This window comes from Leuresthes tenuis, unplaced genomic scaffold (assembly GCF_036924035.1).
Source record: "Leuresthes tenuis unplaced genomic scaffold, fLeuTen1.0.hap1 SCAF_15, whole genome shotgun sequence".
In the NCBI taxonomy this organism is placed as follows: domain Eukaryota; kingdom Metazoa; phylum Chordata; class Actinopteri; order Atheriniformes; family Atherinopsidae; genus Leuresthes; species Leuresthes tenuis.
This window is the reverse complement of record NW_027325369.1, coordinates 18,909,103-19,190,033: the sequence shown is the minus strand read 5'-3', so window position 1 is coordinate 19,190,033 and position 280,931 is coordinate 18,909,103. Positions and strand designations below refer to the sequence as shown.

Sequence of the window (280,931 nt, the reverse complement as noted above, 5' to 3'; positions counted from 1 at the left end):
AACTCTGTGAGAGAGGGGAACTAGTAAAATAGTTGTGCTAAACTAGAGTGGAGACAAAGCAATGGTTGAAACTGCAGCATGGAATAACATGTTGTTTCACATATGTAAACTAAAGTAAACTGTGAAGAGTTTAATTTATAATTACTAAACACATTTAAGATGTTTAGGATATTTTCATTCTGTCCAATGATTGCAAAAAAACTCAGTTTGAATGATAAAAGTGAAAAGCTCTTTTTATTACATCACACACAAGTAATATTTGGTTTTGCCAGCGTGACTTTTCTATTCATTAAACGGCTCGAAAATCCCTTTCAGAATAGTGTCTTTTTTTTTTATCATTCCTTTTGAAATCCCTGAACATTAACCTAGATTTTCCTTCCTTTGACCCACAGGATGTCTTTTGAAAACACGTCTGAGTCAAGTGCCATTTAAGCAAACAGGTTGTGAGTGAGGCAATGTTTTAGCAAATACAAATGGAGTGTTTTGGAGATTAGCATCCTGTTACAACACATAGCAGCGCCCTTCAGCTCCATGTTTGCGAGGCTTTTCAATGACAAATTTGACCTCAGACTTCAGAAATGTTGTTCAAAGCAGCAGATAGCATATCTGCTGCAGCGAAAACTCTTTCCTTCTTTTCTTAATTGATATTTATATTGTATTACATGCCGTGTGAAAGTGTGTTTATATATGCATTTGCTTTCTTTTAGTATTTCCTTTTTTTCTTATTTGTCTTGTAGAAAAAAAAAAGAAAGGAAAAGTCCAATGATATCTAGCTATTGCCACTTTTAGGGTTGATCATACAAAGTCAATGAGGCTGCATTTACACATCGAGCTGTGAGAGCTTTATGTTGTCAGAACACCAGATCACTCCTCTTGGTACATTTTGTCCCAACCTTTCCAGCAATCATCAACTTTTGCAAGTGTTAAACTATGTCCGGGACCAGGTGTCATATATTTACATAGTATCCCCTTGTTACAGGTTAGAAAAATTCATTTAGAAAAAGAAATCTTGGGTGTGTCAGCGCTGTAATGTAGGATAAACACAGTGACGTGGTGAAAGACTGCAGACCTTGGACTTGGCACTCAGCTTTGAGCCACAGCAGACACTTACACATGATGCAGTGACAAGGTGGGATGAGATGGTGGGGAAATGAATTCTTGCCCAGTATAAAGAAGCTTTTCAAAACACCTTTGCTTGAGCAAACATTAACAATTTTTCATACATCTCAAAGTGACCATCTGGTTTAATTCACATAGGCTGGTACCTTATACATGCACCTCGTTTGCTACTCTCTGCGGATTAGCTGAATGCTGTATCTTCCTTTTTCCCTCAGGTCTGTGCAGCACTTTCAGAGTGAGACTCTCTCAAGAAGGTGTCTAATTTAGTGGCTAAGAGGCGGATTTATATGTGGGCTGGTTACGGAGAAGGTTGCTCCCTCGGGAAGCCCAATGACTGTTTACGGGCGGCCTGACAATGCCTCAGCAGATGATGAAGCACCTGCCAGATTTTCTCCCCATGTCTGTTCTATCCCTCTCTGTCTGTCTGCTCACCTCCCTTCCTCCTGCTTTCTTTCATTCGTTTTTCCCTCCACCTTTCATTCTCAGCCTCCCTGTCTTCCATCCTTTCTCTTGCTTTGTTTCTTTTCTCAGCAGAGCCACATCTCCTTCAGTTACTTGTACATTTTAGATTCCCACCGCGCTTTCCAGAGTGAACCCATCTACTTACCCTGTCTGCCTCTGAGAATAAGAGAGTTTTCGTCTCCATGTCCCTCTGCTATTCGTCTTTTCTTCCACCTCCGTGCACGTATTGGAAAGAAAAATTCATAGCAACACATGAACACACACACACACACACATATACCAGAAAACAGAACTGTGGTCAGATTTTGTTTATGACAAGGAAAGGCAATATCGAGATTGTTTCAGAGTAGTGTCATCACATGAAATGTATCGCTATCAGGAGTGTGTTTTATGTGTCTGAGCCCTTGGCTGAAGCCATTTTGGGAAACAGAAAATATAATATCATATGACCTCCTCTGGTATAAAAGCAAACTATCAGCTGTAAATTTGATACACAACTACAGTTGTGTGTGTGTGTGTGTGTGTGTGTGTGTGTATGCGAAGAGGAAAAGAAGTGAGTTCTCTATGACAAAAAGCAAACTAAATCAAAATCTGCTGCTTTCGAAATCAACTTTAAAAATACATTTACGGATATGTTGATGGAAAAGAAAAAGTTAAATAAATTTATCTCAGTTCTTCTTGATTTATGTTTTTTCTAAAGTTTTATTTTCAGGCCATTTATATATCACAATCTTAATTACTTAAGTGTTTTATATACATATATATATATACATATATACATAGATGGCTAGACAGATATAATTTTCTATTTTTGTTTTTTAATTATGTTTTTAAAAAATAACACTTTGGTTGGCAAATTCGTTTTATGTACAAATATTTCTTTCTATATAATATATATGTAATATATAATTCATTCTATATTCTATTAATCTTTTGATCTTATCTACTATGTCTAATACTACTTACAATTCATTTACTTCAACTCTATTATGTTTCTCTTTTGCACAAATGAAATCATGGAGCATTGACCGATTTCTGGTCACTGTACGGCTTTCCTATTCCTCTTCCTCGTGAAAAAAATCCAAGCTGCTTTATACTCAGTTGGTTGCAACTTGTTAATCTAGTATGTGGTATGATTTTCCACCTGTAATTAAGTGTCAGTTTATAAAACACACAAACACTAATATTGCCCAGAGCTTTTCTGAATGAGCCCGGTGGTAGCAGTAGCCCATCCATCAATGTCCCTAATGAGGCTCCATATAAAAAAAAAAGAAAGTGGAGGCTTCCTGGGCCAGTCAGTCTTATTTTCCTTGCTGTCATTTATTGAATATTATAACTATCCAAAGCCTCTGTAACATAAGATAGTAAAGATGTTCATGAGTTTTTAAACTATTTTCCATTTTAGTTTAAAACATCTTAATCAGAATCGACTATCTTAAAGGTTTTCAATGTTGGCAAATGATACAAAGTGTCCAACATGAGAAGCTAAACGAGGTTTAACAGGTTATTCAGAAACCTTAGAGAGAAAACAAAGACTCTGGCTCTGGTACAGTGTGCTTTTTGAACAAGAGAGCATGTTATGCACAACAATAACTTGCATTTTACACGAGGACAAGCTGACACCAAAGTAAGGCGCTCTTTCTCCTCTCTTTGATGAGATCTTGTTTATTTATGGTCTCAGCAAATCCAACACGCTCTGAAGTCCTTCAGCAGCCCGTGAGTGATAATCGCCTTCATGTTTGTTTGAAAAATGCTCACTTTTTCTCTCTATTTGGCCACGGCTGTGGCAAATTGTTCAGAGCGTGGTCGCCATGTTTACCTAAGAAAACTGCCTCGCGCTGTGGGACAGATTTCATTGTATCAGAAAGTGTGTGTGTGTGTGTGGTGGTGGTGGGGGGGCTTGGACTGGGCCTGGTATCTTGCAACAAACGGAGAAGGTTTTTAATCACAACTCTGTTATGAACATCAGTCTTAAAGACAAAATGGTGTCCTCTGAGCTAACCAATTGATCCTGTGGGCTATATCAGTTGGGGATCGCTTAATTTACCCTATTAAACAAATGGTTTGAAGAAGACTGAAAAATGAAGGTTAAAAAGAAAATGGAAAGGGAGTTACAAAACACAACATTTAAAAATAATGTACATAATGTACATAATAATGTACATAATAATGTACAATGACCAATTGTCTGTTTGTTTTAGGACTGAGCTGAATATGTATCCCTCTTTCAACTTGCAAAATACTTTGTATGTGTTCTTACACCCAAAATGAATTTTCCAAATGTTCACACCCACCTCGTGATTAGTGTGTGTTAATGTAACAATAAGAAGAGCCCACTCCTAAAGTACTTTTAGTTTTCCTGTTTGTCAGTATGAAAGCAGCAGCAGTCAGTGTGTCAGTGGGTAATGACAGAGGAAGTGACGTCTGACAACTACAGCCTGCCACTGTGGTCGGTTCTTTAAGAGCAAAAGGAGGTGGCCGTGTCTAAACACTAATGGAGGAGGAGAAAATGGCCGTGTCACTCCTGTCAGCGTATTATGCTTTAAACCTAGACAGTTGTTGTCGTTCTCTCAGGGCCATAATTTTATGCCATTAAAAGTGCTAGGACGAAAGAGTGAGGGGAGAAGGAATGAGGGAGGTAGGCTCTGAAATTAAAGCAGTTGTAGGGTTGCTCTACCTCATACTGCCTTGACGTCTGATTCCCTGCTTTTTTGAGCTGGAAACTTTTGGCATTTCTTGAAAGCATAAAGACCAGTTGAGACTTTAAAGTGATCAGAAAGTCAATCATGTTGGCTTGAATTACCCAGCAATCTCTGTCAGTTAGTCCCCTTTCAGCCCCTACATCATGAGATGTGTGTGGGAGGAAGTATGCTCGTGCGTGCATGCATACATGTGTGATCCTCTGTGTACTTTAATGTGGATCCTATAAATGCGTGGGAAAACAGGAAAAGTGAAAGTCTGGAACTTAAATGAAAGGTGTTCACAAAAAGGACTTTAAATTCAACTGTATTTTTTGTTCATATATGTCTATTTTTTCTTTTTGGGAAATATTTATGGGAAGGAGGTTTCTAACAGCACAGATTTAAAACAAACTGCAGGGTTGAATAATGAAGCCCTGGAGGTCAGAGCAACTCTGACACTTTTCTATGAATTGTCACCACTCAAATGTTGACAGGAATTACTGCCACTTGTCCTGATTTGTATGCATGGTAACCTTTTCCATCTCAAAGAATTCTAGACCCACAAGGTCTTTACATTACGTGCAAACATTTGCAATTATGATGAACTCTGCCAGCTTATCTCAAAAGGAACAGGTCCTCACTGATAGACAAGAAGACATTTTAATGAAATAAACTGCTTTGAGCTGATGAGACAAAGATTGCTCCACCTCAGGGCACACTCAAATTAAATTATCAAGATGACTGCATGCATGTCGCTCCCATTAACAAAGGTATGGAAACAGCCTAATCATACTGCACTTGTTACATATTGTAGGATATTTGGGGATATCTACTCTGATTTTCATCCTCTCCTCCAGAAGCGCTACAGGCTTGAATGATTCTCATGTACAAGGAGTTCATTCAGAGGGATGAACTAATGTTAAAGCCATGTGTTGTCTCTAGAGGCTGAGCGAGTAGACACTGAGATGCATGCAGTTTTTTTGGCTTGATGACTTGTGAGACGCCTCTGGAAGAAGCCCAGTATCCTCTGCTTTAAAACAATGTTGGTGTTGGGGAGAGAGTCTGCGAGTGGCAATGGGAAACACCTGTGCTGGGGTAAGCAGCCGGGCAGTGTAGGGTGAGTGGGGCTCAGGGGGTTTACCACTGCTGCAGGAGGAAGGGAAGGCAGGAGGAAAATATAAAGCCGGTTCGAAAGGCCACTACATCCTCAACATTTGCTGCTGTGCTGAGAAGTGGCCGTCAAAGGGTATTAGTTACAGTAATGTCTTGGTTGTTGCCCATTCAATTTTAATACACAGGGGCTGGCAGGAGAGTCTGAGTGTTAGACTGAAAGGATGTCTGTGAACAAGCATTGTCTTTGTTAGCCCCAAAGTACAAAAACGCAGCAGCATTACAGAGAACATTTAAGCAGTTAAAGTTCCAATAAACAGCAGCAAACAACTGCTTGCTGTGTTGATGTTCTTACCAGAGCATACACCCTCTCTCCCTTTGCATACCTCATATTTCCTGCTCTTAAGCTCTTTGTTTCCAATATGTCCTGAAGGACCATACATGCGTGTCCTTGCATGCAAGTCTCTGTCAGAGCAAAGAAAGCTTCAGTTTGTACCTAGATGTGGTGGTTTACGAGCTATCTTACAGCCTACAACTTAGCTCACACATTTGGTTTTAGTTTAGATTGTTATGAAGGTATAGTCAGCTGCTCTAGTGCAAGACCTAATGGTTTTATGCATTTAAACATTATACAACAAAATAGAATGATGAGCCTAACAATTAGCATAATAATACAAGCTGTAAAGGGGCTTTTTTTCAAGTGGACTTTTGTAAGATATTTATGAGGACCTTACCTGCAGTAGACAGCAGTCAGACTGCTCTTAGTTTGGAGGGAGACTGGCTAACTAAGCAAACATCGACTGAAAAGTTCAGCGAAATATTTTTACACAGATCAACTTTGGCATTCGACAGGTATTTGAAATGGCTCTGTATTTTTTCATCTAAAATGCTTGTGTCATGCCATTGATGTACAGCCACATTACAGCTAACCACTCACCAGCAGCTGCACAAAACAGGTGTTCTTTGGTTGAGAAAGGAAACCGATTACCAATGTGAAAGGTCTACAGCACAGTTTTGAATAATTTCATTGATGAAAAGGGATGTTTCAATGTAATGATATGGTATCAGGTTATACCATCTCATTTTCCATTCTTCCAAACTCATTTTAGAATTTGCTACAAATAAAAAACTATAAGATGAAAGAAACAGGGAATGACAATAACTCATCAATGGGGACTTTGGCTCCGTACAACTACGAACAAGAAAAACGTGAAATATAGCTATTTTAAAAGTTGTGTATTTGTGGATTTGTTGCAGCAACCGTAATACCAGGTGAGGTAGTCTGATAAAGCCATTACAATGTAACTGAACCCAGAAAAAGGAGGTTTTTCACCTTAGCCCCAGTATTTTTGTTTCAATACAAGCTGTCATCTAAATCATTTGGAGCATTAAACATTGAAACAAGAGCATCTTCTCCAATTTCATAATACTGAATTAAAGATTTGCTTTTTATGTTACAACTTCAGGTTATATTGTTGGATTTGCTCTGTTTCGGAAAACAAAATCTAGAAATTGTAGATTTCAGGATAGCTAGAGGGATAGTTAGCTCATAAGCTCATAAGCTCGGGTTGTTTAAAGAAAAAAAGGAAAAGGAAAATAGGGCCATCTTATCTTTTGGTGGATATATATATTTAGACTTTTGTTTGTGTGCGTGTAACCTGTGGAAAATTTCTTCAGAGGTATTCATCATTCACATTAAAACGTGTTGAAAATGCATTTAACCAATGTTCTTTACAGCATCAAAACATTTTTCAGTACACCTTTTATTAATTCACTTCTCCATAGTAACATACTAGTAAAGCACCAAGGCATTTCATGCATGCACACAGGTTTTATTGTTTTTTGTGAATAATAGAAAAACCTGACCATAAAAAATGCCATATAATATAAAAATGCAAATCCCATATTGAAACAAAGAACACACAAGACGGCAAAATTTTTACAACCAAACATCTCACCCTGCTGTATATCCATCAGCCTCTCCTCAGCACTCCCCAGTGCTCCGCCCTCAAGTCAGGTTGATCATTCCATCTCCTTCTTCTCTATCCTGAGGTGCCTCATGTCAGTTTAACACACTCTTCCTTTTAATTTTGCACTTTCCACTGTGTAAGCATCCATCTCTGCTGTTTGTTGCAGCGTTAGAGGGTTCAGAGCATGGTGGTGTGTGAAACAGGCTGATGTGTAGTCAACAACTGACTGGGAAAAGGAAGTTGCACTGCAGTCATCACCTTTTCCTCAGAAAAGGCAGTACAGTATGTTCTTATTGTAGATTTTCTTTCCAGGAGTTCCTTATATGGTGACATGCGAACAGCTGTGTATTAGACATATGCACCTTTGTATAGACAGAATCCAAAAACATTCTCTAAATCTAGCATAATGATGCTTTCCTCAGATGTGACAATAAGTCTTTAATCTTAGATTAATATCAAGCTACTAAGAAGACCTGTTCTAAAATACTGAAACTGTGAAAAAGCATGATATGTAGCACTTTAATGGGTTTTATAGTGACTATGTTCTGCATTTACATTTATCAGTGGTTGAATCTAGCAGTCATGCAATCTCATGATATTATGCTTTCATATTGATAAATGAGAGTTCAGTTGTACTTCAGGACTCAAGTGGAAAATCAGTAGATTATAGTTGTGTTAAACTCCATTAGCTTCATTGCCCTTCTTTGATTTGGTGCATCCAAGATTCAAAAATACTATCTGTACTGGATGTGACATCCAAGATATCACAAATGTAATCCTAATTTTGGATCTCCTCGTCTTCCCATCATCCTTTCTTGTCCTTTCTTTTTTTATTTTGCACTTTCTGCATCTAACAAAATTAATTACTGTATGTTTTATTTCATGAAGGTGTCAGGATGAAATGATGAATGGCTTGTAATATCAACAGATTAAAGACACAACGTGATGAAGGACACGCCTGCTTGCACTGTGATAGCGCTTACATGCAGGCACGTGTACACACACAGCATCCACACACAGTCTCTGGGGCCATTGATATCTGGTTTCATATTTGATATTAACTACATGGGGGAGCGATTATGGCCACAATGTCATTACCAGTGGTAGAGGGGCATAATGGAAGTGAACTTTTCAAAAGCGTCCCTATAATTGCTGCCAGGGTCCTTCTTGATAAAATCCAATATTGATATGTACAATGGTCCCCCTCATTATGGCCACAGATGAAAAAGAGCATTTCAGCATTCTTTAATGAGCACTGTACCAGTGAAGGTCATCTTAATGGGGTTCAACTTGCTTTTGGGAGCCAGAGGTAATATTCTAATGAAACAGAGCCTCTGCAGAACTCTAATAATTCTTGTTGTACACATTGATGCCATTTCATTGTTGCCTGTGTGGAATTATTGAAGTCCTCTGTTGTCATTTGCAACATTGCGTGTCCTCTTTGGTGAGGTGTGGAGGTCCAGTTGGAGCATAATACACACAGACACGCATGCAAAGCGCGCACTCTCTCATTACCATATTTCACATCCACTTCACGCGCTATGCAATGTTCATTGGAAACTACAGCGTATTCATTGCTTACTTATGGATGGCGGGACATCTGAACCACCTCGCAAAAGGAATGAACATTAAATTTCAGCACACAGCAGCACAAGTGCAATGGCAGAGGCATGTGTGCTTGTGTTTGGCTATACATGTGGTGTTTTTCAGTTTGCATGAGTGCTCGTGTGTGTTTGATAAGTGCTTTAAGCCTGAGGTTGTCTCTCCTATGAATCTTTGGCTATTCCTTAAAATAACAAATTGCATGTTGATGTCATAAAATGTGCCTCTATGCAGTTGCTTTCCCCCCAGTATTTTCTGAGCTACTTGATATTTATTTTGCCTCCAGAACTCGAAATTAAGATTGATCATGTTAAAAGAATACGTCATTTATTCTGCATTGCTTTCTTTGGAGCCACCTCACATCCAGCACTACTCTTCAAGTTGGTGAAGCTTGATTAAAAAGAAAAAAGCTGTTCTGATTCTAAGATTGACCTTGGGAGTGAATGTTAGTATGAATGGTGTTGACCCTATGATGGACTTCCGTTCAGGGTGTACCTCTCACCCAATGGCTGCTGCTATAGGCTACAACTCATCCTATGACTCCTCTGACTTCTGAAAACTACTTTATCTTCTGAACTGTTTCCCTTTAGTCCAGTTATCCTAAAAAAAAACAAAAAAACATCCATAATTAATAGGTTTCTTTTTTTCATACCTACACGACCTGCAACATTACCTCTGACATAAAGTATGGAACACAGCAGTATCTACTGTAGCTGTGGCACCATCTATGTTTGTCCTGCTGTCATTTTTGGTCCCATGGCTAACAGGTAAGCATCCTCAGTCATATTTTCTAATCAGCTCAGTTTACACGCCACCCCACAACAACAAATAGCTTTCATTTAGATTGATTAAAACTATATGTCAGATTGATGCTTGTGAGTTTGCAGCACCAGATATAGTGACTTATCTCACAGAAAGAGAATGTGAAAATATTTCTTTAACATACATAAAGCATGTCAGCCTTCAGCATGTTTTCTTCCCTGTTCCTTTCTGTACCGTTATTCCCATTTTGCAGGTCATGTCAGTTTAAACAGTATCCTGAAATATTTTCACCATGACTTGTATGCACATGGGATACGAACCAGAGTTGAGAAGTCATACAGCTTATTCCCTTTTTTGGACAAAAATAATTTTCAAAGTCTCAAATCATCAACATCCAAAATAGTTTCAAGTCAAGATGATGAAAAAGATTTAACCTAAACTTACAGAGTGAAAGCTTAGGGGCATATGCTCTTCTGGGAATTAAAATGAGCAATTTGTCAAATTTCATTCAAAGCAGTGAAGTGTTTATAAGTGTAGATAAATTTCAGTCTGTTTCCTCTGGCTTTGACTGACTGAAATAGTAAAGTGCAGAGGAGTGAACCTGCTCCATATGATTCCGACAGCTGTGTAAAAGTATAAGGGAGTTTTAAAGGTGATAAAAAAAAAAGAAGGCAAGGCAATGAATATCATCTTGTAGATAAGACAGCCACCCCACTTTCCACAGGCTACATTCATTTTTATTGCATCTGGCAGAGAATTAAAGCACGTGTATTTAAAAAAAAAAAAAGAAAAGAAGAAAAAAGGACGACTGAGAATGAAACCAGCGGCAAAGAGTGTATTCAGCCTGACTTCTTTTTCCCCTCGACACTGATATTAGACTCAGATTCTCACATGAGGTCTTCTGATGATGATGATGAACCATAAAAAATGATATAGCTCAATAAAAGTACAAAAAGGCGCTAGTTCATAAAGAGGACCTGGGGGCCATGTTAGGTTTGGTCCATGCCAGTGCATTTCTCCCTCTGCTGACTTTTAGAGATGATTACCTTGGATATTTATGGATGAAACATTTTTTGATTTGAGGGAGTTAGTATGTCATGATGCTTGCACATGCTGGTTGCTGATTGGCTGACACAGTGGCAATCTTTTCGCCTTCAAAGAAGTTACTCGATTTATAATCTGGTACAATTGGTTTAATGTAACAACTGTCATTACTGTCATCATAAAGCACAACATTTTAGACGTTGCTGGTAACAGAATATTGAATTATTGAGCGATATTGACACTGATTGAAAAGACAAACAACACAATTCTTGGAGGTTTCTATTTTGGATTCAAAGTTCAAAAGACACACATGCCTCTATACATCAAAAATGATACAGTGCCAATATATTGAGCTTTGATTATGGTCACATGTTTCTGTTTGCAGCCAAAGAAGTGCATAAACATATCAATCTTCTACCCCTTCTCTCCTCATTGATTCTTTTTATCCTCTCCTCTCCATAAAAAGAGTGTAGACTGGAGAAAGCAAGCAATAGTGAGCACTGCCCACCCCCCCCCTCTTCAAGCACTGTGATGTGACTTGAGTCGTGTGATCTCTATGAGAGAAAACCCTGATGCATACAGGAAATAATCAGGGCAACACAGGCAGGGTTCAGAGGAATGCAAATATTTTCAGAGTGCTTCAAAAACAATACCACACACATTCACACACACACATTCACACACACACAAATACAGGCCACCTCCGCCCCGCTCACCACCCTAACACACACACGCAACATAATTCACACTTTCAACCACAATACATACCCACACATACCTCACACAACTGAGAGGCAAAAAAAAAGAGCCCCCTGACAAAACTCTACCCAAGTGCATTTGCATAAAACATTAAGCTTAACAAAATGATTACACCTGACAAGTTGAGCTGGAGGAAGAACATCGCCAGTGGCACCCGGTTACTTGCAGATCCTGCAATCATTCTCTCGTCAAGCAACTGTTTCACGGCCTCCTTTGTAGGCACTGTCATGCCGCTGCATCGTGATTAATCCTTCTCTTTTGTTTTTCTTTTCTCCCTTCCACCCCTCTCAGTCCCTCCCACAAATCCAATAAGTTGCCCTTAAATCAGGTTACCCTGCACCTTGCAGATAGGAGCATTGTGATGGATATACCAAAACGCATGCCAGGCAGCACGTTTTTGTGTGGAAGCACTGTGAAATTGTACTGCTATGATTGTGCATTATGGCGCTAAGTGTTTTTCGTGTAATGCAATTAAATGTGCGTGTAAGCCACCCCCACATTCCCCAAACTATTGTGTGCTCTATTTAATAATTTTATTCACACTCTTTTGTGACATTGCCATTTAACCTGAGGTAAAACTGAATAAGCTAGAGGAGTATTAAAAGAATAACTTTAGAGTGTTTGCCATAGAGAACACAAGCTGGATCATTTTGGGAAAAAAAAAGATGACAATCAAAACATTAATATCCTCCTCACTCATATAAGCCCGCTGAAAATTCTTAGCTCTGAATACTTTGCTGAAGGATAGCTCACAGATAAAGAAAGAGAGAGATTATTGCCTCCTTTCATTTCTGCCCCCCTGGCAGCAGTAGGTATGGTAATATGGTTTTTGAATATTTGCAAGCATAAACTTAAGAAATGAGTGCTGATAAGGAGTGACAGCAACAGAGGCAGAAGAGATCTTCAGCATGACAGGCGATGTCAAAAACCCCGGTGACGCTGTCACTGTGACAAACTTTTCAAAAGAACAATGCACGCACACACACACAGATACACACACACACGCCATCACTGAAGTGAGATGCTGCAAGGCTCTCTGACAGTGTTGTCCCAGCAGTTAAAAAATGGAAACATCACCTAATTATGCACGCCATATTTTTCTCTGAATACTTAAGCCAACAAACTTTCAATGTATGTCAATAGACTTTGCTGTGCACCAAAGTACCACAGGCAGATAGGTGAAAGCAATGATTTATGTTGTATGATCATTTAGAAGGATAACTTGATTATAACATTTAAACCAAATTCAAAAGTATTTGAATTCTAACCTCAACTTGCACTGCTCGTGTATTAAACCTGGTGTTAACCTAAACACAAGCAGGTGCTTGTCTGATGTGGAGGTTCTTTTATTGACTTTTGCTTGTCTTTTAATCTTAGCTGTACTTTTATTGGTAACGTCACAGACCCCTCTACGTCTGTGAGAAGTCGTGAGGATCATTACTTTCAAAAAGAACCAGCTGGCCCATTGTTTAGGCTCTGCCAGCTGTGTCTATTTTCATAACCCATTTTCCTTTTGTTCCAGTACACCGCTTATAAAAGTACAGAGACAGGAAGACAGAGTTGTATTTCACCATTTTCATGAACTCTTACCCTTATGACGACCTAATGCTCAATGCTTCACTGTTAGTGTGTGTGCTCGCAAGCATGTGTAAGTCTAAGTCTTTACATACAGATTGTGTCAATGTGTACGTCTGGGTGACCGCGAGGAGGAAGGCGAGGTCTGTAATCACCTAATCCAAACATACACTCGGGGAATCTCATTACTGGACCTAACAGTTCCACAACCTTATCTGGTTTCAATCAGCCAACTCTCATTTGGAGAAAAGCGCAGAAACTTGATTCCTTTTGTCTTGAAGTCTCTGCTATCACTGGTCTCCTGTTTGTCTTGTCTATCATCGTCTTCTACAGCTAACACCGTTTTCAATTCTCTATCTGACGTGAGAGGAGTGATTTAAGTTGCAGTAAAAAGCTGCTTCTAGTCATCTGGCTTGCAAGTAGTGGTGTGTGACATCAGCAGATTTGTATGTGCAGAATGGACGGCTGCCACAGGGAACTCCCGCTCACCCCACACCCTTCCATGCTAACCCCAGTTTTTTTTCCCCAGCATCCCCCCATCCACATGCAAACGGACATTAAAACGAAACCTGACCCTGGCCCTGGAATCTGTAAGGTGCTGTTTTTTTTCCCCTTCATTTCTTTTCTTCCTAAACAGGGAATCCTGCAGTTTGAGTGGGTGGGTGTGTGTGTGTGTGTTAAGTGTGTGAGTGCAGTGTTGGGTTAGACAAAAGCGAGGTCAGAGAAAGGTGAGCGTGAAGCGACGTCAGCGAATGCAAGTGAACTGTCGTAGGAATCCCTAGATTAAAAAACTCCAGAAGGTTGAGAGTCGGAGATAATCACAGGATCTGGAATTCACAATAACAAACTTGCCATATATCTACCTGTCTCCGGCCTTCCTCCCTGAGACGGCCACAGGGTCAAACAAATGGCTGCATTCCATCAACAGCTCTTTTTTTTTTTTTTACTCCGGCTGTGCTCCCAATGAAGTGTCTGGAAGGATCAAATATGGCATCTATAGCTAAACTTTTAACTCTGCTCTGTGTCTTTTTCTTCTTGCACTTGTATTAATTCTTGTGCTTTTGAGCAGGGAGAGTTGAACTAATGGCACAGCAGGATCTTATCATGCAGTGCCTCTTTTTTTAAAAGGCAACCTAAACTGGGACTGGAGGACTGGATCTTGCACTTACAGTTTGTATGTTCTAATCAGTGTGAGATTTTTAACTAAAACCTCACCCTGCCCCTGCAGCATCACAACTTGTGACTGTGTGTAGGAGCTGAGGTTAGAGGTCTAGAGGAGTTTTGCGGCTGGGGTTAAAGCGCTTCCTCTGAGACTTAAATGGGAGCAATGGGCTCAGCGGCTGTAGTGATTTCTGGGTTGAATTAACAGTTGAGCAGCGGAGCTGTGACTTGTGTCTGGAGGGGGCAGTTGGGGTAGAGCGGAGGGTCTGATCTGCAGGTATGATTTACATAGCTGTGAGAGAGTCCAGGATCTAACTCTGCCCAGACCCTGCCCCTGGGGAACTGTGCTGAGGGAGTTGCTGCATTGTGATACTTGTGTGATTTATGTTCCCCTCGTACTCTTCTTTCCATTGCCTGACAACTTTATTATTTATTTCTGCTTGTTGTGATTATTTGCCTTATTGTGGTTACAAATGCTGCATATTGCGTAACTGTTCTGTAAACCTTGGTTTGCAGCCCTGAGTCTTGACTGTGTGCCTCTCTTTTCTTCAGATGTGCTCTCTGTAGAGGTCAGTCTTTGTTGTTGCCCGTGTACCCATCTCAACACTGAGGATAATTTGTCCCTTTGCTTCCCACTCTGGTTGCTCCATTCTCAGTGAGGGAAATTACCTTACAAAGAGGGCAAGGGTTGCCGATTGAAAATAAGTTATTTCGTCAGTGAAATGTGTTGTAAATAGCCTGAGGTTAGGATGAAATAATGATATACAGCTTTATCCAGAGGGAAACTACATCATGAGACACAATCAAACCCTTGCAGTAAACTTTCTGAAATGCTTTCAGAGGATGTATTTCATCATGTTAGATTACAACCGTGGATTTTACCATCACTGGACTGTTGTATCATATTCGTATCCTGCATATCTTGGGCATTGTCCACCAATATACCTTGAGCATGGCACATGGGGTTTAGGACTGGAGGGCATATCTAAATCCAGCAGTTGATCAATGTTGCAGTAGAAGAAAACAGAAACCCTGTGAAGACATCATTGTCTGCACACGCACAGCAGACTGTTTAATTCCTCCCTCACTGCTGCATTCAAATTATTTGCTTTCACAGTCAAAAATCGAAAGGTTGTAAAAATTGACTTCCTTTACAGACACAGAGAAATAAATTTCAAAGGTATTGACAGCAGCCGAACAGAAAAGCTATTGCCCAGCATTTAATTATTGAAGACATTGATCAACAAAGTGATTTGTTTGCAGTGGTTTGGTTAAAAGGCCTAATTGAGTCACGGTAATCTGTAAAAGGCTCTTATTTTTTCATTTGGCTTGGATTAGATTGCATGATAACCTTCAGTCAAAAAGCATGAACTCTGCTTGGCTTGGATATACTTAAGTCTTTTGAAAGCAAAATATAATTTCGGTACATTTACCAAAAAGGATGTTAGAATGAAATGTTTTTTATATTTTTATTGTGAGAAAAAAAATTAGATTATGTTTATGAATTGTGATAGAAATTAGTTACAATCTCAATGCAAGCATATTGTTGTCCCTTTTGCATGTCACCTTCTTATTAAGTTCAAATGTTTGACTCCATTTGTACAGCAGAAGGAGACCTCAAAGTCTTCAGCTATTGAGCTGCACTTCTCCACCTCCACCTTTGATAATTTGCTCGTTCCATTCTCTCATCAATAAGCAGGGAGCCTGATCTATCAGACACTTATGCTGCACTGTTTCGACTCACACTGACTTGCCCTTGGTCCCTTTGTGCACCTGGGGATCATGAAAAAGCATGTGAAAAACACAATCTGCGCTTATCACCTATTTTTTAGGTGTTGTTTCTTGAGGTGTGACACAAAGTCCTGAACTTTTAACCAGGATTTTACTGGTTGAAACTGTAAAAATGACTTGCAGAATGTGTATCTCCCATTATCCAATAAAGCTGTTAATGAATTGCAAAAGCTGCAGAGAACATTAGCAGCTGTGTCCTTCCCCATTTGTAAAAGGATAATCATTTTCTGCAAACACTGTGGTGAAATGGTGTTCGGCAAGCTGCACCATCGTCCTCCTCTCTATCCATCTATCTCGCTCCGCAGGCTCACACTTGCAGCACAGAGATTTCAGGGGGATAAAGGAGGCGCAGGCATGCCGCAGGATGTTTTCATCAGAAAATATGTCTCAACTCTACAACCAGTAAGTGGCCTAATCGTCTAACTTTTTGAGGATTAAAAGTGTTCCAAAACAAAGACTGGAGCTCCTGGTTGTTTTCCACAGTACAAATCTGGAAGGAAGATTTAGACGGAACAACTGGAAGGAAGATTCAGGCAGAACGACTGGAAGAAATCATGAGATAAAGAGTGAAGGGACTTTTAAAATAGGGAGAAAACTTAAGGAGATAGAGATGTGAGGAGAGGGGTGCCAGACAAAGATACCACAGGGAAAAAAAGGGGGTGGGGGGCTATTTTTCTGGACAGATAGATGAGATGGAACGGTACCATGTGTCACAATGAAGGCAGCTGCACTTTTGGTTGTGCACGCACATGCATGAGCACAGACATCTTTTCATGCACAACTCCAATGCACACACATGTACACAAACTGCACACATGGAGGTGGGAGTCTTCATGGACAGGTGAGGGTTAGCTTTACTGTTAGCTATGTGCTGCAGGCGTGGATGAGCTCAGACACTGATTTGTGCTTCTTTGGCAGGGATTTAGCCAAGGGAGTAGTGTTCAGCAGGCCCTGAAGGCATTGAGCCATCTAAGCAGCACAAAGTCCTGGAACTGCTTCAGATTAGCTGCTGTGCTCTTTGCCAGATACTGCTGTGTGTCTGTGCTTGTGCAAAGTTGTGTGTTTCTCTTTACGCTGGAAGTTTGCTACAGGTTTGCTGGAATTGATGTTGTTATCAGATTACTGAAAACCACGCATGGATGCTGCTCATAGTGTGTTGTATGGTCTTCTGTTACTTTTTGTTTTCAATGTGTAATTTCAGTAAAGTTAACACAAACATAGTATATTCAATTAGATATTAGTAGTCCATGAAAGTATCTCAATCAAAAATGTTTGCATAGAAGCAGACAGAATCGTATTTTTCCTAATCGTCTTTTTTCGGTGATCTTGTCTGCACCACATAACCTGGGATAATTATGGAAAATGATGCGCAAAACTTTCTCTGCAGCTGTATTCAGCCGTTGAATTTTTGTTCAGTGATTCAGTGAGCAAAATAAAGTCGGCCAGTACCGTAACGAAAATAAACTGTTATCCTTGGAAGTGTCTTTATTGTACTTAGTCACACACACATTTATCATGAGATTATAAATCATTGTGAGTGAAGGATGTTAATGACTCCAAGAGACAGAGGTGGAAGTGCTCTGTCTCCTTCTTTAGATGGGCTGAGAGTCTAGTTGCAGAGGACAGAGCTGTGGCTGGGATAGTACTTTACCTGATCCAGCACTCCCATGGGCTCACTATAATGGAACGCTCTGCAGAATGGGGGCCCTGGCGTCATGCTGGGCCTGTCTGCATCCAGCAGTTTATGGAGATGCCGCATATAGACTGACACTGACAGTGTGATGTCTGCTAGTAGCCCCCTACCTTCCTGTTTGAGAGTGTATCTCTGTCTTTCCTTTGTTTGTTTTACTCTTTCTTTTTGCCACTTACACTCTGCTCTGTGTCAATTTTGTTTAAATATAAACTTTGAAGAAGGTTAGAGCATGCTCTACTTCTAGTCTGTTTCCTGCATGATTTCAGTCACAAAATACATTGTTCAGCAGAAACATCAATGTGCGGTGGAGCTGTTTAATATTTCCTTTCCTCTGTAGATATAGACATGAGGGAAATATCCATCTCCTGGGATCTCGACCCCATAGGAACTATCAATATTCCAGGCGGAAGTCTAACAATGACAGTTTGGACAGGGGCAGGGGTGCTATTTGTGGTGCCGGGTCACTTCCAAGACATCAGCCCCAACCTTTCAGGGCCTCAGACTTGAGTCCATTTTTAGTGGCGTATGCAGTGAAAATAAGCATCGAAAGCAGTTTGTCTTTTTACAGCATTGCATCATTTCCTGCCTCCCTCTTGCTTTTGATCATACTCTCCCATTCTGCACGAATACACATTCATATACAAACAAACTTGCACCATCCTCAAACTCCTCCGCCTTTCCTCTGTCCTACCAACACTAATGAGTCTTTCAGCTGAGCGATGATAGACTTGTATTTATTCTCCAGGCTGAAAATATTAGGGAGTGTAGCTCCACTCTCAGTGCCTGGGGCCCATGCCAGGGACAGATCAGCTCCAGCTTCAGGCAGCAAGAGGAATGGGGAAAATTGTTTTTCAGTTTCCACCTCCACCCTGCCCAATTTTTCTTACACACTACACAGAAGTATTACTTCAGTCTCCCATAGGCATTGCCGCTACTTGATTTTGTTTTTAAAACAATTATCCTAAATGTACAGTTGTGCACATCCTCAAATGTATGCACACCCTCACGCATGCACAACTAATCCTGTTTGCTCACAACACACTGACAATGGACAAGCTCTAAGCAAAAGCCCAAGGGGACCACTTACCTCCTGGCTCAGTAAACAAGGATAAAAATGACAGAAACGACAACACCATATAAATGTTTCCGCTTGTCACAGAGTCAGGTTCCAAGCGACCCAGCAGTTGTCTGCTGTTGCATACAGACTACAAAATTATCAGTGAGAAGATATATGTTCGTGTGAGACCCCTGGTACGATAGTGAGTGCAGGGCTAGGGAGACAAAGCAGCACTGTGAGACACATTAATGTGACATACAGCATGTGAGCTCATTAATTCAACTTTTCAGTCCATGTGGATGAGACAGGGAGGGCCTATTTAAACACTGTCCCTCCGCAGCAGGGCTCTGAGTACATTGAAGCACTCTATTTATTGTAGACCTGTGTTTGGACTTGTGCCATGTAGCACTTTGACCCAGTGAGAGGAGGTTGTTGAGACTTGTATCCAAGAACGAAAACAGTAAGCTATTGTGAGATTCAACGCAGCAGGGTTTGGTTTTTGTTCGGCTTCATCAGTCTCTCAACTTACTGGCATGTGCAATTGGTTGTTTCTCCAAAACTTTATACAGCTTTTTTTGTGTGACTTATCCACAGATCTCCATTGGTAAAACTAACAAGTTCTCAGAAAACGATTTTACTGCATGACATAAAGGGTAAAATACCTCTTTGGTGAAACCAAAGGAATTCTATCTAAGCCAAGAGTACCCCTTCCACGCTTTTATGTTTTTTCTTTTGTTTTTTTACTCACACACCCATACCTCTCATTCAGTATTTTAGATTCCCCAATAACTCCCAAATATCCCTATGGTGTTGACAACAGATCTCCTGGGGCAGATGACCGTTGAGGAGGGGTACATAGTTTGCAGATGCCTGAATTTGTGATAGAACACGCAGGACGAATTAGAACACCTGTGTTCATTTGGACATAGTTCTTTGCATTATACTTTTCTGAGGTGGGGGCAAGATCACACAGCTATCAAGAGCTCATCCTGATGGATCAGAACCATTAAGTCACTGACCCTTTGTTGACTTAGAAGAGGATTCATTCATCTCTGTATGGACTACTTATGGACTACTTATAATTCTCCATATACTCTCTGTTGGTGCTTCATGAACGCATGTCATGCTGTTTTACAGCCACTTGGGGCAGTCTCATAAAAATGTGGAAAATCAGAGTATTGTTTTGCTTTTAGTTGTGTTGGTGCTGTTGTTGGTCCTTTAGCTTTACTCTGTGGTTGAAAAGACAAAAGTCTAAGATTTGCTTTGTGATGGCGATTTCAACACTGTTGCCATTGGTTTTCGCTTCTTTCCTCTTTATAGTGTTTGGTCCTTTTGATTAAAAAAAGGTCATCCTATTCCGGCTTTTGCCAGTTCAGGCAAACTTTCAACCAACAATATTTATCTTTGGAGAATATGCGTTATTAGTTTAAAAACTATGGCCCGTGTTATAACAGGCTCATTAAAACAGGCGCAATAATTATGTATTGCATCAAAATATAATTCTTCTTGATCACTGTCTGCTGTCTAACAGCCCTTGGTTACACATACAAAGCATGATGTACTACTGAAATACATCACTTGGAAAGTCATGATGGGTGGCTTAAAAAAAAGCTGAATTTATTGTTCATCTGCACAGATGTAAAGTTTTAATTTGTACCATCAGTTCACAAGGCCCGATAGTATCAGGACAGCCTTGCTAGTCTTCCATCAAAGTGATACCACAGTTTTTGGATTTGTTTCGGTCTGCGAAATATTACTTTGAGGTTTTGGCTCATGTATACTCCAGTGTAGCTCCATGACTCTTGCAAAAATGGAAATGGAGCATAATTAGGAACAGAAGAACAGTGTAGCACTGTTGTCCAGTACATTAATTCCACACTGTCCTGGTGATAGCAACAAAAATGAGAGGCAGAGGAGAAAAAAAAACATCTGTAGGAACAATTAATCTCCTTGGTCTCTTTTTACTCTTGGGCTACAGTGATATGTAAGGACATTTTTTTTGTCTTCCTTATCTGACTGCTTCAGTGTGTTTCCTGTGAATTTCCTAACATGTAAATGGCCACTTTTCTTGACCATAATTTGTAAACAATTGATTTTAGGCAACTAGTCTAATCAAGTGGTAAAATTTATTTACAAAATTTGAATGAATTAGGTTCACTTACTCACTTAAGGCCTGTAGATTTGTTTTGTTGAGTTGTGATGTGCAGCTATCTTCTGCCTTTTTCATTCCTACAGTCAGAGTAAATGACAGGTAAATGACCTCTGAAAGTGCAAATACGGTCACTTCGCTGTCATAAGTGCCTCTCTAGCACGTGAATATTTATGATGTTGCATAAACACTGCCCTTACATCACACCAGCAGGCAAATTTGAGCCTCACCATGCCACTCAATTCCCTCCCTTTGGAGCCCTGATGGCACACGGCACCGAATGAGTAGATGTCAAAGAGGATGCTAGCCTTTGTCAAAGTCTACATCCTGAATTTCATCAATGTAAAAAAATTAAAAAGGAAAAAAACAAACTTCAATCTATCCACAGGGGAAATATGAGATAACAGCATAGCCATTTCATTCTGTTTTGATTTTTTTTAACGTTTCTAGAATAATGAGGTGCATGTTTAGGCACAGCTCCTGAGAGGTATCAGTCATTCTAACCTGTCAGATGAGGTACTTTTTATAAACTTTGATGATTAGTGGACGATGAGCCCAGACATGTTGGTGACTGACAGTCTCACTGCACTGCCAAAGCATTAATTCAAAAAGGAATGGATGGAGGAGAGGCCAGTCTATTCATCTTGTGTGCGTTGAGACAAGTGGTATTCAGTTTTTACAAAAGTGTGAGGCTTTTCTTTTCTTTTACTGGAAGAAACGATAATTAACTGTTTTAACCCTAGTTGTATAGTACGGGACTGTTGCTCTCTTAATGTTCATACTGTGCCAGTGAGGTGGAGTTGTTAATGACTAGGACAAATTCTGCTTTAAGCTTAAACAATTGGCCACAAACGGTGTGAAATCCTTTTTGGTCTCATGTGAGGTGCCCTGATCACTCTGCCACAACTCTGCCCATCTTTCCTCTCAGTGGGGGTGCCCTAACTACACCTCCAGCTTCCGCTGGTAAAGCAGCCAGACTTCCTGTATTTCTCAGCCTGGAGATATTGCATAAAGCATTGTTGTTGGCAGATGAAAGGTCCAGTTAAAAGTCCTGTAATAAATTCAAAAAGCTGCTTAGCTGTTAAATGGTTTATGCCAGTTTTGTTTTCACCGTGGCTACTGTAGTGAGTGACTTTACATCCTTTTTATCTGTTGGAAAGCGCTGCTGTGTAAGTAGATTTAAACTCTAAAGAAAATGTAGAGCTTATTAGTCTCACAAACTCATCCATGAGTACACACATGCAAAGTTCAACCACAGCATAAGCAGCTGAAGAGTAATTAAAGCAAGTTTTTAATGAAAGCTAGTGATTTCAAATCTGACCTGTGCCCCTCCTAAAAGCTGCTCTCCTACCTTGAACGCGAGGTGAAACTCATTCAACAGCTTTCCACAGGTCAGACAATAGCGGAGACATTTGTGAAAGATGCTTCCTAAAAATGAATGTATTGAAAAATGTGTTTCCTCTCTGCTTCACTTTTCACATAACCTCTGCTGATAATGGTGCTCTCATAGTGGCCAAACAGAACAGACTGGTGTGAGGATCCACCTGTGCCAGCGGTAACAAAAAGACTGTCTGGTCAGAAAGTCACGTGATGTGGAGACATGTCAACATCCGCTGCAGCTGCCTGTACCTTCTCAAGGCCCACACTGAGGAAGCAAAGCCTTGGGGGCAAAAGAAAAGTTGGTTTTTGATGCTTCGTTCTGTTTTAATGTCAGCCACAATCCTCCATCTCAGTCCCTGCAGGTCACTCTGGAGGTCAGTTTTTCAGAAACATTGATGTTTGCACATCCCAATGTCAGCTGTTGTACAAGTCTAGAACATGCTGCCGATAATGTGTTTCAAAACATATTCCTGGTGTGACTAAAACAGCTACACTGCACTCATTGTAACATGTCTTTCAAAGCACCGCCCTGCAGATGGATGTTTATCCTTGTAGGTGTGAGTTGACTGACAGGTGCTTTGGAATGTTGCGTGAAGCTGTTTCACAGTTCAGTGTCAAGGTTATGGTGCATCACACAAATCCGCGCTAATCATAGCCCCTAGTAAGCTCCACCTGACAGCAAGGAACTCACACTGACAAGGAATTGTTGACATGTTTTCCGAAACCAGCATGCCCAGCACATTATTTTCCCTTAAGCTTATTCACAGTAATGGGGAGCGCTGAAAGGTTTTGATTGTCTGCTAAAGTATTTAATGCACAGCAAATATTTTAGACACTGCTCATGGTGCGGAAACAATACATACAGTTTCCAGCATTCTTGGTTAATCAAGCAGAACAAAACAAACCAAGCCAGTGGGTAGAAAGGAGAAAAAAAAATATTGGCCTTTTACTGTGTGTGCATGACCTGATTCTGAAGGAATCGCTGCCGTTATGTTACTTTCCGAGAGTTTTTCTTTACAAATGAACACTTTGCTGCAGACAAAGATCAACCATATTTTGCGATGCTGTCAATAAATGATTGATAAAATCACAAGAGGAGTCTCTCATCAATGAAATTTAGCGGCATTAGTGTGAAATGAAGTGTATGCTTCTGCCCCTTGGTGTTTAAAAGGATTACTGGAAAAATACAATATCTTCTTTGTCAGCACTTAAGGTCTATATAGTTGTGCCTCAGGATATCCCTTTCCCGAAAGGAAGGATTGCCCCATTTTTTTTAACTCTCACACTGCTCATCACATTAACACCTCCGCTTCACTCCAAAGCAAAGATTCCCTCTCTTAATGGGATTAGTCAGAACAAAGTTGCTATATTTTATGGCGCTACAGTTTTTCCTTTAAGATGGGATAAAAATGGACATTTTGTCATTTCTGATCATGTGTAATGGGAGTAAAACGCCGTGAAAAAGTCACATTCTGCTTATTTCAAAATATATTGTCCTTCAGAAATTCTTCTACTTTTCTGGCTCAGCAGTAGATTTTAAAAGGATTATCTGTAGCTAAATCTTCCTGTATCATCTATCATCTGAGGTCCTTCACACGCGCTTTATCCCCTGTCCCCTTCCAGATGTTCTCTTTTGACTTCCTCTCCATCTGCCATTCTCTCTTTCTCTGACAAAATCAATAGTAAGTCCATTTGCCATATCATACTGTAGCGTCTCTCTAAACTCCGGATGGTAATGATGCGATGATAACCTCGGGGTGAGGTGCGCTGAGGGGAAATTTTAGTCTAATCAATACAGCTGGTTTACAGCACGACAAGATTTACTTTAAGGATGTATCACACTTCTTTCAGTTTGTCTAACAATACTGAAATGCAAATATTTTTATAAATTCTGTGCCACTGGAAGTTGCACCTAATTCAGGGTTATACAAGTGATTCTTCTCCATCATCAGTCGCTGGTTAAGGGTCACTGTACGGGTCACAGTCCTGAATTTTTTTTGCTGTCCCTGGACAATAGCAGTCATATGAGCCACCATGACATCACTCCATTAATGTGCTCCTCAGCTTAAGAGAGCCAAAGAGTGGCCTTTCCTTTGGGGAGATTTCAGCAAGGGTCTTTTGTGTTACGAGCTGCTCCAGCACAAACCTGCTTAAAGCTAGCCTTCTGCTTTCTCAACATGGATTTAATACCCTCATTAATGATATATGACAAGGGAGATCAATGCAGACTGCAAGTTAAAGCCCTCGGTCTATGTGTATGTGCGTGTATGTGTGAGTGTGCAGAGACATTTATATAAGTTCATGTTTGTGTGAGTGTGCAGCTCTTCACGCACTGCTCTTAATGGGTACATGCTGTTGAACATCATATAGACTGGTCTGCCTCTGGATACCTTATACCTCATGGAGAGGCTGGGTTGAATGACTGTAGAGGTCATATGAGCTAATTAAACAATCCTACAGAGAAGTGTACTTCAGATTTTCTAAAAATACATGGTATATAAATTCAACGGAATGCAGATTTGCAGTTTAGAAATATTGATGGCATAGTTTTGTACCAACCACATATTTTTCTTACTTATTTATTTGTTTCTATTTTTTTTCTTTCTTTTTATTTGATTTCTGTATGGAATAAACAGTCATCTGTTGGCACACCGCCAAAAATACAAACAATCGTCAACACTGGGATCGAATTCCTGTTTACAGAACATCAAGGTTAAAACCCACGTTTTAAAAGGTAAAACTGAAGTACCATCTTCTTGACCCTGCAACACTCTGTTTGAAGAGACCCATAGCTGAGGTGATAGCATGTAATAAAGCCCCAAGATCAAAGTTTGGATTTGATTTCCAGCCAGCATGGTCTGGTGAGCAGAGCCCAACAAACCCATCCAACAGCCATGGCAACCATTCAGCTCTTTATTTTCTTATTAGATTGCTCTCCCAGAATTCCATTTTTATCCACATAGATCTGGCCAGTGAATCACCATTAAAGGGCCCATCAAGCTGTCAGGCCATCCGGAGTGCAGGTGCAGCGGGCCCACTGCACTGTAAACAAGCAGCACAGGCCTCTGAATAATGGAAGCCCCAGACTGTTTTATGTTGTTCAAGGGGACTTAAAGAGATTCATCTCCGGCTGCTTTTCACCAAGTTTGCTTCACAACTCCTGACTGAGCTGCTGAATGCTACAGTCTCATATGAGCAGAGAGGGAGGGCTCAGGAAAAGGTGAGGGGAGGAAAGAAATGGAAATTTTTCTTGCATTCTCAGACAATCACTACTTAAGAGCCTGTGCCAGAGAGCTTTGTTTCTGGAAGGGGGTCTAAATGGAGCGTTTTATGCCTGGCTGAGCACCGACACTAAAAAGCTGAGTCTTCTTCATATCTGACAGATTTTCTTTCATTATCTTTTCTCTGTAATTTCTTCAGTAGTTAGAGCGGCCACAGTTCTTTGTAGAGCAGTAAAATGTCTGACTTAACTATTCAAGACACCAGACAATTGCCTGCCGGTCCTTGTTCCCTCAAGGTCAGAGAGAGAGAATGGAAGGGCCCAAGAAAAACAAATGCAGACCATAGTGTAGTTGTCACACGCTCCACTAACACATGTGAAGGCTGGCTCTTCTTTTATTCTCAAATAAATTGCCCTGAAGAAGTGCTCACACATAAATGTGTCTTGCATAAACTGCAGTAAGTGCTGTGTTTTTCATGATTTGGTCCTCTGAGTTTAGCTAGTGTCATTGAGCTTGAGTGACATCATCTTCCTGTTAAATTATTACAGGCCTGAGATGTACAGTGTTTTCTTAGAAACGGTCTTAAAAGTTTATCAAAGCCCAATATTGAAAATGGTGTACTTTTACGAGTAGAAAAAAAAAAGATGATCTGAAGTTTTACACTTAACTGAAAGTGGGAGAATCCAATTGCAAAATCGTATAGGATGTCTCACAATTGTCGAGAATGAGCTGAGAAAATCTGCTCATTTTTCACCAAGTGGAAAATGTGAGCTGGCAAATGTGTCCGAGACATAGCTCCGTGGGGTAGTTAACACCTTGTGCCCTGTCTGGTTGTCATCAGGAGTAACAGTGCAGGCAGGTGGGGTTCAGCGCTGTAGGTTTGCTGACAGTTTTGCCAAACTATAAGGATTGAAAACAGCACTCAGCGGGTCTGTCAGGGAAAACAGATGATGCACATCCAGGTGACTATCCCATCGTTTTAGTACACTGCTGCACATGCAGCTGTAAAGAGCCCTGGATCGCCACATCTGGCCGGGCTTACCTCAAGGAAGAAGGCTGGGGCCTGGGGATGACAGAGAGTTGAAACTAAGGGAGACCTCTCAGAACAGACCAAACAGTTGGCTTCTGATAGGCCAAACACAGAAACCCCTCAGCTTCTGTTTTGTCCCCATCAGCTTTTGAAATGACACCTCACATGGATGGGGAAGGCATTTGTTTTGCTGTGTACAATATGTGGTTAGCTCCTGTTTACAAGGGCTGAGGGGTGTGATTTGATGACGCATCTAACAAATCTAGAAAGACTACTCAATGTACACTGCTGTCACAGATATTGATGATGTTTGAGTTTTGAACATTTATTGAACCTTTTTTCCTCAGGATACATTCTGAGATTAATTTAAAAACATGTCAGAATAGATATTGTCAAACTTTTTGAAACAAGACTGAAGCAAAGAGCCAGCAACAAGATTATAACACACGAAAACAAGTCTTTTTCAACATGTTAAGCTCTAATCGTCTTTGTAACTTTAATAGTGCAAAGCGTTACACATCATTGGCATAGTGTAAACAGCAGATTTGTCAAAGGGTTGTACTTCAAGTCTATCAAACTGCTGAGTTTTTCTTTTCACTTTGTTGAGGTCCGGGCTTGTGGCCTCTGGCATTGAGGGCTTTAGAGAAGAAGAGGCCCAAGCCAGAGAGGGCGCAGGGCAACATGGGGTGACTGAAGGACACAGTGTGGGGTCACACTGGGGCTCTTCCTGCTCTGCATGTTGCATGCCCCAGTGCTCCGGAGGCCAGAGCCTGATTACTGCACTGGGATCCAGGCGCAGAGCGTTTTCATTAGGGAGAGGGCCAAGATCATCCAGGAAGGTTCCGGCCCATTAATACATTTGAAACGGCGAATGAAAGGAGGGGGTTGTTGCGGGGGTTTGAGAAGGGGGGCATGCAGTTATTTTGAAAGGGGAGAACTCTGTGGAACTACTATGAGAGCCTTGGTGAATAAATACCCTGTGGATCATCTCAACCTCCGTCTACTCTTTTTTCCTCTCTTCCTAAGATCTGCAGCCAATTTTCCTGTAATTTGGGATAAATTGTTTGTGAAATCCATGTCGATCCTTCCACTGGGAATCCATTCACAAAAGGTGGAGAGAGGGGCGGACTTGGCTGGATGAATAACTACAGTGAAAATAGGAACAATGTATGGAGAATCTGGTTAATGACATCATCTGCTTCCTCTTTCAGACTTTTCATACAGACAATCATAACAGGGCATAGAAACAGATTTTTTTCATTCACACTTGAAGTAGCTCAGAGTGATCAAAGTCACTGCATTCATGTGAAACCATAAGAAGACACTCACAGATGTTCGCACAAAGCCATGATATCATTTTGATATATGTTTTGAAGCAGGGGGGGGGTTCAAGCTTACAAATCCAGGAACTGAAATTCTCAAGGTTTGTATTACTGAACGCTCAAGCACCTTCGTTTGCCTGTAGTGGATTGACATAACATACAAGTAAGCAGGTTGATCTAATTATAATGAAGGCTAACTGCCCATCTTCCTTCTCTTTGGTAAATCTGATATTTCCTCAGCTAGTGGTTGTACCGCTGTAGGTGTTTATTACCAATAACCACATGAAGTCTTCACTGCAGGAAGAAAAGAAATCTCCTCAGTTCAGTTTCCAAACTAGTTAATATTTCATCCCGCATATGACTACTATTGATTTTTCATAATCTTTTATTAATGGAGGCTGGTGCCGCAACAAAATGATAATCTTATATTAAACCTATCATCTTATTCATGCTTATTCTTGATTTACTGTAACAAAAGAACATCTCAATTTAAAGACCTTCAAAAGCCGACAGCAGCAGTTTAGAAGTCTTTTGTGATCTTTCACCCATTTAACAAGAACTAATAATATAACAGCTCCCACCAACCAGGGAAATTATAGTGCAAGTATTCCTGCACTGATAATTTTGGTCATCTAATATATTAAGTTGAACAAAAAATATGACCTTGTATGCTCCACTGGTGCGACACTCACCACAGACGGCGACCCTGCCAATTACACAAAAGCTGGACTAGACCCGCCAAGCCAGTGCAAAGTGAGCTGTTAAAGCCTGACGTGCGTTTTGTCATTGAAGCACGACAGGGAAGAGGCTGACGGTAAGCACAGAGCTGCGCTCAGGGAGCGGAGGGGGTAAAAAGGCTCTGTGACTTGGCAGCAGGGATCTAAGTGTGTGCCAGCACAGCTGTCCGGCAGGCGTCTCATTCAGAGCTGCTCCCAACATGCAACCGACAACCAATCTATCACTGCAGCAGCCGGGCACACAAGGACACAAAGGTGTGAACCCAGCGTGCGGTACTCACAGAGTGCAAAAGCTTTGCACATCATAATCTTTCCTTGTAGACCTGCGTGGAATGATTTGAGAAGCTCGGCTCTTAAAATGACTAATTTACAGAATATTTTCACATCTTTATCATATGCATTGAACAGTTTTTCAGTTACAGTGTGACCCTTTAAAGGATTACGTAGGGACATTCACACATTTACACATTCTATCTGGCAATAGACTCACAAGGGCAAGACTCAAATTGCAGAAAGTTCTGAAGTATGTAATTCAGTCAACTGTTATTAACTCGCAGGGCGCCAGGCCTGTGGATCTTCTTTGTTATAAAGACAATGACGAGAGAGGAGGCATTTCGTTCATGTGCCAGGTTTTTGTTTACACTTTCATTATATCTCGACTTATATTATCTGATGCCTACATCCTGAGTCCATTCTCGCGGTTAGGTTTTAATCTCCTGACGCACTCAGCTCACTCACCCTGCTGTCCTGTGCCACACAGGGAATCGGAGAGGGGTTATATTACAGCATATGAATCAAGGCAAAATGAAATGCACTCCAGACGCTTTCAGATGGTTTTAATTTATGGCAGAGGCCTGCGGATACAAAAAATGCATTAAATGTAATCTGATCACTTCATTCGATGCTGAATTTATGAGCAATTGGACTCTATCTGGCTGAGTGACTGATTTTAAAAATAAACACAGGGATATCTTACAAATCTCTGATTCTAAAACATGTTGATAACAATATTAACAGTATTAAAATATGTTGTGTTTTATCAATACACAGTCAAACATCAAAGGTTAAACTAAACAAATTTTAGTCACTTTAGCCCATTCTAGTTACTGTATTTAACACCCAAGCAAACATGCAAATTCCTAAAGTTAAGATAAAAGCAGTTTGTTCTAATAACCCGTCTCAGAAGTCATTTTTATTTAATCAGCACCAGTTTTAGCAGCAATTGACTTGTGGTCTGTGTTCCATTGATGTCTCAATTGTAAAAATCATCTCTAGTTCTGTGTCCTCAGAGATGAAATCAATTTATGAGAGCTGGATATCTGTCATTGGACCAAATCCATTACGGTCAATCCAACCCAGCAGGGCGTTTGGCTTGTACACTAAGAGGTCCACAGGCATTTACAGAGAAATGAGGAGACGCATCAGGTTTTAATGCTCAAAGCCACAGAAACCAATGACGGATTAGACTGACTCATTGCTTGGCATGAATACCTTGTGGCAAAGGAGAAGTGCAAAATGTTGTTGAATAAACACGCCAAAACACAAGTGATCTGAGGTCCTTTTTAATCTCTTGCTCTGATGAGCAGATAATGCATGGCCATAAGCAAGAACATTAGCATACAGTCACACCACGTGTTCCGACATGTGTGTGCATGCAACGACTTAGGAAGTGCATCCATCAGCAGTTTCGGGTACATGGTGAAAAACAAAATGACCTCTTCCTTCCCTCAACTTTGGCCCCTTGCTTCAACTAGTGACACCACCTGCTTAGCGAGGATGTTCCAGTAAATGCAAAAGGACTTTGATGCCAAATGCACTTTATTTGGAAAAGAACAAGATGTGCGCAATCATGATATTCTGGCAAGGGTGTCTTTGTTAAGAGTGGATGTTGCCAATCTTGTGAGAGCAGCTTGTGAACAGTGGTGTGAAATGGCTTTTCTCACTTGCCACCAGCCATTTTGAAGTAAATATCAACTTTGAAATGAGTGCCTGTTTCCTTCTCCCTGTTCCTTCACTCCACTTTTCAGGCTTTTTCCTCTCATTACCAGGGGGTAATGAATGAGTCTTACACCCAGTACGTTACATGTTACAGTTACAAATTATTGGGCAGCACATAGTCAGTCCAGATGATGAAATTTACACCAAACGGGCCTTGCACAATTCACACCCTAGTACTAGTGTGCGGCTTATTAATGAATCTCACTGTGCTGATCTATATGCAAACAAACATGAAGCCTGCTGTACAAGTGGAAAGTTTAGACACACCGTCTCGTTCAAAATGAATTGGGAGACCTAGAAAAGTATCTGCAACAGCACCAATGACATGTTTCAGCTGTGAAAATGGGTCTTAGTCTCAAGTTTTATATTTTTAAAGTATTAGTTTGAAAATGGAAATAAAGAAGTAAGAAGAAAGAATATCCCAGTGCATCAATATCACTTAACTTAAACTAATATGGCAAATTAGAAAAATAACAAAGCTGAGCTTTTACAGTTTTAACCACACTGAGAAAGTGTATCTCTGCAAATCTTTATTAAACAATGACGCACAAAGATGGAAAATAAAGCCCAGGGATGACGCAATAATTGTAAGGGATGACTGTGATAAATCTTTTCTTTCTGTTGTTTCTCCAGCTGCACAGCAACTATCTGAGGGTAATTGCTACAATTGTACTCTCAAACTGGGATTATAAAAGGCCTTTCAGGATATAAACACAATCCATTGCAAACAGCAGTACCGCAGAAAAATCACAGGCAGCCATGTTTTGACATGTGCATGATGAGTGTCCACACACTCGTGTGCTCGTTTACAATTAGATAAGCTAACTCCTACCCAGAGCTCCTTTCAGAGCCTGCCACCCTGACTCTCTATCTGCTTGACTGCTCGCATAGGCGTTTCTTTTAATGTCAAGTTCTGAGCACAGTTTTGCAAACTTTCTTCAGTTAAACAAAGAGAGACTACTACTGTATTCCATTTCTTTGCTTTCTCCGTTGCAAGTGTTGAAATAGTTACAAGGCCTTGGCTGATAGTTCTGTAGAGATGGTGTGCAAAAAAAAAAAAGAAGAGACTTTTGGATCTTGAAGAAATTATTCACGGCTGTAGTTCAGAGGAGCGCTCATGTCACGGGCTGTGACAAGCGTGCAGCTCTAAGCACGTCCCGGCAGCCTGGAACTCGGAGCTGCACCCCTTCCAGAGACCATTAAGACTCTGAACTGGGAGAACGACACGTCATCACAGAGGAACCGCAGCAGTATGTCTGAGATTCTGTGGAAGGGAAGTTTGTTTTGAAGGCTCGCTAAAGTGATGTGAAATTGCAGTTTTGCTTTTTGCTTGGAATATCATGTCAAGATCCTTTGAATATTATTCTCCCATTTGTTGCTGAGGGAGCAAATAAACACTTTTGATATGTGTTGCCTGTTTTGCACTGAGATTTTGATACCTTAGAGTCCATTTTTTTCTCTTAGATTTTGAAATCAATTGTTCGACGTAAATTTGTGATTTCAGTCATGATAAATTTACAAAACACTCATCAATGCAGTACAGATTCAGACTAATTTTTTCAGGCATCTTTTAAAAAGTAACAGAAAAAAATAAAAAGAACAGTAAATTAATTCAAAGACACCATGGTCTTTTGTGTATAATTGCCCTGTCCTCTGCTTTGAGGTCCAGACAAGAAAGGTTTATGCATTCAGAAACGATAACAAAGGAGCTTTGCTTTAGGCCGAGCATGAGGACAATGACATGTCACCCTTATACACACACATCAGAGAAAGTGATGGAACTGGGGCCATCTCAGACTACTATAACGACCCAGCACTTCCCTCGTATGCATGTATTGGGATATGTGTGCCTTTGTACCTTTGGTCTATTATCTGTCTCCCACTAGGCCTCCAGCTATCCAGATGAGCCAGGGAGCTGAAGTTGTGCACGGCTGAAGACCTAGTCCTGTCTGATGGGGAGAAAGAGGGTTCAAACAAACCTAGCCTGTGAATTATGGAGTAAAGCTTGCTCAGAGCATAGTCTAAATTAGCCTGGTTACATATGCAGAGTCTCTCTTATGCCCAAAGGTCATACACCAACTTGAAGACAATGGTAATATCACTCAGACTCCCTGTTCTTTTGCTCGGACGAGAAAATTAGCAGATACAAAATCAGGATTTTTGGGGTTTTTTTTGTAATTATATCAGTGCATAGTGTAGAATTCTCCAACAAAATAACACTGTCCAAGTTCTTGCTATTTCCCATTGCAATCTATATGCTTCATCTTGTCAGACTCAAACTCACTGTTATCACTAAACGAGAGGGAATGGCCTCTGCCTCCTGACAGGTTATTATTGATCCTTTTCAATGTGCTGTCAAAGCTAGATCTGGCTAATTGCAGGGTTGGTCTTAGAATGTTGTCCATCCATCCAGGAACTGCATAGCAGGTCACCAGCTGACCAGTCAAACATCTGTCTTAAAGGGCACTTCAATTTTGACAGTGACAGCATTAAAGAAGAGTAGACAGGGTCAAAAGCAGAAATGTCTGTCTGTCAGGATTGTAACCAAACACTGGAATTTTGACTGCCCTTAAAAAGTCAGGGGTGCCAGTTTTGATGGCAGGTATTTCAAGTTAGAAAAAATAGTTAGTTGGATAGACATTTTTCAAAGTACTTTAATTTGTTCTTTTCCCAAGAATCACAGAAGATAGCTAACCCTTTCAAGCTTTTACATGCAAATTATTTATTTCTTTGCTTAAAGAGAAAAGTTGGAAAATAGTAAGATGAAATAAAATTATTATGAACTCTGACATCCCTCTTCCAATGTATATTAAAAATACTTAAGCAGCAAAGGTCTGCAACATTTGCTCCAGACTTCTTTTCCTTGAAATTTTCCACCAAGGTACCTGATAGATTATGAAGAAGATCAGCTGTTGGGACCATCTGCGAACATAACAGCTAATTTTCTAGAGCATTTACTGTGAATGATGAGTGGATGAGCTGGCTAGAGTTGCTGCTTCATTGTCTTTTCTGCTGAACTGTATGTTGTGTTCCACTCACTCATTAATATTGTGGATAAGTTCAGACATGCTGGATTGGTATTAGCACAAAAAACACTAGTCAAGGAGACTCATCTTTCATTCCTAATGTGCAGTAAACAAAACACAGTGATTTCCACACTTCAGTTTTTGCATCACACCCCTCCTCTTGGGCACTCTAGAAAGACATTCCTCTTCACCACGTCCATGTGTTTTAGCCCAAACAAAAAATCTTCTGCAGTGAAGTTTGAAAAACAATCGTGGAAAAAATATGGACCAAGCTGTGCACAAATTCGTCTTAACATTTCTGTTGTCATGTATGAAAAGGGGCTAAGTGACATTGAGATGATATGTATCCATGGATGAGGAATATTGTCATCCCTGGTCTCAATGAACGTAATGTTCAAAACAAACTTTGAGTGTAAAACAACTTCAAATAGAAAAACTTGTTTCAGAGAGGTTCAAGGAGACGAGAATCACCATCTCCAAGAGGAAGCATGGATGCAGACTATCTTAAAACCCACAACCTTTTCAGTGGCTGGATACAGTCTTGTTTTTGGTTGATGAGGTACACACTTAAGCACGTAATCAAAGTGCACCGTGGATGTTTCTCTTGTCTTTAAAGAAGGACCAAATTGTAACTTTTTACACTGATAATCCGGTTGCACCTTCACTCTTGTTGCTTTCGGCGTATCACTCACTGCTCTCCTTTTCATATTCCTCTGGGTGCATGCAAAGTATGCAGGCATTAAGATGTGATAAAGGCTGCACTCTTTACAATATCCTATCATTCACTTTCACCAAAATGCAGCTTTTTAATAACAATGTCTTTCAATACTTCTTTAAAAGATTGCATGTTTTGATTTTATGATGTATGAACACAAACACCCACATATATACGTGTGTGTGTGTGTGTGTGTGTGTGTGTGTGTGTGTGTGTGTGTGTGTGTGTGTGTGTGTGTAAGAAAGTACTAAAACATCACAAAAATGCCGTGCCTTTACAGGAAATACTGTACCCCTGGAAGGAGTACAGCAACTACATAGTACGGTAAATGACCTTAAATTAGGTAACAGAAATGCTTCTCAAATGTTACATGATATAGCTGCTGCCAAGCATGTATATGTAACCTATTGTTTATAAGAAGCACTCATCAGAGAGCAGATTTCAGACAAGCTGCCCAAGCAGAACCTGATGAACCTGCAAACCTACAAAGCTTGAAATGCAGATCTGAGGCCTGCTGAGGAGTGATGACAGCTGTCACAGCAGTGTGATAAAGTCAAACAAAAGAGCGGGAGAGAGCAGAGAGAAGAAAAAGAGAAGAAGAAGCAACTTCAACACTTTTGTGATTTTTTTTTCTCTTTTGGGTGAGGAAGGGGAGGGGGGTATGGGGGGTGGGTGGTTGGAGAAGTGTTCCAAATTCTGCTACTCAGCATAAAATGTGTTGGATTGAGAACTAAATAAAGGCAGTGAGTGACCACATGAAACACTACTGCGCTGCGGGGGATTCTGCTTCTTTTGTTTAGATGCTAATATGCTGCTGTGATAGCAATATAGAATGAAGGGGTCCTCCTCTGCCTTTGATACACATTATCCCTCTGCATATTTTTTACTAGCCTGGCACAACAAGAATAGTATCCCTTGGAGAGTAAATGAGGCCCTTTTGTTGCAGGCTGACCTGAAGGCACTGAGCAGCTATTAACATAAGCATATGGGTAATATCTTACATTGTTACTTTCTTCTTTTGTGTGCAAGAAAGACTGATACCTGAAGAATATGGTTAGGTTGTATGTACTTTATAGTGCACCTCCCATGGGTATAAAAGTATGGCCTCAGATGGACAGAGAAAGTCTTTCCATATATTCGTATAATTCTCAAAGAATTATCTGCTGCACAGGTTCAGAATGTCTCATAGGTGACCTGGTCCTGTTCTCTGTGTAAAACGAGCCTCTCTGCCACACACAGGGTCATTGCATGTGATCACTTTGCGAGTCCTGCTATGTTGACGGTGTGTGGGCAAACTTAAGTGAGACCCATAGCAGGAAATGGACAGGAGGGGATCGGAATGAGTGATTGAGAGACAGAGTTTGACTGGGAAAAAAGAAAAACACCAAACTGAGAGCAAGGACCTTCTCAAGTTTCATTTTAATAGCACAGAGCCATTTTTCTCCCTTTACGCTGAGAACACGCCTGGCCATTAGAGCCTCCTGGTAGAATGTGTAAACCTCCTGCTATTAAAACCACAATTTGCACTGTCAGCTCCTATGAGCCAAATCTACGACCACACTACAACCCTTCCCCCCTATGTGCAACTCAGACCCCTTTTTCCCCTTTTGTAGGAACTTTTAGGCCACAATAACCATCATCAGTTAAAGGCGGCGGGTCCATTACACTTCCCCTGTTCACACAGCCTGCATTAAGCTAATATTATCTATTCCCAGAGTGGCCCAGCCCTTCACACACCCCATCAATTATTAATCTCCCTGCTCACAGCTAATGTTTGGTTTGAATTATTTAAACCCATCTTCATTTATCAATAAACATAAATGTTAAACAAAGAATGCTTATGAGCACTATAAAAAAGTTTATGAGATTATTTCGATGGAAGGTGATTTATGAGTATCATATTCAATGGTAATGTTTCAAAGAAAGGGAAGAGGATTGTAAAGGCAGGCAGGGGCAGAGAGGGAAAGCACACCAGGGCTGGTCACTTTGTTTACAGTCAACACCGTCACCACTTTAACAGTAAAAAAAAACCTTTAGACACATCTAAAGCATACCTTGGTTTTAATCTTATTCTTTTTTTTAATGAATGGCTACCCTCATGAAATAAGCGAATCCAAATCTGAGTCCCTGATGTTTGCTTTTGTTACAAACACTTACATATTAGTTGGCTCTCCCCCAGGGTGCCATTACAGTTCAATACCCCTGCAGTGAGAACAAAATGAACCCGTCTCTGAGATGTCCAACCTGTTAAAAGGAGAAATGAGCCGACATGAACACAACCTCTCTGTTAGTTTTCTGCACTGAAAGAGAGGCCTATCCTGCCGCTGCCTTTTGACTAATGAGGGAAAATAGGCAAACGTCACGGTTCTCCTTGAGCAAACACATTTAGATATTGTGGACGACCTATGGATACAGGAATAATATAAGACCTGAGGAGTGTAAGAGAGCTCAGCTTGGGTCTGGCTGCCTGGCAGACAGATATCACCAAAGAATTTCAATGCAACATTTACTGTAGAATTCAGGGAATTCTGTGCCATCATACCCCCCAGCAGACAGGATGACATAAAAAGATAGAATTTATGTTACACAAAGAAAGCCCTGGGTATGTGTGTACTATTGGAGGATGTTAGTGGAGTGGGTGGGTTTGGTTCACCTCCAAAATACCAAACACTCTCATATCCAATCCACCTGTTATTATTCAAACAATTTGAATCAACAGATTATGTTTCCCAATGCACAAAGAGCAGCAGTCTGCAGTCACAGAGATATGAGATAGAGCCATTTATTGTGACCCCCAGGGGTGTATTTCTACATATGCTTTTAGATCATTCACTGACAATTTACCTCCATCACCACAGTCCATATTTGATGCCCCCTTTTTTCCTCATCACACCACCTAAATCCCTCCCCACCTCCACACTGCTGTCTCCTGTGTTGGGTAAACAAGGCGGAACCCTCGTCAGCGTGGTTAAGCTGGTGGCTCATGACAGAACGCTGAATGAGTGATTTAAGGTTTCAAGTGAGCAGCTTTCACAGTTAATTAACCTGCTGATGGCTGTGCATGTGTGGTGTGGAACAAGGGATTCATGGGAGAAAGCCCTCCTCATATGCTTCGCCATTTCAAGTTAAGACAGCCATGCACATTACTGTGACACTGGGGCCGAAGTCTTCCAGCAGGGCAATCACCTATTTGTGTCCTGGTTCTGCAGGTTCAGCCTTTTGTTCTCTCTTCACCTTCGAACATGAGAGCATGTTGCAATGCATGAACACGTCTCTTTCAACATTAAGCTCATAGGGCTTAGATAGGAGAGGTAGAACGTATCGAATGTGCAACATGCGGTTCCTAGACCGCTGTGAGTCTGCAGTGCCACAATGATGAACAGTTTTCCAAAATTTTGATATATTTCAAGTTAACTCAACTCTTAACAAGTATAATTGTGGACAAGATTTTACAGATTTGTAACTGTAAAGTTAACACTTATACCAAGAAAAACTTTCCGATTTCTAAATCAGTAATTATGACAGCTCTTTGCCACTCTGAAGATAATGTGCTACTTCTGGAATGGCTAAAGACCAGCAACTACTGCACTGTTCAGAAATGTTCAGGAAGTTGGCTGTTAAGTTGCATTTAAATATGACCTAATCACTCCCACTGTACGTTTCCAAAACACTTGCCACTTAAGCTGGGAAGCTAGGAACTTTGGGGGTAGATGTATGCCCACTGCATTTGGAGAAAAAACAGTCTCACTTTGAACGTGAAACATTAACAGTCATCAATGTTTTTGCACTCTTCCCCAGGTTTCTTCAGAAACTCGATCCCTTGTGTGCTGAAAGCCAGGTCTTCACCTGTTAGCAGATCACCCACTGCTCTCTGGGGTCAATGCGTGTTTTTCTCTGGTTTACCACCCAGGCAGAAAAGCATTTGAGTTGGAGGATAGTGTGTGTGATTCATGCCTTGATAATTATAGTTTATGCGCTCTTATTATTAGCAGCTGACTATTCAGACAAATGCAATGGAGATGTGCCCTAACAGGGATTTGTACTTTGATGGAGCATCTCGTTTAACTGCACCACACATTTAAAGAGAAAATTACTTTGCTCTTTGAACTATATTTTCTGAGCCAGTATTTTAAACCTTGTTTTTATTTCCATCAAGCATTCATTCAAAAATATAGCTTCACTCGATAAATCCAAGTGTAAATGGATACTGTGCTGACAATCTACATAATTGGAGTAATTGTCCTGCGAGATCAAGCTTTCACATTTTCATCTGCGTGGCAGCAATGTAAGATCGTGACTAATTTGCATCATTCCTTTAGGCTGTGCACCAAAACAATTTCCAAGTGAGGACAAAAGCTCTGACAAAAGCAAATAAGAACATGTAACTCATTATTGACTCTTAGCCTTTTTTAACTACTCTCCTCAGAACAATATAATTGTCTATTCACGTATGTAGCTCCAGGTTGTTCCAGAACGATCTTTGATGAGTTCATGTATGTCATGTCGGTAAATTGCACATTCATTGGTTGCATTCATATGGATAAAAGGGTAATTGGAAGAGCATATAATAACAGCTCTTTTGTATTTAAATGATTGATTTTATTTTATCAGAAATTCATGTCTAATAAAAATTACATTCATAACAGTACGACAGTATCAACAAGGCACATAAAAACGTATAATTTCTTTATCACAATTATATGTCTAGGCATATAGAACAAACTGAAACTATTCTAAATGTATCTGTGCAATTCTAAAAGCATAATTTATTTATTAGCCACATTTACAAATTGCTCAATATTAGCCAAATAATAAATGATGCAGCCCTCTTTTGAGGCACCCTGAGATGCAATAAGGACATGCATGGAGGAAACAATGGAGAGTGTAACATCAGAAAAGATAAATTTGTCTCATTAATCCTTTATTCTTCCAGACTGGAAAGCGCATTTAAGGGAACATACAGAAGCAGTGCTGTATGCTTGGATCTTTCACGCAGATGGGCAGAAAGGAGGAATGGAAGGGGGGAGGGGCGGTAGTGTCAATCTGCGCATCATTAGACAGTGCAGTGATGAGGAAGAGGAAGAGAGGGATTACAGAGATGTGGCTTTCACAACAAAATGATCAATGATGTCTTTCATTTAAAAAAGGCTGCATCCCTCTTTCCCTTCAAGCTGTTTATTAAAATGAATTCACTTTCTTTCTACATATGAAGCTCAAAAGTATGTAGAAATGAAAAAAATGCATACATATATATATAGTATATATATACATATTCATAATCAACTTGAGATTTTCTAGCCAGGTGTTCTGTTGTATCAGCATAGTGCAAATTACCACCGGTAAATTCAATTGATTTTGGTCAAAAAAATGACATTGATTTTTTTTTTTTTTTACCCATCTGAAATGGCCAGGGAGTCCATAAAATAGATAAAGAGGTCATAACCGTTTTACCAGCCTGTAGAATTCTGCAGAAAGATTTAATGGGTCATGAAAGTCTGATGGTTAAACATGAAGCCTGAAAAAGGGCAACAAAATGAACCGAGGCAGCTGCATAACAAAAAAAAGCCCCATCTACAAGTTAATTTAAAGGTGACAGCTTTGAAAGCAGACACAAAACCAAACAAAACAAAGCCTTTTGTAGACATTTCGTGTGGTATTATCAGCTGATTCTTTCTACGAAATATCATTTCAAGGTGAATGTGGAGAAGTTTTTTTCAATAGAACCTGAAAGGACAAATGGTGGCAGACCTACCAGACATGCTGATGGATTTAATTTTTTTTGTTTTTATTTGTTTTGTTTCTATTCACTTCACAGCATTTTTAACAAAAACTCGCTGATTAGATGGGAGCTTGAGGAGGTCCTTAGAGGGCTTTGATGTGGCGATGAATAAATGCACATATTGTTGCTGTTGGGCAGAAACTTTGAACATCCAAAAATCCCTCTTTTCAAGAAATTTAAGAAAAAACTTTTGTTTGTATTTTGCCTCTGTATATGACATCATTCTTGAATGTATCTCTATATAAGTAGCATGCTACCATAATCAATCTAAAATGGATTTACACAGTTTTTGACTTGCTGAGTTCAACACAAGTTCATCATTGATTTTAACAGCACATACAAGACAGAGCCTGCTCTTTATCGTCCACGTACAGTTTACAATATTTATTGTGGCCATCTGTGCTTTCTGTTTTACCATTTGGTGACAATATCTTGTTAGAAGAGATGATGTGGTATTACTTGGTTGCTTAAGACTAATATGACAACATGGGCAAATGGTAAATTGTCAGACTGCAGTCAAACTCTGCTTCTACATACACTATCTTAGGCCTGATAACAATATTTACAGATTTGCTTCTACCAAAGAGTATGACTCCATGCTGCTCCTTACTTGTGGGAGTAAATATAAGTGTAAATGTTGTGAATTAATAAATTCATTGTGAAAAAAATACTTTACAAATGATAAGACGTGACCAAAAGTCTGTTAATGAAAAAGAATATGTAATAAGGAGATAAAAGGAAAAGTTCTACCTGGGCATTTCAACAGTAGAATAGCGAAATGCTACTGAAAAGAGTAGCAAATGCTACTGATTATTTTCAACCAACTTTCTTGAGCTTATTGCTAACTTTAGGAGTTAGAGAGAAGGTGTTGCTCTCTGTGAGCAGACCAAAGGGTCAACAGACAGGAGCTTGTGATACTGACAGATAAAGAACTATTACTAATTTATTTCTCACTTTTCCCTTGTCTGGACTTGGAGCTGGGAAGGCTGTATCTGAGGGGCCAAGCTGGATTTCAGTCCTGTCAACATTTTATTTCACCTGTCAGAATACTAACTGACTTACAACTGCTTGTTTGCCCCTTGTCATCGGCATTGACTGTGGTAGAATGGAGGGAGGAAATAGACACCCACACGCCTCCATATACACTTTTGTATAGCAATGCTTGATATGAAATTGTGGGATTTGAGGAATCGGGTACATTTTCCTTGTCTTCCTTCCCCTGAGACATCATTTACTCCTATAAAGAAGAAGGAGAGAGAATATGTTATGGGTGAAGGTGGATGTGAGAGTCTAGGGTAGGCATGAAAACACCTGTCCATCTAAAGACAGATGAGATGTTTGGTCCCGTACGAAAAATCCAAAGACTAAAGTTTTTCATACAGTCCATCAAATCTGTAAATGGTGGTTGATGTTCTGGTTCTAGTAATGCTGACAGATTTTTTTGTCACTCCATAAGATTTCTCAGATTTTGAAGGAAATAGCATATAGTCTGTTGAAATATGGGTAAAGTACTCCTGTAAAAAATGGCTCAGTGCAAAACAGCAGTTGAAAATGGATGATTATCATGTAAACATTGAAGATGCTCTCAGTTACATGGGACTTTTTTTACGGAAAAAACTGAAATCTGTCTTCTTTCTGTGCCATTTTCGAAACTGTAGTCCTTCCTCTCCGATTTAGATGTCAAGCAAAACTAAATCCACATAATGACATCAGATTATACCTTTCAAAACCATGAAGATAAATATGTCTGTCAGCAGCTTTGGTTTGAGGTTTGTGAGGTTGGAAGTGCTGCTGTATTTTGGACATGCATGAAGGTTTTTTTTTTCCTTTATTTCGTTGATTTAAGAGGAAGTGGTGAGACTTTCTCTGTGTAAACTGCTAACGTTTTAATGAAAGATTTGTTTGAAAACTGAGAGGACAGCTCAACTGAACCCATGTGGTGAATTATAAAAGAAGTTCTGATTTTAAAAATGACATCAGCATCATCAGATCTGCTTGAAATGAAGACCCTTTGCATGACTCAGATTTCACATCACATAAGCTGCTAATAATGGTGACGAGCAAGTAATCAGTTTACTCAAGCATTGTACTTCATTTTAGCGCTTCTCTTTCACTTCACAGTACTTCAAAAGAAAATATCGAGCTTTTTATATGTTGTGCTGTGTTGCTTTACACAGTAGCAACTTCAATATTTCAGATTTACATGAAAAATATCAATTATTAAAATGCAATGCATCACCAGAAGAATACAAACACCTTTTTGGAACCATAGAGATTGTTGACTTTAATGTTTCAGAGCCTCTGAGATACGCACAAGAACTCTTCTGGCGCCTGTGTCATGCATTAGCAACAACGATCAATGATGGCAAATGTAGTGGGGTCACGTAAGCATACAAGCCTTAAATGCTTGCAAAGAACTTTTCACATATAGAAGTTAGAGAGGTGGAGTTGGAATAAAAGTAGGAGAACTTAATTTTTTGTCTTTATTTTTTCAGTTTGTAACAAATCATAGAAAAAAATTGAGAAATGACAGAAGCTTTTTTCTTTCACATGAGAATTTTTAAACAGCACGTGGCAGCAACATATTCTTGTTCTGTGCAACCAACACAGTCTCGGGTTTGCTCTGGTTTGCATTAAAAGTACTTTGTTACATTTAGATATAAAAAAAACGAGATGGTAAAGGTTAAGAAAACATTAAGTAAGCATTAAAACTGACTCTGTGATAGCATAGCATTTAAACATCTTTTTTCCTGAATCACTGGTGGACTGCACGGTGGTGTACTAATTGGCTCTGTCACACAGTAAAGAAGTTGTCAGATCTCAGCTAGGAGCTTTGTATGTGGAGTTTGCATGTTCTCCCAGTGCACATTATGGTCCAAGTACTCGAGCTTCCTTCCTTTCATTCCCACCAAACATGCATATTAGGTTCATTCTTAATTCCAAATGGACTTTATGAACGAGTTTGAGCTTCTTTCATTTGTTTTTGTGATGGACCGGTGACCCGTCCAGGGTGTGCCTCACCTCTTGCCCAGTGGAAACTGGGTTAGGCTCCAAACCTCACAACCCTAAATAGAATGAAGGGGATATGGAATATTATAAATGGATTGCTGGCTGCCAAGTCTTGCCCCCTCAACTAAACACAAAACGCTCTGAACACACAAAACTACATGTCCTATTGAAACAATACTTTGAAAGTTAGATGACACATGCAAAAAAGCCAATTTTTTGGCACATGCTACACATGTGAGTATGCAACTGGATCTGATTCTGGGAATGTTGTGCAGAGACACACACTCAGTCTCATTCCAAATGCATCACATATTGCCCATATTTCTGCCCCCTCTGGTGTTATAAATCAATATAGAAGGTAGCTTTTAGCACCACTTTTCGATGTTGCCTACAAAGGACTGTGAAATGTTATATTGTTGCATCCTTATCCAATATGTTTTAATAGTACTAGTTCCTAAACATAAGCAGGGAATGGTGTTGCCTAGAACTGTACAAGTTATCTTGATGCTTAAACCTAACCCATCAGTGAATTAACCATCCACCTTATAAGGACCTTGTTGCATGTTCACAAAACACAATGATGTTTAGTTCTTGCATGTAATATCCCGCAGAAAAAAAAATTCAAGTTGAAAGCAGTAGAAGTGCAACGGTGGGCTAAAATATCCAAAAATACTCACTGTCATTACTAATTTATCCTCAAATCATTTAGAGCTTGGCTTTGAATAAAGGGAACTTTAATTTTACTGATGGTAAACTTTGAATCAGATTTTGGAACACTCAATGTATATGAAATATGCAAATAAATTGTATAAGAGGGGCTCATTTGTTTCCTGTGATGTGTCCATTGATAGAAATGAGCTCTGCCTGAAGGGTGGAGTCCACGTCTCTCCCTCTCCGTCAGATGATAAGGAACCCAGCACAAGGGAACTTTAGAATGAGTCTTTGTTTTGGTCGACTCTCCTCCTCTAGCTCTCCTGTCATCCTTTGATCATGTCAGGATTCTTGCTCTCTTCCTCACTCTCTGTCTAGCTTCATGGGATTGAAGGGAGAGAAGACACATTCAGGACTGTGCCAGGAGAGAGACAAAAGTATCCCACTCATATCATCCCTTTTCCCCCGCAGGGCCATTCCTACCCTCAACTCTAAGCACCCTCCTCCTCAAGATCCCCAGTCAAGTGACAGGAGGTAAGAAAATACTCCTGGTTATTCCCAGATACAAGATGAGACTTCTCCAACAAGAGTCCTTATTTAGTCCGCTCCATGCATTATCAGTTTTATTTCTCTAACCAATACAGGGGTCAGCACCTGTGGATATCCCATCCTGCAGCTGCAGAGGGACGTCAAAACGTGTCAATCCGCTTTCTACACTTAGCCATTTTAGGAATTAAAAACATTTCTAAGGTGTCACTGTTGAATTTGTTAGTACTTAGCCCATTACCACTGACAGCTGTACCACCCAGGTGGGTGGTTGTCTTGTAGTTGTTACTAGAATTATTTATAGTGGCTAAACCAACTGTGAATTTTACACACATCAAAGAAAACAACTCGCCCTTACCTCATTGCTTTGTTTTATTCTTTCTTTTTTTTATTTTATTTTAGGCAGTGAATTGATTTTTGTTTGTATCTATTCGTCTTTTCCACTGCCGTCTTCTTCCCCAATCACTGTGAAGCCGTGGTCCAGACACAGGAAGTGTCAGCGCTCTGCTATGCATTTGGTGCTGCTGGTTCCAGCTTTAAATGCCCCCAAACTCTGTCAATAATATCGATGAACTCCACAGGCATTTTTGAGTGATCCTGCTGTCACAGAGACATAATGACAGGCAGTGGAGGTCTGATTGGATCTGCACTACAGCGAGGCTGGCCGGCGCACAGCCAACCATTGATAAAGTGTCACAGACTTCAGTGCTTTGATTAGCCCTTCGACTAATGCCATGCTAAGCAGAAACATTACTCTGCCCCGCTAGCTATACAGCTAAAGGAGGGGAGGGCTGACTGAGGGAAAGAGAAAAAATATACTCTACAGGGAAATTAACCAATGTGGATGAAATGGTGTACCAAGGAAATTCTTGGATAAATTAACAACGCAATTACATTACATGACACACTGCAAGATGGATGGGGAAAACTTGGCTGGTGTTATGTTCTGTTTTCCAAATTGCAATTTATTTGAGGACTCTAATGGATGCCGTATTAAAACATCTTGGGCTGCGGTCAGATTTCATTGTGTGTCACCCAGATGTGATTGATGACCCTCTCTTCCACGCCCCTCGACCCCCACACCCACCCACGTCCTCTCCTGCAACCCTGTGCTTCTCCTACGTTCCCCTCCTTGTTGCATTCTCTGCACATTCGCTGGGAATTTTAAACATAAGCAATGGATCCAGGAGTATACAATTGATTTTCTTATCGCTTAATTTCCTTGCTTGCTCCTGCAACGAGGCGATAAATTCTGCACTGCTTGCATACTGAGAGCTGTATCCCAGCTCTTCTCTAAAGCTTTCCCCTCTCCCACCCACGATAAAATTATATCAAATGCCATTTCCTGGAATCCCAACCTCTCATCATATGTCCCTCTGATCTTCCTTTGCCTTTTCATGTGCTTTTGTTCCAGTTGCAATGATAGCTCCAGCTATTCTTGAAATGAAAATATAATCAAAAGTATTTTTATTGCTGTAGCAAATGCATTAGTGCATACGGGACATCTGGAAGTCATCCACAGCAAGTTTGCTCAGTTATGGCAATATCATAGTGACTTTATTTTACCATTCATAATTACTTAAAGGACAGTGAAAAACCACATGTTATCCGCTTTGAACTGTTGGAAACGGGGTTTGCCCTGATTGACCTGAACAAACGTAAAGCAATCCTTGATACACTTTCCCCCTTTCAGTCATACAACAGCTACCTTTCTTTCTCACTCGAGGTTAATAGAGCTATCTAGGGAGGGACAAATTAATAAAGATAAAAATAAAAATCTGCACATAAGCACATCTCCTGTATGACATCACAGAGTTTTCCTCCAACCCAAAGGCATATAAACAGCTTTCTTTTTCTTTTTCTCACGTTTGTTTCAGATGTGAGCAAACGGATAAATAATGAATGAGCTGCACTGACAGGACACATATTTCACTTAGCGGAAATGGCTTTAATGTAGTCGGCCTGTATTACATTCCCAATCACTGAAAGAGGAGAGAGCTGCATGGGGAAAAAGATGTTCAAACTAAGCTCAAAGAATGTTAAACTCAGGTGTATTTCCAATGCAAATGACCTAGTTTTCAACAAAACTTCTGAAGAATCACTTCACATGCTACAGCCCATCGAATAACATTACCTTTGAGGGAATTGGTTGTATTGCCTCAAGACAGCCTTATTATGATGAAGAAATGCACATTAAACAGGGAAAAAATTTAATCGAAGAACATCATCTGGAAAATTTTTCATTGCTAAATTTTTCTTAGGCATTACACTTCACTCTCAAATCAGTTCCCACACCTGTAAACTGCATCATCCACGTTCTGTTTCCTTTTTAGAAGAGATATAATAGAATGATACTTTATATGCAGCCACATGAAGTTTGACGTTATGCGCTTTCCGTTCTGGTATGCAAGACAGCACATTTATTTTAATTCACTATTTATTTACGTATTCCCAATCTTTGTGGTTTTGGGGGAAATTTAGCGTGACTTTTCGCTTTTCCCAGGTCTCAACCGTTAAAAACAAAAGTGAGCCTAAAGTTTCTTTTGGCCATCACACGGCTTTTAGAGGGTTTGTCTAAACAAAGTTTGGGATTTGTAAATAGTGACGCTTATCTTGCCATCGAGGCCTCCAGATGGTGGCTGAGCAAGACCACCTGCTATGGAAATGCCTTTGCTGTGACGGCCGGGCAGGATTATTCAGACCTCAGCTCTCTTTCTCACTTTCAGCGTCTCTCCTCCATTCATACACACACATCTTATGGCTACGAAGGCTGGAGCAAGGACAAAAAGAAGCCCTCTGCACATTTTGACTTTTGAGTCTTGCTCCAAGGGGACTTCCCATGCACCTCAAACCTCTTTCTCTCATACTGACCCCCCCATATTCTTCCCAGACTTAGTCTGCAGAACAAATCGCTAGACAGGGAGAGCTTTCTTGCAGGTCCAGATCTATCATGTTAAAAGATGATGCATCTTTTGATGAAACGGGGTAAAAGGGAGAAGAGGAGGTTTCACATGAAAAAAAAATAAACACAAGTGTGATGGTTGCTATTGGCACACGGAGAAAAGTTGAAGAGGGCAAAGAAAAATAGCTTATAATACAAACTCTTTGAATGACAGCCTGGAGACCTAAAGCCTGAAACACAAACCTTGTTTTTAGTGCATGAATGCAAAAGGAAAAAAAAAACCTTTTTGTGTTGTCATGCAGTTTGTGTCAAAATCCATGTGAGTATATCTTTATTCTTTCTTTCTTTTATCTGGTATTTTTTAATACTTCATCATAAAAGTCTTTGTTACATAGCTGAATACTCTCAGTCAATACATAGAAAATATTTATATCATTTATTTGTGTGTCTGAGAGCAAAGCCATAAGATTTCTCAACTATTTCTTTGATTGTTTTTAGGCGAAAAAACTCCTCCAATATCACCCAATTGTCTGTTTTGACACTTGACTTTGATCGATAGAGTTTGGTATTGTGGTAAAACACACGCCCCCTTACCCACAACCCTTCAAGAGGTCATGGAAAGCACCACTGTACATCAAAACAACCAACGCACTCCCTGCCACATCATCCAACATGACACACAAGGCAACACTGACCACAACAATGGTTCATCCTCTTTGATGGTAAAATGCCTGAGCTTTTATTTACATCGGGCAGCCTCCTCGCCTGTCTGTCAGTTGTGTGCGGCACTCTGGGACCTTTGAAGTCATCGGGGGACAGTGGCGGAGCATCCCGCCAAGGGAGCGTGAAGAGAGGCGGCCATATTGGCAGCACTTGTTGTTGCAGACACATGGGCAGAATAAGGCACAGTGTTTGATCAGGGAGAGTTTCTGACCTTAATGGCTGTAGTGGAGGCGCATACAGCTGCAATGTGGGACTTTGATTGGTCCCATGCAAAGAGGTGCCGAGATATTTGAATTCCATTTTGAATCAGAACCACAACGTGCCTGTTAGAAAGATGTAAGCTAATCTGCAATCTTTTTGAGCATATTAAAATCAGTAAAGAAAAATATACAGGAAATATGCAGAAAAAGTCCCCAGCTGTAATGCTTATTGACAGCAATTTTCCGATGAACACGAAAAAAAAGCACAAAAACACACAATTGGCACTCTTTTGCATTGCTAACACTGCTTTTGTCACATATTTGCATTCATGTCAACCAACGTATTCCACACCAACCCCCCTTATCCCCGTAGTGTTAATTAAAACTGAAAGGTTACAAAAGGTGGGGGCCAATAACAAGGCCACATATTACATATAAGTTGCCTCTTTTTCTTACACCCACTCAATAATTCATGCTATCACGATGTCTACAAGGAAGTGAGGCTTCTCTTCCCCGCTGGAAGCCTCAGACAAGGATCGTCTGTCCTCTGGATTCATTGTAAGTAAGTGTGGGCAACAATACATACCAAGCCAGCCCCAGCCTCATAAATAAATATAGTGATTGTTAATGGGGTTTAAAATTACTCCTCCTCTGCTACCCAGCCGACTACTAGTGTGACTACTCCAGTATATAAGCACATAGAGGCTACATTCAGATAGAATATCTGGCACCACTGATACCACAAAATGGCCACAATGCCTCCAATTCCACTTCGTCCTTGTCATCTTTCTTATCCGCAGACAAATCAACTTCCTCACCTTTTCCCTTGTGTTTCAAGGTGGATGTATTATCCACACCTTTCCTCCGGTTTCAAGGTGGTTGCTCTTGGCCAGGGGATTTGTTTTTACTCCAGTGTCTGTCTGTATCCAGAGACGCTTGTCATTATTGTGCTCTTGTGAGTGTTAAATGATTTCTATCTGTGTTTGAACATCATTACACCTGCAGTCACCAAAGCTATCACTCCTTAGGTGTATTTTGTTTATCTTTCTTCCAAATTGATTTTTATCTGTTCCGATGCATTCAGCAGACTGATAGCCCCTGCTGGACTCTTCCAAGGAAATAGTGTTCAGGTATGTAAAAATATGGAATTATGCAGTGTGTTGATAGTGTTTTTTTTTTTTTTTTAAATGTACCACTCGGGTAGATGCTTTACACTAATGTTCTTATAAGTGAAATGTAATACAAGCGCGGCCTTCCATTTCCACCCTCTTGCACTTGAAAAATAATTTTTCCTCTAACACTGAGAAAGCGCAGAACATGCTCTCTAATAGAAATGTAAACTGTCCGTGGTCCATGTTTGTACTAGCATTGATAAACATCATGCACTCTGGCAGCATCTGGTCTAAAGAACAGTGTTTATTTTTTCGACTGTATAAGAGAGATGATGTATTTTTTCTCCAGATTTCTTTTGTTGTGTTGCAATAGTTCTAAATGTTGACGCTCGCTTCCCTTCTGGTGAATCTTAAGGGACAAATTGTTTAAACTTAATATAAAAGATTACTTAAAAGTAACATTTGTTATTTATATAATAAATAGTATTGTAGTATTGTTTTTGGTATTAGATTTTTAAGAGGATACATGTATACTAATTTTGCTTTAGTGTAGGCTGTGTTCCTGTTCTTTTCTACACCTCAGTGTTGCGTTGTTTTTCTTGCTCCAGCTCGACTGCATGCCTGTATCTCCCCCTCCAGGACAACATGGATTATGGTTCCCCTCTTCCTCAGCTTTGAGGATTCAGGAAGCAGCAGTTTGAGAGCTGCACCTCCATCCTAATCCTCATATTCTGAAATCTATCCTTAAAATCACTGAGAAAAATATGCAAAATACAGTATCCGCAGCCAAATCATGCTCTTTTAAGGGACACAATAGTTCCAAGAGAGTCCTGTGCAGTTTGCCTGAATTCTGTTATTCCCAGCGCCATTCTCATCTGCCTTCTCTGCTCCCCAGCTCCAGCCTGAGCTGATAACAAGTGAGTGCACTCCCTAGAATGATGGATGGGCCTTCGCCATGGGCTTGTCAGGAGAGGGTGCAGGGCCATATGGAAGTGGCATATGGAAGCTCATAGTAGAAGATGGGGCAAAAGGAGGGGAGTGACAGAGATATGCATTAAAGACACTGCTTTGCTCTTAAAAATGCAAGGTTCATCAGTTTGGTGGGGAGTATCATTCAGTGGCGTTTCCTTCCATGGGACCGGAGGCAGAAAAATACATGCAGATAGGACAGTTTGTCTTATGTGACTGTTGCAAGTTTTCTTTTTGATTCCTTTTTACATGATCACCAGCCCAATTTTGGGGATTTTTACCAGAAATTGGAACAAGAGCAAAATAATCCCTATGAGCTTTGGCAAAATGTACTTTAGTTTAATATTGTTTAATATTCAGTTCTATTTTTTTCTCTTTTGTGTGGTTCTCAGTCACATTTAATTTCCGCTTTAATTCAGAGAAATGCCAGCACATAAGTTCGCCCATGCTTTCCTGTGAACAAGCATTAATTATGTCTTCAGATTAAGACACGATGAGTCTATTTTTACCTTTCTATCTTTGTCTAAGTGCATGTGTGTGTTGACGTGCACGTGTACTATCATCCATGAAAATATGTGTGTGTGTGTCTCTGTCTGTCTGTCTTTCTCGGTGCCCTGTGGAGTGTCTGTGGGCCCTGAGGAACTCTGTTTGATTGTTTAAAGCCCTTCTTAATTGGCGCTTTGTCTGTGCGCTCCAAAATGAGGCGGGACACCCACGGTGGGGGTTCCCGTGGAGACTGTGGGCCGTTTGACAGCCCCCACGGTGGGGCCTGTCCCACAACCCCTCAAACTGCCAGCCACATGACAGCGGCCCGTGCTGCACCACCTTGGCCAATTAAAACTCAGCTGTCAGGACCAGACACTATACCAACACTGGGTGACTGAGTGTGACTGTAAGATAGCAGAGAGACTGAAGAAGTGTGTGTGTGTGCATGTGTGTGTTTTGTATGGTATGCTCATGTGCTGTTGCAATCACTAGCTGATTAAGAAACCCCTTCCTGTGTGTTTGTTTGGATACAGTATATGTATTTTATTGTCATAAGGTGTACATGAAACACTCCATGCATTCTTTCAAATATCCACCTTTGCCTATTGGGTACAAATTGTGAGTGTTTACGTGTTCTTTGTTAAACGCAGTGCACAGCAGGCATGCTGTATTTGTAATTCTGAGTAATCATTCAGGACAAGCCCTGACACCATTATATCTGGTCATGACTCTAGGCCAAAGTCAATACTTGTAGTACAGTAATGAGTAGGAGCGAACCGAGCACATTTTATTAAACCTGTGGATCCGAGTGGATCGGATGCCAACCTGCATCCCAGTGAAAATATCTAATTTTCTTTATTTCACACTTTCTGTTCCTCTGTTCTGTATCGCCCTCAATGCCAAACCAATGTCATGATAGAACGAGTTATAGCTACATTAGTTCATGATGCAAAACATACCCATAGTTTTACAATAAAGATTCCAAAATTGCAAAATTACTTAATTTTCTTTGGATAGTTAACCAATGAGATGAAGAATACATCTTTTACATCAGTAGGTTCACATTCAACAACTCCATAATACTCGTGAAGTGATAAAATTCAGGCTTGATGCTTTGGGGTAATCTCCCGATGTAAGTATATTCATCCACCACATCTCACATTGATTGGTTTGACACAAATAAACTAGTCTGTGTGGTGTTTCCAGAAGGTGGCGATATGGGCAAAAGTGACTGCAATTCAGTAGAAGTGGTAATTGTTTTAACCCGAATCAAACCTCAAGGACAAAAAAACAACAACAACTGTGGTGGACATCCACATGAGAAAAATTATAAGAGCTCCTCTTCAGGAATTACTTTCATCTCTTGGAATATCTGGGATATTATTCCATAACTGGGGAAATGTCAGTCAGTCATAAGAGTTTACTGATTGCAGTCAAGTCTGGAAACAGCTGTTTAGTCATGTATTTTAAATCTTTGCAAGTTGAGACACAATTCACGAAGTTATGTCCATGTCATCAGGTGCACATAAAGTCTTCTTCAAAAAATACAACATCATAGGGATCCCCTGGCATCTGATGCATCACAACTACTGATTGTGACACTACTGTGTCTCAAATATACGTAAAAGCATTTAATATTTTATGGAGGGATTGAGCTGCTCTTTTTCTTCCTGTTTAAACCTTTGGTGCCCCGCTCATATGTAGCAGCAATGCCACTTCTCTTGTTTTTGTTGCCTGACAAACATGAACAAACCCCCTGCAAACAGGATATGGACCATTATCAGTGCTAGGTGGGGTCTTATACAAGTCTAGAAGCACTCTCACAAATTTCATATCACTGAGCAACATTCTGCAAGGTGTTTGATGAAAATGTCATCTCATGTCAAAGGCATAAAATCCCTGCAAAGCAAGAATTATACCAGGAGTTTCAAGAAAGATGAGTTCAACAGCCCTTTGGCGGGTCCAGATTTGTAATCGGAGATTCTTGCATTGGGCCTCGGTTCACTTTAAGCCCTGCTGAAGGCAAAATATAGTTATAGGAAACTTTTCACCTCATCATAACCATGTTCTAGCGTCACATAAAAGCTCAGTTCAGCAATGTAAAATCCTCAGCATTCTTTTCAACAAAAGGGATCATCTTACCTTATGGTCCCCTTATTGAATCCTCCGCCTCTCTGTGGCGAATGCTCCATCTCTGTATGTAGTGAACAATGTAACATTGTTGTGAAGGTGCACCAGCACTCTACCCTAGGGCTAGTCTGTGAAGAAGCATGATTTGATTGACAGACAGGTTCTATGGGGTGAGTAATAAAGTCAGAATCAGAAAGAGTGCAGACGCATATCTACCTTTCACCTCCTGTGTGGCTGAATAGAAATACGAGATATTCTTTTTCAGTTTTGTCAGTGAGGTGGATATGCTCCTTTCTTGATTTGAAAAAAAAGAAATGTTTTAAAAGTTATTTATATGCAAGCACAGGCGAAGTAGAGTATCACTAAAGTAGGCAGAATTCCTGACAAATTTCAGCCAACATGAGTTAAATACTTCAAGTTGTCAATTAACAGTGAACCAATTCTCCACCTGCAGAAAAGCTGACCTTTTTACTTGCTTCATTAGAGATATTGACATAGATTGTGCTTGGCGACAATGTGATACAGTAATGGCACACACATGGAAAAATAAATGCACACATGCTCATACACACAGATGTCCTCATCTAATCTTCTGTGTCCTGCATCTGGAAGTTGCTCCATGAAAAGTGGCTTCTTCCTGCTCTCACTGGAAACATTTTCCAACCAGTGGAAGGCTTCTTCTGGGAGCTGGCCCACATCCAGGAACACTCAGCCTTCACAGCTGTCTCACAGCGTTTAAATGCAACATATGGTACCCAAGTACCATTGTTTCACCACTAAAGACCCTGTTTTTTCATCAAGGAAGAAAGGCCATTTAATGTCAGCTTCACTTGGAGAGAAGAAAGAAGTTTTGAAAATTAAAGTTGGGCTGTGAGAAGGAGTGATGTGGGGTGTTATTTTGCTTTTTTTTTTTTTTTTTCTTAGACCATCACTAATTTTGGCAGTGATGACATTTTGATTCTCAGTTTGTGAGTTTGTGAAACAACACCATCTGTGTGCTTTCCTCTAATTAGAGTAATAGCCACAAATATTACTGCAACAGTTCCTCATGACAAGCTGTTACATGCCAACGTGTGAAGACTTTTCTGGGTTTGATAGGCACAAGTTAGCAATTACACTGATGTAACCGAACAGCAATACAAACAGGAGAACTCATATTTGTCTTTGTTGGCATTGTTCCGATTAAGAAAATCACAGCTTCCAGTATTGTACTTTTCCTCTAATTGTTTTTTTTTTTATCTATGCATTATCTGAGTAATTTTAATTTTCAGTATATTCAGTGTTTAGTTTAATCAGCTCACATCTCCTAAAATGAAAAAAGAAAGTACATATGATAATGTTTTCTAAAAACAATAAGACCTTTGTTCTGCATGTGATGAGTGCACGACTGCAATTACAAGGCTTCACCTGGTTTTCAACACGCTTCACATTACCTCAAAAACAATATCATATTCATCATCAAAAGCTGACAAAACATTTCATTTCAGGACACACGAGACATTGTGTTATCTTCTCAATCTCTTTACTTCATTTTCTTTGGTACCATTTGAACCCAAAATCTGACATTAACAAATGGAAGTTAATTTGCCTCCCTCAGAACATGTTACAATCAGTCTAAAGGTTAATGTTTCTGCTAATTTATAAATGCAGGATTGCTGTCAGCGTAAAGGGGAAATGGTTTTGAACGGGCTGACATAGTAAATTAAGCCTGTCAGATCGTCTCTCTGGGCCGACGGATCAGAAGATGCCGCAGTCTATGATGTCAGACAGGCAGGCAAACAGCCCTGGGGGACAGACCTTGCTCCTTCACTTCCAAACACTGGAACATCGGGAATTATGTGGCTTTGGAAAGGTAGCTGGATGTAGGCGCAGTATGGCGGGGGTTCTTACCTTTGGGGCCCGCACTCGATGGTTACAACTGTATGTGACGTTGATGGTTGATGAGATTTTAGCTGATTTGATGAGGCTCAAAGGGGAGAATCATTCGAATGAAGATGTCATGTTTTGCCAGTACAAAGCATTTTGGGAGCTTGACAGCTAGACTCTCAGTCCATGTGTCTGTGATTAAATTAGTACTGTATCGTTGTGTTCACTCCTTGTTCTTTTTGTCACTAAATGCAAATAAGCTCTATCCGTTGGTAATATTCCTCATCAGTAACTATCATTGTCATTATTTTGACAGTCCAAGTTAGAACTGCAAGGGCTGTGTTCACCAGATGTGATCAGAACGATATTGCTCGAAAGTTTGTTAATATTTTAGAATCTAATATTTTTCTGTATAAACATGAGCTGAAATATCTACACGTTTTCACACAAGCACTACAAGCGATAAAACCAAAGAATTACAGTAAGAGATTAAAGAACACATATATATAATGAATGAATGAATGACCAATTAAAATATATATATATGTATATTTTTTAATTGGTCATTCATTTATTGAGAAAAATTATGTAATTCTGCATATCTGTGAAAGGCTAAATTATAGGAATGGTTGATCCATGTGCAATTATAACTGCACCATCCACAATATTTTAACTGGATTAAGCATTAACCCATTTAAAACTTCCTCTTTACCTTTTTTCTCAATACAACTTGTAATTTCTTGTTGACTTGCTGAATGAGCAGCATTCTCTTGAAACCAGTTCAAGGACTATTTCCCTGATAATTACCTCAAAATTCAGAGGTATAATTCAGAATTTGCCCATCAAATTGATCAAACATGACATTCCGCCGAAACTCCAAACCACGATACGACCACCGTGTTATAAAAGGTTGTTATAGTGAAATGTGGTTTTTTTTTTCTGTAAGCATAAAAGTTCTAATTTGAACAATAAAGTTTTATATCGGTCCCATGTCAAATAATTTGTTGTTCAGTATTCTATTGACAGTGAAGTCCTGCACATGACGCCAGTGAAAAAAGATGAAAAAAAACACCCTGGTTCCTACAGTATGTGACCTAAGAGACTGACATATCTTCCTCTTGGAGTTATCTTTGTTTCTGGCTGCTCCTTAAACAGTGTGCAAATGAAAAGAATTAAGTATAAGAAGTAAGACAAAGATTACATGAAACCAGTGGTAAATCTCTTTCTCAGCGGGATGAAATGAAAAGTGACAGATTACACTTCTCCTGTAATCTGTATGATGCTTTGAAATATAGGTCAGCTTCAGGCCATATTTTTTTTTTGTTTTTCTCTCTGTCATTCCATCACAGGCATATGCATCAAGAATGACCAGAGGAGTTAGCGTAACTGGTAGAGGCCAGAAACAATTCTGAAACTAACTAAATCTTGTCCGTCAAGCACCTGAAGCAGCTGAGAAAGTGTGTGCTGGACCAGCGCAGAAATATTCTGCTTTATAGTCGCAGTCATCACTGCAGCCTGTCAGGACCCACTCTAATGGTGCCTCACCTGACAGACTCACAGCTTTGTACCTAACAAGCAGCGTGAGTTTGGAAGGCTGAGGAGCATCACAGCAGAATTCCTGGAAAATAATACATCTACCGAAGAATGCAATCAATAGAATCCCCACGGTGTATATGAATCTGTCTATTTATTTTCTATGCCAGTGTCACCCTGTTCTGGGTTTTGGAGGTGGGGTGCTGGGGCCAGTCTATCCAGGGTATTAACTGATACATTCTTAGATTTAAAAGAAGCTATGTAATAAGAGGGATTTTAGTTCAGTATTGAGTAAATGTGTGATGGCAGCATTAAATGCTTTTGATCATCGTGCAAACATCTTTTAAAAAAATGCTAACTCATCTTAAAATTTCTTGTCTCAAAAATGTTGAGATGGAGGGTGTTTACCTCTGTTTAGAATCTTCTCTTTTTCAACAATAGTCCATAATCTTCTGGGAACAACAATAGTCCATAATCTTCAGGGAACAACAATAGTCCATAATCTTCTGGGGATTGAGAAAAGGAATGTTGTCCCATCATTGTCTATGGGATTGTAGGTGGCATTGCAGGATCATGTTCGCATATGTCTTTTCTTTGCAAAACAGAGATTTAACCTGCATTTGTGGGTGGCACAGTGAGCTGTGTTCATAGACAATGATTTCTAGAAGTTCCTGAGCTCATGCAGTGATTTCAATGACAGAATCATGCATATTTTTGATAAAGTGGTACCTGAGAGCCGGAAGGTCTTAGGCATCCATTATCAAAATTGCATAAATGATTTGCAAACAGCAACATCTTCAGATTCTCTGTATCTGTTGATGATATTATGTACTGTAGATGATGGAATATTCAAAGTATTTGTAGGTTTAGGTTATGGAACAGGATTCTGAAATTACCCCACAATTTGAAGACGTTTGTTTATGCTCAATTAACCTCAGCAGTTGCAATACGTTCCTCCAGCTTTTCTTTTTAACTCTTCTACCAGACTTTTGTTGCCCATGTCCCAACAGCCCATGTGTTGCTGTTGTCAAATTCAAAGTGAGCTCATTTTTTAATGAAATTGTAAACTGTTTCACTTTCAATTTTGATATGTTTTCTATGCTCTATTGTGAATAAGATATTTGTATTTAAGACTTGCAAATCGTTGCATTTTGTTTTATTTACATTCACACTGCATCTTTATTCTTTTAGAATTGGGGTTGTTGGAGCAGAAGAGTATTTAGATGCTGTTTGAGAACAGTGTTTTCCCCCAAGGTTTCTCTGTTCCCTGCACATACTCTGTCTGTCCAATTTGTACCGTCTTCCCTTTTCTGCTACAATTCAGAGGTAGACGTTAGTGCCGTCATCAGATGCTTTATTGTCATCAATTTTCCTTTTTTCTATTTTAGTTTGGCCCAGAAAATTAAGCCTGTGGAGAAATATTAGATCTCTTTTGCTGTCAAAGTAGCCCATCCATTGGACAAAGTGTACATGTTAACAACAGGAGCATATATAAACTGTCCTGTTCCTACTTCTTCACCATCAGCAGAGGACATTTTTTCTTCCTTCATTTTCTAGAACCCGTACTTGTCTGATTGTGCCTTTGAGTTGACATTCTACACTGTCTATGTCCCTGAGTTGTGATGGCCCCATGCTGAGGCTCCAAGGCCCCACAAGAAGGGCCTGAGGTGCTTCACCAGGGTGACTTATAGCCGCTCTGATGAAAGACACATTCATTCACACAGACACATTCATGCAGTCTCATGCAGATTTAACTCAAAGAAAGTGCGTCAGACCCAACAATTGTGCTTGTTTAAATCCAAACAAGCACAATTGTTTAGATTTAATTTTTTCCAACTGAGTGGTGTCAACAAGGAAAGTTTAATTTAGACATATGGTATATAATTTTTACATGAAACATTTAGCTACAGTCATTGTCACTTAGTCTTAATCTTAACAAATGATGATGAAAAGCTTTTGATTTCAAAAAGGTACTGTAACAACCTGAAAAAACAAGAGGGACAAGAAATCCAGCACTAATGGCACACTCCCTTGATAAATTACTCACTACACAATAGCAAGCACACACACCTGCGTACACACACCTGGCTACCCGTTTACTCACTATTCTTGCCGCTCCACAGCCCCACCCCATGTAGAACAAGAAGTGCATGACGGTGCTCTCTTGGACATGAGGATTTAATAGGTGACCCTGGGCTGCATGCTGGGTCTCCTGCTGCCTGGGCTCATCCAGCCATAAAATGAGGCACAGGCAGGACCTGGCTGGTAATGAGAACTGGCATTTTGCTCAGGATAACCTCGGGAAAATCGCTTCTATAAATACCTTCTATAAATAAAAGTGTACCTTGGCCCAAGCCTGCATAAGGGGCTTTCTCTGAAAAGGTCATCTATTGCCCTTACTCCTCCACGACTCACGATGCTCTTGTTTTCCTCCTCTCAAGTACCCTACTGAGTCCTGGTCCTCTTTTTCTTTTTGTTTTATAAGGTCTTTGTGTTTTAACAGCATAAAATACAGTGTGCTATCATTCATGTCATGCAACCCTTGGAAGACTCTATCCACTTCCTCCTCTCTTCCTGGCCTTTAAGTTGGCCATCAGGACAAAAGCCCTTAAGTGAGAGAAAAAGAGAGAAAAAAAGTGGTATAGAGAAAAAGATGCAGATGCAGATGAATTAAAAATGTACAAAATGTATCTTGAATTTATAAATCTTTAACAAAGTCAGCTCAGAAAATCTGCAAAAACATACTTGAAATTGAAAGTGAACAAGTGTAAAGGTTAGATACACTAACTATGTGCTAATTACCCCGTGAAAGGACTGTGTGTGTGTCGCTGTGTGTGTGTGTATGTGCATGTTGTGTGTATGTCGACACAATGGCCACATCTCATTTGTCAGTGCCATGTCTAATCTGTTCACTTTAATTGTCGCCGGTTTTTACTGCTATCCATATTAGACTTGAAATTTGTGTCACGCACATACGTATATACGTACATACACACACACATTATAACCATATCTATATATTAGATAGACAATATATGTACTGGGACTGTCTGATGCATTAAATATATTAAGTGGGCTGACATATTAAGTAAAAGTCCCTTTAGTCTTTCCTTGTGGCCTACTTCCTTCTCTCTGGGAGCTTTCATGACTCAGAAGCAGCCAAGGAGCTTCTCTGCAGGCCAGGTCACCACTTAAACTTCGCTTAGCCCCCATTTTACTGCCTGCAGGCAACTTAAACTGATTACCCTCGACCTTATAGGAATGGCTGACCTCCCAATGCATCCAACACTACTTATTGATCAATATTCATATTGATCCAAATCCCCCCATACTGGATCAAGAGCAAATGTTTCCATTGATTTGACTAGATTAGGGAAGACAAAAGGTTGCCAAATCAGTTTAGATGCAACCTGCCAACTGGATATGACAGTGAGCTGCATGGGGATTAGATTTGATGAGTGTTAACTGTGGAATTGATACAGAAAGACTTTACCAATCTTTAACAAATCAAGGAACACAGTTTGTTGTCCGAGTCATGCTTGTCCTTTAAATGCATGAGGTTTTACAAATTGATTTAACAGAGAAAACCCAACATTAGATCAAAAGGAGAACGTTGCATTTATGAGTTACAGCTGGGCTTTGATAATGGTAAAAACAAAAAGGGAAAGCAGTCAAGTGAAATATTTGTTCAAAAACATAACAGCACATACAGAAATCAGTTACTCCCTAATGTCAGGGTTTTTTAGTTCAGTCACCAGCTCAGTTTGATACGTTATCATGTATTCTATAGCCTTAACAGTGATCATTATGCAGAGGAATGGAGAAATTTGGTGTAGATTTCAAAGTTCTTTGTATGAAAGTGTCAAATAAACACATTCATAAATATTATATAAGTCTTAACATCTACAACATATATTTGATTGAAGGCTTCCTTTAGACTTTAGAGGAGTTTATAGTAGCCATAGTAGGAAGGTCCAAATGCACATTTATGTTTCCCTTTGTTTAAGGATCTAAACCAAAATCTTTGTAGAAATGTAATAGGTTACTGGTAAATGTGATATTGGTGGCAAACAATTAGACCTCAGTGACAAATAGGCAGCTTTAAATCTAACTGAATTAATATCAGGCATTTTATAATGTATATAAATCTATACATATTGACAATTTGAATCCATTAACTGTTTAAAATGTATTTGTATTTGATACTCTCGACATCATCATTTGTCTCTGGCTGAATCTCTTAGGACTACATTGACAGCAGCTGTTCTTCACCACATAAAAAAAAGCAGGGAACATAAGCAGTTATACCACAGTAAACAGCAAACTCTCATATGCATTCACATGTTGTGCACGTTATGTTGTGCATGCACACTGTATCTTTTATTAAGCCAAGGGAAATCCTACTTCCAGGCACATTAAACATTGATGTCCTGAGTGGGACAAAATGAGTGAATAAGTCATGAAACACTGACAACACAACACTCAAAGTAACAGAGACCATGTGGACATTTGCAGTGTGTGATGTGTGAATGTTACCACAGAGAGTAAGAGTGCAAAGAAGAAAGAGGTACAGAGAGGAAAATGGAGGAGTGGACTGCAAGGTAACACCAGTGGTGGTCTAAATAAAACAGGGGTATTTAGGAGGAAAAAGTTGGTCATTCTGGTTTTTGTTTTTTTTTACAGTGTTTCAAAAGAGCTCTATTTTGTGAATGGAGATGATTCATCCATATCTTTGGCAAAAACTTGTCAGTGGATTGTTCTTTTTGAGAGCTAAAAGACACTAATTGGAAGATCGAGGTTTGATCTAACAGTTACAGAAGTAGCTACTTCTTCTCTCATGTCCCTGGTGATATTTTTATCTCTTTTTTTTGCGCACATCCTTTTTTTTGGGTCAGTGAGTTAATCTCAAAAATATGCCCTGCCAGAACCTTGCCATTTATCTGGGTGGGTATTCTGTGTCAAGCTCTCCGTGGCTAATTCTCTCTGGGACTGCCCTCTGCCACGGAAGAGAGGCCTGACTGGCAAAGTCACACATTATCACCACAGTCATCTGATCCACCTCTTTTCCTCAACTCCCCTCATTTTTCTACAAGAGAGTTTGTTTCATGTAAAGAGCCAGAATGGCAGCAGGTTAGGAACAAAATGCCAGTGAGGACTGTATGGTTTACAAGACTACAAATCTACCTTTTTTTCCCTTAGAATTACAGAAACAATTGCATGAACTATTTTGTTGCCAAGGCTAGACATTTGATCTTCACGTAGTGTGAGCACTGACGCTATCCCTGTTGTCATCCCTCGTGATAATAATACAGTCTGCCATAATGATGCTATGACGACTTCTCAATTGCCCTTCACAATTTCCAATTTGACCATTTTGCAGCTTTTGACATCTAAAGGAGAACTGAGCTGAAAACCATTGAATTTGTTCATACAAAGTGTAAACACCTACACAGAGCCCCCCTCGCAAAAAAAAAAAAGAATGTTTATTTCTGCTTCTTTTTTTTTCTTTCTTATCAGCCATTTTTGGAAGAATTCATAGGCCTGTCAAGAGCCACACAGGGGTTGAATGTGGTCATTTATACGAAGCTGACTGGAGCACAAAAAAAATCAAGCAGAAGCCATTTTGGTGCTGTCAGAGGGTTTTGTGGCTCTAAAAGGCTGCCGTGATGTGCTCTGACACTTAGGGTCTTGTATGGTGCTTTTAAGAGCTCTGCGTGGGCACTCACACACAGCAGAGCAAGACAAAAACATACCTGTCACTTCCAAACACTGCAGCAGCACTTAAAGAGATTCTTGCATGCCAGCAGAGGTCTTTTTGTAACTTTGTGACATTTTGTTGTACACTTAATGTTTTTTGTGCTGCTGAACACTGAAGCCATATGTCTTTGTTTGTTTTTATTTTGTTCCTGTGGAAAAAAAAAGAGCTTTTTTCAGCAATAAGGTTGAGAAGTCAGACATTTTGATTCAGGATATACTGGATTTGAAAAAATATTTAGTTAAATTCTCTGGCATTAAAACTGATTGGCTAACAGGAACACAATGAACAATTTTATATTTTGGTACCATTAAAAATAAGTTCCATTTCCTCTTCCTCAAATCAAATGCCCTTCATTGGAATCCACTGTCTTACATGAAGGTCACAGTGTGCAAAACAAACAAAACAGAGGACAAAAGAGAAACAATCCTCCATTATGCCCCCCTTATTTCCTTCCCTCTTGCCTTCTCCTTTGCCTCATCCTCTACTACCTTTATTTGCTGCCCTATTAACAACAGTTACTGCAGCTTTAATTACGCCCCTGTGATCTCCAAGAGTGGCGGGCACGTGTCATCTCCTTCCCAGGGGAGCCTGGGTAATTACCAGCATCCATCCAAGGGCCGTTGCTCCTGTTCCTCGGTCGCCGTGGTGATAATCACACTGCCGCCGCTAACATCTGTTCCTCGGGCGAGAAGTCCAAGTGGCCTAAGCCTGTCACACCATGCGTTCCTGTGTCAAGGTTGACCTCTGACCCCACCTATGGCTCCTCAAGGCTAATTTGTTTACTCTTAGAGACTAGGAAAGGCAAACCAAAATCCAAGCAGGGGGCAAAAATACTGAGGGCGTTTTAATAAATTCTTCCGTGAACATCAAGATATATAAAACAACATAGCGGGGGTGCTACTAAGCTAGCAGTCCGCCATTGGATTCCATTTTGTTTTCATCCGAATGCAGTGCAACATTTGCTCAAATACTGTACTTGACTGTATTATTTTTGTTTTGGGATTACTAATTGACAAAAATATATGTTACTTTTTTAAAAGCTTAGCCTAAGGTGGCTTAAGCCTACTGACATCAAAAGTACCATTTGAAACATCCCCTTTAAGGCAATTTATAGTAAATGGTGACAAATAACAGCATAAGATATTTGATGTCTGGGAATGATTGTCATGGTCCTGGATTTCCTGATTTATTTGAGTACTTTTCCCGCTTTATTGACTGTTCTTGTCCCGCTCCCTCCACTCTGCCTCTTTGTATAAAGTTCTGTCTGTCTCTTTTTCCTTTGCTACCTTCTTTGTTTCCTCAGTTCAGTTCTCTCCAGTTAGACTTTTGACCTGTATTAGGTTTTATTCATGAGCTCAGCTGTGTTTTCCTTGTGATAGGGAAGTTTTTTTTTAATAATTCATAGTAGAACTATAAACTGCTTTTTTTTTCCAGAAGAGTTTATGCTAGCATGTAATTTTCATAAGCTTTTTATTTGTTAAGGTTTGCTTTAAGCTTTCTTTATCTGCCTCCTGTAAATTGCATTTTGGCCCTTTGTAAAGGAAACATTTAACTAAAATTAGAACATTAGATTTCAAGTTACTTTATATCAATAAAATTACACACTGTAATTAAAAATGTGTTTTGTAAATTGTAATTTTGATGGTTCGTCTTTCAATTTTTTTTCTTAGCCCTTCAGTCACCTTGCTTGAAACTCATAGTAAGTAAGTGGAACTGCAATATTCTGGGAATTTTGGCTCTAACTTGATTGGGATTTTACAGCAGAGCAGAAACTTGTCCATTTTCATTTACGTTGAAAAAAAAAAACTCTTTCACTCATGCGCAGCATTTTGCAGTTTTGGCCAAGTTTTCATGGGAATAGAAAGGCCCACTTATGGAGCAGGAGCCATAATTACAGCGCAATCAGAATACAAATCCTAGGAGACTACAAAGCCATTTCCCCACTTCTCACTGATGAGACCCAGCGGCAAGTTTTGCTGCTCTCGCAAACTTTTCCCATAATGGAAGCATTTTTATATCTCTGACCACGCTTCAGCACTAGAAAAAGAGGAAGGATTAAATGCGGGTGCGTTAGATGAGGGGATAGGCAACTACTCTAAATGAAGACATATTGCATATTTGCAGCAGATGAGGTGGTAAAATATGAAGAAGCTCGATAATAAAAAGCTTACTGATCAAAGGGACAGGAAAAGTGATGTATTTAAGCAGGTCAGAATCTTTAAAGGCTGTTTTATTTATGCGCTTTTTAAAAGAAAGTCATAGTCAATATTTGGCAGCTGTGACATTAACGAGCAACGTATTATAGGGGAGGGGGATTCATAAATATGCATAAAGATATTAGTGGGGTGTTAACAGTAAGCACCTGTCTACTTAACCATGACAGGAGCTCAGTGAGTGACTTTACAGATACCCCCTCTCCTCATGGAGCCACATGTGTCCTTCTTTACTTAACGTCGCCTCTCCCTTCCAGTGACAGTGCTGCTGACAACCCACCCTTGGAAAAAAAAAAACTAACATGTTTTCGGGGATGTCAACCCAAGATGGTGAAAGCTCAAGGTTAGAGTTGTTGGTTCACTCACTGGCACACTCGCCAGCCCGTCTGCCTGTTCTTCTTTTAAACTCGATGAATATTGGCTATCTACATTGTGAAATTAATAATGCATTTCCACTCCCCCACCCCATCTGAGAATGTAGGGAACAGCATAGCATCTGTCAAGTCAACTTCTAAATCCAAACTGTCGAATGTCAAAGGGTTATGCATTTTCTCCCTCTTTTTTTTTTTCTGTTTTGCTAGTGGAAACCGAGAAGCTGTCAGGGGTATTAAATTTGAGAGTGGGGGCTTCTTTGCAGTTGGCATGTGCAAAATTATGTTCGAAGTTTTACTAGAGAGGGGTTAATCATCAATCATTGTCTCTTTCATATAAAATGTACAGCTTCTTAAACAGCTCTTCTAATCATCTTAAAGTTTTTGCAGTTTGCACTGACCAGTTGTCACAACGATGATTCAAAAAGAAAAGAACAAAAAAGTCTTAAAAATATTTACATTTGTATTACTTAGATATTGCATTTTGTAATTCTTTTTTCCATGTTCCTTCCCTTTTTTTCTACTTTAACTTGCATAGAAAAATTGAGCCATTAATTGCTGTATATAACTTATAGATATCACTCAACAGTGCTTGTCATGTTTGTCTTTACACCGATTCTACTGATATAAGAGGAGAACTAACTTGATAATAGACTGATCAATTCAGTTGTTCATTCTCATTCTTCAAAGTCACTGGTGTCATTTGTTGACAAGAGGTAGTGGAAGCAACTTAGAGACAGAAGAGTAAAGTGAAACGGAAACACAAGCAGGGGAGGAGAAGATGATGGCCATCTGGGATGACTCAACATCTATGTCAGAGACTGCTGAATGTACCACATGAATCTCAAACTGTCACACACTGTTGGATGCCAGACTCAGACAGATGCAGGACAAAAGGTGCTGTTGTTTACCATTGTGTTCCTTCTCTCTTGCCCTCCCTTCATCCTCCCATCCTCTGTTTGCCTCAACGGGAGACGGGCCCCCTCCTGCGTCAGTCGGGCAGGTACTGCGTTGATGATCTAAATGTGATGGCAGAGAATAGGGAGTGTGGGTGGGATTTATGAAGACGGAGGGTTGCGGCGGGTCAGAACCCAACAAGCTGTGCTGGGAGGCTCTGCTCTCTGTGTCTCTCCTCTTTTTTACCCTGGCACCAGGTGGTGTGTTGCCTGCTTCCACCTGCTCACCTGAAATGTCACTCTGCCTCCTCTGGATGATCATATCTTGCAATGCAGATTTCTTACTAAGGCAAGACACTGAGGCAGACGTGTGGGGGACAAGGAGGTTGGTAAACATGCATCTTAACCACTCTCTGACCTTATTACAGTTGACTTCCACTGTGCCTTTAAAACAACTTTGAAGACTTTACATCCTATTCCTAATGCAATGAATGATAGTTACCTATACACAGAAGTATTTTTTCCAATAAATAACAAATCTAACTTTTTGACAATGATTCCTCCTCATGTGGTTTATCGAAACTCACATCCTCAGATTTAGTGAAACCGTGTTACACTTGTTTTCTCCTTCCTTTCACCCATCCGCTGTATTTGTTCTTTCCTGTGTTTAGTGCTCTTCAAGAAAGAAAGATTTGGGCCTCCTATGCCACACGGGACCACTAAGAGCCAACCTTCCCAGATTTCTGGCTAACCTTCATGTTCGATCAATAACTCTCCATAGAGGCTCCATCTTTGGAGTTTAATGTTTCTGTTCTCTTGTTTGTCTTGCTACTTACATCACAGCTAAGATGATGAAACTGATCAAACTTTATGCTTTCAACCCAACCAAACAAATGAAGAAAGTGTATTTTTGTCACAAACTACGCCACGTGTAGACAGACCAATATTTCCCTCTCATAAAATCATAAAGAATTTGTGTCCAGTCCTGTTGCTTAGAGATCCAATTAACTCTTTGTGAACAGGAAGGTTTCCCCCTAATTGCTAGCTATTTGATACCAGGCAAAAAATACCTTCTGCCTGGAAGATGGATGGACTCTGGCTGGTCTGACAGAGGTCAATGATTTTCCTTCCCATGTCCGCTGAGAAGTAAACACCAGGACACAGGCAACTATTTCAGCTAAATGTCTGGGTGCATGAGCTCTGCTGTGAAGCTCAAGATCTCTATCTCAGAAAAAGAAAGAAAGAGAGCCAGCCCTCGTCTCTCCCCTCCCCATCATCCCCACCCCACACCACCCTGTCCTCTGTCCCCTACTTTCATTACGCATTTTTTGTTTATGCTTGGGCGCAACTGTGGCTGCTCCTGATGGTTTGAGGTCAGGCGCGACTGGCCACGGGTTACTCTAAATAAATACACACAGACTAGCCAGGAAGGAGCGGGTAGGCTCCGCTTGCTGCCGAATCATCCCTGATTAATCAGCTGGCAGATTCAGGGTGACTTTTTGTGTACACTCTCCACCACCATTTCTTCCCCCATTTGACCAACCCCCAGACCCATGGTGATGGAATCGGTTCAGCACGGACTAGGGCAATCCAGGCCACCATGCAGATGGAGCTTTGCAGCACAGTCTGTAACACACACAGATATCTAACTTAAACATACATATACTGAAGATATGCACAAATGCACCACTCAGCCTCATGCTTGTTCTTACCAACTGCTTCAGCTGGTGGTGTCTAATAAACAAAAATAGAGTCATATTTTCAAGATCTTAGTGGATGACTGTGGCCTGTTGTCACAAACTCAGCTCAGTGAGTGAAAGCATCATTATCATTACATGTAAAAAAAGTTTCCTGAGCATTATCATTTACTGAAATGTGCAAATTAAGTTTTTTTTAATGAATTCAGGATGGATAATTACATGGTGTTCATGCCACAATGCAAGAGTTTCACAGTAGAAACAGCAACGCTGTTTTCTCAAGCTGATCTGATTTGAAACATCAGTATAAACAAAAGCTTTACAAACGGCAGGCCATAAGCTATAAAGCATCCCTCTCCAGAGATCCCTGTCCAACTCTCACCACCTCTCTTTTCACCTCAACCCCTTTCTACTCCATCAAATTCACCTCACAGTACAGTATACGCCAACCAGCACCAGCATCTCTCCCTAACCCCTACCTTGGCTGCCATCATTAAGGGTGGTGCTGCTCTCTCACCTGTCAGCTCCACTCCACCATGGATCAGTAGAGCCTCAGCCAGACCATGCAAAGCCCTGTCACTAACGCTGACCTTTCCCTTTCGTCTTGGCTCCACGGCTCTGCCCCTCACCCCGACTCTGCACCCCCTCTGCCTGCCCTGGCCTTCAGACTCATACAGCCGCTGCCCTAGCATCCAGTCCACTTCCCCCCTGCTCCTGCCGCAGTTCAAGCTCTCAGTCCCAACCCCGAACCTAGCCTCTGGCTTTAGCCCCCCAGCCCCTGTGCATCTGTTGCCCCCAGCACGGATCGACCTATCCTCGGGCAAGGTGTGGCCCCATGTGGCCCACCTGTCCAGAGTACAGGTTATCAGCTCTGATCCCTGCAATAGACTTCTCGCCGAACCTGCTGCCTAAGGGAAAGGAAATATGGAGAAACTGAGAAGGCTGAGCAAAAGGAGGAAGTGATGGATAGAGAAGAGAGCAAAAGAAGAAAAAACAGAGAGAATAGAGAAAGTAGGGAAGGGTAGGAAGTTTTGCCCGGAGGCAGGGATAAGGCAATGAGTACCCCTCAAAAACTAGCATCAGTTGGAGACCACCAAATGCACTTCTACAGAAGGAGAATGTGGGGGCTTTCAGGTGTTTGTCAAACTCTAAACAGCATGTTCTCTGTTATCCGGTTCCTCTGCACAGTTATCTGATTTAAGCACTCTACAGATAAATTTCATGAAATTCAAACCAGACAGCTGAACTACTGTTTTGATGATTGTGTGAATGTAAAAGTTCCTATTTTTTTTAACTTTTCTTGAAATTTCTCTTCTTTACAATGACATTATTTTGCACCTCAAATCCTCTTGTTGTTGAATTTTGCTCATCTTGCTTTATGTTTATTCATTGAGTCACTCTAAATTAACTTAAATGGATCTGGCTATGCATTCCCAGTCCAACAGATTTCATATCTGTTGCTGGACATCAAGTGTAAAATCAAACCATATGCCACCAATTGGCACAAATTACCCTAGATCCAGATTATCAGCATTAAAAAACCTGCCTGAGATTTAAGCATCATTAATTCTCCAGCCGTTTTGTTTTGCAGTTAGATTGCCAACCACTCAGGGAGGGTTGGTTTGTTATTGTGGCCGCAGACATTGTAATCAGGCCTCAATAATCACACTTCCAGAAGCGGAATGTGCCTGGGGCTTACGCCAAGAGGCCCTAATGTGGGGCGCCACGGGCTGCTTGCCTGCAGACACAGAGGGCTGGCAGATGGAAGCTGCCATTTAACACGGACAATCAAAGAAGACAATCCTCTCTGAGCATGTGCACAGAGAAGAAGGAGATACACAGGCTTACTCCAAATTTATGTCATTAAAGGAATCTGTATGATTCCCCATCATGGTAATATAAGATCTAACACATGCAGTTGTTTGAACATGAAAAGAGTTGAAAAAGCCTGACAGCAATGTGACTTGGGTAGGTTTGAATAGAAGCCCGACTTTTCTTTGGTGGTACTGCCCACCAGTCTGTAAGACCCTGAAGCCTCTTGGATGGGAGGTGATGCATCTTTAAAAAACAAAAACATGTCCAGAGTCGGGTGGTTAAAAGACACTCAGGCCCGACAAGTCATTGGCCATTGGCATCAAATTTATTTTTCTCACGCTGTTAATAGGCAAGAGTGTCTTTTTCAGAATTTTGAACTATCAATTTGCGATCCTTTTCTTCATCACAGAAATTGAATATAACTTGTTCATAAGCTTTTCTGTTTGCAACTGACTGGCCATGTCTTGGGTGCTGCGTTTATAACCAAAAAAAACATAACTTAGAGTAAGTTTTAGTCACAGATTGTAAAATAAAATAAAATAAAATTGTCATATATAACTGAATGCCATAAAAAAATTTGTGCTTATGGGGCTTTATCTGCATTCTGTTTTTTTCTCTGCACTCTTCCTTCCGCATGTTATTTGTTTTTTTTTATTATCTTTTCATAATTTTTTCTTTTTTTTTTAGATTTCCCTCACCTCAGTCTCTCCCCTTTATAGTCTTATATCCTCTCTCCAAGTCTCAGAACTCAAAGTTCCCGGAGTCTTGGAACATAACTACAAGTGTTTCCTGTTTCACTTCCTGACTGGAGAGACATGCAGACACTGGTGGAAGCAGTGGTGGGATAGCATTTTGTCTGCCAAGAAAACACTGCCATCATGCCATATATCACTTTGTGACTCATTTATTGCATCTACTTATGTTAATGGCAGGTACACAACAGTAAGCAAACAAAAAGGACACGTCAGTCTCAGCACTGGACCATAGAGCAAGGGAAGATGCAATGAGGCCAACAGTTAAGAGACACCTGAGTGAACCTGACATTGTACGTGCAACAGAGTCCTCTACTGGATCACACCATCAGCACTTTCTAATCAGACTTTCAATTTCAAAAATAGCATCTCTTTAAAACCGTAAATCTTTCTCTCGAGAGCTCCAGGCTTTTGTGTTTCCCTTTCTCTAATTGTCTTGTATCTCTGGATCATAAATCTCTCAGGAAAGAGCCATTAGGAAGAATAGCTGGCAGGGACTTTGCCACGGGGACATTGCTGGTCCATTTCAACAGAGAGGATGTCCAGATTCTACCCACAGACACAATATGCAGTTGTAGTCCATTCACTGAGGTCAGATGACAGCATGTCTGGCTTGGCAGCACTGCCTTTCATGTCAGCAACCATCCAGCTGGATTTCAAAATTTCTGTGGTTAAAATGGTTCCCTTTAGAAATTTCAAAAGAATTAAATTTTCGCAAAAATCCCATAATGTTATTGTGTTTAGTGCTTTATTCTAACTACTGCAAATAGCAAACAATGTGGTCTGTTTCCTGATCTCATTTGCTTGACGCACTGTGTCTGGACACAGTGAGTATGACACATGACTAACTCAGTGCACTGTGGACACTGTGGAAAGCAATGCCTTTAAACAAAGTCAAACAGACTACATCAGTACTGTCTGACAAGACAAGCAGGTATCCACATACGTGGTGGTGTGGGTTGTGTGTTTCATGTGTTTAGGCCTTAAACCATGGTGACAGCCGGGGCTGGGGAAAAAAAAAAAAAAGCATGGAAAAGAAAGGGCTCTCACAATCAAATATCCTGTCTTAAGTGTTTGGAGGGAGTTTGTGTAAATAGAACTCAGCCGGTGAAACAGTAAAACGATTTCCTCTCAAGATCAGTGATCTCCTGATGAACATCAAGAGGAAGGTGACAGGAATTGCCATCATGTAACCATGGAAAAAGTTTCATGGAATTTTTATGCACGGCACAAAAAAATAAATAAACCGTCGCCATGCCACTGTGACGAACTCTTAGGTGCTGTTTTTCAGTAGGTGTTAAAGATTTTCCTATTGTTCCAAACTGTCCAAGACGCATTTTTACATTCTTTTAAAAAGATATGTCATTAGGGTTTTTGAAGTGGGCAGTTTTATTATCTGTAAAACGGCTTTCACTGCAGAAAAAACCTTTGTGGCTTGCCTTTAATTTTGTGGAACAAGAGTGGGGAATTTATGACTAATCTATGTGAGTGTACCTTATTATTGCAATAAATCATCTAAGAACCAAGGAACAGAGGTATAAATGGCTTTAACCATTTCATTTAATCTAATTAAATTGAATTGATATTAAAAGTCATAATTTCTATCTCTTTTTGTCATAAGTGCTGATTAGATATGAGCCATACTGGAGCTCCTCAGTGTTAAACACATACTGCGTACAGTATTACAGAGTTAATGGGACAGATAATTGACAGTGAAACATAGGAGGTTAATAATAGATGCTTAATTGACTCCTATCAATTTGTTTCACTGAACATCACTGTCTAAAGATCTCATTCATATGCTTTGCAATGGCCACATTTCTTTCCTTTTTTTATGATCAGGAAACTTGAAATTCACAAAGACTGAAGCACCATGTAGGACCATTTGAAGACAAGCTACGTAAGCCTAATAATAATACAGAGGGGACAGTGGCTCCAGATGTAAAAAAAAACAACATCTAGTTTTGTTTAAATGAATTCTATAAAAATCTAAAGTCTATAAATATCAGACTTTACCTCCTGTACCATGCCTTTGAAACATAAAATAAAACAATCTTGTACCTTTAACAGAAACAAAATTTCTTTCTATAGAAAGATATGAAAAGTTCTGGATTCATGTGACAAAGCATAGACAAAATCATTTAAATATGCCACAGCAAATTTGAAAAAGCACAAGTCATAGTGATATGTTCCCCACTGTTTTATTTATTTTTCCTCTACGTGTAGTCGTCTCTGGACAGCCTGATGCAGTGCGTACAGGAAGTATTTCCCTGTTGAGTATGAATTTGTCTATCAACAACAAGGAAACGGCAGTTTATATTCCATGACGCCACTAGACAGAACATGACAGACTTCACTTCTCACAGAAATGGTGACTATCACAGGTCAGCTACTGTCCCAGGCCCTCAAGGCCTCTCCCGACTCTCTGGAAGACCTCCGCTGTTTATACATATCTGTTTCACCTTTTTCCTCCGAAACAATTAGCAAACAGCCGAAGAGGAAGCCCGTCCCGTGAGAGTTCCACATACATTCCTGTTAAGATGTTTCCCAACTGTATCTAGTACAGACACAAGAAAAAAACTGAATAAACATTGAAATAACAAAAATTGAGCCTGGTTTGATATAAATACATTTCAACTGCAAATGAGGGGAAATTTCCTCTCTTGCACAGTTAGGGTAAATCAATGAACTAATAAATACCTTAGTTCACTCTAACTTTGACTCATGGCAATTTTATGCACTAGAGGCTCATCAACCCATAATCTGAATTAATATAAATATTGTGTGTTGGAGGGTTTTCAGAAGGCCATGCATCACTCAGAGGGTTTAAACAGATTGAGAGCAGACTGATAGATGAACCTTGGTGGAGATATGTGGCTGCATGAAGAAAGGAAGGTGTTAGAAGGTTGAGAGTATTAATCATGGCAATTATTGAAAGTGTTTTTCGCTGACATCATCGTGTGGACTCATATATCAGCCAGGAGCAGCAGTCTTATGACTTAGTGACACAGGCTGAGTGGAGGACATTGAGCAGTAAAAATTAGCAAGTTATACAGAGTGAAAAATTGAGCCATCAGAGAGCCATAAGCAGGCAACATTTGTTATTCCAAAGATTTCATTTCGGAACGAAGACTTTGTGGATGTTATTGTTTGTATCATCATCTTTTTGACTCTGAAACGCATTCCTCGCCAGATTACAAATCTGTTATTTTGGTCCGCTCTGCAATCATTGTTGCTTAGGAAATAAGTGGGCTACAAGTACAAACAACTGCTGAACGGGAAACAAAAGAAGTACAGACATAAATTGATATTGTCAAAGATTCACACGCAAGTCATGCTAAAAATGTTATACGAGTATGAGTGAGTATTTGTGTTCTCTTTGTCCCGCAGCAGAAAGAAACAGATACCAGACTTGTGAACTCTCAATAATGGACGGAATAGACTTCCTTAAGTGGAAATGATTCTCCCATGGATTTAGCTCTGGGCCTAAATACATAGAAGGAGACATACCCTGATTAAAGAGAGTTTTGTAAAAGAAAAAAAAGTTTCTTTTTCATGTTCTGTTATCCCTTTATCTAGATCTTTCTTTCTCACTTTAAATCATTTCTGCCCTAACTGGCCAGTAATCTAAAATGAATGTTGTCTGTCCGTTAGACGGTGATCATATTTCAATATTTAGATTCATTAGATGATATAATAGCACTGAGTTATAAAACAGTGTGCGCACAGAAGAACTTTTGCCCGAACTATAGCCTATGTGCATCTCATTCTTCTACCTGCCTTCATTCAGCTGTTTGACTGCTGTGAAAGAGTCACATACTTCTTTTTACGTGACACTTATTTATACACTGCACCGCTCTTTCGTCATGCTCTGTGTAAGCCTGCGTGGCACTTCTTCCCTCCCTAAATTTAAGATGTTGTAAACACACTCCAGCTTTTCCCTCTTTGGAAACTCTCAGGAACATCAGAGGGGTCCCTGGGTCTCTTACGTCTCTTGGCTACATCAGCTCCTCTGGGCATCCGCCCAATTGGCAGGGAGTCTGCTGCCCTAACCCTGAACCTTGGATATGAGAGGTTAGCCAAGGGCCAACGCTGAGGCTGAGGGTGGGTGTGGTGGCAGAGGTCAGGATGGGGGAGGCGGGGGAGACAGACAGCTATTAAACACAACAGAGGAAGGCCCATCAGGATGTGTCTTTTATAGCTGGCTGGTACTTGAAGGCATCAAACGTCACTCTCACAGATGAGAGGCAGGCGGTCCAGTGAACAGATGAATCCTGTAAGGGTGGAAATGATGGGGTCAGGGTTTTTACAAGGTCAGAATGGAGTCAGTAAAGGGTCAGGGAATCTATCCTTTTCAGTTTATTTTTTTAACTGGAATTGTTTTACCTGTTTAGCACTCTCACACAAAAAAAACTAACACACAAATCTACCTCCTCCTACCTCTCAGCACTGGCTACCACTGCCATGTCTGTACCTTTGTGCAATATCTGCAGCCACTTTAGATCTTTTAACCCGACTCTTACCTCCTTTTTGTTCTATTTTATCTTGTCTATTTTTCTATATTTTTATCCAAATGTTTTGATGTTTATGATGTCCTTTATGTTGTTTTTTGCCTTGTTTTGAACCTTTGTGATGCAGAACGGCTCTGTGGGAGCACCTTCAATTTCGCCGTACCTCCACAGTGCAATGACAACAAAGGCTATTCTGATTCTGATTCAGATTCTGATTCTGATTCAGGAGTAGATGACACATTTAAGTCTGTCTAAAAACATGTTTTCTTACTGTAAGAATAGTTTAATCCTCTTGTGAACTTTACCCAAAACATTTTTCAAGTAAACTTATGTTCATTAATTCATACTTACACATCATCATACCCTCCGGATGACCCCATATCTCCTACCCCATGTCCCCACCTCCTATTTCTAACCCTTCCACCCTTCATCTATCCAACCTCTCTTATCTAACACCGACCCGTCCCTTGTTTCATTTTCATTATAACCCTCCTGCAGGGACTTGAACTTGTTGCCCCATCTGAACTGGGGTGACAGCTCACTAAATCACAGCTTTTTAGTGGCGCCACCCCCTTTTTTATTCACTTTAATCACCAGACTCCAGTAACCAGGAATATTGGGCCCAGAGTGTGGAATTCACCTCATAAACGAAAAGGCACTAGCCAGTGATGTGCTTCTCATGGCAGAATTGCTGCTAGAATTCATCTTGTTCTTGCTGAGATGGTAGTTGTTGGAGGTGGGGGTGCTCTTTGTACGAGCGACAATCAATTGCTCAGGATCAACAGGTTTTAGGCCATAAACTTGAGGTCATCTCCTATTTATCTGACAGTTTTTCATCTGAGGATGGTGGTGGGAGGCCTTGGATTTTGTTTGTTATTTATGGTTAGTCACAGCTTTAAGAATGGTTCTGAATGATCGAAGGCTATCTTTTACACACAGCCTGTCACGGCTTTAAAGTGGTTAACCCTCTATGTACACTCTGAGGCTGCGAAGAGTGGAAAAACAGAAAAATATGGTAACATCTAAAGACACTTATTTTCACATTCATTCCTCAGTAAGATGACTCCACAATTCTTATGCCAAGTAGTACTTTTTCTCTCGTTCATCTCCTTCTCTTCTTGTGCTGTCCGTATATTTGTTGCTTGCTTTGATCAGTTCCTCTGTCCTCTTCCCTCCTCCTCTTCTCCTCTTATTTCATCTCCAACCAAACATTAATCCTTATCCTCCCCGAGGAAGCCCACTTCGTGCAGCAGTGAGGGTATTTAGAGCCAGTGTTGACATTGGACAGCCAGTTAGACAAATATCCCTGACTCAAAACCACAAGACAAATGGCAGACCTGAACTCGCAGTGTTCTGGCAGTGAGTTTGGTGGTCTGGCTTAGCTTTGGCCAGCTATTCAGCACAGGTGACGTCTTACTGCAAGAAAAAAAACAAAAAAAACTGACCACCAGAGAATCTGGATCAATGAAAAAGAATGTGGGGACAGAGTAAAAACATGGATGAAAATGGAAAGAAACACAAAATATATTTGACTATGTTGGAAAAACTTTCAACAATAAGATGTGACGGGGAAACAGGAAAAAAATGTAATAATGTCACATAATGAATTAAGAAAGTTATAAGAAGAGCAATAATACTTTGTGATAATAAAATTAGGAAAAATATCTAAATTGCTTGTCTTCAAGGACTCTGTGAAGAGGTTTGAAAAAAACAGCAACTCCCACTGACAACCAGGTGGTGGCTTTGATTTGGGGTGAGCATGACATCATCACAAGGTGGAAAAAAACTCACATACCCACACACAGACAAGTCTCACAGGCAGACAGGGCGTCAGAACCATGACAAGCTATCTACGCACTCTCAACACATAGCCACATGCATACACATGGGCAGCACACTGTGCAACACAAATACACACACACACACACACTCCTCAGAGATATGGGGCCCGTTCTGACAACCGCCAACTTGACTTGGCATTGGTCGGACTGGAGAGATCCAAGAAAAGCAAAGCAGACCCACGAGAGGGCTGGGGCTTTTGTGTTTGTGGAGTGTCACACTTCATCACGAGGGAAACCCATAACAGGCCCAGGAAGACCTTTGAAGCTATGGGAGGGGTGTGTGGGAATCGCCTCTGTGGCTACCTCTGATGTCAACTTCAATATTCTGATTGCAGGCTATTTCCTGGATTAGGATTGTGTTTGTCGGCTGAGAGGGAAACCGTCCAAGGATTGTATATCAGAGCACAGACGAGCTAAATACAGACAATTACAGTTTCTAAAGTATTTAACTAACACTGGCCATTGTAATGTCTATGTCTGTATTTCTTAGTATAATCAATGCAAAGCCAGACTTCATTCTTTTAGTACTATAACATGTAAGATGAGAAGAGAGAAAAACAAATAATCACCTCTGATTTCTTTTCTTTTTTTAAATTAACATAAAACATAATATTTTTTATTTTTATAGATCCTGGGTCTTCCTGATGGTTCAGTATGTTGGGGTTTGTAATAATCGACCCACCATAGAGACAGGCAGACATGTGGTTTTCTTTTAAGGATATATTTCTAGCTATTGGAGGATTTGGATAGCACAACAAGGTAGCTAGTTGTCCAGTGGTTTGGATTTCTAAGCAGGTCTTGTCTCTGTAAATCATTAGGCTAAAGATTCCATATGTAGAACTGTGTCAGGCAGCTGGGCCAGGTGATAGCAGTGCGTGCAGTTTGCTTTGGCTGCCTCATAATTAACAGAATGGTGGCGTACTTTAATGGACCACATCCTTTTGGCTGAAACTTCATAAGCCTCAACCACTGAAGCCATAATTTGATTCTACAGGATAGCCAACTAAGAGCAGGGAAAGACAACTTAAAATCAAGGAGAAATATTCAGGAAATTACATTTGTACTCAGAGATGGTTGGCTGACTTGGCTCTTGGAAAGTTCCTGTTTCTGTGGCGCTGTGTGGATCAGAGAGTAGTGGTTATTTAAATTTATTTTGAAAGTCTTGATTACTGCCAACATCCTTGACCAACATTACTAAATTGTAATGTATGCTTTTTATGCAGCTTATGGAAGAGTGATAGCTAAATGTGGAGGTTTATCTGAAAAAGCTGTGCAAAAGCTGTGTTTTCAGGAGTCACTTCTAATTTTTCAAACATGTTAACAATAGCTTAGCTCTCTGTTCAGTGCTGTACAAGTATGGTGAGAAAAGTGGCTTAACATTATACCAACTAATCATGGCTCGAAATGGTCTATATAGTCTTGTTTAATACTGTGACTGTTGGACTTTGGTTTAACTCTGCAGTTAGCTACAAAACCTAGTTTGTTGCTATAAAATCATACTAAATACAAACAACAAAGGTCCTATAGAAAGAGTGATGATTTCATTCTCATATCTCTTTACATTTGTTGTTAAAGATGTGAAAAATGTTAACACCTTCAACAAAATAGCTGCCATATGCACTTAGGTTGGATAAAAAAAAAAGTGAGATAAACAAAAGACACATTTGTTCAGTTTCACTTTAAAATTACTCTTGTCTAAGCTATTACAGCAGGTAGTTTGATTGTCAAATAATAGTAAGGCCATCAGTTAAATTATCTCACGGCTCTCACAAATAGGGCAGCAGCCTCTGAAGGAAAACATTTTTCATCCATTTTAATGCTTTTCTGTTGTCTCAAAGCCAGTTGAAGTATGGGTAAAAGCCAGATTTTCATTGGGGAGCTTTAGAGAGAAAAAAATCCTCAATTACTGTTTGCAGACTGGGGCTGTTGTTAAGGACAATGTCATGATCAAACACAATTTGGATCAAACCACGTCTTTATTTCACATTCTCTCACATTTCCAATCAAGGACCGATTAGCCTCAGACATTAATGAGCCTACTAATCCATTTGGGCCCCTCATGATAACAGTTAATTGTCTGTAAAAATGTGTACAGATCCCCGTTTGGGTTGTTTACTAACTGATTTGGATGTGGTTGGGCCCTAAAGAGGTATCATTATGCTGATAGTTCTTTGGAAAATGAGCCCCTGATGGAGGCAACACCAGTGTAGAGTAGAGTTAAGAATACACAGAGCTGATTTCAACCATCACTCACTTGAGTGCAAATTTATCACTACTTCAACATAACATTTGGCTGTCATCAGGGCTAATTTAGCTTCATCCATGATTAACTTTACCCACTATGCTATAAAGAAGGAAGTTAAGGAAAGCATTTTTTTTCTTTGTAAACCTCTGATAATTGGATAGTTGCTAATTCACAATGAAAGGGCTGGGGGAAAGGCTAAGAAACTGGACAGTCAGAGGTTCCCTGCTTAACACGGTCACACAACTTCCTTGTCCCTTGCTCTCTGTATTTGGGACTTAGTTGAAACATAATTGTAAATTGCAGTAGCATTCAAATCCAATTTGGGTTCTGCACAAAGTCAGAATAGAACTGTTGCATTAGCTTGACTTGTAGTAAAACATTCTCAGACTCTGAGAATGGCTCCTCCAATGATTCCTCCTAAGTGATTAAACTAAATCAGATCTGTGTTTTGTACAAATTCAGCTCACCACACATGGTCCAAGTCATTTTAAATACCCGTAGATTTATCAGCTCACAGTCTCAGACTGGACTAAATTCATATAACCAAAACCTGACCAGATCTGATGACCATGACTTGGGCCAGGGCAACTTTGTGAAGTTACTGCCAGCAGCGGCTGAATATCCTGACACTTGACCTCCATTGACCTAAATCGAATGGCCACATGTGAAGGAACTATATGACAGAGTATGGCATTGCTAACAATCTTCTCTAGAATTTTATGTCTCGTAAGGACACTCTCACATTGTTTGAAACTTATTGGTATACGTTTCATCTTATGAATATTATCTGTCCAAAAATATAGTAACTATCTACAGTCTATTACTGTATATTGAACAGTAAAGTGATGTCAACGACAAAGCTGCCGTAATATATTTATATGACAGGTAATCCATGGCATTTGTATTCAACAAGAATGGATTTCTTTTGTACATACTTGGGTTCACAGGCAATAAATCTATTTCACATTAATACCCAACATGAATGGCGTTTAAATGACATGAAATTGACAATATTTTTGTGTTACAGTGGACTGGGACATATATACTGATCAAACAATAAGAATAACAACATGAAAAGATTCATCTCCACAGGCAAACTAAAGCTTTGCCAACATTTATGATGCGTGTTGTGCTGTTATTAAGGAAATTTATTGGTGGGATAATTTTCTCCTCTATAACTCTTTTTATGATTTGTTATAGCGCATGCACACAATCACATGTGTAATTAATGATTAAAAAACTTACGAACCATGTTACTTTGCAGGATGCATTTGCTTTGTTATTTTGTTGAAGATACTGCAAGTGTGTATTTGTGTTTGTATTCTGGCCACTCAGCCTGCAACCTTGGCTGGCCTGTTCTGACACTCAATTTATTGTCTTGTGATTTGAGGCCTTAGTTTCTCATTACCCCCAAAGTTTTCGTGTCCTTGTGCGGCAAAAATTAGCTTGTGTGTCTGTGTAAATCACCTGTCATATGCACATGCTCCTTTAAGAAAAGGCCAAGGGTGTCATTTGATTCCTTCTGCCTTGCTTTCATATTTATGCGTCTCATATTCACGTCCATTGGCTGTGTCTCTGTTGGTCGATCCATCAACACTTTTTATCCCCATCATACCAACAATACAAACATAAAATGCTCTTTTGCGTCAGCAAAAGGCTGTCACAAATAAACACACCTCTTTATTTGTTTAGGTAATAAACAACATAAATTAAAAGTGATAAGTGACTAAATTTGCATCAGTCATGTCCTATGGGCTTGGGTTTTAATGGAAATTACCAGTGGGAGAGAGGCTGTAATATAAAGTATAACCCACAAAATTGGAAAACATAGGTGATATATTAATGAGTTTACAAAACTGAAGGACAACCAGACCCAGGGGGATGTCTGCTGCTTTTCTCCAGGGCAGGTTCATTTTTCAAACAAACATGTCAAAGGAACGTTTTGAAAACTATATCACTCATCCTGTCAAATTTAATTTCTAGCGGTGAAATGATAATTTCCCAAATTTATTTGCAGTTGTTTGTTATTGTGATGCAGAAGAAGCATTTTGGATCAACTGCCCAGGGTCTGAGGGTGACTATTACCCTTCCAGCTCCAACTCTGTATCTCAATAAGCTAAATCAAGTTTCATAGAACCATAGAAGTTTTCTTTGTAACCATGTTACAAAATACAGAAATGTTTCTATATGGTGTTAGTGCATAAGTTTAGTAAATAAAAGAATAAAAAAACAAGGAAAAGGGATTAAAAGGTAGAGGTGTATGTAATAATGTTTGATATAAAACTGAGAATATATCAATAAACACAGTTAAATCAATACATAATTGTATACTAGATCAACAGCATATCCATGCATTTGAAAAGGGATCCCTGTATTCAGACCGCACTGCTGTTATCCCAAATTATGTATATCTGCTGTGTAGATTTAGCCATTTATTCAGGATGAATAAAAGAGAAACAAAACAAAAACAAAAAAGGGAACCTAGTTAAAAGAGATGGGATGAAGAGACGTCTTCCTCAATTTTGTACTCACAGACAGAATCAGTTGCCTTTGGCCTGCTTAGGGGTAGAAGGTGAGAGAAGCACACAAAAGCAGTGCAATTATTCTACTCTGGCACAACAACAGAGAGCAAAAGGAGCATCAAAGGCTTTCCTCTGAGCAAAACAGGGCTCCCTCAGAGGAAAAGCACAACCGGTGTGTGAACACCAGTGTATGGACTTTTGGTCCTCTCTTGAGACAGAAAAGGCAAAGGATGAGTGTGCGTAGAGCTGAAGTGCCTATCCACTTTGATTACGTTATAATGAAACATGCACTGGTTTTGGTGTTGGAAAAAAAATGTAAATGACTGTAAATATATTACATATTTGATTTTTTTCCCCAATGTAAAATATGACAAAATATTTTGCATGTGACTTCAAAGACTTTCACCCCACACTTTTTTTAATAACATGTAAAACAAGTGCCTATATGCCTATCTGATGATGTCTTCCATTTTAGCAACAAATAGAATGCATGAAATGTACTGCATTAGAGATAAATTCACTTCACTGTCCATCAGGCCAGCCTAGACAATTAGTTCTATGCACTTTTATGGCTGTGAAAGAGACATGTTTTCATTTATCTAGCTCTATGTATATTTATTTCAATTGACCAATATTACAGTTTGTTTATTTGCTGAAATGAATATTATATTGTATCTTATTAATATTCAACACTGTTTATATATATATATATATATAAATAAAGGGATTATCTAAATTAACTGAATATGGTATTTGATAAGACAGAAACAGAATATGTACAGATTTTCTATCAGGCATATCAAAGGGCACCTCCTTTGAAGTGTTGGGTCTTTCTTCATCCCGGAAGAATTGCAGAGTTGCTCTCACATGTTGTTGTGTACGATCATCGGTTGCTAAGGGCAGTTATCACATTGTGGACCATCATAGTCGATACTCGTAGTGTCATTTGACTGCTAAACAGAATAAAACAAGATGAAAGTTGTTGCGTTGATAAGGTAATAGCGCCTCTTTTCTTGCGCCGACTAATAACGCTGTCACTGATGTTTTGTGCTAGCAGAGCAGCAACCAGAACACTTTTTTCATACTGTATGTAAATTAACGCATAATAGACAGAGGTACAGCTGCAAATCCGTTTTTAATCACTGTCGCAACGCATTCCCAGCTCACGAACAACATGCACATCCATCCTCATGTCTACTTCTACATGCTAATGATTTAAACCGCCCTTACCCCTGTGCCTGTTTCTCATGTTCCGGTCCAGTGGGGGTAAAGACAGCTGCTACAACATGATGCAGTGTGTTGCTGCTGGGCATCGTGTCGTTGCTCTGGCCAACCTACGCCCGGCTCACACAGGTGAGGAAATCGCGCTGATGTAGCTTAGCTATGATCCGCAGGGGCTGTGTTTTGTGGGTCAGCCAGCTGCACTTCTGTGGATGTACTTCACTGTGTCACAGATATGTAGTATTGGATGATTTTCACAGTAATTAGATGAGCATGGATACTACTTTTTTTGGTTGTTGGGAAAGTCTGACCTTGTTTTGGGTCAGAAGTTTTAATTTTACACATGTACTGTCACGAACCTCTGTAGCTATTCCTTTCTTTTTCTGTAGTCTCTGGTGATATTATACCAGATAATGCTTTAATCTTTTATATCAGGCTTTAATCTTACTACATCCACTACATCCAGTGAATGTTGTAAGTTAACTGTGAGGTGAGTAATTGAGTAATTGTGCTTGCTGATCAAGTAATTTCTGTTCTACTAGTTAATTTTGTTTCAACTCAAGGCTGATTTAACCTTTCTGTGAGTCGTTTTCGGTCTGTGGCAGCCCATTAAGACTGTATGGTCATAAGTTTTGGTCACTTAAAGCATTCCAGCCTGCAGGTCTGCTTTAATGAAATCTTGATACTATAACGGCAGCTTTTTCAGACAGAATCGCCATTTAAGTAACTTAAAGACAATGTCTCTGCTGTAAATTCAGCTGATATGTTTGATGATTTCCCACAGAGAAAGTCTGAAGTGGCAGAATGTCTTGAATGTTTTCTCACACAGTCCACAGTGTCACATACATCGGTCAGTAACTCGATTTGGCTCCCTTGCATGTATTCTGGGATAAGGAAGGAGGTCAAGTTAAGTGGCCCTGTTAAGCTGTAACTAGCTTAAATCGACTGTGTGTGTAACTGTGCTGAGCGGCTGCTGAACAGCTCCACTTGGGCAGTTCAAGGGCCTTCTGTGGAATCTGTCCGAGGAGTGTTCACGAGAAGCGGCCACGTCTTTAACTTTAACCAAGCAGATTTAATGTTGCTGCGCGGTGGTGTGGTGGTTCGCACCGTCACCCCAGGATTCTTGGTTCGAATCCTTGTTAGGGCCTTTCTCTCTGGGTGCTACAGCTTCCTCTGACCACCCATGCATATGTTAGGTTGATTGGTGAGTCTAAATGGCCCTTTTCCTGTATTTTTCCATCTTTTTTTTTTCATTTTATTTATAAATACATGAATAATGTGTTGTTGTTAGACAGAGCTTGAACATATTTTCCTTCATGCCACAGATGAGTTGGACAGCTACATGTACCAAACAGTAGGCCACCAGGCAATAAAGCTGTATGCTGATGCCATGGACTTGCCTCTGTATAGGCGCACCATTCAGGGTTCCAGCCTGGACACGAGCAGAAACTACAGGAAGACAGAGGGGGATGAGGTGGAGGACCTTTATCAGCTGCTGCACCTTGTCAAGGTAGGTCTGTCAATGAAAGGAATTTTTTACCACATGTCAGTGAGTAGAGTTGCTGCCTGACTCGTGGGTGTCAAATCCATGTTCTCTGGCCAGAAGGCCTACCAGAGGATCGCTGGTCTGCTTATTATTTTTTATTTTTTTTGTATTTTATATCTACTTTATTTATCCACATTCAACAGTAATGCTTCGTAAATCATCAAAAACTGTAGGATGCAGCATCCCTGTGGGAATCTGCAGCATTAATCCAATAAAAAACTAAAACAAGCAAAAACTATAGTACATTTATCTAAAACTATAACAAGAAAAAGTGTTGATAAACCTCCCCATACCCTCTGAAATGGAACTAGTCTGATTTTATAACCTATATGCTGCCCGACTCTTTCATTGAATTGTTACAAAGATCGTGGCCAGTGTAGCTTCTTCTTATCAAACTTCTGTATCTCCCGGTCACCCAAAAAAGATATTTTCTACCAGTGTCATCAGTTAAAGGATTTATTTGATAAACTATTAACAGCTAGAAAAAACTTGCTACCAGGATTTAGTGTTAAGTTGAATTACTCCTGCATGCATACATTCAATTAGGGCCAAACTGGCTCAGGAGCTCTGGGCATTTTCCACGAGGAAGAAGCCAGTAACTGCCACAGGGGACAGTGTGCATCTTTTTGTAAAAACAGTAATGTGTTGATGTATATTGATATGGCAGAATACCTAATAAAGCTGCTCTCACTCACTTTTTTTCTGTTCCTTTTGTCTCACGTCTAATCATGTCAGAAGTTGCTATGGAAAAGCAGTCTGTTAAAACCACATATCAACTCGCGTTCACTTACAGCATTGACAGACTGTCGTTCTGCTCTAAAGAAAATCCAGATTTTTACAGCCGCAGCCTCTTCTGACAGAACAGCAGTCTGATAACTTAAAGTCTGTGCATTCATTTTGGCTACACTTACGCATGTCTGATACTCTTTTGCAGAGAAAACGAGAAGCGGCAGAATGTGTTGACCCGTGTTCTGACACAGTTCACGGTGTCATGGCATTGGATGCAAATGAGTTAATAGGTATATTTTCCTCTTCTGCATACATACTGGGACAAAGAATCAGTCCATTTAACTGACCGAGTCGAGCTATAACCACACTGATATTCTCAAAAAGCCCCTACTAAGCAAGTAGCACTGGCTGACCTGCTTTACACTTTTTCTTTGGCATCTATTGTGTCACGCAACCAAGCTGTTTGTGAGAGTAAAAAATCATGTTAGTGCTTTTAGTCTGTCTCATTTAGTACGTTTCAGCTTTACTTCTACAGTAAATTAGTGTAAGTTTTCTTTTTCACCTTCCTCTGAAACAACAGTGTGCCGGTTGTATCAGTTAAAGTTTCATGTGCAAAGTTGGACAGAGGTGCCCTTCAACAATAGGTTCACAGGAAAAATTCCATTTTTTTCTTTCTTTTCTTTTTTTTTTTTTATCTCACTTGACAGAAGATCAGATGCAAAAATTAATCACTGAATTAATATTTCATCAAACAACACTTTTCCAGGACTCTGGGAATATATTCATTTGATGCCAAATTATGTATGAGACCTCGGTGGTCCGATGTTGTACAGGTGGCTGACTGACAGGTTTGAGATAACTGTGTGTGTGTGTTTAACTCACCGCTGGCACTGCCTGCCTATCTGACCGCCTGCAGCCAAGAGGAGGCTACCTGAACGGAAACTTCCAACAGCAGCTAGAACTCTCCCTGCTGTCAGCTCAAACGGGGTGTGGGGATTGATCCTGTGAAACACTTTAGCCCCTCTGCACCCCTACACAACTTCTTATTTTAGCTGGGAGCATCAAAATTTAGGAGCTTCTTATGGAATAGTGGACAGGGGTTTGTTGTTGAGAGGGGAGCTGGCTCGATGTGGTGGAAAGAAGGGGAATCTGGGTTTGCGTGGTTCTTTTTGATGCTCTGCGTGGAGACACGCTTGTCCGGAGTGGAGGACTGCTTCGGGGCTTCGGCGTGTCCACACACACAGCCTCGGTGGCAAGGGCCAGTCAGCCTGCCTGGGGGTATTTCGCGCCCTCTGCCTGTCGTATTTTGCCATCTTCTGTATAAAACTGCCAGCTTTACACATTCAGCCACATGTGAAAGATCCTGATTTAATCTTTTTTTTTTTTTGCGAGTATACACACTCTCGGGCCCCCTTTTCTGTTTTTTTTTTTTGGCCTCTCGTGATGATTCACAGTTGAATAGCGAAACATGTCTGTTGTATGTGATGCAATACCATCTCTGCCTGTGGTCATGGCTCTAATTGCAAAAGCCTGCTAATTTCCCATTTCCAGGGCTTCTCTGGTCTGACCTCACCCGTCAGACAGGCCATAGATCAGGGCAGTTGGACTCCCACGGGGCCCTCGCAGGCTTGCAGACCTCCAGTTGTGTCCCCGTTTACCCTTCTCACCGTCATCAACAATCCTGCACCATAAACAACAGGCTTCCTCTATTGCTTAATGAGTGATGGCAACCATAAGAACACAACTTGATATCTCAGATTTCAGTTCTCCCAACCGCTCTTTTCTTTTTTCTTTCTGTACTCTTGCGAATCAGTAAGTTGACTAACTGCATATGCATAGGTGGTCACTTTTTTATTGATTTATTATTTAAATGAGTGTTTTTAGATAGAATTATGTCATTGAATCTCAGATATTTGCTTAAAGTCGTAGATCGTGGCCGCTTTTAGTCAAGTTCAACCCTGTTCCCTGGTTTAGTATTTTGTTTGTAAAACAATAGAACAAAAATAGAATTGTGTTCATGAAGTTTCTGGTGTTGTCAGGTCGTGAAGGAAGTGATGGGGAAGCGAGACAGAGCGGGGGGAAAAAAACACTTCATTTTTTTTAATTACGAGTTGTTAAATCACCATTGCTGGAAAACGAAGAGTTTTAACATGAAAGTGTGACGCTTTGAAAGATATTCACTAGCAGTTTGAATTAATTAGAAGTTACATGATTATATTTGGCGAATGACACTTGAGTGCAGATGAAACATTTTTCTTTTTCTCAGATCCAAAGTTGATGAGTTTTAAGTGGATTTTCTGCCCTCCTCCTCCTTTGCAATGCTGGCACCAAACTCGTAGCATGAGCCAACAGTGCCATCTATGGATCGTTCCCATTAGCTTCAAAAGCAAACGTGTCTCTGAGAATGTTTGGAGCCATTCAGAAGACTCAAAGGAAGAGATCATATTCTTCAGAACCATTGTTAATAGAGATGGGAAAAAAGCCTAATTATGATAGGGGAAAAAAAAAAAGAGCTATCCTTTCCCTGGCAGTGGTTATAATGGCAGGATGACAATGTGGCTCTTTCCTTGGCCCCTTTGCTCTCATCGCTGGCTGTGCATGGCAGTGTCTCTTTGAAGTTTGTAACCTGATAGACACGCAAGCCTCACCGTACCCCATCCCATCCCGCTAGGTGCTGATCTTTGAACCAGCGCTTCGAGGGGGAGAAAGAACCGTTTTGGTTGAGGCACATTTTTCGGTCAAGTGCTTGTTTTAATTGAAGAAATCGCATGCCGTGTCATCTGCTGGGCCTCAGAACTAAATTAGGATTTTAAGAATCGCGTACGAGATAGGTCTGTGTAACTGAATGAAGGTTTTCGTGTTTTTAAATGATCACATGGACGTTTGACATGACATTTTCTGAGGTGTTTGTCCATACTTTGTTGTGCAGTTGGTTTTTGCTTTCCTCTGTATGATCAGCTCTCATGTGTGATACAGATCAACAGTGTCAGTCACCCCTGGCTGTAACTCCAGTCCCCTCCCGCCGCTCCCCCCCGCCCCCCTCCCTCCTGCCGCTGCCCAAAGCCTGCAAAACCCCTCATATTAGTCATATCACATCCCTCAAGTCCTTTATCCTTCTTTCTGTGCTCTGTGATCTGACACAGTGGCTCTTTATGTCCCGTGACCCTGCCTGTGTGTGTGTGCTGGCACGCAAGCTCCTGTGTTCAAGGTCAGGTCAAACTGGGCCTCTGTTACATGATAACAGGTCTATCTCTGTTCTCCTTGCACACCTCTGTCTTTCTTCTTTCCCCCAGTTCACCTTCTTTCATCGTTCCCGGTTGGACAGAGGTGCTCTTGCTGCTCTCATCCATACGTGCACGCTTCAAGGTGGCCAACGTGAATCATTAGATTTGAATGACATTTTTTTAAGAAGAGGTATTTGCTGAAGTAGAAAAAACCCTAAGTGGCAGCGAGCTTTTGAAAAATGCATCTGCATCCTCAGTCACTTGGTGTAATATTAAATAAGATATATGAAAAGAAAACAACTTCCTCACCGCAACTCAGCAACCTTTGAGCTGATGAATAAAGACAAAGACATTTAAGCTCATTAGAGTGATGAGGAACAATAGATGATATCTACGCACATGTTCTATTCCGCCAGCTCTAATTAGCAGTGCTGTAACATCTCTGTCATACTGAGGCCCAGCTTCGAGAACGATGGAAATGTTACTTTCAAATCTAATTTCCCATCTTGTAATACATTTGACTTATCAAAAAACACTCTTTTATTATGTTGTATAAGCAGTATCACAGGTCAGTTAACATCCAACATCCCTTTATTTAGTTTTTCTTTTTCTCGCTTTGTTTTTTGAGAGATATCTGGGAAAAGTCGCGGAGAGGTGCACTGAGACCTTTGGCCTTTGTAGATGAAACGTTCCCCTCCACTGGTGTGTTTTAAAACATCTTGTGCTTCGTGAGATAATCCTTCTCTTAAACTCACACACTCTTCCCCTTTTCCCTGTTTCTTCTGACCTTTATTAAATGCAACCCCCTTCATCCTTAGCCACTACCACTGCTCCATTATCGACATCTGCACACAAGAGTGGAGCCCTCTGAGATCACAGAGGCAGTCTGTCCACAAGTCCAAACGTTCTTTTTCATACTTCCCTTCTCCTTTCTCCTTCCTTTCTTTAACGCGCACCTTGTTCTCCGCTGTACTGTCGTCGCGCTTTCATCCGGACCCTTCAGAGGAACGCTCTCGTTGCGAGTATTCTGATGGAGGTGCATCCTGCTGTGAGGAAAGAAGGGAGAAGAACCGAAGGGAGAGGAGAAAGAAAAGAGCAGTGAGGAAAAGAAGAAGGAGGAGGAGGAGGAGGGCAGGCGGAGGAATCTCTAGTTGAACCAGGAGCTCTGAAGTATTGATTAGGCAGCTGAGGTGTTGTGAGACAAGATGTTAAGGAGGGGTGTGAACCATGAAAGGGGAGGTGGTGGAGGGGGGGGGGGGTCAAAATCAAACACCGAGCCCTTCTCTGATTACCGGCATGGTGCCGCATTAGACGTACATTGGGGGCTCAACAGGAAAATGGATTTCTTTAAAAAGCTGCTTAATACATAAATCATGACCTCTGGGGTCACAGTGAAGGTTTAGGAGATCAGATCAATAACAAAGCTAATGCAGGCTTGTTGGAGCTGGTTTGTGGTGAAGACAGAGCTCTAAACGGTGTTTTACAAGCAGTTTAGGGCCAACCGAGAGTCATTTGTGTAAACTTTTTTTATTACAACAATTGCCCTAACTTTAGACGGCTTTACTCGAGGATATATTACAGCAGAAGCAAGTGTGTATTCCTTCAAAGAGCTGCCTCCCCGTGTTGCCTCCCTATGTGATAGCCATTGTTATCTTTTCCTTTTGTCTGAGATTCTTGTATTTTTGTTGGTCGACACAGTGGCAGTGGGGTTGAGATTGCAGGCTTGTTTTGCACATGAGGAAGGATAGCATTAGTGCTGAGATAATGGCACTGTGTATTGTTCGCTGGCCGTGTGGAAGTGGTGGGACAGGATCTATTAGATGCAGGCCCATTTCCCACCAACTGACGCTAGCAGTCCCCACAAACATTAGATAGAGAGTCAAGCCTTAAGCCTTTGTAATTTGTTTGTATTTTTCTGCTTAATGTACTTTGCTCAATCTTGTTTAGCGATGATGGAAGCTGATAGCCTTATCTTGCCTTGCCAAGGGCATGAGCCACTATAAACCGCTTGGTTGAACATTGTCCCCAAGAAAAACGTGTGTTTTTATGGTCTTTTCTTCTGGTTTTATTTTGATGCTGAATGAGTTTCAGCTATATTATTTACATTTGAGCAATTGGCTAATACTGTATCTTCGGATCTGATTTGGAGGTAATATCCTCTTGAGTAAAAAATATTGTCATCATTTCTCTATTTTGGTATATTGGTTTTATTAAATATTCAGGGAAATCTGTGCTAATTTCGTATAACTAAACAAACTAGTTTAACAATTTGTTTCCCTTCTTGTCGTCAGATGTTTGTCATGTTTTATTCATGACGCTTTTGGGTGACTTTCTCAAAACAACTTTTGATCATCAAAGGTCTATTGTTTCATTTTCAATGCATTATGCTGCTCTTTAAAAAGTCCCTTTTCAGCTTTGTCTGAAGCTATAAAAGATTTGCAAGCATTCCAAAGGGTAATGTACTGCCCATGTCAGCTATGTTTTAGTCTCTGGCCATCAACAAATGTGGAGAGATAATCGGCCATTTAAGAAAGACAGTAAAATGTAGGAAATTGGGCATCAAACCTTTTAGATTTAACTGGTATGAACAGCTGGCCAGGCCAGCTTAATATTGTCTGCCTCATAACGGGCAGCTAATGAACAGTGTTAAGTCTTTCAACTCCCTGCCATTTATCTACTCAGAATTAAGAGGACTTTTATGTTTTGTTTTGTGAACCATTCCCCTCGAGAAATATTTGTGGTAGGCCCCATCACCTCCTGCAGTTAAAGTCATAACCATCAGTAGAAAAACACTGTCTGGAGTCTGGAGAGTCGGTCAAACCAGCATTACTGCTATATTTTCCTCTAGCCTCTCTCTGGGGAAATGGAGGGAGGGGGTGGACATGATGTCTGTTGGAGCTATGGAGGATGGAGCTACGATGCCAAGAGCCTGGAACCTGACCTCACCAGAAAAACATTTACATTTTGGAGTGTGTGTGTGTGTGTTTGTGTGTGTGTGCGTTGGCCAGCGCATCTGTGTGTGTAAACATGGGCATCAGTACATGTGCGTGCATGCACCCTGTGCACTAGGTGCTTGTTCTGGACCATAAAAAACAACTGACATGGTTTACTTCTCTGTGGCATGAGTCTCGCTCTTTGATTCTGTCCCTCTCACTTTTCTGGAGTTAGCTTCCTGTTTGAGATGCTCAAACAAACTCTTACCCAAGCCAAGTGGGGAACGTTACCGTGACAGAGTTGGGACTATGACTTTGTTTTACCCCCTTTATTTGTAGGAATGTCGTATCATTCCTCTGTGAGAGGCGAGACGCTGAAGTTTGGAAGAAGTTGGATGATTTCTTGTTATTTATGTAGAATATTGTGTTTTTAAGACCTAGTTATGACTGAGCTTGTTTGCTTGAATCGAAAGTATTCATGAACATCAATAAACAACCTTATGTCTCTCCTCTACTTCCCTGCATTTAGTTTTCCATTCGTGTTGATATGGAAAGCCTCCTTGTCCTTGGCCTGCTGAAACTAGGGCTTTGTGCTTTCTTTGGCTAAGGCCCTCTCCCTCCCTGCCTGACAACTGGCTGGGCCTGTGTTTACGTAACCATATATATCTTAGAGGAAACCCGTGAAACGTTAATCTCTCTACGTTTTTAACCCTGATGAATTTCTACATTTTCCAGCTGTGCGGCATGGCATATTTATGCTCGGGCTCTATTGCTGAAAACAGTTCTGTCATTGTAAATGAATCACTATGGAAGACTGTGTATGTGTGCGTCAACTTCAGGCTAGGAAACTGCACGAATACAAACTCAGCCACGCACTGCTGTAGTCGCACCTCCACAGATAAAAACCTGCCTTTTTCCATCCTTTGTCGGACCCCAATCGGTGCACACTTGCCAGTCACTCGTCACATTTCTGTGGGTTGAGCTCACGTCCCTCACTCATCGCGTTGAAGAGACTATGTGTCAAGTCATATCCTCTGTTGTCTGGCCACACCTGCACAGTGGCCTCAGCAGAGGATAATGCTCTCCCCCTCGTCTGCTTCCTCTCTCCCTTTCTTGTGACTCTGACCTGCCTCATCTCAGGAACCGTTTGAGGCAGTTAGACTCATGAGCGGCTGGCTTAGAGAGAACTTTGTTTTTCTTGTGTCAGCGCTGTATGTGGCTGAGAACTGACATGTGTTGAGTCATCTTGCCAGCCTGTCCACGAGCACAAAGGAAGAGCCCATCTTTCAACAGCTGCTTCAAACGCACGCCATCGCCAAATTACCAAAGAGAATTCTTCTCAAAGACTTTAAGAACAAGAATTCTCCCGACGTTTGTTTTACAAAGACATTTGCCATGCCCGCATGCCTATTTGTTATTTTGTCATGATGTATCAGACACACTTCATCGTGCTTTATCCTCATTAGATATTCTGTTGTCAAGATACAGTGGCGGTAATTTCTGCCATTATAAACAATACCCTGTGTATAATTTCTTTTGCAACTCAGGTTGTCAGCTTCGACCAAACAGAATGGTAATGAGGAACAAATAAGCAGTCTCCTCCGACTTACCTCACACTAAGCTTCCTGTCAGTTTGGCATGTCTGAGCTGTTAGGACACCCCATCACGCCCCGGGACTATGTCAGCATTACATTAAACACTCTCGCTTGACCCTAGCAGGCCCTATCCCCTGTACCGCATCTACTTTATTTGCCACAACAACCCCCTCTCGATGTTACCACCTTGTCTTTGAACAAGGGAGAACAATCCTATTACATTACTACGGGCCCAGAGCTGAGCTGATGAGGAGAACATTAAAACCATGTCACATCCAGTCACTTACTTGATGGGTTCAGGAAGGGAGGGATGCAGAGGAGGAGAGAGGGAGAGCTATGTTGAGGAGAAGGAAGTGCAGGGTTGGCTGTGGGGTCAGACACCGTGATGTTGCGATTACAGCAATGGAGAGTATGTGATTGCACCCCAGTGCCCTTGAGCAAACTGTCATTCAACGCATTTTGATTAATTTCCTCACCTTGTCCACTTTCACATTCCCCTGTCATCACAGACAAGCACACTACGCGCAGGGAGCAATGATATAATGCAATGTACATGTCAACAACTCTGGAGCTGATAGGAAGAGGATTCTTTCACGGACATTTATGGCTTTGTGTCTGGAATGGCTCAGACCTGGTTGCTCAAGGCTCCTAGTTGTCAGAACAGACTGAAGCAGGCATTTTAGAAACCCACCATTTTGCAAATTGGAGCTTTGTATTGTTAGGGTGTATAATTAAGACCTCATTGTGACAGCCATTGAGAGAGAGTTAATGAGGGTTCTGCTGTATTCCATATGAATATGAATATTGAATTTTAAATATTTTATGGCTTTCTAATTGCCTTGGTTGCTGTTAATGGTTTCTACTTTTGAACATTGCCCTGAGTGAATATGTGGCATGGATAAGTACCTTTTAAGGCTCAGAGATGATAAAAATAGCTGCATTTTTCAAGTTTGAATTTTTTTTCTTCACGATCTGTCAATACATCTTTAGGGCAGATAGATTTCTTGACTGAAGGCATGTCTGTGACTGTGAATACATTCGAACCAGTCTTTTACTCCCTTACAAAGATGAATGTATATATAATTAGAAAGTATATCACGCACACTACCTTGATATAGAGTTTAATGGCCGTATCGTTTCTTTGTGGAGCATGTCTGCTGGCCTTAATCTTCTCCACAGCTGACATCTTAATAACTCAGCCCTCTCCATCCATTTCCACAGGAGACATCCGGATGTGGGGGAAGGATTAGTTTAATGAATTTGACAATTAGTAACAGAAGTTAATGACTGCATGGGGCTAAGTGCCCTGATGGACATGGCTGGGGGGACTAAGGACTTCCATTGCTCTGGGCCATACATCCTCATTAATAGCTTCTCTGCCTACTGGAGAGGACGGGGGAAAGCAGGGCATGCCTTTGTTTAGTCTGCCTCTGACAGAGCTGTAGAGGGTTTTGCACTGTTGCACAATATCGTGCCAGAAGTAGTTCCTCTCTGGGCCTTGGGTTCTGGATCAGGTGGTGTTTCCTTTAAAGAATAAGGCTAATTTCATGGATTTTTTTTTTTTTTGGGTGGGTGGGGGTGGTGGTTGGGGGGGTCATGGAAGAACAGCAAGCTCTCTCCTCAGATCATTTGTCAGCAGTCTAAAATGAATAGTGTTTTTGAGGTCAAAGGCCTTGTGAAGACCTTTGCCTCGATTTAACATCACATTACCCAGATTTCACCTCCTACGCAGCCAAAATGTAGTTTAGCCGGATAGTTCCCATAATGATTTTGTTATTATTGGTGTCATGAGTTACCTTTTTGCTTTGTCAAATAAATTGTTTAGCCACTATAAGATCAAAGTCTGTAATTTCCAAATTATCTATCACTGCAGATGTATATAAATACCTCTGCTTTACACTAATTCATCATACATTCTCCCACAGAGGATGAGAAAGAATGGCTAGAATTTGTAACAACACATCCCAAGCAGCATTAACCGCCCCCTCATTTTTGCCTGTCTCCTGGTGATAGCTATAATAGCGACAAAAACATAGCCACATCCAAAAATAATCATTTCCCAAAGCAGTTGCCAAATGGTCTAGTGGCGAGAGTCTCCATTGCGAAGAGAGGGATTGTGAGAAATTTGTCTTATGTTATCATTAGGTGCGAGTAGGCTGTGTGGGGGTATTAGGCTGTGTGATGTGATGCAACGAGAGCCAGAAAAAAAAGAGGATCCATTTAATTAGACAAGGCAGAGTTGAACCTCACAGGTCCAAGTACCCACAGTAGTCTGCCTCCAGAGAGAAAGGCGAGAGAGGGAGACGGAGACAAAAATACACAAAGAAGCTGCTGTTTGTTGTTGCTCCGATGCTCTGATATTCTGTCAGGTCCTGCCAAGTTTAAAGCCAAGGGACTAAATTAGTTTTGATGTTGCACACTCCTTCAACACTCCCATTTGTGAGTTTTCTCTCCTTTCTCTCTGTCTTTCCTTATTCCACTCCGCACCTCATCATTTGCCTCTTTAGGGAGTGACAGTTGCATTTAGGGAAAAGGTTATCATTGTATTTGAATAGAGTGTTGGCCTTGAGGCTTACCTAGAATTACATGACACTGCCTGCAGCCAACTCTCCCCCTGCACTGGGTTGAAATGTTATCAGTCTGACTTAATTACTGTCATTGGCTAGTGGAATTGACTATAAGATACATTCCACTCTTGGATACATTGGAGAGATATTATAACTCGAGTAAAATCCCTTCTTTAGATGGTGTTTAACTTAGGTCAAAGAGTTAATATCTCGCTTCATATTTGTCTATATGTGTTTAGCCTTACACCTTACATCCTCCGCTGCACAGTGAGCGCCACACACCGATATATCGCCACACAGCACATCCTTTATCTGATTAGCTGGCACGCCTACGTGGAGTTGTTTGTGTGTGTGTGTGTGTTTGCGTGTGTGTGAGGAACGGTGCGTTTCAGCTCAGCATCAGGCCCCAGGCAGGGCATGGATTTCATTTAGGAAAGTATCAAAGGTTTACACGCTGTTCGCTTTAATCAGCATGTTTACCAGGCAGAGAAAAATTGCAGGAAGGGACCACAGGGAGAGGGAGGGGCAGAGGGTTATCTTAAGGACCAGTAGCCAGGGAAATTGATAATGGCTACAAGGTAATTTACTGTAGACTTGTGCATCCCTCCACTGCTTCTAGCCTTGCCTCTTATTCTAATTACAGGCCATGTAATGTTCTAATGAATCTGCAGGTGTGTGCGGGTACTTCTGTGTATTTATGTGTGTCAGCATGGAGCCCTTGCCGGCTTGTGTGAGCGGTTGTTTGTGTGTGTCACTCTAGATCAAGCCTGTTTTTGTGTCACGAGATTGAATGCTTCTCAAGGCTGTGCCAGTATCTCACGAGCACGAAGTTGTCCCGCTGTTTCTGAAAAATGAATCTGATATGAAAAGCAATTAGATTAGCCTTTAGCAATATTAAAGATCCGTGCCACTCACAGACACAAAGTTCAGTTGATGCATCAAGTTGTCACTGCGGCTTCATCTTTGGGCTGGCTGTGCGGGGTATGGAAGCTGTGGCCAGACGCACTCGTCTCCTGCTTGCTCTAGACTGCTGATAAGGTCCAGAAAGTGCCTTTGTGACTCAGCAACACACACGATCGTATGGGCTGGACCGGAGAGGCCTTGAGTGTAAACGTACCCACAGGATTGCGGTCCAATGAAAGGCATGAGCTCTCAAGAATTTGTTTTCTTTGTCTTCTTCACTGACGTGTGTATGTTTACACGAGTTTGTGTGGTTTTTGTTTCAAAGATACTTTTGGATACCAGCGCTGATTGACAAAGACATTTCTCAAGAATACTGTCCTCACCATATAATGGATTATTCATCCTTTAGGTTTAGCTTGATCACGTGTTTTATATTCTTCCCCACAGGAAAAGGAGGGTGTCGAGGCGGTATCGGTGGGGGCCATACTGTCCGATTACCAGAGGGTTCGTGTGGAAAATGTGTAAGTCGAAATTCTCAAGGTTCATAACACTCTTTCTGTCTGAAGCGAACACGCAGACAAACACACACACATTCTGCGGTCCACTGAGGGGAAAGAGTGTGTTCTTAGCTTTGACTGAGCTTTGTTTACACACGCACATATACACACATTTTGTTTTGTTTATGCCATTTTATTTAGGATTTAGATTTTTCATGGCGTGGTTGTTTTTTTTAAATTTCTTTTTTTTATGTAGCAATTATTTAAAGAAAAGGAATTAAGGGGTTTTCAGGAGATTTGTTGGATTTTGGAAAAAAAAGGGCTTTCCCGTTAGGGGTGAGTCACAGCTTTTTATTCTCAGAGAGACGGAATAGTTTCCTTGTGATGTGGACACCCACTCGCCTGTTTCATTACGTCCCGGTTCTGTTGCCGGGTAAATTATTGGGGGAAAATGACTGATGAAGTAAACCGTAAAATACAGTCCGTTGACAAACTGCTTGAAAGTTGTTCTCACCTTTTATAGGATTTACACAGTACATCAGGAAAGCTTTCCTCTCATTAAAAAAGTGCTGCTGTCAGTAAACTGTCGTCTCCCCAAACGTACTCTGGAGACACTCATACATGTAAACATTTTTTGGACAGCAGACAGTTGCACACAGTTTGGCTCCAGTTACCTGCTGTGATTATGTCTTTTTCACACAAGTTTACTCTATGTGACAAAGAAGCCACAGCTTAGGATGGAGTTTTTTTTGTGCTTGTCTTCTTGAATGAAGCCGCCGGCCGCGGTGGCAGGCGGGAGCATGTGCTCTGGGCCTATCGGGTTGTCAGTCTTCCTGTAAATGGAGGAAAAAGGGCTTTCCCGTTAGGAGTGAGTCACAGCTTTTTATTCTCAGAGAGATTATTAATCCTTTAAGTTTAGCTTGACAAAGTGAAGATGCCCACTGCCCAGCAAAGTTTTTCTGAAGTTGGCAAATATTCACTATTAACCATTTTGCATCCCTTTTTCACCTCTTCCACAGATGTTTGCGGCTTGGTTTGCAGCCCTTGGCCTACCTGTGGCGCCGAGACCAAGAATCCCTGCTATCGGAGATGATATCGTCTGACCTACACGCTATCCTCATCAAAGTGGCCGCCTTCGGTGAATTTGTGTTTCTTCTTTTGTGTAGAGTCAGCTGGTGAGCAGTCTGACGTCCCCTCACTTCTAGTCAGCCTTTTCATTCTCTTCTTTACTTCCTCTCACGACGCCATGTTGGTTAAGTTGTATTTTGCATTGGAATAGAAAGGACAAATTTGGATAAGTGAAAGATAGCAGGGGGAATGGGGGTATGTAACTGGAGAGAAAAAGAGAGACAGGCAAAGTAATGCCCAAATCATTAATCTGTGGCTTAGCAGTGGTGTTAAGACTTGCGCCAGCGGCAAAGGTATTGAAGCGGAGAACAATATGAAAAGATAAGAAGCGCAGAGGGAGGAGGTGTGAGGAAAGTGTGCCGTGGCGTTGGGTGGGTGGGTCTGTGGGTGGAGGGAGTGTCGGCAGCTGAGAAATCATCACAGGTGATCGTGCCGCACATTAATGCAAGCTGTCAATAAGCGATGCGTGTCCCCATTGTGCATGAGAAACACTGCTTTCTCAGCTTATGCATAGCTCCGACTCCATGGTCCGTGAAGTGAAGATTAAAATCTGGTATCTCTCATTTACGATTTTCAACTGCTTCAGAGCAGAGGGAAGAGGTTAATGTGGTGTCACATGCTCTCTACTTGCCTGTTTTGGAGCCCGAGGACAAGAATATCAGATTACTGAATAACAGAGGAGACCCAAAGGGAAAAAAAAGTTTCTTTTATTCTTTTTTTTTTAAAGTGCATGATGTTAAGAGCCCTACCTGTATCTACTGCATAGTGCAGCTGGATCCTCCTTGAATGTGCCAGTGATAAATGATTATTATGGATACAAATGGTTCTTTTTACTCTCAAACTACTCATGGGGATAGATCATCACGTAGACACTGTTTACGTGCTGTAAAGTGCTTGTTGTCACCTTTGGAAGCAATCAGTCAAAAAGGGGTCCACGGCTGACTGATGACCTGTGGAGCCGAGTAGCATGTGAGGGATATTCTACATATCTCTCAACACTGCTCAAATAACCTCTTATGAATGCACTAGCTAAGTCATTTATCTTTGATACTTTAGTTGCTGGTGCCATTTCTCATTTTTTAATGGCTTTGACGAAGGACATTTCACTAGTAAATAATGTAACTTGTCATATGCCCATCAGAGGCGGGATGATATCAGTGTTATTGTTCTCCAGATGTTTTATTTTCCATGAGAATATAGGTATTGTTTAACTATTCTAACAAAGGTCTTTGGTTTTTTTTTTTAAGGTCTCTATTACATATGTAAGCAAAGTAGATCAAAGGAGGTTAGCGTTTAACATAAATGAATCAATCACGATGCCAAATTATCCCTCTGGAAAAGTATGCTTCTAAAGAAAAACACCCCAACTTAAACACCTCCGTCACCCTGTAACCCTGCTATCTCCACCAAGCTTTCTGATCTAAACACAACTTTGTCTAAAAGCGAATTCTCTACATTTTTCGAAAGATTATAATTAGAAAGGAAAACCACCTCAGGTGCCTTTCAGTGTGTGTCTTGGCGTCCCCACTGTAGGTGTTTGTGTGAGCATGTGTACATGTGTGTTTTGGCTACAGGTAAAAGGAGCAGATCGTATCAGCCGTGACTTCTCACCTGTCCCAGGGCAGTAGTAATTAGAAAGGAGAGAACTGAATAGGGGGGCGAGCGCCCACGGCATTTTAGGCAGCACTCATATAATTGCAGCTTTGGTGGGAGCAGGTCTGAGCAGTGAGGTGTGCTGTTTAGGGGAGATTGGGTGACAGAAGGCGGCGTACCTGCTGGGCTTTGGTGTTTTTCTGTGTGTGTGTGAGAGAGAGAGCAAGTGAAAGAGATTTGGAGGGATTTACCTGTGCAGACCACATGAGCAGAAAAAACTTTCACAGGGCAAAGGTTAATTCTGCATATGAGCTGACAACCACAGCAGCTTATGATATTCTGTGGTAGTTGGAAATGGAATAGATGTTGTTGATCTTCTGAGTCATTTTGCGAGCATTCATTTGTGCGCTTATGGCAGGAAAAAAGAAAAAAAAAACTAAATTGGGGAAAGGGAGGGGGGAGATGCCAAATCTCAAGGAAGGAAATAAATTTAGCTGTGTAGGTCTCCACTAATGAATGTCAAAAAAACTGCTTCTAATTAAAGGAAAAAGCATTCTGTTGTTGGGAAACTTGTCGTTTACAAATGCAGCACCTCTTTAGCTAACGGTGCTAATTGGCGTCTCCAAAAGCTAGTTTTAAATATTCATGTAATTAAATAACTGATTGATTAGTGCAGGTGTGTATCAGGGCACAGGTTCAGCAGTTAATTGGTTCTGAGCTCCAGAGATAATTGGCACACGTGAAATCAAGGTCCGTCTGCCTGATCTTTTCCCCCTCACATGAACATAGCCTTTGAGCCTAAAAGAATTAAATCTACATCACCTCAACTCTTAAGGCATACATTTAGTTTTAATTTATACTCAAAGGACAATTAATAGAAAAATTACAGAATTCTTTTTTTTCTTTCTGTAATACATATATATAAATACACACTGTGTATATATATATATATATATATATATATATATATTCTTATGATATATTACATATTTTTTTCAGATTACTTACAGTCAAGTTTAACTGTTGGTAAGTTCAGAAATGTGTCGAAGACAAAGTGGCAGTTGGATAATAAAAACAAGTACAGAAAATAATTTTTTGTTCCTCTCAAAAATTACCTTGAAAAAGCTAAAGGACGTGAAGAATTCATGCGTTTGTCTAATGGAGCCTGTTGCTTTGTGTTTACAATTGCAGGGAGAAAGGGAATTAGTATAAATTTAGATTAAAGTGACAGTTGCTAATTTCTCTTTTTCAGTCATCTGACAAGTACATGAAGTCTTTCTGTTTGTTTCAACACTAATGTGAAATAAACAATTAAGTTTTATCATGTCGTTGAGAGGTGACATAAAAGACTTTTTTTTTTTTTTGCCACGCATTAGTTTGCGACCCCTTTGAAAGCTGAAGAGTTTGCAATTCATATGAATTTAGTTCTGGGAAGTTAGTTGTGGCCACTTCAGGGAGGTCGCAATTATCCAAGTTTCTTTTCTTTCTTTTTTTTTTTCTTCTTTCATTTGTTTTTCTGAAAAAAAATGTAATCTTGACGTGATTGCTACACATCTCACGCTGCCTGTTATTCTACTCATTGACACTGAATTTCAGATAAGAGCTTGAGAAATTTCCCCCTAATCGTATCGTTCTTTATACCATGACTCATCCCTCCCCTGCCTTCTTCCTTTCTGCTCTGTATGCGTCTGATTGTCTTGCAAAGATTAGGTGATAGTGAACAGCTTTTGTTTTGGCTCGGATCTTTCAGAACATTGTTTAAAGGCAGCTCACCTACCAGGGAGGAGATGCTTATTTCACCCATTTAAAGGCTAAAATGTTACACATCATGAATCCAATTTTCCCTGCCTTTTCTCTCTGAAGGCATGGATTAAAGCTGTCAGCTGGCACGCCAGATCTTAAGACAACCTGCGGATGTCTGCGATACTGCGCTCGGCTCGGCTCGGCTCAGCTCAGACAGTATCTAGAATCTCCCAGCTTTTAATTTGGCATTAGGCTTAGTAAGCAAAATCACAAGCAGTTTCAATTAAATGGGTAACTCGGGGCTGTCAGTTTACAAAATCAGCTTCTTCAAGATGAGAAGGCTGATCATGGTTGTTACAAGTCTGGAAGGATAGAGAAGAGAGATGCATTTACTACCGAGGAAGGTTATGTTGTGGAAAGGAACAGTTTTTATTAGAAGAAATTTGAATGATTATAGAATTTTAGCAACAAAGAGTTGCTCAAATGTCATAGGATTGTATCTATATGGGGCCATTTCTGTTGTGTGTTAAGCACAGATCAACCATAGCATCAAACCCACCTGCATGATAAAGTGCAGGTCATTTTGCTGCCTAAACAGGTCTTTATTGTTAATAAGTGGTGTTCAGAATGGGGAATCTTTTAGGTCCTTAGGATTGCAGGATAGGGTCAATGTGGCTTGGACCTGTTCTGGCTTATCTCACAATTTTGCAGTTATATTTAGACATTGCAAATTTTAAGGCCCAGTTAGCTGCTTGGGCTTTTTTTTTTTTAGCAGCTGAACAGTTTCTGTAGTGTGTCAGGGTGACATTTTCCTGCTGGTGAGCTCTCCTGCTGAGGGTCCGATTCCAAATACTTGGTCTACAACAATATTTGGGTGGATAGTAGTAATATACTGTATTCCAGTAATACACTGGAATGCTAGACCCCCAGATTTCTGAGGAGAATGTTTCATTTCAACAAAAGGATAAATGTTATTCACTTCACAATTTTTTTTTTTCCCTTTTAGGTGTACAAACTAGCTCTCTGGATTTGCTGGTAAACATTGTCTTCCTCCTCAATTTCCCCTAAATACCGACAGTGCTTTTAAGAAATGCACTCTCTCATTACTGGACTCCCCGGTTTTAAAGTTCACTGGATTTAATTGGAGTTTTATAGGATAATACAAGGTAAAAAGCCCTTTTAAAGGAGAACCATCCCTCTCAGTCTCTCCTAGGGAAGCTTCTCTCTCTCTCCAAAGTGTGGTCTTACAGTCTCTGGCGGCAGACTAATGGCAGCTTCTAGTGGGCTTATTTGGGTTTAATGTGGCATAATGAGGTTAGGTAATTGGGTTTAGGTCAAGTTGTAAAACAGGTTCAGAGGAGACAGAAATGTGAAGATCATGTAAATGAGTGGTGCGAGATCGCCGACGGCTCACACCAGTGGCTACTCAGACTTTGCAAAGCGTGCATTGTACAAGTGCACACTCATCCCACCTACCTTTATGACCAAATGGTTTGAGTAACCTTCATTAAGACAGGAACATTAATTAAGAAAACACTCATACAAGTGCTAAGTGGTCTTGATAGATATATTTTCACATTAATGCCATCTTTGTATTATTTTATCACTCACTCCTGCCGTCCTGGGTTTCTGTCGTCCCCTTTCCCGCCTTGTAAATATCAAATCTTGTGTCATATATTATTTAAGAGCTGGGAAGTTAATGAACATATTAAAAAAGAAAAGGAAAAAAAAAAACCGCTGCATCCCCTCAGCAATTTGGATCCAATTATTAAAATTAGTTAAAAGGCATGACTAATTAAAGAGGATATTTAAATTGGATTGAATTTTAATGCCTTTTTTTCACCCTTCTTATTACCTTTGTGGCAGGGTTAAGATGAGAGGATGTTGAGATTAGATATTCTCACACTAATTAAGACCACAGATCCCCTGGGAAGAGAATAAGGGCCTGCTCATTCTCTCTCTCCACACCCTGTCTACCCTCCTTCTCACCCTCCTTCCCGCTGCTGTGGCCCTACGTCTCTCCCCCGTAGTGCTGGACCATGGGGGCCCGGAGGATAGACTCTTCTGGGATTAACATGAACCCGGGATGGGATGCGACATCCCTCCTTCACATCTCCTCTCCATTCTTTCTCATCTCCCATCCATTGCTCCCCATGGGGCCACAGATGACACATTAACCTTTGAGGTTGTCAGGCCATGAGAGAAGAGAGATTCTCACATTAGGATTAACTCTGTTCCTCTAATTAAACACATGAACATGCCGATGAACTGGACCACGTGATGTCTGGGAGTAGAAGAGCTATATTGGATTTTCAGAGAAATTATTAGGCCAATTCAGCAACTTTTTTTTTTTTTTTTTCATTGCAATGGCATCACTGTCACAACTACCCATCAGACCGTATAGGTCATAAGTTGCTCATTAAAGATCATGTCAGTCACGTAATAGGCAGTCGCAGAAAAATCAAGTGGAAAATGTTGAAGAATTAAGGCTATCCTTCACCAGTGACCAACAGGATGCACTTGTTTCGTTCGAATAACTTTGCCCTCATACTTTAAGATAACAATCAGTTGTTTTATGCTAAACGTGGTGGCAAAAGCAAATAAGTACATGGTTGGGAATTTCCTCAAATTTAGCATTTTACATTCATGTCCTGTTATGTTTTGATTGTTCTATTCTTTGTAGAGAGCACCTGGTACTCGGGCTTTTTTGGGAATGGTGAAAAATGTGCAGTAGGAAGTCGTAGGCTGTACTTTCTCTGTGAAAGGAGTAGTAGGGTGAGGTGGAGTTCAGTGTGGTGGCCTGAAACATGGGTGTGCAGAGGACACAATCAGGTCTTAGTGTCCCAAAGGTGTAAACCCCCCCTCAATGCTTAACAAACTGAGTAAAGTGGTTTTGTCTGTTTGTGTCTCTTCATTCATGCTGATGTGAACACGACCCCAACATCAGACCGATCAATGTGCTAATCTTTCTTTGAGGAGAAGAAGTTTTGATTTTGAATCCTTATTAAAAGGGAGGGATAGTGGGGTTTTCTTCCTTTTTTTTTCAGACTTCTACTTGGTTGGTTTGCTTTACTTGTTTTTGTTTTTTTTTCGTCTGGGGAGTGGAAACCAATGAGGCTATATTTTGGGAGCGTGGCACCACTGGGTAAGCATAGAAAACCTCACGCCACCCTTCTCTTCCCCTTCTTCTTTTCTCTTCCATGCCCATGAGTCACTTCCATGCACCATTTCAGAGGAAGGGGAGGAAAAAGGCAAATAAACAAGATCTCTTTCCAGCGTTTACGTTCTCAAAGGGAACTAGATATAAGAGGGGGTTGATGGTTATGGGTGTGTGTAAGGGGGAGTCTGTGGTCAGCAATTGAAAACTGTTGCCCTTACCCAGAGAGATCTGTGTACACTACTTGCAGAGTCAAACAAATAGATCCAGGGTGCAGGTTTACATGTCTGTTTGTGCGACTGCCCGTAAACCTCCCTGCCTGTCATCTTCAATCACTCTTCTCGGTTTCTGATCAGACCATTTTTTTTTCTCTCTCTTTCTCTATATATTTGTCTGTGTGCAATGGTGTTCGGTTCTGTGTTTCTGTCTGTTTATGTTGCGTTGTGTGTGTTCGTATGTGTTTTCCACGCGGATGCCAGGCCTGGATCCCGAGAAGCACTTAGGAAAATCCCTGGCTGACGTGGAGCCCTATTTGAAACAGGTCATGGACTGGTAGATACTGTGTTTAACTCTTGGCTTGAGCACTTCAGTAATACTTTTGATTTTGTACATTATGTTCATGTTCAAGGCTGTGAATGGTTGTAAAACAATTCTTGGTTATTTATCTCAATTCAAACTTTGACCTTTTGTATTCCAGTCATAGTTTTCTAACCGCCTTATTTTCTATTGTAAGAAAATATCCCCGCTTCCCAATTCACTTTCTTATCCACTGAATGATTTAACCACTGTTTAGCAAATGGTTTGGATAGTTTTCTCTAAAGCTGTAACATCTGCCTGCACAAATTACAAATAGCAACCAACCTATTACCCCACCACCCACCCTTGAACTCCAGGGGCGGCGAAAAAATGGAAATGGGCCACTATAGTCGGTATCTGGTTTGTCCCTTCTGGGATACTTAAATAACTTGGCAGAGGGGTGAGAAGGGTTATTCATCGTATTGTAAATTGATTTACTTTAAGATGGACTGATTATATACACATCTATGATTTCTAAGAAAAAAAAAGGACCCCATTTCTTACATAACTTTTGTTCAGTAAACGTTCTCTCATTTAGAGTAAGATGGACTGTAAGGCAGCATATGCTTTAGGACAAGGGCTACCGTGTGATTGACAAGCTTGGTTCTCAGTTCATTGGGCTGCTGTGTCCCTTATTTGTAATGATTAAACAAAAGATAAAAAAGAAGAGATGGTCAAAATACTAAGCTTGAATCTTTAAAAGTGTCAACCAGAAACAAGTGGCTGACAGCTGACGTCTTGCCAGCTGTGCCCATCTTGAATTAGGGACACTGTGATTGAAAACGGAAGTTTTGACTTGAGTGACAGATTTTTTTTTAAATGTCTTCTGTTATTCTATGGTATGCTATTAAAATGAGGCATTTTATTTTCACTGCATAGCTCTCCCAGAAGTACGGGGTCCATATCTGTGGAGAAGGAGGCGAATATGAGACCTTCACCCTTGATTGTCCTCTCTTCAAAAAGAAAATAGTCATGTGAGTAAGGCAGAATAACTCAGTTGCACTCCTTGTCAGCATGGCAGCAAAATTCTGGAAAAGTAATGGGTTTTTTTTTCCCAAGAATTGATGGAATTTAGTTTTTGTGCATTTCTACAGTGATGAAGCAGAGACGGTGATCCACTCAGCAGATGCCTTTGCTCCAGTTGGCTACCTGCGCTTCACCAACACACACACGGAGAACAAAGACAGCGTGAGTCAAACTTCCATGAGTAACTCTTGACAAATTAGATCAATGCGATTCAATTCTCCATCAATAATTTTCCAAGCGAAAGTTTGAGCTGCTTTGGGGTTGATTACTTTAAACCTGCTCTTGGGGCAAAACAAATATGAGAACAAAACCCTTTGGTGTCTGGTAACTTTGTCGAAGAGAGGAGAGACGCAGCGTTGCAGGGCAGGGTTCAGATCGACCTCCAGAGGGACTTTCGAACTCACTCTCACACAGTCTTGCTCTTGGTCTTTCCCTTCATCCCTCGCTCATGCTCCTCTAGCCCCACATGGCCTACTTTGACGTTTGCAATATTCGCTGCAGCCTGAAACTAGGCCCAGCTTAATAAACATGTCCGCTCACATTAAGGCGCTTTGCATTCAGGTAGCTGGCTAAGCGGACACAAGCAATGGTTGCAGGGAGGGAGTAGGAATCGGCTTTTGGTAAATTGGAGGCTGAATTGAGCCTCGCAGACTAGAATCCTGACAAACATTTTATTTTCCTTGTAAGAGCAGATGACTTGGGAGTCTTTGAATTATTGCAAGAGAGCTTGCGTGGACACAATCAACTTTTTAAAGTTTGCTTTTAATTAGTCTCTAATTGTCTGGTTTAATAAGTATCGGGCTGGCAGATCAGTGTGTCTGCTGACAGCAAGTGTTCCATGTATTAGTTGCTAGAAGTTGGGGCGGGGGGGGGGGGGGGGGGGGGGGGGGGGGGTAAGGGTTACAATAGGGATCAACATGTCTCTAGGGCAGAGTGTGGGATTTGCACTTGTGTTTCTTTGCACGTCACGCAATAATATGCACATGTGCTTTTTTGTTTATGTGCAGAGAGCCTGATGTAAGTACTGTAGATCTTCATGTTAGATGGGGGATGGGTCTGTTATGGACAGAAAACATACCCCCATCCTCTGTGACCCTGCAGCCTCACTCCCTACAGCTATATATTTTTTTCTGCTCCCCATCACACAAACACACACACACATACTCCCTCTAGCCCCCCTTAGGTTGCTGGGGGAAGAGCAGGGAAAACCAGAGCCTGCAAGAGAAGGGAAGGGGAGGGGTGTGTGTGTGGGGGGGCAACCAGGGGAGAACCTGCCCTGGTTCAGCCTTCTGAAGCTCTTCTCGTCAGGGTGACAGATCCGCGGTGACACCAGCACTAGAGGAAACTGCATCGAGCTCAGGGGGTGGGGATGGACCACCATCATTTGCCCTCCGTTAATGCTAGTCAAGCTATTTTTCATGCTGGCCAGGAGAGAGGGGCTGAAGTATAATTAATTTGATTATCATATGGCCTAATGCGGCTGACAGCAGACGAGGGGGGTGACTGAGTGTTGGGGAGAGTAAGGCTCGCGTTGAGGAAATATGAAATATGCATTTAAATGCGTGACGCCCCAGCAAGATTTGGCAGGTAATATGTTTGCCTCAGAGAATGGTAATGATTTGTTATTTAAAGTAGTAGCAGTGTAAGTAAACACATGAGAGGGGGGGAAAAAAGGTGAAATCCAAAACATGTCTCATACGTCTAGTCATGAGTTTTGACTGACAGCCGGCATGATTGAATCTACAGTATCAGAAAACACCACTCCCTATTCGCCTGAACAACGAATATGTTAGCATGTTGTTTCATATTCATTCACCTTGAAGTTATGTGTGTCTGGGTCCTTGTCATGGAAGACTGACACACACACACAGACACACACACAGCCTGCTTGGTGGGTTATTTGGAAAGGTTGGCTAATTATACAGCGTTTTGTCTGTCTTTGCAAAAGGCTCTGTGCTCTTTGGTGGGCATTTGGCCTGATGTATTCCCTGTGGTGCTATATTGCAGGATGTGGCGGCGAGAGCTTTGCCCCATGGTAGTTGTCCTTGCCAGAGCGCCATTGACAAGATGACTGAGGAGGTGAAATATGCTGATCAAGTCGAAGACAACCAGCACAAATTTACATCAAATTGTGACCTTAGTTGTCAGAGGGGCCACGGTGAGATTCATTTGTTGTGATACACACACATGCTGACATGCATGCATGAGTGTGTATTTATGTCTATGTGTGTCAGATGTTATCTTTGTTTGGCGCGTGCTCCTTGGATCTGTGTCATATGCATCCAGCATCATGATTCTAGTCTATGAATGACTGTTTGACACGAGCTGTCATTTTAGACAGTCTCTGAATGAATTTTTCTGCTGGCATAAATCACTTATGCTTTACCTTTTAAACAACATATGATTATAAATTAAGTCAAATGCACACTTCTATTCAATTGTCTTAAAAGTTTTGGTCAAGCAGGATACTTAAGATGACCATTCCTGGTGCTACTCAAAGGACTTGTGGAAATTCAAACCTGTAAATACTTTTCTTCATGGTATTGTAGCCCTTCCGACAGACATCCCTCCATCCTGCTCATCACGAAGCTCCAGAGGTTATCAGTGGATCTCCGGCATCAATGGGCTCCAGAGTCAAGACCCCGGGATTGAGTGCCAGACATTGGCAGCTTTCACACTGCTGCAAAGTAAGAAAAGGTGTCTAAAAAGAGTCTGGGGGAGAGAAGAGAGTGAAAACTTTATTAAATCATGGTCTACCAGGTTTGCTTTTAGATATCTTACTTAAACATCTTCATGCTAGAAACACAAGGTTTTTTCCTTTTAAAATTACTGAAATAAAAACTCACACAATTATATTTACCTTTTTAAAACTTTTTTTTTTCTCTTGACTCAACGAAAAGTCACATCTTTGATATAATTTGAGCAGGTTCCCCAGTCCTTACTTCCAGTAAGGATTACCGTAATGGTAAACAGCCAGTTTTTCTCTCTCATGGGCGTCTTTCTTTCTCCTTGCTGTTTTAGCTAGACAAACACTAGAATAAGCAGCAGAGTTTGAGAACTTGTTCCTCTCTCAGAAGTGCTTGTCAACTCAGCAGGCAAACCCTGTGTGCCAAAGACTCTGTCAAAAAAGAATAGGATACCGAGCTGTCCGCCAAACAAGGACAAGCATTTCGAATGAATCCAAAATCAAGACTTTTTGAGCACATACACGCACACACAGCGCAGGCGTGTTGGGCGAGTTATCGCTTTTGCCCTGCAGAAGTTTAAAAAAGTGCGCACTTCTGCAGTGTATTTTATTTTTTTCTCCGTCTCTCTTTTTGATGGAGATAGAAGAGCAAAAGATGAAAAGCATATTTAATGTTTATGGTGGTGCTTGGCTGAGCAGCTTTCACAGTGCAGAGACAATATTAAACAAGTTAATATTTAATGAACAGCCTCTTTGTATGAGGGCAAAGTAGTCTGAGACGCTGGTGTTGGCAAAGGAAAAACAAACTTGAAGCTCTCTCAGATGATTGTAGGGAGAGAGGCTTTGCTTTGAGCCCTTGTGCCTGCGTTTGCACCTAAAGCCTACGATGTGCACACATACTGTGCCAGACTGCTCTTGATAGATGAGGGCCACAATTACCATGTTGAAACAATAGATTTCAATGTCAGGCAAACGTTCTATGCTGTCCATCTTCTAAATAAAACAGTAAAAGCACTCAAATGACTGCATAGTTGGGTGAGTGTTGTTTCTAAACTAAACTAAACTAGGACATTGACACACTTCTGTTACTGTAATTTGTTTGATTTCACTGTTTCAAAAAAAGATAAAAAATGCTCTCTGTGTCCAGATGAATTGGAAAGCAGGAGTTGGAAGATGGAGAACATCGTCTTGGTTCATCTGTATGTAAGGAACATGGAGGACTTTGTGTCTCTGAATGCAGTCTACAAGAAACACTTTGACATAAACCCTCCAGCCAGGTAAAGTTGGAAACAGTCATGCAGAAATGTACCACGCTGCCTTCAGTTTCTCATCAGTTCATTTTATTATTACAACACTCAACACAACATTTTGTGTTTTGTTTTCACGTAGGGTGTGTGTCCAGGCGCCTCTACCAGCCGGTCAGCTGCTGCAGATGGACTGCCTGCTCCATGACTGGACCGAGCCCCTGGAGGAAGGCTGCTTCAGGCAGAAAGAAGCCCTGCACGTCCAAAGCTTGTCCCACTGGGCCCCAGCTAACATCGGCCCGTACAGCCAGGCCCTCAGGGTAAGGCTGAAAAACCTCCAACGGGGGAAAGTGGAATGCTGATGGGGAGCAACGCTGCGTTTAAATTTGGTGGCAGCTCCAAGGAAAGAGAATACATAAGAAAGTCTAATATTTTAAGTAGGGCTTTAGTTAGATGCAACTTCCATTGTCACTGTTTTGAGGTTACATATTTGTTGTCAGTGGAGAAAAATAGATTTGATTTATCGTGTGAAACTCACATTTGAGCAGCTGGAACATTTATACGTAATGAATAGACAGCCCATTTAGTGTTTTAAGATATTTATTAGAATACTCAATGTTATTTTTTAGAAGTCATTTTATGTTTATGCATAACCCTGATGGGACACCTTGAGGACAGGATGGGACATGTTTTTCTTAATAATTTCTTTCCCCTGTCTCAGTCCTGTTTTTCTTGTAAATGGTTTGTTTACTGATCAAGAGCATTATTGCAAATTGCATTATTTTTCCATGTGGAACGGAGCTAAAAAATAAGTTCCATTTATGGGACTTGAGAGGTTTTAGTGGTGGCTTAGTGAGGGAGGGACGAGGATTTACCTGCTGAAGTGTCCAACTCGCTTTGGATATTTTATTTTGCTTTGTCATGGTTTGCTTTGTCATGGTTTGCTTTTACAGGGCGAATGCAGTGTCTCAGCTTCCCAGCACCACTTGGTTGTGCATTTCTTTTGTCTCTTACAGATATCTTTTACACATAGATGAACGTGTGTAGAGGCATCTGATGGTTGTTTTTGACACTGTTTTCATTAATGCTTTGTCTATATGTGTGTATATATGTGTCACTTTCATAGTGGGCAGCGTGTGTCTACTTTTGCACTTGTTTGTAAAGCTGCATTTCGAACATCTTTCATATTGTTGCCGACCCAGAAAGAATGCAGAATTCAAAGGCAGAGCAGAGGAAGTGTGGGCCGCGGTTGCACGGTTGGCTTGGTGTTGTGTTTACCCAGTGTGTATTATATGGGATTACACTTGTCAAGGTACTGTCAACAAGGATAGTGTCCATCTCCTCCACACTGTCCTTGATCCTGCAGCCAAATCCGCCTATGAGTGAGAACATGTGTGGATTAGCCATTCGTTCAGAGCTTGACGGCATATCTTAGCAGTGTGTCACTGAAGTTCAGTTTAAATTCCCGAGATGCATCCTACAGAGTCAGGTTTGCTTTTAACATGCCAGCAGTGTTTGATTTCCTCAATGGAGTCTCATTGAGACATGAAATTGAAGTCAGCTGTGTGCATGCACTGTTGCCTCTGGAAAACAGTCTAATCTCTCATTCCTCTAATTATCATTCATATTCATAGCAATTTGAGAAAACAATGAGAGCAGTTTGCTTGCTCAGAGCTGTGCATGGCACTTCGCACGACCCCTGCGTGGTCTCTCAATGTGTCTACGCCTCCTCCACGCTACAATGACTTAATTTGATCAAAAATGTATTAACAACTCCTCAGTGCAGCTAGAGAGTTTTACATATTGATACAATTACCCCCTTGCTGTGAGCGAGCATGCATTCTTTGCTCATCTCTCACCAGTACCACATCGTCTCCATCTAAACGACAGTTTTGCTTGGCGACTGTTGCCGTGTGTCATCATAGCGACAGGGATCTGGCAAAAAAAAAATGTTGTTTGAGACCACTGGAATGGTCCATATTCATTTTCTGTGGAATTAGTAAATAAAAGATCAATACAGCTACATTTAAGAATCAATCTGTGATCTTAAGTAAATATAAAGAATGCACTCATTTGTATGTAACAGAAATCCTTTCCTGATGCTGACTGTGATGATCCAGCAACTGAAGCTTTAAAAGGATAGATTCAATCTCACTTGCCTTTGTTACTTCATTGTTTTTCAATCAGACACAGTTTAGTAAGGCTCACCATTTGAATGCAGTTTAGTCAAATGGGGATATAAACAAATAAATGGAATGTTTACTGTCCAGCTGCATTGAAACCAGTTTATTCTCGCGTCTGCTGGTTTGAGAGGCAGCACATGGCAGGTGACAGAACATAGCCCTGCAGAACTTAATTGCAGTGGGGTCTCTACATGGAGATCTGCCACTGGTGGAGGTAAAGAGAACTGGGTTACAGGCTGGCATGTGATGGATGCTGGACTTTCAAACTCCATCCATCTATTCATCTGTCTGCTTGGCTTGTCATGTCTCTCAGCGTCAGCTCTCGGAAATGGCAAGCTGACTGAATGTCGACTTGGCCTGGCAAGCTGACAGATTCAGATTTGATGTGATTTAAAGAATTAGTTAACCTTTATAATGTCAAAGCTGTAGGGGGGGGGGCTCTTGGTGTATTGCATGTGGATATATAATACTGACTCGGTTTAGTTTAAAGCCGCAAGCTACAGATACGAAAACTGTAATTTAATTTATGCTCTGTTTTTACACTGCTTCATATTGTTCTGTGCCTGACTGACACATGTTTAGAGGCAGCACCATATTATTTATTGGAGTGTAATTATATAACATCGTTTGTGAGTGTGGAAGCTTTAAAGTTGTAGCTGCTAGCTTATTGTTTCGTTGTCTTATTTATGAGGTATCTACAGCAATTTTTTCGGTTGTTTTTTAGAGGGAATATTTACGCAGTCTTACTTATTTATTTTAAATTATAAGCAATATCGCTCTTTTGTTACACCACTCAATTTATTAGAAAAAAACAAAAGGTTTTTTTTTTTTCTTTGGAGATCCACTTTTGTAGCAAAGTATCAAAGTTAATTCTATCAGTAGAGCAAAAGCCAAGTAATGGCATGCTTTTAAAGGAAATAAAAGCTATTGCGGCATTTTCTATCAGTAACGAGAGGGAGCATTTTAAGCGATTCTTTTGCATTAACATAACAGGGAAAATCGTATGGTTCAAGGTTTTCTTTTAGCCATCAGTTTACGACATTTTTCAAAAGAAATGCATTTGCACTAATGACAGAGGATTATACCAATAAGCTGGCAGACAAATTGAATTGGTCTATCATCTCATAAAGTCGGTGTTAGCATCAGTGGTGTTAGCCTCTCAAACAGCATGAATCTATTCTTTTTTTTCACGTCTATTTGAATTAACGCTGCCTATTTGGTTACATTCCCTTTGGAGGCCCATTTATAGAGGTAAACACAAAAGCCAAAGCAGGTCTGAGCAGAAGGACCATCAGTTGAATGGTTGTTAAACATCTCCTCTTTCCTGTTAAGGTAAGTGGCTCACCCCTGGGATATTTACTGGGAAATTATACTCACTGATCAGATTCTGCGGGGTGTGTTTAGGGAGCTGACTGCAGCAGCCTCGGGTGGCCATTGAGCACCAACCCCTTGCTTCGGCCCCCTAATTGTGAGTGACAGTCAATATTGTGGGAGATTGTCTTGCACAAGTCTGCGATAGGATTTGCATTGGATTTTGAAAATTGCCAAAGTGGACGGTGAGGCATCAGGTGGGAAATGGATCCGACGCCGCCTGTTAACATGAGAGGGAGGAGTGTGTATCGGTGGATGGTAGAGTTTGAATAATCTTCTTCCAGGAGTTGAGATATCTAAAAACAATGGGCTGAACTTTGTCCAGCCCTTTAACGAGAAGTTGAGAGGTCAGGCACTCACTGAGTTAGAGTGAGGTGGGCCACCCAAATTGTACCAAATAGAGAGCGACTTATGGAAAATCATATGTAGAACTTTCTGCTTCGTTGAAGCCTCTGTTTGATTTTCTTAATATCAATTACAACACACTGTGAAGTCTTTTATGACCTGTTATTTAAGCAGTTTCTTTTCTAATGTTATTGACTCTTAAGAGCAATAGAAAGCGGAAGATGAGAGAAATGGGGCTGAAATGTGATAACGGTCTAACTCTAAATTGAGGATAGACATTGTGGTAATGCAACAACAGCTAAAACCGCTGGCTCACAAAAGCATCTCACAGACAATACATACCAATCATTTTCCGTCTTTGTTTTATGTGCAGCGTGCTGATGCATTACAGCATTTTTAGTTTGAAATGTTAGCGTAAAAAAGAGTGATGAATAGCAGAAATTAAGGTAAGTGCTATAGTTTTACAGTTTGTTGCCACTCGCACTGCTGTAAAAAAAAGCCTGCAAGCAAGATTCAGCAACCTTTCATCCGCTACTACAACAGATACCCCCCCCCTACCCAAACTTACTCAGCCTACATCTAGAAACTATATCTACTCCAATTACAATAGAAGAGCAATTAGCTGAAAAAAAACTGTGTGCTCATGTATCCGCGTTCAGGGAGGTATTCATGCAGCACGAAGAGATTAATTAGGACATTTAACTTCATTTCAAATACAACAAAATTAATCCCATAAAATACGAGAGATCTCGGAGGAGGTGCCTGTCAGGATCTGACGCCTCTCCCCTGTTTGCCATAATCTATTAAAACCTTGCTTTTATCTCACCTCTCCCCTGTCATACTTTATGGATTTTTTCATAAACATCGCCCATACTTCACAAATGTCTCAATTTTCTAGTCTATTAACATTACTTCAAAGGCGCTTGATAAAAGAGGAGGGCATGCATGAAATAATGCACCAATAATATGAAATGCTGGAGGCTAGAACAGTAGGGGCGGCTCTCCACCATGCACGCTCAGACAATGCAAGGGATGTTATCAACTTTAATAAAAGAACAAATGATCACTTCCAACTAAGCATGAGGCGGAGGGTAGGGCAAGGAGGGAGGGGTGGGGCCAAGAGGAGAAGAGTTGTCGAGCAATTGAGCTGATGAAAAATGAGGTCTTGAAGTCTCAGCGGTTTGAGCAGTTGTGAGATTGAAGGCTATTCAAAGCGGCTGTTTTTAGCACACGTAGTTGCTTGCTTCTTGTTGCAGCAGAGGATGTTCACAGAGATTTGATTTTCCTTTTCGTTTCACCGAAGGCACAAGCAGAAAAGGCTCGTTGTTTCTTTTCCTGAATGCTCGAATTGCGCGCAATGAGTCGAACCTTTTGTCTGAGGATAGTCGGGAGGTTTTGACTGACAGTCGAGCTTCACCTTAGAGCCTTTCCCCAGCTATCACCGATTCAACTCCTATCTCTGCACATCACCTGAGTCTATCTCCGTAGGCTTGTTCCCAAACACCAGGGTCAACTGTCTTCACTTGAATTGGACACATAGGGTACGCACTGATCAAACCCAGTAAGACCTGACCATAGAGACGCTTCTGCTGTACGCCCTGAGGCCAAGTCTTACAGAGACACACACAGATATACACCTGTATGTTCTTTGTGATGGGCTCTGACTGTGTGACAAGGTGGGCTGGTTTTGTCGTTAAAAAGGGTCATGGGTGAGTCACTGTAATACATTTATGACTGACAGGAAGGCCATGAGTCATTGATTTGACAGTGGAAATAAACAAAATAGGCAACAAAATCTTATTTGTACCTAAATATTTGCCGGTGGCTGGTGTTAATTTATTTATTTTTTCCTTGTCTGCCTGCAACATTTACACATGCCAGAGTGCAACCACAACAGGACTTCCTACCTCCTCTTCTAACACAGCTCCGCATCCCAAGAAATAAATCTGCTTTGACACATGGTCCACGCTTCGTCTTGGGACAGTGCTGGAATTGCTGGATGGGGGATGGGAACTTGTGCCTCCGAACGCAGACACGTATATGCAAGAGGTCAAATCACACCACCTTTTTAATCTGATGAGGGGGCAGTTTTAGGGGAAGTGGTAGACGGCAACATGGGTAATTATGTAGCTTCCAACCTATCCCTCCCAGGCCCTTGTCTTCACTCTCTCTCTGTTACTGTGACGGCGTGGAGGCTGACCTGTCATGGTGGTACTCATTTTCAGAAGGGATAGCGTCCTTTGCTATAGTATCCTGTGCTGCAGCACCACGTGGGCAGAGGCTGGTATCAGCTTGTACCAGGCGAGGACAGGGGAAGGACTGGATCTGTCAGAGTGCATCGGCTCTAAGGCAGTCGCATTCGCCTGCACTGTGCCTCTGCCTTAGCTCCTGCCACACTCCCACTCATTAATGGGCCCAGCCCTGACAACTGATCCTAATTGTCTTTGAACAGCTCTTCATGTATTATTGGTGCCTGACTGCATTGGTTCATGTCAACAAACCATGGAGAGTCGGGACAGGATAGCCGCAGCCATCGTCCCCCTCTTTCATTCACGTACATGCACACAGTTGACAGACAAAACAAACGTGCAGATACACATCTAAGTATTTATACGTAGTATGTGTGTGTACACACAGGCAGATTTACTACTACAGTCATCTTTGGGGGTCTGTGGTGAACAGATCCCCTACATAAGTCAGTAGCCTCTGCCGATTTAGATTTAAGTAGACTTTGCGTAAAAAGCTTTATGTTGCTTTTTTGTGTGTTTCTGTAGGGACTGTTCCAGAACATTTAATGACGTTTAAATTGATGTAATCAGTTATAGTTGTTGAACGTCATTACATTTGATCGATCTTGTGTGCTGCTTTTTAATTTGAGAGAGCCACGAGCTACGTTGGTGTGTATGTGTGTTTATATGAGAGCATCCTTGTTTGCTTCTCACTTTGTCACAGCTGATGAGCAGTGGAGGGGTGAATGGTTCAGAGACATCAAGAAGGCATCTGAAAAGCGTCATGTAAAGATCCCACCACCGCAGACATCTGCCAAGACATTCGCGCTATTACAATTGCAATCACAAACACTCAGTCAAAACACATCAATTATTTGTTGTCCCATGTGTGAATTATTACCCCATATCCAACTATTTACTTCCCATTTCACCCCTCTATTTAAATACAGAAAAGGAAGAGGTGGAATGCCTTGGCTTTTTGTTTGTGGAATGAAATGACTGAATACCAAATGCATAGATAAAAAGCATAGCGGCGTGTCCTGTCCACTCCCATCACTGTCTAAGAGAGAAAAGATGTATGACCATCCCATTACTATGGTAACTAGCCACTATATTCAGAGCTGCCCGGGTGTGTTTTTTTTTTCCCCTACAGTGACGAGGAGGCATAGCTGACAGGGCCAGCGCACACGGTTGACACACACACAGCCAAACACAGATAGGGAGGATCTACAAAAGGTTTTCTTGTGAAATCTACACGTGTGGTAAAGATAGATGGAACAAAACAGGGCCACCACCCACGCATGGTATTCTGCTGACATAGAGACAATAATGAAGAGGAGCTTTTTAAAAAAAAAAAAAAAAAGAAGAAGTGAAATCCGCTACCTGAACATATTTTTCTTTTTGGGTGATAAACTGAATTGAAAATCTGTTAGTTTAGCACAGTATAAATGCTGAAATAAAGAGAAATCATGACCGATCACACTGACAGACAGAAGATTTATAATATTCTAAAACCACCAGAAGCTTGCAGGTTGGAGATGGTAGACGGTGCAGCAGGTGACTCTTCTGAAAAGCACTTTGCTGCAGTCAGCGCATTTTAGAAAACTGTCGTTTCAAATGACTTTTGCAATTAATGTACCTTTTGTTTATATGATTCCACACATTAAAGTGGCAGTCATCGACCGGTCAGAAATGATTACCACCTCCACATGCAACAGGGTGGTAGCATCACCACTGCGTCTACATTTATTAAGGGATTTATTCAGCAGCACTACAGATGACTCGGGAGACAGTTTGTGTTGATATTTCATTTAGTTCTGACCTAGTTTCACATGGAGCGACTATTCAAAGTATAAACTTCTAACCTTGGTCGTTCAAGTTTTTCCAACGTTGTTGTCATCAAAGTATGCTTTGCTGCTTTAATGAAAACTGCTGCGGATAAATAATATACAGCCTCCTTTTTTTTTTTTTCTTTGGATATGTCAGCATGTTCGCTGCTAATATATATTTATTGTTGATACTGTAGATTTATAATGTAAGGGGATGTCTGCCCTGCAAGTATAGGCAATGTAATGAAGTGGAGATGTTCAGGGTAAGAGTTCTTTCAATATGATATGGACTACACAATATTTACTTCTTGTTAAAATTTATTGACTTGGAAGCGATACACAGACACAAATGTTGATATTTGCTGTATTTCTCATCAAGGATTCCGCACATTTTATGAACACCATACATTATCAGTCCACTGTATTGCAAATATTATTATCTCTGGGTGTGTGTCTATATATATATATATATATATATATATATTCACACAGTTGTTTTTTTTTCAATTACAGACTACCTCTAAGACTTCTAAACATGCATTTCTAATGCGACTAGTTTTTCTTTTCCGATTTGAGTTTTTTTTTTTCAGTCTTTATATTCTTTCTAACGCTTTTATTCTTAGATGAAATTTTCAGTTTTTAATGTATAAATACATTTTGAAAAAAAAACAAAACACTCTAGATATTGAGATAGAATCCTCAAATACTACATCATTTTTAGACCATTTTGCCTTTAATTTTCCAAGTCACTTGTTGGGAATATTTTTGAAAAAGTAAAGATACTTCTCATGCCGCCAGGCAAGCCTTGTCCACGGTGCGAGTGGAGACAGCCACCATTGCTGATGATCTCTTAACCTTTTTAATGCAGCCATACTGCCATCTGTTGAAAAGAAGCGGGACTGCGTTTCTTTTGCTCGTCTTGTCTCCTGTGCCATATTTTTGCCTTTCTGTTACACATATTTAGTTAGTGGGTTGTTTGTCTTTTATTTGTAGATACTAAAACTGCACACTGTGTCAAGTACAAGAGATAAAGCATCAGCAAGGCAAGAATGAGAGTGTTGTCTCCGTCGCAGTGTCCTCTGGATGTGGACACAGAGGAGCCATCCCATTAGACCAGGAGCTTAATGTTGCTGAATAGTTATGAACCTTCACACTGTCTCATGATGACTAAATATTTCACTCTGTGGTCTGATCTTGCATATAGACACACATATATATAAATACATATGTCCATATATGTACACAGACTGATTTAACCACCCCTGATGGCATTTTAATGATCAGTCTATCTGTCTTTTTACTTTTGACATTATTCTTTTGTGCCCAGGTTAGGGAGGTGCTGCTCATAACAGCCAAACTAAGAGATGCAGCCTCACAAAAAGGATAAGAAAATATGAAAAGACAGAAGAGACGAGATGGTCACAGCTGGGAAGGGAGACGGAATGGGGGGATGAGGGTTGCAGTTTCAGCATCATTCAGTCAGACAACATGCCCCTCAGCTGAAACAGCGAGACCCTCCCCGATTCTCTCGAATTAGGGAGATTAACAGGAAAGCACATAATGCAGGATGATGGAATTTGTCATAATTTGCATTGTCCTGGAAAGATTCGGCTTGATAGAGCGATGCATGGAGGGTCTTGTCATGTCCCACGGGCAGGTCATAGAGGAAGCTTGGCAGAAATGATTTTTGCGATATGTGCATCAGTCGTAAAAGCCTCACAACCAATTTGTCAAAAAATGTGAGGTCGGGACGGTTGAAGGCAGCAGGGCATTTTGCCTAACGCAATGAACAACCATGCCCTTCCATCACTCTTCATCCACTGCCCGACTCTGGTGTGGTACAGTATTCCAGTGCAGCAGACGATTTCATTACGTCAGCTTTGGGTATTTGTTATGTTTTATTTGATCATATTTCTTGACTTTTAACGTAATCTTTGCACCAGTAAATTCACCCAAAAAACACAAGACATGTCAATTTGTATTTAAAGTATTTTATTGCATTTCTTTCTTATTAAGTTGGAAAGATTCATTCCTTTGCTTATTAATGCCTGTTGACTTTGACATACATTTCCCTTAGCATTCAGCAGTCAGGCTCCTCTGACCTTGGTCATAATACTGATGGGCAGCTCCAGACCAACGTAAAGATGACCACAGCTGGAACGACACTTTTACTGCTCCACACAGTTCAGCGTCTGTGGAGATAACATGTACAGGCAGAAAAGAAAGGGATAAACAAGCTTAGAAAAAGTTGGGGGTAGGGGAATTGTTGGTGTCTCTCAGACTGACCACACAAAAATAACTCATTTTAGTTTTGTGATTTTTTTATTTTATTTTTTATGATTTTTTTTATTTTATTTTTGTCAGCTAAGCCGTGATAATTAACTTACACGTATGGTTTGCTTTTTCTGGATATACAGCTATATATATACTCATATATATATGTGTATATCTATATATATTTATATATATATCGATATATATACAGTTTTAGAACCGAGATAATGCATTTGGAAATGCCTTATACTTGCCTTTTCCTTGTACACTTCATATGGCTATTTATGTCGCAGTTTAAGTTACACTGATGTTGTGTGACAGTTGAGCATGCAGGGGTTAGGCTCAAACTGGAGCACAAACAGGAAGAAAAAGAAAAGAGAGATTGTGTGTGTGTGTGGGGGGGGGGTGAATAAAGGAAAAAGGGAAATATCTTTCCTCATTCCTGTGAAGCCTTAAATGAGAGGACTAACAAAGTGAAAGGTTCTGTAGGAGAGAGAAGGTTGTGGCTCTCCTGAAAGGTTTGCATTTGTAGAAATGAGGTGTCAGAAGAAGGCAGGATTTCCTCAGGGCGCAGCACAACGTGAGCCCATTTCTTATCATTCCCATTGCCAGACGTGATCTGCTTTGAATTCACTAATGCTGAAAGAACCCCACTGACTTGCAGCCAGTTCGAGATGAAATCACAGCAACATCCCTGACAAACTGCCATCTACCACACAAGGATTAAGCAGTCCTTGCATATCAAATCCCTTCCAAAAAAAGCTGGAGCAATGTATGCACTTAAATACATACAACAAAACTTCCTCCTCTGTTTTTGATCCCCACTCTTTGAACTATTTTGAACTATTTGCCAACACTAAAATATTCAAGAAAAGTGGAAAATGACTAAAATTTCCACATTAGAAATGTTCAATAAGCAGAGTAAAGAAAAATAAAATAAGTAAGAACTTTATTTAGTATATAATCTGTAAGTTTAACACCCTCTGAATCGGCTTTAGTTGTGCTAACGCATTAAAATATATTCTGTCTATACTCATATTTGATAAAGATGTACCAGTGTGATTAAAAAAGCTTGGCCTATGACACTAAAGAGCCTCGTGTATTTACGCTTATTCCATGGTTCAGCTGAAAACAACTCTCAAAACTTTTAGGTACATTTTTAGGTCACAAGTATTTAATTCGTTTAATGCTTAATTACCTTAATTTCTTATTTTTTTTTCTTGCTGTCATTACGCCTCTAGCTTAGTTTCATGGCCCGTTGCATTCGGGAAAAGTTGCACCATATTAATCTAACCTGTTTTACACATTTTGCATGATCGTTTTGCTGTTTAAATTATGTATGAGGTCCAAATGGGGAGAAATGTGACTATTAGCATATCTGCTAGGAGTGGCGCAACAGTTTTCCACCTCCCTCCGTCCTTGGAACCAGGCAGAAAAACCTGACTGTTCGTCAATACCAGGTCATTTTATCCAGGCCAGCCTCGTTCAGCTACACCATTCCACAGCTCTGCTAATGATACTTGGAGACACCCTCAACATGATGGTGGACCCAGAGGGCCCCAACGCCAATGTGAATGTAGTCTAGCACTGTCTGGTCTTCTCTGAAAGCCCTTTGACAAAAACTGCAATTAGAAACACCTCAGACACACCAATCTGAAATGAGACCCTGTTAAGGGCTGAAAGTAGACACCCGCGAGCGCTCGCTGAGTACATTTACTTATGATGCTGTCTACACCTCACAGAGATATGGGGGGGGGGGGGGGGTCTGTGAGGTTGGTGACCTTTGGACATGGCTCAAGGTTCAATAGAAACAAATCATGGCGTCTTAACGACGAGGTAAAAGTTGATGAAGTGCAAAAACAGAAACTGACTTCAGAAACGATGGAAAGAGAATGTTGCTCTCGGTTGTTCAGCTGGTCAGAAGCTTGTTTTTCTTAACGACCGTAGAAAAGTGGTTGCGAGGTTTGCTTCAAAGTCAATATTATTGTATTATTGTTGGAGTTTGCATGGTGACATCATGATTTAATTAGCATGTTTCTGAGGATGAGACGATGTGGGTTCATGTTGGAACCTCTTTATTTATTTTTTTTCTGAAACATGGGACAAAGAAGAAGTTAAACGTAGACTATTCTTAAATGATCATTCGGGCACCTCTCGGAATTATGGCAGCAAATATCAAATATTGTTAAGAAACCGAAAAACAGAAGTAAGCCAACACAAACGTGTTGCATTCACTTACTGTACCCACTGGAAGACAGCACATTATCCCTTTTCTCTGTGGGCCATTTAGACGGCTAAGGCTAGCATTTGAAAAATACTTACCTTGTTAAAGAAAGTTTAATGCAATTGTTTGACCCTTATGAATATTAAAGGTTTCCATCTCTGGCCTATTAAAAATGCATGTGGCATTGTGGTTGTTGATCACATTTAGAACGCCCATGCAAATTGGACTGTCTTCCCTGTCAGGGCCTTAGATGAATAATGTAGTTGTGTTGTATATTCAGGGACACACCATTGACAGTCAATTAACAAGTTTGATTGGTGTGTGAACTCATTCTTTTGAACTGTTAATTTTATGTAAATAGTATTCACTCTCCCTTCGCCTCAATCTCTCCCCCCATCCAGGATCAACACGGAAACCAGAAAACCCTAGATCCCTGATTCCACCTCCCACTAAGAGTAACCAGAGTGGGATCCTTAATAATTGATCATCACACACCTGCTTGGTAGACGCTTTGGGAGTCTGCCTTTAACAGTCAAGGGGCCTCGTGCTTGCGCCCTTTGATATTCAAATTGACAAATGGGAGCTGGTGTTTATGAATTCACAACACAGTGAGCTCATATCATGCGGACGGGCTTGTTAAAAGATTGCGGCCACCCGTCCAACCTGATGGAGCTCTTCTCTGTTGGAGTGGATCTGATGGCATTTGATGGCTCATAAATGGAATGCCAATGACAATTTGTTGTTGATATGTGGGAATCTGGCTTTTCTTTTCGGCAGTCACAGTAATGCAGGCTCCTGGGCAGATCGTGCTAGCAGGTAAATGATCCGGTGATTGATCCAAATGGTTGAAAGCAGTGAGGGCCTTATCTCCCTCCTCTGCCCTCTATCACTCGCGCTCCTCTAACGTGTCTCTCCTCCATCTCTTGTCTCGCATACTGTCCCAGTAATTTGCAGCAGCAGAGATTGAAGCTGAAGCTTCATCAAAGCTGACAAGTGAACCCAGGAGCTCGGGATCACGGCAAACCCATTCGATTATGGAAATAGCAATGACAATGTCTGCCCTCTAGCTAAATAGTTGTGTGGCTGACATCTTGTTCCGCTAGTCTTCAATGCAGAACAGATTAAACTTGGGAAATGGTAAATATTCTGTTGTAAATATTTTCACCAAGAATGTAATGGCCTGCCACCATATGTGGGGAACAAAAGATTGGTTTAGAATAAGTAAGATAAGAGGTTTGGTTTAGGCCAAGTCTGCAGTAAAAGCTTTTGCTCACGCTAACCCTGCTAATCTCACTTGAAAAGCGATACCCCTGGCCATGTCTTTACTAATCAGTAAAGGACCATGTTCATGTAGCAATTGATCCTCCCTGGAGATTTGCATATGCACATAGGTCTCTGCAATTCCTAACATGGCACAAGCATCTGTTCGCATTGACCAGCAGCCAGTGTCCAGCGTCGACACCTCAAACAATGCTGAGGTACTAGGTCTCTAAAGGCCTGACCCCCTTAATGCCATTTCTCATCCCTACTCGTCTGTACGCATTAAGCAGATAGATTTTTTTTCTGCTTTCATTATTCAAGGAGCTTATTTCTAACAGAGGTATTTAACAGAGAATTGAGCTTATTATCACATGGTTAATTGTGCTTATGAATAACACTGGTGCCGGTAAGATATATTGGCAGGCATCTCACAGAGTACCTGCGTGTTTTAAAAGTGTGAAATACGAGCTGTTGGTGATAAGATGCTGAAAATGGGAGAGATGGAACTTGTTAATTAATGTACTGCTAATCAAACAAAGGCTTACAGTTGATGTTAATTTGAATATAGCACCTCACTGAAGTGTGTACTTTTGTTTTGGTTTTTTTCCTCCAAAAAAAAAAGCAATTATTTTTAGTTTATTTTCTTGTTTGTTTGTTTTTTCCTAGTTAATTGATTAAATAATATATTTTTTCATTTTTCCATATAGCTTAATAGGTGCTTCGGTTTTAGCATGTCTTTTACTAAGAAATAATTAGCAAAGTCACTCACAATATATTTAACAGTGGCTACTTTTGCAAGAAAAAAATCTTTTATATTTATTCAATATCCTTGATTAAGATTGACTTTTCTTTTACTTAAATCATCAAAGCTTCCATTACTTTTGTTTGGCATCACCGTGCAACACCACTCCCACAAAACCTTTTCACTAAATGGCTGTAATTAGGTGGCAAACATGTAGATATGAATGAGTTCAAGCTTTGGCTTCTGGGAAGGGCAACACCCAGCTTGTAGAAATGTTCTTAGCCACACTTGCGGCTTGACTTGAGTGATAACAAGCGGTCAGATCATTGCTTTGGTCCCAAGCTGAACGTTTCTAACAGGTATTTTATCGATTGTCTGGATATTTCAAGCATTCTTGGTTTCTGATTTAAAAGAAAATAGGGGTTATCCTCTCCTAAAATTAGGCTCAGAAACTGCTCCCTTAAAAATAACCTAGAATTGAATTTAAAATCCTGCTTGTTGCATTGAAAACTCTAAAAGGCCTCGCTTCATCATATCGAACGGATCTTATTATCCCCTACAACCTCACCGGAAAGACTTCGCTCTTAGAGTCCAGGTTTATGTGCGGTTCCTAGAATTTTAAATCTAGAATAGGAGGAGCATTTACCTTCCCTCTGAAACCATCAGCCAGTCTGGGTATGGAACACCTGCTCTGCCTTCAAAAGGAAGCTAAGCTAAAATCCTTTTGGAAGAGCTTTTATTTAACTCAGTGATCTTTGTTCTGACATACTGGTTGTCTTTTTATAATATCTTAAGGAATATCTTATAATAGTCTTTTTGTTTCTGTTGCTATAAAATGTTTATAAAATGTTTTATGAAGTTTTTTTGTTGTTGTTGTCATTTGAACCTCATTTGAACATTGACAGACATCTATCTTTGAAAAGCAGTTTTTATGAGAAATATTTTAAAAAAAAAGGTTTATCTAAGAACTTCATGGAGTTGCTCACACACACCCTTTCGTACCCTTGTTTTTACCACAGGTAATATTTCTTCTTATTTGCTCTCTTCTCTCAGGTGGACGAGGTGGTGTTCTGTGCTGGTCAAATTGCTTTGGTCCCCTGCACCATGGAGCTGGTAAAGGCTGGCACCTACACACAGGCCCGACTGTCCTTCAGCCACGTGAAGAAAGTTCTGGAGGCTGTGATAAGTAGCTTGACTTTGGCTCATGTTGTCCAAGCTCACTGTTACACGACAAGACACCAGGACATCGGGATGATCAGAGCTGTCTGGGAGAGCACGCTGAGGGCCACAGGGGAAGAGAAGGTCAGCCACTGTGGAGTGGGATTTTTGTTTGTGAAATATATAACAGTGGTTAAATAGAAGATTAACGCCTGGCATTTTTATTATAGATGCAGTGGAAATATTGATCATACTTCTACAGTGTTACACCCACATAGGATGAGCACATATTTAATGGATTATGAGACAGAGGGATCTATGCATCGATGAATAAGTAAAAGAATGGGAACTTGCCCTGGAATGCAGATTTTTCAGAGGCATTTCAGAATTGTGTTTCATGGTTGTAAAATAAGAGAATGTTTCGCAGCCCTCTGTTTCCCCCAGAGACCCAAGCCGCTGCTACTGATATTTACCAGTGAGTGAACTCATGAAAAGTTGATGATGTGGGAAACACTGGTGTCTTTGATAATGCGGAGCTTGGCACAGAAGCAGATGTCTTCCTCAGAGCCTCCCTAATCCTTTGCCCCCACACACCATTTTGGAGCGCCGTTCAACTCTCAGAGCAGCTTATCCCCCTCTTCACTCCTCTTCCCTGCCATCACCCTCCACCCTTCCCTCCATTCTGCCGCCCTGGCTTACAACCCCCGTTCCGTACATCTAATAGGGGCTGCAGTCTCCCTTAGCAGCCCCTCTCCTCCCACAGTAATCTGTCTAACCATGGGAATAGAGCCTCAGGGAGAATGCCGGAGCCCACCTCCAACATGTGGCTTGGTGTAAGTGGTGAACAGCGTTATAGACGGTAGAAAGAATGTCAACTCTATGTTTACAGCACAGTAGTAGAACTAAATGTAAAATTCCAATCATGTCTAATATTCAGTATTCATATGTACGTCCAGCTTTAATGTGTTTGATAAGATATTTTAAATTCCAAAACATATTCAGCGCACATAAGAGCTCTTTGTAAATTTGACACATTTTGCCTTGCTGAAACACACAGTGGAATAAAAATCTTGAAAGCCTTGGCAGTGGAGTTCCAATTTAGCATCATGACCGAGTCACTGGGATAACAAGGCTAACTAAGGGCTAAGCTTTGGGAGATGGGAGGACAAGGTTTATGTCTGAGGTCACTGAAGATGGACAACACTGTCCATCTGTTGTGCCTCCTTGCAGCCTGTCATGACAATCAAACGTATTCATTTAACTGACCCAGGATTCCTACCAGGAGACCATACTTTAAGATGATTTACCGGTTAAGCAGCTCTAATTGACAGCTCAGGATCTCACATGTTTTAGAACAGAGCTGGTTTAGGTGCCGGGCTGCTAACCTGATATTGCCTTATCTACGACAGATAATATTCCCAGCTTGGCTTAACACTTTGCCCTCTCTTCCAATACAAGCACAGATTTGGGAGGCAGAGGAAATCAAGGGAGAGCAGCTTTGGAGATAGCTAGTTTTTCATCCCAAACTTTGTAAAAAAAAAACCTAAAAAAAAACCCAAAAAACAAAACAACTCTTTGTTCCAGAGTTTAGGAATTATTTTTAAGTACAATAATAGGTCAAACATGCTTGCGCGCCTCTTTCAGACAACATAAATGAGGAGAGGCTTTATTTACATCAGGTGGAGTCTTAGCTCAAACATAAATATGCTACATTATACACTGATTAAATGTCATGTTTTCAGTTCTTTCAGAAGAAAAGAAACAGAAGAGACAGATAGGACAATATATAAATACACGGACTTGTATGCCGCACTTGTGAGGAAACCATGAGCACCACATGCATTGGTCGTTCCATTGTTAATACCAACTGAAATCCAGCTGTAAAATTCTGGATGATGTCTTACACCATTATAGACAAAGATGCACAGGGTCCACTTTACAGACGACAGCCCTGTGAAGTGCATATTTATGACCGAAATGCGTTGCGTTTCTGTGAACCCACAGGGCCCCGTAGTTGTTGTGCGTTGATAATTTCTCTAATCAGGTGGATGAAGAAGCTTGCAGGGTTAATTGGGAGCATACTGGAGTCGCTACATGTGTGAAATTGTATTTACGCTGCATTAAACCACAAAGAGCCTGTTTGTCTCTGTGCATGCAAGTGTGTACTCTTGGTTTGATGAACAGGGAGGTGGGGATGTGATAAGTCAATAAATGTTAAACAGACACCCTCTAGTGCAGCAACACATTCTGGGAACAAATTGGATTTCAAGTGTATATTATTTATGAAGACTTAGATGTTTTAACACAAAAGATACCTTATTTTCACTGGGTTTTTTTTCTTCTTTGCCAAAGTAAAGCTTCTTACTTTGGACTTTTCATATTGGCATGGCCATTATTAATTTTATGTCACCCCAGTGACATTGCCCTGCATGTTTCATTTCCACAAACAATCAGACGACCCTCAGAGTGGAATCTTTAGAGACGAAAGCGAATTAAGAAGTGACTAGGACAGGATATTATAGCAGACTGACAGCACTACAGTAACTGCTGAGACATAAGAACCACATGCTGAAGGCGTCCTGCTGGGCAGGAAATGTTGGGGAACTGGCTAAGCGGTGCAGCCCCATCAGCTCCCTGCTGTTCGCCGCCTTTACACCACTTCCTTATTACCGTGTTTACCGTTCGGCTTTCACGCCTCTCGGCCCTCCAACCTACCACACACTCCAGGCACACAGACGTGAGTCAGGGGGAGGGAAGTGGGGAGAGGGAAAACAAACATAAGGAGAAACAGGTCACACCCCATCAGTGTAGAGAGCTGAGCACAGCAGATCCAGACTATATGCTTTTACCTGCTGCCTACAGAGGGAGAGAGCACAGGGGGAATGGCTGCATGCCCTGGAACTGAAGTGGCATGAAGTAATGAGATGGATTGTGTTAAGTGGCAGGTGAGGAGTGGAACACAGCGCTCTACACACACACATTCAGTCTGCCACTTGCCAGCCCTCCCAACTTGTCACTCCAGCACTCAGCTTCACCATATATCAAACTTTGCGTTTTATCGGATTAATTTAATTAATGACGTATGATCAGAGAGGAATAAAATTGCTCCCCCTCTCAATCTTCTGCAGGGGAGGCACACAGTAATAGGGCTATGACCACAGATCCATGTGTGCATACAGGAACACACACACAACAGTGCACTTTATCTGCATTTAGGGTCACAGAACTGCTGAACGAACTTCCCACCACTGCAAAATTGTGCTCGACGCATTAAAAAAAGAAGCAAATGTGGACTGATGTAACCTCATCCGACAGCTCTTATAAAAAGACAGCAACTGTGCCGCGGCAATAAAATCCCGCCAGAGGCTGGAGCACTGCACCGAAGTCCTCGAATCTCCTTGTAGACTCTTGGTTGGGTTAAGTACCTCCGCACCGAAGGCCTGCAGGGTGGCCTTTAAGCCTGGCTGAGCAAGAACTCCCTGTCCTGTCACTGTTCTTCCCACTTTGCACTCTCTGGTCCATGTTCAATCACTATTGACAAGTGCACGAGCAGTTCCCTCAAGGAGAATACCTAGTATGTGCCAGAAGTGCTAATATAACATTTATCAAAGCACTGGGCTTGTATATGTGCTGTCACTTTGTCAGACATGTGGACAGGTCTGCGCTGACATGGCTATTGTTGTCTGCCTCTTTGATTGTTATTGTTGATCACCGCAAACAAGCGCTCTTCAAAATCAGTACAGTATAGAAATCTTAGCCTAACCCCCTTCACACATACTCATTAAGGACACCTACTTTTTTGCCCCCCACCCATCAACGCTGTTGATACACAATGACGCGTTTGCTTAAGTTTAATCTGAAGGTAAGTGGTGCTTCAGTGAGTCTGGCGGATCGGGTCATGACGGGTCTTTCTTTTGAAGGGACAAAGAGGCTGCCATCTGCTTTTGTCAATGATTTCTTCTTCTTTTTTGTGCGAGTGAATATCAAAATAAAATGTAAGTAACCTGTTATTATTCTGCACTTACAAAGAGGGGTGTAAGTGGATGAAAATTGATCCAGCAAATTGAAAAGGGGGTTAAGTGTTTTTGCCCTATCGACTCTGACTGAAGTGACGGTTACATAAAACACTCATTTCTCTCCCATTAGCAGATGAAGCTACAGCCAAGTATTATGAGAGGGCCACATTGTAGCACTGCTCCAAGACATTTCGCTGCCACTAATGGCCCTCAGTCCAAAGGAGAAGAAGAAAAAATATATATTTTGCCAAGATAAAATTGAGGCACTATAACATGTTTTGAATGATCTTTTCAGCAAGGTGAGAAGTCATCTTGGATAGAACATGTCATGTTGGCAAATGCAGCTCAAAGGGAATTTGTTTGTGCTTTTTATTTGTGGGAGCTGCAACCACTGGATTCTTTCTGATTTGTTTGTACACTATCATTATCAAGGGTCATTTCACAGCTTCACGTAAATTGATAGCCTGTCAGTCTGTCAAGTAAAAAGCCTGTCTTAGTGCTGTGTGGTAGCATTTTTCTGATGGGTTTTACAATAATGTTGGTGGGTTAGTGCGTGTGTTCAGAGCCCACAGCATGCATCGCAGCAGGAGGGCCATACATATGATTGCTCGTAGTGTATAGCGGTGTATAGACAGTGTATATAATTTCCCACGTGTTTAATTTGGTTACCCTCTTTTTACATTGCAGGATGCCTTGTGGGAATCTGAGATCAAATCTTTGCCGTTGTTGATCATAGTGGTGCCAGCCCTACCCAAAGATGCAACCGTTGAGCTTCATGTAACTGCAGCTAAGGATGAACCCACCAGAAGAACTTCTGCTCACGTGTCCAAAAAGTTGGCATGTGGCTCCATAGAGTGTCACACTGTATTGTCTGCTGGTGGTGATAGTGGCTCACTGTCACTTTCCCTGGAGGTGCCTGGTGATGGCCGGGAGGACATTGATGGAAAGCATGTAACAGAAGAACTCGGTAGCACATTCATGAAAGCCATGAATATGATGGATGCTGAGCTGGTGCCACTATGTGCGAGGGTCTTCTACAAGTGTAGCCACTCACTGGCACAGCAGATTGTTCAAGGTATGTAACCGAAGACACTGACATTGATCAGCCATAACATTAAAACATCCTACCTAATTTTGTATAAGCGCCCCCTTATGCAGCTTAAAACATCCCAGACCCATCAGAGGACTTCTTTGGATGCCCTTCTTTGGGCCATTGGGTCGAGACTCTGTGGATTGGGTGTATCCCTCCAGATGCTGTCGCAGATTTGGATTGTAGGGGCAGGAGTCCCCATTGGAGCTTTAGGATCTTTTTGTGGTCCTTTAGCTGTTTCTCGGCAGCTTCGGGAGATTTATTCCGTGAGTGGAAATCATTTCCACGAGGAATTACCTTATTCTGCTACTATTAACTGTAGTACCTCTGCAGTGTCTCATTAGACCTTTGAATTTTAATTACATTATCGGTGTTTCCTTCACCGGTTGGTGGTTTAATGTTATGGCTGGATGATGTATCCACAAGACTGAGAAAGATGTCATGTTTTCACTCTAAAGAAGATGTATCTTCTCCAAGCTATCTCTTTGAACACTTCTGAGATGAGCTATTCCTGCAAGTCAAGCTCTGCAACACTATATTAATGACAACAATGTGACAGCCTGTCTCTACCCGCATGCTCTTTTTAAAGAAAGTTTGAGCTAACATTGGTTAAGTCAGCATAAAGTATTCAAGGAAACAGTCTCTCCAGAGAATCTCCTCTTCTTCCTGTGTTTAATTATTGTAAGCCATTTGTTGTGTCTTCAGTGTGTACAGTAACCCAAGCAGCTGGCACACTCTTTTGTCATCATTACACTTTCATACGCCACCGTCTCCTGCTCCCAGGATTCTAGCTTCTTGTCAACGCAAACATGGAGCGGTATTTGTTTTATCCTGAGAGATGTTCTTTCCGAGAGAAAAGGGCAATGAGCGCATCGATCACACGGCCTCCGTTGTCAAACCGTCGCTGAAGCAGTCAATTAACATTTTTGAATCTTTTCCAAGCCAGCCATCTTATTGTCATTTTCAGCTTTGACATAACTTATCATTCCAGAATGTAGAATTATGGTTACCAGTAATGAATGGGAAAAGGTTGATCTGTTTTGATATGCAAAGCAGAGAAATCTTGAGATTTATGTTGTAACCTAATTATAACGTTCCCACGCTACATTTATCACGGCATATGATGCATGTTAGTCAGATGTTAGTTGTTTCAGCTGTCATTTACTATTTCAAAATAATGAAACTAATGCAAGGCGTTAACTATTTTCAAATGTTTAAAATCGTACTTGATCATTGATAACTGGTCCAAAATCAACCCGGAACTTTTCCCCTTGACACGAACGCGTCTTTGTTTTTCAGACTGCACAGAATGCTTCCCTAAAACTATTTACTTGACTCATCGTTGAGGTGAAATCTGTTACCTTGCAATGCATGCACAGCCGAGGCCTGCGAGCTTAGCCATTGGGCGTTTTTATGGGTCACAGCCTTTGCTCACTGAGTGATGAATCCAAAAAGTCAAAGGAGAAAAAGTAACACCTCTGGCGCTAGCAGTCACAGCCTTGCCACCGCTGCTGTCAGCGTGCAGACAGACAACATTGGAGCAAAATGTGACTGCACACCCCCTTCCACATTTGCTTGCTTTAGGATTCACAGTTGATAGACGTGACATATGGTTTGGATGAAACCTTTAAACATCTTGTCTTAGCTTGTTACTTACGATAGAAAGATTCTCTCAGAGGTAGGCCAACACACCTCAGTAAACCCAATAAAGACTTTAGGGACCAATCTGACTAATACCTTGCTGTAATTAGAAAATTAGAAAAAAAAAATCCTTAAATTAGCTGATTTAAAACCACTTAAGGCACCTTTTGAATAAACGCACTTACTTTGATGCAGTGTTTAAATGAACGTGAGAAAACATGAGATGGCAAAAGAAAAAACACAGAATCGACAGAATTCTAATTTGTCATCAGTAGAACCAGCAGATAGAAATCTCAAAGGTTTTTTTTTTCCCCCGTCCCAACTTTTTTGGAATTACAAGCTAGTATTTTTCACGAAATTGTAAAATGTCTCACTCTCAACATTTGATTGGTTCTCTATGGCCTATTGTGAAAAAGATATTGGTTAATGACATTTTTCTGATGGGTCACTGCAAACAAGCGCAATGATTTATATTTTCCATCATTTTATGACCTTTTTTTGGAATTGAAGGTGCTGAACATGATTTTGTCACATCAGGCTGTCGCAAAGAAAGAAACTGGAGACACACGAAGACTCCCATCTTAATGGATCAACAATTAGCTAAGATATAGTATGATCATTTAAAGGGCTTATGGGAACTGCGGAGGCATGCGATAATTCTCTGCAGCTTCATGGTTACAAGCAACTTCTTGCATGTACAAGAAGTCATGTGATTTGTGATTAATCGGTTAAATTTAGCTTATAGCTGCTGTAAAGAAAGTAGAGCCTTTTTTTTTTCCTCTGTGGCTCCACTGCACACACGTCTCTCAGCCGTTGTCTGTTCACCTTGGACTGAATTTTTCCTTTTCAACACGTGCTAATTGCTATCTTGTTTACTGGTTAATTTGACCAGTTTGGAAGTCAGTGGAGCACAACTGAAAAAAAAAACGGTGGCTCTGGGCCTGCTTAAAAGTCCAATAAACCCAGCAGGCATCAGTCATTCCACACAGGCACACCTTTATCTTTCTTTCTCACCACATCTTTCTCTGACGCTTGCATAAAAGCGCATTGGAGTCATGGGATTGTTTATATTGCAGTGTTCAAAGAGCAGCCTTTTGGGGTCTATATGTGTTTTGCCCATGAAACTAAATGATAGCTCGTCCTTTTGGATAGATGGTTTAGTTTAAAAAATGCACAATCTTACAGCCTCTTTGCACTAGGCCTCACAGTCCGGCTGTCTGTGTAGCACAAAAGGGAGCTGAAGGACCAGTGGAGGTGGATTGGAAGTGAGAATTAAAGTGTACAGAGAGTTTATTTTACTGAAGCATTTATAGGGGTTAAAGGAACACGGGCTGCCTTGACTCATATTTCACTTTAAAAGACAGAGAAAACATAAAATTACATTGTCATACAGTACATGTCACCTTCACCACCTCGTTGCCTCTCTTTTATCTATAGACAGATTTCTGTGGGTTTAGGTACTGAAAGACACTCAAAGAGGGAGAGCAATTATTTCCCACCCGGTGGTAGAAAGATTAAAACATCCAGACATAAAACAGGCTTTGTGTGCAAGGTGTGATGAAGGGTGTGTTTCTTCTCTTAATAAAACCATCCCTGTCTGTGATCTCCGTGGCACGTTCTGTTGTCAGCTAGCTATCTCCAGAGGATACTGCCTCCCGTGGTGCTCTGATAACACATATTTAGGCTTTTAATGCCCTCCAAAAAGGCCTGTGTTCAGCAGGGGCATTTTAAGCTGTAGTGCATATTAGCTAATTAGGGTGCAGGGGCTCTTTGTAAGGATGTTTGGCATGCTGCTTCAAATGAGAGCAGTTGAGGCTTATTAAATTGTGCTGAACAGCTCTCGTAACTCTATGCCCTGATTTTACTTTCTGTAAATTTAGTCAAATGTCACACAGTAGCAATACAGTTTTCGCAAATGTTACCAAAAGAGCACTAGTTAGTGTATTGAGAGCCAGATAACCAAGGAGGGATTATATTTTGACGTGCATTATATGAGGCAGATGTCACTGTAAATGGAACTAGATTGACATTTCTTATAATGATAGTAGAACTGTGACACAGCATGCTCTCCAGGATACATAGCTTTATTATGACCATGTCAGAGTGGTGACCACACCCAAGTCTCATTTAAAGGGCTGTTAGAACAGAGGAAGTAAGGCTGGAAAGTCAACCATGTAACACTTGTGACCAATTAGTGTACAGAGCACAAGAGTAAGGGCCAGCATCCCAGCTGGCTGCTGCTAAATAGACAGGCTGTCATCAGGCATGACTCTGAGACACTCAATGAATTCTCACTAGTCCATATAGTCTGACCACACACACACACACACACACACACATATATACTAACATATGTCTGAGCTGGCAGTCTCAGCACAGCTTCCTAACATCCCAACTCAATGGGAGCAGAGGATCTATTCCACTAGATACTCCAAACAAGCTTCTTGATTATTTCTTGTGTATTTATGTGTGTGTGAGAGTGAGAGGGGGGTTGTATGTGGCTCTTTGTACATATTTGAGAGGGGTGGTCAAGCGTTCAGTCCTTGCTGACCATATGTCTATCCTGCAGGGAGATGAATGAATGGGGTGGGTGTACGAGGTTTGCAATCTGCCAGCTATTTAAGAGTGCCAATAATTTGTAAATAAGCCTTTCGGTCTCTGCTTAAATGGTTAAGTGTAGCCACACTGCTGGGACAACTCCAGTGGGACAGCAATGTAAGTTACTGATATCCAACACCAGCTTGACCTAACACCCACCCCCCACCCCCCAAATCTCCCTTCTTATGTCTATCCTGCAGGACTTGAACACAGTTTGAGAAGCTTTTTAGCGGAGTCGAGTCCGTCCGTGGCCTTGGTTCCGGTCCTGGACATGCCAGACTCCAAGATCCTCCACATGTCCTGCTGGCTCAGTTTATAGAAACGCATCCTAAGTCAACAGCTAGGCTCCGGCTAGCTACAAGCACTGGAATTCAGGGAGGCTTTTCTGGAGAAACAACAGTTAATGACGTACAGAAGGACGTAAGTGACTGTGGAAAGCTGCCCATGGATGTTGACTGTTTATCACAGTGGATTGTTAAATTCTAAAGCTGCATGTGTCCACAAGTTGTTTTATAGTGGGCACTTTTAAGGATGTTTATTCCACTTCAGAGAACAGAACTCTGACCAGTAATCCACTTTGTCCTCTTGTGGAGTTGAAGACTGCAGCAGCTGTTACTCTACCTCAGAGACAGGTCTAATGGAACTTATGCAACCTAAAGCTACATACCAGAGGACTAGAGACCATGGTCTACAAAGGGAGACACCAGCAGAGTCTCATTCCATGAGGCGATAAACTGTATCCCCTGATATCCCACTGTTTCTGGTGGAATTTCTGTTAGCTCGCTAGCTGACACCCCTCATAAAGGCCTACCACCTCCTTTGACACCATCTGTTCAGTTGTAAACCTTCAGATTTACTGTGTGACTGGTTTAGGGCTGTGTGTAATGTGTTTGGATGAGGTGAGTGTGTTTCTTTCTCATGCTCCGTGAAGCTCTAGGTGGGTTATTATTGTGTAATAGGCAATCAGCGCCAAGCACCTGAAAAGATTAAGCCTCTTTATGTTTTCTATTGATTCTAAGGCAGCCTGGTTAATAGAAGAAGGACGCTACCACACAAGGCTGCAGGGCAAGTGTCTGTCAGTGGACAGACACAGTGTGAGGATGTTGGCAGAAAATAACACTATTAACCATTGCTCCTGGAACATTTCTGTTCTCAAAGATCATGAACTGTATTGATAATCTGAGATGGAGTGCATCTTCGCTCCGGCTATTCTCGTCATGTGGAGTGGAGTGAGCTATCGATCTTCACCCACCACAATGTTGTTTTGATTGTTGTTATCAAAAATTGAACAATGGAGGCAGCCAATAGCCTGAAGAATTTGATTGAGGGGTGAAAAATACAAACAAGCAATTATTTATGAAAGCGAACAAGCCAATTCCTCATAAATATACTGTGTGTGTTAATGTTCTCCTGTTAAGTGTCAAAGGGCCTCACCAGAAGGAGATTCTGAATTGTTTATGGACTCCGCTGTCAAATGATTACCATGATCACATATATGAACAAAGAGTAGGGTGTTTATTTTTCACATTTCTTACATTTTTTTGAATGTCTGATTTTGAAACAGCCTGATCTGCTGTTACCTGATGAGACTGTGTTGAACAAACATGTTCAGAGGTCGTCCTTACTCTTCTACAAGGGTGAACCGTAATGGTTTTGTTCAAATTAACAGATATAAAATAAAAAATGTATATGCTTCAGCAGATAAAGTGTTGTTTCAATTTTGTATATATGAAAATAAACTTTTTTTTTAAAGAAAAATCCAAACCTGCACAGTTTTCTTTGTTGAGTTTTATATCCATCCGGCTGTTTCTTTTGATAAAGGAACAGCCAAACAACTTTTCAAGCAACGAGACTCAACTTGAGCTTTTCATACAAAGAGGAGCACAACCACTAGAATTCCCTGCCCGGCAACCACTTGTCCATCACATGCTCAGTATTATATTCTGTCTTTCAGCAGGCTTGTTTTCATACACACTGACAAAGCCACAAGTATATCTTCACGACCTCATCCTAACCAATGTGATGGCCTATGGCAGACATGTTTCTTTGTGTCCTCACCACTGTAATTCCTCACAAAATGAGTAAAGACAGGGTGACATTTATTTTTCTCATGTGTTTTGTCAAATGTACATTTTCTACCAAGCTGACCTGCAACCGCTCCACTCAAAGAAACAGGCTGCTGTGGCTAATATTGTCCTTTGTGCGCAGTGCATCAGCCCGGCGGCCCTTGTCATTGTGGCCTTGCACATGGACTTTAACTGTGTGTTTCTTCCTCCAGGCAAAGCCAGTTGATGTGTGTGACTCCCTTTCCCCATAGCAGTGGGCTACAGTAGGGGAGCCTGGCTCAGGAGCGGCCTCGCCACATGAGACGCCTCCTCACATTGTGGTTCGCTTGCCTCAGTAACTGTGGTTTTGTTTGTTTTCATGTTGGAATCCTTTTTGTTTCATAATGCATTGTTTTCTTCCCCTGACGGATTGTGAAAGCATGTATTTATGGTCACAGCACTGGCTTGATGAAACTTTCTCTCTTTGCTGAGCAGCAAGCCGCTTGCTGTTCTCTGGTGTTTGCTTCCCTCTTGTGGACGTTTGAAGTACTGCAGTTTAGATAAGCAAGAGCTTTCTGGCCATTTTGTCCAGTATTTATCATCATGTCTGCAGTGGAATTGTTGGTAAATAAACCAGAGCAAAGTTTATTTATAATTATTCAATAATTCTTTCATATTTTTATTTGATATTCCATATGTAAAAAAAACTGACAGATAAATACATTTTATTCCTAGACATTGCTGAATATCACATTTTCAATCTAAATTCAAATTAGAGGTTGTTGTTTTTTTTTTCCTCAATGCAGTTATTTGTGTTTTATGCTCTAACTTTGCCTCTGTGAACAAGTAGGAGAATTAATCAATTGTTGTTGCTCCTTGTCGATGATGCTCCATTTCACTTATATTTTAATACTGGGACTTCGTCATAGCAGCCGAAGTGCTGGTGTGACTAAACAGTAACAAGTGCTCCACTCCAGACTTAGATTTTCCCATCAGTCATGATAATAGGCCAGTATGTATAAAACCAGCATACCAGGGCCGTGGCATTGATGCACCTCAAGGCGATGCAGCTGTTAACGCTTTTAGATACTCCGTGTTAGACTAAAAGGCTGCAATGACTCGGTCTGATGTTATTTTCTGCTACATTTTCTGCTAAAGTATTTTTAATTATCACAGTTTTCCTGAAGCTTAGAGTGATTTATTTTATTTTTTTAATAATTCTGCTGTGAGACCAGAGGCCAGATAGAAGTGAAAGTTGAAAGCTGCTGCAGTACATGGGGCAGTTGGCAGTCCTGCAAAGTGTATCCTCCTCAAAGAAACAACAACCTGAACGAACTGATTGTAACAACAGTTGAAATACAATAGAAAGTATGTGAGTTATACAAGGAGAATGACGGCCGAATTTGAAAACCTTTGGTTATCTTGGCTAACTTGTCTATGTTTTTACTGTATGATCTATTTATTTATGAAGTAATTGTTTGATGACATACATTATATGGTTTTACGATTATTAGAAAGATTATTGTAGTAAAAGACTTGGACTTGTCCTTATTTTTAAGTTGGAGTGGTGTGAAGATAACCACTGGAACACTAAAATCCTCATGATTGTATTCTATGATTAGTGAAAGATAAATACTACCTGATGATAATGGTAAGGGCCTGATTATACAAGATTTTGGGGGGAAAAATCAATTCAAACTTCAATACACGATCCAAAGTTCTATATACGTTATGTTTAAATCATGTTGAAGAGAAACTACGGAGTCTTTGTCTATTAACTTTCCAGAAGTGTATTTAGCAACTTACAATGAGGACATCATTTGACTCTGCACCGCTCAGCTGGGATGCTAAATGCACTTCAGACAGTGATAAGTGTTGCAAACATAGTCCTAACATAACATAAACATAATTTATAAAGTACCGTGAGCCTCATATTAGCTGATACAAATATACACTATATTGCCAAAAGTATTTCCTCATCTGCCTTTACACGCATATGAACTTAAGTGACATCCCATTCTTAATCCATAGGATTTAATATGACGTAGGCCCACCCTTTGCAGCTATAATAGCTTGAACTCTTCTGGGCAAGCTTTCCACAAGCTTTAGGAGTGTGTTTATGGGATTTCAGGACTCTGTGCAGGTCAGTCAAGCTCTTCCACACCAAACTAGTTCACCCATGTCTTTATGGACCTTGCTTTGTGCACTGGTGCGTAGTCCTGTTGGAACAGGAAGGGGCCATCCCCAAACTGTTTCCACAAAGTTGAGAGCATGAAATTGTCCAAAATCTCTTGGTATGCTGAAGCATTCAGAGTCCCTTTCACTGGAACTAAGGGGCCAAGCCCAGTTCCTGAAAAACAACCCCACACCATAATCCCCCATTCACCAAACCTTACACTTGGCACAATGCTGTCAGATAAGTACCGTTCTCCTGGTAACCGCCAAACTCAGACTCGTCCATCAGATTGCCAGATGGAGAAACCTGATTCATCACTCCAGAGAACACGTCTCCACTGCTCTGGAGTCCAGTGGCGGCGTGCTTTACACCACTCCAATGTGTGGCTCAGATGCAGCTCGGCCATGGAAACCCATTCCATGAAGCTCTCTACACGCTGTTCTTGAGCTAATCTGAAGGCCACATGAAGTTTGGAGGTTGACTTGGCGACCTCTGCGCACCATGAGCCTCAGCATCCGCTGACCCCGCTCTGTCATTTAAGGTGGTCTACCACTTTGTGGCTGAGTCGCTGTCGTTCCCAATCTGAGTTGCTTCCATTTTGTTATAATACCACTGACAGTTGAATGTGGAACATTTAGTAGCGAGGAAATTTCACCACTGCACTTGTTGCGCAGGTGGCATCCTATCACAGTACCACGCTGGAATTCACTCCTGAAAGCGACCCATTCTATCACAAATGTTTGTAGAAGCAGTCTGCATGCCTACGTGCTTGAATTTGCACACCTGTGTCCATGGAAGTGATTGGAAAACCTAAATTGAATTATTTGGATGGGTGAGTGAATACTTTTTGCAACATAGTGTATGTGTTCTATGTTGCTATTGGCTGACATTAATATTGGCTGGACTCTTTTAGTTTACTGTGTAATTATCACGACCAAAAAATGAGTGATACAATATCATTGTGATATCTACAAAAAATAAATTACCCCAAGTGTGTGCCTGCAGGTGGTCGAACTGCAATAGTTAACATTATGAGCATGTATGACACATATAGCTAAGCAAAGTTACGGCGTGATCGTGCTTAACTTTTCTGTGACAGGCTGTGGGTTAGGGTTAGGATTTTGCCTCTTTTAGAAAAACAAACTCTCATTTGTTTATTTATATTAGCTAACTATGATATTAATCTGTGAGTTGTTTACTGGATATAATCATATTAACCCTATATTTGGCATAGCCTCCATTTCAGCCATCTGAAAAAGAAAAAAAAAAAGGTTTGATGTCAGCTGTCCTCACTCCTGTAAGTCTGCCACGAATAGGAACAGATGGTTTTCCACCGTATATTGTGAGAGATGCGCTCTTGTCTTGCCAGGGCGACATCAAAGCATAATCATCAATGACAAAGCTCACAAGCTACACCCATTTTTAAAAATACTGAAGTAAACAAATGAAGTTGAGAATCTAAAAATGCATCAGCGTCCTATATGTTCAAAAAAATCTTTTCCATCTCCATAAACTTCAGCGACATCATATATTTTGTACCAGTAAGAAGCCTGTCATCTGTAAAATATAAAGGAAAGCCTTTACATTGTGTGTTGTTTGAAAAATCATACCAACACAAAGTCCACAGTGCAATGCCTCCCAAACACAGCCTTTTATGTTCAGTGTAAAGCACTTTGAATAACCTGGTTGTTGAATTGTGTGCTGTAAGTACATTTGCCTTGCCTTTCCTTACAGGATACCGTTTTAACTAACCAACAACCAAAGTGTAATAAACAAGCTGCAGAGATTAACCCCGATGGCAACTGTGACTTCAATATAACATCATGTAGTGTCTTCTTTTGAGGGCTCCAAGAGGAAAAGGTTAACTGTAACCAACACTTTGGCTCCAGCTTCTTCTGAGATAGATATGCAGACAAAAATATGCCTTATCAAAATGTATTGACCTAGAGAAGTATCTCAAATATGGGGCGAGTGCCTCAGGATGGGATTAACCTGTTTGTTTGGATGAACTCATTATCAACAAAAGCAATATGTGAGGGGCAGCGTAAGGGCAAGACTAAGATTGTTAGGGTCACAAGAATTGTTTTCCTATAATAGCCAAATATTTTTAAAACACCATTGTCGCAAATTATCAAAAACCCTCTGTTCACCATCCAGTTTATGGCATTTTCTCATTCATACAGGACAGAAAGGTACCCTTGCCAGTGTGTGATCTGCAGCAGGTCGTTTCAGATGAAAGTTAATTTAAGCTGACATCTCTATCTTCATTAAAGCCCAATACAGATAGAAGGTCACATTCGATAAAAGACACATCTGGTAATGCAAACCACATTGCCGAGAACATCACTGCTAAAGGAGAAATGGGAGTGGCTCTCTTCATCTTTTGAAGTCAGGCAAAGTTACTTCAGCAGAACAGCAGGGGGAGACTTGTTATGTCTCCAGCAAGCAGCAGAGAGCAGCAATGTGCTCATTTTTTTCCCTTTAAGAATGAAAACTTCAGACACATAATGACTGATATGGAACAAAAAAAAACCTTTGGCTGTATCATTTATGAAAAGAGCTCTAAACCTGACCCTGTCAGCTAGAAGACACTAGATGTGTCAAACTTGAAGAGATATACTGCAAGAGACCTGCAGCTCTAATTGTTGCAAAAGAGGGCTCTACAAAATGTTAACTTCGTAGTGAATACGGTGGTGAAAACATATGCACACATGTTGTTTTCCATAAACAGATAATACATTATTGTTTTGTTTTACTTCACTTATATAATGTGTCAATATATTGTCATATTTTTTTCCAACCTCTGGTGTCCTAAAAAAAAGACAACCAAACATTTCATTGTCCATGCTAAACTCACGCTTATTCATAACCTAAAAAGCGGAACGGAAGATACACTGGGACACTGGGACGGTTATAGTGACGTACCAATTCAGGAAGTTGGTCGTGTTCAGCGCGTTTTAGTTGTGTACATGCTTTAGCAATCGCCCATCGACAGTCACACTAATGCTGAATGAATAGTAAAGGTTAGTGGTGTTATTTTGGCGTTTATTAGCACGACATTATGCCATAGTGATAACAGTAATGTCACCATCCAAAATAATTTCATACAGCCGTATCTTAGTGATGCTAATTAGCTTAGCCAATCGCCCCACTGAAAGCTATCGGTTAATGTTATGCTATCACTGTGAACACATCGCAGTATTAAAGAGTTTCTGACTTCACACACTACCACTCCGTTTGCTTGTTTGCTTATTTGTTTTTGTGTTGTTTTGCAAATCTACTTAATTTAAATCAGGCTTTTTCACAGTTTTCTGTGGTTTTGTATCTTACTTCAGTAGCGCAGTTCAGATGTGTTTGTTTAGATGAACTGCTACAACATATTTCCATCGACAGATAATTTTTTGTTGTTGTGTTTTTGTTGCTCTCACAGTTTGAGATGGCCACCACGGAGAAAGAAACCTCAGCCAAAAAGGCTGCAGCGCCTTCGGTATCACAGATAAACGCAGAATATGTCACGCAGGTATATCTTAGCACTTCATATGTTTTGAATATTATGCTTTTGTTTGGATTGAGGGGCAGTAACAAATGGAACGAGTGTATTCCTTAGATTAATGATCAGTCTTAATGGGAGTCAGTCCAAACTAGACTTTTCTTTGCACCTCAAGATGGTTCCTTGTTTGGTATATCATTAGTACTCATTAAGAGATTGGAACCAGAAACATACTAATGTTACTGTCTTGTATTGTATCTAGATTTTACATCCATATTGTGAGCTTCAACCATTTGTATTGTTCACACATTTGTATTGTGTATTTATCCCACCCAGAAATGATTTTATAACTGTCAGGGTTCCGATATGTGCGCCCCCCCCCCCCCCCCCCCCATGTTAAACTCATTCCTACGCCCTTGATTGTAAACATCGATTCTATTTTTTGTGTTCACATTGACATATACTTTTGTTCTTCCTTTTTTCAGTTGGCTAATAGATATTGGGCTCCTCATGCAAAGAATAAGCTGCCTTTTGACCCGAAGGTAAGGTTACACGTGGCTGTGTCTTGGAGATGTCAATGTTTGGTTTTGTAGATGGAAAATATACAATACACATTGGTATTCTACAGTCAGAAACCACTTGCATAATAGTGTGTGGGTTCAGCTAATTCCATCAAATCTTAAAAGCTCCTCAGGGCACCTTTTATGTTTTTCTTTCTTGTCTTGAAGCAGCTCTTTTGCGTCCTGTGGATTATTGTGGGTGCTCTTTGTTTCTGACTTTTTTCAATGCATGCTTGATTAGATTGGGATCTGGAGAGTTTGGGCTTGATGAAACAACAGTCATTGCACTCTGCATTATAAAGAGACGCCATCTTTGTTTTTCTTTCTTCCCCTCCCCTATTTAACATTGCCTCAATGTCTGATCATTATTATTATTTGCCATTTCTTCAGGTCATGGAAGATATCTATGAAAAAGAGATTCTCATGTCTAAGTAAGTGACTATATAGCCTCTTTCATTTATCTGGCGTTTCAAACCAGATTAACACATCCTATCATTGATAACCTTTTTCTATCATCTTCTTTATGGATCTTTATTTTTAGATTCGCCATCAGAAAAATTATGTTGCTGGAATTCAGGTGAGATATTTCTTCTTATTAGTAAGCAGCCACAAAGAAAGGAGGAAAAACAAGACTGTCAGCACCATTTGTGGAAATGAGATTCATCTGATACTTTCCTCTCTTTCAGTCAATACCTTGAAAACTATCTTTGGGTGAACTACACGCCCGAGGTGTCCAGCAAAGCCTATCTCATGTCCATATGTTGCATCGTCAATGAGAAGTTCAGAGAGAATGTTCCAGCTTGGGAGGTAAAAAAAAAAGAAAAATCTCCATTAAATCATCTTAAGTTCTTCAAAAATCGCTTTCACAGCTGTTACAGCTGTCAATCAAGGGGGATCGCCTCATGCAACATATTCAACTTTGCTGTTTAACAGGTGTTTAAGAAGGAGCCCAGCCATTTCCCATTCTTCTTCAAATGTGTGATGGAAGCTGTGCTGGCGGGCGAGGAGACCGGCCTCACCCTGAAGGAACAGACCGTGCTGCTGGTCTTCTTGGACCACTGCTTCAACAGTCTGGTGGGTGGCGCTGCAACAACATCCAGTGCCTCGACTAACCTTATTGGGGGAAGCGAGTGGGATTCTGCTTGTGACAGTAACCAGTTTATCTTTCGACAGGAGTCATTTGTTGAAACCGGGTACCGTGGGTTTATATTAGAAATTGCTTATCACGTCATCATGAAGGCGAAGAGCAGCTTTGTTGATGGAAAGTTTTAAGATTGTTTATCATGTCGTAAAATTCTGACTTCCTAGAATTTGCAGAGGTAGTTTCTTCCAATAAATGAATTATTTCATCGTAAGTGTGGCATATCAGTTGCACAAAATTTGAAATAACCTGGGTAAATAGCACGTTTGTCCACAATAAGCAACATGACCATACCTTGCAAAATATATACTTCAAGTGAAATTAGTGGCAATTACTTGAACTGCCCACTAGATGGCAATAGTGGACAATCAATCGAAGCCGAGGCGGCTCCTCTGTATCCCTTATAGCTGCATCAGACCGCTGGGAGATACTGCAGATGTCTCACTTTGAAATCTGCTGTGATAGCCTGCTGCCCTTTGATTTTTATCCCATAAAGGCCTGTAAATATTTTAGTTGCAGACTTTTATGAAGGACTGAGGTGCAATAAAAATCCATCATGCACAGTGGATTTTGACAACTCCCTCACCTACTCTGTCTCTCTTTCTCCTTCTCCATGCGCCTTCCTCCCAGGAGGTAGATTTGATCAGAGAACAGGTGCAGCAGCTCATATCTCTGCCGATGTGGATGTGCCTCCTCCCAGTAAGCTGTCAGCCTATTACCTTATTTAAGTTTCTGTGATGACACGGCTGTGTAGTCTCATAGATGAGAACTGTCTCCTTGGCATGACACTGATCCCTCATTAAAGACATGACTCCTGACTGATTTGCTGTTGTCGTGTTTGCAGTCCAGACTCCAGCACGAGCTGAAGAAAGTTCCAAAGCTGCAGAAGTTCTGGAATCTAATCAAGAAGAAATTTGATAAGATGGATGCTGACGCAGTCGCACAGTAATGTCGTTTTCTTTGCTGTTATGTTCAGAAGAGCTGTACAGACTTAGAATTTCTGATTTGTGTTCCACGAGTCTCGGGGCTGGTTTATACTTACTCTCCTCGTCTCTTTTCCAGGGCAACCAAGGAGAGGACCTTCCTTTCAGCTCTTATTAAAAAGTTTCTTGGAGTTCTCACGTCAATTCCACCAACAGGTAATGAAGCAAAAAAAAGAAAAAAAGCTTTTATTTCCCGTAGGAAGTACTGCTGGAATTCTTTTGGCAAGAGTAATAACCATGAGATCTTGTATTTACATCAGGGAACAAAGAAATCTTTAGAGTTGATCACTGCCTTCAAATAATAATAATAATCCTGAGACTTGAATCCCAAATGAGGTTTTTATATGTGCTCTCTCCATCTTTCCTTATAGGATTGTCATATTTAGCTTTTTTCTTTTCAGAGCCTTTCTTCAGATGTTGCCCATATTTGAATGCAGTTATTTCTTTTTGAACACAGTTTCAGTTGTACTGCCCTCGACTTTATTTCCTGGCCATACAGCTGTTGAAGGAGCACGCGGTCCAGCTGCCATACAGCCACAGGCACTGACCACTGTGCTGTAATGCAGGCCGACACACAGGCCCCCCACCTGAATGCTAAAAACAGAACGTGTGTTTAGATAGAATTCAAACCTGACAGAGCAGATTACAGTCTGAAACCCAGCAGGATCTGCATCACTCTAATGTTTGCTGCATGCCTCAACTTTTAAGCGCGCACACACTCGCATACACAAGCACGCCTAATGAGGGGTGAGGTCCCAGCATGCTGCTGGGCTGGCCATACATAGGGGAGACTCAAACACTCAGCAGGGCTCGTTGTTCGTGTCCATATGTGTTTCTCTCACATCCTTGGTGAAAACTACACGTCCTCCTCTGCACTGTGAAATCCACTTTGACAACACGCGTTGTTTTGATCTTGGTTAAAGTTGTAACTTGCATCTTCCTCAGGGCCTGTATCCATGGACAAAGTGCATTACTGCGAGAGATTCATTGAGCTCATGATCGATTTGGAGGTAAGACACAGCCTCCTGCGCCGTAGCCTCATTCACTAAACCTTACTTGAACTCTTTCTCTCTTATGACTGGAATTGTCTTCATTTAAAATTCACAGTGAAACATGATGGGCTCATATCCACCGTAATGATGTGCAGTATTTTCTTTTTTTTTGCTGAGAAAAGAAGAGCTCATTTGCCTTTTGTCTTTCACATTTATAGCTGGCTCAGGTCAACAGACAGTGACTGAATGTCCAATCCCGGCTCCTCTCTGCATGCTTCTGTCATTGCTGTCTGCAAAGCTATGCATAGGTCTGGTGACTTTTAAAAATGGGGTGCAAGATTTAAGATTCCTTGGCTGTGTTTCACTTTCTGAAAAGGCTGCATAGAACTGAGATAGTTCTAGATACCTGCCTCCATTGGAGCAGCAAAACTCGTTTTGTTTTTTTGTAGATGAAGCAGTGACGTTTGCTCGTTCACAGTGAAAGTATGAGAAGGATCTTGTAAACATTATTAGAAGCATTTATGAAGTATCAACACCCCCGTTGGCCTAAAAATGATGAAAACGGAACCGGGCACAGTGTGTCAGAGAATCAAACTCGCCAATGGGATTGGTGTGAAGATGCGTTGTCACATTAGATTGTTATTCCTGCTGCCTGGGCAGATCTTCTGTTAGTAGCGAGGAAGCTTAATAGATTTCATCTGGCGGTCTGCTGACAGGCCGGCCTTGCTTGCTGTTCCTGGCAACGGCTTGTAGCCGGCCAGCTGACTGTCTCCAGAGACATCTCCTGTCCCTCAGCACTATCCTTTTACAAAGCCTCAGTTGCCTGAAATCCATACTTCCCCTTTCTGATGATGACCTGAAAATGAATGCAGGGGAATAAAGATGCCCGTTGTCATGGCTGTTATGCTGGCTCTTAGGAATGTGTTGCGATCAAAGATGGCTGTTGGATATCAAGGTTCTCGCAGTGTTTGAGTGTCCCTCTCCGCTCCTGCCGTCTCAGAAGAACAGTTTTAGATAAATGAGATGGTTGCGTTTCATTTCGTTTCAGAAATGCATTTAATTTTCTATTCTATTTCTAAGTAGCTGAGCCATTTTCTCTTTCATGTCAGCTTCCTTCTTTTTGCCTCTGTCACATGTGACAAAAAAACCATGGGAAGGTAAAGAAGCTGGTGGTTGTTCAGTCAGCTTTTCTCTTTTGCCCGTCAGATCATGTTTATGCATTTAGCAGACGCTTTTATCCAAAGCGACTTACAGGGAGGCAGATAGGGTAACAGGGTCTTGCCTAAGGACCCCTACTGGAGACAGTACCTTTCATGCAGGGGATTTGAACCCAGATCTCCCACATGAAAGGTGGCAATCATACCACTACACTATCCAGCCCCCAATCTGGGGGCATACGATACCTGAGACACTTTTCCTTTGTCCCGAGTCATTTCCAGTTCTGTTTTCTGAAATGTTAAACACGGTGTCCCATGTGTCTAGGCCCTGCTGCCCACCAGGCGCTGGTTCAACACGTTGATGGACGACGCTCATTTGGTGGTCAACTGCCACCTTTCTGGCCTCACCAAACGAGAGCTGGAGGGACACCTTTTCCGCCAGGTACAGCAGCATTCTCGCATGCAGAATCCAGAGAGTTTTTTTTGTTCATTAGCTTTGATTTTCGTGTTTGGAACCTAACCCGAGTTGTTTTCTAATCTTCGTAGCTGCTTGACATGCTGAAGTTCTACGCTGGCTTTGAGATCAACGACCAGACAGGAAATGCCCTCACGCAGAAAGAGATGACCACTTTGCACTATGACAGAATCACCTCACTGCAGGTCAGTAAGAAGCAAAAAGAGGGACGGATACTTCATAGATAGATACTTCTCCATTATTTTATTAGTCACTTCTCCTGGTGAGCTGGAGGATTTCTTACCTAATTCTGCCATTTTGGTGTTGATCTTGTCTGCCTTGCAGAGGGCAGCATTTGCTCATTTCCCGGAGTTACACGATTTTGCTTTGTCCAACGTGGCAGCCGTGGACACGCGGGATTCCCTGACTAAACTTTTTGGCCATCTCAGGTAAATAAAAAGGCAGCGACACAAACAATTCTCAGTTTTTACAGGACAAAGATGGAAGGATGTGGGTGATTTCTGCTGACCTTGCCAGCAGCAGAGTGTTGTTTTTCGTAAAGAGGGCTAATCCTGGCGCAGAAATGTCGTCTTAACTGTTGTTCCACTTGCGTCTTGGTGCTAGATGCTGAGGTTCTCCTCATCACACTAAAGCAGCTGAAACACTGGCACTCGTGTGCTTAACTTGCTGCTGTGTTGTAATCTAGCAGCGCTGCCATTAATGCCTGATTTCCTTGCTAAAAGGCAGCAAGTGAACCCTTGAATGGGCAGCTGGTACCAGCCACGCTTCATTAATTTAATCGATTTTCTGTGGCTTGAGAATAAACTCTTTGAACAGCTGTGTTTGTCAGATCATATTAGCTTGCCAAAGAGCCAAAAACCACCCTCATGTTGATGAACTGGCTCGTGTGTTTGCTATGCTTAATGAATGAAAGTGAAAAACACTGATTCACTGTTAATTTGTAAATCTTTGCAAAATTTATATTTGTTTTGGGGCGGTTTTTTTTTGTGTGTGTGTGGTGCATTAAAAATGCTTTCTTTGAGTCAGGCAGAGTCTAATGAGTAAAACTCAGCTGAATCAGGTAAAGTCTTAGCTGAACTATTTCATGTATCTGTAGAAGCTCTGCTCCTTCTCCCAGAATTAGGCTTTTGAATAAAGCGGGAAGTGCATTGTTCCCGGCTCCACAACTGTCACCACAGCAGCTCGCGGGTAACTCCGAAAAATGCCAATCAGATTTAACGAGGCATTTTTCATCCAAACGACTCGCACTAATGCCAGTTTATTCCAGCTGTGCTAAGCTCTCAGCTCCCACGCCGCTCTGAATTTATCCGCTAAGTCCCTCAAACACAAACGCAGCATTATTTTATAGCCTGCTTACACTTATACACAGCACTACTCTCACATATACACAGACACACTCTGACACTTGTCATGTAAAACATGGTAAGTGCATTTCAGGCCAAAAGTTGAGATAAAGACTTTGTCAAAGAGAGTTTTGTCAGTGAGTTTTCACCGAGGAACATGTCCATATTGCTGCTTAAACTAGTTTTGTGGGTTACATTTTCTCTCGGGTTGAATCACTTGAAAAGAAAGTCTATATTTCTGTCTTTTCTAATATTCTTAGCACCTATTCTGGATATATTAGGTGCTAAATCTATAACGAGTCTTTCCGGGTTGAAAACTGCCGGATGAAAAACGGTTGATGCAAATGGCAAAATTTCAAAACTCTTCCTCGTTTTATAGAAGAAAAAAAACATTGAACACTTTTTTTTTTCTGTTTTGAAAAGTGAGACTATGCGCATAAACTAGAATAGAAACCTCTGTTTTATGCTGTAAATATTTAACTAGCATAATGAATGATTCATTTCGTCTTCTCCTAAAGATAGCTGGTGCCGTGTCAGAATAACGCTGTGACCCCAAAGAAAGAAAACTTTAAGGTTTTTCTCTCGCATGTGAGCAAACCTCGTTAAAAGAAGCACACGCAATCCACATTTTCTGTTTTTGCAATGTTTTTAAAGGATTCCTTCAAATGGAAACGGAACTGAAATAATCCTTTTTGTCAGTTAAACGCCACATGTGCTTAATTAAGTGACAGTTTAGTGGCTCACACGAATTCAAACGGCACCAGGCCGTCTTCAGGCTATGGAGTAACTTACTGTGCACCAATTTTCCGCTGTGGCCCCATCCTTACCTCACCCTGCCACTGGCTGCCGCCCATGACCTGGTCCAGTCATCTCCTATACTCACAATGTTGTTATTTTGTTGCTAAGGAAAGGTATGTCCACATGACTCATGCCAGGTCATCCACCGAAGTACAACATAGGCAGAATGGCCACCCCACCGCTCACGTGTGGCTTCATAAGTAGCGGAGTGGATGCACGGACATGGTCACAGTTGGCCAGTGCCACGTGTGGCTGTCACAGCGTGTCCTTCGCTGCGCACCAGGCCGCGGCTGTGTCACAGTGTGTCAGCTTGATTAAAACAGGTCTGTATGCAGAGAGCCGCACCTCAGCTGTCCAAGACCGAGATGGGCTTTGATTTTCATAATCCTGCCTCATCAGTGCACCCTCGGCCCTTAACGCACACGCTGACTGAGCAGAAGCGCAGTGTCAGGCCAAACAGAGGAACTGCTTTCTGCCGCGGTGCTAATAAGCATAAAGAATTGAACGTGCATCCTCTCACACGCGCGCACAGTACTGTTGCCTCCCCCCCACCCCATCATCAGCTTGATCTACACAACTTTATTTGTCTGCGTTATTTCACTCATTACCAAGCTTTTTTCTCCATACTACGTTTGCTATTATCTGCTTATTGTCGTCCCCGCTCTGGATAAGAGTGCGAGCTAAATTTGTAATTTGCACATTTCCTTTTCTCGCCGACTAACCACTCGTTCATTTCTTGATTCTCTGCAGTCCAAACATGCTCCACCAGGTGGCCTCATATCTTTGTCTACTGCCAGAGCTTCCTGAAGGGCAAGACACCACCATTGAGAAGGAGGTTCTCCTTGAGTTGCTGGTAAGTGCAGCGCTGGCTTTTGGGATTTTGTCCATGTGAGGATTTGAGCTATGTGATAATTTATCTGTGTTGCTTTTTAATTTGGTCTTTTTTGTCTGTAAATTAAACATTAAATCACTTTGCCGTGGTATTTTTAATGCCCCAGACCTTTGACTTGATGAAGCAATACATCATGTATTTAGTGGCTTTCATATATATATATATATATATATATATATATATATATAGCCATATTTTTGAGAACATTAACTGATCTCTCAGCACTCTGACGTAATAGGTTTTGTATTTCACTTTTTAGGGTAATTAATTTAAGCCTGTGACCTTAGCATACACATACATATGCACGTCCCCTCTTGACCACCTTTCCCCCTTGATTTTGCCTTTTTTTTAATCAAATTGTTGCTTTATGCAGGATGTCTCTGTTACGGTGGGTAAATTGCAGCCAAGAACAAGGAAAAGAGATTTTTTGACAGACAACATCATTGTAATGGTAGGGTAGATTGAAGCCAGTTGGTGTTTTTTCTGCATACTAAATTAAATATTAGTATACAGAATATATATACAGAAATTTCCAAAAAGTTGGGAATTTGTTGCTGTAGTGAAGGAGGTTGAGCAGAAAGACAGTACTGTGGTTACAAATGAAGGATTCAACCCTAAACTGCATGTGGAAAATAAGATTAGCCAGACGTCTCACCCTCGGTCTAATAATCAGTTCCCTAATTGATCAGTCTCCTCTCACATTGTTCTTAAAAGCTCAAGCAAAGGTCACCACAGGCCCGCAGAACCATGATGTAACCAGCAAGAAGTCTTACGTTTGAAGTGGAGGCTTTGCATAGAAATAAGATTATTTTTAAGTCGAACTTGAAACAGAAACTGATTGTAGGTCAGTTTTGTACACGAGGATTTAGCAGCGAATGTAACTGCTTCACCTTGTGAATAATTCATGTGATCCGTGTTTTTTTTGTTTTGTTTTTTTTTTTTTGCTGTAGAATGCAAACCCTGGCAAAAATTCTGGAGCCTTCACATTTTGAGGAAATTCATTCAGCCTTTTTTTTTGTGTAAATAAATAAGCAAAACACAGATGTGACATGAATCAATTTCTTGAATCCAGAAAACTTCCAAAATGGAAGATTTCTGGATTTTTTCTGTCTACATTTTGGAAGACACAACCGGCTGGGAACAACAAACCTCTTCGGACGCACTCTGAACTCCCTAAAAGGACTTTTATAATCATTCCATTGTTTCATCCAGCATCTCTCTTGTTGGGGCCGTTTCCTGCCAATCAGCCAATTACAATCACTCTGTTTTAACTGCGGATTTAAACTCGTGTAGGTATTTGTTTCAGAAATGCAATTTACGGGGTGACTCCATTTTTTTTTTTCCCCTCTAAATTTTTCCCCACCATGCAATGTTTCCACAACTAAAATACTTTAGTATGTAAAGAATAATGCAAAAACGGGGATTCTCATACTGGAATCATGGATTCCTTCATACCGCCCATGTTGGCCAAGCTGTTTGTCTTCATGAAATATGCACAGAAAGGTTGAATACGTTAAGAAACTGTTATTTTGCCTTGTGCATTTCTGTTAAAAAAACAAAAGTAAATCATTTCCTGTCATGACTGGACAGACGTACCGACATCCCATCGCTATACTTGATATAATGCGGTTGCTTTTGACTTAACATGCGAGCACATCCTGTAACAATCGCTCCTCATTCTGCCAGAGCACATTGTAAACAGTTCTCTTTCATAGTGACCCCAAGGTTCACGTCTTAAGCCTTTAAAGTAGATTCCCCCCATCGTAACAGACTGGTTAGAGTGACCTAATTCTTTTTTTTTTTTCCTGGTTTGTCTTCAAGTAAGAGCGAAAATAAACATCCTGAACACTGAGCCAAGGGGACGGGGGTATTTTTTTCATTAACCCACTTTCTCTCTGTGCCTGTTCCTTGCATCACTCGTTCGTGCACAGGTGTCCCGTCACGAGCGCAGAATCTCTCAGATTGAGCAGCTGAACCAGATGCCCCTTTATCCAACAGAGAAGATAATCTGGGATGAAAACATTGTCCCAACTGAGTACTACTCAGGCGAAGGTACGCCGTGAATAAATGTGCGAGTCGTCATTGTGTTTGTCGCAGCAGAAAAGTAGGAACTTTTTCTAGAGCACACCTGTCAGTTTCACTGTATATTCAGTGCCTTTCGTGGGAAATCCTTTTTTAGTAGCATGTTTTGTTTGTGTTAGTGATATATAGGTTTTCGATTTGTATTTGTACTGACCGTGTCTGTTAATTTTTCTGTTTATTCTTCTTGTTAGGGTGCCTCGCCCTCCCAAAGCTCAACCTCCAGTTCCTGACCCTCCACGACTACCTGTTGAGGAACTTTAACCTCTTTCGTCTGGAGTCCACTTACGAGATCAGACAAGACATAGAGGATGTGGTTTGGAGAATGAAACCATGGTGAGAAGTCCTCAGGTTGTTGTTTTTTTTAGCATTGAAGTGATCCTGGTGCATAACACGGACTGATGAATTGTTCACTGAGAATTTTAGAAAAAGCAGAAGCATCGGTTCTCCTTTTTTCTGCTGAAGGTAGCTGGATAGCACCTCCATAATCTAGTTTTTATAAACGAGGACCATTTGGGTCAGCACATTTGGAAACCCATTTCTTTACATAATAAGTGCTCCCGTTCTGTCACGTTTAGTTGCGATTTGCTTGTTGACTCTGCAAAAGCAAACAAGAAAGCATCGGTGCTGTCCTGAAGCCAGCTGACTTCCGATCTTGACAGCAGCCCACAGCGCTTGTCGTGACTTTCTGTCGTGTCCGTCTCTGCACACAGGCAGTCGGAGTATGGTGGAGTGGTGTTTGGGGGCTGGGCCAGGATGGCTCAGACCATCACCTCCTTTTCCATAGTAGAGGTTGCCAAGCCCAACATTGGAGAGAGCTGGCCCGCTCGGGTGCGTGCTGACATCACCGTTAACCTCAATGTACAAGAACATATCAAGCACGAATGGGAAGGTAAAAGTCAGCTGTGATGCATTATCCAACTTCATAAATCTTGCCTGCATCTTTACTTATCGTATTAACAGTTGTACCATTATGCAGTTCTTAACCTCCATAAAGTCTTCCCCATCACTGTATTCTATCCCATCAGACCACGACCCCTGACCTTTGCCTGCCTTTGCCTGTCTTTTTGAAGACATGCTATTTCTGTACAGGCTCTATCACCGACCCTCTGAGTCTCATTTCTGTATCTGTGATATCGATAAGGGGAGATAACAGGAGTTTGACAGCTTTTGAGTTGCTGGGAATTTAGAAAACACGTTCTCATAGTCTCAGACTCGCTGTCTGCTAAAGCTTTGTGTGAATAACACACAAGCTTTTAACCCAGTTAATGTATTATAATGTGCTAATTGAATAATGTAAAAGAAAACATAAATGTTGAGTGTGAATGGATCAAAGTAAGGGATCCGTGTATTTAAAAAGAATTCCCTCCATACAATTATTTTCCCTGTTTCCAGCCTCTTGTGTGTGTCTCTAAAATATACTTGAGACTGTAATTCAGTATTATTTCCTTGTACATGTTTCAATCCCCCATTTTTTTGTCTCCCGCTCTCGTCTCCTTTTCCCACCTCGCTCTATTCTCGCGTCTCTCACACTCCAACCCTTCTCTCCGTCCTCTCGTCCTCCAGGTCTGCGGAAGCATGACGTTTGCTTTTTGATCACAGTGCGCCCCATGCTGCTTTACGGCACACGCTTTGACAGGCGCCAGTCCTTTGTAGATCAGACCGGCCTGGTGTATGTGAGAGGCTGCGAGGTGCAGGGCATGCTGGATGACAAAGGGCGCGTCATTGAGGAAGGTATACTTGTATTTCCCTCCACCTGCGTGATGAACACACACACACACACACACACACACACTAGTAACACGGGACATCCACCCTGGATCAGACCGATGCTCAATCTTTCCAACCAGCAAATCCTCAGAGGGGGTCAGATTGGTGTTTTCATGGTGGCTGCCTGTTCACTCATGAACTTGAGATCAACATAAACTCCTGCCCTGTCCTTTATTTATTAGATTTAAATGATGACTTACATTGTCTTTATTTGCACTAAGTTGTTTCATTAACAGTGGAAGTGCTTGCCCTGCAGAATGCAGTTTTATGAGCTCCACAATTTCCCTCTGAAATCAAGATAAAATTTAGATTTTTTTTTTGTACTTTTAGTTTTAGATTAACGGCAACAGTTCAGGTGACTTCTACAGTTTTGCTTGAAATCCAATTAATGTGCGTCCTACCACTTGGAGGTGATCTTATACGATTTACCTTTTTTTTTTGTGAATTGCTCTCTTGTGCTAGAACTGATCGCAGCAAAGCAAGTAATCAGGTAGGGTCGGTGTCGTCTGCTGACAGGTGAAAATGTGGGTGGTACCAGAGTAGCAGAGTCATAGATTCCCATTTACTGAATCAGAAATAAAGATTTAGAGTCATATCCCCAAGCCGTTTAAAGCCCAGAGAGGATTTTCATGGCAAAAATGTAAAATGAGAAATGCGGAGGAGTTTTTAGGGGATTAACAAGTGCTGTAGTAGCACTTTAAGAGAAATGCTTTTAGCAGAATAATTCCAATGAGCTTAAATACTTCTGATCGTGCAATGATGTATGAACTGTGACAGGCCTTAAAGAGTCTGGTGTGTGTGTCCACACAGGATGAATATCCTTAGATCATGCTCAAATTTCTAATCTTCCCTGAAAAGTAAGATATGTTCATACTACAACATCGTCTCTCTTTACCTTGTCACGCTCTCACTCGCAGCCCAAAGCAATTGCTCTGAGTGGTAGGTTCACCTAAGTTAGCCTGCAAGTATTGTGTCTTCCATCTGGACATGTGTCCATGTGCTAAAGCACTCTTTTCCCTATCTGGTCTCATCTGCTTAGATTAAATATGTAGAGGGAGCTTTTTGAATAGACAGTATACCAGGGAACATGCTCTGCTAGTGTCAGCTTGGTTAAACTTTTAGATCTCCAACAGGGATAAGTGGTACTTAAGTTAACTGTGTGGTGGAGTAAGGTCACATGGTATTTGGTGTAAGTACGACTGAGATGTGTATTTTCAGAACATGGAAAAATTACAGTCATACCCATATGAAAAACTATTCAGCTCAAATGCAGAGTAATTGTCTTAGATAGGATTTGATAGATGTGCACATTTTTGTGTCTGATATGAACAACAAATCTCCCTTTTTAAGCATTGATTTCACATCACATCACTTTTGAATAATGGCACATAGTAGAACTAACTGCCTGCACACCTTGGCCCGGCTGTCCACATTGCTATCGCATTGCATTGAGCTCTGACTACACTCGTTTCATTGAGGGGGGGGGGGGTCGATGATCCCCACACAACCACATAACTGTGCTCATGAGCACACACACGACAGGGGCGGGCAAGATTAGCCACATTTTCCTGCTCTTTCCCTGCAGCTACGCACAGAATTTGTTTATATGTCTGTTAAAGCTGCACTTTGTGCACCACATAGGGTCCCTGTGGGAATAGGCCTCAAGCCTGTGGTCGGTCAGTCAAGCATCAACATGCAATCTCTGTTCACGAGGAGCCATCTCTTTACAGAGGAAAACAAGTTTTTATTAATGCACATCTGGGCTTTACATCTGAGAATAACCTTATGTGGATTCACTTCACTGTCCTAATCTGCATTTAGTTCTATTTTGAGATTGTAACACTTTGTGGCAGCATTTTGAAATAGTCCATGAGGAATAATGACAAATGACTTCTGTATTTACGGCTGCAGGTTATGTGATAAACACATTTCCCCCCTCTCTTTGTGGTCTAGGACCTGAACCGAAGCCTAAGCTACGAGGCGACGCCAGAACGTTCCGCGTGTGGCTCGACCCAAACCAGTATCAGCAGGACATGACCAGCAGCATTCAGAGTAGCACTGAAGACCCATATGAGACTTTCAACATCATCATGAGGCGCAAACCCAAGGAGAACAATTTCAAGGTTTGGACTAGCCATTAGGGCTGATTTTGTATTTGAGTGCTTGAACTTGAGATGTTAAGTTCTGGTCCTCCCAGCACCAGTCTAAATGATGCATACTGTCCTTTTGTTTCCATCCATCCATCCCCCACGTGAGTAGATAGAAAGATAAACTATCTCTTAAAGAGGGTTTTCTGTTTTCTAATGCACTCATCCCATTAGATCCCCTCCTTTTGTTTTTTTTTTTTATTTTGTTTTTGCCCTTCATCTGATATCCGTAACAACTTTTCCTTTCCGTTTCAGGCGGTGCTGGAGACTATCAGGCACCTGATGAACACGGAGTGCGTTGTCCCAGATTGGCTTCATGACATTATCCTCGGCTATGGTGACCCAGGCAGTGCCCACTATTCCAAGATGCCAAATCAAATCTCCTCTTTGGACTTCAATGACACCTTTCTGTCGCTGGACCACTTGCGGTCATGTTTCCCTGGCAACACCATAAAGGTCATGGAAGAGAACCGTGAGCTGCAAGTCCCTCCTTTCAGGTGAACATTTTTTGTTTTTTAACGTTTTTGTTAGGGGCTGCTGTGCATTTATTTTTATTTTTTATCAAAATAAACCCTGTTTTTTGTTTTTTCCCCTTGGATTTATTAGAATCACTTTTCCCATCTCAAACAAACCTGAAAAAGGGAAGAAGAGAAAGGCTGGTGAAGAAATGGAAGACAAAGAGGCAGACAAGACCTTGCTTGTTGAGCCCTATGTCACCCCCAACCGTGGACCGTATCCCTACAACCAGCCCAAACGGTAAGAGGTCAAGACTCGAGCCTTTTTCCTCACATCATAATGAGAGCATTTATACTACAGGTTTTATCAAAACCTTAAGTTAAGAGTTGCCTAGTTCTATCTGAACTATCTGAGGCGAGACAAGTATAATCTCATTCTGTGGGAAGCATTGTCCAGTATTAAGCATCCCTTAAAGAAACCATCGGAAACAATTTGTCTTGCAAATTTTAAACATCTGCCATGGAAATGTCTTTCAGGAATACAATTCAGTTCACGCCGACTCAAATCGAAGCCATTCGAGCCGGGATGCAGCCTGGACTAACCATGGTAAGGATGCTATGATTCCAGTACCAGCTGCTCACGCAGGTTTAAGCATTAGATTGAAGGTGATGTGAAAATAAGGACAAGTCTTGGATATGGATGTCACCAATGTAGTGTTTAGTCATTTGCAACAAAATAGTCAAACAAAATACATAGAAAAAGACAAAGCAGTTGAGCTCCAGATGCATAATCCCTGCCTGCGATGTTTTTTTTTAAATCAGCCGTGTCTCTTACTGTTTTGACAGAGGTGCTGTTCACATGTGGTGATTGGAAGCTAGCATCAGGATCTGGGTTATTTATTGTGCAGCCAGATGGGTTAAATATGGCAGTTACTTGTGAAGCTATTATCTGGGTCATAAAACAACTCTGTGTGCATATTTTCATCCGTCCTTCTCGCCACTGCTTGGAACCCTCTTTCTTGGCACATGTCGCCCTCATTAGCAGCCATAACAAACACATACTACCTTCTGGTTTAAATAACTTTCATGTGGGGAAACCAAGGAGCTGATTATGTACTAATTTATGCAGAATTGTATCATTATGCTCCCTATTTTTAGAAGATATTCCTCACCTGAGAGCCCCACAATAAGACCAACCTGTTTCATGAATATTTATTTAGTAAATTAGATATGTCCACGATTAATTTTTAAAAAAAATTCTTCATAACACTTTCTTCCTAATTTGTCACCAGGTTGTAGGGCCGCCAGGCACTGGAAAGACGGACGTTGCTGTTCAGATCATCTCGAATCTCTATCACAACTTTCCTGAGCAGAGGACTCTCATAGTCACACACTCTAACCAGGTCAACACACTCACACACGCACACACACACACGCATCCCTTCTACAGAAAAACAGTGAAAAAGTTTCCCTAACACTTTGGTGAAATAACATCGAAGTTGTCTAGAGAATTTACAGCTTGTGCTTAGAGCTCCCCATTAATCAGGCTGTAGTCACATTTATACCACAGGGGAAAATTCAAATCTAAGCTCCCCTGTGTCCCAGTCCTCCCCCTTAGTACTTAATCATAAAGTAATCTGCTGTTGTTTTACACCAATGGATGGTTGCCAGAGGGAACCATATCCACATGAAGCATAGCTCGATAATTATTATTCTCCCGCAACACCCCCCCCCCCCCGCCGTTTATGTTCCTCATACAAGCTTACCTTAAAACTTTCTAGCTACATATTAAACTCGCAGTAAACATGCATCGAATATGCATATCAGGGGACAGACCTTTCATGTCTGACTTTGTTTCCTTGTTGTTTGTTCATTCCATACCAGGCTCTGAACCAGCTGTTTGAAAAGATCATGGCTCTAGACATAGACGAGCGCCATCTTCTGCGTCTGGGCCACGGAGAGGAGGAGCTGGAGACTGAGAAGGACTTTAGCAGGTGAGGACAGGAGACGACAGGTGGAAAGAGCACACACACACACACACACACACACACACACACATTCGTGCGTCTAAATAAACAGAAAAGCACATGGGGAAAACTTAGAAGCTTAGAACTCACACAGTCATGTGTGAAAGTGCATTCAGTGGATAAGTGGACTTACTGGGATTCACGAACACACACACACACACACACACACACACACGTGCAAAAGCAGCTGCCCGTGTGCTGCATAATGAGTCTGAGCCAACGCAGTGACAGGGCTACTCGATACCTTCATACGCCAGGCCATGGACCTTGTTTGTCTTCATTAGGCATCGCTGGATTCTCAGACCTGAAACCAGTGAAAGGGATATGTCCCTGCAGCATTAATAGGCACCGTGTGCCTGATTAACCCTTCCGATGCCGCCGTGCGCTGGAGGAAACGATCTGGTGGTACCAGTGACTTAAAGAATCATTTTTTATGGTGAATGATGGATGACAAAAACCAATCTGGAGAGACTAATGGAGATTTACCGCAGGGGTGGAGAGCCTGATTCAATTAGAACTACCGAAAGGGGGCACGTTCCACTAAACAATTTAGAAATCCACAAAAATCAATTATGCTGCCACACAAGATTTGATGTGTCGACATGTTTTAGAACAATATATCAATCCTGATTGTTTTACTTCCAAAGTTGCTCTCAGTCATGTCGTATGTAACATGTTCAGGCTGTGGAAGTTGATTGTGAAAATGAAAAAAAAAAAAATAAATAGCAGGTGATGAAGTTAATTTGTCGTAACATGAGTAGGGAAGAAGGGTTAACGATGTTATCCGTTTCCTACCTCAGGGACACACAGTCTTAGTAATTGATTTACAGCCCTCTCACTGGATAATTTAATTAATTCGTAATGAAATAATTACATGGATAAAAACACTTTTTAGGCCTGTTAGAATGGTTGTGAGCTCGGATGAGGAGGGAGTCACTATTAAATCACTGCTGGGTGACATTATCTCATTTGCCTTGTTTCGCACTCTCTTTTATTTATTTGATTTTTTTTTTAATTCTTTCTTTTTTTTTCAAGGCAAAAGCACAGAGCTGCTGTTCTTATAGGCTGCTGTGTCAGGCCACAAGTAAATAGTCAAGAACCGCTCGAGTCTTGTTTTAAAGAAAACTGTTTGCAGTCCTCTTAAATATTCTCTTTATATGTGTGTGTGTGTGTGTGTGTGTGTGTGTGTGTGTGTGTGTGTGTGTGTGTGCCCGTGTATTAAATGCCTTGCAGGATAGTGACTCAGTCTTTACTCTTTACTACTGAGACACGGTTAGACGGGGAAAGATCGGGCGGTGGATCATAAGCACACATGACAGAATTGAGGACGACTCAACTCTCCAAAGATACCCAAAACATTTACAGCTCTACATGACTGCTGCTATATTTAACACCCTCGGTGAATGTATCAGTCAGAACCATCTTTTCTTTCCCTTTTTTTTTTCTTCACTTTACTAGACAGGTTTCTTAGCTAGCTCTGACTATAAATAGCTCCGTGTCAGTGAATATTAATAAAGTTTTTCTGCCGTTGCTATTTAAAGTTTCCTTACAGGCCACGTTGTTAATTACTGAGCAAATTGCACCCGAAGCTCTCGGCATTACTTGTAAATGAGGATGTGAAGGTTTCTCCATGTTTCTCATTAGCTGTACCCTTTGTGTTGCTGCTTCACAGCATGACTGTTGCATGAGCAGCGTTGTGTAAAAAAAAAACTTCAGTCTGCACATGAAAGAAGTCTCTTGGTTTCTTAAATTATGCAGCAACGCAGACATAAAAGAAAGAGCTTTAGCTAGCAGCATTTAATACGATCCGCCCCTGCCCGCTGCCTCTCCAACAACATGCAGACTCCACACTTCTTCCGTCCCACTGACACCAGCGAGAGAGGAGAGCCAGAGTTTTAATTAAGACTTTATACAAGGGGGAAAAAAAGCTTAGCATTAATTAACAATGCTGCTTGTCATTTTATAATAAACTTTCCCATCTAAGATGTGATTTTGAAAGTTAATCTATCTGAAAGCATAGCAGAGGCCGTTCTATATTAAAAACGATGAGAAGAACACACCATAATGCCACACGAAACACTTTTTTCACCTTTTACATACCGGGCAAAAAGAAGTGTTTCCCATTTGTTCTATGGTTTTCAGTTTTAGGCAGTGAATGAATGCACAGCTGATGTGTCACTCAGTGAAGCAAGGTCAGTGCCCATTTAAAATTTTATTACGATCAAACAGGAAGCGCAGCGAGATCCTCTTTGAGTCATCTGCTGACTGAGAGTCTTTGAAGAGGGTCTAAAAATAGTCTTCACCTCCAGTATTACCCTGTGACCCCGCCTACTTCCTACTTCTGTGTTTGTTGTGTGTGTGTGTGCGTGTGTGTGTGTGTGTTGTTTAGCTGCACAACAACAACAAGACATAATCCTATGTGCTCCTTAACCCCTGTGCTTCACAACATTTTTACACCTTTAATCATGTAATTTACCCACGTATCCAAAATCAAGCCGAAAACAACGAGTTTGTTATAAGGAATAGAACCGTCTGGTCCGGTTGCTCACCGAGCTTGTAGGTCAGTGATGCTTTTAGATGGCGTGGGTCCCAGTTCTAGGTGTGTTGTTGTGAAGGCACATGTGCCGACAGAAGTCGGTCGGTGTTCTAGAAAAGGAACGATGTTGAAAACGGTATCAACACCAACTGCGTCGATGCCATTTGATTCTGAAACTGTGTCAAAATGTTTTAATTATATCAGCAAATGAGTTTATTCTATTTTGTCACATCACGGTTATTCTATCTTTGGATCACAACCCACGGCACTTTAGCTTGTGCAGGCGGTTTGTCCTTTGAGAAAAAGGTTAACTGTTGACTGTTGTTCTCTCCAGATATGGCAGAGTGAACTATGTCCTCGCTAGAAGACTGGAGCTTCTTAAAGAGGTGGGAAGACTACAGGAAAGCTTGGATGTCCCGGGAGATGTGTCTTACACCTGTGAGACCGCTGGACACTTCAACCTCTATCAGGTAAGAATTTAACTAGGTGTGTGTGTGTTTTTACATTGAGCAGAGAAAATAATGCAAACATTTTTGGTGGTTTCTGATGTTTTTTTTGCTCATCTTGCAAGCACAGAGTGGGTTGAATTCCAAAATAAAGATTCTGATTGCATATAGGTTTCAAACCATTGAAAAGCCAAAAGATGTTTGTTTATTTATTTTCAGTCATTAATTCCTCTGCATTTCCCTGTTTGCAACAAAACATCTTTAAAGTTTCTGTTTTTGATATTGAGGCAGAGAGCTGAGAGGATGAGGGAGATACGTTGCAGAACTTGTTAGAATGGATTTCCGTCCTTTTTCCTCACACCTTTCAGGCCAATCAGAAGCTAACATTACTGACCTTTCATGTCTCCAGACTCGCTGCGTAGTTTGCCCGGAGGGTGCCTACTTTGGAGTGGTTAATTCATGTTGCTTCGTTTTTACTGCACCCTCAGACTTAAAGAGAAATGCCGCTGCAAGCAAATTTTTCTCACTCTCCTTTGCATCACGAGTAGTTCTGATTTTAAATAAAATTAAAAAAAAAACAAAAAAAAAAAAACAACTTTGGTGTCATTTTAATTGAGAGCCTTAAAGGGGAACTCCAGTATTTTTAAACCTAGACCTACTCTACTCAACGAGAACAGTTTGGCGAAAGTCGGGGTCCATCAGAAGCTATTTAGATAACTCGTGATCTGCGTATATCCATTTAATGGAGTGAACAGGGCAGGGGGACGATGCAGCCTCTAAATAAGGCATTATATGTTTATTTCACCAATACTTTAAGAAGAATGAATGAACGAACGTGTGCTATTGCTCTGTTAGCACATAGCTACTGTTATGTGGCTACTTGCGACTATAGGAGAGCTAACGGAGGGAATTCTACACAGGCACTCTACTGGGACCACTTCATCCACACGCCCTCCTGGAGCACAGTTTATTTACTCTCTTTCTCTGTGACAGTCGGCTAACATCACACGGGTGTTTGCTATTGCTAGTTTTGTGCAACATGGCAGGATATCTATCAAAGTTTGACAATGTGAACGACGACTTTGAGTAAGACGGACGTTCTTACCGGAGTGAATGAGCTGTGCTGCAGTCATGCGTGTCGATGAAGTGGTCCCAGTAGAGGTGTGTGTAGAATTCCCTATAGCTGCAAGTAGCCACATAACAACACCTATGAGCTAACAGAGCTACAGTACGCGTTCATTCATTCATTCGTCTTAAAGTATTGGTGAAATTAAGACAGATAATGCCTTATTTAGAGTTATCTAAATAGCTCTCGGTGTTCTCGGTGAGTAGATAAACGTATTTCATGCCAGAAAGTACACACAACTTCACAACATTTTGAATAAAGCTTCAGATGCCAGGATTAGTCTTGGCTGCGGTTGTAGATCAAACTGCATCTTGTAGAAGATAATTATCCAGCGACTTAGTTGTTTTTTGAAAATGGTTCAGTGCTTCTGTCATTGCCTGAGCTCAAGCTCTGTATGTCTGATGCTGTTCACGTTGTTATTTTGGCTCCTTGCCAGTGTTTTACTGTCCCGCTGTATTAATTTGGTGCTTCAGAGGGACTGTATGTACAGCGCTGGTGTTAACTGCAGCTCTGAAAACAAGCCAGCGGAACGAATGCGTGACATTTAAGAAGGTTGTTAGAATGGTGGAGCCTTAACCATGAGAAGATCACTCTGTCCGAGGTCCATGAGAATGGTATGTTTTTACATGTGCTTAAGGTTTCCATGGCAGCCTTAATAGTCGTTGCAGGCAGATAATTAACACCCTATAAGCTGAATCCTCAAGCAGTCTCATTAGTGCTTCCCTTAAAGTTGTTTTTTACCGGAATATTTTTAGAACTAGGCTGCCCTGCTGTTCGGTTGAAGCTGGTTTATTAGCTTCTCAGCAGGGGAACCTTTGTAGGAGTGAGGCTATCTTGTCTCATTTGTTCAGTTGTGTGTAAAGGGTGCTTTTAATATTCAAATTGGCCCAGTTTGGCCAGGCAGAGCTGTGCAAAAGCCCGTTCCTGCTCAGACAGTCTTTTCGTAGACAGCAGATTGGAGATGCTTTGCACAGTGCTTTGCAGTTAGAAAGCGCCATAAAAACTATTCCCTTCTCACTAGACCTGTTACTATTTAAGAAAGGACACAAAAACACACACAGCTCAGAAAATGCACAAGTTAAAGGGAGACTATCCCTTTTTTTTTTCTTCCTTTTTCCCACTGTAGGTGATATCTCGCTGGGAGGAGTACATGAGTAAAGTCAAGCCGAAGCAGGGCAAGCAAGTGGAGGTGGAGGTTGTTGCGGCACACTTTCCCTTTCACAAGTACTTTTCCAACGCGCCTCAGCCTGTGTTCAAGGGTCGATCCTACGAGGAGGACATGGACATAGCGGAGGGCTGCTACCGCCACATCAAGAAAATATTCACCCAGTTGGAGGTAAGAAGGTCACCCACATACAGAGTTCACTAGTTTCCTCACTGCTCAGTGGGACATAAAGAGGTTCCTTGAGTGCAGTAAGGCAAAGCGAATTTATTCATGTTAGCTCGAAAGTTGAGGAAAAACTTATCACCCTCTTATTCGTGTGTCTGAAATACGCAGAGGCTCTGCCAGCTGTCGTTAATCCCTTTCTTTAACCATCAGCCAGCTTTGTGCCCAGATGTTGCAGGAGTCACTCTTCCTGGCCACCACACTAAAAGAGTGATGCAATGACTGTTGAGACGCTGTCTCTTTGCGAATGTGTCAGCGGTGTCTGAGTTCTTGTCATCCCTTCATTCACTGTGCAAGTATATCTTTTTAAGTGTGGTTAAAAAGAAAAAAGAAATGCTGCAAAACAGAATTATCAAGACACCTTCGATACCCCCACCCCCCCCTCCACTAGTTTTCACACTCGCAAACACACAGCTGAATATGTGTTAACATTCTCCTCAGTTCATCAACGAGCTCTACAGGGATGATAAAAACATTTCAGATTTATGGGAACACCAAGATGGTCTCCAAAAAGCAATAAAGAAGTTATTGGCTGGAGGTAATATCCCGACACATGTGGTGACCTTGATTTATCTGGCTGGCCTCTGTATCACTGCATCACCGCACCTCCTCCCTCCTCCCTCAGCCTCACCCATGCTGCAGTGAAATCTGCACACCCATTAAGAGGGTGCCGCTGAACGTGCTGCAAGGTAGAAAAAAAACCCGGCATCGACTCGCTGCTGTTGCTTATCTGTCTACCTTTCGAATGTGAACGCCGCCTCGAATGAGCCGTCACATGAATAATCTTAGAATCTATTGCTCGTCAGACAGACTGAGACACAATGTGCCTCCTGGGTTTGTGTATAGACTCTAACTCCTCTGCAGCTCCCCTGTATCAGCACTGCTTAATTTATTTTTTTTCTTCTCCCTTCTCTTGTCAGTCTCTTGCAGTCCTCACCATCTTGATTTGACACTTCAATCACTCTTGAGCCATGGGGGGTTAAAAATAGATCTCATCAATATTGTATGTTTTGATCAGTTTAATATTAATGGTAAAATAGGAACTCGTCAAATATTTATACCCGAGTGCTGTCCGAGTTTACCTCTCCCAACCTCCCTCCATCCCTGCCTCTACACAGCTTGTGTGGCAGCCTGAAAATAGCCTGTTTACCCATGCCCCCCCCCCCCCTTCAGTCCCTCTCTCACAGCATTCACTAATGCAGTGATGTCTGCATTGAGCTGATTTGTCTCTGGCATTACCATTGCAGCAGAAGCCATAGAAGAACACCTGTGCCAAAGTGTTCCTCGTGCTGCAGGTATTGTACAGAAAGCTGCACCCAGTAGAGCAGCTGTAGAATGCAGAATGCACCACAGCAGCGAGGGGACTACTGAAAGTAAAATGAAGGAATGAAGTTGATAATAGCTTGAGTAAAAGGCGGTTTATTCTGTGTCTGTTTCCCCTGGAATTGCTTTTAGGCCCAGTTGTATGCATTAGGGGAAGAAAAGAAAGAAGTAACCAGACGAGGTGCCAGGATGACACATTGGTGCGGTCAGACTGCAGAAGGCAGTCTGCAAGTTATTTGCATTCAAGTATTTGCTCTTTCAGCTCGCTCTTCGGTTTCGTGCTCAGCAGTAGTTAAAGAGACTCTGATGGAGGTGCTCACATCATATTAATGGGTCCAGGTACACAGACAGAGCTGCTGGTCATTTGTCTATCACAGCATTGTTGAAGTTCAGAGTAGTAGTTCTTATCCCTCCTGGGACTTTTTCAACAGTAAAAAATGTATTTTGTTTGATCTATACATCTATTATTTTATCTATTTTTTTCTACATTGGAGTGCTTCAGCTAAAAATAAGCCACAAGCGCTAGTTCTTCATCCAGTTTTTAGTTTGTTCTCTAAAGAACCAGCAAAGAACTGATCTGATTTTTTTATTTATTTATTTTTTTAATAGCCAGAGAGCCACCACAGAGCCACATCGTGATGTCACTTTAAACATTTCCTCCAGTGCGTGTTTAAACTTGCCTCTTTGTATTTGATCAGAGTTTCTGTGGTGTACCGCAGTGCAGGGAGACATTTCATCTTCACAGATCCATGTTTGTCTTGTTTTCCCCACAAACACACATCTTTGCAAAGGTTTCCCTCTTCCTCTTTTTTTTTCTTTTGTAGACAGAGAGATGGGCAGTCCTCTGAAAACGTGGATATGATGCTAAGCATTGGTTGAAGGTTGACTGGGTGAAAGTTAGCTTGAGCCAGGAGAGGGTGACTCCTTTCTATTTCATAAGAATGATGACTAGGTGCCAAAAACGATAAATGTTCAAGCGGCACAGTTGAAAAGCTCAGTTGCAACAGTTGCATTATTTTACAACACTTAGTTTCTCTCCATTGCAAAGCAGATCTTTGTCCACTTCTTTGTTTTTCGCCGCAGAGCAAAGCTAAAGGACCAACAACGGCACCAACACAACAAAAGCAGCCCACGGCCTAAATTGTTCCACATATTTTTAACGAGTGGAAGGCAAATATTGTAACATATAGACGTGCAACACCCGATCAGGTTAGCTCAGAAACACTGTTTTAAACATCAGCTGGTGTTTGTGGATGCTCTTTACAATGCCAACAGTTGTTTCCAAAGGCAGACTGAAGCCTGTTCACATCCACATTGAATCTCAGTTTTTATTGTTATCCAATTGAGCCAAAAGGAAAGGAAAGGTTCTGTTGTTGTTGTTTTTGTTTTTTTTTAATCTGGCAGTCACAACATTTTTGCTAGTTACTATTTCTAAGTTAAGTTCTGGTTCCAAAGCCGCACTAGAACCACTTAAGTGGGAAAACCAAAATCCCTTTTTTGGGATATCATTGAAGTCTTTCTATGAATTTAAGTAAAACTTTTTATTATTATAGTTTTTTATCACATCCTCTAATGTCATCTTGCAAAAAAAATGCAATAAACAACTAAATTCACAAATGCAGGAATAAATGGTAGGAATAGCATCCTTCAGTATCATCTCTTGCTATTCATACCTATTTACTAAATGTTACTGTGCACGGTGCTTTCGCTCCTGACCCTCACGTCCTCTGGTAGGAGTTTAGGGCCTTTGAGCTGCTGAGGAGTGGACTGGACCGCTCCAAGTATCTGCTCGTGAAAGAAGCCAAAATCATCGCCATGACCTGCACACATGCTGCGCTCAAGCGCCACGACCTGGTGGAGCTCGGATTTAAGGTAGACTTTTCTCTTTCGACGCAAAGGCTGGACGGCCCTGGCTAAATTGCGTTCACTGCAGTCCATTTTCGATATTTAAAGCAACTTCCTTCTTGTCCCTTACAGTATGACAACATCCTCATGGAGGAAGCTGCACAGATCCTTGAGATCGAGACGTTCATCCCTCTGCTGTTACAGGTAACCCTTTCCAGACCCTAACTTCTGTTTAATCTGTGTGAGCGAGGTTGAAATTTAAGGCGGGCTTGTGACCAGTGGCTTAAATTTCATTATCGGCTCATGAACAACAGATTTTTAAGTCATTAAAACCTAATCGGGTAACATATGCCGACATTGGTTTAACTTCCCACGTCAGACATTGAATCAGAATAAAAATGGTCTTACCAGGTCAATGTTATTGGAAAGGAGTGTTCTCATATCTTACCGTATCTCTAGAACCCAGAGGATGGCTACAGCAGGCTAAAGCGTTGGATCATGATTGGAGACCACCACCAACTTCCCCCGGTCATCAAGAACATGGCCTTTCAGAAGTACTCCAACATGGAACAGTCTCTGTTCACTCGGTTTGTGCGCCTGGGGGTGCCCACCATAGACTTGGATGCACAGGGCCGTGCTCGGGCAAGGTGGGTCACCTTGGCAGAAGTTATGACCGACTTTGCTTTTCAAGGCCTTGTGCTGCTCCCTCGCCAAAAAGGCTGAAAGTAAGAGCGACGACTTGACTTGTTTCTGTCTCTTTTTCACAGCCTTTGTAACCTTTACAACTGGCGCTACAAACACCTTGGGAACCTGCCTCATGTCCAGCAACTTCCTGAGTTCCAGGTGCCCAACCCCGGCATCACCTTTGACTTTCAACTAATTAACGTTGAAGACTTTAACGGGGTGGGAGAATCGGAGCCCAACCCTTACTTTTACCAGGTCAGTAAAGCTGTGATCATAGAGATAATGTTTGATCTAAACATTTTTATTAGTTTAAGCCATTTGTAGCCATGATATTTGAAATTATGCCTCAAGATGACAAAATGAACATCATTAGGTAATCAAGTTTTTATTGAACATTTTACATAGAAATCAACCTTAAATAGATTGTTAGCTACAGCAGAGTAACTGGAAGGGACATTTTTATCATTGCATGGCTTTGAATTGGTTTGAATTACCTCCGGTTCTTTTCTGTAGCATTTTTTTTTTCTTTTTTGATGGCAATGTGACTCGGCGCGGGATCTGGTGAAAGATGAATATTACTTTCACCATAGCACCAGGTTGAAGTGCTGCGGACACATTATTGGACAAACCCATAGAGCGAAAGGGCTTTAATTTGTTCTCTGCTCAGAAGAATCCGACAGATTGCGTTATGAAATAAATAACAGTGCTGTCAAAACGTTGTTTCTCCATGGTTACACTTATGACAATCAGCTACAGCACTGACATTGTCTGTTCATCTTTTTAAATTCATTAGAGCATTTTTCTGATCCTAATGAGGTGGAGAAAGGTGTTTGAGTTGTAGCAGAAGCTTCTCAGTCAGATCGTACATAGTTTTAACTGCATCCATCTGTCAGTGCTTTGTTTACCACAATACTCTGCTTTTATTTGTTTTCTTGTCATTTTTTATGGTAAGAACAATGCGATGCAGCGGTTAAGCAAAAACACACCATGTTCCCATGTGTAGCTTCTCTTCTAGCAAACAAGAGATGTTGCTGAGATGGTCCTCAGATGAAGCCCCTGCACATGAGTGTACATTGTTATAGCAATTGTTGTGAGAAAATTGTGACTCCGTCAGCAGTATTATGTTATACCTGCTGTCCAGTTTTGCTCCAACGACAAATTCTGTGCTTGCTCCACAGCTCTTTCTATCACATTAATGGGTATTTCTGACTTAAGTGAGAAGAATGTGTTTGTATAGATTCTCAGTCTTCTGGGTCAGGGTAATCGTAGGAGCTTGGAATAAATGTAGCCAAACCTGGTTTCTTAGTTCTTGAAGCGGTTGCACCTCATTACAATAGTCCTAACTCGCTGTATCAGCCTCCTAATGTAAGCTTTGCTACCGACACGCACCCATAGAGCTCCATCGCTATATATCCAATAACTGATATAATGGATATCGGTATCCTTTGTATTTGTAGCACAGGTACAATGTTTGATGAGCTAAAATGGGTTATGCTACACAATTTGCAGGACTTGCTCTTCTACTTCTACAATTCTTTACACAGAGAAACACTCATGCACGCTTGAATGTGCCACAGCAGAGAACCGAATTCCCTCCGAGCCTCCATTTCCTCTAAATTGATTACCGTACACCAGTTCATTAATGTTTAAATTTCAGTGCTTTAGCAGCCAGTCCATATGATGAATCCATCCCTGTGCTTAGTCTGCAGCTAGCGCTGGCTGCCGAGCTCAGACCAGTGGGTTTGTCCTTCACACCAGGAGCCAGATTGTGTTTCATCATGACATTGCTGAGACTCTAAGACAGTGTGTGGGCGGGGGGGGGTGGGTTGAAAAGGTTGTTTGCTTTTGCATCAGACCAGCACAGGAGAGCAAATGTTGGTGTCAAATGTTACAGCCAAAATAGCTTATTGTTATCATGTTGGAATCTCCACATGAAATCAGTGTTTTAGTTAGAAACCATGTTTATTTGAATCAGTCAAGACACGTAAAACTGGAATATATTAAAAAGCTATAATACAGATTAAGTGATGAGCACATTTCCTAAAACTAAATTTTTTGTATATACCAAATAGAAGGCATTGGTGTTAGGATTTTAACCTGCCTGAGCATATAACACTGCTTTTTCTGAGCAGTACAGCTGCATACCCATGTCCCTGAAGCTCCCTATTGTTCCTAAATCCAGACCATGTGCGCTTCTCAAGGCATCAGGTCACATGAACCTCAACTCCATTTGCTTGTTGCCATTTTCAGGCTCCTCGAGGGAATGGCCAGGCTCACTCTCTCAGCCTGACACACGCTGATGCACACACACATTAACTTTCCAAGGAAACGGAGGAGTTGCATTTGACACGAGAAGCAACTGTATCCATTGCAGGCGGAATACATCTCACAGCTGAACAAACACTTGCCTCAGCCTCTGCTGTGCTCTTACAATGCAACTGTGAAGAAATCAAACTGCATATGTGAGCAAAGAGAATCCATAGTGCAACGCTCTGTCGTTAATTCTTTGCCTCATTTACTAAAGCACTTTCCATATTAAGTCTCAGTCCATCGATAACACTCCAGTGTTGTCAAACAGCTCATGAACAGTAAGATACTTATCTAAATCCACGTCTTCTGCCTCTCTCATCTACGAGGCTCAGACATCGGCATCGGGGACTTGCAGGTTGTCTCGATTTGTCTCTTATTGCTAATAGTGAACTTCTACATTGTGTAACATTGCTTCTTTTTTTTTTTATCCTGTTCCATCCCTCCATCCTTTCCAGTTCTTATGTTGCCTCAGGCCTCTGGCTCAAACTCCAGCGGGTTAGGTTTGATCTCGTCGTCATGGTTACCAACTTCTCTCGAGTGCGAGGACATTCGATCTTATTCAGCTAAACATGCACACGAGGCACACAAAGTCGGACACGTTCAGCTTATGTTATCCTTATGCATGTGTGACATGTTTGTGATAAATGTAAAGCATTTTCACAGGGTTTCTTTTAATTATTTTTGTCACGGAGAAATATTGGAATCATGCGTTTTGGATGAGGCGGGATGCTTATTTCCTTGTCCAAGTCCAGCCAAAGTGAACACGGCAAGGCCACAGAGTGTTACTAATGATTTCTAAGATTGCTTGTCAGGCTCTTCACTGATGAGTAGGTAATGTTGATATATGATTGTACTTTTTTTTCAATTCTCATTAAATACAGCAGCCCTTAGCTCACGTTTACTGTCTCGGTTACATTTCCTTTGCAGAAAAGTGTGGAAGTTTATTAATTAGATGGATTCATGCCCTTTGGAAGCTGGTAACAGGCGAAGTGAAACAAAGGCTGTGATTGTTTTTGATGTGTTGATTCCAGTGCTGCTTGATCAGAAACGGTTGATAAAGCTGAATAAATTATTAGCAACGATGTGAGACTACAGTTCACATGTAATTGAAACCGAATGAATAATGCACCGTGCGGGCTTGTTTCCTTTCCTTTTTTTTTTTTTTTACAGTCACGTATGAAGGGCAGCGGGTAGTCTTGAGCAGGGATGCACAAAGCTGAAAAATCTGCCGTTTGGTGTTGTTTGTGAATAATATTTAATATTTAAAATATTTGTTGGTGAATAATATTTACTCCCACTGAGAGGAAATCTCAGATGTACACTCAGGCCCTGGAGATTTGGTATTGGGAATGAGAGGGAAAAAATAATATTATTTCAAGTGGATGCATTTACATGTCTTGGTACTGTATTAGTTATTTGAATTTGAAAGAACTCCTGTTTTCCGGACCGCTATGCTGAAGAAATATATCCTTTTATGGTTTTCATTTCATGTTTCTGAAAACACAATTATCTGTTCCTCTCTTGATCGCAGGAACAGCACAAATGTGCCAGTCATCCTTACTGCTGCCATTGGGCTCTTGTAATGAGACGTTTTGTCCCATCTGTCTAGTTGCAGTATCAGCTAGTTCCAACCCAAATTAGAGGACTGTTGATGCATGACTGGGCTTTTATCTGGCTGACCAGATAAACACTTGACAGGTGACAAAGGGGTATTGCAAGATGAGCACAAGGAGAGAAAAACAGCAGGCAGCTTTGGTTGTTTCAGCTGAAAGCGAGACACTTGTGTTTGGGCAATTCAGCTTGCTCATTCTCTACAATAACATCAGTTATATGACATTTAGAGCATAAATTACACATTGTAATATTTCTTTGTGCTAAATTAGGACAATCTTGTGTTATTCTCACTGCATCCCTTTCTTTCTCCGTGAAGAACCTGGGGGAGGCAGAGTACTCTGTGGCTCTCTTCATGTACATGCGTCTGTTGGGCTACCCTGCTGACCGCATCAGCATTCTCACCACCTACAATGGTCAAAAACACCTGATCAGAGATGTCATCAACCAACGCTGCGCTGGAAATCCGTTCTTTGGACAGCCTAACAAGGTAAGCGCAAATGGGAATAGACAAGTACAAACACTACTTGACAGCAGCTGTACACAGTACAGTTACAGTACACCACATATATATTTTTACAAAACTCTCACCAGAAAATGCACAGCATGCTTTATACCAGTGTTGCAACATTGTAATATGCCAGACTCCACATGTAATATCACTTGAAGGGGACATATTTCTTCTTCGCTATGGAGAAGGAATCCACTGTTCCAACAGACGTTTTTAACTGATGTATTAGCGTAGGACTCAGACTAGTTAAGTGGAAACTCACACAGTACACAAGATATGCTCATAAACAGTTTCTTCCCACCCCCAGATGTCAGCTGCAGTCAGTGCACGAACCTCTCATCCTCCATCGCACAGGGAAAGAAATTCACAGCTCTTGATTCTCACTAGGCCTTTAGTGTTTCTGCCTCCCATTACCACAAACACACACACACACACACACACACATTTCTCTCTCACTCTGTGCGTTTTAACTACGCCTGTTCACTCGCGGTGTTACTTGTATCGAAATATAACGTGAATTTCAAGGACTCGCGGTGTGGTGGTAGAGGATGTGAGTCATAAAGAGACTTAATTCAATTTATATAGTTACAGGAAAATTTTAAAAGTGCATTTTTGAAACCATGGCTCCTTTGTCCAGCTGCAGCAGATCATGAGACTGTTGGAACAGCGACAGGTCATAAGACCAAATGGAGCAGGACACTTTTCTACTTACCAGCCAGCTGCATACCTCACTAAACCCAACTCCATGACTGACCATGTCAGTTCTGTTCCTTTCAGCCTCAAAGATGCTGTTGGGATGTCTGCATTTGTTCCACATTATTTCCCTAAACTCCTCGTCTCTCCTTTTTTTTTTCCCTTCCATGTTCTCTTTGTACTGCTTAATGGTTTTAGTCTCTTGCCTCAGTTTATGCTTTTCTCTTTGTTCATTTTTTTTGTAAGTACCCACACGCTCTCACCTTGTTTCACTCTGTGTTAGGTCACAGATTACAGCATTTAGGCACGCAACAGGAAGTTGAAAACGGTATTATTACCCATTATTGTGTTAGTCATTATGTTTTAGAAGTAGATGGTCACCATGCTGTAAATAGCCCAGTTTGAACATGTTGCATTTGCAGCCGGTTATGTCTCTAGTTTGGGTAACAAAACAAAGCAGAAAAAGCTGCTGTTATCGTCTTTTCCAAACCAGTTTTTGACTGTGACAGTTCAGTCAGCCATTTACAGAGATAGTGCGACTACATTTTATAACTACCAGCATCACCACAACTTAAAAGTATAGCATCTGTCACATATAGATTTAATAAAAAAAGGTGTCTTTGTTAACTTGTTGCTGTTCCTTCTGGTAATTAACACATGCTAAACTGTGGTGACTCAGCCCCATATCAACGTGTCCGTGCACACGTCAAGCCAGAGTTGCGGAAACGTTCCGCCACTGTTCTTTCACACATTGCGTGGTGTGCAACATCGGCGCCAGCATTCCCATCTTGAAAAGACAAATATGAAAGAGGCATATGTCCCTCGTACCCTCATTTATCACACGAAACACTCGAAGAGAGAACTAATTTGTGAATGTCTGCATGCATGTGCCAATGTGTGTGTGAGTAAAATGGTGATGTATAGTTGTTAGAATGCAGAGCATTGCAGGCAAGCAGGTTCATTATAGGTCCTATTTTGTAGCTACAAGAAACGAGCCGTGGCTTTGTCGCTGGTAAATTAGCGGCTCCTGATTTTCAGCAGATCTGCTTGTGCAGACACTCCTATTGGCACATTATATATCTGATTGAGTAAATATACTAATACATAGAGAATGTGAGACGATTTTTAACAGTTGAGTGGGAGCAATCTGGGAACAGAACTTCATTCAAACCCTCCTGTCCCTGTCCAGTTAAACATTTCTGATAGGACCAAAAAAAAAAAAGCGTACAGCAGGACTACCGCATTGTGAAGAAAGAGCTACCAGTTAATAAATTCAGGGGTGTCCTTGAATTATTAAAAAAAAAAATAAATAAAAGAAACAGAGTTTATGGGATTTTGCTCGAGAGATATTTCACTGAATATGAAAAAGGAGAACTGTAAATAATTTGGGTATTATGATTGGAGTCCTTCTGCATTTTCTTGCCATCAAAAAAAAGATCAAAACTGGCAACAAACTGGCTTTCCTCTCAGTATTATGCAAACGTGAATAACCTGTCTTACATTCTCAGCCCCAAGCAGCGCATTTGGTACTTTAGAAGAGTTAAATGTGTCACACGTAAGCGGAGGTCATCGTCCAAAAACAAGCTGGCAGGAAGTGGCTCCCACTGAGTCATTTATTACTGCAGTTAGGAGTCCAATTTAATGGTTTGTTGTACCAGCTGCATGGTTTAAGTGTTTGCTGATTCTCTCTAGTTGTAACATCCTAGTTTTGTCTTGAAGGATTTTCCTCGTTCTGACAGCAAGACAGTAAATGTGCTTGGCCATGTAAAATGTCCTGCAGTGTAAAGACAAAAAGCGTCACTCATTGTGCTCAGTCAGTATGCTTGCCCAGTGATGAAGTGACAGGAGTGACAGGCTGCTAGATTTGCTGAAATGAAAGATGGGCAGAGTGGAACCGTGATGAGAAAGAAACAAGGACTCTTGTGGGAAAATGCTGAGCAGCTGAAAGGTCACATGCTGAGCACTGGGTCCAGTGTGTCTGACAATGTGTCACAATAGCTAAAACCAAGCAAATGTCAACAGACAGCCTACTTTACTCCGATGGCTTTAATTAGACACAAAAGGAGAGGAAGGCCAGTTAGCACCAGTCGCAGTCTCAAAATAAAACAAGCTAGCTTGAGCTTTATCTGAATCTGTAATTCCCATACACACAGCATGGATGCAGTTACATGGATCCAAGTTCCCCTTCTCTGGTGCGTTTTTTTTAACCTTTAAGATGGTTTCCATGTCACAAAACTGAAATTCATCCCAATAAAGGAGAGATGGATTTTGACTGGGAACCAGGATGTCTTAACAGGATATTTGGCCATAGTTAAGAAACTTGTCATTTCCCAGCATGCTGCTGTTTTTTTCTTTAAACAGATATGAAGTCATGAGAAACATGAAGCAATAAGCATTTTCTGCTGTGATCCCTGGGCATGTCTTGTGAAAAATGAGATAAACCAGCGGTCTGACTCCTGCACATTCCAGGCAGTAATTGCCATGAATAGGAGATTGCATGATGGATAGAATAGTTAGTAGAGAGAGAGAGAGATGAGCAATCAATGGTTGTCCATCAGTTAAAAGAATGCATGTCATTGTCTTCACATCGATGAGGACAGGTAAGATGGAAGAAAATGCATCCCTGTAAAATAGCCCTCTGTGTAAGGAGCTCATAATATATTCTGTGTGTGTGCTTGTTTCCTTATGTCCACAGATGTGTGTGTGTGTGTGTGTGTGTGTGTGTGTGTCACATTGACATGACCTCTGTAATTCTCTCCCAAGAAGATTTCTCATAAATAACTAAACACCATGCAAAATGCTGCCCCTTGGGGAAATTGTCGATATGGGCTTCTATGACTGTGGGCCAAGAATAACTCCCTGTCAAAAGCTCCTCCTGTCTGCACATTCACCGTTTCATGCGTGTGGACATGTGCACGTATACAGTCCGCGTTTCACTGGAACATACAGCCCACAGTTCCTCATGCTAAAGTGAAATCAACATACTTTTGCCTGTGGTGTTGCACCTGTTCTGCGGGGCTACAGAGAACCCGAAATAAACACCTCATTAGCCCCATGGCTCACGCTTTAACACTTTTTACACACACATTTCCCACGTATATATATCTCTTTTCATGCATAAGGGGGTTTTGAGGGGTCCCAGGTTCACTGAGAGTTGTGATAGGAGTTAAAGACATCAACATCCAGAGGATGATTTAGACAGACTGCCTGGTTCTTATGTTGGTTACTGTAGTCCCGGGCCTGTGTGGTTTCTCCATGGTAGCTGATGTCCTATTGATCCTTTCCAGTGCGTGGATCTATAGAGGACACAACCTATTTCTGCTGAGCTTTGAGTTCATCTCCATGTGGCCTGGCAGTGTTTTGTGTACAGTAGCAAATCAGGAGGACTTATGCCTTGTTATGTTTATGCAGCATCTATTTTCAGCTGCCCTGTGTTGGTTCAGGCACCCAGTGTTCCATACTTCGTAGCTGTAACCATAAATTAGGGAAACTAAAGTTCCAGAAGTGGGTTTTTTTCAGTGTTTTCATATTGTGAGTTTTACGTTGGCTCATTATTGCTAAGATAACAGTCAGATGTCAATTAGAAACAATTAATATTTTGACAAAATCATCAAAAATTACCCAGAATCCAAAGGAAAATTGACAAGCAGTACAGAACAAGGTCACCTTTATGCTGGTTTTTAGCAGCATAAAGTAAAATCTTTCATTTATTTTCTCCCTTAAAGATTTTATGTGTGCAGCCTTGATTTTCTTTTTCTTAGCAAGACAGGACATGTCACTTGGATATTTAAGAGACTCCATTTTTTCCATCCCATCCTTTTCTTTCCTTTGACTCGAGATGACGTAACGCTTGACAGCACAGCCGCAGTTCTGTTTTTCATATCTGGAGATACTTTGCAAGCTCATCACAATAAAAGGAAAAAAAGAAGCAAGCTTGCAGACAATAGTTTTCTTTTGATTTGAAATAAAATATCACTGAGAGACACTTCTCATCCTTTTCTCTTTACTCCTAAAATAACCTCTGCATGAGTCGAACAGCGTTGCCCCTGCACTACCTAGGACTTGATTCTCAGGGGCACTGGTAAGAGGCTAGTGGTGGCAAATGCCCCTCTAAGCCGTATTAACGCTCCATGTGGCCCCCGGCGATAACGGCGACAACAAGAAGACGAAGGCACCGTTGCTTATCGTTCTCCCTCTCAAAAATAAATAAAGAAATGCAGGAAGAAAAAAGAATTCAAAGTGGAAAGTGTTCTCGCTCCTGTTTCAAAACATTTCAGCTAAATCCCTCCACCTGGCAAAAAAAAAAAAAAGCAAAGCTGAAGCTTAGTTAGCATCTCTTTAATATTTACGTTATTTGTGAGTTGGTTTGTCGAATAATAAATCTCTTTGTGCCTGTACAGATCACAACGGTGGACAGATTCCAGGGTCAGCAGAATGACTACATCATCCTCTCACTGGTCCGCACCAAAGCTGTGGGACATCTAAGGTAATTATTTCAGTGCATGCCAAGCAGAAAAATGTACCTGATACAAAATAGCCCTCAGCTCCCAGCACCCATTCTACTATAAAATTACATGTAATAGCAACTATATCCAAGATAAACATCCTCGAGGGAAACAACACAGCAGAAATGCCGGCACTTAACTCCACTGAGACAGCTGCTCTCAGGAGACTTTCTCTTTTTGTTATGTGTAGCAGCAGAATGAGGTTTGACAGTGATAACAACATGTTGAAGTATGTGTGAGCTTAATGTTGACACACGTCGGATAAAGCTGCTGCAGGACGGGAGCCTGTCTGGTGCTCACTGTAGTTTTGTCCTGGTTAAGGAAAACCATTTTGCTCTGATTGCTGGTTAAAAACAAACAAATAGATCTGTTTTTTTTCAACGGCAAACTATATAAGGCATCCTAGGAAAAAGTAGGCAGTGAGCTATATGTCTTGACATTATATCTCTATTCTCCCTTGCATACTTCAGCTCTGTCTCCTTATCCTCCCCTCCCTTCTTCTAAAGACTCCCACCTCCTTTCTCATTCCACTGCATTGATTTGTGGTCCAGTGGCCTTTTCCCTTTTCAGCTGCCATGAGATCCCCACAAGCTCTTTACACTTAATACACCACATGCTTTATTATCAGAAAGCTTGAGCTGAGCTCATCCACACTACTTCTGTATGCAGTGCTGGCCGCTGGCTGTGATATACATTAGCTGCTGTTGGAATTGCACTGCTCACAGCTTCATCTTTTTATTGGACAGCCTGCAGATTGGAACTCCAGTGCGTATAATGGGCCATTGCTTTTGTCACTAAATGCAAGCCACCTCGCCCCCTTTACACACCACCATTCAGCACCCGCTGCCACTTTAAGTGGCAGAAAAAAGCACTTGAAAAAAAAAAAAAAAAGAAGTATTTTGTTCCTTTCTTATCTCACTGATAAAATAAATGACTTCATGTAGCTGAGACAACAGAGTAGGCCACAGAAAGTGGTAGTTTATCTTGCTGGCAACGCCTCCTCTCCTCTCTGTATCGCTCATCTGATCTTGTCTCACTCAGGATATTTCACCCAGTCTGCTGCAAGCTCAGTGTTGCAACTGTTCGATGCGCTGGCTTTAAGTAGCACCGCAGCTGCTGTTCCCCAGGAGTAAAAGTTCTGATAGCGCTGAACATCAAAGCCCTGAAAGCCTATTTCCTTCAGCTTCAAACCACGAGTGATAAGCATGGACACCAATACACAATTTTCTGGTGAAATTGGAGCAGTTGTGGTTATTTCTCTTTTTGTAAATATTTTGGAATCAAAATTGATTAAATTTATGTCGTTTGATAAGCTTCACAGACTTCATCACATCTAATCAGCGAGTGTGTTTGTATGAAACTGCTAATGAATTATACATATGTCAACCCAATTCCAGATTTTTCCCTAAATAGCGATTATTATTTATTCACAAACTTTGGCCAATCTAATTTGCAAACTTTGTGCAAGTTTTCTTGGATAATACACCCCAAAACCTGCGAAAATACATTTTATATGAAAATGTGGTGCACTTCTCCTTTGTGGACGACAGCAAAGCTACGAGAAAAATGTTGGAATAGTCAGGTCCATAGAGCAATGGCTAATGGGGAATTCTTGTGCTGTCAATTGTATTTTCCCCACACTGGCATCACTGCGGCACACAATTGACTGCAGCCTCTCAATCCTCCTCATCTACTCTCCCCTGCTACAGCATCTCTCCTCATGGCAATCCGCTGCCGTGACAACCACGGGGGGGACACAGCTGACCATACGATGAGCCGACCCTTGCTTTGACAGTAGAAGCATTCCTGCTGATACACACAGGCACGCTCGCACACAGGATCGCGCTCTTTGACAGGGAAACACAGATCCAGACATGCTCTGACACACACGCACTGATCAGGGAACACACAGAAATAGTATTGGTCCACTTTTCCCCGTCATGTCACCGTACAGTCCAGGTGGACATCTCTCGGTCGCGCCGTGTCCGCAGGCTACCGTGCTTCATGATTGGTTTGTGTCTTCCACAGCACTATGTTCATTGGTGTTGTAGTTTGTCACTGTGGGAAGGTTTTGGGTTCAATTTTGGCTGAAAATCTGCAGTCATTTTCACAACATTCTCTGCGGCAAACTTACTTATGCTCCACATAGTGGCTCCAATAAGCCCTATTTTTCTGTGTTGCATATTCATGAAACTCATCATGCATATGGCAAGGATTAATCCTCTTAATCTCTGAGATGCTCAGGTGGACTCCATATTCCATATTCTGGCTGCATTTCCGTGTGTGCAGTTTATGGTTTCATAGGTATTTATAGATGCACACAAACATGAATGTGTGCCGTATTAGTCTTCATCAGACTGTGTTCAATGTGTTTTCCTGCTGCTAAGAGTAAACAAAGTGTGTAGGTGTGTATTGTGTACAACATTAATGTAACATGCAAAACAATAGGTAGATGTATACCGTGCAAATAGTTTATTGTGCCGCTTAACATTGGGCTTTTCGTGCGATCCCATTCAGGCCTTGCTAGTTTTTGTTTTACAGCTTTTTGACCTATGTATAGATAATACTGTATGCATAGATGAATAGACCCTCAGTGGCATTCCTCGACAGTGGGGGTGATATGTAACCACTTTTTTGTTGTACAAGGAGCCAAGCAGGATTCTGCCTCTTCTTAGAGAAATTACTCCTCTGTCTCTAATCTCTTAATTCTCCAAGATGGCAAGAAAAACTAGCCTAAATCCACGCTTTCCTTTACTCTCCCACTTCCTCTTCTCTTTGTCTGCTCTGCTGATCCATGCCCTTTGCCTTCCTTTCTTTTATTTCTTTGTGAGCTTCTAAATTTGTCCCACTCACCTAGTCCTGCTCATCCTTCACTAAACCTCCCACCTCCTACACTTCTCCTACACTTCTCTGCCTTTTTGCTCTTTTCGCAGTGATTCCACTTTTTGTTTTTCGCCTTTTACAATTTCACAGTTTCCCTCTCTGCCCACTCGTGTCTCTTTTAACTTTTTTTTTTTCTTTCTTCTCTCTTCAATCCTTCCACAGGGATGTGAGGCGTCTGGTGGTGGCCATGTCAAGAGCCAGATTGGGCCTGTACATCTTTGCCCGAGTGTCACTGTTCCAGAACTGCTTCGAGCTGACTCCTGTCTTCAACCAGCTCACTGCCAGACCTCTGCAGCTCCACATCCGACCACATGAGTATTACAACCAGGAACAGCCAGTAAGCAGACCGACACACTAGTCTCTTTAAGCATTATATTTCCTATTCCATTAAATCTGACTAATGATACGGTACTGAAGAACCACATTTTCTAGGTTTCAAGTCAGCGCCTACTTCTTTGCCTCTTCAGTATTCTACTACATCATTGCTGCCACACCCCCTGACTCTGTCTAATCCTGCCTGTATATTCTTGATGGAATCTTCCCCTTGGCCTTCATTAATCCTAATGCTTAGTGTAGCTCTATGCATAGACACTGGTCTGTTTACAGCAACATGCAGGGGGTAATCTGCAAGCATGGGGACATGGGCTAGGCTATAAGTAAACCTCAAGGGTCGAAATACTAAACCACTCTCCTAAATGCAGCCTGACTAGCATGACACGGCTGTCGTCTGGTCAGTGTGTCTCACTAACAGGCGTATGTAGCAACAGGGGTGTCTAAATTACCCCACAGCCTCTGACACTTTCTCTGACTCTAGAGTGTTCCTCCCCACGAGGGACAGCTCTTTTGGGCACACACATGCGGCCCCTGCTAAGCCCATCTATGTGGAGTGGGTAACCCCTGCTGCTGACACACAGATGAAGAGTAAAAGTCGAGATTTTTTTTCTGGCGTCACTGGAAAAGAATTGTCAGGGGCTATTTAAACGTGCTAATTTGGAAGCTGTTGTAAGAACACTATGGCTCCATGTGAGTATGTACATATTTACAGAACTGTTAGCAGATAGGGAGAATGGTAAAACAAGATATATATATATATATATTATTACACAGAAGAAATACATCAGTGCCCCAAAGATTTGACTGACGCTTGTACTGCAGTAAAACCAAGAACAGTTAAGTTGTACAGTAGTAAAGCTCTCGGTCTCATTGACTCTGACATGATGCCCACAGGGCTTCTGTGAGCATCACTGTTGCGTTTATAAGGCAGCAGCCCAGTAGATACAATATTCAGCCTGCCTCAGCTGAGTTTAGGCTGCAAGACTCTGTCTGCATACTGATGTGGAATTACTGACTGTGCATCCTGAACTCAGTTTGATTAGTGCGTGAGCAGTGATGGCTGAAGGGAAACTTTAGCTCACAAATAACAAGCAGTTAGGAAATTGGGATTTCCTGACACATTTGGCCTTGGATCAATACTTCCCCAGGTGGTGCCTGAGAGAATGATCTCTAACAAGACTCATGGAATTCTTCATTATGATTTCTTTCACATCACGACTTAGATCAAATGTTTCTCTTACTGTTTTGTGTCCTTCAGAGAGATGCATCTGGGCAGTCTGACCAAGTTGTGAAGGACATGCCGGAGATGGCGAACCTCGTGTATAACATGTACATGCACATGATCCAGAATTCTCAGAAGTACAGACAGGTAAAAACTTCCAGAAACCTCTCTTCTGTTATACAGATGCCAGTTGACCAAATAGGTCAGATGTAAAAAAAATAAAGTTGTACATGTGAAGAACGGACTGGCCACAAGTCGAGCATTACTGAAACTTGACTGTTTTCAAGTGTATTTTCAGTGATTTAAAAAAAAATAAATAAATAACTATATGCTGTATGAGGGCTATAAGAAAAAATGCAAAGATGGAGAGAAAATATCATTCTTAGAATGCCCCCATATTTAATGCATTAATTTACCACTTTTTCCTAGTACACCTAACTAACTATTGTAGTCTGTTACAATAATCCTTACGAGAATCCAAGAACATCTCCACCACATTCACATGTATTTTACTGTATATTGTCAAAAATGTTGAATTGCCCTCCTTTCTTTGGGCTTCTCAGCAGCAACAGCAGAAACTGGCTCTTCCTCCGGAACAAAGCACAACAGATTCTGAGGTCGAGGAAGCACCAGGTAGATCCCAGGAACAACAGGAAGAGAGCCCCATGGAACAGGAAGTCCCACAAAGCGAGATGAGCTCTGAGCCAAACAAGGAGAAAAGCAGTGAGAAGGAAGGAGACCAGAATTCAGAAGGCCACGCAAAGATGCCAGAGCATCCGGGCAGAGACAGCGACAGTGATGGCGAGGACAGCGCAGCGGAACAAGAACAATAGAACATCCTTTAATGGACTACTACTGAGGGACCAAGTGGATTCCCTTTAGAAAAAAGTTTGTCTGATGTCGTTGATTGAATCTGTTTTCTACCTAAGGGAGCTCCGAATGACAATGTTTCATTATTTTTCTAAAACATCTGATCTTTACTGTTATTTCTTTATTAAAAAAATGAATAAAATCCATATAATTTCCTTGGCATGTTTACTTATGTGCAGCAACTAAGTATTATCAGCTGATAATACTTTGTCTCCAGTTTGTCACACACTCACACCAACAAGGGTCGGTTTAGGCTTTGTAAGAATCTCTTTGTCATGATACTTCCATCCATTTATCTTCTCCCCTCCTGTGTTAAGCACAACTCAAATCTGATTGGCTCAACCTATACCAGCAAGACAAGCTGATACTAAGCCGCATTTATAAGTCAGTCACTTCACCCAAGAGCCAGTTGACATGCTGGAGGATTTCAGCTTTCCCTCTGGATGTACAGTCACTCAACCAGCAACATTAGATCCTCAAGCATTCATACATTTGTGTGCAGTGCTAACAGTATAGTGCGCTGCAGGGCAGTCGACTCCAGCCAGATCAATGTTAGGAATGAGAGTTGCTAGCTGAATTTTATTCAAATGTTTGTTTTGATATGAAAACAGGAAAGGAAAAGTCAACTTTAGAGCAGGGCTGGTAAACAAATTGATTAAACTTTTGAAGTTAACACAATTGAAAACCCTGCAGGCACAAACAGAGTGGAAATGTTTACATTGTCATGCACCAGAGGTTAGTTGATGCTGCATGATTTCTCAGACTGGCTAATAGAGCAGGTCAGCAGCACAGCTGCTTGTGCCTGGGCCAGTTGTAAAACCTGGTGGAGAACCATGAGTTGATGGATGCAGAGAGACACATTTTTTGCATTCAGTCAAGTGTGGAGTCAGGCAATGTCTGTTTTGTTTCCCTCGTATTGTCTTAAGTACAGGGCACGCCGGGTAAAAAGGTTCACAGAAGTGTTTTGGAGTAGCAGGCTCGGCCTTTCTGTCAGCTGAGGAAATGATTAGAATGACAGGTCAGATAAAACCGATTATCTTTGTCGGCTGAGGCTTTCATCTAAGAATTACTGAGTCGATGATGACAAACTGTAGGATGTCATTATGAAAGTAGGAATGGTTTAAATTTTGCAAATGAGTATGGAAACAAATACAGAGACAATTCAATGCAGCCAGAACACAAAAGTTCCTCTATATCACCACATAGCCTTAAATCTCATGACACCAAGCATGCTTCTTCTTGAGTCACATGAATGTCTGCATTGTGTAATCCCCTCCCTCTGTTAAGCCTTCCTGTTAACTTTCTGTTTTCTCCCAGCTGGCCCTATGACAATTCAGTAGCCTGTGGTACCTTGTTGTTGTAAATTAGAACTAACTGGTGGGAAGTGGCTACTGCTCGCACACATCATCTCTGGAAACCTCGAGCAGGATTTTTGGAGACTTGCTACTCGCAAGAAGGAAACCAGGCGCTCGCTTCCTCCAGAACCCTTTTCTCTGCTGAAGGTGAACATGTCTTTTATACTCACAGGACAGGTATTCACTAGGTTAATAGCTACTTTGCAAAGCTCTCATTTCTAACCTTTGCTAAGGGTTAATATATCACAGAGACTAACAGCATGCAGTAAAACTGGGTACATACAGTAGACTGTTACAGAATGCGATCTGGATACTGACTTGGAATTGACAATGTCTCATTTGTTAACTTGTTTCCTAATCTAAGGAAGAGTGAAAAATGATTAATGCATTTTGTTCAGTCTTATAAGGGTTCTTGGAAGAAATTTAACAGCAAAAAAGAAAATTCAAGGACAGATTATGGATTTTGAGTCGGAATCCTCTTGCCTTTGGATATGCACTGGCATTCTAGCTTTAAAATAACTGTTGTTTTTTTTTCCTCTGTGAGGGCGTTTACCAAGAACACGGGATCCACCATGAGACACTCTCGTGTAGAATGTGTAATTTATTGCCCAACCCTACGTGACAGTAGTGTCACAACAGGAAATTACACATTACACAGAGTCAAGGCAGCAGAGCCTGGAGGGGAGGAGAAACTGACCATGATGTCTTAAAGCTGCAACAAGCTTAGGGAATCAGGCTGACAGCACACAACACTTTCACACTCATAAAACCATCAGTTCTACTATCTTAACTTCAAGGCTGGGCCTGGGGTCACATTTTTCTGGTAGATTTTATCACACAAAAAGATTTACAGCCTCGCTCCCTCTGTTAACGTTGCATTTTGTGGAAAACTTAAGCTTCACTGTAGCAGGAGGAAAAATACACACACTGGATGGTATACTGAGTGGAAGTTGCTTTTGTTGTTTTTTTATATTGTGGATAATGCAACAAGCCCAAAATAGCTGCACATTATATTCCTGGCTGCTACTTATCAGTGTTGACAGTTACGCTTATTACCAAAGTTCTGCACAATCTTTGCTGATCTACTATTAGTGGGTGACTAATGTGCCAGCGCCAGTCATCAACACCATGTCACTTGGCGGTCAGTTGACCTCAACAGGCAGAAAGGCCTGGTGGTCATTGCTTAAAGTTGCCAGCCTGTCATGCTTTTTAAAGGCTGCTGCCTAATCGTGACAAGCACTTCTAGATCATCAACAGTGCACGTCTCAATCTGATAAGCTCCCATCATCACTGAAGAATCCCTGCTGCTCCCAGGATACACTTATCCTAAAATCTAAAGTGCCCAGTTGTGGGGTTTTTTTGGTTTTTTTTTGTCAGCTCAACTAAAGCGAAAGCATTTGGCTTTGCAAATCCATGCCAGTGTCCATTTTCAGTTCATTATCAGTTATTCTAAACTTTGTGTCTTTCCTCCAGACTAGGATGGCCAGTTGTGGGTCGTGTTTCTGGTGCATCATATGGCTGCTGGTACTGCTGTGCATTGGCTGGCCAATTAGCATCACTTTAGGGGGTCTCTATGGCCTCATTAGCCCCCTCACCACCTGCCTCGGCTTGGACCGGCTCTCTGATTTACTTCTGGAGGGGGCCAATGTGGGTCGAACCTGCGCCAACAACATGAGGCACTGCAAGCCTTTGTGTTGAGAACCATCCAGGGTGATCGGGACCAGTTAACAACGAGGTCAGCGTCAACATAGTTCCCTTTGTGTGGAGAAATGGATTTACTTTTAAGGAGGACTTTTATTATCTGCTTTATGTGGAAATAACTCAAGATGACTCATTCAATATCCTGGAAACAACTCTCTCAACCTAAGTAACGAAAAGGTCTTGAAGGTCCGGAAAATCAATTCCACTCTTTTTGTTAACATGTAATTAACCTGAAATTTCTCATTTCTATGGGTTTTTCAAGAAGAAAAATGGCTTTTTGTTCATGGCCTGCGTTAGCTGTTTAATTCACGATAACCCTGCATGCAGAAGATAAGAAAGAAAATGGCAGTTTAACAATGGAAATGTTTTGACTCATAAATGACTGTATGGAAACTAATGCGATTAAAACTGCTTTGAACTTGCCCTCTGTTTATTACCTGACTTGTTGTAGACCATATTTGGTTGGGAACTCTATTTTATGAAGTCTCTCTGAAGTGGAAAGGTGAACAAAGCTGCAGATATAAAGACATTGTAGTTTTATTTAGTTTTATTTATTCAAGCTTTTTCACTTTTAGGGTCCCCGGGGATTGGAATCACACTAAATCCAAGGTGAGAGTTGTGTGAACAGGTCAAACAATGAAGGATATACACATGAAATTGACTTAAATAGCTTTTATTGTGCTCATTTATTGGCTCATTAGTCTTGTTTTACTTTACAGGTCTATGAAAATTTGAGGTTGAAGTACTTTTATGTTAAAAAATGGTGATATTTCTCATATATTGCTGCAGTGACTCATGATATCAGTCTGTGAAGCTTTGTTTTTTTGTCCTGTGTCTTTAAGGCCCTCCTACTGAAAAAGCCCAAACCGCTCCAGTTGGTCAGCTTATTAACCCAAAACGGTGAAGTCCAAGGCAGCTGGTCATCCTTAGTTTGGAGCTTGCCAAAATTTGTCTCAGAGGAAGCATTAGGCTGATGTTTGTCATTGTGATGTCATTAAGTAAGGGGGGTCTGGATTACAAACCGCCAGCTCTGAACTGTTTCTTATTCATAGAAACTCCATTTGATTTTGCCTGTGGCTTTTGTAGCTTTACAGACCTTTTATGTGGTCATAAAGCTATTAAGGACTCTGAAGGAATGTGGTAACTAAACCATGTGATCTTTTTAAAGCTGCATCACGTTTTTTTAAGCCACTCGGAGGCAGTAAAAGAAGCTGTAAACACATAATCGCCTGTTTAAGTGTCGAAATATTGACTGTCCATTTCAGCCTAGTTTTAATTCCCACTGATTCATGAGGAAATTAACTGGTTCCTCAGCTGATGGAAGTGACACTATTTTTACCACTTGGTGCTCTATCTGTCTGCTTTGTGTGTTATCAGGACATTGGTTTTGCTGAATTTCACTGGAACTAAAAAGGAAAAAAACTAAAACAAACAAACTGGTAAATTTCATCAACCGGTAAAGAATCATCGACCAGTCAGTTTCTAAATTTTGGCAAAGAATCAAAGAGACAGTTTGACAGTAACTTTTAAATTGTTCTTAAATTGCCTGAAAGTGTAAGACAGTGCTAACTGGAAAGCAGACTGGAGATTTCTCCACCAAAACCTTATAAGAGATGCAGTATAAAGTGCTGTGACCCACAACCAAAAGAGCAGAGCATTCCTGTTTTTATATAATTCTCTATATGGGAATATTGTTACTTAGTCTCCTAGAATTACAAGTAAACTTATGAAAGTTTCAAGGTTCTGGCTGAAGGTTTAGAGTAGATATCCCAGTCGATATTCCAGCCTAAAACATCTTACAAGAAGACTGAAGAGTTCTGACAAAAATTAATGCTTGGTTAAAAGTCCTGGAAGTTTGCACTAATACCTTCACACAGTGGGCTCTGGCCTTGATTTGTTATCGAGTTTTAAAAGCAGACATTAAGGGGAAAAGTTGAACAGCTTTCAGCTTAGAACTTTGACTTGAAGGGGAACTTTTATGTTTTAAGCGTAATAGTTCTGAGGCCCTTCTGAAAATTAGATGAGGTTCCTTTTGTTGTTTCTGTTTGCACTTTCATATTTGTATAATTTATTTAATACTATTTTATTAATTTTAGCAAAATGCACCCCCCGTTATTGCTCGCTCCCTTTTCTTCATTCCAAAGTGGTTGAGATATTTGCATTTCACATCATTTGATCACTCTTTTGATCTCTCATAAGACGAAGGATATAAAGATTTCATGGGCTTTTTTTTTTAGGTTTTTGGATAATGATAACAGAAATGTCACTGTTCATGTCTGAGGGAGGATCCAAATGCAGACTCCAATCCAAAGGTAAGTGCAAGAAATAATGAACTTTGAAAAAAAAAAAAAACTAAAAAAAACTTCAGGCGGCGCATAAGCTACACACATGAAATTAGTACCAACAGTCAGTTAGCGTAGACCGAAGACTTGAAGCAGGAATAAGCTTCTGTGGAAACTACCTAAAAAAAATATGCACAATAGAAAAAGTGAAAAACTGCAGATTGTTCAACAAATTATATAAAACATGAGAGAGAGTGTGCCCGCAAAGGGCTTGTCTGTGTATTTTGTTCTCGCTGAGCAGAACTATGCCAGCTGTTTTTGTGTTTCCAGTCATCATGCTAAGTTAAGGCGACAGTCTCTCATCTGTACAGTCAATTATCATAATGATTTTAGCGTGGGTGCATATTTTAATGCCCCCGATGTCTTCTTTTTCTCTGCTTTAAAAATTGAAATATGACCTAAAGTCAAGTTAGGTCCTTGCTATCATGCCATGTGTTGTCTCAGAAGAACATCAGACTATGTTTAATTCCATTATCTTGATTGACTAATTGTTAGTTTATACTCCTGTGACTTTGCCGCATGTGCACTGAGCTGCCTTGACAAACAGCGGAGCGAGTGCTTGTGCATGAGCAAATGTTTCAGAGGAATATCATGCTTAATTACCATTTTCATTTGGCACATATTAATTCAGTGACCTTACGTCACCTTCTGCTGCAATGCTGCACTTGGGTTATGCTTGGTTTGCTTCAGTAGTGCATTGTGGAGCTTTGAGACTGACAGTAATGTTGTTCATGAGTTTCTCAAAAGGAAAGAAATTAACATAAAACCCTGTTTTCTGCTTGTGTTTGATTGCTGAAATAAACCTTACAGTGCAGTAACCGACACAGTGGCAATGAAAATAAGCTTAAGGTCAAAAGGTAATATAACTCCAGAGGTTAAGTGGAACAGTCCACTGTAGCCTCACTGTACAGGGAGAACTGCTGTGATTCAATAGTAGTGGACTGCAACACTTTCGATCAAGTACAGTACTGTTAAATATAGGTTTAAGTGAAATGTAGCCTATGTGCTCCATGTGAGCACATGCAGATGTCTGCAAAGTCAATTTTCAGTGGACAAAAGTAAGTCTTTGTATTAAAAGAAAATGAAGTGACTTTTATTCATTCATTGATTAATTTCATCATAGGATAATGGTGATAATCTGAATACCACTTGGGATTGTATTCAAATATGCCACCTTTATCTGAGCATTTCTTCAAATAGGATCAAATATATACAGGTTGAAAATAATGTAAAAACTGTTTTTTTGTCACATGGCTCAACATTCCTGGGGAAAAAAAAGGTTAAATTGAAACATATTCTGACTGGACCATGAAACTGCATTTTATATTGTAGGTTTACATAAACAGTAAGATATCTATACAATTTGGAGACATTTTCTACTGTTTAAAATAACCACAGCTGACATGTTGCGTGCAAGTGTCTTCCGATATTCTGTCAGTACAGTCAGATGTTGACACTTGTGCTTTTACTCGAGCAGAACTTTTAGTTTTGAGCTTTTAGTGTAGTTTCATTATATTCAGGGTGAGCATTTCCCGATATTGTCGACGTTTTGATTAGAAAGAAATCATCAGCATGTGTTGACAAAAAAAACACTGAAATGTGGAATTAATCTGTGGCCAATAGATTACATTTGAACCTTGCAAAATATCAAAGACATTAGAAAACTTAACGCACTTTTTTTAAAGTGAACTGGGAAGTCCACAGCTAACTTGACCGGGAGTTCACTTTAAAACACTCCCTTCAGTCCGATTAAAGCACCTCTCTTTTGATCTTGGAATATGATAAGAGTTACCAATATGTTTCAGCTAGAGGCTCAATCTAAGACTTTGACTGTGTGCACTATCAGAAAGCAAAAACTTATTTTTTAAGGAAATTGGTGAGGGTACTTTGCTTTAAAACTCAGAAGCTGTCCTATTCATTTTGAATGTCATCACACACTCTCAGTCACCAAAATAGCTCAGGATTCAATCCTTCGGAACCCCCTTAAATACTAAGTCAAATAATCTTGCTCAGCAGCATACCTAAAAATCTGTCTATGTTGTAGCTTATTCAAATTTGACTCATGAATATTCCATTTTCCATCCAAACTGCTTTTTATCCACATTTTCTACTTCTCACTGTTGACAAAGACACCGTGACAGAACTTCACTTATTCTTTTAAATGCAGGCCATAATCTGAGATAAATTTCTTTGAAAAATGAGGTAGCTAATGCCCAAATGCACGTTGCAATATTTATGTGAGTGCCATATGAGACCTAGTTAGATTTATTTTTTGTCTGCCCAGCTCTGCTCCCAAATATCCTAAGGAGAGAAGCCAAAAAAATAGCCCGGTTGTAACTCTACTTTGTCTGTTTTTCCACCCGAAGGCCTTGGCAGAGGCTACAGGAGGCAGGAGGCCTTGATGCCAAGCCGACAGTACTGTACTGAGACTCAGAGAGAGGCAAGCTGGTGAATTTTTCATTGGGGTCTGAGACTAGCTATGGAAAAAGCATGATCCTGTACTAGCCGCCAGGAGACCTGGGAGGCAGAGAGAGAGAAGTGTAGGTCTCCCCATGCAATTAACCACATACTGCTCTGCAGTTTCACTCCCAATACGTACACACACATACCAGGGGAAGTGGGTACACTATTACTGCCCTCAAAGTGGGCCACAACATCTCCTGGTTTATAATTTCCCATTAGAAAGCATTAAATTTTTTCTTTGGCTGTTTTCTTTGTGAGTTGATGCGGAAAGGCGCACAGCTGAGATGTTTCCAAGTTTCCGAAAGTGTAACGATGTGAGCAATGTGGTTGTGGCAGCTACCAGTGAGGGAACTCAAATTTCGGTAAACTTTTTAGTTTTAACAAACTAAGATAAAATAAGGATGAATAATGATAATAATAATAATAACAGACTTCATGATATCATAAAAAGTGTCTTGGTTTGAGGCTTTATCTTGTCACGCCATACTATATTTTAAATAGCTTCGCTTTCCTTTTTACACCACCTGGGTTCTATTAAACTGAATTAAGGTGGATGTAATTACTGGGACTGAAAAGTAAAGGTTAGTTATATTTTCATTTGAAAGAAATGCCATTCTGTTGGTGTTTCATTTGAAAATGATCCCATAAAGAAATAGAAATTAAACTACAGTGACATTTCTTTCGTGTTTAATCACATTTAAGTATTTATTTCCTGCTCAACACGCTTGTATATAGTCACTTCTGGCTCCAAAAATACCAAAATGAGAATGGCCAAAAGTTGAACTGCAGATTTGCAATTTACAAACCACTCATGGTGACTATGTCCACCCCTACGGTCTATTTTTGTAAACTAACCTGTCGGTGTCCTGTGTATTGGGTCCTCCTCCTTGAGTTATAGCCATGTTTGGACTTATCTTCTTATTTATGAAAACATACAGAAATAATCGTCTATTCAAAATAAAGGTAAAAGGAAAGTGTCTTGCATTGATTGATTGATTGATTGATTGATTGATTGATTGATTGATTGATTGACTGATTTATTGATTGATTTATTGATTGATTGATTGATTGATTGATTGGGAAACAGCTGATGTACATGTAGTAGAATATATCATTGTTTAAAACTTCCCTCTGACTTTCATCTTGTAAAATTGAATTAGCTGAAAATATTCTTGAAACAAGAACTTTGTAAATGTTCTAGGAAAAATAATAAAAATACACTGATGCTAAATTAAGTTTATTTTGTTTGGTTCTTACAATAGGCAATAGTGAATTATTAATTGGCATCTTTAGGTCCTTATAAGATGCCTATCAACATTATTATCTGTTATTAAGACCATAGAAGTGTAAATGATGCGTTCATATTTATCTTTGAACTATAAGACATGTACACATGATGAAGTAAAGTATTCTTTATGACCTATTGACTAAATTAGATGCTTTCAAACAAATATAAAGAAAATAAAGGCAGAGAAAATATTAGGCGACCAGAAGCTTTCAGTTGGTCATGTGATTAGTGTTGCCCACGTTTGAGTTTCCTTTGGCGGACCACCAGAAATTGCAAAATACAACATTGGCCTTGGTGAGAGATGCACTCTGAAGAGAAAATCTTTCAGTTTGACGTTTCCCAGCTTAAATTGTGCAACTCTTTTAGATAAAATCGGAACTTCAGGGTAGTTCAAACCCTAGTTACCTATGAGCTTATAATGTGCAAAATGTTGATTAAGTATGGAAAAACTGTATTTTTGGTAAGTGCAACTCACTGCCTAAAGTAAATGCAATATTACTCCTACATAACAACAGTAGTCCTTTGAGATCTTTTTTTTTGTATTAGCCACAGGTTTTTCACTCAGTATTCAGTGTTTCAGCCAGAAAAAGGAAACCCACTTGCACTAGACAACACAGTATGTTTCATATCCTCACTCCACTATGACCTTCAAATGGTCCAGATGCTCCACTAATCAAAGTCCTGTTGGACCATTTGTACAAAGCACGTTTTTGATGAACAGTTCAAATGTGGCTATTCTGTGTAGGTACATTCCAATATATCTGTACGTTGCTGAAAAAAAGCACAAAACCTCACAAATTACATCCCTTCAGGGTTATTGAAAGAGGGAAATTCCCATAGAAAATCAATATGCTTTTTGTTCTGGACAGTTTTCTTCTAATTATCTAATCATCTGCTGAATAATGAAGCTGATCTCCTGAGGGCTGGAGAGTAGTAGAATTATTGTGTTACGATGATTAAATCTCAGTAACAGCAGCAGCTCGTGTCTCTTTGACTGATTTGGCAACAATTGTAAGACACAGCAAATGTAATAAATATTTTACACGACAGTAGTTCCTGAGCCCTTGACCTGGCTGTGACTGTACCTGCGCATACAATGAAAAAAGAGAGCAGGAAACACTCAAATGCCATTTTAAACCTTTTAATATTTTAGCAAGAGGGCAAACTCAGGTTGGAATGAGTCATCCACCTTTTCATCTTGATCTTTACAATGACATTCTCCACAGATGAACTTAACTAGGCGATGGTCAAAAAATATTAGCAGTGTCTGAATACTGGGTCAAAAGGATGCTTAAAGCAGACCACTGCCTACAATTCATTACATAAGACCCAAACAAAGAGTCACACAGTGAAGGGTTATGGCTCGGGGTCGGGTGACAGCAGCATATGATTCATGGCTTGCTGTGCCCTTTTGTCTTGTCCTCCTTGTGGTGGGACCATCCACTGCTCTTAGCCAGTGTTATTTTACAGCCTACAGAGCTTGGTCTCTGTCTGTTTTAAGTAAACTGGCAATGTCATTTCCTATGTCTTGTTCTTTCCTCAGCAGGAATAAAGAAGACATACAGCATATGTCACAACAACAGATGTTCCTTTTCCTTGTTGTTTTGATGTTGGAAACAATAAATAATATCAGCACTACTTTTCATTGATCTGGTTTCTCACAAGACATTACATTAGATTGACTTTAGTTGCATTGAAATTGAATATTTTAGACTTGTTGCTTAAGGTATTAGTATGCATTCAGACAGCGACAGCTATTAATAAGGGCATAAATATTTCATACTAGACGAACCCTCTATTTTCTGCTGAATACTTTGATCAACTCTGGGAAGGTGACTACAACATGAATCACAGTAATTCTAATGAAAAATGTTTCATATTTGGATAATGAGCATGTTACATGGCTCCCACATCGATCTTTTCCAAGCAGCCCATTAAAAATAGAGAAAGTTGTTGACTTTATGCAAAAAAAATAAATCTAAATAAATGTAAGATTTGACAGAAAAAACTATTTTTTTTTCTAAATGCATGTGGTGAGTCCAGCTGCTTGATGATCATATGTACACCCTAACCTTTGTATTGAATAGAAATGCTCCAAGTAGGAGACACGATCTCACTGTTATGAGCAAAATGAGGACATTTTAAATGTTAGATGGCTTATCAACACACTTTGTTAAAAGAGAGTTGAAAGGTGAGCTGAATAAGTCAAACAGCTGCTGACACCAAGTGTGAGCAGCAAGTGCTCTCTCAGTTTGGTGCTGTCAATCTAGATGAGTCCTGCCAGTCCTTTGACAGGGATTTTTTATTTTAAAAGCTAACTTTTTAATATTACAGTGTAATAATATGTGCGTGTGTGTGTGTGTATATATATATATATATATATATATATATATATATATATATATATATATATATGTATGTGTGTATACATGTACCTACATATGTATACTGATAGGTCTGAAATGAGACAAGTGTGACTTCAGGAGACCCTTAAGACTGAATGAGCAAATTGCAAAAGTGTATTTCATCTTCAGATCCACTGATTGTGCTGGTTACAGCATGTATGGTTACACAGCACAATGTTATTTACTTTGCTGTTGTTGAAATAAAAGAGAGGGTATTACATTACTATTATGTAGAAATGTAAATGTGTCACAAGAGTAGACCCATCACAGACATGGCGAGTTTTTTTTTCTTTTTTTTCTCAATAATAATACAGTGATTCATCAGTTGGTAACAGATCAAAGGGAAGCCTGTCATTGTCTCTGTGTCCTCTGTGCATGCATGGCAGATGTCCGCTCGGGAGTTCCCTCTCCTCTTCTTGCCATTCATGGACCGGCTGTTGTCAATGGCGCAATGGGCTACCAAATATGGAGAAGGGGTCGCATGCTTGGCCTCATCCCACAGACACTTGTTGGAGTATAAAATGGCTCGACTTGACATTTCGCCACCCCTGGTTTCCACCCTCAAGATCCGGCCCCGGTGCAGATCTGGTAAGTACACACATGACTGACCAGCACTGAGTAAGACCAACCATTGTGGGTTGATTACGAAAAACTGTATAAAGGACTTTCACACAAATTACATCAACTTCCACTTTTGAGTAACTACTTTTTATTTATCAACAATATCATCATCACCAGCTTAATTTATTCTCATTTAATGTAAAATAAACAAACAAAAATAACAAAATTATTTTTATTATAAGTGACCAGTCCCATGCATTGACTGTGGCATATGTGTAATATACGTTTGCCTTGAATCGAAACTAACTATTGTTGTGCGACCACCTCTGTGTTGCAGAACTGTCACCATGTGCGACGACGAAGAGACCACAGCCCTGGTGTGCGATAACGGCTCGGGGCTGGTGAAAGCTGGGTTCGCCGGCGATGACGCGCCTCGCGCCGTGTTTCCATCTATCGTTGGTCGCCCACGTCACCAGGTAAAGAAAACTGCAGCTCACCTGTGCGTAATTGTCCATAAAAACTACAAAGATCTGCAACTCTCTGTGGTATGTAACTCTTGGCTCTTGCCGTTTTCAGGGCGTCATGGTTGGTATGGGCCAGAAGGATTCCTACGTTGGCGACGAGGCCCAAAGCAAAAGAGGCATCTTGACCCTGAAGTATCCCATTGAGCATGGCATCATCACCAACTGGGACGACATGGAGAAGATCTGGCACCACACATTTTACAACGAATTGCGCGTGGCTCCGGAAGAGCATCCCACCCTGCTGACAGAAGCCCCCCTCAACCCAAAGGCCAACAGAGAGAAGATGACTCAGATCATGTTCGAGACTTTCAATGTCCCCGCAATGTATGTTGCCATCCAGGCCGTGCTGTCCTTGTACGCCTCTGGTCGTACCACAGGTATGACTGAGTCCTCAGATGTGTATGATATTTTCCCACCTGAGCAATATATGAACAAAATGGACAAAAATGTATAAATGACTACAGGTATCGTCTTGGACTCTGGCGATGGTGTGACCCACAACGTGCCTATCTATGAAGGTTACGCTCTTCCTCACGCCATCATGCGCCTGGACTTGGCTGGACGTGACCTCACAGATTACCTTATGAAGATCCTAACAGAACGTGGATATTCCTTTGTCACAACCGGTGAGTGTAAACTGACAAATTTTGGAGAGTTACACAGCACTAATTGGACATTGAAAGTCTCGAACATGATCTTCATACATAGCACGCTTTCAAACCAGAGGAGGGATAACAATCCACAATATAGCATAAAGCATACTTTGACGTTTCAGACATTTTACAGGGTTTATAACATCCTTGTCTGTTTCACTGCAGCTGAGCGGGAGATCGTGCGTGACATCAAAGAGAAGCTTTGTTACGTTGCTCTGGACTTTGAGAATGAGATGGCCACCGCCGCCTCCTCATCCTCCCTGGAGAAGAGCTACGAGTTGCCCGACGGCCAGGTCATCACTATCGGCAATGAGCGTTTCCGCTGCCCAGAGACCCTCTTCCAGCCTTCATTCATTGGTGCGTAATGGCGAACTCAGATATACTAACACATATTTAGTTGCACATTTATTTAGACATATTTAGACACTCCGTTAGTGTCGCACTAAAGACAGTGAATCAACTATAAGACTTAACAGTAATCATTCATGAACTGAGTAAGTGTGAAACAATCAGGTTTAAACCGATAAAGGTGCTTAAAATGTGTTGGCAATCCTTTTTAGATCTTAATCTTTCTTTGAAAAAATTTATACTTTTGGAAATACTTAACTATTACTTGTCAGAGGACGTAAAGTGGAAGGCTTTTCTGAGCTCACCTAAAATCAGATTCGGTGGGATTAGTTAAAACACACAATTTTTAGAGCTGAAAGGTAATTGAATAAGCACCTTATACAAACAAAGGTGTGATTGGCAGGAAGCCTTAGCAGAAAGAATGAATGAGCTTCCAACAAGGTAACCAGTGGATTGCGTATCTGTAAAAATGTACAAAACCATAGTAAATCTTTGAGTAAATGATTTGTCTGAACCGTTTTTGCTCCTGTTGTCGACTAATTATGATTACCAACTGGAGGTCACAGTTCATCCACCTCAGGTTTACTTGTCCAGGACGGAAAAACAGCCATGAGTGATCTGAAACAAGGGCCAACAGTTGACGTTTGCTCCGCAGAGCAAGCAGCTGTTGTCGGAGCTGTCCATTTCAGCACCTGTTATTATGGCAGCTGACGGCGGTGTCAGATGTGTTCTTTGCTGCTGGGGCAAAACTCACTCAACTGTCCACTGCATTTGCACAGGCATGGAATCCGCTGGCATTCACGAAACCACATACAACAGCATCATGAAGTGCGACATCGACATACGTAAGGACCTTTACGCCAACAATGTCCTTTCGGGAGGCACAACTATGTATCCTGGTATCGCTGACCGCATGCAGAAGGAGATCACCGCTCTGGCCCCCAGCACCATGAAGATTAAGGTGACTTGACTTACTTTAAAAAGTTACAGCAGATTTACTGTTGTCAAGTGTTCTACTGCCTCACAAGTCTCGTCTTATTTTGTTTAGATTATTGCCCCCCCTGAGAGGAAGTACTCTGTATGGATCGGCGGCTCCATCCTCGCGTCTCTGTCCACATTCCAGCAGATGTGGATCAGCAAACAGGAGTATGATGAGGCTGGACCCTCCATCGTCCACCGGAAGTGCTTCTAAATTCCAAACTGGTCCCTTCCCCACTCTCTGTTACCTCCTCTTGTCAGTACCAGTCACCAATGATATAGCTCAAAAGCAGCAATTATTGTGTTGTTAAAGTCTTTGTTTACACAAGTGCAATTTATATGTGGTTATGTGTAGATTTATAAATAAACAAGTGTTCATCCCATGTCTTTCTTTCTTACATACTTTCTTTCCTTCGCCCCTCTCTTGAAGCTCTGTCCTTTCCTCCTCACGTGATGGACGAGTAAAGGTTATTGAAGATTTAAATTAGAAAAGATTACAGCGAGAGGAGAGGATCAGTCGCCTCATGAGAAATTAACCTTGCAAAGTTTCATTTAGAGGCAACACCGCTGTCACGTGATCAGTAAGCCTGGGTTGAACAAAGATAAAAAAGAAGAATGAGAATAATAGTGATCGATCATCCAGCCTACTTGCGTGGACATACATGTTAGCTGACGAGACGTTATTAATGAAGAAATAACGAGTAAGAATTCTGAGACAAAATACAGCTACTATTAGAGGAGTAAATTGCAAGTAAATTCACAAGTTCATATATTTGTGTTTAAAAGGACAATCGCATTTATCACCACGCTTCATTAGTGTACACACAATGCAGCGCGATAAGTTGAAATCTCAGAGAGATATACAGGGCGGGGTCACATATTTTGCTTCTATTTTTAAACTTCACCGAGAGAAGCAGACAGGCAGGGCAGGCTGCTTTGTAAAGCGATTAGCAACTCGGATGGTACTTTCACTCTGTCACTGTATCCACAGCGTCATCTTTGCCCGGGGTGGAAACAACAGCTTTTCCATCTGAGCCAGCAGCCTGCGACAACGAGAGGGATACCTCTGGGTACGCGAGGCTGGTTTCTTCCAGTGAGGAAGACTGGCTCCATTTAGCCTGTAGCCAACACCATGGGTTCCAGATATAGATCAGATACAATAGACTGGGTTAGAATCGTACAATATAAGGTATATACGCTGCATACATTTGTATGTAGATCACCGATTAAAAAAAAACAAAAAACAAAAGTCACCTTGTTCAGAGGACACGGTGCAGCCACAAGCCCGGCCCCGGAACGAAACATTTAAGTCGCACATGTATAACGCCACATTATTAAAAGGGATTTATTCCCATTTGAAAACATTGATATGAAAAAAGCTAAATAAAAAATGACCTGCATGCTGTGGCGCTCTGGACACAAAAGTCCAATGAAAGGTGCATATTATATCCCAAACTAAAATATTGGAAATCAGAAGCCTTGGCACTCCTGGCTGCGCTCCACCGACCTGTCCGTGCGTACGTGACGCATGGGAGGGGGGGGAGACTACTTAAAGGCGGATTAACGCTGGCAAGACATAAAATCCAACCTGCCTCCATCCAGACGCAGCGCGCAGCACATCAACCTGATCTGAAGATCGAAAATAGGAGGGCTTACAGTAATCAGCCCTCAGACTCTCATGACAAGGAACAGTGTGGCAACGTTGGGGGAGCGCTCGGCAAGCACAGCAGGACGCTTACAGCAGCAGGCGCTGCGCTCTCAGCACATAATCAACCAGATAACGCGCAGCAAGACAGGGGGAAACGGGGACGGTAAAAGCATCCCGTGACGGATGCGTTTTTTAGCAGATTTCGGACGCCCTGGAACCTGGCAACAACCAAATACAGAGTGAAGTCGGACAGGAAATAAAGCGCTTTTCTTTGAAGGGATTTGAACAGAGTACCGTTGTTTCCTCGTCTTCTCCGGATGATCAGAAATGGGGGAATGGACTATACTAGAGAGGCTCCTGGAGGCTGCTGTCCAGCAGCACTCTACTATGATAGGAAGGTAAGATGATCAACAAAAACCAAGAACAACAGAAGAAACGCAGCAGCCTCCAGGATCGTCTTTAGCATGGTTCCCAGCCCCCCGTTTCTGTGTTGTGCCTCCAGGATCTTCTGTAGCATGGTGCCCAGTCCTTCGTGTCTGTGTTGTGGATTTTTTGCTGTCTTGTATCCCAGATTGTATTTTTTGTCCTCCTCCTAAACGAGACGGCTAAGTAGATCAGAATACAGCTGTCTTTTAGCAACCTGGGATGGTGCTGCAAAGTCAAACAACCTAAATGAAAATTCATGTGTCGTTTCATGTATTCATTCTTCCATTTTCCATTTGAAAAATATTGGTGAGTGTGAGTGGTGGTTGTGCACTCAGAGGGTGGCAGGAAGAGATTGAGCGAGAGTCGGCGTTATCGCCTCATTCCATTAACATGCTCAAACAGGTATAAAGCAACGCCGATTGTCGACGTGTCATAATCATTAAATCACAAAACACAACCTTCACAGGTAGACCGACATACACATAAAAGAGATGCAGTGTGAGAAGCACCATCTAAAGGAGCACCCTCTTTCAGCACTGGACAGCTCCCTAAATTAACACACCAGATTTGGACTCTACGCGCTCCGGCCACCGAGGAGGCGCACAACTCAACCACCTCTACAGTACACACATATATACTTACATATATTTTCACATTGTTTGTTTGTTTGCTTGCTTTTTAGGATCCTACTAACAGTGGTGGTCATCTTCCGGATTCTAATCGTAGCAATAGTTGGAGAGACTGTCTATGATGACGAACAAACCATGTTTGTTTGTAACACCTTACAACCGGGCTGCAACCAGGCGTGCTACGACAAGGCATTTCCCATTTCACACATTAGATATTGGGTTTTTCAAATCATCATGGTGTGCACCCCGAGTCTTTGTTTCATCACATACTCGGTGCATCAGTCGGCCAAGCAGAAGGAGCGGCGATACTCAACAGTCTATCTGACACTAGATAAGGATCAAGATTCTCTGAAGCGAGACGAGAGCAAAAAGATAAAGAACACGATTGTCAATGGAGTACTTCAAAACACAGAAAACTCCACCAAAGAAGCCGAGCCAGACTGCTTAGAAGTGAAAGAGATCCCTAATTCGGCCATGAGAACTACAAAGTCCAAAATGAGGCGACAAGAGGGCATCTCCAGGTTTTACATCATCCAGGTGGTTTTCAGAAACGCGCTGGAAATAGGCTTTTTGGTGGGTCAGTATTTCTTGTATGGATTCAACGTCCCGTCCGTGTACGAATGTGATCGCTACCCCTGCATAAAAGATGTCGAGTGCTACGTCTCTAGACCCACTGAGAAGACAGTGTTCCTGGTGTTCATGTTCGCGGTCAGTGGGTTTTGTGTGGTGTTGAACCTGGCAGAACTCAATCATTTGGGCTGGAGGAAAATCAAAACGGCCGTAAGAGGTGTGCAAGCTCGGCGAAAGTCCATTTACGAAATCAGAAATAAGGACTTGCCAAGGATGAGTGTGCCTAATTTCGGCCGCACTCAGTCCAGTGACTCTGCGTATGTGTAACACATGGTGAGGAAGCAGTGAAAACGTGTAAAAACCAGGATGGACATGACGGACAGCTCCGCACGCCTAATTCGTCTCATGACTAAAAGAGTGGGCAGATTCTGTTGTTTTCTTTTTGATTTCTTTTATGGACTTCATGGCAAGCGTGGGTTACACGTTTGTTTACTTATTTATTATTGCACTGATGCAACTTTTTAGTAACGTTTATACTCTGTAAGATGCTAAATGGAGACCATGATAACGTGTTCACAGATTTCCTCTTTGTGGGCTGTTCTGCTGTACTTGAAGAGAGTAAATGCAAAACAAATTGCACTATGAGGTGAACACTGGAGAGCCTGATCTTATCCAAATGTGCTACTGACCTGACGGTGTTTTTAAAAGACATTTTCTTTCCACCTATTTTTCTGGCACCAACTTCATTAAATGGCACAATTCAAAGGAAAAAAAATCTACCAGCTAGATTTATATATGCATAGATATATAAATCACTATGGTTCGACGTAGTTGAAATACATCAGCTTGATTCATGTTTTTTCTAATTTTATTCTTTTTTTTGTTGCCTGTGTTGCACCACTGACCTTAACGTATGTAACCATTCCATTGCTTATTAGCTAACTTGCAAAACAGTATCTGGTGAATTTGCTGCAAACGCTAACGTCTGTGACTTCCTTAATTTATGACACACCAAAGCGCCCACTGCTTTTATTTGTGAAGTGTTTTCTTGCTTTTGTGTAATCAAGTGCCATACTTGTATATAAACATAAAATATATATAAATATGTATACATATGAATATATAAATATATGATGATAATAATCATGAAAGCTGATTCCCTGCTTGGATTATGCTTAATACCGATCGATTTTTTTTATTTGCTCTAAATGTATTTGTTGTGATTTAAATTAAGAAATTAAGATATACAGTTTCCTCTGCTTTATTTTGCAACTGACTGGAAAAAGAAATGAAGTGCAAGTCTTTTTTCTTTTTATATACAAAACTCTACCCAATCAAAGCTGATCCAAACTGAAAAAAATAGCACAAATTGACATTTTTAATCAAGGAATGGGCAATAGAAATCTGCTCTGGTGCTACAGTTTTTCATAGAATGGTTTTAAATGTAACCTTAACAGACCAGGAAAAAAGGAAACATCATTTTTTTCTGTGGAAAATAAAAGTGGGATTCATGTACACCAGAAACGCGTGAGTTGCGGTACTTTGTGTGCTTTACTGGAGCTTCTTTTCTCACACAGACATCATGTGGAAGTTTTGCTTTGCTGCAGTGAAGATGTTAGCCACACCCACTACTGCAGGACACACCTTGTACAGGAATTCACCACTCTGCAATGTGTTGCAGTACTGATGCTGCTTTCATGAGGCACATCAATACCTATCCTCCATAACAGAGTGGCCTAAGGGAACTTTTAGTCTATATGGCATGCATCAAATCAGACACTGGCCCAAGCCTTTATAGCTGTACATTCAGAGGGCTTCGGGATGAACTCTCTGTGTGACTGTAGCTGGACTCTGCAGGGAAGGAAGAAAGTTGATCATGATTCTAAGCACAGAAGGAGCTGCCCTTTCTGGCGCTCCGCTCATCCCTTCTTTTCTTGTTTAAGAAAGGAAGCAGCCTAAACAGAGGGGAAGGTTGTGTTCTCCTTTGTGAAGGTCAGAGTGAAAACAAAACATGGGGCGAAGAAATGTTCAACTAAATGACAACAATAGGGAGAGAAAGAGTGAAGGAAATATAGACACATTGATAAGATGAAAAATTTGAGTGTGATCATTGTGATCTGGGAAGGGCTGGTCTCCTCTTTCAAGGATGACTCTGCAAAGCTGTGAGAAATCGAAGCACCTGCACATCCATCTCCAACTCTGTGGGGACTTGAGATTTTATTGTGAACTTGAAAAAAGAAAACCAGAAGAAAGGAGAGCTATTTATCAACTTCACTCTGATACAGTGATCTTCACAGCATTTTTCTCCCTCCTTTTTTCTGTATTCTGTTACTCATTAAGTACCTTACCACAGAATAGCATTTTCATCCACACATAGAAATGTTGCATTATGAAGCAAACGGCACCAATAAAACAGGAACATATCTAACAAAATGATACTCTTTCTGCCTAACTTTCATGGTAGGGTGTTTAAAAACAGTGGTTATGATATAATATATGTTTCTGTTTTCTTGCAGCATTCAACCTGGTTTCAAAATTCATCAAAGTAGTAAAATTATTGGGGTATGATAGAATGCAATTATGCATGCTGTCATGCATTTCTATCATGTGCGTGTTGCAGGACTAAGCAGAGACTACACTGTACATGTATGTTGAGAGCTTATGGTGAGCTGTGTGACAAATGATCATGACACTTTTGGTAATACAGAAGGGTTGTACAAAATTCAGAATTTCAAAATTTAATTCATTTCAAGGAAATAATTTGAATTTGAATTGACTACACCCTATAGGATGATTAATTGAATTTGAATTTGAATTACAGGAAGTGGAATTGAATTCATTGCAATTTAAAGAAATTCCTCATATATCAGTGATAATGTGATACTTTTAACATACATTTTTCTTCCTAATGGAAGTACAGACACTAACATTAAGCTTATATAGCCTTAATATTGAATAACTAGCAATATCTTCATTTCCAAGTAATCAAATGAAACAATGTTTTGGTAAATGCAATTATCATTTATTAAAGTTCTTTGCAGAGTAAAGGTGTTGCATCTAATAGTCACCAGTTCCTCAAATCCTCAGCCAAACATGGTGTGTTCAAGTAAACTGGGAGCTCATGTGTTATTCCGGTGGGTGACATTAACAGGTTGAAGTTTGTTCCCTCCAGGACCTCTGTAGGCCTATTTACTATAATAAAGTATTATGTACATAAAGTCCATACAATAATATCTGTATGAAATTCATATTGTAATAATATTTACATATGATTACCACATTAATTATTGTAATCATGTGTAATTATTATTATTATGAATTATATACTGTAGAGCTTCATTGTTAGATACACCTTAATTATGTATCAGGAATTTCTTTGAATTTCATGAAATTTCATTTCTACTTCCTGCAGTTCGAATCTGAATTGCAATTCCGCTTCCTGTTTGCAATCTCAATTCAAATTCAAATTCAAGAATTGAATGGGAATTTAGGGGTCATTCTCAATTAAATTCTAAATTTTTTAAAACCCTGCAATACAGTGTAGGTGTACCAGCAATCTCAAGGACTTGTGCTTTAACTTTATCTGTTGGCCATGGCCCGCTTCACGACTGCAGAATAACCCAAGTAAGATATTTCTACAGTGCAAGTAAAAAAACTGCAATAGTGCCTCCCAGTTTGTGTCACTTCAGGTGAAGGAGGGGGGTTTAGAGTCATATCATGTGAGTCACAAAGAAACACCAGAACATTAAAGGAGAGGTCTTCCCTGACTGTGTGCTGTGGGAGAGGAATGCACACAGATGATAAACACACAGCTTTGTCATGAGCACTGTGGGCCTCCATACTGTAACACTCTACAATGTGCACTATGATTAAAGGCCGGAGGAAAAACTATGTGCACATGCTCAGAACTCAAGGAAATCAGATAACATAAATATCTAAAATAAATTTGTTATATCACACTTTAAGATTTAATGTAGAGACAAATAGGTTTAAATGTATTAATGCAAAAAAGCAGAGAGACATTCCTACTCAAGACACACAGGCTCTTAAAGGAGCACAAACACATCAGTAAGTAAGTCTTACTTAGATATTCAGGACACAAAGTCACAAATAATAAAGGTTATATGTCAAATTTCATACAGGTTATTTTCTGGTCACCAGGTATGTGGCTCCAGATGCTGAGAGTACTAAAACCCAAAGTAGGATTAATAGCATTGAAATCTAAAGACGAGTAGCTGACAGGTGTGGTTCAAGGTGGCTGAAGCAGCAAAATGTGTGGCATTTTACGAGCACTGAAAAAGACCAGTAAAAAAAAGGGAAATGAAAATGGATCTGCATTCTTGTTTTATTTGTAAATGTTTTCTGATATTCACATTTAACATTGAAATATTCTAGGTTTGAAGCAACAACTACAACATTTTCATTTAGCTCCAGGGTGTGGCTCTGTGTCTCACACTCACACACGTACACAAAATATCTTTAATCGATAGGAGTTGGAGCTTTGATATAAGCCTAAGCAAAGAGTGCATTCTTTTTTGTGGTAAGCCAAGACTGTCAAGACAGATCGAGTTACAACACTGAAATCTTTATTATCAACCTGATCGTAATCATTTGTATTTATTTGAATATTCACCTTGAAACATAATCAAACATTTAATTATTCTACATTCATAAAGAAAACATTATCTGGAAATATATATGTCTCCTAATACCATTCTCACAGGCTGTTAGTACATCCCAGCATTGGGGAAAACCTTGTGAACACCACAAGCTAATAATAAGGAGACACATACAGAGAGCACACGTAGGTTTGAGTTTCCTATTTTAATTAAGCATCTGCTGATATGAATCATAACAAAAATAATTACTGTTAACATTGTTGATTGCTGACAATGTCAATCTGTCTTTGGCCCACTATGATAACTCAAAAATTACACTGGGGGGGACGACATCACTGCTCACCTGAAGTTTACAGAGAGAAACCTTGAGACTTTGCTTTGCTCCATAGAAAATGTTTTGTGGACTGATTCAGCTAAGGTTATGAAATATAATCTCACTGGTGAGGAACGGTGGAGCGTGCATAATGATTTATAGTTGCTATACTGCCTCTGGACCTAGACTGCTTGCCATCATCATGGGGGATATAAATTCCAAAGTTTCTCAACAGGATATCGTTGGGTTGACTGTCTCCCAGAAGTTAGGTGATGCAGCAGGGCAAGGACCATAAGCATGAAAGTAAATCTTCCACAAAAAGACTTCGAAGTCCAGACCTTACTCTCACAGAGATGGTTTGGTGTGACCTCAGAGAGTTGTTCACATCAGACATCTGATAATATGGGTTAAGTTGTGAGGGAAATAAACCAGTGTTATTTGTAAGTTGCTTTGGATAAAAGCACCTTCCAAATGCATAAACATTTATAGAAACAACTTTTCTGGAGGAAGATGCAGTGGAACAGTAATTGAAAAGAATCTAATTTGCAACCAAATCAGTCTTTATATTGATGTGAAATAATCAAATCTTTGTATATTTTTAGTATCTGTTCATCTCTCTCCTTTTATTTTTGTAGAATGGCAAATACAGCTCAGCCACAACATTAAAAGCCACCTTTTAAAAACTTATTTGGTCCCCATTATGCCTCAAACACCTCTAACGACTCAGGTCATGGTATCCTGGGTGTGCTCTCATGTCTAGCACTGAGATGTTGGCAGTTCATCATTTCGGTATCGTGGTTTGCATGTTGGGCTCAAGCTTGGTCCATAGCATCCTGTGAGGGCATGATCAGAATACTAATTTGAGGACTTTGAAGGACCAGTCAACATCACAGAGAGATTAATTTCCAACAAAGTTCAGATGGATAACGTCCATATGGATACAAACACTAGGTTTCCCATAGAACATTGACCCATAAGTAGATTGGTGTTATTCACTTCACCCGTTAGTGTTTTTAATGTTGCTTCTGTTATGGTGTATGTCCTCATTGAAACCCCCTTTTAAAATTATTATTTCAGTAATGACAGAAATTACCAACCTTAGTGAGAAGAAGCTCTTTACCCGTGTTTTTCTTGCACTAGGCTCTAAAAATTGTGACAGATTAATCGAGAACTTTCACCTGAGAGTGTTTCCAGCAATCCCTCTGACCCTGAACAAGCATGTCCTCCCAATTTCTCCTACTTTACCTCCTCTTTAATCTGAAAAAGAAGACTGGCTCTGGGGGAGCGCTGCTTTAATTCTGCCTTTTTGCACAGATTACTGCATGAAAAGGGGGAAGCAAACAGAAGGAATACAGTGAATGTGGGTCTTTTTGATGCACTCAGCCAGAAGAAATTAAATTATCCTGGTTATGGCAGCACATATGCACACCATAGCATGGCATAGGCAGATATGGCAAACACTGAAACAAAACACACTTGATGTTTGTGTCCTTGTGGGGGAGGAAGCAGTAACGCATTTGTACAGTGTGAACAAGTTTTGTAACACTCAATCTGCCAAAGGAGCAAATGTTTTCACTCTGTTCTGGATGCAAAGTAGGTTTCTCTGTTTGCAGTCGCAATAGTTTCTCTTCCTCCTCACCACTATGCTAGCAGTTCAAAGACACAGAGGGGCTAACTTTTTGTATGGTTATCTGTGCTTTGGGTGCTTTGTCTTTCCATTCCCCACTGCAATGAAATCTCCACAATCCAAGGACAAAAGAACAGAGAGCATTTGACAAAGTGTGTTGTGAGGGATTTGGCTGGCTGGCTGGTTTGGTTGGTGGTTAGGTTGTACCAGCCCATACAGAAGGATTTGGTTGAAAATAAGCACTGGCACAGACAAAATATACCTGACAGACTTGACAGCAGATTAATTTCTCATCTATTTTTTTAATGTGGCCACAGGATTAAGAACATTAGCGGATTATATTTAGATTTGTCAACCAGAGGTTCACAGTGGGACAACCACCACCTGGATTAGGACACAATGCACCTGTACCCAAAAAACTGATGAATTCTTCCTTTTTTTTGCCAGAAAGGGCAGGCTAGGACTATTCAGTGAGTGTGAAAATATTAGCACTTTGAAAAAGATGTGAGGCAATCTTCCTCAATTAATTCTTACTATTTTCTGTTTTAGCAGCAGTTTATCTTGTGAGGTACCAGCGTTCATGAGCTGCAATCTAAGGAATATTTCACTCTTTGCTGTAATGCACCAACTTCTTCAAGTAAAGTAGTTTTTCAGTAATGCAAATCAAACAGAGCCAGAGCACACCACAGCAGAAACAAACCCTAAATAACTTCTTCCTTGTGACATTTTTAATTTCCCTCCAGAGGTGGCAGTTTATTCTGACATCTACTGTTTGTTCGAACTTTCTACACCCACTTGCCTCCTCTGCATTCCCTAATAGCTTGTAGCTGCTACACGCAGCCCATCGACCCTGATAAATGTTTAAGTTCTGCACCATTACACAGCCAATAAAAATCAGTGGCTGGCAAGTCTTAATCAGACACAGAGCTGTTCGCCGGCCAATTGGGCTTGTACTGATACGGGAGGTACAGAATAGTAGAGTGCAAGATGGAAGAGACAGAGGTATACTATAAAAGATGTTAATTTACAGCTACCCACACTGAAATGCTATCAGGCATAAAAAAGCTTATGAATCACTACTGCGCATTACAGAGTCACACAGAGACAGAAGATAAGACCCACCTGGTAAAATCTGTGGGTGCAGAATAAAAGGACCACATTTGAACTTGACTGGCTGACTTATTCTGACTGGCAGCCAGATGAGTGGGGAGGCTGCTGCTATAAAAGAAAAAAAGAAGAAAAAGAAGAAGCAGCTACAGAATTAAACAAAGAGAAAGAGTGACAATGAAAATATACAAATATCTTTACTTTGATGGCAAATTCAGTTTTAATTCCCAGAGGAAGTGAAATATTACACATTGTGGGCTGGACTCACTGACTGAGCTAATGATGCTTAGTTCTTTCATTATCTATCTCCCTGTGGTTTACCTTTGAACTCTACATGACTCTACTAATTCCTTCCCTCCTCTCCTGCTAAAGAATCCATACTGTACCACCCTTTCCATCCTTATCATTTCACTGTCTCTATCTCTCTCGCCTTCCTTAGTATTTCTCAGCTATCTCCTTCTCCCACTTCTCTCTGACCCCCACCACCCTCCACACACACACACCTTTGATGTAATGCCAGTTTGCTGTGAATCACGTGACTGTCATTTTACAGAGCCCTAAAATGGTATGAGATCATACTTTGCAGTGTAGCTATCAGATCTTAATGCAGCATTATGTGGAAACGGCACAGAGACATTCAAAGCAAATCTGATTATACTGAAACGGCTATTTGTTCACCACTTACAAAAATGCTTTGTTGACAGACAAAGACATTTTCAACATCTGCTGGAGCAACAATGACATAGATTACAATATTGATGGTGCTGGCTAAATTGTTTGTAATTATACTCCAATACCTAAATAATTTGATTGTGACTTTCAGATATTCTACGTACAGACACTGCCATGGACCATGGTCAAAAAGACCACACGATCAAACCAAAAGTTAAAAAAAAAGAGAATTCCTTGGAAATTGCAATAAGTTATAGCAGGCTGCTGGAAGAAATGAGAGGACGATGAGCCATGGCAGCATTTTTGAGGTATTTTTAGAGAAGATGTGAGAGCATGTGAGAGCAGGTGAGTACTGCACTTGACAAGTGAATGCTGGTAGTAATACCATGATTACTATAAAGTTACATAACAGCAAAAAAAATCATTGTGATAAGCTAGCTGCTGAATTAACAACAATGTCAGACCAAGTAGTGACCCTTGGAAAATTAAGCCAACAGAACTGGTTGCAGTTCCTATAATGGTGATTTGTTTGGGCCTTTCGTTAAAATGCCTGGCAGAAATAAACACGCAGACAACATGGTACAAAAAAATTGATTTAATCCTTAGATTGTTACTAATTTCCCCATTCATAACAATTGAGAATGTTTGTATAAATCACCCAATCAATCTCTTATGTAACGTCCATGGTGTCAGATACCTGCAAGTCAACAAACCGATCATTACCATAAAGGTGATGTCGACGGGATACAGATTTTATCATAAACTTCCTTTGAGAGCTCAAAACATTGAGCAGCTGCATGAACATGTAAAAGGACAAAGGAAAAAACAAACAAACATAGCATTAAGTAATTCTGTTGTGTCCACAGTATACAGTATATGGGTTGAGTCAAGTCAACACAATCTTCACCAAAACAAAACTGAATCTTTGTATGAACAAATCTTTTGTCTATGTTACTTATGTGAATCTTGTTAAATGAATGCAAACAGATCTAAATGACACATAAAGAGAAAACCTTTTAAAATCTTTAGTAGCAACCTAATTCAAACTTACAGTACAGCTCATCCATTTAAATCGAGTCCTGGCCCCGCCAAATATATCCAATCAATGCTAATATATTATGTTATCCAAACCAAACATCAATTTGACACAACAGTATTACTTTATGCTGAAAGAAAACCAAATAAGTGTCTTGGAAATTTGTTAAATATTTTTAAAATTCTAATTCACAATGTTATTCTTTATGGGAGCTGCTGTGTTAGTACCTGACCGGCTGGTTGACATGCTGGTATATGCTGGCTACTCCTTCAAACAAGGAGATATATGTTGGTCTTAACAATGCATACTACTACTACTAATTATTACTTAAAAAAAAATACTTCAAATCCCGGCTGGGTCCTTTCTGTGTGGAGTTTGCATGTTCTCCCCGTGTATACATGGTTCTCTCCGGGTGCTCCGGCTTCCACCCACTGTCCAAAAACATGCCGGTTAGGTTAATTGGTGAGTCTAAATTGAGTCTAGTAGTAAGTGTGAGCGTGGAAGGTTGTTTTTCTCATTTGTCTCTGTGTAGCCCTGTGATGAACTGGCGACCTGTTCAGGGTGTACCCCGCCTCTCGCCCAATGACAGCTGGGATAACATCTCTTCATCCGATGTCGTCCGCTGCTCTGAGCAGTGATTGGTCAGAAGTTGAGTGTCAGTCATTGAAGCAAGGTTTATGACAGATCTGAGACTTCACTGCTCTAAAACTTACATAACCTGAGTCTCTGTGAACTCTTAAATACTGTGAGCTCATCTCAACTCAAGTGTTGCTAAATTAAAACAGCTGACCTGAGTCAAAGCTCTCACTTCAAATAAAAAGCATTTAACAAGTCAAGCAGTTCAAATTATTCCCATATGAATTTATTTCTCTTCCATCACTAAACAGAAAGTGTAACCTAAGCAAAGACTAACTGTCTTCTTCTAACTGAGTCTTGTTATCCAAAGGAATTTTTGACAGGATGGCAGTGAATTGCACAACAGCATGTTTTCATTAACATGCCTTTTCATGTTAAATTGCCTGAGAATGTGAGCTCTTGGTGCAGAAGAAAGATGACTCAAGCCTTTAAATCTGTCATATTCAACATCTAAACTGACAGGAACATCTTAAAATTTCAAATCAAAATCTGTGATCTTCATGCATTTTGGAAATATGAGGCAGAAGCTTGCAATAAAGCAACCCAAATTTGCCTGTTGACTTCAAACCACAAATTCTTCCAATAGAATTGGAGAAGGCAGTCTTTACTCCAAATGACCTATGATACCAAACACAGGAATTGTCTTTCCCCGTTCACAATACGCCTTCAAGAACACGTGATGTGTTGTTCCCTTGTCAGCTTTTTCAAATAAAAACAGGGCTACTGGGAAATTTGTGCAGAAACGTATGCTGCCGTTGTTGCCAAGGCGTTAATTAGACTGAGAAATCCTGTCTTCAACCCTCCCTCCAAGCCGTCCAGAGTCACCCACATAACACCTCCCCCACACACCAGAAACCCAACTCTGCGAGGCAGAAAATGTCTTCGCTGTGCACCACCAGAAATGTGTGCACGGAATTCCACCTGATCATTAGAGAGAAACCTTGGTCTGAGTCATTCGTTTCTGTAGTGAAGCTTGTGCTAATCTGGGATTTAGATAAGAAGAGCTCGGCTTTGGCATGCAGAAAGTATTGACTATTTGAATGATTCTCGGCTTTGTCTTGCCAGCTTGCCTTTACAGTCAAAGGTAACACCGCCATGTTTTCATGACATAATAAAGGAGTTGCATTTGAATTCTGCAACAGCAACATAGTTTTGATGAGACTGAAAAAAGGAAATATGAAGAAATAAATATTACATATTAAAAGCAAAATCATTGATTTGAGGGATCAATTAATGTGACTTTTAAGCTGTGCATTTGACAGTAGTCAAAGTTCAGTACTGTAGCCTTAGGCTGCTGATGCAGTGTAACATAAAAAAAAACAGCCTAATGGTAATCTCTAATCAATACACCAGTAGCTAACACATGAAGTCTGTCTTATAATGCTCTGTTTATGATTACTTCAGCAAATATATGCAACTACAGTAAAACATAAAAATAAAGGGGAAAAGGAAAATAAAAGATAAAACCAAATGTCATTACAAATCTTATCATCGTATTTTCTATGGGTTTGGGTTCTGGGTGAGACTCATCTTAAAACTGCTGTCTTTTGTCAATCTACACACAAATTTCCACAATGAAAAACAAAAACAGATTTTAGGTGTTAGATAAACATCTCATGAACAAAAGACTGATAATTTAACAATTTATTTACAGTACAGGAGCTTTCAGACCATTTGTTATGCCACTCACGTTTAGCTCTGATGCATCCTAATTCTATTGTAAAGGTGTGATTGAGAAGTAAAAAAAATGACGCCCTATGATCTTCTCTTTAGCATTTTTTTTTTTTGACAGCACTGAAAAATATCATGGGGTTAATTAAAGGTGGTGGGAGAAATTCTTACAGGTGCAGGAAAAGACGGAAGCGCTGCAGTGTGAGTCCAAACACACTGACATTAAGCTGTGCAGTAGGTCTGAAGTACTAAAACAACAGTTGTTCCAATTTATTCAGCAAAAAGGGCATTGAGAATGCTGCCCAACAGGACTTCCAGATCGTTTCCCTTAGTCATATTCCAAAACTGAAAAAGACTATTTAACCGGAACATAGATGAAATGCTTCTAAAACCTGACAGCTTTTAGAACCTGATTGGTCCCACTGTATCCAGCATAATTAAGATAGCACCCAACTGTATATATAAGATCTAATAGTTGATGGTGAAAATCAAGCCTTGAAGTTAAGAGAATTTTCTGTAGACCTGCGAGACAAGATTCCTCCGGCCAGGGATATCGGAACAGTTTTGCAGCACAAGTAGTGTCCAAAAGCACAGCCTCCAAAAATTTCAAATGAAACAAGTCTGAAACAACCAACAGTCGTCCTAAATCTAGTTGCACAAGTGAATGGGGCTGAAGAGCCTTGGTCAGACAACTGACAAACTAATGGTCTCTATGAATGAGACTCAAAAGTCGATGGATGTAGAAATGGAAGAACTTTACAGAAGGACAAACATTAGTGCATCAACCCACCAATCAGGCCTTATGGGTAGAGTGGTCAGACAAAAGCCAGTCCTGTTTAAAGCACACATGACAGCCTGTTGGGAATTTGCCAGAGACAGATAACCTTTCAACATATTCCAAAAACCTATTTTCATTTAGTCATTAATGGACTGTCCAAAATTACTTTTACAGTATCTAATTAAATAATGTTATTCCAAGTTGGATTAGGTGTTTTTTTTTAGTAATATTCTATTATTTTCTTTCCATTGGTCTGTAAAAGAAGCTTGGTACAACGCCTGTCCAGTTAGAGCTGCTCAGGCTCAGGCTGGTCTGGGAGCTCTCTGATGGCCTTAGGAGGCACAACTGGAGACAAGCTGGTCTCCTTCCAAACAGAGATTTGGATTCACATGACCTGAGCGAGCAGCTGTCCCCCACAGTCCTCCCCTGCAGCACCATTCACTGCAGAATGGACATGTCCTCTATGCAAAGGCTGTGCTCATTCAGTTAATTTCATTTCATCTCAGTTTTGTTCATGTAGTCACAAATTATAACATTGGGCATCTCAGAGCACTGCACATATGCCTGCATACATGACAATATTCAGACCACGGTATGGACAAAACAGAGTGCAGACTCAATCAGCGCCAAGCCAGTTTTATGCTGTTGACATATACTGCTGTAGAATCTCATGAATATTGAAGAAGTGTTGGTTTGTAGCCTGCCAAGTCATTACAGCGATTGCGCTGGAAGCTTTTTCAACACCCAGAAGGCATACAACTAAAAACATCTGCACTGAATATTTTGAAGAGCAATTTATTCTGCTTGGATGGGAAAAAAAGGGGGAAAATATTTAAATCTACACATATGTGGAAGGACTTCCTTTTCATTAAAAAAAAACAAACAGTTTTTGAATACCATGTATCTCACAAACAAAGTCTTTCTTCTCCCTCTGACTCATGCTGCATGGCTGATTCATGCAGCAATCAAAACTTCAGTTGCTGTCCCATCTCATGGCCATTCTCATGGCACACAGGAAAAATCGAGATTGCTTATCCATCAAAGCTCTTTCTCGCTTCTATCTCTTGTTTTCTATCTGTTTGATTGCCTGGGCATGAGAGAACGTTTTAATTATGTTTTCTTTTGCTCAAACGATTAATCCTCGGCACAGTGCAGCAGGGCTTCCCCTTGGGAGAGCTAACACATCTGGCAAGACTGTGCTTTGACTTTTTTTTTTTCTGGGTTACTGGAGCTTGCTTTAGTGTGTCGGGGAACCAAGTAACAGTCGTTTTTTTGTTCCTTTTGTTGCTGTGGGAAATTTCAGAAGAATTGCAATTTTCAAAATGTTAAATTTTCTTCGAATTCCTACAAATTCCATACATTTAAAAAAAATGTATGACTTCTAACAATGTTTCTTACAATGTAACATAACTAATAGATTCACTGAATTATCACTTCAGAACATCACAGTTAGTATAAGTAAACCTATGTAATTAAATGCACTGCATAGAACACACAGGCTAAAGGAATCCCGAGATTTATAGTTACCCTCATATATTAATTGCCTTCTAAATGCAATAATTATAGAGGAATTATGAATCATCCCGAACAGTTTATGTCGACCTTTACTTGTCTGAGGCAGGACCACATAACCACATAACCACACTGGCCTTGTGAAAATCCTCATTCTATCCCCTTTTTTACACTGATCCTCACATGACTGAAATAGAGTGTGAAATTTCTGCTCAAACATTCATGAGTGCAGACCTGCATTACATCATCTCTGCTCCTCATCAGAAGTGCCATGTATCAGAACAAGGCCAGAACAAAAGAGACATACTGTAAGAAAGGGGAAAGTGAAAAGGATAAAGGACACTTGAGAGATCGAGAATGAAAGCAACAGAAGGAGGAAAAACATGAAGAAAATGGCAAACGAGGGGAGCAGTCCATCTCATCGAGCTGGCAAGACATTACCTTACCACAGCTTCCTTGTTTGTAGATATGATCTCACCCATGTGGACAGAGTCTGTGTCATCCAGCATGAGTAAGAAGTAGCAAAAGACTTTCATGCTCTTCACTTCTGCTGGAACTTGCACTCATACATGCTGTTTTATAGCCTCGGATAAATCATGCAGCGTTTACTACTACACACAATCCAAAGGACAAAGCCAAATTCCAAAAATACATACGGGATGATCTTTCGGCTGTATAATTCATCGCAGCTGAGGTGCAACTGTGCCCTAGCATGTAGATATCAGGCTGAAGATATCTTTATCTATGCTTTTGGAGTTGGGCATTTTATAAATTTACAGTATTTCAGCGAACAATCCAAGTTTCACATAGTTAATGACTGCTTTGCAAAGAAACAGCCATGCTGTGCCATATGGGTGCTAATCACATTTTAAATCACTGTATTTTTACTGTAAACCATGAAGAATAATTTGAAATTATTTTCTCTCATGTCACATTATGTCATATTAAATCTGAAGTTTAGAATAATATTGTCCCCACAATTTTGACCTGTCACAGATAATCTCTCAAAAGACATGAAAACTATGAGCTCAAACATCTAATACAAGTGTGATAGATCAGTGCTTGGTCTGGACTGCAGACTGCTTGTGTTTTTTTTCTTGATCTGTATTCAGTTGCATTGCTACGTTCACACGTCGCAGCAATTTTGACTTGTCTGAGTGCATTTCAGCTAAACTATTATAAACTCAACCCATGCCAAGAATTCCCCTTTCATACAAAGATTCTTTATTTATTATATCTACTTTCTTTTTAAGTGAATTAAGTTTGTGGAGAAAAACATGCATATTCCCCTTCATAGTTTCATGGTGACACAGTTTGCATGACCTTGTTGGTTTCCCCCATTCTGGTGCATCTTTTGCCATTCTGGCTCTTTTCGCTCACCCGCCTCTGGGTTCCCATGTCTGCCAGCAAAGCAAACACTCACTGTCAGTCATTTTTTCTGTCAAAAGGCTAAGAGTGTTCCCTTAGGACTGACATATCCAATCAGCCAACCGGTTTCCCCTCTCTTTTGTCTTATGTCCCAGTACTGGTGTCCCACTTTGGTCTCTCAAGTGACAGGATACAATTGAAGGGAAGTTTGTTATAAAAAGTGGAAAAGTTTGCTGATGCAGACAGACAACCGGTGACGCAGCATGCCATGAGGTCTGTCTCCAGAGAAATGGATCAGGTAAGTGTCTTCAATCAAAGAGCCACTCACTGGAACTCTGTACTTACACACTCATTGTGACATACTTAATTTCTTTTCTGATATATATTGGAAAATAATTTAAAACATGGAGAGCTGTAGGTTTGGCAGCTCAGATGAACATCTATTTTTCTTATATTTAATTTCAATACACTTAACCCGAGGTGAGGCTTTTTTTCATTATTAAACTAGATGTATTAGGCTTCTTGTGCTTATATTATCTAAAAACATGACATTCTTACTTATATTGCACAGCTTTAAATAACCAGCACCTTGACTGGTTGGCCTTTTTCTATCCCTATTAGTATAACATAGTTGATGTAGTCCATTGAAATGTCAACACATTTTTTCACTTGTCAGTCTAACATGCACACTGTATTATATATGACTCATATGCCTATTCACAGCTGATAGACCGTAAAGGTATGAGCACCTTCTTAGCTTGTTCCGAGGTCTTATAACACCTACTGCATTGCTCAGTGCTCAACACATTTGATCAAGTAGCATGTGTCCCTTCTGCATGATGGGCTTCATACTGCACCTGCTCAGCTTGTTGCTTGTGTCAAGAGGCTAAGGTGCTATGCAGAAACCAGGCTGCCAGTTATAGAGAGGAAATGAGAACTGCTCAGGCTTTCTCACACCCCATTAGCTGACTCATCATAAAATAATCTGGAAGCATATTTTGCTCTGTATTCCACCAGGAAAACACAGGGAATGTAGGCACACAAACATACAGGCATGTCCAGTAAAATATTTTGCCCATCATCCACCACTGCTCAGATCATAGTGGGACACACCCACAAATAGAGCGCTGTGAAAACACTATGGACTCCTTCTCTGCTTTGCTGCCTTTGCTAGATTCTTTATATCACAAATCTGGTGCAACTCCACTTCTTCATGTCTCTATGATTACTTGTGTGCTTATCAGTGCCAGAGCTCAGCTGTGGTTAGCGTGCTTTCTTCATCTCTCATTCCCTACTGTGTACTGCCTGAAGCTATTAAGAGTGCAAAACAGCATTCAGCATGCACATGCAGGCAATCCCTGTTATGGTCAGTGGGCACACAGTCCCTGTCCAGTCCTATGGTATACAGGGCATAAACAAAGTTCAGTGCAATCCATAACCGCTATGATCAACATTCTTAACAATCCCCGCTGAGGAACATAGCATTCACTATCACATTGGGTGTTTTGATATACAGAAGATACAAAACATGATATAAAATACTCATGTTTGGAGTCAAGTAAATATTCTCTGTTTGGAATTATTTTGGTTTTCAAACAAACCATCCAACAATTATGGGAAATATCTGGTTCTTAACAAGCCAAATGCTCCAATTTGTCAGTTTGATATCACAATATCTCATACGTAAAAAGCGTGTTAGAAGATTGTCCAAGTTTCTAAAATCCAATTCTATCAATTGACCACTGAGATTAGACTAAAATGTAAAGTGGTTACTGACTGCCAAATAAGTTGTGAGTTTCGATGAGGTATGTCACTTAGGAAAAACAATGACAAACCAGAATTATGAGAGTAAATTAGAGAAAAATTTAAATAGCAATGTTAATGACACTGATAAAATACTGCTCATTAATTAAGCTGTGTGACTAAGTGGTTCCAAAATTAACTGTATTATGTAATAGGCAGTCACTTTATACCTGCAGCAAGTTGCCATGGTTTCCATTTTGTAAAGCGTTCTTTCCACTTAACCTTTGTGTCCGCCTTCCTCATGTCTGTTTTCTATGTAAGCCTGTGTTTGTGCACCTGCTAAAGATTAAAGCGTGGTTGATGGTCAGGCTTTTTTTTCAAAGTGGCAGGGCCGAGAAGCAACCCCTTTCCATTAGCAACCTGGATATGTGCGCTCAGGACTCTGTGCTCACTGTCTCTTTCAGTTTCTCTTCCCCTTTTAGCCTCCAACCTCTTGGCTATACTACAGGGGCCAACAATATCTTTACCATATTCAAACAATTTGAAACGCTGTTTTTCTCTTGGGGGCAATCTGTCTTGCTTAAATTTCAACAGGAAACATCTTGTTTTCTCCCCTGCTTTGTCCTTCTACCCTCACATCCTAATATAGTAGTTGGTATTCCACACAGTGCATCTTATATTGGGTATAATACAGCAATGTCATTCAGCTCCATGCCTTTCTCAAACATTATCATACAAATAAAGGAAGGAGAACAAAAGGATCAGGAATGATGCCCTACATGAATCTGAATCACAGCTTGAAAGAGCATCATGCCTCACAAGTGCATAATAAAAATAATAAAAGTAATAAAATGCTGCCCATTACTAACATGCAAGATATGGATTGGACTAAACTGATCAAATAAATTATTCTCTTTCTTTGGTAATCACATTCACTGATAGAATTGAATATACATAACTGCACTGCTGTTGATAGCTGTTTACAGTTCAGGTTCAAAAGTTCAGTTCAAACACTTAGAACTTGATGAAATCATAATGCAAGAAACAAACAAACAAACTAAATTGGCTTGTATATCAACTAACCCATTCCATTTGAATAAATCATCCAGCCACAAGCCCCTAACCTCTCCATTGAAGGAGGTGGGGGTCTTAATAAGTCTGTGATGTGGTATGGTCTTAGAAAAAGGCCATCAAGTATTCAGGAAATGTTGGACCTCTCGTTCAGAGTAGGTATTTGAATTGAACTGAATCGTACCACCTTCATCAGAAAGCATTCACCAAAAGAGGTCCAGGTATGACTTTTCCTACACAGAGACTGAGAGAACAACTGACACTCAGTCAGCTGCTGTGGAAAGGGGGTTTTCTGACCAGATACAAACACGTGCAGATTAAACTTAAATACCATACAGTGCTAAACACAGCTGTTAAAAAAGGTTTGGGAATATTTTTTTTTTTCATTGATGTTTGAGATTAGTACTTCATGAGGATTATTTTTCGCCATAATACTCTATTCCATCATCTCCAAAAGAAGTCGGCACAATAGGCAGAGAATTTGCAGCTGCTGAGACTTTAAAGAGCTGTAAATTTTTGGGGGATTCAATACAAAAACGTTTGATCCGCACTATCTCCCTCTCCTCATTTGGAGCATGGCTTAACTGAAGCGAATGAAAAGCAACACTATCTCATTGTTTCAAAAGCAGATTATCTGTGACTTCAAAACCCCCACTTTAGGCCATGCATCACATTCCGGTGCTGTATCCGAGCCACTACTGTGTTTCACGCCATGAAAGATACTGAAAGAAGATGAATGTTAATCTCTTTCCCGGTGCAAACCCGCTTGAGGAAGGTGGAACATGTCTGTTTTCTCTGTGACACCATCTCTATTGTTCTTTATTCCTGTATACGTCGTATACTTTGTATACATGTAAGGGCATGTTTGAGTGTAAGTAAATCTACAGACGGAATCACGGTGTCACCGACTGTTTCCATGTCTCAGGAGCTCAGCTACAATAGTGTGAATATATGTTACGCTATCATGCATGATGCAGATGATATCTCATCATACTTTGGAGATGCTTGGTCTTTGTGTTACAGCATCTTATTTTGACCTCTTAATCGTCTGAAGTTCCTCTTCTCTTGTCTGCCCTGCTCCCATTTTCCCCGTCCTGCTACATGAAATTGAGGATTTACTGTGCTTGATGCAAAAGTGTCTCTATCCACTCATCCTTCTGAAATAAAAGGGATAACAGATACAACAGGCAGGTTATGTGAGGTATCCTCAATTCAAGACATGTGCATTTTAAGAAATAATCCATACTCACATGGTACATTCAAACAAAAGGGCATTAAGTGAAGCACATCCTCAACAAATGCCAGTGCCCTGTTTAAACAGTTTTAAAGAAAGTTCATGTCAGAATATCACCATTCTTCCTGTGCTTGTACTTTCATTAAATACTGGTATATTTTGCATAATCTTCCTGACAAAAACTTACATTTGTTTTAGACTTAAACCTATTTTTTCAAATAGCAATATGTTATATTTCTATTGTATGATTAAATGACTACTGACTACTGCTGTGTCACTCTGTCTCACTTCCTCAGAGCCACAGCCTCTTCCCCTACCTCAAGAGCAGACACATCTTTATTCAGAACTGTCCGTGTCCAGGGGCAGACCATCAATCCGCTTTGTGTTTGCAGCCTCAGCCTCACTGTGCTGCTCTGCTTCTTGCCTCTCCGGGTGGGGCTTGGTTATTGAACTGTCTGTGGCTTTGTTTTAGCTGGCAACCTCTCCCTTTTTTTTCTTTTCTTTTTTTCTCTCTCTGCTCCAAAATCATGGCCCATTTATTCTAACACAATTATTATTGAAGCCTGGCTGAGCAGAGTGATAGATGGTACTTTGTTAGAGTGCAGCTATTGCTGACACACATAGTGCTCCTACTGGTCAACCATAGAGGCACTAAATAGGCACATGTGTACACAGGCAGGCACACACACAATCCAGCAATATCCAAATTTATGACGGGTGACAATTTCAGTAATTAACTTGACCGTGTGAGGCAGTAAAAGAGACGTAAACATGGATGGCGTGACTAACTGACGCAGGAGCGTGAGGGAGGAGGTTGTGGTTTATCGTGTGTGCTTTATTTCGACATGGCTCATAAGTCGCAACACAAAAGGGACCAAAGGTGTACCTGAGGAGAATTTATGTGAAAAGGAAAAAAGGGGGGGGGGGAACAAACTCAACTTTCAACAATACAACATTTTTAGGAAAGGAAAGGCTGTATATCTAGTTCACCCTCTGACAGGTACCTTTAATCAGCAGATTTCAATGAGGCTCTCATGGTCACACTGCACATGTTTAAGAGATTGCTAGGCTGTTCTAATCCCACTGGATGATCCTGTCTGCTTGTTAGACTCAAACCGAGTAGAATCACAACACAATGACCTTCTCCTTACCTGCCACGGCAACTGACTCACTGTAATACTGTCTCTCCTAATGAGGACATCAGCTGCTTGTATAGTTGCAACTGTCATTGTTTTTGGAGCTCTGTACAGTCAGTCCTATGTTGAAACAACATGAATGATTTGACAACTAATCAGTCAAATTGCACATGGTAAAGTAAAAGACAGTAGGAGGGATATTGTGTTTGTTTTTCTGTTGCCCCAGAAAAGGGCCTATAATGTCAAATTTGGTTATATTATATCTATTACATGGCCTATCAATTAATTCTCAAGCCAATTTGCAACCATATCTTCCACTGTTTTCATGTGGTGAGAACCTCTGCAACAAGTAAGAGGACCTTAAGACTGTTTTCTAAGCTAATGCATCCAAAGTCAAGAACAAACTAATTCAACCTTTAAGTCAGTCCTAAAATTGCTGTGATGGTTTTGTTTGTTTCTGGTTAAGTCAGGAAGGGCTGAACAGTCTTTAGAAATATACTCAGAACTGCATCTTGCTGGGTGAGGACTATTGAATTCTACCAAAGCACCAGGCTTCTAACCTAGAAATTCAAGAATGAGGAACCACCTGTGTGGAACCGTCTTACTGAAGTTTTAGATTTTTGTTTCTTTAGGTTTTGGGAAATATCATGGTTTGGGTTAATTTACACACTTTGACAAGATAACCACATGTGAAATACTTTGCCCCTGTGGTAAAAGGTTTTTCTCAAGTTTCTGGGTCAACCGGATGTGAACAATTTGCTACAACTGTATCTTTTGATCAGATATTGAAGAACTTCAAACACACAACTTCTACACATTAAAAACGTTATACTAAGGGAAATTTGTGTGGGATGTTTGGGGTGTGAACCAGATGTTTTTTCATACAGCTTTTTTTGATATAGGTGTTGATGGGCTTGAGGGAATGCTGTCTCTTCTATAGGAACCAGAAATATAAACATGAAAATAGGTAACACATTTTAAGTATGTTTATTTTCTTTCAAACAATCTAATTTTGAAAAAAAAAAACTGGCATAGCTGGTGGGTAGTTAGTATAGTTGTATCGTGGTGGTGTCATGGGAAAGATGTAACAGAAGTGTACAGAGCAGAACGGGTAGTAATGGATCAATACATTTAGTCATTTAGAGTTATATATGGCATTTCATTAATGAGGTCAGAGTCAAACCTGATAGCACCACTGATGCCTATTTCTCTCAACTATTGCTTTATCTGTTCCATGAGAATTTAGTGTCTTAACTGTAAGTCTGATATTAACCTGTTCAAGGGCAGAGAGGGGCGAGAGGAAGTTAGGAAGGAATGAACATATGGCCATCATAGCTTGTGAGCCAACGGCATCCCAGCTCGCTCCACAGTGATGCTTACTCTCCTGGACTGAAGGGAAAGCGCTGCCTGCATGTCAATGAGCCTGATTCCCTGTTAAGCAACTGAGAGCACAGGGTCTCTTGTCTCACACACACAGCCTGCCATCTGCAACCTGAATGGGTTTCTCTGAGGGCGTGTGTGCACACAAGAGTGGATGTAGGGGGGGCAATGAGAAAGCAAGCGTTCTCGAAAAACATGCGCTGTATTTAACCCGATGCACAAGGCTGTCTTACAGCCTCCTGTTTTGAGAAGCCGAGAGAGATCATTGAGAAAAATATCTATTTTTAGACATGAAATAGGGAGGGGATAAGCGTGAGCGATGTTCACTTGAATGAATGTGTATGTGTGTGTGTGTGTTCGAATCTGCGGGTGAGAATGATGCATAGTGATAGTTTTTTTTCAAGACAACTTCTAGGGAAAGGCACAAGCAATCTCACACCTCGCACATAAGCCACACAAGTCCTAGAGAAAGAACACACAAGCACACACAGAAATCTGGATATTGTCCTGTTGTGCCTGGAGGTTGGCCTGACAGTAGTGTTGGACGTAAATCACAGAAACACACACACATTCTCCCTAGCAACGGGACACGTGATGCTAGTTTTGTATGCCCAACCTTTTCACGTTCTCTCCCTCTGTCTCTAATCCATGTCTTTCATCCTGACAGGTGCCAGCGGCTGGTGAACCAGGCTGCAGATTGATGATTGGAGTGGGCAGAATGGACACATGGACTGGTATCTATCTGAGGTCATGTACAAGTGGATTTTTTGTGCTGAGGAGCAAGATTATAGTAAATGCAGCTCAGGCTAAAAGTTCCTTATTTAGCCAGAGTTTGTGTGTAGCTATTGCAATGCATACTCATATTATGTTTTTTCATATATTCCTGTAGAAAATGGATGTTACTTGGCTGATCTTGAAAATATTTTCTTTATTTCTGTCTTTCTTTCTTTCTTTTTGGCACGGACCTGTGAAGTAGTTCCTTGCAATATTCTTCAATGCAAAGGAGCCAAATATTCATCAGTCCACTGCAGTGTTTTGAAACTTTCAGCTTATGTTAAAAAGAAGATACATTCAGGACTGAAATGCATCCTAGTCAGAATAACCTCTTGAGGGGTCCTGAGGCAAACAAATTGTTGCTTCTCATTAAACACATCAATTTGATTCTTTCCCCTGACAGCCAGAAAGTAACAACTGTTTAAAAGCTGAAATAATTGGGTTGATGGAAAATGCAGGCTAACTCTGGCCTCATAAATGAATCATTTAAACAGTCAGTGTGCAATATCTGCTGCTAGTAGTCCCCAAATCAACAAAGAACCCAGTAATGGGGGATCACAAGAGATGCAATTTTCACCTGCAGTGATGATTAAGGACAGGGTAATGTGTCAAATGTTTATTTATGTTACATTAAGTCACATATGTTCTAATTAAATCTTTTCATATTAATCGGAAGTAAATTCATCTTGCATAATACTGATTGGTATTTTACCATTAAGCAAGTTGACTGATAAAGCTACTGTAGCTAATGTTATGTTATATCTTTATCACTTCATCATGTCACAAAAGTAAAAGGATCAATATCAACTATACACAAATTCCTATTTCTTTGTATAAACAAGTATAAAAAAAAACTATTTAAAAAAGAGTGCTAAGATTGCACTTTCATAGTATATAGAACTATTGAAGCATCAGTAGCAACAGATTGAACAGTACTGTATGTTTCTATTCAGTCTTGTATTGAACTAATCTCATTTCAAAATAATGGTACTACTTTGTCTTTTCAAATCTTTATGACATTTTCTGTATGGATTATATGTTCTGTAACTCATTAAGACCTCAGTTAACTGTTTAAAAGACATGTTTAACCGTAAACATTGTGTGAAAACAACCACTAAAAACCTGAGAGTGCTCTGAAAAACACGACAGCATCATTAATGTTCACTAAAATTGAACGTTTGTAATCATCTGTTGCAGATAGAAACATGGGAAAAGTAAATAATGAAGAAATAAAAAAACAAAATGGATTCTTCCACCAAATGTATCCCAATTGCCATCAACAGTTTAAAAAAAAAGCAAGTCAATTGAAAGCAATATTAAACATAGCCTGGAAAATACAAGTTGCGTCAACTCTGAAAACACAGACAAACATCACGTTTTAAAAGGATGCGTTTCTAACAGCTTAGACTAACATCGCAATGCTTTTGAAAAATATATATCTTTTAGGCAAATCAAACTTAGTTTACATATATATGTTTCATTTTTTCCCCTTGGCGCTCAGTAGTGGGATGTTACCTCTACAGGGTTATGTGACTGGATACAGGGCTTGTGGGGGAATAAGATGCAAAACTGCTGACAATGAACAGCTTTTCAAAGCTTTTAAAAGTCAAGTCTGACTTGAGACCAAGTCATGTGACAAAAGTCCACAACTCTGCCTAATATTATAACAGGTGTGACGATTAGACTGGGAAATTGAGTTTTAAGTCTTTTTTTCTCTATGCCTGCACTCTATTTCTAGCGTGTTTCCTTCTATGTAGCTTATTGTTAGCTTTGATGTTAGCTGTAATGTTATATCCTCATTTGTAAGTGGCTTTGGATAAACGCGTCTGCCAAATGCATAAATGCATAAACAATAAGTGGACATCAGTATCTCTGCAGAGTTTTGCAGAGCACCCTCGGGTTTTAGGAGGTCATTTTCAAACAATGGCTGTGGTTTAGAATGCTTTTAAAAAATGTCTTAAGGAGTCAAAAGGATATTCCATACAGAGAATGTTAAGAGAATACAGAGAATTAGTCATTATTCTCATTAGATTAGTTAAAAACAAGATAAAACGGAAACATACTAAATCAAATCTGCTGTTGATGCTCAATAGTTCTAAGTGCAATATCAGAACTTCTTTTTAAAATGACATTTATCACATTTGTTTTACAAAGCTATGTATGTATAAATTAACAGAGTAAATATTTGCGTAAGGTTTATATCTTAATATTCCTGTGTTTATATTCTGTGGCAAAAACCACATTTTGACTTGTCAAGAAATGGACGCTCGAAGCATTGGGTTTGGACTTGACTCAGAACTTGCCTGTCTTTACCTGGGAATTGACTTCAGATTTTAGACTTATTTGTGACCTGAAAAACAAATTTTGTCCCACTTCTGTAAAAACAGTACAAAATATCAATTTTGGGGGGTTATAATTGTAGAGCATTTTTCTTTTTTTTTCTCAGACAAAATAATCTGCTTACTGTTTTCATGAAAAAAAGAAAGAAAAATATCTATTTTTAGGCATGAATTAGAGAGGGGATAAGCATGTGTGGTGTCCCCTTGCATGCGTATTCTTGTGTGTGTGTTTCTATGGGTGAGAATGATACATAGTGATGTTTTTTTTCTTTATCTATTCTTTTTCTTCGTTTTTTTTTCCCACCAAGACAACATTGCAGAGAAGGGTAACTTACACTTCACACACAATCATATAGGCCACAAATGATTCCTGCGAAGACAGATAGCACTTCAATATGCAGAGATGTTACAGTTAATACATTTAAGAAAGCTCATCAGAAAATTGAAACTACATTTTGGTCGTATTCCTACATTCCTTCTATTATGAAATAAGATGAAATAGGACTTCGGTGTCTGAGGTCTACTTCTATTGGTCTTATAAATATAAATGCTATATAAATATAGCATTTTTATTTGTATTTATGTAAATACAAATCATGTTAATGAAATTACTGAAACACAAATGCAATGTGTTTATCGGCCAGTAAATGCAATGAGTTTGCTGAGGTTTTCAGAGACAAAATCGAAACAATCAGAAGTTCTATAAATCAGCCTGCACAAAACATATTACCTTCCTATCCCACTGAAGTTACCGTAGTAAAATGTCTGAATTTAAGACAATTGACCTACTTACCCTTGAAAAGATTGTCTCACAATTAAACGTATCCACCTGCTGTTTAGATCCTTTGCCTACCAAGATTCTCAAACAGTGCTTTCATCATCTGTCCAAATACTTGCTACAGATTGTCAACTGCTCGATCTCATCTGGTATTTTCCCTCAGGGCCTAAAAACTGCTGTTATTAAACCCCTACAAAAAAGAGCACTCTAGACCCGTCTGTACTAAATAACTTCAGACCAATATCAAACCTACCATTTATAGGTAAGGTTATTGAGAAGGTTGACTATCAGCAACTTAGTAGCTTCCTGAATAGTAATGATCTGTTTGATATCTTTCAATCCGGATTTCGCCCAATCCACAGTACTGAGGCGGCGCTAATTAAGGTGGTAAATGACATTCGCCTAAACTCTGACACTGGTAATATCTCAGTTTTGGTTTTACTGGACCTAAGTGCTGCATTTGATACTGTTGACCATTCTATACTATTAGAAAGACTAGAAAAATGGGTTGGACTGTCTGATACGGTCCTTTGCTGGTTTTGATCTTACCTACAAGACAGAGACTATTTTGTTTCCATTGGCAACTTTGTCTCCCAGAAGGTTGACATGAGGTGTAGAGTTCCTCAAGGTTCAATCCTTGGTTCTCTCTTATTTGACCTTTACATGCTTCCCTTAGGAAAACTTTTATGAGACAACAATATTAACTATCATACCTATGTGGATGATACTCAAATTTACATTGCCCTCTCTCCTGATGACTATAGCCCGATTGATTCCCTTTTTCACTGTATCTCACTCATAAATGACTGGATGTCCCACAATTTCCTGCAGCTAAACAAGAACAAAACAAGTTATTGTTTTTGGTCCTAACAAAAATTAGAGAATTAAGGTCAGTGCTTATCTGAAAACCCTATCACTACAGACTACAAACAATGCCAGAAACTTGGGTGTTATATTAGATGCTCACTTTGAAAACTAGATTAATTTACTAACCAAGTCGGCATTTTACCACCGAAAAAATATAGCAAGGATTAGAAGCCTTCTATCTTAACCAGACCTGGAAAAACTTGTCCATGCTTTTATCTTGAGTAGACTAGACTGCTGCAATGGGCTTTATACTGGCCTTCCAAAGAAAACCATCAAAAAATAACAGCATGTTCAAAATGCAGCTGCATGGGTACTCACAAACCACATCACACCAGTTCTCAGATCTTTGCACTGGCTTCCTCTGTCTGAGAGAGTTGAATTTAAAATGAATTTACTAGTCAACAAATCCCTAAATGGTTTGGGCCCAAAATACTTGCTAAATCTTCTTATTCCCTATCAACCATCAAGAACCCTTAGATCATCTGGAAAGGGACTACTAACAATTTATAGTCTTAAGACAAAATATGGTAAAGCATCATTCAGATATTATGCTGCTTATTCCTGGAACAAACTCAACACTTAGATGTGCCCCAAATGTTGCTACTTTTAAATCAAGGCTCAAAACTTTCTTGTTTTGTCAGATCTGTGAAATGTAATGATGGGTGCCAATGGTTAGAGTTACAGATACTCTTGAGTGTTTATTATCACCTTTTTACTTGACTTATCCTTTTTTACCAAAGCATTTTATTAATTCTATCTTGCACTACTTCTACAATAAAGCAAGGTTTTATTGTCTTGCTTTGTTCTACGTGTCTTTGCACGTTTTTATCTTTTTAAGCTTTCATCCTTTTATTCTGTTATTTATTTTCCTGCTTTGTAAAGCACATTGAGTTGCACTTATATATGAAATGTGCTGTACAAATAAAATTGCCTTGCCTTGCAATCAAATAAACTGCAATTTATTGCTGTTAATTTCATAATAAACTGAACAGAAAGGCCTCAACCAAAGCATATCGAGAACAATAATTAGCTTGTGTCACTATGTAAGACAAATAAAATCTGCCACCAAAATAGAAATTAGAAATTAGATTTCCGCTTTTGTTTGTTTCTGTGTGAAGACCCCTTGAAAATGAAAAAATTAATTAAAAGAATTTGAATAAATAAGAAATAAACCTTAACAAGTGCGGTTGGTTGATCGTATCAATAAGAATAAAGATAACTATCGATAATTCATCACTGCTTTATCACTAAAGAGACACAAGCCATAAAGATTGGAGTGAACAGGACTAAGGCATCACAAGAGTTTAGTTTAGTTAAGGATTTCTTGTGTCTCTCTGTGCTGTTATTTTTCTCCACATACATTTTACTCAAAGGAATCACAGGCAATCATATACATGTAAGTAAAGACTATCACTCGCATTAGCATATTTTCATTTGCATGCATGAACATCCTTTTGCACAGAAATACCGTCCTCTCAATCTTTGGAGTTTCTATCGAGCAAAGAGGGATGAAAATATTAATGCGTTCAATGTAATACCTCTGAGCCTGAAATTGGACACAAAATCTGAAACAACAAAAGCGTTCTTCAAGACAAAACAGACAGCCATAGTGTTAACACTGTCACAGAAACACGAAGGCTTGTCAGCCACCTTCACACTCACAATCGATTTCTCAGTTTCAATAACCCAAAACCAAGATTCTTTTTTTTTAATAACTCGAAAGATCCATCCGCCCTCTCTAAATCCATTTCATCTCATTCTAAACCTGTCTAATATCCGCCATCCCCAGCCCCCCCGTCATCCAATCTCAGCACCACACCTCTTTTTCATCTGTGTTCCGCAGTGCAAGCTTGTTTTCATTCCCTGCCCCCTTCAAAACAATGTCCACACTTTCGACCTTTCCCACTGATTGTGCGCTGACCCTGCAAAAATCCAAAGGCATTATTTTGGGTTTAATTATTCATGTGTGATGAGAGGCTTTGGCTCCTCTGCACTGCAAGCCCGGAAAGTAGTACCTCCATAAAAAACAAATATATACAGCGTGTATAGATACATAAACAGTATATATATATATATATATATATATATATATATATATATATACATATACACACGTGCATATTTGTGTGTGTCCATCTGGTTAATGTTTTACATTTGCCAGGAAGCCTGTTCTCATTTTTTCACCAAGATATTTTCCTGTTGTCACCAACTCTCAGGTTGATGAAATGCTAAAATAATCACACAAAGCCTTTTTTTTTTAACTTAAAAAAATGAATTGACCATCTATTATATTATTATGTGGTAATTGATACTGATTTGCTTCACCTTTGTCTTCATATAAAATGTTTGAGATCATAAGACACATTTTGGATTGTTTATAATATAACCAGGAGAAAAACCTAAGGCTGAAAAACCACCATACCATACACTTTCTCACAGTATGCCATACCTCTGTGAAGAAATTCCAACTTATCCAAGTTTAAAGTGATTACTTTTCACACCATACAGCATACTTGCTTCTTTTCCCACTGACAAATGCACATGACACCTCCAGGAGAAGCACAAATTTAAACTCCTTACGAATTCCACCATTAGGCTGACAAATGAAATGCAGGTTTTAAGTCAGCAAAGCGAGCTTCAAAAGCTGGTACAGAGTGGATGGAAGGAGATTATGGCCTCATCTCTCCGATACAGGACAGAAATTGCTGACAGTCAAGGCAATGCCGACTGTCACGCTTCTGATGCATAAAGTCTGGAAGTTCATTACCCTGCATATCATCGCCGAGCACACTGAGGACCCTGGAGGTCTTTGCATTCCTCTCGCTTCTGTCCCCTTCTTCTGCTATTACACCATCTCATTCCCACTGTATCTCCTTCATTTTTTTCTCTGTTGCTGTAGATGTTGAAAAGCTGAAGAGCCTGTATCATCATCATACACCTCAAACCCCTAAACGCGTCATGGTTGGGCCTCTCAGACTAAATAATGGCCATTTCCTTAGACTGCAAAAGCCATGGTGTGTCACTCTAACTTTTTGGCCATGCCAAAACATTGTGTCCTAAAATATGTTTTCACTGACAGAAATTCTTCACATTAAAAATAGAACTACTGTACATGGATATTTGCATATATGTAAGGGTTATATAACAAAAATGAAGATGTCCGCGTCCAAAAACACCTGCATGACACTATGACTCAGAGCCTGTGCCTCTGCATCTCCATGACGACACCACTCCTCTCACCAGGCGCCAGGGTCACCCACTCAGCAAGCTCATTAGGGCTGTTGTCACGTCGGCCAAGTTGCCCCTGGGTGTCTTTCAAGATGACACTGTGTGTGCATGTGTGCGGTGTGAGTGTTTTACTGGGAGTATATGTGTGTGTTTGGCTTTGCGTTTGCAAGTGTGTGTGCATGCCCCAGATGATACATGTAAGGATAGTCAGCTTTGATAAAAAAAAAAACTGTGGGAGACCACTGTGTATTTAAGATGTATCTTGATGTCCAGTCCAGTCTTCTCAAACAATCACAGATACCACCCTCCTGTTAAACACACACATCCATACAAAATAACACTCATCCCCGCCCCAGAGGCCACACAAAGAGAAGCTTCTGAGGAAAGTTAAATGAGATTGATTGGTTCTGATGATGTCCAAACAGCTCCCGCCAAAGGGCAGCAGTGACAGCACTACTGAGATGCTGACAAATGAAAAAAAAATGCCACAAATTAGATAAATGAAAGCTAGAGCTCACACAAGGAAATGTTTGGTTTATTTTGTAACATGTGTGTAACATGTGCTTGTAATACATTTTTTTCCTTGTCATTTGGTCAGGGTTTGTTTCAACCTCCGGGGTCCTGTCTCTACTTATTAATCAACTGCAGCTTTGTCAATGTATTGCAGAAGGTTCAATAATAGAATTAAGAAGTCATGTGACTCATATACATACCTTCATGGCAGCTGTTCCGTATTGAAAGGATGAAAGGCACTAGAAACAATCGATTATTTTTCACTCTTACTGTCATGGGATGAAATTACATATCGGCTCCTAGGAGCTAGATTTATTCTAACACTGTCCCTGTTCAACCTTTTGTTTTTCCTCACTGTTACACTGTTATAATCATCTGGAATTAGTTACCACCTCAATTCATACCTATTCAGTTTTGGACTTAAATATCGCCTTATGAAAGCGCTATCAATAACTACGCTTGAAGCATTATCGTGTTATCATTTGTTTACTATTTTAATATTCGACAAATAAATGTGTCAATTAAGTAAAGTTCCATGACAACATTTGAACATGTTCCCTTTTATTCAGAGAGATGAAAAAGAAAAATGATGCTTCCAATAGAGATTCAATTTTGTTTGTGAGTTCACTGGCTGACAATAAATAGAGTGTACTATGGTTTGAGTATAGCTATTTTAGGAGCCTCATTGGGCGCCTCACTGTGTCACTTTGACAGGAGAAATCCAAACACACCTATAGTGCTTAAGAGTGATAACTGCAACTGGGAAATTACTGCAGACAGGAAGGGTCATCAAACAGTTAATTAGGGGTTATGTGGTACACTTGAATCAATCACAGCAGCTTCACTTTTGTACCACTTGAATTATTACCATGTGTATGCATTCGTTTCTTTTTCGCCATCATGTAACATTTGCACTGTATTTCTACATACATTACAGATGCACTAGAAACTAGAACTCCTATGGTTTGTTATCTGAGTGTCCTCTGAACAAGCCTGACTGGGTTGGCCTGGCTCCAGAGTGGATTTGCTCTGACACTGTCTCTTTGAGGGTCTCATGAAGGGATGCTCCGCTCCCCTCAGAATGGCCTGGGAGCTTGTCAGTGGGCTGCCTGTCAGCAGACAGCCAAGCCAGGGACGTTTGATGTATCACATGAGGATGAGAGGACAGATGGGAGGAAGGGAGAGACGGATGGAAAGGGATAGAAAAAGAGGTATAAGAACAGGTGAAAATAACACATATTAACTGAGAGAATCTAAGGTTACAACTCTTCCATGATTCATTTTACATCTTCACCTCAGATTTTTTCATGATGGTAAATTCCGGCAGCAGCAGTGTTACATTGTTAGAGGAATTGAGAAATACAGCAAACAATTGACAATGTCTTGTTGCTAATTAGACAAAAACCGACTTGCATTACCATTTTCCTCGAGCCTTGAGGGTAGGGAAGTACAAAAAGAAAATATTCTCCACATTCTGGGACCAAAATGTCACACATAAAACATAACTGGGATGTAGACAATCCTGCAAATTATAATAAGGTCTTGTTCTAAGCTAGGATTTGTGATCCCAAAAAAGAACAGTTCCCACTATGTGCCAAAAAACTGTAAAACTTATTCCTCAAAAATGGCATTATCTCTTGTATTTCAATTCCACACTGTGAATGGAGTGACAAAATAATTTCATATTAAACTATGTTATCCAGTAAAATTTTGTCACACACACTGAAATACTAAAAATGACCAAATTTTAAAAGAATTTCAGAATATGGACAGAAGCTGCATGCTCTGTGTTGTTCTTTTGGTCTCAGAAAAGCTATCACTGACTCTGTTTCAATCACAATAAAGCAAGAAAAAAATGGTCTCTTGGCATTTTAAAATGCCCATTTTCATGGTTTCCTCATTAAATGTACATAAATAGTCAGACTCACACAGCAGTATTCCCTATTATCCCTTGTCACACATAGAATATCACATCCACATCCTGTTGGGAGCCTCTTTGTAATGAGCCTTCCTCTGATCTGTCATTATTTCAGGGTGCCTTCCATTGTAAAACAATGGTAAGCCAATCATTCTGTACATAAGAACATGAGGGATTATTTTTGTGATTTAAACTTTAAATCTGCTTAAAGTCTCTTTGGCTGTCACAACAGAGACATTAACCCATGCATATATGTTTGATGTATGCAGCAGATACAATCCGAAAGTAGAAAGACTACCGATGTTTCCTGCAGTCCTGCACATAATCAGCTAAAACAAGAAGTGCAGGTGACAGGCCTATAATTTCTGCTGCTTTGGAAGTAGTCCAGCCACATTGGAAGCACTGCACCATTTGTTGCCCTAATTAAGAATTCACTGGCCACTAACGATGAGTTCTGACCTCCATTTCCTCCACCTTTGCCTCCCCTCCAGCGTAGTAAATCAGCCTGGAGTGATAGTCTTGACACACATACACTCACACAGAAAGGAGGATTGGTACACCATGGCATGCAGCATAAAGAGGAGGAGTTAAGAAAAAGGAGGAAAGAGAAATGAGTAAGAGAAGGAAGGAGAGGGTGCAGATTTCAGCAGATTTCAGGAGGAAAAGGTAGAGGGGAAGAAGCAGGATATTAAACCTGCTTCTTCCAGTGGAGAGAAAATGAGTTATACAGTAAACTAGGCTCCAAAACCAAGAATGTAAAGATGCAGAGTAAGCCTGATTAATAGAGGTCCTTGGGAAATGCCTCTGGAGCTGATAAACACATCCTACTGTCTGAGCTCTGTTATCAAATGCACCGCTCTGTTATTATTACAGCGGGAGACAGGAACACCACTAATCTACCCCTGAGGTGACACTTAAACCTCTGCATTGCCCAGATGTTGCAATACTGATTTCTGCCATATCTGCTTTAGTTTTTTTTTTCCCACAGTTGACACAATTACTGTTGTAAACCGTGGCAATTTGTTTTATGTCATCCCTTCTCTGAACAGACACAACAATTAGTGGTTAAATTAGCCATTCTTGCTGGTTCAGTCAGAGGGAGGTTAAATGAAGAAATAGTGAAGGAGAACGACTTATTAGGAAATTTGCTTAATTGCTGTGAACCATTACCACAGATAAAAATGTACATTTAGCTATATTTACATCAACGACAAACGGGAGAATGAAAAGTTGGTTTTGGCAGAGATGGTGCTACAGGGTGAAGTCAAACTTCTCCTGGCAAGAGTGATTACTCAATTTGAAAGCATGGCATTTATTCAGAGCTTTATGATGTCTCTCCCTCTCTCATATATTAAAGACGGTAAGGTGCCAAATTGACTGCCTTAAAGAAAAAATATAGCCTCTTTTGATTAAAAACAGTATAAGAACCATCTTTGTCTTCTTCTTTTTGCGTTCTTGCTATCTGTCAGGGATTCCGCTATTGTTATTTCTGCAGCTGACAGAATGCAACCATATATTCTCAGAACTTCCCACTGCCAGAACAATCTCAACTGATTAAAGCTGCCACAGCTTTCCCATCACCACAGGCAGGGCCGGGGCCAGGGTTGGATATGCTTGGTTGAATATGAGCAGGACAGATTGCTCATTCTCGCAAGTCAACGACAAAGACAAATCTTTCAAAGTCTCTCACTTGCACACACATCCAACTAGCACGCAAACAAGCACCCTTCACCACCAACACACACACTCACTTTACACGGCATGATAGATGGGAAAAGGCACAAAGGTCAGCAGTCAGCAGGGCTTCACTTAGACAGGACTCGGATTCTTTTACATCACCTTGACTTAGGAGATGGAGCTGACCCAAACGGATCTTTTCCACAGTGAGTGCACTGGAACATACAGTCCAGGTCAGCAACTGTTTTAAAGAGCTACAACTCTAAAAGGCCCCCAGTATCTCTTTACCTAGCACTGTGCAGTCCACTCTCACAACCAGAATGTTGCTCATTTCTGTAGCCCGCACGTGAATCCCATGTGGATATGAATGACAAATGCGCTTATCTCGAACGCATTTACAGACCAGCGATCCCGTCAGAATGATGGGATATCTCTCCCAGCAAGGGGAAGTAATATACAAAACATATTCATGCACACACTCACACACGCATCTTAGCAAAGGTATGGTGCAGTGATTGGATGTCACAACTGTTGACCTTACACTGGACTACAACCTGAAAATAATGCAAACAAAGCAACTCGAACATCAACAGCAGACAACATTAAAGCCGCTGACATATGAAGTGAATAACAATGTTCATCTTTAAAAGTTCAATGTTCCTCCAGGAAACCAAAGCTCCTTGCATTTATGTGGATGTTACTTTGACACGTACCGCCTACTGACAGATTGCTGAAGACCAAGCACACCACCAATGACAACAGCACTCAACAGCACAGACACTGTGCAATGTTGAATATGAAAGCTACCAATCATGCCTCACTGATATCCAAAGTTGTGGCCTTTACAAATACTGTTGTTTGTTTTAATCTGACAATTACTGTTACATACAAGAGGCTTCTGATGTGGTTTGGTGCTGGGAAATTAGGATAATTTGCTGGACAATGACATCTGAAAAAACAAAACAATAGCTACTCTTTGATAATGGACGAAAGCCTGAGAATCAGTGTGTAATTATGACTGACATGATGTGACATAGCATTTATTGTTAAACACTTTGTTTCCTATGACACATCGGCAGCACACTGCCAGGATCTAAGCTATTTTCACCAGCCTGGCCTTGGCATCATTGGACAGAATTAGGGAGTCAGCACTTTTGACCCTTGTGTTGAAACTGAATAGGCTTAGCAGTTAAAATAACAATGACCTGTTGCTGACCGACTCCTCTGTGCCCAAACCTGTGCAAAAGTCGAGGCTGTGTCTGAACCTAAACAGATAGTTGCAGGCAAAGCTCACCAGCATGCACTCTGGATGACTGAGAAGCAAAAGTCTAACATTTAAAATTTGAGTTTGTGAAGAACAAACAAGAGCAAAAAAGTTAAACTGCGTATGTTTGCAAGGGCTATGAGACAGAATCTGCAGATGTCCACTTGCAGCCCAAAATTTGTGCCAATGTGGACTGTCACTGCCAAAATCCAGACAACACCTGAGTCACTAATGCAAAAACAGTAGCTGCAGACTGCACCTTCAGTTCAGTTAGCCTGTGCTTTTGAAGAAAAACTGTACGAGATGATTTGCAGTTATCAGCACATGTATTTTTCATGCTCAACAGAACAATTTCCCCTCTACGTTGTAGTATAAATAGACATAAATGTCCCCTCAAATGGATACACATGCATGTGCTTTCAATGAACATGAAAATATGACTAAAACATTCTGTAATTGTAGTCTTGAACAGAGCAGTCATATTTAATCTGACACAAAACAAAAAGAGTTAACTGGAGGTATTGCAGTGATTATATGCGAATTTGCTTGACAAAGACTTTAATAAACCCAGGCTCGAATATATAATTTTAGTGGTACTGTCTTAGTAAAAAGAAAAACTGATTTTGATTACATAGTTTAAAGAAGACTTTGTGTATTAACTCTATTCACCTCTGACATTCTCCAGTGAAAAATGGTACATGTCCTTTATAAAAACAAACTCAATGGTAATCAAAGTAGCATTGCAACATTGCTTTTGGTTGTTGGCATATTATCTTTTTTACTGGTACTGGTGAGTGATTATAACGACACATGGGGTCTCTCTCCAGATATTGCTCAGTTTAGGACACGAGGTGGGACTAAAAGTCTAACTGGAATAAGATTGGCAACCTGCAGCTTCAGGCTGGAAAAGAAGGCTTAAAGTAACAAGATTGCAAGTGTTTACCTTCTGAGAAAGGGACAGCAAAGTGGATTACTATCTAAATGATTCAAGATCTTTTTACGAGCAGTGCTACAACCTTTGGTCTATTGGACATCTGCAACTTGGCGTCCGTGTTTTAGTGTTATGCAACATGGAAAACAAAGTGTGAATGGTAAACTGACTTCAAGGACACAGTCTTTCTTACTTTCGAGGTTTCAGGATTGCATTATTCACATAACACATGCGACACCAGACAGTACAAATCTAAACAAATCAACCACAGTATAAAGAGCACAAACAGATGACAATATGTGTCACATTTCCACTGATTGCATGCTACACAGTGGAAATGTGGCTACAGTTGCAACAGTTGCTTTGTTAAAGTTCTCATGAGCTGCTGTCTGCTGCTAAATTGTCAACTTAAACTCTCACACTTTAAGTGCTGCTTCTGCAGCTCTGGATTAGCAATATAGGAAGCAAAGGCCTTTGTGACAATGGTTGTCACTGTGGTGAGATAGACAGTGTAATTAGCATTTAGCACCACCATCCACTGACTAGTAAAAACCCACTGGGACAGAAGACGATGCTTGCTTGCTAACGTGCCAGAGGCTGACTGACAAAGGGAAGGAAGGGACAGGCAGGAAAAACACAGGGAGGAAAGAAATGGGAACTGTAATGAGCAGCAGCTCCGGGCTTGTGAGTTTCTCTTCTTCTGTCCTTCTTCCCCAGCACTGCAGTTAGGGCCATTGGCTTCGAGTGCTGTGATGTCGCTTTTAGATTGTATAAGTGTCCATTTTGACTCTTTGGTGAGACAGAGAGGGCTGCTACTGAGAAAGACGCAATGCAATAGTACCCTGTTTCTCATGTATTATGCATGTCCAGTCAGCATATTCATTCCAGATAATGGGAATGCAGCAGAAACCTGCTCACACAGAAGGCCATGTGCAGTCAGTGCAGTTTATGAGATTATGATCAGCGAGCAAATAAGAACATATACCATTGATTTTATTACAACCCAATAAAAATTGTTTTTCAGCTCTTTTTAATTATGATTTAACATGTCACGATTCAATTAGACATATGCAATAAAAGCGTGCATTTTGACAACAAATTTGAAAACACAAAGGTGAAAATCCAATTGAAAAAGGGGGATTTGCATTTTTCCTTGTACGTGATAAATTATACTATTGGACATTCAAAAATTTAACGAATGTCCAAAGTAGAGGTGTTTTTATGTGTGTGTCTGAATGCATGTGATGATTGTGTAAAGTAAGAAAATTATGTACCAGAGATGGTTGGGTGTTTTTAGGTGTGTTGATGTCAGTGCAAGACTGCTTAAACAGCACACTGTGATTAACCTACAGGTTGGTCCGGTGATATTAAGGCCATCACTTCAATCCTCACATATCCATCACAGGCTTGGGCCTGGATTTACAATGCTAACCCCAGCCTGACAGGTTAAGGCTGGGCTTCCACTGGATAGGAAGCCCCTGTTTTTGGCTATAACTTATAGAATGTGGTGCTATTTGGCAAAAGATTCATGAGTCCCCCCTCAGCTATACTTTAGCACGTAAGACTGATGAAAATCTGTGATCAATAAGCAAATAGGAACTGAAAGGGCAGTCACGATCTTAATTCATTGGTTTGTGAGACTTGGACGAGGCACGATGTGATTGGACTTTGGTGTTTCATCAATCCTGTGTCTGGACACAAGCCCACCTGCTCTCACTTAGCTGAAAAGCAGAGTGTGGAAGGTCTTTAATATCCAATCACTGTTTATCACATCTCACTTAGGACCTATTTGGCCAAGAAACTCAATTGCTACAAAGAGCCATTAAAATTATACACCAAACCTATAGATACAATATACCAACAAAGTAAAATTAAAACTTTGAATGAAAACACATATAAATGGGTGAATTTATTCAGCTTTAAGTCTTTATTTATGGCATGCTTGAATTAAGTGTTCAGCATTTAAAACCGCAAGTCATGAAAAGAAAAAAATTATTTGGCAACGAGTTACAAACAGTAGATATTATAGAGCAAAATCAAACTAGTGAAACCGGGGAAAAGGTAAGAATTTAAAGATAAGTACATGTTATCAGGGTGTTTATAACCTTAAGAAAGTCTTTTAAAGAGAGTCTTTTTAGATTGGAGCAACTGAGACACATGGAGACTGTGACTGCAGAGATGCTGAATATCAAACCATTCAAATGTGCCTGTTTGTCTACAAGGAGAAGACTGATTAAATCAACAAATCACAGCTGTCAGAGCACTGCAGGAGCCATGGATACTAAATCAACCCGACTGAAGATTCATATCCAGGCAAAGTTCTAACCTCTCACACTGGAAATCACACACCTCCTTTGCCAGAGAACTATGTCAGAGGTCATGGGGGAAGGACAGACAAAATAGGAGATACAATGAGGTTACAGATTTTATTGTTTCTGCAAAAATACTGGTGCTGAAAATTTTAAGAAATGTAGTAATAGGGTCATTTCAAGTAATTCAGTTGTCAGGATGTCTGCACAACTCACCCCTTTGACCCCTTATCCTGCCATTCAAATAAATATACACTTTCAGGGTAATGATATACTATAGAGCCTGAATAAGGAAATAAGTTTAGTCACGTATACATGTTTTGTTACTTGGATCACCAAATGTGAATAAATGAAAACAAGTAAAAATTCAAATCAAATCAATCAAAGTATACAAGTAAAAAAACAAATCTGCAACTCTGCAACTTTCAGATTTGAAGAATTAACTTGTAGCAAAGAACATGCAGATTTTACTTGTACAATACTAATGAATTTGTTCTATAGATACTCATATTTGTAATAACATTTGCACCATAAATCTTTGGTCTATCTTTGGTTTAGAAAAAAAACCTGACTCCTTCTTTATTAGTCATTTCTTACATCGACACTGAGGTCACTTTCCATTATAGCTTGATAAATCTATTGGACATAAACATAACAACAGCACTGAAACTTCAACACAAGATTTTTCACAAGCAGCAGATGGACTGTTTATGGGTTTTTTGGCATTTATTTACAACACTTATCTAAAGGAGGTTGACAAGTATGACACAGGTATACATATGCAACACAATTAAAAGTATGTTGAGCAGTGTAAGTTTGCTTCTGTTTTTTGTGTAATGCTGTTTTTCTTTTCTTTGATTTAATAAGTTTGGATTGTGAAACATTTCACACACAGCAGGTAAACAGTTTTACTCCTTTAACAGAAAAAGCTGAATGTTGTTTAACACACTGCAATGTAATGGGGGCTGTTTATATAGAGGCCATAGTGCGCACTTTGTGTCATGAAACAAATTCTTTAGGCAGCTGTGGAGCACGCCCAGCGTTTTGAAGTAAGCTTCATGCTGGAAAGAGCTATTGTATGCATGAACATATAAAGAGAACCTTGGCACGAGTCGACTATTTTTAAATGATCCGAAACAAACACAACAAGCACAACCACTTGTAGACACGTAAGGTTTGAATTTTCTTGCTTTATTCTTAACTACTTAAACTTCTTTTTGTAAGTAAAAATACATTTAAAACTAAAGGCGTTGTTTTTAGATAACTTTATTTGCTACATATCTCGGAAAAACTCCATCTTGATAGTCAGAGCAGACTGAATTATTCATAAAAGGAGCCTTGGGCAAGAAAAAAAACTGACACTTGAGCAGAGTTGACAGAAATCCTCCTTATATCCTTACATATAGGATTCTGAAAAGACTATTCCATCATGGTTGGGTATGTATTTCTTCTTTTTTAATAGCAGTCAAGTGTAAATTTCATCATGATTCTGATATACCATGTTCTACCCTTGGGTTTTGATCGGTGTCCAACATCTGTGTCATGGCTTTAACCCAATTTCCTTAATGGAAAAAAAATAAGTGTTTCCTCAGTCATAGAATCATTGTTCTTTAATCATCCATAACTGTGAAAATAAAAATTGGCAAGGATCTAGAAATCTATTGGTGCACAATCACTTCAGTCTAAAAAGCTGAACGAGCACTTTGCATGATGCTGTTCATATTTATAAAACAATACATATTTTAAACATGCTTAAAAGTAAGGTCTACATATAAATGCACTAAAAATGCAAATTCCACTAAGTCTTATTTGAATATGCTAAGAAATTAATTACAGGTTACGCAGACATCAACAAGATCAAATCCCCAAACACATGACCAATTTCTATCGGGGGAATGTTTGCTCCCTCCTTCTCTGCTCGTTATGGCTAAAAATTAATTAACTGCGGCCGGAGCTTGTCACAAATTCTGTTACTGAAATTAATCTTTCTGTTTTTGTGTCTTTCCTCAAGGATAAGGATGAAGCACATTTCTCCCAGGTATTTCGCCTCAGTTGACCACTTCTTTCAGCACCATAGAAAAAGTTAATAGAAGTGCACTCAAGTTCATTTTGGTAGCCACGGGACAATTTCTGCATCAGCTCTTAGTAACAATTCAGTTACTATCACGGGTATCTGAGAGCTCAGGAATCTCTAGTTTAATGTGAAGAGAAAGGCTTCAGAATGATGTTAAGCTCTTTGCATCAAAGAAAGGGAGTAAATGGTTTTCTGAGAGCTTTCCTCTGTGGAAAGGGAGGAGGAGAGGCTGATAAAGCTTGACAGAACTGCATCGCAGGCACTGAGATTGAGATATGGGCCTAATAAAGAACAAAAAGCCCCCTCATGTATAGTGCAAACTCTCTCGTGCCTCTGCCTTGTTCGTTTCTTCCTCTTTTCCCGATCAACGCACATTCTTTCTATACCTACTCTCTCTGTCTTCTTTAAGGCCTGACTCTGGACCTCTTATGAGACTGAGGAAACCACTAATTTATACCAATGAGTGGCTTTTCAAACTCACCTAATCCTTCCAGAAATGACATTTGTCAAGGGTTCCGAGTAGACAAAGGCAAGAGAAAGATGGATGAAGGGTGGAAAGTGGAGAAAGAGAGCGGCTCAGATGGAGAACAGAGGAAGGACAACCAGGTGATAAATACAATAGGATGTCACTGCGGCACCCTGGAAAGCTTTTACACTCACTTCCCCTCATTTCTGCAAATCTAAACACAACATGGGAACAATAGATTTTCTCAGTAGAGCAACAGCAAATGCAAACTTAAATCAAGCCTACACTTTACCTATCGGGTACCATTATGCAGAGTTGTAAATCGACTATAAGGAGAGCATTTTGCTTGCACATGAACTATAGCTCGAAGTTATACAGTACACAAAGGAAAAATGGCTTATCTTGTACCTTATTCAGGCAGATACCATGTGAATGCAGCATTAATTGTAGTCAGCAGTAAGTTTGTGGCATCAGTAGGAATAGTTGATTGGGTTTTTTTCAGCACTTTAGCTATGCGAACATATATTGTGCGCTAAATCCTGCACAGTGTGTAGGATTTAGCAACATCTGCAGGTGAAGTTACAGATTTCAATCAATTCAATATCCCTGACATCACTCTCCTCTCACAAGTATGTAGAAAATGTGGCCAGCAAAAACACCTGTAGAGTAGAAATGACTGGCCTGTTCTAAGATCATGAAAACATTTGTGTCAGTCTTTTCTGACACACGTCAGTATCCAGCTGACATATATGTTACTGTATCTATGCACGCAAATGGAAATTGTGGAAATAGACTGAAGATAAATTGTAGGGGGATTTGTATGACAAAATTTATAACTGGTTAGTCATTTTGTCCACTACAGACAACTGAAAGGTATAACTAATGAGCTTCCTTCCCTCACAGCAGGAGGCATCCGGGAGAGTTCAAAGCTCTCACTGAAAACACAATAAAAGATTCACAGAGGATGGATGTGTAGAGCGGATGAGAAGAGGAGTAAGAAAAAGAGTAGCAATTAGGTTGTAGCAGACCACCTTGAAGTGCTTGGTATGCTTTGATTTTAAGATTAGTAATGTTTTTTTCCCAGATGAAAAATAAAAATGATTTGAAAAAAATCCAAATCTCCCAACTATTGGTGATTTTGAATCAAAGATAAAAAGTCTCAATAAAATATATTCAGTAAGGAGAACTAAGGGAGTAAACTTACATATGTTACAAAACAGAGGTAGCTATGATGTAGGAGGTTTATGTAATGAGATTACAAGCTTAGTACGAGGGCTAATAACCTCGGAGTAATGCATGAATGCTGCCAACAGAAGTCTTTCCAGTTGTACGTCATCTGAATCCAGCAGGTCTACAAGAAATAAAAAGTGCTGGAATTGTTGAAATACCCTGTCCTTAGAGTGATAGTGACACCAAGGCACCTCCGGCAGGAATATTCACTGTATAAATTAAATATAAAGCATAAATCAAGATGCAGAATCTCAAACACATTTCTCATGGGCTAAAAGGAATTATTAATTATTTATGACTGTGAATTTCTTATTGCACATTATACACAGATAAATATCATTTTTACATTAATAGGGAAGGCTAATCACATAATAGTGAGGTTTAGTAGAGTTACAATATTGTTACAATATTACAATATTACAATACTGCACCCTCTTGTTAAAGGAGCTGATATCAAGTATTGTCAGATCTAATTAGATATTTAACACAGACTTGAGACCTGCTGGAATACATAATTTTCTGTCTCCTTTACCATTAGCTCTAATTTCAGCACTGTCACAGCCACAGCCATCGACCCTCACCAGACCTTGTCTCCTCGTTCTTGTCTTTATCACATGAACCACTCTTACAACAGCAAAAGACACAGATGGATGACCTTTAAATGGGATAGAGATCAGACTCGCAGAGGTTTTGTGTCTTCTTTCAGGGCAGCTATGAAAGAACAGCATCACTGACAGCACTGTGCGGATCCTAATCCATCCTTAGACACTGACATGATGTTAGAGCATACTCAGATTAGTCAAACTGCTGTAACAGACAAGGCTTGAAAGTAACTTTTGTGTTTTCATTTAGGGGTATTCCCAACCAACAAGCAGCTCTTTAAAGGGTCTAACCATCTTTTTCAGCGGCTCCATCACCATTGGACAAATTAACATGACTATAAATAGATTTTTCAATTTAATTTTCAATATTTTGAGAATGCTTTTTAAGCAACGACTGCCGAGAGTTTGGAACTCAAGCAACCTCACCAAGAACAGGTTTGCTTGGCCATATTAAAGCTGTCTGTAATGTTTTATGTGCTCAGATTTATCCTCATCAAGGGAAATGCAGCTGGGTGATTGACTCAGTCATTGTGTAATATTCCCTTTATGAGAAATGCGAACTCCTGGGATACTTTTGGAGTTTTTTTTTTCTTAGGTCACTGTCTATGCTGTGAAGCCCTGTCAAGTCAACTTTGCTGCATTTGGCTGAATCTGTGAAGACAGCATATGCCTCTACCCTCTAGAGTTTATCCACCTGCTTCTGTGTTCACTCACATCAGTTCTGAATAATCATAAGTTTACTTTCTGCAGAGTATTTTTCACTTAGCTCAAATTAATTTTTCTTTAAATCTTACAATTTTGCAGTCGTGGATACTACTTTTTGTATATAATTAATTAATTAATTTACTTATTTATTTTGGGTTCACACTAACAGGTTCCAAATTAGGTTCTTCACTTCACTTTTTTACCTGCAGAACTGACAGGTAAAAAATGTAATCACATTTTAGCCCTGGGCTAAAAAAAACTGGGCTCTACATAAGAAAGACCATTTTTTCTTCCAGTGTGGATGTGATCATCTTCAAGGTTTAGTGTCATCCCTTTAAACCCACATGCAATATAGAATTAAAACTTGAATACGTGAAGGTAACCAGCTACATGACATTCTGTTAATTACATGAATACAAGGTGCTATTGTTGTGTGGATATACTGTCCAGTATTTTTAAGAGAGAAAAAAATCAAGAAAATATCATTTCCCTTGGAACATAATGACCACCTGTCGGTCTGTCAGACAGTTTAATTGCTTTGTCATTTTATTCTATTGTCATGTTCTTAACTTAGATAATTAATAATTACTAGTTTTGCACAAAAAACCTTGGCGATCATAAAATGACTGTAATTATAAGGCAAGAGTTCAGCATTAAGCCTACTTTGGATGTGGCTCTGAGGGAATTTTACTATGCACATGTTCACAGATATGTCCTCTTTGGTGTGGTTTCTCTGCTAAGTTTGGTGGGATTTGGTGACAGCTTCCTGTTCCTGAAAGCAGAGGTCAGGTCACTGCTTACCCACTACAGTTTACTCTGCTGATATCTGCCTTTTTTAGAGGTTAGAGCATGACAGGACAGGAAGGATCCTCTACATCCTACATTGACATTAAATATCTGCTGTGACACTGTGTTGAGAGAGCAGGCATTTCATAAGAAATTCTGCTGATACCTGCAGACGTCAACTTCTATTACACAGCAGAGAGCAAGTCATTTTCATTGGACAGTCTCCCCCTGGACAGAGTCCCCTGTTTTTTTCAACTGTACTCCATTCTTCACTTTTCTTTCCTGTCTTCCGTTGCTTTAGTTTTCTGCACAAATACGGTAACTGCTCAATACGTCTCAGCTTCAAGTACAGAAATGATGCAAAATCACAAACGATGCAAAATGTTGAACTATCCCTTTAAATTAGAAAAAAATTGCATTGAATACAATTTGAGCGTGAGAAAACAGCTTCAAGTACAGAAACGATGCAAAATCACATAATGTTGAACTATCCCTTTAAATTAGAAAAAAATTGCATTGAATACAATTTTAGCTCGAGAAAACAGCTTCAAGTACAGAAACGATGCAAAATCACAAACTCAAACACAAGTCTAAACGAGGTACAAAACGAGCAAAGTGGTGAAAATGAAAACAAAGTGCTGCAAAAAACAGACACATGCATCATCATCAAACGTGCTGCAAATAGAGAAACGATCTGCAAACCAAGAAAGGATTTTCAAACGAAAAACGATCATGCTCCAAACCTGCAGGGGGCGCTCTCAGCGTAACAGCTCAATAGTGAGACACATGGGATGGAGAGAGACAGAACAGCTGACTGAACAACAACAGTACATGAAAATACAGTGGGAACGGTAATGTGACTTTTACTTGACATGTTGTGTTTATATCACTGTACAATGCTGCACATTTACATGTAGATTAGCCTGCTTAGTAAGACAAGATGATTAGAGATTGATATGAAACACCTGTTTTAATAGTACATCAAAAGGCCTTCTTATCACAGTCTCCCATACCTTTTGCAGATGTACTGTCCATTCTGTGGATCTGTGCTTACAGCTTCCCCTGCCTTTTTCTGTGCATGTGGCAAAAACACAACTTTTTTAAAGCATGTCAAAGAAGAGACGCCTGCCACTCGTGCACAAGTTGATGTTGCACAGCCCAGCACCAGTGCAGGTAAACAGATTCATGATTTTGTAACATAAAATGCTTGAAATGTTCATATTGTGTTCTTGTATGCACAAAATCACTTATTTCTATCACTATCCTGGTTCAGTAACTGGCATTTAAGGTGTACTAAAATGTCCTGCAGAAAGTGATATTATATGAACATAATTAAATGTAAACTCAATAAGAGCATTGAATTTGAATTGAAACTCAAGCATAGAGACATTTTTTAAGTTCAGGGCAGTTAAAGAAAGGGAGAGAAAGTCTTTCTTTTCAAAGAAACGTCAGGCCTCTCAGAGTGAAAAGAAACAGAAACCAGTGAAGGTATGAACAGTTGTTAACATTACATAGGTTGTTGCATAGTTTGTTGAGATTTAGCTGTCAGTGCAGTCCTCATATCGATTTGTCATTTACTATGTTATTTGTTATTTTGCAGATTTATGTTGGAGTTATGAGGTTGACAGGTGACTCCCTAAAGCCTGTAAGAGGGAAGTCACTCCCTCTTAACATTCAGCCTCACTGGTCATCAGAGCAGCTATTGGCTTCTGCTGTTAAAAAACACAGATTTTTTCCAGGACATGCAGGTTGTTGTCCCTGTTTTGTTGTACCCTGATGGCAAACAAATGATAAACATCCCAGCAACAGATGACCCTTTCACTGTCCAGAAGTTCAAAGAGGCAATAGGGAAGGCCTACCAGAAGATAAGACGATACATTTGCACTGCAGAGGATTTTGAAACCATTTGTATATAGGTGGAAACCTATATCTTATCTGTGCATTTACAGAACAATTACAGAATTGGGGGTGGGGGGGGGTGGGGGGTGGGGGTGGGTGGGTGGTAGTAGCCGTTTGGAGAACAGAATGAAGTGGATGCTAATAGTCCGTCTCATCAAATATGCAATCCAAATATTCCAACCTGCTCTTATGGACAAGTAGTGACCTTTATATTCACAATACTATGAAATAATAATGCATAATTATGTAACATTATGACAGCAAAGAAGTTGCACTATATGCACTTTAGGTGAATGTGCAGGTCACGACTTGTCCACAGGAGCACTTTGGAGTTGTTGGATGATGTAGTTGATAATTTCAAGGACAGACAGACTGTCCACCTTCATTCTGTTGAAGGTCATGTACCTACTCATGACTGCAGAGAATGCCGGTAGTTCAATTTGCATAATGTTGAACTATCCCTTTAAATTAGGAAAAAAATTGCATTGAATACAATTTGTTATATATATGTGTTTGTATTATGTTTTGTATGCAGGTCTGGGACATTTATTATTTGTTATTCCTAGACCCTCCAGATGCCAACAACCAGAATCTCATCAAGCAAGTTAAAAAAAAAACTTTAGTTTTGTAAACTTGTAACTTCAGGGTCGCACGTGAAGGTGGGAAATTTGTGTGTGTGTCAGGTTTAAGTTTTACACCTGCACAAAATATTTTTACAACTTCAAAATCTTTCTGACCCTTATTTGATCCCATAGTGGGCTTTAAGTTAGAAAGCTTGAGTCTCTGATTTAATGGCTCAAACTGTTACTGAGCAGCTTTTACTTTGTGAAGATGAGGGATCAAAGCGCTTACAAGAATAAACTCTGCAGTTCAGCAACCGAACAGAAGAATGGAACCTGTGGAGCTTGTTCAGCTCAGAGTAGGCTGGACTTTTTGAAGCCAAAATAAAAAGAGAAACTTTAGGATTCAACCTTTCAGTGTGTGGTTGAACAGCTCAGGCTGTTGGGTGAAATCTTTGAGCCTCTGAGGACGTGGAAACTATTATCACAGGACTTTTAAAGTTCAACAAAGATGCTCAGGATGATGGGATGAGGGTTCAATTCCCTCAGATGGTCTGTGAACTTCCAACTTTCATTCTTTAAGGAATCTAATCATCATTTCTTGTTCCATGCACACCATTGTTTTTTAGAGTTCTGATGCGGGTCTTGAGGACATAAGCATTATGTCCATGTGACAAAAGTTTGTGGTTGCATAAAAATTATGCTTAGTTTCCCTTTTTTTTTTAATAAAGTACTGGTCCCTGTCACTTTTAATTGAACAATTCTAACTAAAAAGAACTGACTCTAATTTCAGCAACAAATTGTCTTCTCATTGTCTTCTCAATTGTCTTCTTGTCCTGGTTTTATTCATTTGTTTGTTTTTTTACCTTGGCTATTCAGACAAATCACACTCTAGAGTGAAACCATTAAGTCTCAACTGTAAGCGGTAAATCCTATTGCCTAGGGCAATAGTTGGGTATATATATAGCCACGGATCTTTACTTTTACTCTTATTCTCTGATTTTATGACTTCGGGGTGCAAATGTTTTCAGGAAAATGCTCCAGCTGTCGAGTTGTCCCTGGCAAGTGCATTCAGGCTTCAAACCCTACATGTCATCCACTTTCACTTAACAACAACCTTACCAAGCATTTGCATCTCACAGTGCATGTTGTTAAAAACTGTGGATGGCTCAAAGTGAGTGCTTTGTTTACAAAGAAAGACAGAAAAAGAAAAAAAATATGCAGGTTCGTGTGTTCTCAAATCCAGGCACACATACATGTGGCGGTACAGAATAATGGCTTTTAAATACAAGGCAATGCCCACACAGGGATTTCAAAGGGTAGATCCCAGCAGCAGCAGCAGTAGGCTTTTGGCTTTGTCTAGCTCAGCTTTCTTAGCTTACATCATTAATAACCTCAGAAAAGAGGAGAGAAGAACAACACTTCAGTTACATTTGATTTATGGCATAGACTCTGTACCCAAGAGCTGTTCCAGAGTTCCACAACACAAATCCAACGGCGGTGAGTAAGCCACAGTCCCTGATGTGCAAGGTCAAGGTTTCTTTTTAGAGAGGGCATCTCACTCTGGACCAGGGGATAGGCAGAGACACAAATATATAGAGAGATGAGGAAAGTGTGGCCCAGAATGACAGAGCAACACCTTACTGTTTTCCATCCAGCCCCTGAAAGGAATTTGTCCCTTCAGTGACTCACTAAGTCTATTCTGCTGCTATTTCAGAAGGAGGATGCCTTTGGCTAGATCAATACATACCTTAAGCAAACAGCCTGTAGTGTCTATATAACATTCCCAATGCAGTGCAAGGTGTGTGAGCTCCACAGTGTTCTAGGACATGATGTTCAAAACTGCTTCCTCGCAGAGAGGTTTCCAAGTTCTGGGAGATCGAGAGGGCAGATATAGATATTTTACATTAAACAAACAGAATTGCAGTTTTCTTTCCGTCTTTCCAAACTTTATTCAATCTCTTGAGTGGTGATATGTGACAAGTTTTCTGCAGGCAAAAGAGAAAAAAAAAGATGAGGGAGAGGTTTCTTTTCTTGACAGCATGAGCAATCACAACAAGTTCTCAACAACAGCGACGGCTAAGACTCAGCCTCGATATGCATACGGAAGCAAGTGTACAGGATGTCTGCCATAGTTGAAGTGAGAACCCTGCTGTCCTGTCAGCTATTTTCCCCATAACAGCTTTTGAGGCTTAGAGTAAAAAAAAAAAAGCAAAGAGCTAGTGAGACGGACAGAGTGGGAAAGATACAGAAAGATAAAAAAAATGAGATATGACAGAGACTGAAGGGTATGCATGAGCACTGGGAAAAAATGGCAGTGAAATAATAAAAAAAAAAGTTCTGAGTCATGCAAGAATGGGTAGATAAAGCCAGCAAATGTACAAGCATAAGCACAAGTACAAAGATAAGAATTTTTGTTGCAGCAGCAGTATCTCTCTTAGATACCCTTGCTTCCGTATGCATATCAAGGCTGAGTCTCAGCCGGCGCTGTTGTTGAGAACTTGTTGTCACTGCTCATGCTGTCAAGAGAGAGAGGTGGACAAGAAAGCTCCGGATTAAGTTGAGGTTTTTGTGGTTTGGGTGGATGTGAAAGCTCAAGAGGATCAGATTGAGTCCTATATCACAGAAACATATCATTATCTTATATTCTTAAAAATACACGTAAAACTTGTGTTGTATTACTATGAATAATGAATGTGTTTCTGTCACTAGCAGTTTTACAGCTCCTGCCAGGTTTAGTTTATGGGAGCAGACACGTTGCTTTTGAAATATTCTGGTTCCTTTGTGGTAAAACACCTGTGAACTCGATTCCTGTTAATTATTTAAATAATGAGATATACATACACACTGAGTTAGTACCAGTTAACAGGCATATAATTAGGCTTTCTTTTCACACTCTCTCAAGTCTAAGTACATAAAGTACATAAAGCTGTACATAAGCGGTAATGGAAATAATATCAATACACATTTACTTATAATTTTCAGTTTGAGTGTTTTTCATTTACAAACTATTGGGTTTATTAAGTTTTACTTTTCATAGCATATTAATCTATGACCTCTGTGAGCATTTTTAAAGGGTAGATTCATAATTGCACACCATCTTTAATCATAAAAAAAGCAACAATAAAATCTAAAATGAGTGTAAAATAGGATGTCTTTTGCAGATTGTTAGACTTTGTTCGTGTCCTTTTGTAAAACTTTGATCTTTCCTTGTAAAACATTGTCTTTTTTCATTGACTCAGTGTCATGTATATACTGTATCCAATTAATTATGATTTCGGGTGACTTCACAAGTCCCTGAAAATGGCTTGATCATTCACTGCCATCCAAGTAAAGGTCAGATATCTGTAGCAGGAGCGCTATGGGATTTCACACATTTTCATTCTCTGATGAATTCTCATTCTCATTCTCTCCATTAGCACTTAAAGATTTCATTTAAACACATCCCAGAACTCCTGCCCTCGTCTGACTTGCAGTGTGGAAGATAAGGAAACTAATTTCTGTTTTAAGAATGGAAAGTTGAACTTAATTTGTTTTAATTTGAAAAGGATGAGCCCTGTTAGTAAGAGACAAGGCTTTATATAAGGAATAAAAACACAAAATAGAGTTTAACTTGTGTTAAGGGAACACCTCTAAGATAATACTTAGTCCTCCTGAGAGACAGGCCTTTAAGTAGAACAACAGTGACCTTATACCAGGTCACCTGATTGGCCAGGCTGCTAAATACTTCCTTCTTTAAAGAATGTCTCTTTACCAGAACGCACAATTCTCATATTACCCTGCTGTAAACAGAATGATACATACTCTCTCAGCACTTTTGTTGCATCATACTTTATTACAAGGTTAACTGAAATGTCAGCTGCTCCCGCTGTCGTGGCATTTCATTTCCCTGCTACGTTGTAGCTCACGCATAAAATGTGTCTTAGTCAGTTATGGCCTTAAATCAGTAGCTATTTTACACACGTGGACTCAAGAATAAAGAGATATGTGGAACAGAAATTTAAGATTAGTTCTTGGCTTTGAAAAACCTGCGAAAATGCAAAGATAATAGGAAGCATCATCTCTCCTTCAATATGGGTGTCACTTGTGTCTTGTATCACTTGCTATCCTATAGATAGCAGGAAAAAACAGCGAGAAACCCTGATCCAGGATATGTTACCTTTTAAAGTTTTTTTAGAAAGCTAAAACAATATATAAAACCCACAATCACTACATAATTGGTGGGAGATATATTAGGGCACAGGTTGTGGCACATTTTAAGCGCCATTAACTCTCTGTATAGATCCACAGATTACTTTAAGGGTCTTGTTGGCAGAATGCTTTCTGTGAGGGCGATTTTTCAAGGGCCCCATCAATATCCAGTGGCAGCATAAGCTCCGAGGGCAGAGTGGTGAATGATGAGTACAGCACTGTCATCATGCAGGGAAAGCTAATGAAAAAAACAGTCCAGGGTGTGCTCCTGCATTGCATATATGATTACAGATGAGCAGTGACATTGTGTGAAATAATAGTTGATGGCATAAATATGAATTTGCAGGTTCTAAGCCATCATATGAGTACCATAAATGCTGTAATCCGTAGCGTGGTACTTCTTCATGAGCTGTAAAAGCTTAGATTGAGTTACAGTGGCCTGCCCGTTTCCCTGACGTGGCCTGCAGAGGATGGGTGGGTGGTGTGTTGGGCAGAGGAAGGGGAGTATATATGGGGTTGAAGGAGTCAAGGTTCCCCAGGGAGAAGACCGGACTGTAATGTGGAAACAGGTGTAATTAATCTCCAGGTGGGTGAGGGGGCGCTGGGCAGCCGAGTATCTGTCGTTCCTCTCTGTACTGGGGTGTTTCGTGATGGCCCCCACATCCTCCTTACCCTGGGCCCCTAGGGCCATCCTTCATTCTTATTTATGAGCTTCCACATGACCACTCAGCTCTGCTGTACCACCTCTGCATTGATCCCTCAAGGTCGACAAGGAACTGAGCTTCTGCCAGTGAGCTGTATGCATGAGCATCAACTGTATTAGAGGAGGGGTTTGTGTGTGTATAGGCACACACCAGTGTGGCCTCTGACATTATTTCTGTCTGTCCTGTCAAGAGGGGTTAGACTGTTGAGCAGCCATGCAGCAAAACCTCCGGAAGCCACACCCATCGTGATGCAGTACACCATTAGGGCAAGGTTTCCTTACTGGAGACAGTGATAAACTGAGCAGGGAAGTGCCAAAGTTAGCAAAGGAAATCAAGAAATAAATTCTATTTTTCAAAGAGGACATATTGTAGGGTGAAATAAAAAACTTTCTGTAAGTTAGTTTTGAAATATTTGTGTGTACTGTTCAGATTTGCAAGGGAAAAGTATGTCATCCTCCTCTCAGTCCAGCTTCCTCGTCATTATCTTCAACACGCTTGAAGTTCAAATCATGCTGCATTGGCTGCCACTCGGAATTGGGAAGTCAAAAGTGTTTCTCTTGCTTTTTTCTTTGACATTAATTAGAAAGTTAGAGAAATGAAATGACGATGTTCTAGCAGGTCTTTGTGTAATGTTTATTCACAACTTGGCACCAATCTAAGTCATCTTAGAGATCCAAATTGCAATAAAACATCTAAAATTTTTTGTTTCATCTGCCTTCTGTGGACAAAAAAAAAATTACTAAAGAGCCAAAATCAGTTTATCCATCTTTATTTTGTGTGACCCTTAAAACATACAAGCACTACCATTTGATTGGGTTAAAAAGTTAAAACGGCATATATGTAGCTCACTGGAAATCAAATTAGCACACAGCCTTTTATGCAGTTTTTCATAGAAAGGGAGGTGCTCACTTTGCTCATTTTGGTTTATCATAAGCACAAACTTAAGTAGAGAAGAGAAATGTGTCACTTCATGCCTCGTCTCAGTTTCACGCCATTTTTTTTCCCAATTGTAGAGTATGTGGAATACTTAGTTGGTGGTTAGTCATGACGTCATCATTAAACTAACATTAAGTTATTTGTTTTCGCCTTCTTTCCATTTATCTATTTTTTTACTCCTGAAGTGCAACATTTTTGTGATGGTTTAGTAAGTGAGTCCTGAGCTTCATATCGCATAATGTGCATTCCACTTGGTTGTCCAGTTCAGTGAATTACTGCCATGCTTCACATCATTTTGTTGCCAACATCTGTTCCAGTCTGTTGCTTCCGCTATAGGTGCAAACTCCGGCAGAAACAGTGCCGTAAACATTGGTTCCACGTCTCTGCATAATAAAACATAAGTCTCCTCCTGCCCCAAACATAAATGAGCCAACTCTTTAAAAAAGTATTCGACTATGTGAGCCATTCTGACTAATCGAATGGTCGTGCACATCCCTACTTAAAAGTACACACACAGCCCCACTTGAATATATAACAATAAAGAAACAGATATCCCTGTGTCATGTGCAGAACATTCAAGCAAAAAACTACTGGTTCCAACAGGTTGGGCGTGTTATGTGGGCCACTTTATATTTTGGGAATGTAGGTTACTGATGGCAGCCAGGAGAGCTAGAGCCTGCGTGGTGTGAGACATAAATTGTGCAAAGGGAAGATTAATTAATTACAGCTTACTGTAGTGACTGATGATAGATTCTGTATTAAAATGATACCGATTGAGGGATTGAGGTGCACTTAAGTTACTGCTTGACACTCATATACATGGATCAGCGAATGCTGGAATGGTTGTTGCCCTTCCACCAATGGTTTTTCTGCATCTTACAACTCTATTTTCTGACATATATCTTTCATAATGGCAGCCTTGAGCCTGTTTTATCGTTCTGCAACTTCAGTGACTAATCTACTTAAACTAAATGCTTCTCAGCATTTGCTACACATGCCCGCCTGGTATGTAGTGACTGCAAGGCAAGCAAAGTTTTCAGTCGAGCTGTGAGCAAAAGTCTGCTGCGTCAGAACTTTGTGGCCTTTGTGCCCATGTGAAGTCAAAGGTTAGAAAGAAGAGCAGCAGGATTCGAGATGGGGTACAAGGTCATTGCTCTATCAAGGCACAGAGATATAAGCTTCGGGTTTGGGACTTCCTGCTCTCTCCTGGGGGGGGGTTGACAGTCACTGGGAGGGTGAATGACGCAGAGCTTATAAAGCCCATGCGGACTGAGTCGCTTCATTTCAGGATCTTACTCATGCTGCTCTGGAGCATCCCCAGTGACTGTCAATCTCTGAGTCATACCTGCCGTTTCCATTTGTCTCCAGCTTTGACTTTCATAAAGAAAGATGATCATGTGCACTTTCTTATAAAGCTTTCATTAAAATGGCCACAACTATCACTGGAGTAGCCATATCTCAAGGTAAAATGGTTTAGCGTTGTTGTGTGTTCGGATGTCACAAGAAACAAAATACTCATTCTGTAAAGACTCACGAGGCAATGATTAATAGGATGCTGAAAATATCCTACCGTCTAAAAATGTGATCACGTGTCCTTTTATACTACCCTGTAGATTTCTAGTTCCTTCACTTTATGTAAATGTCTGTACTTAAACTACTTCCTGTATTTTCATTATGCTGACCACCTTTGGATTTATGATGCATCTCAGCTGGTATTGATATTTCAAATGAAAACCATAAATTTGGTCATTACTCTTCCAGCCTATATGAAAATACCTGTGTGGAACTGAATCATGTTTATTGTTGAAAGAAAAAAAGCACATCTTCTATTATTTTACTGCTTTCCAGCAGCAGTAAAGCATTCTCGATTTTTATGGTTTATACAGACAGGTGACAAATTAAATGAAAAAACAACATAGTGGGTCTAAGTAAGATGATGGGTCACCACATGCCACCAGAACAGCCTCCATGTGACTTGGCATTGATTCGATGAGTCTGTGAAATCAGAAAGGGGAACAAACCTTTTTTTTTTATGATAGTAGAGTGAATTGTCTAACATTTCCTTGCAAATCTACCATAGTGATTCAGCTTGCTTAATACCAAGTGACTGTCAAAGCATAGAATTTTGTGAATACTAACTATAGTGATCCTGTTTCTCTTTATCATCATTACTATTATTTCATTTATTGTTACTATTATTATTACGTATGTTTTTTTTTGGACTGTCAACTTCTCCTAGACATTTTTAGCAATTTCAGCAAATATTCATCATCAGCATCAAAATATTTTACTATTTAAGGAGATGTCTGCTATGATTTTTGGTGTTAGTAAAATTCTTTGAAGTTGTAATGCATTTTCAAACTTTAAAGCAGTAAAATGATGGGACGATCCTTAATTTGTTAGTAGAGACTTCTTGCACCACAAGTAAGTGTCCCTGCATTCTTAGTGTCTGATTAGTCAGGCACTATAGTCATTTCTGATAAGATACTAACGCCTAACTACTAACGACTAACTAACTAAGTATTAGAATACGCCTTTTAGAGGTTCTTGACAAAGTATTTTTGTTGTTGCTGTTGTTGTAAAGTAGTTAAATGATTGGAGAAAAAGTTCAAATGACTGTAGATGTACTGCGTAGCTCAACTGGTTAAACAGATGTCTAATCTGGCGCCTGTATGCAGGAGAACCTGCATCAGATCACAGCTCCTGCTCTGTACTATATGTCTGATTTTTGTTTTTAAATGAAAAAAGAAACTATTTCACAAGCAAAAAGGACTTTGAACAGTTTTTTCCGCAAATCAAATTGCATTCATTCAGCATCAGCGTTCACACCACTGTTTCGCAGGAACAGCTTTTTCAAGTTGGTATAATTTTCAAACTCATTAAACCGCATAGAAACGATTCCCATTGGGATGGTATAGGTGTTCAGTCTCAGAGGATGACACTTGTCCATGCCATTTGATTGGCACTGACAAGTCCATGAAAAATAATTGACAGACTTGTAATTGCCTAATCTAATCTTTTTTATCATTCACAATACATTGCATTTTCCTCTTGCATATGTCCTGTGATTTGAAGACATGACATGTCATAAAAATATCAAGTGTAAAAACATTTGTGCTGCTCTGAAATAGTTGTCATGGTGACTCTATTCAAACTCAGCTAATTTTAGTTATTCCGTCTTACATTTTTCTCCTGGCTCGCAAAATACTGTGGGAGGCTGATGAAAAATGTATTACAAAACCACATAAGGGAACTCATCCACCCCGATATGCCTCACTTCTTTTTCCACATGCCACCGTGGCAATGGGCCATTGCTGATGATGTTGCTATTGCTTTGATGCCATTTGCATTGTGAACTATCTAGCAGGCACACAAGCATGCCCTCTATTTGAGTGCAACTCATGATAGAGAACCATGAAAAGGAATACTATACAGCATACATTTGACAAATTGGAGAGTATGCAGTATCTTTTTTTTTTGCAAACAGTGTCCTCAAAGACAGGAAGCTACCATCCTGTAACTATAAACTCTGGCAAAAAAGGAGTTTATGTAACATAAAAACAATTCATTATTGTGTTTGTCTTTGTAAGTCAAACTATGCCTGCATGTAAACATTCAATGGGCCTCAAATTTGGTCTTTGCATTTAGTGCAGGTCCCAGCTTTGACCCAGAATTAACAAAAGATGACAGTGACCACAAGGGATATCATTTGGAAAAAAAAAAAAGAAAAAAGAGAAATTGTACATCAAGATCAAAATGGTACCAATTTGCCACTTGCTGAATTGTTTGTCAAATGTTTGGTCCACAACCAACTTGAAAAAAGTCAAATTCTAAGAAGCTACACCAAATATCATAAAGGTAGCTGAAATCCCGCGATCAATAAATCAATTCTCCACCCGTGCTTGTACACTGGAAAGTAATCTAATTACATTGCCCAGCCAAGCTGTGACTATAGCTCGACTTAACCACCCATGAAAATATTCTGACCTATGGCAACTTCAAAAGGCATGAAATGTGAAATTATCTCATGAAGGAAAAATTAACCAAATTTTGTTATTGTGATATATTGTTGATTGTTATATATGTTACTGCATTATTTAATGCAATAGTTTTATATTTTGACAGTACATGTACGCTAACCTTAGAATTTCCTTTATATAGTTCATAATGAAGAAAGAGGAAAAACTGTCCATTCTAATAACAACTGTAGGCCTTTACTCTTTGTCTGAGACTGACAAATTAAGACCTTCAAGGGACACATTGTGAAATACATGACTCCATCCTGTCCTTTCATACATATCATGCATGCATGTATTCAGTTACACCAATATCTCCTCTCAGCAGTATTTGACTTGATCACCGTATACCAGCACCCAAACTGGCTTATGGAACCACTATGGCGGGAACATTGCATAGTGAAAAGGCTGGGCATGGAGCTTGAAAACAGCTTTGTGAGGGAAATTGAAGAATGCTGAGAATAAATGTTTGCTCTATAGGATGTGCTGGCCAAAGTGTGCTGTGTTGGTGAATAAATGATGAAGAGGAAGAAGGCCCTGTCCTGCTGAGCTTGTCGGTGTGCGTGTGTGTGTGTGTACGTGTACAAAGCTGACAGGATAGTGAATCCTGGCCCAGTTAGTTTGTGTACAGTTACATTTCTGTGTCAACATATTGTGGGAACTAAAAAAAGACTTCAACATATCAGAAAAGATGAATTGATAAGAACACTGATCAAATTCTTCTTTTTATCTTACTCCAGTGAAGCATACTATTGTATTGCCCATAAATAATTAGAGTTATTTCACACGGCATGTGAAGCCCATAAAACTTGTGAGCACTGATGTAAGGGAAGAGACTGTTGTCAGTGAAATGCTGCTTTACTTTCTAAGTAAAAAGAAAACTAAAACTTTTAGTCACAAAGCAAAGAAGGCCATGTTCAGTATGTAAAATTTCTGCTATATTCAGTGTCTAGAGGCCTTTTCACATATGCCAGGACTTTCACATATTCAAACCTGGACTGATGTACCTTTGTTATGCATCAGTGTCATGCGTAAAAGTACAGAGACAGCAGTGAAGGTGGCATTTGATCTGCTGCTGATACGCTTCTTAGATGACAAGGGGGCAGTAACAGGCAAAACGGATTATATGTGTAAGCCAAGACAGCATAGCAGAACACACAACTCTAACACATGATGCTGTCATCACTCAGGTGATTCCGCAAAGCCAGTTTGATGGGCCTAGGCACACATTTATACGGGGTTGACCTTCCTCAGTCTGGCATGTGTTAATTACTATGGAGGAACAGCAGCAGATTATCAAGGAATCTTTTGTTTTTTTCTTGATAAACCTTAGCTGAAATGTGAAAATCATTTAGAATTTTGGAATTCACTCATGGTAATGTCTTTAGGGCAGTTGTCCAGAAACAAAAACACCAGACAAACAACCACTGAGTTTTTAATGATAAAAGTATAGCAGCACCTTTGTGTAACACACATGCTAAAGCTGCAGATAGAATATACCATCATCTCTAATGCAGCAGGGAAACACACACAAGCTCTTCACTCTTCAATCCAAACACATAACTCTACATAAGAATACTGTAAACCAATAATGCGTCAGATACAAGGTGAGCCCTCAGAGGTTTAGTCTTGTTCTCCCTCTGCAGCACATGAGGCAAAGATGATGGGAGGTCAAGGGCAACATTTCTGCAGCGAGAAAGTCTACAGCTAAGGAAATGAGGCTGATGTCATTTTCTTAGGCACCAGCATGATTATATCACAGATGTATAGGCAACATGCATCATCCAACAAAAGCATTTCCAATTCCTTACTAACAAAAACAGACAAATCTTCAAGTTCCTTCATATTGAGCTCTATGAAAGAGGCGAAATGGCAGCTGATTTTGAAGAGGTCTAACACATCATGCACTTTCACCTGCAAGGACATCTACACACTCAAAAGTTGTGAAGTAGATGTGTGGTTGTGCGTGTGTGCAGTAGTGTGATGAGGCATGGCGGGGTCACCTGCTTCTGCATGTGGCTGTGTTTCTCTGGTGTTGACAGGGAGAGAGGGGCTTTTGGATATGAGTGGCGACAGCAGTCTTTCCATCTGCAGCAGGTGCTGTCAGCCTATTGTGTTCCCTCTGTCTAACCCTTCATCTTTCTTTCTCGCTTCCCCACCTATTAGCTTGCAGGCAGGCAGACAGGCAAATGGATAGATGTTGTATATGGAATAAGAGGAAACAAAGGAATTTAAGCTGACAGCTGTCAGTCGGTGTTTATCCTCTACAAAGAATTACTCTGTACATCGCCAAACATTTAATTACCCCAACTGGTTTTAATCCACATTCTATGAATATGTAATGCCACACAGTGATGCTATTGTGGTGATTTATATATAGCAGGATGGAGAAAAACATCTATGATGAGTAAGGCTAAAATTACAAAACCATGCAGTCCATTACAGCATGACAGCCTTTTAATGCAAGCATAATTAAAACTGAAAAATGACTGACGGCAATAACAATACAATACAAGTCATATACGGAGGAGGGATTTAAATTTGAATTATGTGGAACTATTATCATAAATTTTCTCTCTAATGAGAGTCCTAAACTGAAATAAACGCACACACATGTATAAACAGAAAAATTAACTCAAACAACCAAGAGTATGGTACATTATCTGAATGCTAAAACTGTGGCAAACCATGCTATCCTTTTAAGGTAGTAGGACATTTGTCCATTGAGGCCCAAGTAAGGCACTCTTGTAAGGGAGAGCAATTAGTTTTTTTGTTGAAAAAAAAAAAAAAAAAAGACATCAAAGGACTGGTTCCCAGATTTTCAGCAGTATGCTCAGATGCACAGTCCTGGATATATATCGATCCGATGAGAAATGAAGAGGAAGAAAATCAATAGCTTTTACATGCATGCACAACAAGCAGTTTTAGAGTGTGAGTGCGTGAGTAGTATAAGCAGAGAGAACAAACACACTGCAAATGCACATGTTGTATGACTATGTACATGCATGCACGGACATGACCAGTAGCATGTCTACACACATGTACATTCACCTACAGGATATCCTCAACACACAACATGTTCATGCTTACAATACTGTTTGCTAGGGTTCAAACGTCCAATCTTGTCCACGAATGGCAAATTAGGGCTGTCGGCAGCTTATGCTCATTGTGATAAAAAGGTTAAAACTATCAAAGTTAATCTCAGTTTCTGTCTCTCCCAAAGCACTGGATTCTTTTTGGCCTCCTTCCTGTCTATCTCTTTCTCTCATCTCAGTGAATTAAAAGACATGCAGAACAGCCAGCCATGACAAATTAGTTCTAAATGACTTGTCATTATATTTGACCAATGGCCAATCAGAATAGAGGTACAGACAGGCAGACGCCTGAGCAGATCTTAATATACTCAATATGCTGCTATCACAAAGGTCTACTGGTCTTGACAGTAATTGTTCCTCATCATGCTTGGGGTCAGCAATCACTGACTGGTTTAATTTATACATATATATGTATATATATAGATATATATTTATGCGTGTGTGTCTTATTCTGTTGCACTGCTGTAGGTTAATATAGTAGTAATATGTTCATTCCACAATGAGGCTGATATCAGTGTTTTAAATGATTTTTAGAACTGTATCTTCCCATATAACTAAACTGGTGGATAAAAAAATTACAAGGCTAATATTCTGAATTATCATTTAAGCTTGCTAACTGCATTACCATTATCCCCGTGTCTTTTAAGTGGTAATCAGAAATCAAAATCCTAACACCTAGAACAAATATTTTAACTGCTAAACATGAGCATATTATTTTGTTTAGAGCTGAGCACCAAAAATGTATGATGAGAGTTTGTACTCAGCCAACATAGTGACACATCAAAAGCTCCTCTGAGTTGCAGTAATCAAGAGAGAGCTCAAATCTGCCAGAGTGAGTAATTAAGCCTTGCTAGCATTACAAATGAATGGATAAATGTTTGGTTCAACTAATTCCTTCACTTTTCATCAGTGAAAACTTGCCAAAGTACAGGCTGTGTTGTCTTTCTTCTTCTAAAGTCAAGCAAACTTTTACTGTGTATTCCATAGCATAAAAATGCAGTAAGTGTGTGCTTAAGCGATTCTGTGTTTGAGAGAATGGTTGCTCTGTCTTCGACGGGGACAAAATCATACCCGCAGGTGTCTGTGTTGGGTGTTCTGCTGCTGAAATGGAATCAATTTACTAAATAACCAATCTTTTTCAATACATTTTCAGTTCAAACTTGCATTTCAATGTATTTTACTAAATCATGGCAGGGTGAGTGTCTTTTCACAAAACTTTTTTTTTTAAAAGCCACCATTCTGTAAATCCAAAACCATCAGTAAAGGTTTCAGGGAAAGTCTTTTCCTCAGCTGACATGTGTCTAGAAACCAATGACCCCCAACAGTTTAGCGCTTGCAGAGAGATTAGTCACTATAGAAACATGCTTTGTCAGCTGGAGGAGATGGATTACATCACATTTGAATGACGTGGTTCTTTTCTGACCTTCTTGTTCATACAAATCAGATTATCAAGATGTCACACAAGTAAGGGTTTCTCTTTATTCACAAATACCGTTTACTCATTCTAACCAGTTTTCAATCTTTGGTTGGTAATGTGTATTTGTTTTATTTCTGTTTGTTTTGTCTTTCCATTCATTTTAATTTATTTAGCTTATTTGACCAGGAAGGTCCCACTGAGATACAGCCCTCTGCTTCTAGGGAGTCCTGGCTTTGTTTTGATTTTAAAGTTACTGCTGATAGGGAGAAGAGGAGATGCACTTATGTGTATCAGTAGATGCTGGTAGATCACTACTTTCTTCCAATCAAAATTTTAATTGAAAGCATAATACATACCATAACAATGCTAGAAACTACGGAACACCATCCAAACATGAAATGAGCCAAAAAATACAAATCTCACATAAACAGATTAGATGCTGTTAATATGAAGCAAAGATCTGAAAAATTACTCCCTTAATGAAGAGTGCACCTAGAAATAATCTTATCTAAATATGTCAAGCTGCTGATTGTGTACGTCGCTCTATTTTGGTTTTGACATTCATTCATTCATGGAACAAAGAGTAAACAACGTATTGAAATTAATTACTTCCCACTAAATCAGACTTGCTCAGTAGCTCAGTGATGTCCTTTTTTGACCAATGCCAAGACATCAAAGCAGGTGTAACAGGTTAGGTGGTCAGAGGGGTGCATGAACCTACCAACTGCTAGGACACGAAATTTCAACATGGAAAGCTACAAGTACAAGTAGGGGGCCAGAGAGTCCTTGAACAAATTTACACGCTAGATCACAGACTTTTAAATTAAACTTCACAAACGCAAACACTATTACTTTAGAGGCTGTATGAGCGTTCCCATGACGCCATATGACGGTACTTTTTTTTTCTCCCTGGCACAACCACTGAGGAACCTGCTTCTCTCTCCAAGTGAGAATGTGGACAGAGTCCAGGAGCAATGCTCATTTTCTTAGATGATTATTAAGCCCTTGCCACTGAATTCAACCAACCCCTGAAAACATTTCACCTGCTGACCTCGCAATATAATTGAGCAGATTATCAAAACACACACACTCACACTCAATTAGACCCGTCCACTCCTGTGACTTTTGTTTCCTCTCTCATTTTAATCTTTTCATACTTTTTTTCTCCCTAAGCTTGACTTAAAGCGTTTTGAAGTGCCTCTGTGTATGAAATAGGTTATTTACCTTTTTTCTACTGGTCTCCCTCCATCTCTGCACCATTTTGAATCCTCAGCAGTGAGAACTTTCTCATCACAATACCTGCTGCTGATTAAAGATACATGTCACCCTTATTTGCGCCCAACCATCATGCCTGCTTCACACTGTAGGTATGTCTGTGATGTGATTTTATACATACATGTCTGCAGTATGAATTTCTGCTCTGTATGTGGGGTTATGGCAGGGAGGGAATCACTTTTTGTGTTGTGCTCCAGTTAGCCCTAAGCCAGGCCTTCATACGCTCCCACCTAATTTGTCGGGCGTCTTTTTGTATTACTGGTTGACAGTTTGTGCTTCAGTGACGTTGTGGATTTTGATCTAGACTCCCTTTTAAAAAGTCCTACCATACAAGAATTGAAGAGGTGCAGAATAGTAGATTTGCTGCTTATTGGAAATATATTTGAAGTACCAGTTCCTGACTATACATGTAAAGAAGAACTAAGGCAGCTCTTGGTTGGAAAGCTCAGGGAAAGGGGTTTGCTAACCAATTTGTTTGCTGTGGAGGGAGTAGGTGAAGATGATGTGGATCCTCTAAGGCCTTGACCAGTTTTTGGAAGAAATCACTAAGATCCTCTTTTTGTAGGGTGGACAGCTGAGGAGCTCCAGCTGACAGAAAAGGAAATAGACGGTGAGAAATTTGGAGATGGATGTTGGCCAATGCCAGCTGAGTGTTAGTCCCCAGTCATCTACCACACAGTCAAACCCACAAATGACCTGTGAAAGCTTTGACATGAGTAAATATATTGCTACCGCGCCTTTTAATCTTGTGATGGCCACAGTCTACATGCCTATGAGTCGTTGCCTGAAGCATACGGGGAGAAGTTTAGAAGCTTTGTGAAAACTGTCATCGAGACATATGTTGAGTTTGCACATGAAAAAGGAGCACTTTTCCACAAATGGTGTGAAGCTAGTAAGATGTCTAACTTTGCCCAGCTACGGAAAATAGATATTATCAGAGAATTTGAACAATTTGTGTTAACTCACAAGAGTTTTTTTGAGTTACCCAGCCCATCATAAATCATCTGTTTCTGCAGATAATGCACAAACACGATCCCAGATGGCATCTCAATACAGATTTGTCACGATTGAAAAGCGTGTGTTTTTATTGTCATGGACCTGGCCGCCTCATTGCAGTTTGTCCTTTGCTATAGAAAAAAAGGATTATGTAAAAATAAAAGTGCTGTGCTGTGCTGTAGGAGTGATCCAGTGCAACACTGATTGGTCAGGACGTTGATGGAGGCTGCCTTAAATGGGCTCTTGTAGTTGTTGGCCTTTGGCTCCTCGTCCTCCTATCGGGCTCCCAACCAGACCATGCCGAGATCATTGTGAGAGATGGGCGATGCTATGCTGATGCTGCTTATGTTTAATCTAAGGAGTTGAAAGCGAGCATGTCATATACTAACGAGGGCATTCCAGATAGTGGTAGGGGTGAGAGACTCTTTTTTAAAAAAATGTTTTCTCCTGTTTATGTTCAGGGAGGTAGGTATCCCTGTATTTTCTTTAAATCTTCTTTTGTTTCAGGTAAAACCTTTAAACTTTAGCTCGTTTGTTTGATGTTTTGCTCACCCTGAAGATTAACTCTACCCTTTGTAAAATAAAATATTGCTGAGTGACTGCAGAAACTGATGTCTTTCGTGGGAGCCGGGAAAGGGAGGGAGTCACTTTTTGTGTTGCACTCTGGTTACCCCTAAGCATAATACAGTTAATAGCACATAACATTGGCAATCCTTAATCGATCCAGTGCCACAAACCAGGGTCCTTAAAGTCTCAAAAGGGGATTTGTGGCCGACGGTCACCAGCACATCTTTTATTTCACTCCTGTGTTGACTTTCCAGTTTGTATTTGCCTAAAAAGGGATTCTGTATTAGTCGTGCACCACACCAACACCAATGAATCATCTTTCCCGATTGGATGTGAAACATATGTGGATCTTTCATGCGCTACACAATTAGCACTACCTTATACGATATGTCTTCCTCAATCTATTTCTTCAATCTATTCTTGCCTCCTAACTAACATTCTCTCATCTGTCTTCGTGCCTTATATTCAGTCATTGCATCTTTTTTTAATGTTCCTGTGTATTATCTTTTTTCAAATTCTTTTTGTTCTATTGCTTGAATTCCTTAGCCTTATTCACCTTGAAGTCTTCTTTCCTCCCATCCTCCCCCCATTACTGGCTGTTTGTGAGAGTATCTGTTTCACAGCCAGAACCACAGAAAATGCAGCTACTGAGCCGAAATGAAACAAACCACCAATACACATCTCACTCCCCACCCAACACGCTTCTCTTTCACACCCCGTACTGCTCTTCACAGGGATCTATGCATGTGTAGACAGATGTGAATGAAGGTCATCTTGTTGCTGACGAGGAACCTAACAAGCTTCTGATCAGAAATTTAAACACTGGCTGTGTGTTTTAATTTTTGTTTATTACTTTAAGCTATCTTTACAGCTGTGAGGACAAACAGCATGGAAATTTAAAGCAACACTACAGGGTTTGTGCTTTAGTCTGCCTGCAAATCTGTTTGCAGTGTGTGGTTAATATGTCATGCTATAAATAACTGCTTTAATGGCTGAAAAATATAAAACTGACCACAAATAGCATTTCCGTTATTGATTCTTAGCCGGTGACCCTTAATGAGCCATGCACATGAGGTGAGTGAAGGGCATTTAGCTGCAGTGTATTTATATAACTGCATGAAGAAGATCCCCAGATGCTGGTACAAATGAATTATTCGTTCAGTTCTATGCATTATATTGCTTTCTATATCACTATATTCCCACTTCATTAGTGCTATTGGACATCTTTGCCTTGCCTAATAGGAACGGAATGTAATGGGGCAAATCTGTCTTAATGTGTCTAAATCCACGAATAAAGAAAATGAGCCCTCAACCAGTCAACCAGACCGTTTTTATTTCACCCTCTCCTCCCAAAATGCATTGAAGTACTGTGAGATAGCACCTCCGGGAGGACTTAGCAGATACCCTGCTTTCAATGTGTGCTTATTCACGCTCATAATCCCTCTCACATTTCATATATTTCCACTGAGCATCAACTAGTACATTTGTTCTCAACAGTACGTACTATAACTCTGTTCTGTTACAGATTTACTCCATGTTCCATGTCCTCTCTCAAAGGTATGCACAAGTGCAGGCTTGCAGGGTAAGTTGAACCATTACCAATCTGAGCCACAAACTACACAGATTAGTGAGCTTTTCTTTCTTGGTTCATTAAATGAACATTTGCTGACTCATCACATAGTTCCTTACAATGAAAAACTACAACAAAACTATAAGTACCGGTCAAGAAATACTAAATTAATTATTTGTATCTAGGACATGATCAATGAGATGAGCTCTAAAACGTAAACCTTGCTCTTTATATTTGCTTCAGCCCCCTTGTCATTTAGTACTCTACAGGCGTGCATTTCATGGTTGATTAAATCATTAAATGATGATAACAAGGTTGTGCATTGATGCACATTTTGGCAAAAGGGCAATGTATTGATCAGCCTTTGATTACAATGAGGGTCAGTTATTGAAGACTTCCAAACAAGATCAATCTGTGCCCTTTAAAAGGTTCAATAGTACACTGTCTCAACAAAAAAAAACCTCTTCATCTTTGTTACTATACCAAAAAAAGAAAAGAAAAAGGGGCGGGGGGCAGCTAATTACTTCCAATTAGCCTAACTTCATCAACATGTATACAACCTGACCTGAGAACTAAATAGATCAGTTCGAAAGGGGATTTTTGCGAAGACAGAAGGGTGAGCTTCGATATCCATCCTTGAGATTTCAAGAGCAGATTTTTTTTTTTTTTTTCTTAATTTTTCAGATTGCCAACTTTGGTAATGTGGACATATTTTTACTGGGTTGTCTAGATTTTTAGGCTACTGCCTAATAAAACAACATGGTGAAAATGCACACGAGAAAGCAAACACATTTTTTGTATTCTATCTTTTAAAAAGTTGTAGTTTGCACATACACATCACACCCTGGTGTACGTGCACTCAGATTGTCTTTGCAGAGTAATTCCCTTTTCACAGCTTTCTTTTAAGTCATGATGCTTTCCACAAGTGTGGAAAAGAGGAAAAGAGACTATTTGACATACATCAGATCGTTCTCAGTGTTGGACCTATGTTTACACTATGTGCATATGTGTATTATGGCTTGACAATGCGAAGGCCATTGCAAAACAGTGCCAGCTATACACATAGTCCAACAAAAAAACATAACAAAAAAAAAACCTTGAAATAAAACTAAAGTACAAATGTTGCTACAGAAAATGTAACGTTGCCCAATGAATACTGGATTCAACTTGGGGCGTGAAGGTGAGAGAGTGAGAATATGGGGCTGCGTGCATTTAAGAGCTGCTGGGTACAGGACATTTCTGAATGTCGCCATAACTGCCTCCAAATATACCGAAATACTGGCTGACGAGAAGACTTGCAGTTGACAGAAGTTTCGAAATGTTTCCATCGCTGACATCCTCCAAGTCGAGAGGGAAGAAGTCTTTCGTCAAAAAAAATAATACAAAGCAGAACCAAAAAGATACAGCATTTTAATCTCAGAAAAGGGGGGTGAATTGATTTTTATTGCACTGAGGTCCCATTGTTGGGACTATGATGTGGCAAATTCAAACTGTTCTTAATTCTACAAACAAACACTCTGAACGTTGGAGTTAACGCTGCCACTCATACTGTTTTTGATGATTTCATATGATTCCAGAGCGGTATAGTTACTCATCTCATATACTGTCACTCTACAACATACATCATAGTCTAGTAAAAGCTATCAACAATCTGGGGGTGAGTGTGTATTTTTACTGTAAGATTGCAACGCAGCCTCAGCACCCAGTCGAGGTGTAGGATCGCTGTGGGATTCCTCAGCACACTGTCAGCAGTCAATACAGACGGAACCAGAGCCTGAAACTAATTGTGTGAATACAGCTGTCACTGAGTCTTCCCACTTTCACAAACAAAAGTATTCAGTATGTAAAAAAACCCCACTAGAAACAGCTAAACCTTCCACTGAAAAGGCTTAAAACAGACGAGTCAAGTGGTCACAATTAATGTAGCTTGTCAGCATGTCTACACCTTTTGTCTGTTTTCCAGACAAAATTCTAGGCGTCTTCCTCCTTGGAGCTCAAAAACTGTTTTCTTTTCATCTTAATATTATCTTAGTATTAGCATGCATTGTTTAACTTGCTAAATAAAAAACAATATCAGTTTGTTTTTGCCAGACACAAGAAACACATTTTAGCTCATTACATGTGGCTCATTAAAACGCTGAATATAAAGTGGCTGAAACTAAAATAGAGTCTTAAAGGGAAAGTAGACAGAATAACTGGAAGGCTCATCGCCCCCAGTGTAACATAATATATCTCAAAGCCTGAGGTGGTGGCTGGTGAACATTATGAGAAGTAATTAACCTCCTCTTTTCAGCTAATTGGTGATTGTAAGTGCGATAGTCACTACACAGCCAACATTTACTCGCCATTGCTGCAATGCACACGAATAAGAGACTCAGCTATAAATTTAGAGGATGAAATCTGAATGCTGTTTTACTGCCAGCTTCAGTCTTCAGTCTCTCTCTCCACTGAACACCTGATTTAGCCAAGCCACATAGGATAGATGATTGATTGAATTGGGAAGAATCAAGTTAACACATATGTGACCAAAGAGTAGCCGAAAGAAAGATACTCCGTTTAAATCACACATAAAAAAACAGAAACAATGTTGAGGCTGGTTCATGGCATTTATGTGTCTTGTTACAGTTACTATATTGCATGTGTAAATTATAAGCCAAGAACAGGGTAAATCTGGTTAGAGGCACTTTTGCCCATCTTTATAGTGAATATAGTTCAACTCAGAAAATTAATAGCTCTCAAACATACAGATAAAGAACTCATGGTCCAACTAAAGTTGGTTTTGCATGAGATCAGAGCAACACAGCAAAGATAAGCAGCTGCTCTGTCTGGTTTAATTTCAGTATGTTGCAGATGTTCAACTTAAGGAGCTACCGTACTTGAAAGTAAAAGTTTTAACCTTTGCCTCTTGCTACTGTCTGTCTTTCTCCTCCTGACTTTGTCACGGTCATAGAGTTTGGCTGCAGACTTCTAATAGAAATACTGATGAAATAATAACAAATAAAATAATAAAAACGGAATAATGAAAATATTCAAGTGATACATTCAGTGTGTAATATTTCATGTATCACAGATTTTGTTTTATTTGAGCAACAAGGTCAGAAGTATAACCCAGATATACCTTCTGATTTTGTTTCACAATCTGTCTCTATAAAGTTAGAGACATCCAGGAAGGTCAGACTTCTGGAACAAAAATTTTAAAGACTCGACAGCCCTCTTTATCTTTTCTCTTTGGCACTTGGAGGGCACAGATCTTCACAGCATAGATTAGAAACCAAGAGAGCTGTCTCAAATATTGCTTGAATGACATTTGAGTGTAAAATTATCATCATGCTGCTCGTGCCAGTTAAATAAACTGCACACGAACAAAAAAAACAAATCAAGGGATGTTATTACTATCTGAGATGTACTCTACAAAATGTATTAGAAAAAAATCATGTTTATTGGTCCCTGCTTTGTCGGCTTTGACTGTGTATCCCTGTGGAGAGAATTCAGTAGCCACTCTCTTTAACTGCTTGTTTTGCATGCAGGAAAATACATACGGGAATGCTCAAACTGAGTATTTTCATACTTTCGTAACCCCACTTTAATGTCATTTCATATTTTAGGAACTGAATGGCAAAAATAGGACAGATAACCTGACAGTTAGCAAATCTAACCCCTACCCTAACCTGCATGGAGAGGAAGCAGGAAGCGTGTTGTAGCTAATGCCTACAAGTTTTAAAAATTAATGAAATTGATCTCCTGCTTAAACATCGATTTGAAACCCTTGACTTGAGAAGAAAAACTGGAAATGAAGTGCTTTGGTACTTAACACCCTATATCGTGACCAGCCTTATCAGCAGTAGAAACTGCAGATTTAATGTGAAGTGCATTGGGATGCATCTGGACAGATCTGTGAGGCCAGGCTTGCAGGGCAAAGTGAATGTTACTGCCCTAATGGACCGTGGGTACAGTTGCTCTAGTGAGCAAAATAATAAAGAGAGGAACAGGTAGGTGCTTAGTCATAGCAAAGCATTATCAAACTCAGGAAAACGTGAAACAACACACCAGTGCAAGCATATTTTTAACAGTGTGAACTGGTAATACAGTACTGGTGAGGTAAACTGACTGGTGTCTGTCATGTCTCAATGCCATGTTCCATTTGTTCATTTGCATTTCTGGGGTCGTCTTTGCGTTGCACTGTGATGCTGAGCTCTTTGTTGTTGTGTCAGATAAATACGAGGGTAATGGAACTATACACTTAATTTTAGACTGATACCAGTGGTGATGTGAAAACAACATTGTCCATTAAGTCAGTCATAGAAGTGGCTAGCATGCTTGCTTTTTTGCAGAAAGGAAGACACAAGTCAGTAGGACTTCACTTATTTTTATTATCAGTTCTAATTATTGTCAAAACTAAGTTCTGGCAGGACCATTCCTTAAAAATGGAACACAGGTTTGCAGTGTCTGTTTGCTTGTTGTTATCAGTTTTTGGTTAGGCATGGTGGTTATGGTTTGGTGTTGAATGAACTGGATAGTTTGGCCCTCAAACAATTCTGATGTTGGGTTTCTTTGTGTTTTTCCAATTTTGATGCATTTTGAGTGTAATTTTAGAGTTAAGTAGTGACAACAAGTAGCATCTCAGTTAAAATAACAATGAAATGAAACAACCAAAAATGTCTTTCTCCACACGAACACATGAAAAATCAGGTCCAAACTCTTTTCACAGCAGCCTCCTTACATATGCACAACAGAACATACTCACAAAACATTCTTGCCACTGCTGATACTCTGGAATTTTAGCCTTGAGCCCCTGATAATGTTAATCAGTGTGTGATTGTAGAGTAGAAGCACCATATGCAGCACTTTGAAGAACCAGGACAAGGTTAAAAAGGTGCTGTAAGTGGGAACCATTTAGGACTTACCATTTTTATTTTTGACAAGAGGGAAGCAAAGTAATGGTGGACAGAAATATAAAGCAGTACGCTCGCTCGCATTTATACAGAATCTCACCCTGCTATTTTTAGTACTTATTACCAAAGGCTGGTAGGGCAATCTCGAAACAAAATGTTGTGGATATTTGTATTTCTCACATGCAAGCCACATGGAAAAAGTTTAGAAAATTTCAGCTGCAGAACTAAATAGATTACCAGTGCCAGGATTAACTGATGACTACACTAAATAAACACAAAGATGAATGTGGCTGTGCCCATCTCTTTCATAGAGTAGTGAACAAAAAAAGACAGACCGTCACACAAATACGAGCACATTTACACGTGCAGCTCATGCAACATGCAGCTCATGAGATCTACCGTCAAAAGCTTGGAAAGCAGCCACGTCACCCTCTGAAGTGTTCAAGTACATATACATAAATTAAAATGTAATGAAAAATAATGAAATAATGAAAAACACAAATACACAAGCAAAGATTCACAAATATAATGCACAATCAACACACAGTATAGTACAAAGTATGACCTTTGGGAAATCATACGTTTGCATAAATAAGTATATTCTGTACTATACAGAATCTTTGTCATCTGCCTGCTGTGACGTTAAATTAATTTCCTTTCTGAACTGAGCCAGGAACTCAAGATCATTTTGCATTCACAGTACAATGCTGTGAAGAATGATAAACTGAGTGAAGAAGAAAAAAAAAAACATCTGTTATATCCAGGACTTTGGAGGCTTACATCACTTGTCTACTTAATGACAGAATTATCCCCTACACCCTCACTCTTTATTTTGTGAAATCTAATGTCCTCACTTTTTTTTTTAGGATGTGTGTTTTATTTGAGCATATTTACAGCCCAAGGACAAACGCACAACAAGCACACCTCTTGTCATGTTCCTGTCCTCTCAGGGAATATATATGTGCATCCATGCACATGGTGTGCGAGCACATGTAGTGTGTTCCTGTGTGTACATTTGTGACATCCTGCTGCTCCTCCCAGCATCAGACACATATCCTCAACACATCCTCAAGGTCACAAATCAGGCCAGGTGGCCATTCAGAAAGATTAAGGACACATTCCTAATAAAGAGACACGTTTGATTTATCATACTGTATCTCTGCTGTGGAAGGGCAGCAATGAGGAGTTATGTAGCTGGGATTTAAGCAGACACCCAAGAGGTTTTAGGCTAGACTCACATTTTCTCTTAAAGCTCTTCTAAATATTACACCCCAAAATGCCGGTAGTGAAACAGAAGGAGAAGAGAAGGGGGTAAAGAAGGGAGAAAGAAGGTAAAAGGCAGTGTAAATGAGACAGAGATATTAAACTCTCACTAGACCCCTCTGACAGATGCCAGCTAGGGCGGCATGCCAGGGAGGCACAGTCTTAAGGTGACAGGCTCTGCCATGGTGAGCAAAATTGATAATGCCATATGGCTAGAGGAGGGCAGCTGTGGATTCCAGTCACGAACGAAGAATAATCCTCCTGCTGCTGTTGTAGGTTTTACTGTCCTAAGTGTAAGAGGTGGATAGGGAAAAAGAATGGGATAACGGTAGAGGAGATGGAAGGAGGAGGGGCATGCTGCAGGAAAGGCCACACTGATGACCCCCGCCTTTCTTGTTTTGTGCATCCTCCTTCTACCTCCTAACTGTGTCAGCTTCTTAGATAGTTACACAAGAGCTGACATAACTATTCCTTGTGCTATTAAAATCCAATACAACATACTGGGATTTTAAGCAAGGAAACCGCCATCGAGGATCCCTCGTCCAAACAGACTGCAGAGAAGGGACTGTGTGTTGTAACAGCTGACACAGAAGCTTTATTGAGATGGCGAGTGAGCAAAATGCCGACTCACAGTTACCTTTTCCCCAGGTACAAAGGGGGCCAGAGCAGACAATGGGGGGTGGTGGGCTTTTTCTGTGGCAAGCAGCTTTTAATTTGGAATGCACGGCACAGGGAGCTGGGAGGTTAGACTTAAATGGAGCACGGCCAGCAAAAGAGCCTAGGCTTAATTGTTTGATTGATTGGCTACGACTGCAAGGCATATTTCTGAAGCCCCTCTGTGCCGATCAATGAGTCAATGAGCGCCTCGCCAAACCTCGCAGCTTCACAGCCTCGCAATTCAATTATGTGGAGGCCTTGGTGGCCCATGCCTGCAATCATGTTACAGACACTGGAGACAAGCCTCTCTTGCACCCCTCAATCCCCCCTTTTCTCTCTCATTGAACTGTGAGCTTATTGCGGCAGATAATAGCTACAGGGGGCAATGTGTGTGAAGGAAGAAAGGGGTTGAGAGGAAGATGCAAAGGGGGCGGGAAGGTTGACTTTATTAGATTGGTAACAGACACTACATACTGCATTGGACACAAATCAAGTTACCCTCCTAATCTGTCATTTAAACAAATTATCTTGGGTGGTGATGCATCAGCAGTATCACTGCTCCCTAGGGGGTTTAAGAAAGGGGGGAGGGATGGAGGAATGGAGAAAGGGAGGGGCGGTGATGGAGAGCTGAGTGTAATAGAGACACGAAAGAGACTGATACTTTGTCAGGAAAGCAATGAAGGGAGAAAGAGATAGTGAATAGTCATTGGGAACAAGACTTTAGAAATCCTTCAGGATACATTGCATTACTTCAGTCACTGTCGTGGATATCCTAAAAGAAAATAAATGAATACAATCAAATGAAATAAGATCAAACAGAATTTTTAAAAAGCTCTAAAACTGTGCACTATTTGTATGTCATATAAAATAATTATGAAAGAATGAGTAAAAGTTTGCTATTTTTAAACTTATGTAGGACCTGTGGGGCAGTGGAATAATCGCTCTTACTCCAAACAACCTGAGAAAGGGGAGGATGGTATAAAAACAAATACATTGGCTTTTAATATGGCTGACAGTTCTGACATGTTAGGTCCAGGTCAGGGTCAAGGCTGAAGCCACCACCACTGAGATCTGACAGGTTCATTGGGGAGTAAACATGAAGATAAACAGACCGACAACAGTTGCAACTCTGGGGCTGCTCCAGTGGAAACGCAAATAAAGGTAGCTGCAGTCACAGTGTTGTCTGTAGAAAGAACTACAATAGAAAAGTATATCTGCAGTATTGTCGAGTACTTTATCGTTTTTTAAAACAAGTTGGTCGCAACTTGTACAAAATGCACTAAATGCAGTAAATACGCACCTTGTATTTATCAAAACCTGCAACTAAACTAAACAAAAGTTTCTTGGTGCCAAATCTTGAACCCAAAAAGGAACATTTACACATTGTCTAATGTTGCAAAACATTCGCCCATCATGCAATGACTAGCAGGAATGATTCACAAGCTGAAGAGCAAACAATCACATAGTATGTAAGTGGTTTAATTGAATTATTTTACATGTTTGAATTATTTTACAGCTCATCTTTGCAATGACCCTCTCAGACTCCTGCAGCTGAACAGAGTAGATATCTCATCTTTGCTGGTTGTACTTCAGTAAAGTGTGAACTGAAGTAAGTTATAACAGCAGGTTACATCATTTCCTCCTGGTTGCTGATAGGAGCTATAAATGACTCGCTGTTTCTTGACATGCTGAATACAAATGACATCATTAACTGGTTGTTTGAGTGAATGACATTTAAATAACCAAAGCAAATAATGTATCAGTGAAACTAATTATGTGCTTTGACTGACATATTTCTTTCCCGGTACATTTATCCTCTTCTTCTATTAGCATAAGATTTTAACATCTACATGAATTTTTCCTGCTGAACACGTAAGACATCAAATATACTCAAGAATGTGTAATTAATCTATCTTAAAGCTAAAAAATATACTTGGATAAAAGTTCAGCCAATAAGAGAAACATTTGTGCTTATTAAAAAACATTAATATCTGTCAGGCTTTAGACGTACAGGTTCAGATATTGCTGACTGTAAGACATAATGAGTGATTGCATATGGCAGTGATTTATGCATGCCTGTGGGCAATAGATGTACAGTGCAAAATTTATTTGAATTACATGAAATTAAGTTTTAATCTCACAAGGTTGTGGTTCAGCCACAGCATAGTTTATTATGTACTGTCTTTCCAGTCAATTTTATTTTCTAAATCCACATCCTACCAAACTGTTAAGATGCTATCAGAAGAGAACTGCTGATGAAAATAATCATAATAAAAAAAGCATGTTATGAAACAAAGAATGTGATGGGACCTAGAGATCAAGACAGGGCTCAGAGGCCCAGTGTCACGCTTTGACCCACCAATCTCTGGAGCTCCACTTAAAGATTCCCAGCTCCTCCCATTTCCTCTGCCTCTTCAGCTGCCTCTGTTTCCAGCCAAGAGATGCTGAGTGCACACTATCGAGCTTTGCCAATTCAGAGAGGGGTCAAGTAACAAAGGTCACTTTTAAGTCTTTGACCCCTGCTATTTACATGACACCAGCTTCCTCAGCAGAGCTTGTTTCCTACTGTGTCTATTGGTTTTTCATTAACTTTTAATTCAAACAGCTCTTTGCATGCATTCTTATCAGCGTGCTAAATGTTATATTACCTCTTCTTGCACTGGAGCACTTGTCTGAGGGTGTGACATACTCACAAATACATTCATTATACATAGCAGTCATTATATAATGGCACACCCATTCAATATTGTATAGACATAATAATTCACAGGTTTGGTGTGATTGTTAAGCATTAGTAACAATCACATTCAGAACTGGTACATTTCTACCAGTTCTGAATTAATCATTGGAGCATCATTACAATCACTCATGACTGTTAACCACTGACTATTTTTGTTAATCAGGACTTACATGTTAAACAAAAAGAAAAAAAAGAAAAACGTATTTTTAACAAAGACTGAAGCAAATCAGTAACTTGTATTTAAAGGCATAAAAAGACATGAAATCTGAGTTTAAATGGAAATTCAATTGAGTACGAGTGTTTCAAATTGATACTCAAATGCAATACTTGAGAAGGCAAACTTAATTCACTGCAAAAGAGCCACAACGAAAACATAAAGGCAAATTGACGGTACAATACAAACATATACATTCTAAAAACTATTATTAACAACAAGTATCTCATGGCTCCTGGTCAATAAATGGAAAAGCTGAAAATGTTTTGCTAACCTGACAGTAACTTCTGAGTGTCTGACCAGCAACCATCTCAAGGCTTACCTAAGACACCAAGCACCACATCAACATCCGAGTTCACTGATACTAGAGCGATAAAAACTTATAATTAACCCTTATTAGATTTGAGAAATGTTCCAGTGGCAGTACTAAATGGATTCCGCATCTCAAAAATAATCAACTCCACGGGCAAAGCAATGAGCTGCAACTCTGCTCGCAAATGAGATTTCATTTCATTTTCTTCTAATTGCTTCTGTGCATTGAATAAGTTAGTAGTTTTTCAGCATACTGTGGCAGTGTGCATCTAAGTCCCGAATATCACATTCAATTTATTTTTTTATTTCATGAGTGGATAAAAACATCGGAGTTGAAAATAGCTGGGCTCAGTACACAACACGGTCGTGTAAGCAGACAGACTCTAGAGTGAAATTGTATGTTTGATGCAGTGGGACCTGTTCTCTAAGTGCCGTGTTTAGTATTTATGTATGTGTGCATGAGCATGTGCCCTCCACTCAAAATGAATCTCAGCCGAAGTAGCTTTTGAAGTATGAATGTATGATGTAAATGCTCTGCTATCCCGCTTGCACATCGCTTTGCAGTTACTCTTATCGCAATGAGCTGTGACAAGGGAATTCAGGGAGAATGGGTTGCCTTGAAAAGCCATTTCTACTGTCACTAATTGTCTGTCATCCTAAGCTGATAGGCAGCAGGGCACTGACAACACTGAACACTGAGACTGGACACGATTTGATCCTGCAAAAAGGAGCTCATCCAAAATACCCAATAAGCAAGATTCTTTTTTTTTATCCATGACTGCACCTGCAACAAATGATTAACTGATCAAATTGGAGTAATTCCATTATTGTATGTAAGCACAACTGCGGTCTTATTGGCACATAAATGTCATCTAAAAATAATTAGAGAAGAATGAACCATGCAAAACAAAATAATTAGTGTTATCGCGTTATCGCATTATTAACTGGAGTAAAAGTAGAAATCTTAATGCTGGAGTTGGCTGAATTGGAGCTAGTTTTTAACTAGTTTCATTCTAAATGAGTTTGCCTGATCCTTAACAACAAGATATTTCCAAACTAGATGTCAAGCCTTCGAAACGACTACATTAAGTCATCTGAGGGGTTATGAGGGGATTAGAAGAAGGGAAAATTATTTGTTTTTATTCATTTACTTAATAAATAATCAAGACCAATCTGTTTCCTGAGAGCCTCAAACAGACAGAAATCTGGGTCAGACTTTTAGCAATGCAATACAATATATGTATGTATGTACATAACTGTGATGTTAAAACAGTTAAACAAGAAATGTGTCATGTCTAATCTGATTATATACTGAATTCTAATTGAAACTGTGATGAGATTTGCAGCATGTTTTGCATTTTTTTCATTATCTCAAAACATTTTATTGTCAAGCTACCATAAACACATGTTCATGTCATCCCTGCCCCCATCTATACCCCTCAGTACTTTCTATAATTTTAGTAATGAGAGTGAGGATGTTCCATATGGCATTTAAATGTACTCTTAACCCCCGAAAGTCAGTGTTATATTTACACTCAACGACATGTGGTGGGCACTGGATGACACCCCTTCACCTGCCGTGTTGGCGTCAGGCCTGGCTGAGGTGTGAGAGCAATACAGAACAAAAGGACAATGCAGAATAGAAAACACCTGTCTGGCTTGCTTACACAGCTTGCAGTAGGCTGAGTCGACACCGAGAAGCACTCAGGTCAATTTCTGAAAATATCCTTAATATACCAGTGTAAGCAGTCTGGAGAGATGTGTCTGAAAAATATGTAAAGTGTGGCATAAACATCATCAATATTCCCCTTTGAGAATGTCTTAAAGTCTAACGTTAGAGATGGTTACTCTTATGTTTATTGCTTTTCTTTTTTTTTTTAACTTTCTAGGTATGTCCTCTTATTTCTCAGTCTCTCAGTCAAGCTTCCTTTTATCTCTTGAGTTATCTCCATCTCTCTGTAGTGGTGTAGTCATGCTGAGACAGGAGCAATCTGTGTGTGTGTGTGTGTGTGTGTTTCTTCACCTCTTTGAAGAGCTGTAGGATGGGCAGCTGACCCAATATAAATCCACATTCTGAAAGCACAGGGACTCTTTAAATCGGCATGCAGGCTCCGATGACAGTCCACCCTCCCTTTTGCCTGATCTGAGAATAAGACCAATGCTGTTGTTTTAGCTGCATTGCAGTCATCCTGAATACATCCATATTTCACTGGGGAAAAGAAGATAGATTAAAGAACAAAAGGCAGCTGAGGACAGTGCTGGAGCTGACAAAAGTTTTGAAAACACACCAAAACAGGACCACTAAACTGGATTTTGATATGCCTTGTAATCAACCCTTATGAAGTATTATGTAAAAACAAGAAATAAAGACCCAAGTCCTTCTCCTTCACTGTCATTGGATAGGCTTCTGGACACCTCTGTTTTACAATTCTTGACATCAAGTGTGCAGAGCGACACCGATTATATTCCTGCAGTCTATAGTTGAGCAGACATCAGGCATGAACTAAGAGCTGAACTGTAGCAGGTATCTCATTCTCCTCACACCCTTAGGGAGAGAATTAAATAAGATAAACCTGAAATCGCCAGACAGTTGACCTATAAATCCACAAGTGGGCCATGGGTGGCAAGGGGAAAAGGCAGGGAGACGCAGTTAAAGGAAGAGTGAGACAGAGAGAGGTATAATAAAAAAAAGAGAGGTCAACACAGATGGGAGGTAAAAACAGAAAGAGACACAGGAGAAAAAAAGAGACATAGGAATGTTATTGTGTCCTTTTTTCCCCCCTTCATCTGTCAGGCAGGACAAACACACCCACGTGGTGAGATATGACACAAGGGTGTGTCCTGTTCGGCCCACTTTCAGATCCTGTGAATGTCTAGTGTGCCTGGCCCTAATCCTCTCACTGAGACTGACACTATTCCTGCAAACTGGATTTTTTTCCCCTCTCTTCTGTACTTTTACACAATAACAGGTTAATGGAGGACATGTAAAGAATGATGATTTCCCATGAGGATACAGTGCTTTCATTCTTTTGACAATTGCAGTTGAGAGTTACTCAGACAGAAGATGGAAAGTGAGGCAGACAGAATAGAGTGGCAGCATAATGAAACAACTGGTATTTTGATGCTGTGAGCAAGCATTAAAATGGATCACGAGAGGCGAATAACATTGAGCTTATCTGTGAATGTGATTAAAAATCGAGTGCTGGGCCACAAAATGTTTAACCTACATACCCTATCTCCAGTGATTTCCATGGAGAAAGTCCCTCTTATCTGCTAATAGACCTTAGTAATCCCTCAAACACGCGTGTACTGCACACTGGCAGCTTTTAATATAAAAAGAGTGTAGTCCAGGCAACAACAGATAGTTCATGCTTAAGTGACAGGTTTGCACACATCTGCCAGAATGTACTATTTCATCAGTGATTCTTAGTCATTCAAAAGCTTTGACAAAACCAAAAACATACGGTTTGGGTTGCAGGACAATCGTACTTCCTGAAACACTAAATACAAATTTTAGCTACAAAACTCAATGGTTGCATTACATAATACAGAATCATAATTCAAATTCAAATCATGTAAATAAATCATGACCTTTAGAACTACCTAGCAGTGAAAAAGTCAACTAACTTGCAAAGCAGTGATTTAATCATGAATACTCTTGAGTATAAAGTGATGAATCCCCTTAAACTTGATGAATCATCAGCATGTACACCCCAGTTTGACATGTGCTGTCATCAAAACATAAACATTATGTGAAAGGAATTATAACACCCAGAGAAATTGAACTGTTTATTTTCCATATTTTACATCAAATTTCCCATTTGAAACTAGCCACTGAAAGTTGTTATACTTTGGAAACTCTCACCAGATCAAATTAGTGTCAATCAGTTACTTCCTATAAGCAATGCAGAGAGAGAGTGTGAAAGAGCAGGCTCTAGGGGATTTGGGCACAAAATCAGAGAGCAGAGAGAGAGATTGCGGAGAACCAGCAGTGGAGATCAGCAGTGTGACCATATCCAGAAAATTAGATTAACTGAATTAGAGGGATTAGATTGACTACAGCTGGATTGCAACTGATGCCTCTAAGAAAAGAGGGTGATAGAGTAAGTGCAAATGAGAAGGAAACAAGAAGGAAGGCGAAAAGGAGCATAACCAGAGGAGTAAGATAGCAAAAACTTTCTTTGGGAGTTTGGTGGAAAAGTCATATTGCGGTAGAGAGAGGAGCAGAGGGAGGAGACAGCTCAGCAGATTTAGGCATCCTGGGTAACTTTTAGGGGCTGGCACTGAAGTGAGCAGCTGACGCTATCTTGATTGCTGCGTACTCCAAAAGGTTCACTTG

The 280,931-nt window shown here is 40.3% G+C and overlaps 4 protein-coding genes and 1 long non-coding RNA gene across 6 annotated transcripts; all 5 read left to right on the top strand.

The window, feature by feature from the left end:
• Positions 1-81,753: 81,753 nt before the first annotated feature.
• On the top strand, positions 81,754-135,921 carry dph6 (diphthamine biosynthesis 6). 2 transcript variants are annotated; one of them, XM_072365451.1, is made up of 15 exons: positions 81,754-81,886; positions 82,153-82,244; positions 83,438-83,622; positions 96,057-96,130; positions 97,126-97,244; positions 104,207-104,268; positions 105,183-105,277; positions 105,398-105,491; positions 107,337-107,487; positions 107,891-108,016; positions 109,163-109,292; positions 109,405-109,579; positions 124,769-125,017; positions 129,577-129,964; positions 134,419-135,921. In XM_072365451.1, the coding sequence occupies exons 1-15, from the start codon at positions 81,864-81,866 to the stop codon at positions 134,535-134,537; spliced, it is 2,082 nt and encodes a 693-aa protein (XP_072221552.1). In that variant the 5' UTR covers positions 81,754-81,863; the 3' UTR covers positions 134,538-135,921. The 2 variants fall into 2 exon arrangements, with proteins under 2 accessions (XP_072221552.1, XP_072221551.1); XM_072365450.1 differs by having other exon boundaries at positions 107,879-108,016.
• Positions 135,922-141,366: 5,445 nt separating this feature from the next.
• aqr (aquarius intron-binding spliceosomal factor) lies at positions 141,367-183,169 on the top strand. The gene is made up of 36 exons (XM_072364945.1): positions 141,367-141,462; positions 141,870-141,959; positions 142,415-142,471; positions 142,880-142,920; positions 143,031-143,066; positions 143,176-143,296; positions 143,423-143,563; positions 144,261-144,329; positions 144,475-144,575; positions 144,693-144,769; positions 145,559-145,623; positions 147,088-147,204; positions 147,309-147,422; positions 147,562-147,665; positions 150,129-150,231; positions 152,202-152,322; positions 152,544-152,685; positions 153,063-153,241; positions 153,916-154,083; positions 156,073-156,242; positions 156,522-156,763; positions 156,873-157,022; positions 157,259-157,328; positions 158,014-158,124; positions 158,606-158,715; positions 161,619-161,754; positions 163,983-164,192; positions 167,301-167,438; positions 167,544-167,615; positions 167,871-168,058; positions 168,179-168,350; positions 172,336-172,506; positions 177,621-177,706; positions 180,771-180,945; positions 182,200-182,310; positions 182,727-183,169. The coding sequence occupies exons 2-36, from the start codon at positions 141,876-141,878 to the stop codon at positions 182,994-182,996; spliced, it is 4,422 nt and encodes a 1,473-aa protein (XP_072221046.1). The 5' UTR covers positions 141,367-141,462; positions 141,870-141,875; the 3' UTR covers positions 182,997-183,169.
• Positions 183,170-184,351: 1,182 nt separating this feature from the next.
• Positions 184,352-186,511, top strand: LOC140270176 (uncharacterized). The gene is made up of 2 exons (XR_011907689.1): positions 184,352-184,535; positions 185,862-186,511. It is a non-coding gene; the product is annotated as an uncharacterized lncRNA (long non-coding RNA).
• Positions 186,512-195,117: 8,606 nt separating this feature from the next.
• LOC140270067 (actin, alpha cardiac muscle 1) lies at positions 195,118-198,027 on the top strand. Its single transcript, XM_072365142.1, has 7 exons — positions 195,118-195,175; positions 195,486-195,624; positions 195,725-196,049; positions 196,137-196,298; positions 196,491-196,682; positions 197,453-197,634; positions 197,722-198,027. Exons 2-7 carry the CDS (start codon positions 195,496-195,498, stop codon positions 197,863-197,865), a joined length of 1,134 nt encoding a protein of 377 aa, XP_072221243.1. The 5' UTR covers positions 195,118-195,175; positions 195,486-195,495; the 3' UTR covers positions 197,866-198,027.
• A 1,192-nt stretch (positions 198,028-199,219) lies between these two features.
• LOC140270768 (gap junction delta-2 protein) lies at positions 199,220-202,448 on the top strand. The gene is made up of 2 exons (XM_072365970.1): positions 199,220-199,697; positions 200,408-202,448. The coding sequence occupies exons 1-2, from the start codon at positions 199,627-199,629 to the stop codon at positions 201,249-201,251; spliced, it is 915 nt and encodes a 304-aa protein (XP_072222071.1). The 5' UTR covers positions 199,220-199,626; the 3' UTR covers positions 201,252-202,448.
• The last annotated feature ends 78,483 nt before the right edge of the window (positions 202,449-280,931 follow it).

Bases quoted from the DNA above. Each gene is read 5' to 3' on its own strand.
- dph6 (XM_072365450.1), top strand. From the start codon at position 81,864: ATGAAAGTTGTTGCGTTGATAAG. The intron at 83,623-96,056 runs GTAGGTCTGTCA...TCTTCCCCACAG, and splicing joins AGCTGCTGCACCTTGTCAAG to GAAAAGGAGGGTGTCGAGGC. The intron at 97,245-104,206 runs GTGAATTTGTGT...CGCGGATGCCAG, and splicing joins CATCAAAGTGGCCGCCTTCG to GCCTGGATCCCGAGAAGCAC.
- aqr (XM_072364945.1), top strand. From the start codon at position 141,876: ATGGCCACCACGGAGAAAGAAACCTCAGCCAAAAAGGCTGCAGCGCCT. The intron at 144,576-144,692 runs GTAATGTCGTTT...TCTCTTTTCCAG, and splicing joins GATGCTGACGCAGTCGCACA to GGCAACCAAGGAGAGGACCT. The intron at 154,084-156,072 runs GTATACTTGTAT...TTTGTGGTCTAG, and splicing joins AGGGCGCGTCATTGAGGAAG to GACCTGAACCGAAGCCTAAG.
- LOC140270067 (XM_072365142.1), top strand. From the start codon at position 195,496: ATGTGCGACGACGAAGAGACCACAGCCCTGGTGTGCGATAACGGCTCG. The intron at 196,299-196,490 runs GTGAGTGTAAAC...GTTTCACTGCAG, and splicing joins ATATTCCTTTGTCACAACCG to CTGAGCGGGAGATCGTGCGT. The intron at 196,683-197,452 runs GTGCGTAATGGC...GCATTTGCACAG, and splicing joins CTTCCAGCCTTCATTCATTG to GCATGGAATCCGCTGGCATT.
- LOC140270768 (XM_072365970.1), top strand. From the start codon at position 199,627: ATGGGGGAATGGACTATACTAGAGAGGCTCCTGGAGGCTGCTGTCCAG. The intron at 199,698-200,407 runs GTAAGATGATCA...CTTGCTTTTTAG, and splicing joins CACTCTACTATGATAGGAAG to GATCCTACTAACAGTGGTGG.